General features: G+C 40.3%; 7 protein-coding genes across 22 annotated transcripts in view; 4 read left to right on the plus strand and 3 right to left on the minus strand.

The window, feature by feature from the left end:
• Window positions 1-217, plus strand: part of LOC113122104 (PWWP domain-containing DNA repair factor 3B) — a 9,404-nt gene extending 9,187 nt beyond the window's left edge. For all 3 annotated transcript variants that reach the window (XM_026293081.2, XM_026293079.2, XM_026293080.2), the window contains exon 14: window positions 1-217. This exon is cut by the window's left edge and continues 361 nt beyond it. The gene's annotated coding sequence lies outside the window, so the exon portion shown is untranslated.
• Window positions 218-20,717: 20,500 nt separating this feature from the next.
• On the plus strand, window positions 20,718-42,991 carry ahctf1 (AT hook containing transcription factor 1). Of its 6 annotated transcripts, XM_026293067.1 has the most exons (41): window positions 20,950-21,067; window positions 21,159-21,265; window positions 23,083-23,209; window positions 25,792-25,942; window positions 26,148-26,250; window positions 26,388-26,568; window positions 26,752-26,959; window positions 27,120-27,236; window positions 27,343-27,427; window positions 27,525-27,675; window positions 27,878-28,010; window positions 28,587-28,768; window positions 29,011-29,072; window positions 29,294-29,422; window positions 29,561-29,651; window positions 29,818-29,907; window positions 30,490-30,630; window positions 30,949-31,053; window positions 31,333-31,429; window positions 31,655-31,778; window positions 32,584-32,640; window positions 32,883-33,029; window positions 33,274-33,464; window positions 33,632-33,776; window positions 33,904-34,035; window positions 34,194-34,341; window positions 34,444-34,594; window positions 34,685-34,792; window positions 35,103-35,247; window positions 35,481-35,696; window positions 35,934-36,591; window positions 36,761-36,949; window positions 37,286-37,394; window positions 37,525-37,646; window positions 37,768-38,030; window positions 38,281-40,014; window positions 40,258-40,501; window positions 40,874-41,053; window positions 41,139-41,230; window positions 41,598-41,686; window positions 41,883-42,991. In XM_026293067.1, exons 3-41 carry the CDS (start codon window positions 23,089-23,091, stop codon window positions 42,073-42,075), a joined length of 7,584 nt encoding a protein of 2,527 aa, XP_026148852.1. In that variant the 5' UTR covers window positions 20,950-21,067; window positions 21,159-21,265; window positions 23,083-23,088; the 3' UTR covers window positions 42,076-42,991. The 6 variants fall into 6 exon arrangements, with proteins under 6 accessions (XP_026148853.1, XP_026148850.1, XP_026148854.1 ...); XM_026293068.1 differs by lacking the exons at window positions 20,950-21,067; window positions 21,159-21,265 and adding an exon at window positions 20,718-20,772; XM_026293065.1 differs by lacking the exons at window positions 20,950-21,067; window positions 21,159-21,265 and adding an exon at window positions 20,719-20,934.
• Window positions 42,992-43,622: 631 nt separating this feature from the next.
• On the plus strand, window positions 43,623-53,422 carry kif28 (kinesin family member 28). The gene is made up of 27 exons (XM_026293073.1): window positions 43,623-43,697; window positions 44,443-44,634; window positions 44,878-44,928; window positions 45,061-45,213; window positions 45,365-45,400; window positions 45,554-45,673; window positions 46,439-46,546; window positions 46,682-46,836; window positions 46,912-47,023; window positions 47,098-47,165; window positions 47,318-47,460; window positions 47,549-47,670; window positions 47,875-47,965; window positions 48,394-48,454; window positions 48,753-48,876; window positions 48,971-49,106; window positions 49,188-49,306; window positions 49,435-49,542; window positions 49,679-49,771; window positions 49,989-50,120; window positions 50,195-50,265; window positions 50,469-50,603; window positions 51,272-51,438; window positions 52,073-52,167; window positions 52,313-52,445; window positions 52,641-52,756; window positions 53,089-53,422. The coding sequence occupies exons 1-27, from the start codon at window positions 43,623-43,625 to the stop codon at window positions 53,245-53,247; spliced, it is 3,075 nt and encodes a 1,024-aa protein (XP_026148858.1). The 3' UTR covers window positions 53,248-53,422.
• A 126-nt stretch (window positions 53,423-53,548) lies between these two features.
• On the minus strand, window positions 53,549-87,220 carry LOC113122103 (frizzled-3-like). Of its 3 annotated transcripts, none has more exons than XM_026293076.1 (11): window positions 87,124-87,220; window positions 85,399-86,219; window positions 65,675-65,871; window positions 61,164-61,466; window positions 60,770-60,932; window positions 60,193-60,492; window positions 59,680-59,931; window positions 56,999-57,147; window positions 56,497-56,611; window positions 55,837-56,000; window positions 53,549-55,736 (listed from the first exon to the last, which is right to left on the minus strand). In XM_026293076.1, exons 2-11 carry the CDS (start codon window positions 85,672-85,674, stop codon window positions 55,514-55,516), a joined length of 2,142 nt encoding a protein of 713 aa, XP_026148861.1. In that variant the 5' UTR covers window positions 85,675-86,219; window positions 87,124-87,220; the 3' UTR covers window positions 53,549-55,513. The 3 variants fall into 3 exon arrangements, with proteins under 3 accessions (XP_026148861.1, XP_026148863.1, XP_026148862.1); XM_026293078.1 differs by lacking the exon at window positions 87,124-87,220 and adding an exon at window positions 86,836-86,898; XM_026293077.1 differs by lacking the exon at window positions 87,124-87,220 and adding an exon at window positions 86,403-86,712.
• A 247-nt stretch (window positions 87,221-87,467) lies between these two features.
• krtcap3 (keratinocyte associated protein 3) lies at window positions 87,468-92,913 on the minus strand. Its single transcript, XM_026293089.1, has 6 exons — window positions 92,804-92,913; window positions 90,702-90,886; window positions 90,191-90,250; window positions 89,884-90,081; window positions 89,537-89,671; window positions 87,468-89,052 (listed from the first exon to the last, which is right to left on the minus strand). Exons 1-6 carry the CDS (start codon window positions 92,814-92,816, stop codon window positions 88,981-88,983), a joined length of 663 nt encoding a protein of 220 aa, XP_026148874.1. The 5' UTR covers window positions 92,817-92,913; the 3' UTR covers window positions 87,468-88,980.
• Window positions 92,914-97,099: 4,186 nt separating this feature from the next.
• Window positions 97,100-109,219, minus strand: LOC113122106 (nuclear receptor-binding protein-like). Of its 6 annotated transcripts, none has more exons than XM_026293083.2 (19): window positions 109,067-109,208; window positions 108,508-108,718; window positions 108,233-108,352; window positions 107,876-107,998; window positions 106,221-106,322; window positions 105,961-106,050; window positions 105,634-105,674; window positions 105,418-105,512; window positions 104,741-104,824; window positions 104,500-104,558; window positions 104,314-104,412; window positions 104,066-104,198; window positions 103,445-103,532; window positions 103,124-103,174; window positions 102,595-102,730; window positions 102,334-102,387; window positions 102,134-102,197; window positions 98,405-98,460; window positions 97,100-97,787 (listed from the first exon to the last, which is right to left on the minus strand). In XM_026293083.2, the coding sequence occupies exons 2-19, from the start codon at window positions 108,574-108,576 to the stop codon at window positions 97,728-97,730; spliced, it is 1,524 nt and encodes a 507-aa protein (XP_026148868.1). In that variant the 5' UTR covers window positions 108,577-108,718; window positions 109,067-109,208; the 3' UTR covers window positions 97,100-97,727. The 6 variants fall into 6 exon arrangements, with proteins under 6 accessions (XP_026148868.1, XP_026148867.1, XP_026148871.1 ...); XM_026293082.2 differs by having other exon boundaries at window positions 102,334-102,408; XM_026293086.2 differs by lacking the exon at window positions 108,233-108,352 and having other exon boundaries at window positions 102,334-102,408.
• A 338-nt stretch (window positions 109,220-109,557) lies between these two features.
• kctd3 (potassium channel tetramerization domain containing 3) lies at window positions 109,558-154,995 on the plus strand. 2 transcript variants are annotated; one of them, XM_026293074.1, is made up of 19 exons: window positions 109,558-110,181; window positions 110,563-110,616; window positions 123,344-123,389; window positions 124,888-124,961; window positions 125,240-125,298; window positions 126,062-126,142; window positions 126,305-126,463; window positions 133,277-133,367; window positions 135,408-135,598; window positions 136,072-136,187; window positions 147,093-147,180; window positions 147,538-147,654; window positions 147,887-148,057; window positions 149,352-149,507; window positions 151,198-151,294; window positions 151,509-151,744; window positions 151,842-151,980; window positions 152,131-152,253; window positions 152,605-154,995. In XM_026293074.1, exons 1-19 carry the CDS (start codon window positions 110,111-110,113, stop codon window positions 153,176-153,178), a joined length of 2,643 nt encoding a protein of 880 aa, XP_026148859.1. In that variant the 5' UTR covers window positions 109,558-110,110; the 3' UTR covers window positions 153,179-154,995. The 2 variants fall into 2 exon arrangements, with proteins under 2 accessions (XP_026148859.1, XP_026148860.1); XM_026293075.1 differs by having other exon boundaries at window positions 151,509-151,702.
• The last annotated feature ends 133,363 nt before the right edge of the window (window positions 154,996-288,358 follow it).

Raw genomic sequence — 288,358 nt, forward strand, 5'->3', positions numbered from 1 at the left:
AAAATTTTCATGAATCATTGTGTCAAACAGTAAAAGTATTCACCACCAGTACAGACACATGCTGTCTACAGATGTGGTTAGAAATTGTTCTGTACTGTTTCAGACAACTAAATCAACATATAGATCCACTCAAGAGTATAATGGAAATTACAGCTGTAATTGTCATTGTGTGAAAAGAATGTATTTTTTATAAATAAAAACCTTTTGTAATGAGTCATCAGTTGTTATCAAAGCATTAACAGTAATGAATTTTTATTTTTATTTGCATTTTCCATATGTGTTTTGGAATTTCAGAGCATTTCTTTGTTTGTGCTTTGACTTTTGCCTGTGTTTTGGCCCTAAGGTTTGCCATACAGTAGGGACACTAGTCAAAATCCTGCAGAGCTACACTAGAAGAAATGCATATGCTACATTGCACTGTAACATAGCACATCATGAATACTGGTGTTTGATAAGACGATACAAAGATGCAGTGCAAAGTACTGATGATGTTCTAACATGAAGAGACCAAAACAGTCAAAAAAAGATCCACTTCAGATACCCGTTCTTCATACATGGCTTAATATTTCATATGAATGCATTTTAATTTTTACTTGCCACAACTGCATGTTTTGTCCTCTGTGCTGACATGGTAGTAGATCAGTAATTTATATTTCTCTGCACTCAACAGGGCAAGTACACACAGCTAGAACCTGGGAACAAATGAAATATCCTGCGAATGTGTGTAGCCAACCTTTAACTATAACATTATTTGGAGGCTAATAGGTATCCGATTAATTAAAATTGTTAATAAATTAACTTGTCTAAGTCAAATAGGATGAAGGCAGACAGAAATTGACATAGTCTCTCTCACTTGGCTCTACTGGTGGTTTTATTTTCACCTGTGTTCAGTCCAATGCTTATATCACATTAGGAAAACCTTAAAACAGGGGAGAAGATTTAAGTCTGGTGCTGATTTACATTCAGAAAATTAATGCCTGCAGATTTATATTACCTACAGTGACATAAAAAGACTCCTTAATAGACTGTGCACTCAGGTGGCCAGGGAACTGATGCCTGGCCAGCCAGACCCACTCCTTTTTTAGTTGAAGAATGTGGGTCCAGAGCCCCCGCCTTAGGGAGTCTCTTCATATCACAGTCATTTACCTGCAATAGGAGGGGCTTTACGCTCCAGTAGTCAAACCAGATTTAAACACATTGCACATACAGTACTTGTTCGTAACATTGCTCAATGTCAGTCCCAAGTCCGTAAATCTTTCTTCAACTGGCTTTTGCTGTTTCCTCCATTCAAAAATATAGATAGATAGATAGATAGATAGATAGATACTTTATTCATCCCCCATTGGAAAAATTCAGATTGTCCTGTAGCTCTTAAAATAACAGATTCCACTATAAAATATGAAATAAAATATGAAATATAATTAATATTATATGGAATATATAATATATTATATGTACAAACCGGTGATAACACTGTGTTCTTACACTTCAAGTGACATATTTAATTACAGTGGGCAGGTGATGAGGCATATTTGCATTTTTGATAGTGTTCCAAAATTTTAGGGGTTTAGAGATTAGGCGGTTTTTAACTTTGATCTTTTTAAGAGGAGCATGTTTGTTCAAAGCAGAATTGAACAAGAATTTGAAATACGCTCAAACCTATTCGACATCAGGGATAAGCCCATTTCTGTGGGAGTCTAGATGTGCCAGGTTGTGTATGAAAGCCTGTTCATTGAAGTTTTTCAAAAAGCGTTTGAAAACTATCACAGGAAGATTTCTTGAGGTGATGCCCTTACGAACACAGGTTATGTTATAGTGATTGCTAAGGCTTTGCCAGAACACGCCAGATGTATACCTCTCTTTCCCACAGAAAGACATCTGGGACCTTATCAAATAGTCAAGGTTAGCGCAAACTGTAGTCACTGAGAGCAAAAATTATATTTCCACAATACACAATAGGCCCCATTCAGAAGTGTTTCAGTTATGCTAAAGTAAGGTGAATCAGGACACACAGGAGGGTAAACATTTTAATTTCTCCAACACATCCCTCCTGTTCATGCTCAGCATAACTACTATGTGAAAATGTTTAGCAGATCACTAATGATAATTATTCTGGTAAAACACACACAGTAAGGTCAGAATTATTATTATTATGGGGAAACACATGCAGTAAAATCATAAATCATAACTAGTATGATTAAACAAACAAGATCACAATCACAAATCTAAGCTGATTAGCATACTGAAATACAGTATAACGTAAAAATAAATGTTAAGTCTTTATGGGCAACAGTCATCTTCACAACATCACTTTCTGTAAGAATTTTCAATGTTGGAGACATTGTGCCTTACAGTTCAGACAAATCTATCATAGTTGGTGAAGGTCATGTTTTCTTTCATTGGCTCTGGAGGAGTTTCAGGGTCATCCTGTGAAATGGACTGATACATTTGTTTGTTATTGCTGTGTCAATAAGGCATTGACAAACGCCTTTAATACATGAAATGCAACAGCAACCACAGGTAACCAAAATTGCAGCCATCACAGCCATTGAGATGAATATGGACTGAACCAGACCGCTCCATTTACCAAACATTCCCTCCAGCCAAGAAGTGAAGGGGTTGTCAGTACCAGTATTCTCAGCGAGCTCCTCAGATAAGGCTTACAGTCCTTGTAGCACTTGAGTGACAGATCCATCTGGTTAACTGTTGGTAGGAAAAAAGGTACAACAGGCAGATCCAAACATTTTACAAACACCTCCCTCCTTAGGCAGCAACATGTCAAATGCCATCCGGTTCTGCCAGGTCATAAGTTTTAGTTTTAGTTTTACCTAACTGCTCTGCTAAGCCTCTGACAGCGTCTCTAGTGTAGTTAATGAATCTCTGCTGGTTGTAAGACAAATAATTTATCCAGTCAACATTTTTATAAATGGTTGACACCAAAACAGGGAATGATTCAAACCCTGCTGCAACTTGGTTTCTAGCTTTATTATTGGGAACTCCTCTAGGCACTCCGATGACATTAATGTACACTCTGTTATCAAAACTGTCGGCTGCTTCAGTGTCTCTTTTCACATGGTGTGGGCTGTCTTGGGAAGAACCAGACAGAGGCAACACATAAAATGGCAATTGTATAAGAGCACAGGTTCCCTGCCAATCAGGTGGGAGCACTGGTCTCAATTGGTTTCTCCCACAATGCCACCATAGGTCAGCACGTGCAGTAACATGACCAGTGAACCGGGAAGGATCATAGTCTTCTTCAGGAGTGGTTACATAGGTAGTAGAGTTGCACCAGTGGAGATCACCGACCTTTCTCCCTGAAGTGGAATTTCTCAAAAACAGGTATAATTAGTACTATAAGGTGTAAAGAAAGGTGGAGTAACAGCAGGAATAGGTGGCATCAAATAATGCAAAGACTTTTGTTTACTGGCTGGAGGGCAGGTGGAAGTAAACAGCTGCAGTGTGCAGTTCAAGCCTGTTGGATCATTGTGTGGATTAAGTCTTATCAGTGTAGCCTGTTTCTACATACTTCAGTGACACAGATACTTGTCTGCTCATGTTAGCTGTTCCTGTCACACATTAACACAGTTAACTACTTTACAAAAATGAAACTGGACAGTTTGAGTCTCATTGGCCCAAAAGATAAAAGTGGGCGCATCATTAGCTCTCTTTGGCCTAGGTTTGGTTTTGGTGTTGTTCATGGCATTACCTGGCTGTAGCAATTCCTTCTCAAGGGAGGAAAAGATACCAGGTCTTATCTCAGTGGAGTGAGTAGCATTCTCCAGCTGTTGCAAACCTTTCTCAAAGAGAAACAAAATCAACATAACTGTGGTCAGCGATATGACAGTCAATATGCTTATTGTCAGTTTCACCCCACAAAATAGTCTAAAGACCCCTTTAGGGGTCGATATATGCCAGGGTCGATATATTGGACCCTCCATGGCGAAATGTACTTCTGAGCAGTCTTCTCCCCAGGTCACTACTCCTCACTCACCTAATTCCCCTGGGTGTGGTTGGTTTCTTCACTGGTTTGAGAGGAGTGGTCCCTATTGATCCCACCCCCCTTTGTAGCCAGACTTCACCACAGGTTAGTTGGAGTTTAGAGTGAGTCCCTGCTGGTTTGACAGAATTACTCAGACAGTACTTTTACCTCTTTACAGTGTGTTAAATGAATCCAGGAAGGTCTTTCAACAATTCGCACAACCATGGGTGTGGACAGTAGTACTTGGTAAGGTCCTTCCCAGCACAGAGAATACCAATATTGATGATTTTTACAAGGACCCAGTCTGCTGGTCTCCTGGTTTCAGTGTCTTTTCATTTCTAAGGTACACTGTTCTGCATGTCTTTAAGTATCTGTTCATCAAGATGTTCAGCTGTAACTGCAGCTTGTAAAGGCAGTGGTTTCTGTGCTACTAATTTAGCAACTTCAGTTTTACAATTACCAAAAGAAATGTCTATTCCTCACATTTGTATCGCACTTACAATTAGCAACCTTTTTAGGTAGCTGCACAGCATCTAACAGCTGTAAAATAAAGTCTTGATGTGTGATGGGCTTACCAGATGATGTAATTATTCCTCTGTTCTTCCACTACACATGTACAGTTGAAAATCCATAATTGCTATCAGTGTAGAACTTAGTGTAGAATTAACTACTTTTCCTTCTCCTAGTTCACAAGCTTCTGTTAAGGTAATAAGTCTTTTTTTTTTTTTAACAAGATCCATCTACAAACATTGTCATTTCAGCATCTTTATAAGGTGTGTCAGTTAAGTCAGCCCTGGGCAACACTCTATTCTTAGTTTCAGCAATACAATCATGTGGCTCACCATCCTCAGTTGTTGGCATTAATGTAGCAGGATTGAGTTTTGTACAACGCTCAATAGTGAGATGTGGTTGTGAAAGCAATGTAGTCATGCAGGACAAATGTCTAGCTGCTGACATATATACTATCTTGTTTTGCAACAACAGGACAGAGACTCCATGTGGAACCTTTAGTGTCAGAGGATGGAACAACATGTTTGCTGAAGCTTGGACTGTCATGGAGGCTGCAATAACAGCTTGAATACATACAGGCATTGTTCTTGCTATTGAATCCAATTAGGTAGAATAATAAGCAATAGGCTTGTTTTTGTCTCCATAAGGCTGAGTCAGCACTGAAGTCATGTGACCATTTTTACAATCAACAGTTTGCATAAAAGGTTATCATGGTTAGACTGTCCTAAAATAGAGGTGATGGTCAAGGTCTTTTTAAGATCATTAAAGGCTTTTTCTGCAATTTCAGTCATTTTATTTTATCATAAGTTGCCATAGGTGTGTAATAAATCAATTTCAACAATGGACTAGACCACTCTGAATAGTTGGGTATCCATGATCTGCAGAAGTTTGTCGTACCTAAGAAAGACATCATCTGTCTTTTAAAATAGCTTCCTTTCTGTGTGAGTCTAGATTTACAAACTTTTGTACCAAAGGAATCTTATCTTCAAGCCTTGCACCAGCAATGTTACTTTAGCTTTTCTTCTTAAAGCAAAATTTAAGTTACTCCTTCATGGCTCAAATGTTAGCTTCAGTCAGATGTGAGTCTTGCAGCTTTTTCTGCTATTCAGTGTGTGTATTTTGCATCTGACCTTTTTTTGTTGTCTAATCATGCAGAGTAGCATGCTCCTCCCTCCTGCTGCTCAGGGTGTGTCTTTCTCTGTCTGACTTTCTCTTAGCCCAGTGGCCTGTTTTTCCACAGACGTAGCAGCAGTCATGATCAATATCTGCTGTCTGCCAGGTCTCTGGCGGTGACCTCGTCGCCGCCCCCTGCCCCAGCCATCAAGCCATGGCTTGTCACCCTGGAAATAATACTCAGCAACCATTTCATTATCACAGTCAGTGAAAAACACTTCAGCTGTTTTCCCAACTTCCTTCCTAACCTGCTTTTGCTCTTTGTTGGAGGACAGCAGCCGCATGCACAGCATATTTTTTTTTGTCTCTGTCAGGACACATGCTTGCCAGCCAATTTGATGCTTTCGAAAAAATCATGAAATTTCAGGTTTGAGGTCATTTAAGAAGGCATTTTTTAACTGCTGTGCATAAGGCCTAACCACATTCTGTGCAGCACCTTCAGGTACTGATATTCCATTGTAAGCATTAGGATCAGAAGGCACTGACGGAGGTAATATTGCTCCACCGACAGCACCCTCCTCTCCCTGGGAATATGGAGGAGGCTGAGCTGGTGGTGGATTGTTAGGATGAGGAGGTGGTTTCAGCTGTCCCTCTGATGTACTCATTCCTGATCCTATCCATCCTCGTCAGTCCCAGAGAGAACCTCAACATCTTCAGCTCTGCTACCTCCAGCTCTGCCTCCTGTCTTTTTCTCAGTGCCACTGTCTCTAAACCATACAACATTACTGGTCTCACCACTGTCTTGTCCACCTTTCCTTTCATTCTTGCTGACACTCTTTTATCACACATCACACCTGACACTTTCCTCCACCCGTTCCAACCTGCTTGCACACATCTCTTCACTTCTTTTCCACACTCTCCATTGCTCTGGACTGTTGACCCTAGGTGCTTAAAATCCTCCACCTTCTTCACCTCTACTCCCTGTAACCTCACCGTTCTACTTATTCACACACGTACTCTGTTTTACTGCGGCTAACCTTCATTCCTCTCCTTTCCAGAGCAAACCTCCACCTCTCTAGATTTTCCTCCACCTGCTCTCAATACAGATGACAATGTCATCTGCAAACATCATGGTCCACGAAGATTCCTGTCTAACCTCATCTGTCAGCCTGTCCATCACCACAGCAAACAACAAGGGGCTCAAAGCCGATCCTTGGTGCAGTCCTACCTCCACCTTGAACTCCTCTGTCACCCCTACAGCACACCTCACCACTGTCTTTTTTTTTTAAAATCAATATATTAATATTTTCACATCAATTTACAGATTCAATACAGTTTACAAGTAGACATTCTTTTCTAACCACCCTTCCTCCCCTGTCTCATGCTCATTAGACATAACACATAATTGGACATTGTTGGCAGGCACTAAACTGGTATGCAAAAGAGGAAAGAAAAAAGAAGAGGGAAAAAATAAACAAAACAAAAAATATATATATAATAGAAATAAATACCAGTAGTAGTAATCAATTAAGAAATTAAAATCAAGAAGAGTTACATTATCACATCCGCATTTTCAGTCAATGTAACATCCAAATTATTCATATATGCAATAAATCTGCCCCAGATCTTTTCAAACATTGATGACTTTTTTTTTTCTGAACATTATTTTTTCAACAGGCACATAGGACGAAAGTTCTCTAAGCCATAAAATATGACTTGGTGGTTCTTCTGATTTCCATTGTATAACTATACATTTCTTTGCTGCTATCAGAGCCATCTTAACTAAATGTAAATTCTTCCTTTGATCAAGTTGAAGAATTGATTCATCCCCCAATAACATAAATCTCGGGTCAGATGGAAGCCTAACATTAACAATTTTGTCAATAGTTTGTATTATATTTCTCCAATAAGTTTCAAGTTCAGAACAACTCCAAAACATATGCAATAATGTACCAACCTCTGTTTTACACCTAGGGCAACATTCTGAATATGGAATATTGATCTTGTGCAATCTTTCAGGTGTATAATATGGAACTGCATTAATCTATGCCTACTGTTAAATGAAAAAGATGAAGCACTTTCACATATAAGTTCCCAAGAATCTTGTTCAAATTTACATTCCACATTTTTTTCCCATTTACGTCTTGAAGATGATGTGTCCTCACCATGCAATTCAATGAAATTAACATACAGTGGGTACGGAAAGTATTCAGACCCCTTTAAATTTTTTACTCTTTGTGTCATTGCAGCCATTTGCCAAAATCAAAAAAGTTCATTTTATTTCTCATTAATGTACACTCAGCACCCCATCTTGACAGAAACAAACAGAAATGTAGAAAGTTTTGCAAATTTATTAAAAAAGAAAAACTGAAATATCACATGGTCATAAGTATTCAGACCCTGTGCTCAGTATTGAGTAGAAGCACCCTTTTGAGCTAGTACAGCCATGAGTCTTCTTGGGAATGATGCAACAAGTTTTTCACACCTGGATTTGGGGATCCTCTGCCATTCTTCCTCGCAGATCCTCTCCAGTTCTGTCAGGTTGGATGGTGAACGTTGGTGGACAGCCATTTTCAGGTCTCTCGGGCCACTCTGCCATAAAGCCCCGACTGGTGGAGGGCTGCAGTGATAGTTGACTCTGTGGAACTTTCTCCCATCTCCCTACTGCATCTCTGGAGCTCAGCCACAGTGATCTTTGGGTTCTTCTTTACCTCTCTCACCAAGGCTCTTCTCCCACGATTGCTCAGTTTGGCTGGACGGCCAGGTCTAGGAAGAGTTCTGGTCGTCCCAAACTTTTTCCATTTGAGGATTATGGAGGCCACTGTGCTGTTAGGAACCTTGAGTGCTGCAGAAATGATTTTGTAACCTTGGCCAGAACTGTGCCTTGCCACAATTCTGTTTCTGAGCTCCTTGGGCAGTTCCTTCGACCTCATGATTCTCATTTGCTCTGACATGCACTGTGAGCTGTAAGGTCTTATATAGACAGGTGTGTGCCTTTCCTAATCAAGTCCAATCAGTTTAATTAAACACAGCTGGACTCCAATGAAGGAGCAGAACCATCTCAAGGAGGATCAGAAGAAATGGACAGCATGTGAGTTAAATATGAGTGTCACTGCAAAGGGTCTGAATACTTATGACCATGTGATATTTCAGTTTTTCTTTTTTAATAAATTTGCAAAAATTTCTGCATTTCTGTTTTTTTCTGTCAAGATGGGGTGCTGAGTGTACATTAATGAGAAATAAAATGAACTTTTTTGATTTTGGCAAATGGCTGCAATGACACAAAGAGTGAAAAATTTAAAGGGGTCTGAATACTTTCCATACCCACTTTACATGTAAGACACAAACCCTTTAGATCCTTTTTTCTCTTTAATAGTATTCTCTACTGGGAGTGAAGAGAGGGACCTTAAATGATGTCCTTGTATTGTATTAATATAATTTCTCACCTGAAAATATTTGAAGAAATGTTTAACAGGAAGAGAAAACTTTGTTCTCAATTGTTCAAATGTCATTAATATGTCTTCCTCATATAAATCTCCAAACATTTGTATTCCCTTTTTTTACCAAAATTGTGTTATCCCATCTCTTAATGCCTCAGGAAGAGATGGGTTACAGTGAAATGGAGTGTTGTTATATAATGATAGTAGCCAGTTATATTTTTTTCTGATCTCAAACTCTAATTTGCAAGTGGGTCTAATGAATGGGTTATTAACCACCTTCGTAACACAAGTCAGGGGGATGAATAGGGCCTTATCTAGAGGTTTTTCCCCTTCATGATATCTTTCAATTTGTATCCATGCAGGTGGAAAAGTACTATTCCTCTGCCAAAACCATACCGCTCTCATTTGTGCTGCCCAAAAATAAAGCATAAAATCTGGAAGTTGTAATCCACCTTTTTTAGATGGCATAAATTTAACCCTCAGGGTTTTGTTATTCCAAATATATTTTCTAATTGAGCTATTGAGATTATTTTAAAACTTTTGTGGAATAGAAATGGGAAGAGTTTGAAATAAATATAAAAATTTATGAAGAACGTTCATTTTGATTTCATTTATCCTGCCAATTAGTGATAACGTTAGAGAGATCCATCTTTCCAAATCTGTCATTACCTTTTTGAGTAATGGGGAATAATTCAAAGAATATGTCTCTTCCAACTTCGAAGGAATACTTAATCCTAAGTAAACTATCTTTTCTGAATTCTATAGAAAAGGGATGTTGTTTAAGGGCATTTTCTCTGCGTCAAATCCAGTGGCATCATAACACTTTTATTAATATTAATTTTATAACCAGATATGTCTCTAAAGTTTTCCAACAATTGAGATAAAGTAGGCAGAGATGATTTAGGATTAGTTAAATATAACATTACATCATCCGCATACAATGATATTTTGTGTACATAGCCTCCTATCTCTAGCCCAGAGATTGATTCGTTTGCCCGTATTGCTATGGCTAGGGGCTCCACCGCTAACGCAAAAAGTAGTGGGGACAGAGGACATCCCTGTCTGATTCGCCTTGATAAATTAAAATGTGAAGATAGATCAGAGTTAGTACGAACGGTTGCCGATGGATTTCCATACAACATTCGAATCATGTCAATAAATTTTGGACCGAAATTCATTTTATGCAAAACAGCTATCAAATAAGGCATTCTACTCGGTCGGGAGCTTTTTCTGCATCTAAAGAAAGAGCAGTCACCGGAGAATCCATTTGTTTTGCCGAGTAAATAATATTCATTAACCTCCGTATATTATCGAAGGAGGATCTATTTTTAATAAATCCAGTTTGATCCATATGAATTAAACTAGGTAGAACCCGCTCTAAACGTAACGCAATCATTTTAGTAAGAATTTTATAATCAGAATTAAGTAGTGAGATCGGCCAATATGATGAACATAGATTAGGGTCTTTCATGCACGGACCTCTTTGCCAGGTTTCAGCAGAACTGTAATTAAAGCTTGATTTAAAGTCTCTGGTACTTCTTTTTTATGAATTGCAGTGCAGCAACTGCCAATTGAATCTCTTCTTTTGAAATTTCTTTTTCAATTTCTTCTCGGTCATTATCACATAAGACTGGTATATCCAATTTGCTTAGAAAGTTTTGGATTTCAGCTTCCTCTACTTGAGACTTATATAAAAATTTAAGAATTCTTGGTTAATTAATTTTGGGTGTTCAATATTTTTATTGTCTGAAGAACATAGTGTAGTTATAGATTTACTAATTTCTTCTTTTCTAATTTGCCATGCTAACACTTCTCCAATCTTATCTCCATGTTCGTAATACCTCTGCCGTGATCTGAGAAGTGCATTTTCTGCTTCTTTAGATGACAAAATATTATATTCCAGTTTTTTGGACTGCAATTGTTGAAACAGCTGAGCGTCCTTAGTCTTGGAATGTTGTCTTTCCATTGTTGAAATTTCTTTTTCAAGTAATTGCAATTGTTTTTGATATTGTTTTTTCTTACTAGAAGAATAACTAATGATTTGACCCCATAAGAATGCCTTCATAGCCTCCCAAATTATACCTGAAGAAGCAGAATTTTTGTTTAGTTATAAAGTTACCTATAGTATTATTTATAAAATTCAATGCTAAGGAGTTATTTAATAGATGGTCACTAAATCGCCAAAGTTTACAATATGGCAATTCCGGAGACTGATGCACTGAAATATGTAAAGGAGCATGATCTGACAGTATTCTTGGTAAATAATCACATAATTCAATCAAATAATCCTTCGCCTTTGGAACAAAAAAATAGTCCATGCTGGAGTAATTATTATACCTATGTGAATAGAAAGAATATTCTTTTTTATATAAGATATAACTTGAGAGTTGTATTTTAAGGCTTTGGCAACTTGACTTAGAGGTGACACTAGTGGACGACCTAAGTCTAAGACTACATTAAAGTCTCCAATTATTAACGCTGTAATAGGGCATGCAAATTTGAAGAATATATTGTGAATAAAATCAGCACCCTCCATTTCTGGACGGTATATATTTACTAAGGTCATTCTTTGCATCGCAATCGTTCCTCTTAAAATAATATAATATTTGTCTTTATCAACAGATTCCATTTGAAAGGGTATATTTTTATCAATAAGTATAGCCACCCCTCTGGATTGTGATGTAAAAGAAGAAAAGAAAACCTGTCCAGGCCACTGTTTTTTAAGATTCTGATCCTCATAATCAGTCAAGTGTGTTTCTTGTAACAAAGCAATCCCAATGCTATGTTTCCTGAGATACAGAGTTACTTTTTTCCTTTTAAGTCTTTGATTTTGTCACGGTTTGGGGTTATTTTTTAATATTGGACCAATAATTCGCCCACAACTGGTACTCAGGGTTCAAATAAAGGTTTTATTAGAACAGAAAACAGATGGGGTGTAGGGAATGAATGTGGCGTGACCAGACCATGGAGAACTGCAAACAGTGGACTATGGGAGTTGTGGTTGCAGCCCAGGCCGTGTTCGATATCGCCGAAGCAGTATAGACTGATGAATGAAAGTTGTACAGGGGGGGTTTTGCAGAGAAGAATCTGGCAGACATTGGTTTCCCTGGTCGGGGGATCCGGATTATCTGAATTATACTCAAAAGATGGCAGGGTTCAGGAAACGCTCCTCAGTGCTGGGCTCTGGCTCAGGCTGCGGCTCTGTAGCACTGGACCTTGGCTCCACAGCACTGGATTCTGGCTGCTGTGGCACAGGTGGTGACCGTGGAAACTCTGGTGGTAGCGGCTGTGAACTCTCTAGGAGCTGTGGACTCTCTCGGAAGCCTGGCAGCTGCTCTGGGCTGGACTCTGGAGGCTCGGCCAGCTGCAGCCGTGGCTCTGGAGACTCTGGAGGCTTGGCCGGCTGCGATTCTGGACAGGACAGGAAACACAGCGGGGACGGCTTCGTCGGCACACTGAGGTTCAGGGGTGGACCCTTTCCGACGGCAGCGGCTCCATCGCCAGGGTTGTTGGTCTGATGGTTTCACCTGCTGCAGTGCAGGATGTTCCGATTGCTGCAGCGCAGGTGACTCAGGTTGCTGTGGCGATGCTGGAAATTCTGGTTGCTGTGGTGGTGAGGGAGACTGTGGCTGCTCTGGTTGCTGTGGTGACTCTGGTTGCTGTGGCGAGGGAGATTGTGGCGACAACCGATCCAAAAACCTGGGAAGGACCAGACCCAGTGGACACGATAGTTCTTGGCATTCCGATATTAAAGAGATGATTGACAATATCATGGCAATGATCTGAGGCAGGATGACCTCACAGTTGTTGGGCGGAGATAGCCGCACTGTTCGTCTGAGAAGCTCACAAGCAGAGATAACTTGGGCGTAGCTCTGTTGATCCTCGGTCAAGATTCTAAAAAGTTCTGCTCTCAAGGCATGGCCGGGTTCAATATCGCCGAAGAAGTATGGACTGATGAATGAAAGTTAAACTGGGGGGTTTTGAAGAGCAGAATCTGGTAGACATTGGTTTGCCTGGTCAGGGGATCCGGATTATCTGAATGATACTCAAAAGATGGCAGGGGTCAGGAAATGCTTTTTTCTTTCCAGAACAATGTTGCAAGGGTTAACAAAAACAAACTCCATAGCTCAGGGGTCTCAAACTCAATTTACCTGGGGGCCGCTAGAGGCAGAGTCTGGGTGAGGCTGGGCTGCATCAGGTTTTCCACAAGAAAAGCTTTGTTAAAAAAATTCCAATCTTCTTAAATCTCTTTATTTTTATTTTTTAACACAAAATAAGATAAAAAAATAAACACATTAAGAATTAATAAGAAAATAAAATAAATAAATCAATCAATCAGTAATAAATATGATCTGTTAAGTCTGTTATTGTTTTGTTGTATCTGTTGTCTAGGCAACTACATTGTAAAAGCTAACGTTAGCTTGTAAAGTTTTTTTTTGTATTTTTATTAAACATATGTACTATTCTATTTTAGTTTCGGTTTCAGTTTATGATATCTATTTTTTATATTTAACATTTTTATGGTAATGAAGAATATGCACAATGCATAATGCACAGTGTATATGCAAAATAATGATTTGATGAAAATAAAGAAAATAATCCTGAATTTTAGATAATAAGATTAAAAGGACTACGTGTATTATACATTTAATTATGTGTTTACATTTTTGAAAACCAATGCAAGTAATATTTTGCAGTAGTGGTGTCTTTGTATAATTATTAATATTATTAATATTAACGACGATTTGAGAGAAATATGATGTTATTTAATATAAAACCATGCAGAAGGCACTCTGTGGCGCGGCAGGAATTTGAACAGCGCCCTGAGTCGTAGCTGGGCGCCACGGACAGACGCCGAACGGCACCGCCGGTGTGCGTACACTAATAATTTTAAAGACGTGGGGCGACGCGACGCTGCGTTTCTCGTTCGGTGTGCGACCCCCTTAAAGTGCCATACATATCAAACTTACGGGCCGCACTAACATTAAACTTCCATATTAAGGCGGGGGCCACAAACTATCGTCCTGCGGGCCGCAAATGGCCTGTGGGCCACGAGTTTGAGACCCCTGCCATAGCTGGATCCAAACTTACTGATTTTCAATGGCTCGGGCATCTGTTTCAGATGCCTCCTGGGCGCCTTCCTGGGGAGGTGTTCCGGGCATGTCCCACCGGGAGGAGGCCCCGGGGAAGACCCAGGACACGCTGGAGGGACTATGTCTCCCGGCTGGCCTGAGAATGCCTCGGTGTCCCCTCGGAAGAGCTGGAGGAAGTGTCCAGGGAGAAGGAAGTCTGGGTATCCCTGATTCGGCTACTGCCCCCGCGACCCGGCCCCGGATAAGCAGAAGAAGATGGATGGATGGATGGATGGATGGATGGACATTCCAAGTAATATACTTATATATCAGTGTACTTGACATTAGCTATATATTAATTGTTTCCTTTCCATCTTAGTGCACTTTAAGAACTTATCTCTAAACAGCCCGCTAATTAGATAAATTAAACATGTGTTCTGTCAAACCCCCCTACCACTCCCACCACTTCCCCAAACGAAGTGTGGAACTTTAAACCCCCATGACTGATTATGCACCGCAACACACAGTTGAACTTGACATCCCCTACCTTATCCTAACCTTATAAGGATCCTAACCTTATCCTTTCTGTCAATCCCACCAAATACTAACATTATGTACTTTCAAACAAATGTATTATTTACTTCGAACATTCCTAATAACATACCCAAAATTCACCCCTTTTCGTAAACAATACAACAAAAATAAAATCACATTCTTCTTTTATTTTCTTATCTTATTTTGGGTATAAAGTCCACTCTTGACAGAATTAAGTCATTAATGTTCATCCAAGAAAGAAAGAAGAAAGAAAGACCAAAGAAAAAAAAAACACTCACCCGTCTTACTCACATGGGTGATTGCTTTAGTATATTTTACAAACCCCGGAGTTCGTTGATATGCCATTTCCTAGTGTCTTATCCGGCAATCGTGTGGATGATGATGTCGAAGATAAGTCTCTGCCGATGCTTTGGAGGTCAAGGATCTTTGACTATGAGGGGCTGTTAGAGACATTATTCAGAAATTCGTTCTCACACATGTATGAAACACTCACACAGACACACACCTGAAATGCTCTCTTACACACACACACGTGAAAGGCTCGCACACGTGAATTATTCTGAATTTGAAAAATCATAACTGCTAAACAAGGGAATGCAAATCTTGGCATCCCCATTACATTCCAGCATGTAGGTGCTAAATTTGGCTTAAATAACAGGGGATGCACATCTCGGCAAAGTGTGAAACACTCTCACACGCACATGTGAAACGCTCACACACACACGTGAGACGCTCTCACACACACATGTAAAACTCTCTAACACACACACACACACACGTAAAATGCATTTTATTTAAAAAGGAAGGTATTTCAGTTAAACCGGAAGGCGTTTCATTTAAACCGGACGTTGGCTGAAAAAACAAGCGCGGTTTAAAGTGGAATGACCATCGTTTGTTGGACACACTAATGTCAGCACAGGACACTGCAAGCAGTCTAACTGAAGCAGCTGCTTTACTCAATAATATTCTGGCGTCAGCGGAGATCATCAGAACCCTGTCAAATGCGACAGCAGCTGAACACCGCAACTTCAACTGTGGACACGCTGGACAGCTCTTCCCATCGCGCCAACGTCGCGGTGTGTCACTGCCTTCAGCAACTCCAATGTTACAGGTGTTATATCGAGTTCTGTTTGCCTGCCGAGATCTGCATGCCCCTCGCGGGAGCGTGCATAACTGAAGCGAAAACATAATAATAGATTATTATATTATTATAATATTATATTATATTATAAGGCAAATAACATTACGATCTATGTTGGAGATATTAATGGATCCACTCCAAAGCTAGTATATGAATATCTAGATGCATCAGTGGTTTGTTAGTGTGAAAAGTTGTATTTCTATATTGAGATTCGCTCTAAGACTGTAGCTTTCATTGATTAATTTCTCTAAACACTGTTTGTGAAGGTAAAATGTTTCCCCTATTAATAAAGGTATTGCAGACTTATGACAAAATAAGGTTTTCATTGAGGTTCGTTGCACGTCGTCATGTTATGAATGTGTCCTAATTTCTCAAGTCAATCTAATAAAGTATCTGCCGATAATAAAATGTTTCAGATTTCGGTGTGATTTAAGCCACTGACACTGTTGCATAGCAAGGGTGGTTTCTAACTTGCCGAGATGTGCATCCCCTATTATTTAAGCCAAATCACACTGTTGTACAGCTGATTTTTTCATTAATGTCTTACAATAATCTCAAACATGGACTGGTAACAGTATTTGGTAATAATGTGTCTTACAGTCACTTTGGGAGGGGGATTCATAATATGGCAAGGGTGATTTCTAACTTGCCGAGATGTGCATCCCCTATTATTTAAGCCAAATTTAGCACCTACATGCTGGAATGTAATGGGGATGCCAAGATTTGCATTCCCTTGTTTAGCAGTTATGATTTTTCAAATTCAGAATAATTCACGTGTGCGAGCCTTTCACGTATGTGTGTGTAAGAGAGCATTTCAGGTGTGTGTCTGTGTGAGTGTTTCATACGTGTGTATGAGAGCGAATTTCTGAATAATGTTTCTAACAGCCCCTCATAGTCAAAGATCCTTCAACTCCAAAGCATCGGCAGAGATTTATCTTCGACATCATCACCCACACTTGATTGCCGGATAAGACACTAGGAAATGGCATATCAACGAACTCCAGCCCCTCATATTTGCCCCTCTGGTAGCAGAATCCTCAGCGCCGGGATGAAGCATCGCATAGGACACGTCGTTGTTACGTAGCTGTCTTTTCAGTGTGCTGAATTCTTGCCGCTTTCTGAACAAGGTTGATGACATGTCCTGAAATATCATGCTAGTGGAGTTGCCATAGGTGAGCTAGCCCCTTTCTCTGGATACATTGAGGATCTTAAGTGTGTCTCCATACCGAAGTAGATGAATCAGAATGGCCCGTGGTTTGTCATTCTCCGCTGGTCATCATTGCAAGGTGCGGTGAGCTCTTTCAATCTCGTAGACCTCGTTCTCCTGTCCCAGGATCTTAGGTAGCCATTCCTTTACAAAAACCACAGCATTTCTACCTTCCACTCCCTCTGGAAAACCGACCAGGCATAAATTCTGACGACAAGATTGATTCTCAAGCTCATCAATTTGATCTTTTAGCTGTTTAATTTCATCGTCAACAGCCAATTTGACATCCGTGACATTTTTCTGAAGGCCCGTTACTGCCTCTTCTGCCTCCAACTGCTTGGTTTCTACATCCACCATTCTCGAATTTATTGACTGTAATTTGTTTCCCATTTTCTCCAAGGATTCTGTGAACTTACTCAGGAATCCGCCGATTAACTCCTGAATTCTGAAGAAACCTTTTTCCATTTCTGCATGGAACCATGGCGGCAGGTCAGAAAATTGGAGTCTCGTTTCCTGAGTTTCTTCTTTTTTATTGTCCGTCTTCTTTGGAGTCGGCATATTTATCAGAATGTTCGAGGTTATTATTTTATATAACGTACTTTCGTCATAGTAAATGTCTTTAAGGAGGGTTATTTAAGTGAAATGATTCGGGAGCTCCATGCACCGTGTCTCACTCTAGCGCCGCCATACCCGGAAGTCTCAGCACCTCACCACTGTCTTACAGCTCTCATACATGTCCTGCACCACTCGAACATGCTTCTCTGCCACTCCAGACTTCCTCATACAAAACCACACCTCCTCTCTCGGCACACTGTCATACATTTTTTTCCAAATCTACAAAGACACAGTGCAGCTCCTTCTGGCCTTCTTTGTACTTCTCCATCAGCATTCTCAAAGCAAATATTGCATCTGTGGTACTAGCGGCGACCAACTCTGCTCTGCCCTTAGCCTCTTCATCTTCCTCACCACCAGAGTCATCCTACACACCACCATCCTATGCTGTCTGGCTACACTCTCCCCAACCACTACTTTGCAGTCACTGATCTCTTTCAGGTTGTAACGTCTGCACAAGATGTAATTAATTTGTGTGCTCCTGCCTCCACTCTTATATGTCACTCTATCCTCCTCCCTTTTCTGGAAAAATGTGTTCACTACAATCATTTCCATCCTTTTTGTGAAGTCTACCACCATCTGTCCTTCTGCATTCCTGCCCTGCATACCAAACTTACCCATCACTTCCTCGTCACCTCTGTTTCCCTCACCAATATGTCTGTTGAAGTCTGCCCCAAATACCACTCTCTCACCACTAGAGATACCCTGAATCACCTCATCCATCAACCCTCCAGAATTTCTCCTTCTCTTCTAACTCACATCCTACCTGTGGGGCATAACCACTGACAACATTCAACATCACACCTTCAACTTCCAGCTTCAGACTCACCACCCTATCTGGCACTCTATTCACCTCCAGAACATTCCTAGCAAAATCCTCCAGGATAATTCCTACTCCATTCCTCTTTCCATCGACACCATGATAAAATAGCTTGAACCCTGCTCCTAATCTTTAAGCCTTGCTACCTTTCCACCTGGTCTCCTGAACACACAAGATATACACCTTTCTTCTCTCCATCATAGCAGCCAGCTCTCTAGTTTTCCCTGACAAAGTCCCTACATTCAAATTCCCTACTCTACGTCTGACACTTCTGCCCTTCCTCTTCTGTCCTTGTCTACGAACAAACCTTCTTCCTCTCCTTCTTCGACCAACAGTAGTCCAATTTCCACTGGCACCCTGTAAGTCAACAGCACCAGTGGCGGTCGTTGTTAACCCGGGGCGCGACCTATCCGGTATGGAAGTCATATTTGTGATTCGCATGTTTGATTTGGCTTAAATTTTACGTTGGATGCCCTTCCTGACACAACCCTCTGCATTTACCTGGATTTGGGACTGGGACATGAAGACACTGGGTTGTGCCCCCCTGTGGTTGCATTCCTCTCCATGACTAGTTCTTCTAGTTTAGTATTGTTATTACCCATTTTATTTCTATATATTCAGTTACTATTTGTTTTATACTCACTACTATTTATTTATTTATTATTATTATTATATTAATAATACACTTGTTATTTTAATAGGCTCCTTCTCCCTTTTTTTAAATTAAGTTAATTTTTTAAATTTTTTATGTTTTTATATTTTTTATCCTTGGTATCAATACTCTCTCTTGGCCTTTTGCTCAAAAGCACTTTCAATGCTGTACCGGGGTTCTTTTTGTTTCGGGTCTCCCAAACACAACAGGATTATTTTACTTTGGGTCTCCCATAGACCACTCAGCTTTATTTGGGGCCTAATTCCCTAAGACTTTACTCAGATGATGGTTTTCTTTGAATCAGTTTTACCTAATTAACGGTTTTGTTTTAAATCTCTACTCAGATTACTCATAAAATATCTTTTACCTTACAGGAGTCTGTCTCTGGTCTCTCTTTTCAAAATTCAATCATGTCACTCCTCTCCTTTCCAGCAGATCCCAGCCTCTCAATGCTCCAAACTGTTCCCTTATGGGAACGGGGTGGAGGGCTTTCAGACAGGAGTATTAGACTCCCCTGTGCACGATTTGAGGGTCTAAACCTGGATGGAAGAGGAGATGTCGCGATCCTAGGCGAGCCCCCAAGTTTGTTAGGTAAGTTCTTTTAAAAAATAGACTGAGAGGACGAACTTCGGTAAGATTATATACCATGGCTTTTAAAAAAACATAAAGTGAATTTAGATCAAATTGATGAGCTGAAAGTGAAGGATAAATTTATTCTCAAATCAGTCTATGTGTGAAGGTATATTAAAAGGGTTTATCAGAAGAAGTTATTAATATATACTGATGCATCTAAAGATTCAGAGTCAGGAAGAACAGGCACAGCAGTGGTATAACCACAAAGGAAAGTAATTATTAAGGAAAGAACAACTGATCATTTGTCTCTATCCACAGTTGAGATGGTGGCAATACAACTGGTAATAAAATTGATGGAAAATAATAGAAATATGGGTATAGTCTTGCATAATTTGTCTTCTCTTACAAGTATTTAAACTGGAAAACTCAAGACAAGATATATTAAATCAAATACAAGTTGCTTTATGGAAACTGAAAAAGAAAGAAAGGTTGAATTTCTATGGATCCCGTTACATGTAGGTATTGATGGCTAGCTGATGAATTAAGGAGAAGAGGAATTAATTATTACAAGATGGAGAATTGGTCATACTAGGTTAGAATTCTTTATATACAATGGGAAAACATCCAACACGACTCTGTGAAAAATGTATTATTATTATTATATTAAGATGTGAAGCTTATAAGGAAAAAAGGAAAAAAATGGTTGCGTCTAAAATTGCTTAACATTAATAACTCATTTATAAACATTAATAACTCATTTATAGTATATTAAAAAGTAATTATTATAAATTTAAGAGAAATGTTCAATTTATTAAAGAAATGGGAATGAAGGATAAAATTTAAAAAATAATAAAGTTTCCTTGAACTCAATGATTGTCCAAATTCCAGTTTAGTGAGTGGCGACTGTAGATGGCATGAAAACCGCTATTAAACAACACAAGAAGAAGAAGAGTGGCTTAAGCAGAAACGACCCAGTAATATGGGGGCAGTAGGATATAGGCGGTGTGTTTATTCTTCCAGAACCAAAGACAGCGAAGAAGAAGAAGAACAACAACTTTCCGGCTGTGGAAATGGCGCCTAGTGTCGTAAGAGTCTAAAGTCAGTCGGAGTATTTTGTGTTGTCACAGTGGAAGTGTCGTACGGGGCTTCATGGTTCAGTTGTACAGTAGGTTGTGGAGCGGATTGTGACAGATGAAAGAAAGAAGTGACGGCTTACGAAACATTGGTGGCACTAATATAGCCGTCAACATCCTCAGACAGGTAGTGTAACGGAAACGCTAGCGGTACATTGAGCTAACTAACGTTAGCACGCTTAACACATGCTATTTTCGTTAAATTCCCCAAAAAGTGTAGTTAGATGTAGAATGGGACTTGTCGCACATGCAAAAATACGGTAACTACGACACTACATTCTTAATGTTTCAGCTAAAGCTAAGTGAGACCACTCCATAACCTTTAACGTTACCTAGCTAAATTTCTATTAGAGACGGGACTTGTCGCAGACGGCGAGGACCATGTAGTGTGATGTCCCCCACTGCTAAGATCCAACCTGCTCAACGCCAGATTCAAAGTTGGTCGAGAAGATAATTAGGTAATTACTCATTGCTTAGCTAATATCAACGCCAGTTATGCTAGCTTTACGTTAGCAGCGTATCAGGCTAGTCCAGCCAGACAAACGGACTTTTAAGTAATTCTCAATTGATTAAACAGAGTTTGTGGCCAAATATTTATAAATGCTGTAGAATAACATAAATATGTATGTAAAAAGCAATAGCACAACTAGTTTGAAATAACTATACTTGCTATTTCTCAGTGCTCATGCAATTTATATGGCAAGGCTCGCTAGCTAGCTCAACTTCTACGGCTTACTCGGATTCAAAGTAATTCTGCGTGACCTTGCGAGCTAACAGCTATCTGTGTAGCTGCTAATGGGCCAAAGGAAGTGTGTAAGAGCTATCAGATTTTGTTCTACCCAAAGTAAAACGAGGGTACGTTGACCTGTCTGTATTATGTCACATGCTTAGCAGCACCGTACATTAAATTAAAAGGTGTAACTGTTTGTTTACATTGTGCCAAGCTAGCTCAATGCTAACAACGAAGCTAACGCCGCTAATTTGGCCTCCGCAAATGTGAACGAATTGATTAGCATTAGCCAGTTATTTAAATAACGTTAACTGTACTGTTCTAAGTAATGTCTTATACGTTCAGCGATTACCTTTGGTAGCGGTGCTAGGCTGTACCAAGTTGAGAGTTACTAATGTTACGGGTTGCCACGCAAACTTTGCAAATATTGACCCACGTGAGCTCTAGATCGTGTATTTGGTGAAGCTAGATTTGTTATTTTAATTACTGTTTTTGCCGTTGTGAATGCATCGCTTTTGTCGGCAGTCTGTAACAATGGTGCGACTCTTTTATGTGCACAGATTTGCTTTGTAAGTGTCAAAATAGGTGTACATGCGTTCTCTAATGTCATGGCATGTGGCATCGTAGTGACAGAGCTTGTTGCGCGGGAGTTCATTTGAACGTAACGTTAGCATTTCATTTTGATGCAGAGGGCAGTATTGTGTCCAGTTTTGTGCACTGTGAACCTGTTTGCCAAATTTCCTTTGGGATTGAGCTGGTCATGAAAGACCATACAGTATCATTGAACTAGTTCAAGACAGGGTAAAACTTGCTAATAAAGAATAGGTGTTAATAGATGTCAAAATACTTTTATAAAAAGTGAATTGTATGTCAGGTATCTCTGATGATGTGAGCTTAAGCTCAAATGGCAGGTTGCTCCAAATTCTTGGGGCCCTGATATGTTAAATTTTATACATGGGAATTCATTAGCCTATGTAGAGTTCTGACTCAAAATATATGAACAGTGCAAAACCTGCTCAAACAGAAAACTTGTATATAATATAGTCCAACTGAATAAATGACATTTTGTATCATTGTACGGTTTAGCTTGAGCGGTATTAAAGGAGTATCATTGTTCACAGGCTTATGAATGAGAAATGAATCAACAATGTTGGAAAGAGAATTAAAAAGAAGGGCACTTCAAAAAATCCTCTGGCCAACGTTTTAACAGTTTATCTGGTTTTGCGGTCAAAACCCACATCTCACAATAAATGTGCAGTAGTATGCTATGTACTGGTGATTAGAAAGCAAACCCAATACCACCCTCAGTTGTCATCAAGTTTGCTGACAACACATTTCCTGGGGGACAACTGGGGGTGCAACTGTGGGTTTTAAAGAAAGAGTTCTTTGTACTGTAAAACCTAGTCCGAGGGGGGGCGGGGGGACTCTTTGTAAACATAACTTGAGCAATAATTTCACAGTATTATAGGAGTACTGTTTGTGAAGAGTGAGGGAGATAACTACTGTTACTAACATACTTAATGTCCTCTCTTGTTGTTTGTATAGTGAAAAATGCATGAACTCATTGCCCACGTCACCAGCAGCCTACTGCCTTTTCCAGGAGTGACTATAGATGCTTTGGGTGAGGACGAGATCACTCTAGACTCTGTTCTTCATGGAAAGTTCACTGTTGGTAAGCATGTTTTGACTGATCGGTGATTTCAATAAATTGATATTTTCTTCCCTCCATCCTTGGTTGTGATGGCAAATGAAATATTTAAAACACATTGCTGCCCCTCCTGTCATGAGTGTTGAATGGTTTCAACATGACCTTTTTTTAAAAAAAATTTGTTTGTATAAAGCATTTGAAACATTATTTGATGGAAAAAACTTTGCACTCAATGACTGCCTGAAAATGTTAAACAACCATTAGCAGACTATCTTTGCTGCTGCTGATCTGCAGTCTGGCCCATCTGTATTTGACTCTTACCAGGGGTTTGTGTTTTTGCAGTGAATCAGTCACAAAAGCTTATGAAAACTTCTTTTAATTGTTGACAAGGATATATGAGATGAGTATGTTCTTGACTTGCTTTGTAAATCACAGCATAAATTATATGCGTTTCTAGTCTTTCACAAGACTCGTGCTTCTTGGTCATTTGCGATTTTCTAGTTTTTGATCGTGCCTGCTTTTTTAGAATGTACTAAACTGTGGAATTTGGCAAACCAACTGCCATATTTTCTGGACTATAAGTCTGGCTTGTTCTGTGACTTACACAGCAAAGCCACTTATATATATGCATATATTTACAGTAATTTTGTTGAGTAGTCACTAGCGTTAGATGGCATTCTCAATTGTAAACAATATTGCACTGCCGGAAAAGTAAAAACACTTATGTTCAAGTCCTACTGTAACACAAGTCAAAATGCTGCCTAAAAGAAAGAGCTGAAGTGCAGGTAATAAAGTATTCAGCTGAAACAAAGTGTGGAGTGTGTGTCGGTATTCGGGCAACCCAAGAGATGAGGAGGAGATGATGTTTCATGTCCCCCCATGCTGATGTTGGCACAGTTTTTTAACGATTCTTGACAAGGATGAATGAATTTCATATAATGTACTTCTGCTTGTTGTTATGTCTATGCTACATTTTATATAGAACTAATTTAGACTGAAGTTAGAAATGTGACTTATACACCATATGTTTTTTTTCCCCCTGTGACTTAGTCTAAAAATATGGTACTTTAATATTTCTCTAATTGATTTAGACCATAGTTAAACCATTGTCTAAATGGCAAAATGGCAACTCTCAACTAAGCCTATCCAAATGATTCAAATTGATTATTTTATTTAAAAGTATTGCAGAGAAATCTGCTCGAACACACATCCTAATTAACAAGAAAACTGTCCAAGTTCTTATGGTGTAGAGTAGAGGTTGACCAATCTATCGACAGAGCCAATTAATCGGCCGATTTTTTTTTTTTTTTTTTTTTTTTTTTTTTGCACATTTTAATTAATCGGCATCGGCCAATTGCACTGCAAATTTGGCCGATTTATAGGCAGGCACATCTGCGACCAGCTAAGCATTGTTGTGGAACACGTTAAGATGTGTTCCTACAAGCAGGCTGTCACCACGAGAGTTTAGGGAGCTGAAAAGCGTCCAAAAATGGTAAGAAAGTACTTATCTTTCGTTTTCGTTCCTCAATGAATGTGTCTATGCGCCCGACACACGCAACACGGGCATGATGCTCCCACCAAAAAATACACTTTTAATGAGGAAAGTTAATGTGCACGTTTTAGCCTGAAGTTTTGTCTGAACTGCGCGTGTCTACTTTCACATGCAAATGACTTGTTGCACATATTTGTTTACACATATTCTTAGACTATGGCCCTTTGAATTATGGCAGTGTCTGTCAACAAACATAAGGATCATGACAGGTATTCTGCAATAAATCAATCCTGTTTTTTTCCAAAACATATTAGGATTGTGATGTGCATGGAATAATGTAATTATAGAAAAAGTGAGTTTAAAATGACAAATCTTGTATTTTTTTTTTTTTTTTTTTTTTTAAATTATAGTCTGACGGCTGAAAATAAATTGAACCCAATATGGCAGTATTTCACTCAGCCAACATCAGGGAAGGCCAAGTGCAATATTTGCCAGAAGTTGCTGAGCATGGGAGCAGAAAAAGCAAGGACAAAAAATACTACAAACATAACAATAATACACTTTTTATTCCTGGGCACTTTTATACCTTGTGAGATGAAGGGGGAAATTAAAATCGGTATCATATATCGGCTATTGGCTGCCCTGATTTCTAAATATCGGTATCGGTTAGGGAAAACCCATATCAGTCGACCACTAGTGTTGAGTGTGTATGGCAGCCTATGCATTGTGCATTGAGTAAATAAGAATGGGTGTGTCAACTGCTTTTTAGTCATGGTCTTCTCTGTAGGTTTCCCAAACGTCTACAGAAATTTTGTAAACAAAACACAAAGTGAATTATGGCATTATTTCGCTTATGTAACTGACAGTGAGGGTAAGTCTATGAGCACTGCAAACTGGTCTGAAAAAGATGTTTCAAATCTTCACAAAGCAAGGGAACTAACATGGCAAAGCACCTCAGCGATAGACATGACAACTTGTGTAGATAATTTAAAGAGCCACAGGTCAATGTTGGCTTATGAGGTGTATGGTTAGGAATAATGAAACCCTGCTTGGTGATGACATTAGTCATACTTTACAATGTCTTTACCTTTCATCTTCTTGTTTGTGTACAAAGGCCGCAGCGGCCTGGCCTGGCTGGCCTGTGGGCCCCATCTGGAGGTGGTTCATGCAGTGACAGGAGAACGGCTATCTGCATACTGCTTCAGTGGTGGAGGGGAGAACCCACCCAGTGTCCTTGCTGCCAGGGACTTCAGCTGGCTTAAACGGTCAGAATGTTGTTTCACTTTATCTTTATCTGTTGATCATTTTTAATGTGTATTAAAATTATTGACCACAATGAAATATCACATACTGTTTAAGCATACAATGATTGATACTAATCAGAGAGAATGATATTTTTCTACATTTCCTTAGAAAGAAAGGCTTTAAGAAAATATTAATGTTAATTCCTTTGCTGTTTAATTTTACTAGGTCGGGATTGCTGATTGGCTTGGAAGAAGCAGAGGGCAGCGTGCTGTGTCTTTATGACTTAGGACTATCAAGGGTGGTCAAAGCAGTGGTTATACCAGGCAGGGTTAGTTGGATGGGCATCAGGGTCCTTTTCACTTTTCTCAAGTAGAGTCTGTCTCAGAGTTACATGTTTATCTCACCCAAGCTAGACAATATCTTTAACATTGTCTTTTGCTTCTGTAAACAATTTCTCTCACCTAGATTGCAGCCATCGAACCATTAGTTAGCTATGGCGGAGCAAGCACTTCAACACAGCACCTCCACCAGAGTCTGCGCTGGTTCTTTGGAATTGCTGCTGTAATAACAGATCTAGGTCATGTTCTGCTTGTGGACCTCTGTCTTGATGACTTGTCCTGCAGCCAAAGTGAACTGGAGGCTTCAGGTAAGACACTTGCATGAAGATGGGTTGCCTTGGGACCTATAGGTCCGTTGCAGTCCCGCTGCCACTTTAGTAAATTAGTCAATGAATGACTTTTTTGAAAAAATTATCTTTTTTTCTTGGCACAGACTCTCATTTATATGTCTTAAACCATCTCTTTTTTTTATATTAACTTTGTGTTCCTAGACTTGCAGGTAGTGACTAAATCTCCTGCAGAAATTCCTAGACTTAGAGAAGTTAGTACCAGACAAGGCAGACATCTTTGTCTCCAGCTAAATGGACCCAGTGGAGTTGGAGCCACAGCTCTGCAGTACATCTCCAGGACCAACCAGCTGGCAGTTGGATTTTCTGATGGACAGTTACAGCTGTGGAACATGAAGACTCTAAAAAAAGAGTGAGCTTTTCCTTGTGAAATTCTGCCACTTTCCATTATTACAGTACATCGTGTATAAAGCAGTTTCAAGAGTCTGTGAACATTTACCACTTTTTTAAAAATGTTCTTCTAATCACTGTGGTTACAAACATAAATAAATTGTTTGGGTGTTCGTGTATAGATACCACTCCCAGTTAGAAGGTGGAGCGGTGCCTGTGCATGCCTTCACCTTCCAGGAGCCAGAGAATGACCCCAGGAACTGCTGCTACCTCTGGGCTGTACAGTCTTCTCAGGACCTGTAAGACTTGCATTTGGTACAATTTCATATAAGTACCCCATCCAAGCAATGTAGGTTTTGCTTGTTTTCTGAATTTTTCCTCTACCCCCTCTCGCTCCCAATGAAGTGAGGGAGACATGGTCAGCCTCCGCCTGCTTCAGCTGGCCTTCAGTGAAAGAAAATGTCTATCTTCTGGGAAGATCCTCTATGAGGTCTGTGCTGCATTCAAGATTTTGATACTGCTCTTTTCTGTTCACTGTGATTCATTAATCCTTCCTTTATTCTGTGCATTCTCTTTCTGTCTCTCAGGGTTTGGAGTACTGTGAAGAGCGTTACAGTCAGGAGTTAGGTGGTGCTACTTTTCCACTCAGGGCCCAGACCAGCAGCACCCGTCTGCTCAGTTGCCAGACCATTGAGAAATTCAGACCCCACCCTGACAGGGATGACAGCATGAATGAAGGTTAGCTGAATTTCTGTGTTTTGCATTTTATCAGCTCTGGTTTTATCATAGTAGGGAACAAGGATCCTAAAAATGGCAATAACATGGCATGTTCTAAATAACAAAAACTACAGCAAAATATTGAACTGTTCCCTTTTTATTTCTTTCTGTGTTGTATCTACTTGCCCTCTTATTTCTCACCCACCCCACTTCTTATTTTCAGTTGCTTCTCCAGACACCAGTGTGTCCATCTTCAGCTGGCAAGTCAAGGCCTATGGTCAGGGAACCCCATCTACCTACATTGGGGTTTTTGATATCAACCGTTGGTACCATGCACAAATGCCAGACTCTTTAAGGTACAAGCCAGACTGATTTTGCTGCTGTTGGAGAAGTTTTGGATTCTTAATTTAAGTGTCTTTCTGATCGCAGATAGCCATGATGTAGGTAGAGGTGGAAGTTGAAGTTTGCTAATTGTTGCTGGTAGTGGTTATTGATTATTTTCTGGTGTTTCTCATTTCATTTTCTTTTTTTTTTTTTTTAATGTATAATTTTATACTTAATGCCATTACTTGTGGGATGCCTTGATCTTTTCTGACAATAATTTAATTACTTGTTCAACCAGACTGAGCAATATTAGCTGTTGTCTAACTCACCAGGACACCTGCCCTGTTCTCCACTTAATCTCCTGACACCACAGTTCGATTTCTTGCCTGTGCCTGTTTTGTTTTTTTTTTTTTTTTTTTTTTTTTTTTAATATTGCTTACAGTAGCTTGGAATAATATGACATGGGGTAGTCTGATATTGTGGATCTGGTATTAATAGATGGTGTGACAAAACTGTAGCGATGCAGATAACAAAGAACTTATGTTCTGGTCCTGGAGCTTTATTTACTGTCATACTATGTTTTACTTGCACTTATGTGTTGCTGTCAGAATGGGGGAGTCTCTGCAAAATTGTCACTACCTGGCAGTTTGGTCTCTGGACCCTGTGGTGGAGATGGTGTCTCCACATGTCCTAATGGATGTGGTGATACACGACCGCAGCTTGAGCAGGGGCCTGTCTTTCGCCTGCCCCCCACCAGAACAGTACTTTAACCCCACCACGTACAACTTTGGTAGGTGTCAACACTGTATGTGCCGCTATTTTGACATATAACTATAAAGAGAGAGAGTAAATATGTAATAATGAGTACCAGTAATCTCCCACGGCTGTATAATTTCTTTAAGATTCTTTTGGTGTGTATTTATTTAGCCATTTTCTAATTTTCAGGTCTTTGGTTAGGCAGATTTTCCAGAGGTTGTAGTTGAAATGCAATTTTCTAGAAATGGTTAATTCTCTTCTGCTTTTATGTTACAGATGCTTCGTGTTTGCTCAACTCTGGAATTGTGCACTTAACCTGCTCTGGTTATCAGAAAGAGGCACGTTTCTTTTCTTTCTTTTTTTTTTTTTCTTTTTCTGCCTTATGGTTTTCATGGAATTTAATCCACATTTCATTTTTAGGTTACTGTGGTATAGCTTATTTATTGTGTGTCTTTTTGGTATGATTTATAGTTTCAGGCCACAGTTGTCAAGATGAATTGAATTGTAATTAGTCATCTTTTGCATGCCACCAACACTTGATCATTGTCATTAAAACCAGACCCTAAGCTTTCTGAAGAAAGCGGCTCCTTGTTCTAGTGACGTCATCTCCACTAGCTACTCTCGCTGCTTAATATCTGGCCTACTCTCATCTCACTTGGCTGATACCCAGCCCTCCAGCCTCTCTCAGGTATACAAGCACACTTCCTTTTCTAGTTTAAATTGTAGAAATGTTTCTATGTGACAAAATGGTACACAGAATTAAATACTTGTTCTGAAGTTTTGATAGTTTTTTGTTTTGTACTTCTAACATTATGTTGGCCTTTAGGAGGAGCAATTGGATGCCATCTTGTCCACAGCAGTAGAGACCAGCTCCTTGGGATTGATCACTGGCTGTATCAAGCAATGGACGGCAGAAGGTGAGTAGTCTGGTAAAATAACTGTCAGTATTTTTCTGACTGCACACTCGAAACTGGCTGTGGGAGTACATCTCGTATACATACATGCGCTATGTTATATTACATGCCACAGTCACCAGCTTTGGAAGCAACTCTACTTTCTCTAATTCCTGTCCTTCTTCAACAGAACAACCAGGATCTGCCCTGAGCTTGCGCTACATCCTTGATTGGGCCTGGAATAAAGTAGTCCAGACCAAAGAGGAACTGGATGGCATCTGTATGTTTTAATCTGATTTATTTATTTATTATATTGAAGGGTATAGCAATATTGTTTAGGCAAACGTATATATAAAATATTTGAGTAGAGAGATTGTCCAGTCAAACACTCCCAGTGACCACACCCAGTAATAAAATTGATATAGATACAGTGACAAGCAAAAGTATTTGAACCACTTGAAAGTAACTTTTCTGCATTAAGTGCATGAAATATGATCTGATCTTCATCTAAGTCACAATAGACGAACACAATGTGCTTGACCTGAGAACACACAGATAATATCTTGTCTTTATTAATCACACCTGTTAAACAATCATATTGCTGGAGGAAAAAGTAAGTGAACCCATGTGGCTGGTTGAACAACCTTTATTGGCAGTGATTTCAAGCAATCTCACTTGATCTTGCCACTATATGTTACCTTGTTTGTAAGTAAATGTACTTTTCAGGCTGTATAATTTGTCCTTATCAAGAATAGGAACATCATTTTTTTTTATTGTTGACATGACAGTAATTTCTCCTTTGTAATGCACAGTGCAGGTTTGTTTCATGTATGTATTCTTGTGCTTTGTGTATGTTGCCCAGGTGCACCACTGTTTGACAGCTCATCCAACTTCACAGACTCTCAGACTTTGCAGCTGCTACAGCACAGCCAGAGACTGCTTGGTAACCTCAGCACCATCTTCCATTGCCTGCTCAGTGAAGCTCAGGAGCTCACACAAAAAGGTGTGGTATCCACCCAAATAGAATCACACGTACAAGTGACATATTTACCTGTTATGTCAGTGAAATTGGTTCAGCCAACGCATATCCACTGTTTTAATTTCTTATTTTATACTGAACTTGTATTACAACACACTTACCAGGTATCTTTTTTATGTTTGCAGAGCTTTCATGTCAATAAAATGATGTTGTCTAGCCTTTCACAGCATTATGGATTGATGTACTTTGAGTTGTAATACAGTGTCCTTTGACCTTAACCATATCTTGTGTTGTTGATTTGAGTCATTTGCAGCTCAAGATCTTATATTTTTTGTTGTGTAGGCTTGGTGGGTCTGATGAACAAGAACATGGTGTCCTATCTGATTTCCAAATATGCTCAGGTGGTTCTCTGGTTCTGTCGCACGGGCTTACTGCCTGAGGTATCAGGTAAATTGATACTTGCATAAACACAGATCTCCGTCAGGAGGAAACCTTACCAGCAACATCACAAAATCCTTCTCTGTCAGTGATAAAACATCTTGAAACCAGGTTTTAATAATACATCAGCAAAATTGGGGTGCCTGAAAAATATTTAATTGGGAACATTATTAAAACTAATATGAGAACATTTCTAAAGTAAAGTGTGCCAAAAAGTTTGCAAATCACTATTAAGTTTTCTTTTTTTTTTTCTTCATTTATGGTGGTTTTAACTGTCCTCCCCATCAGATGATGATGCTCTCCAGATCTCCAGGCCATTCTACACCCATTCAGGCATCAGCAACTATTATACAATACGCAGAGAGGAGCTCACCAGGCTGGCTAAGTAATCTGAATTTAAAAAGGAATAGATTTGTTAAATTTTGCATACATCCCAAATCTATGACTGCAGTAAAGATAATCTGGACTTGTTTCAACAAGTGACTGACCAGTATTTTATTATTTTTTTTCTTCTTCTTCTTGCATTGTACTATTGAACATTTGGTCTGTGTAACATTATAAACAGTTGGCAAAGTTATGTAATGCTGACAGTCTCCTTTTATCTTCTCAGTGGAAAGTGGTGTGCAGATTGCCTAATGATTGATGGTTTGGTTGGCCAGTGTGGTGAACGCTTGACCAAACTGTGGAAAAGGGATGATGGTGGGACCGGGCAATACCCACCACCTACGCTGCATGTAAGTGTGTGTGTATATCATGTCATATCTATCTATATAAATTTACTCAGATTAATTACGGTCATAGCTGTAATTAATTGCTTATATTGTAACGTTGCAGTATAAGCAAATAAAAGTGTTGAGTGCCTTTACTTAAGTGAAAATATAAATACCACAGTAATACTCTTGTTACACGTAAAAACTTCAGTATTCAGTGACACATTTCATATTAAAGTATTTAGAATGATTCATTCATATTGATTCATTATTGCTTTATATACTGCTAGGTAGCTTGAGAATACCTACTGACGCTCAATAAAGTTTTGATTATACAGAATTTTCTGTTATATATGATTCCAAAGGTAACTAGTAATTTAGTTATTAATAAATATAGTGGAGTAAAAGTATGTTTTATTCTGAAATGTAGTAAAGTTAAAGTATGTAGTAGCAGAAAATGGAAATACTCAAATAAAAAAAGGTTAAAATTGTCGTGGAGTACAGGGTGTGATTAAAAGGGGCCTAGTTACTTTCCACCAGTGTTGTATTATAATCATGTGCAATGTTGGATGGCCTTGTAGTCTGTGGCAGTGGCACTGGGGGTTGGGGTCAGACTGTGTGTCATGATTGTGTTACAAAAGCTCGTTATAATTTCTAGATTATTCACGTGTTAACAATTACGACCCTACAGTGTATATATATATATATATATATATATATATATATATATATATATATATATAAATATAAAAATTCAATTCATGTTGATATAGGTCAGCTATTACAACACTGTAAAGAACTGGATTTTGATTACATCTTTGATCCACAGGCATTGCTGGACATTTATCTACTGGAAAACATTGACGAAGCTGCCAAACACGCCATTGTATCCTTGAGCTAATAGTAATTAGAATAGTCTTGATCACTTTTTATGAACCTCTTACCTTGCTGTGTCACATAGTAATTTGCATGGTTAGAAAATGCAAGTTCTTTTTTGTAGTGTGTCTACAGTATGAGGAAACGTGAAATGAAAAGAGTCATTTTCAGTTTTACATTAAATCATGAACTCTCTCAGGGATAGACTACACTAAGCCTCCTTCTTTTCTGAGCCTTGACCTTTTGCTCCAGGTGATTTACCTGTTGCTCGATATCATGTATTCATTTCCCAACAAGGAGGGAGCATCAGTGGAGTCTTTCCCTACAGCTTTTGCTATCCCTATTGGACTAGTCAAACTAGTGCAAGGCCTCTGGCTGCTGGACCATCGTGACCACCAGGTAGAGACAAATTTATACATTTGACTAACTTTTTATTTTTACCAAGATTTTAATTTAGATAGATTGTGCAAGGCAGAACAGCTTTATTTGTACCTAAAGGTCAATGTCACTATCCATATTAGTGTCAATATTTACAGGGGAAGCATAAATGATACTTAAACTAGTTTTAACTACTACTTTCAGCTCTTTTTGAAACTCTTTTTTTTTTTTTTTTTTTTTTTTTTTTTTTGCTCGTCCTCATCAGAGTTCGTTTGAGCTGCTTCTCCACCCAGCTGCCTCACAGTGTCAGTTTGAATGGCAGCATGAGCGTGTCCTTCAAGCACTCATGTGCCAGGGCCAACACTCAGTGGCACTGCGGTATTTCCACATTACAAAGCCCCCAATCTCCTCCACCTCCAAAGCCAAACTCTGTCTGTCTGTTCTGCTACACAACAGGTAAGAGCAGAGAGAGAAACTCTCTATACTCAGTAAAGCAATGTTGTCTTTTGGGAACTGTAATTCATGGACATGAATAAAAGCATTTTATTTCAGGAATCAAACACAGTAGCCCTTCTCATGTTGTATCTTGTATCTTTTAACCAGCCTCTCTGCACTTCTTCCAGATGTCTTGTAGAAGCATGGTCCTTACTCCGGCAGCACTCTAATCGCCTCAACACGGGTGAGCTGCTGGGCTTCCTGTATGAGAGCTGCCAGGAACTGGGTCTCATCAAGGAACTGCTCAAACTGCCCCTTGGCCTAAATGAACAGGTAGCAGAGAAATAGTGATAAAATTGCTGCATGCTTCATTACTCTTTTTATATTATCAGTCTTTCTTTATTGCCCATGAATTACAATGTTAATGCCTAAAACTCGCATACTTGGATTTGCATTACAGGAATGTTTGGAGAAATTTCTCCAGGCTACAGGTGGTCTCCAGAACAGAGAACTGCTGATGGTTCATTACATACAGCAGGCTAACTATATACCTGCTCTGCAGCTCAACCACAGCCTCAAAATGAACCTGGTGGTATGTTTGACAACAGTGTTACACTTTTAAACAATTATTACAGAATACTCTTAGTATACCGTATGTCATGTTTTTACTTAAATGTTCAGAACTCAGGCAACCATGTGGTTATATAGAGAGAAGGTACTTCAATCTCATTTCCTCTTCTGTGTTTCTAGAATGAGCGAGACCCCAAGCTTAAAGAACGATCCAACACCAGGAACTCTATATTGGATCAGTATGGGAAAGTTTTACCCAGAGTTCAGAGGAAACTGGCAATGGAGAGAGTCAAGCCCTACCAACACCCTTATACCATTCACAGAGAAGGTAAGGAGGTGTTCAACCTGAAATTATTCCAACTTTTACAAATTACCCAAATTTCATAGCGGGAAAAGAAAACAAAATTGTTTTCAAATCTCTGTGCTCCAGTTTCTCGGCCACAACCACTGTCAACTATCAACAAGCGCTCTACCAGTGAGAAGGTGATGTCCAGAGCTGGATTTATCAATAATGTCCTAACCAAGATTGAGGAGGTTTGGTTAGGCAAAGGAGCTACACCGCAGTCCTCCCCAGCCAAGAGGTAAGCATAAAATATCAAAATCAGATGTCATATTTAATGATTTTTATTATTCTGATTTATTCATTTGTAATGTTCTTTAATCTCTGCTAGTCTCAGAGCAACTGATATTAACAGCCCCAGCCCCAAACCCTCCTCTCTGACCATTCCTGATCCCTTCCTGGGAACTCCTATCGCCATGAGCTCCAAACGAAAGTCACGGTATGTTTATGAAAGAACCAGAGAATTGAGGCATTGCCATATGCATCCATTTGAACATAAAACATTAACAGGCGTTACATAACACAATGTTTTTGTTCTTTTGGTGCAGGACAGTTTGAGTCACACTTCTTTGCCATAGCCACATTTTAGAAAACCAGCAGTCTGTTCTTTCATTACATTAACGTTAAATTAGAATTACTTCAGTAACTGAAAAATTATATTTAGTTGTGAATTATAGTGAGTCAACAAACTTTTAAGACAGCATTTTAAAGGTCTCTTTGCTCTTCTCCTCCTCTTCACTGCTACCCAGGCTGATGGACTTAGTGGTTCACCCTTCCTGTCAAACTCCTCAGCCTCTTTTCAGCTCCCACATGCCTCCCAGCTCCTGGGTTTCTCCAAAGAGCATCAGCAAGGCCCCTGAACTGAGTTTGCTGGAAACACCGCAGGTTGTCAAGGTACATGGACAAATGAAGATTTTTCTATTTTTAAATTTTAAAAAAAGTTGCTAATTGATTTACAATTAAGCAAGACCCTTTCAGAGTATAGAAATAGTAAAAAGAGTAAAGAGATCAGATCCATATATTTATTCATTAATATACTTCATATGTAGTTTTTCCTTAATAAATTCCTTGTTGTATTTGGAACCTTTTAATATTATGTTAACTGTACTTTGTGTTGGTCCTCTCAGCGAGCTCGGGCCTTGGCTGCTTCTGGCCCTGTGTTCTCAGCCTTCACTCCCCAATCCATCCTGCGCAGCAGCCTGAGGCCCACACCTGTCGCCACACCTTCTGCTTCTCCAGGACGCTCCATCACACCTCCACTTCGCAGCAAAGAGAGCCGCATCACCTTCATCAAAGAGGAAGAATCTCCAGAAACAGAGAAGAGCATCCGATGGACCAATGGGGTAAGACCGGACACATAGAAATGAGCAACAATGCAGTATTGCAACAATGCAAGGCTTTTTAATTTTACAAATACAGATCTATATTAGCACATGCAGCCCTTTCTCTAGGGATTTGTTTTGCTAGTAGGTTTGGGTTTGATTTGATTTGATTTTTTTCTCTCTCTCTCTCTCTCTGTCTCTTTCTCTCTCTCTCTCTCTCTCTCTCTCTCGGCATTTAATCTCATTTAACATTTCTAGATGGCAGCAGACAGTGAGATTATCTTGCTGACCAGAGACTCTACAATGTCTACACGTAAGGCTGGGTCCTCACAGCCTGCTGAGGAGCAGGAGTATGGAGTGGAGGAAGGGGAACAGCCTCATGTAAAGTTCTTGGCTCCAGAAGGTGGTATTCCCTCACCACAGCTGAGGTGCTCACAGAGGGAGTCATCCTCCATCCATGAAGCTGCTACAGAAACAAGACCATCAGATGCAACAGGTGCATTTGTTGGTCTGATCTTTGACAGCAGTCTTGCATCTGTCCGCTCAACAGACACCACTCTAGAGTACTATGATGCACCTCTGTCAGAAGACCAGGAACGAGAGGAGGGGCACACAGTTCAAGAGGAAGTTGAGGAGGTAGTAACATTAAACATCAGAGCTGTAACTGAAAAGGAAGACCCAGAGAAAATGTCCTCTCCAACCACTAAGCAAAGCCCTATTCTGACATCAGTGGATGGAGAGAAGGAAGAAGAGGCGGAGGAAGATAAAACATTTGAAGATGGGATGCTCAGTCTTAAAGGGGAGGCTAAATACAAAGAACAAGTACAATCTAAAAATGAACATGAACAGGATGATGAATCAAATAAACCAGAAGATGCTCCAACTCTTAAAGAACAGATACTTGGTCACAGTCAAGGTAATTCATTTGGACAACGTACTTGATTAATTTCTGACTTACAAGGCATGGCCTGCTTCACACCAAGTACTGCATAGCACCAGAGAACTCCTAAAAGTTGTATAGGTGTAGAAAATACTTGTTCTGCCACATTTCTCTAAAACATTGACTAATTTTTGTATTCTACTAGTTTGTAACCAGGTAACTGAGAGCGTGAATTCTGGCACAGAGGTCAAATCTCAGGATCTACCAATGATAGCCACGGAACAAGATGTCCAGTCAAAGGGCATTGAGTCCACAGAGTTCACTGAACATCTAAAACCATCTGCAGCCATTGAATCCACAAATGAAGTGGAAGATGATCTAGAACAGCCAACAGGTCCATTTTTAAATTCTGTTTAAGTTCTGTTGGACAATTTTATCACCCTTTATAAGTCAAGACAGTTATTGTAAACATAGTCAACAGTGTGGTAAATTAAGCTTAAAAGTATAACACACATCTTTGCTGTACACACAATAACCTATCCTACCAAGGTGTAAAATGATTTTCATACTAAGATTTACATTTTTTTTATGATAAAGGAGGGTTTCATTTCTGTGTTATTTGCAGTAATGAATTTGCATACTGCTGTTAGTTGTTTGGTTGACACTGACCTAGAATGAATGTTGGAAAAGGGTAATGATACTAATGGCTTGTTGTCACATTGGTTCCCAGGAGATCTGACGGAGTTTGTCCAGAAACATCTATTTGGCAGTGATCTATCTCCTCCACTCACCCGCTCAGGAATCCACAGTGCATCAGAAACTCAGGCACCATTCAGCAGGCATGTTGCATTTTCTTTCAAGATGATATTTGGCATTTGACATTTTCCTTTCACCACCATTTATGTAGGGATGTAGCTTAGTGTAATTTTGTTTGTCCAAAGTTAAAAATATTTCTCTCATTTCTCTCAGTGACTCTGTAGTTGAGGATGAACAAGAGCAGCAGGCAGCTGCTGAATCTCCCCCAGTGTTCACCAGCCAAAAATCCAGCACCTCAGTGGATTCCTCAGATCCAACGGGCGCAGACTCCCACTGTGAGGAAGACTGTACATCCATTAACACTCTTTTCACTGCTGATTAACTCAGCAGTGTGTAAGGTTGCTTACACACCTGTTTTCAAACACCTGTACTTTTCTGCTTTGGTTTTTCTCATAGCTGTTGTGAGTGTAAACGATAGTGAAGATCTTTCTAGTCCTGTGTCTGAGGAAGAGGAGTCCGATCAAGCTGAGAAAGAAGAGGACGGGGAGGAAGACTCTGGTAGTGAGGTTGAGATCATTGAGGAGGTCTGGGGCAATGGGAGGCTGCCACCCCTCCAGCCCAGTTCAGTATTTTTACAAGGACACACACACTTCCTACCTAGTGTGTCAGAGCAAGAGGCTGCTGAGTTCTCTGTGATCACGCCTAGTGCAGAGATGAAGGTAACCAACATGGAGCTGAAAAAGTTTGTGATAAAATTATTTACCAAGGAGAAATATCACATTTTCTCTGACTTTGTTAGCATTTATTGCCTTTCCTTGTTTTATTTTGTATACTTCAGTTTTTGACAGTAGGTCAAGCAAATAATACATTTGAAGATATCTTCTTGGATTCTGTAAAGTTGTGAATGATATTTACATTATTTTGGTGTTTTCTAGTGTAATTAACCTATTATTTGCGGGGGGGGGGAAGTGTTCTCCTTCACAGATGGCAGAAGAGGACATGGAGGGTGAGGTGGTGATGGTGAGACTTGGGGCAAATGAAGGTGGGATGCCAGAAGAGGATGATGAGCAAGGATCATCATACATGGAGCTCAAACCATCTACCACTCTCCTTGTACCCCTCGAGCTTGTGGGGGAACAACAGGGTCTGGATAGTGCTCAGATGGGTTGTCCAGAGCTTCAGCAATCTGTCATGTCAGATGACCTGAAGACTGAAACTCACAGCAGCTTCTCTCTGATGCTGGATCTAGAGGACGATGGTGATAAACTGGCAGACACACTCCCAGTGGAAAATGCTCTGCTGTGCTCTGATCCTTTCACCCTGTCTCCAGTTGAGAAGGCTAGTAATGAACTTGTTGCTAAACCTGAGGTTATCCTTTTGGCCTCAGATGACCAGGATCCTGCCCAGTCTGGAGAAGCTCCAGGAGAGGACCAGAGAAGCAAGACAGATAACTTTTATGGAGTTGAAATAGATGGACTGGTAGAATCAGAACCTGCAAAATGCCAAACTGAACTACAAACGGAGAACACTGAGGAAAACCTGCAGATAGAAAATGCTAAAGAACAGAGGGATGCACAATTAGCCATGTTGGCTGAAGAACCTTCTGCACAAACTCTGGGAGATCTCCCAACAGCTATAAATGATAAAGTCTATACAGCAAAAAAAGATGCTGCGGATAAGATGGAAGAAGTGAAGGACAAACCTGCCGTGGACCAACAGGGGACGGAAGAGAATGGGCTCATCATAGATGCAGAAACAGCTCTTGCCATGGATGAGCAGCAGCAAGATCACATAGCCTTAGAGACAGATGAGGACAAGACAGAAGAAATTACTAAAGAGAAGGAAATGAAAAAGAGAACTAGGGGAAGACAGAGAAAAGATAAAAATATTGCAGAGACAAATAACCAGCCAAAGGAACAGGAGGTATCAGAGACCCTCACTTCTCAAATAAAGAAGGCTCCTCCCACACCAACACGGATGACCACAAGAGGGAGAAGGACTGTTACCTTTATCTCTCCTCTCCCAGAGGAAGCAGAAAAGCCAGAGGAAGGTAGGGGAGTAGAGGACACAGAGATGAGCACTCTGGTCCCTACCTCACCCAGTCGCACACCTAGAGCAACCAAAGTCCAAGTGAGCACACCTCGAAGAAGTACCCGCAAGGCACAGCCACACCCTTCTAAAGATGAGGTCAAAGTGGCCATGGATAATGACAGCACCATTGGATCAACCTCCAAGGCCTCTTCTTCAGCCAGGCGACAGAGGGCCACTTTGAACAGAACAAGCCAAAGGACACGAAGTGGTAGTGAAGAGGTGTCTATGACCACAGGGCTGGAGGAGGAGGAGGAGGAGGAGGAGAAGCAGAAGGGCCAACAGGATGAGGCCACTGGTTCAATAATTGCTCGACGGAAAAGCGCTAGGTCTCCTATGGCAGCCAAACGCAAAACCAATCAGGGAAACACTCCTAGAAGGTCCAACCGAAGGATACTAAGCAGCAGTGAGGTGGATTTGATTGAACTGGAGATCTTGAATGAGGAGAAACAAGATGTCTTTGCTTCCCCTGTTCATCGCAGCTCAAGGAAGTCAAAGACAGAGGCATCAGAGACACAGCTGGCCATGCTCGACAAGGAAGAGGGCAAAAAACTTCACAGCCCTGGCAGGACCACTCGACAGTCCAGCCAGATTGTCATAAATGTCGATCCACAAGTAAGGATTCTAAATGATTGATTTTAAAAATATTGATATTAAATAATCTGATCTGTTGTGGATAATAAAATTGTTCTTCATTAGGAACACCAGCTTTATTGCAAAGTAGACTCTTAATCATTTTGAGATATAACATTCTAGTGCTTTTAGCTTTTATCTCATTATTTGACATTGTTGGAGACACCCAATCACTCATCAGTGATGACACACTAGGTGAAACTGGTTCCTGTATCATTTCCTCAGATCACAAAGAAAATAAGAGGAAGGACCACTGCTGAAAACATAAACGAAAGTGAAGACCTACCTGAGCCCAAGCTCAACAGCAATGCTAGATCCACCAGTGCCTGTCGACCAACTAGGAACAAACTCTGGGACCACCCAGAGGAAGATCTTCCCTTATTGGACTCACCATTGGAGGTGGATTCTGAAACCCCTGTTGCAGACGCCCTCATCAAGAGACTCCAGGATGAGGAACAGAAGCAGGAAGGTATGTATGCAGACTTGTCTTGACTGAAAATGGAGGGTGTTTATATAAAAAAAAAAAAAGTGATAATTAAATGGAAAAAATAAAGAGCTGAATTGAAGAGGGTGTAACACCATCGTTAGCGATGAGATAATCCAGATGAAAATTGGTATGGGAGAGAATTGGGACAGGCACTGAGAGAGCTAAAGGTGGATGGTCGAGGTCTGCGTGTAGTGGCTTCTCTGAAAGGGTTTTTAGTGTGATATCTGGGTTGAAGTCATCATGAAAGTCCATAGTAGTAGAGTATAAACAGTTCTGCAGTTTATTGATCATGAATCAGTGTGTTAACATTCTGTAACAATTTTTGTGTATTTTGTTTTTATTTCAAAACTTCAGTTACAGGAGGTGTAGTTTCAAAGATGGTGAGAACTAGCAAGAGAGGTATGAAGTTATTAGTGGAGCAGGCTCACCCTCTGTCTGCTCTCAAAGACAATCTAGTCCCTGATCAACAAGATGACGAATCTAGTCGAGGCGAGCATTCATTCATCTACTCCCCCTCTCAAAGAAGAACACGAGGTGAGCTGTGTATCACTTTCCCCACACATCCACCCAGACAGTTTTCCCACAGCTAGTTTATATGTGTGTTGTGTCTTTGTGTCAGCCCATAGAGACCAGACTCTTGGCCCAAATGAAGGGTCTGCAGCTCCTGCCACTCGCAGCAAGAGTAGAATTAACACAGATGTTGCCCCCAAGGTAAGTGCTTGTGCTTATGAAGTTCAGTTTTAAATATCCATTCTTCAAACTTGTAATCTCATAAATTTGTTAGCTTTACACAAAGAAAACTGACATTTTGATTTGTACAAATTCTGTGAAGCTGTGTGTTGTACTTTACATTTGTTGAATACTGTGGGCATTGAATTGCGTTGTATACACTTTATCTGTAGTCATGAAGCTGTATTGTGTTTATTGGTGGGCTTTGAAAAAGCATGTTTGGAAGCACATATGTAGGAGCCTCTTTAATGCTTGCCAAATTGAAAAATTAGGCATGACCCAGTTGATTTTAGAGAAAGAAACACTGAATAAGTGTTTTGGAAACATCTCCTTACTCTTTTTTTTTCAGGATGAAAATGCTTCAGGAGAAGATCATGAGGAAGTGGAGAAAGTAGCAGGTGCTTCTAAAACTAGAAGAACAGGCAAAACTATAGCCAAGTATGACTTGTTTTTGTTGTCTCCAAAAATACATCCTCCAGTTTTTAGGATTTAAATAGACATTTTAAATTAAGCTCCTTCTAGGTTTCAGTATGTGAGAATGAAAATATCTTGAAATATTGTCCTTACAGTTATACACTGGTCTGTTGTTTTGAGTTAGAAGCAGATGTTAATTTTTTTTAACTTTCGTTTTTAGGTCCAAAGGGTTTTTGGAGCCGCCTCCCATTACAAAGGTGAACCTGATCTCGCCTCTCCCCAGTCCAGGTGATCTCCCGCAAACACAGAAACTGAACAAAGGGCAGGTTCCAACCTCGAGCATGAACCTTCGACGCAAACGCATAATGGACACGGTCTTTACAAAACCTGTTACAAGAAGGAAGAAACTGTAAGGTGATGGTTTTAACCAGCTAACCTCAGACAGTAACCTGAAGATTTGAACCAATTCAGTCAGTAGCTGTCAAATAAACTTGTAAACTCAAGATGGGTTGGTTTTGTCAAATGCTTCATCGCTGCACCTGTCTTGGTAAACCAGCCGCTCCATGGGATAATAAAGTCAAACCAATTTAGGCATGAAAATCTATTTTTTGGACAGAATACACTGGTGGAAAGCAGTGTGAGGGAGGACTATATTTTTGGAGTTCCCATGTTCTGCTCATACTAACTTTCACTTGATATTGTGGCCATTTTGTGACGTTCCTTGAAATCCTCTTAATTCTCTGGACAGTGACACAAAGGCAAGCAATCAAAGTGGATTTTAAGAAGCTCCTGTTAAGAAAACTAAAGACTGAACTTGTCTCTGATAGAGGTTTTATTTAGAGTTGCTTTTAGTTTTTTTTTTTTGTTTTTGTTTTTTTTTAAATAGTTTACTTTTAAGATTTTTGAGGCCTCCCTTTCTTCTATTTAAGAAGAAAAGCAACGATCCTAGTGGAAGTGCTACATTTCTACTGATAAATATGTATATAGCCTTTTGCTATGTTCCAAATAAAGTTAATAAATAAATCTTAAAGAATTATGTTCATTTTGAGCTTTTTAAGTGTCATTGCCAGTCTTAAAATTTCAGTTGATTTGGGGAATTTTGTGTGAAAGGATTGGATTGTTTTTATATGTCAGAATGATGTATATTGTGAAGTGGGGGAAAGACTTGCACAGTGGTGTGGATATGATAAACTTGTTTTGGGATATGTTATTTGGCTTGTTTAATTCACGGCAACCACTATCTGAAGCATAGGCTGTTTTCTGATGAATGTATGCAGAATGTCTTATTTTTTGATGACTTTGATAAATATGGCAAAGCTTGAATACTTATACTTGTGTTTTCAATTTTCTTTTCATATTATGTGCATGTGTTAGCTGTTTTGAATGTAGCAAACGGCTTCTAATTATGCTAATGAGCTGAGCGCTTACTCTGTTGGTGCCTCAGATATCAGACATCCATCACTAGTTTTCCTTTTTAAAAGGGAACCTTTTAAATGTCATGCTATAGACAATATTAAAAAATGTAGCTGTTAGTGTTACATTTAATGTCAGAAGTTGATATAAATTGTAGATACAAGTAGGTAACAGCCTTGTGTAAACTTAACTCACATTGCCCAGGGCTCAGTTCCTACTCAATAATTTAAAGTGGCAGAGAGGTGGAAGTAAAACCAGCCTTATTTCCACTGCTCCAATTCACTAAAAACATCAGAAGAGGAAAACTTTTTTTTTTTTTTTCCTAGTTTATACTGAAGTGTTGAGGGTCATATCCACATTTCTACAAGCAAACTTTTCACCTCATCACATATTCAGTAAAACCTTGAGGCATTTGTAACCGCCTATTTTCACCAACAGCCTGTTACAATGCCCTGGTTGTGTCGGCGTGTAATTTGATGCAGTTCTGTGCGAGGGAGTCCATCACTCAATTTGCTAGTTCCCTGTGTTGATATCTGCCTGTTGCACCATGAGGGCTAAAGTCTCAGACATGCACAGCAAGGACTGCGTCAAAGTGGCCGCCAGAGTCCGACCATTCAACAAGGTCAGTGTTCAGTCATTTAGTAGAATATGTGCTAATAATGGTCATTTGTAAATAGTATGTATTTTATAATATTTCTGTTTACCTGGTTTTTGCAAAGTATATATCTTAATCTCTCTTCAAAAAGAAATTTCCCACTCACCTCGAGTGTTCCGATTACGACGGGACCACTGTTACCTTCACTTTCCACATCTTTTCTAGCTCTTCTTTTCGACCTTGGTATATCTCGAATTTCTCATGTTCCTTCTCTCTGATGTTGCCGTCACTTGGCAGGGCTACATCACTACAGCCTTGTTCTCCTGTTTGTCCACCACTATGTCCGGTCAGGGGTTTGTCCTCCCATGATGTCCCCCCATTTCCTGGGGTTTCTGCTTCCTAAGCACACCATCACTTGGGGCCATCTTCCTAATGTACTTATGGATCTTAACTGTTTCATCCTGGATAGTGATTCTGATGCTCACTAGTCTGTGGCCTCCTTCCTTACACTTGTGTACAGTCTCAGGATGGTGGATTTGAGGTGAAGCCCTCCGTGCATACTCCGCAGGACCCTCAAGCTCCCAGGCCTCTGGTAGAGGACCTAAGCTTGAAGGATAATAATAACCACCTCTAGTGTTGTATGTTTTGTCATTGTGGCCTTCTTCCCAGCCTCATATCTTCCTCAAAATCAAATTTAAATGTGGTAATGAAGTGTCCCCTCCGTGGCCTTGTACTCTCCACTCATCCTCTTCCATTTCCTTCCACCGTTCAGAGAGAAAGAGATGCAGGCAGCTGCTGTGTTGTCTCCATGGTGTCGAGCTCTATCACCATTCAAGACCCACGGGACTCTCAGAACTGTCGCTCGTTCTGCTTCGACTATGCCTACTGGTCACACAGTGGCTTCATGCGAGACCACAGCGGCCTGTACGTTCCTGAAGAGCTGGGCTCACGATACGCCGATCAGGTCTGCTTCAAGCTATCACAGCAGAACAGGCTAAGAAATAGTTCAGTCATTATAACCACCAGAACATAGTGGCCACTGTAGAATGAGAGCAAAACATTGTAGAATTACAAAAATACAGACTAGGCTGTTGATTAAAAAAGGAACCTGTAATGAGAGGTGAGTGGTGGTGTTTCACTTTGACAAGACTGGGTGTCAAGGTCCATACATATGTTTTGAAGGTCACAGAATCTTTTCTGTTCCCAGGACAGTGTCTTCAGGGATCTGGGAGAAGGAATATTGGTAAACGCACTGCAGGTAGTGATCAATCAATGCTGAACTAAGTAGTCTTATTTATATTATGACATTTGGCTGTTTGCGCACCCAAACGTGTTTATGTCTGTGTGCCTTTGTTGACATGGATACTCAGTCCTGAAACACTGTCTGCAGGGTTACAATGCCACACTGTTGGCCTACGGGCAAACTGGCTCTGGGAAGAGTTACTCAATGATGGGCTATGGGCCTAATAAAGGCCTTGTGCCTAAACTCTGTGACCAACTCTTCCAGGCGATTAGAGAAAACCAGGAAACAAGACAGTGTCAGGTAAAAAAAAAAAAAAAGTGAATGTATTGGGTCCCCTGTTCTGTAATGGACATCACCATTTGACCTCATAGTGTCCTCATAGTGTCCTGTTCAGGAGTGTGGTGGTTGGAGATGGAAATTCTTTTAAATGTATTTGTTTATGTCTACACAGGCCTTTTTCAGTATGCTGGAAATCTACAATGAGCAGGTAACAAGTAGCTACTTTGCTTCTTGTGAAATTTTCTCATTGTTCACTTTTTGTTTTTTGTTTTAGATCTGTCTACCTTTTCTTTCTCTGGAATGACATCTTTGTGTTCCCTTCTTCTTGTTGTAATATTTTTGTTCTCTCCTCTCTGTCCAGGTGGTTGACCTGCTGTCCCGGGGGTCCCGTACCGCAGGCGGGCTCCGAGTTAGAGAGGAGCAGCAAAGAGGCTTCTATGTGGAGGGTCTCCGCACAATACCATGTGACAGTGCACCTCAGGTTAAGAAAGAGATCAAAAGTATATATGGACAGTGAGGAATCTAGATACTGAAATGACTGAAAAGAAATCAGTTTATATTGCATTGCATTGGATGTTATAGTTAACTGTGTCTTTAGAGCGCAGAATCCCCAGTTGATTCATTTTATTTATGTTTCCAAGTTACGTAATAACAACAATAAATGCAAAGTGTATTGAATGGAATAGAATAGCATAGAATAGAGTTGCTTTTATTGTCATTGTATATAAAACAACAAAATTTCTAGGCACAAGGTGAAGACATCTCTAAGAAATAGAGGAAATAATAGAATTAAAAATAAATAAATAGGCAAGATCAAAACTCCTCAATAGTGCAATGAAGGCATACTGTGAACTTCATTTCTCATTGTACATATTGTGGTTATTGCACTTACTTGCATAGATTTACAGAAACCATACATGCCCATGCTCACACACATACACGACCTCACACATGTACACACGGCATTCACTCACTGTATTTTAAGCCAGCATTCAGTATGATGATGGCTTGAGGGTCAAAACTGTTCAGAAGTCTGCTTGTCCTTGTTTTCTGAGTATTGATCAAGGGTTTCCTGTTAATTTTATAATCATACAATTGTTAGAACCTTTAGGAAGAAAAATAAGTTTAGAAGATTTTTGGGAACATTTCAGATATATCTCTGTATGTCATTTACTGTGTTTCATTTTGAAACCTATAAAGAAAAAAAAAAAAAAAAAGCATTTTCCATGATCTAATGTTCCTCTAGGTGGAGCAATTGATGGAACAGGGGATCAGGACACGAACAACTGCCACCACTCATATGAATGCCAATAGCAGTCGCTCACATATGATCATCATTCTCCAGCTTAAACAGGTAAACAGTACTTTTGTACTGTATTTTGCAAATATTTCTGTCCATTCATATTCACATTTGCCTCCAGTTGTACGGGTGTCTCTGTGCCTTGAAATGTGTCTGCATATCCTCAAGTCTTATACAACCTCTTGTCAGATCTTTTCTAAAGAGAACATCACAAAGCAGTCCAACATCAATCTAGTGGACCTGGCTGGCAGTGAACGTCAGCGATCAACTGGGTCAGAGGCCGACAGGCTCAAAGAGGGCATGGCTATTAACCTGAGCCTCACCACCCTGGGCAATGTCATCAGGTTGGACAGCAATTAAATTAAATGTATTTTATTTGCTTGGTCATATTTTCCACATCCTCTCCTACTCTCTTGCAGTGCCCTTGCTGATGTGGCAGTGGGTAAGAAGGTCATCCATATTCCTTACAGAGACTCAGTTCTCACCAAGTTGCTGCAGTCTGCACTGGGTGGCAACAGTCGCACTGTTATGGTAACAGGGCTGTCCTTAACATTTTATAGAAACCTAACCCTTTGTGAGTGTTTACCTTACCTTTTTTTTTCCAGATTGCCACATTGAGCCCTGCTGATATATGCTATGAGGAGTCTCTATCAACCCTGCGCTATGCTGAGAGGTAGAGCACAGTGTAAACTACTAGTTTCTTAGCCATCTCTCGTTTTTTTTTTTTGGACCTTTTTCTTCTTTGTCTTTTCTTTTGTCTTGTTCAGTCCTTTCCTCTGAACCCATTTGCACCCCTGTTGTCCCACTCCTTCCCTGTATCTTCAGGGCAAAGCGGATCCAGAATCGGGCTGTGGTTAATGAGAGCCCCACTGAGCGCTTGATTAAAGAGCTGAAGGCTGAGAACGCCAGGCTGCTGCAACGACTAAGTCGGCTGGGCCAGGAGGGACGCAAAGCTAGTGACGAGACCAGTAAGAATCATTCTTAGAAAAGACAAGAACTGAGCAGGAGAGGGTATGACATGCATGTCCTCTGAACATGTATGTCATGAATATTCAGAAGAGCTTCGTCAGCTGCTGACTCACAATGAGCTTCAGATTAGAGCCATTCAGACAATGTGGGAACAACACCTCCAGGAGGCGCTGAAGGACTGGGAGCAGCAATATGCTAACATCACACAGGTACACACACAAATACTTAAGAGATGCACATGCACGAGTTTTAGATGAGCCTCAGAAAACACACAAACACCATGTAAATCTACTTGGTAAGGTTTTGGAGTACAATTACTACTTTGCACATGTGGATATTTTTTTTTTAGCTTTTCAATGTCTTTTCTTATTTTCAGCTGCTGTTCATAATCTCTGTTTCTCCCTCCCTGTTAGGAGAGGAGGATGATACAGATGCATCCCTACATCCTGAACATCAACGAGGACACTCAGCTGTCAGGGGTCATCAAGCTTTTCATCCAAGAGGGTGTGTTTATCTGCATCTTTGTTCTGAATAAATGTCTCACTCTAATTCAGTTTTTGAGAGAGGCACTGGGTATGGTGAAAACCAGAAAGTGGTAGGCTTAGTGGTTAGCACTGTTGTCTCACAGCAAGAAGGTTCCTGGTTCAAAACCTGGCAGGGTTTGCATGTTCTCGCTGTGCTTGTGTGGATTTCCTTCCACAGTCCAAAAACATGTATGTCAGGTTGATTGGTGATTCTAAACCTCCCATGAGTTAGTGTGAGTGTGTGAGGTTGTTTGTCTGTATGTAGCCCTGTGATGGACTGTCTTTCACCCAAAGAGAGCTGGGGATAGGCTCCAGCAGATACCTGTGATCCTAAATAGGAATAAGTGAGTATAGATAATGGGTTATTTGTGTTAGTGCATTGATTACCCACCATTATTACTGTTCTAGGTGAATGGGACATTGGCCTGTACGACTCCTCTCCAAGGTCCATCTCTATCAAGGGCTTAGGGTAAGTTCTCATGTGACTGGTTCTCTGTTTCTTCACTCCACCTAGTGTATGCTGGGATAGGCTGCAGGTGCTTGGGGCTTGTGGCTATTTTTAAGAATAAGCAAGAAAAGGAAATTATATGTCTGGTATGAGCTTGCAGGCTTGTCTAGAGGTTTAGTAATGTTGACATACAAGTATTGTTTATTAGATTTGTCTGTGTTTTTCTGTATCTCAGTTTATACACACTCACTTCTGTGTGTGTGTGTGTGTGTGCGCGCGCGCGTGCGTGTGTGCACGTGTGCGCGTGTGTGATGGGTAGGATCCAGGAACGTCATGCCGTGTTCAAGAATGAAAAGCGCCAAGTAACACTTACACCACTGCCAGGGTCAAAGGTCATTGTCAATGGTAATGCTCTGTCCCAGACAACTGAGTTACAGCATCTGGTGGGCCTCAACACAAACGTCATGACATGACTGCATGAGCTGCTGCTGAAATACACACACAAGACGTCTCATAATTTCCTTTGTCTCCCCATAGGACCGTCTCATCTTTGGTTCCAATTGTACCTACCTGTTCATTGGTTTTCCCTCTGAGAGGGATGGGGATGACTGGAGTCGCTATGACTATGACTACTTCCAGTCTGAACTGGCTGCTGCTGAGGGCATCCACCTGGGTGAGAGGGGTGATCAGTAGCTGCAAGTAAAGGAACATTCTTTTTTTTTTGGACAAAACTTTTTCATGTGTTTGCATTTAGGTGAGTCCAGTGCTGGGTCCAGTCAGACAGACCCCAGTCTGCTGGCTGTTTTCTATGACTACATCAAACTGATGCCTATGATAGCCGAAGCCAACCAGATGAGCCAGGAGCTAAACAAGGTAACACACTGCTAATGTAATCCTCTGTTTTTCTGAAAACTTATTGTCTTTGAGGTAAGATGTTCCTATTGCCATTATATTTTATGTATTCAAAAGTTCTAAACATCTATTGTCTCCCATGAATGTAGGGGGTGGAGTTTAAGCTGGAGATCAAGAATTTGGTGCTGTCAGATTCAGGTGGTCATGATCTGGAGAAAGAGATTGTTGTCAAAGTCACCTCTGTAGGAAGCAAACAGGTCGGTTTCTGTCTCCCTTTCTGTGTCTTTGGGTCTCATTCGTACCATTCACTTTTATAATTCCTGTTTCAATTTAGGTTTGAGTTTCTCTAATTCTTTTTTCTACATTTCAACTACTTTGACACTGCCACCTCAGGTGTGGATGTGGTCGAAGCCTAAGTTTGTGAATCGTAAATTTCTGATGGAAGAAGTCTATCAGCAGCATCAGGCTGAACAAAGTGGAGACAATGTAAGTAAATAGAAAAAAAGAAACACTGCTTATGATCACATAATCAGTGTAATCTCAGAGTGCTTTGTTTTTCTTGTAAGTCATTCTCCACATGCGTGTTATTATAACTTGATGGAATGAGAGTCCAACTTCGAACATCTGCAATGAAATTGTAAAATGTCAACACTAACTAACATCCATGGATTTACACATCAAAGTCAGAACTCTGATTTTTCAGGGGGTGCCTACATCTGCGTTACCCAGAGATAAAGACCCATTTTGGGATCCAGTGGAGCCTTTGCTCCTGGGCACTGCTCACCTTTGGCTTCAGCCTTTGGCTTTCCGAATCCCTCTGGAAGAGCAACTAGAGGTACAAACACAGATCCCCTGACAGTACTCAGATGGCAAGTGACTACAGAGTGATGACTGATAATCTGTTTGCAGGTGTTGGGCTCAGAGGGTACAGAGGAGGCTATTGTGCAAGCACAGCTGGTTCCCTGCAGCACCACTGGACTGTAGGACACACACAGACCTTTGTTGGGACATTACATTGACTTGCATTCATTTCCTGGAGACTTATCCCAACCTTAACCATAACCACTAACACCCTAACCCATTTCGTAACCTAGTCATTCACTATGTTTAAACGAAGTTATATCTTAGAAAATTCAGTGATTTTATAATTTTATATTAATAAATTGTCTTGTTCACTTTCCAGCCCACTGGGTGAAGATGCCATCCTGATTGATCCGTCTGAGTTACTGGGTCGACGACTGGACTTCCAGGTGGCTTTGGAACAATGTTGCGGTCTGCGCTGGATAAGAGAGGCCCGCAACAGAGGGATTCAAATTGGGTGAGACATACTGTACGGGGTGACGTGTCGAGCCATAGAAGACACCAAAGAGATTTGAAGGGAAGGACACGGGAATTTCTGTAATAAATTATATCCCAAGAACTGGAGGTCAACATAGACTATTACATGGTATATGGGTTGATACATGTTGGCAGGGTCAAAAATGAATTTTATTAGTGTGAAGAAAAGAGTAAATTTTTTGGTTACAAGCGACCTTGATGGTCAAAGTAAAGATTTTAAATGTAATATTTTTCTTACCTTTTTGTCATTTTCTGTGAAACTGAAACAGGATGTTTTTTTTTCACAGTAGCTTAAAAGTTACCATCACCTGATGATTTAGTGACATCAGAAGTCTAGTGCTGCCATTACTTTCACCACATCACTTAGTATGTTTAATGGATGTGTTGAATAAAGACATGAAACATCATGACTGTTAGTGTTTTATCAGCTTAGAAATATTTGTTGATATTTGACTGGAAAAGATCAAATCACATTTCATGACCAATTTATGCAGAAAATCAGGAAATTGTAAAGAGTGCCTTTAGTTTTTCTTGCCTCTATGTTTTCTGTGATGCAATAGGTTGAGAGTGAAGTGTCATAGTAGAAATCAATACTGCTGTATGTCTGAGCTGAAATACTGTACTTCTCCTTTATTCTCCCTCTGTTAGTTTCCGGTTATTTGACTGCAGCCAGCCTCTTTACACTCCAGCTGTGTGGCACAATGTCAACCCTCTGTTGGATCACAGAGTCCACTTCGCCTCCCTCCACACCTCCCAGCGTCTTTTAGACTACCTGCAGAGCAGTGCTATTGTGCTGGAGCTCTGGGGCCTTCAAGGTGAACAAGTCGAAACAAATGGATATTTCAGCAATGCTGTCGATAGTTTTAGAGGGAAACACAAAGTGAGGCGGTGTAGGGTGAGGATGTGGGTATGTACTTAGTATATATCTTACAAGCTTAAGTAAAAATGTATCACAAAATATGCAAATATGAAAGAAATATCCATTCATGCTCTATACCACTTTAGCATTTAGGTTCATGGGGCTGAAGATTGCAAGTATATGACTGCTGACGCACAGACTCACAGCTACAGGCAATTTACTGTACAGTCACCAATTGCTATAACCCCAAACTGCATGTGTTCGAAATGTGGGAGGAAGTGGGAGTACCCAGCGAAAACCCATGCAGGGGAGAACATGCAAACTCCACACAGAAAGGCCCTGGGTTCAAATCTTGTTCACATCCAGAAGCTTCTTGCTGTGCCAGTTGTAACGACTGTGTCAGAGTTTTAAACAAATATATTTTGCATCTTGCAAAAGCATCATTCTACAGTGTTATCTCATTTCACACAAGCAGCTGAGAATGAACTATGATTTAATTTTTAAAACTGAGGTTCATCTTGCGCTTAGCTTTGTGTCAAGAAATTACTATGTTAAATTCATTATTATAAATTTTGGATTTCTGTCTCAAGAGGGTTGTTCAGACTTGACCTCAGCTCTGGAAGGAGTGAGGATGACTGCAGGGGGGATCTTTATCATCGACGAGGCAGGCCCAACAAACACTGCAGTGAGTTTGGTGTTGACTGCTTCTAAAACACTTATACATACAAAACGCTGATTTCTTGAAAAAAAAACTGAAAAAACTGATTGGTTCATCAAAACCAAATTTTCAATCATGATGCATGATGTGCATGTTTGTGTGTTTGTTGCAGACTGTAGATTCTGCAGAGCTCAGCTGTTCAGTCAGAGCACTTCAGCAGAACTTGCAGGAACTAAAGAGTGTTAATGAGTCACTGAGGAAAGAAAATCATAGCCTGAGAGAACAACTCAGCACAGTCAGGAATGGTAAATACACACACAAAGGGTGGGGTCAGTTTTCTTATCAGTTCACTAAAAACAGATCTACACTTAATCTTGCAAAAGTAACATAGGTTGGACATAAAAATTATGACAAATGACAAAATATTCACATTCATAAAATTGAAAAAAAAGAATTAGAATTAGTTCTTTCTGATACATTCCCTTTTCCTATTGTTCAAGTTCGGCCTGTGCGTCCCAGTTGTGATGCAGAATTTGCTCGTGCACTCAAGGTTTTCTACCACAGTATGACCTCGGCCAGGGGTGAGCTGCAGCGTCTGTGCAGACGCAGGCCCAGTGTACGTATCCATGTCTGTCTGCAGCGTTAGTAAGCATTAATATAATACAGCTTTGTTAATATAAAACCACTGACAATTAACTGTGTATTTACAGGGACTAATACACATGGAGAAATGTGACAATTCCATTTTTAAGTAATGGAATTTACAAATCTGGGCACCTCCTATTTTTGCTAATTAAAAATGATTTTTTTGGGATCATTTGGAAATGCACTGTAATACATTAAGTACAATGAAGAGTCCATTACTATTATTAAGCTCTGGAACATTGTGCATGGTTGAAGTTAATTTTTATGGTGACACTTCCTAATTTCTGCTGTGTGTGTTTCCAGGAGGAGTCTGACCTGTTGGGGCTCAAGCTGTTTGTGGATGAGCGCAGTCGTCTGCTGAGACATTTCTCAGAACAGCTGGAACAGAGCGTCTCCACACTCAAACAAGATGTTGCTGCCATTGTCCGCGTGAAACGGGAACGATCAGGAATCCGGTCTTGACTAAATGCTTGCCCATTTTTACAGGTAGATGAATGTGTATGGTTATTCTTCATTTTATGACACCATAGAGATTTCTAGTGTGAAGTGTGAGTAGGGTGATGATATTGCCATTTGCAGGTAGCTGTTTCAGCTTTCTCTGAGCTTTGTATTATATGTTATTGCTACATTATTATTGGTCACATTTGTCATTTGACACAATTTGATCTCTTTCTTTTGTGAAGGACCACCAATGTTTTGTTTTTTTTCTGTAAAATGGAGTGTACTCAGATGTGGTAATGCAAAAGTGATGACAGAGAAATACTGAGGTCTATAAAAAGTTTATTAGACTACATGTAAAACAAGCATCTATAGTCCAAAACTGAAAATAAATTAAACAGCAAATACAACTCAAGTTTTAGAATTCACAATATTGTCTTTAAGCTTTCATTGATAATGTGTCATATTTTCAAGCTACACAGCAGACATCAGAATCAAAAGGTCTCTTCCTCATGTCTGTGTGTGGGGACCTGATAAGAATGAATAATTTCATCGGTGAAGAGGAGAGATTTTGCTCTCATTGTGTTGAGTTTAATGACATACAGTAATATCAACTACAATCTCTCACTGAAAGGCTAATTCAGTGGGAAAAGCACAATGGTAAGTGGTTGTAAGTAGTCCTAACTTGCAATGGTACAGACAATCGCTGTAGGTCCAAAAAAAGATTAGCGTGGGCACATTTACAGGAGGAGAGGCAAGAAGGCGTGTGTGAGGCAGCTTAGTCATCACACCGGACAGAAAATGTATCTACTTTATCTACAGACAAGCTGCTGGTCATATGAAACTTAAAGCGGGTATAGACAGATGGAGGGAGCAGCAGAGAGTGAGCTAGATACATGGGATTAAGAGGTAGACTGGAAAAACACGAAACCACAGCTGTGAGCAGGCAGACCATGGACTATAAACAACCTACTGATGTATGCATTAGGGACAAAGGCAGAATGCATGTCCAGTTTGGGCTAAATTTTACAGAAGTTCAAATTCTTCAGAAATGAGTACAATTTCTTACCAAATGACTTTATGTGCTGAGTTTAACTTTTTGTGTTTCCATAAGCACCAAATGTATGTGTGCATGTACAGGGAAGGCTGAAGGAACAGGTGAGGTAGGTTAATTGGGTCCCGAAAGACAACATTTATAGTATTCCTGAAATGTGATAAAATAAATGTGGGAACATGGAAATCACAATGATTGAATGTTTCTTTGATTGCCAATCATCTCCACCTCTTTAGGCAAGTTTGCATTAAAAAAAAAAAAAGGACATATAATTACAGGCCATGTACAGTAGCAGTTTAAGTACATATCAAGTAAACCAGTGAAAATGACATACACCAAAAAAAGCACTTTCTCCCAAAAATACACAGATGTGACAGATTTCAGAACAGAAGCACTTTTATCTGTTGCCATTTTTAAAAGGGGAGGAATGAAGTTTAAAACATGACAACTCTCATACTCGCCATTGTGAAGCTTTCAGCAGCAGACGCTATTCACAGTATAAAAATATGTCACTAACCACAGAGAGGTCCATGATTTCACATTAGGCTAATATTTGTCAGCCTCTGAAGCCGCACCAATATAAACAGCATTCATTAAGAGCTGAAGTTAATGACAGGCAAAGACTGGGAATAATCAGATCAAGCTGAAGTAAGTCAAGGTTCATGTCAGACATGGGGGGGGGGGGGTTAAAAGCAATACTCTGCAGTATTCACATATTTAGCAATACTCATGTAGGTCCTCCAAGATGATTATTTGGAACTAATGCCACCATAAGACAAATGATGCTGCTCTCAAGATCATTCTGGTGTCCAACTTTCAAATTCAGATCTGATGAATCATACAGGGTACATGCATAGGAAACAGATTGAATCTAAGCATTCTTCTCAAAAACAGACACTGGCCTCTCTTTCCATGTCAGTTCCTCTTTACTTTCCAGTGCTAATTTGAGCTTTCCCTGAATAATGTCTTGAGAGGTGTCACTGATTTCTCTGGAGTTGTTAAACTGCTGTTAAGTTAAGTTAATATTAGATAAACATACTTGTCCGTCTTACAGTAAAACCTAACTGAATTTAAAAGTTTAGTTCATTGACTGAATTGTGTTAGCCTTTAGCCACACTGCTCACCAACAACTACAGCACTTACTGGTACATTCTCCATCTTAAACAGATGCATATGAGCCAATCTTACCTTTACAAGGCATTAAACAGCATCCTCACAATATGCTCCTGTGAAGTTTCAGGCACTGGTGCCATTGTTCTCTGTGACCTGGCTCTCACTTGCCATGGTTCCATGGGTGATGAATGTAGCTGGGGCCTCAGAAACATTTTGCCGGCTGCTGTGCCTTGACTGGCTGTCGATCTGATGGCAGCTGCTGTGAGAGGAAAGTGGGTGGTTGAGACGTGACATGCTGCCATGGAAACTACGCTCCTCTGCACCTCTGTAAACCAAGGCATCACTCCTGATAGGGGAGGAAAAAGAAATGAGAGGCAGGAAGAGAAAGACCAACTGACGTCATCTGACAGGCGGACGGGCACAGCATTATAGATTTCCTCTTCTACCTTTCATCTTGAGTGTGGCGCAAGCTGCCATGGTAGCTGGCCTTGCTGTGGACACTGCTGGCTTTACTCCTGGTGGAAGCAGGGTGGCCGTGGTGAGTTCTGATTGGTTCATCAGGGTCATCCAGGACAGCCAAGTGTGTGGAGGAGGCGTGAGTGGAGGTACCCTACAGGAGGATGATACTATAATTGCTAACGTTTCCCACTTCAACACAAATTTGTCCACAACATTTTTTACACTTTACTGAAGCCTATGTGGATAATGTTTTGTTCACTTAAAACCCACATACAGCTTTGCCACTTGAGAACCTTCAGGGCCTCATCCATAACTATCAGACTACAAGCTGTCTTGGGGCAATACACAGTATTGAGAATAAAGGTAAACTTTGAAACAGTGCCATCTGGGAAAGTTCAGTATGACCAATCATGTTTTTCAAAAATGCCAATATTTCACAAATTTTGGGGTATGTAAACTTCTAGGCAGGACTGTAAATGCTTATATTACTAGATATTCCCCAATATTCAGTTATACACTGGACAATTGAATAAAAACTGACATTAGGACTCAAAGAGATGTCAAATCACTGAATTTACCCATATCCTGTTACTTGTAGAGCAATAATTGCTGCTGCAACTGATTTACCTCTGCAGTGTTTGTCCTACCTGAGTTGATGTTCCTCTGGATTTCCTAATAATGGGGGTGTTGGGTTCACGCAGCAAAGACTGGGCAAAATCTGGCTGCTCTTGCAGTACCTGGCGAGACTCATTTACGCCACTACTGCAGAGACAAAAATGAGGAAGGCAGATGCAGGAGGTTTAGGGGAGGAGACAAGGGGACGATACAGTGGAAAGACCAGAGTTTAAGGGGCGGGCAGAGTGGCAGGCACAGAATGGGAAAAGCAAAATGAACAACAGAGGAAGGAGACATGGTGAAAGCAGGGAGAGAGTGTAATTAAAAGAGTCCAAAGAAAAGAAGGATGGGGTGGTGGAAGAGACAGAGAAGAGGTGGAGAGAAGAAACAGCGGAGCAGAAGGAAGAGGTGGTAGTTTGTTGTTATTAAGGGAGTGAGAAAAAACTCAATTTAACAACATCAAGACATCGGTGCCCTAGTAAGCATTTGGTGTGAATGGGAATGAAAAGATGCGAAAGGTATCTCTCGTCTTACTCTTTGTGTCTACGTCCATGCAGGAAGCTGGCCCACTCAAAACAAGTCTTCTTGCTGCCCACCCAGAAAACAGAGGGAATCCCCACCACCAGCATCATCAGGTATTTAATTAAGAACAAAACCAAGACTGGTCGACTGGTCTGCTCCACCTGAAAAGAACAGATAGTTCAAATATTAACTCCATAAATTGATTGGATTGAAAAGCAGAGACAGAAAAGAGTAAGACGAAGAGAAGTAAGCTGGAAATCTCCTTTTATAAACCAACAGCTGAACTGCTGATATACAGCGGCTGCAGCTGCTTTCTTCCTGTTGGACACTGATCTTTGGTGCAGGATACAGTGTCCTCCACCAGGGGGCAGGAGGTCACAGCAGTTCTGCAGGTCAAGCGGGATCACAGTCAATCATGACTACAGTTTGAGACATACTCTCATTTTATACAATGGAAATTCCCCCAACATTTCTCAGAACTCTACATATTTTGAAACAAACTAATAACTATGAGTTTCAGAAGTGAAACAGAGAGCAAATCTGGGGCATGTGCAGTTACATATTTAAATGTGAGATGTACAGTATTTATTTCATTATTTAATTTTTTTCTTTCTGAAATTTAAAATGAGCTCTGAAATTTAAAACGAGCTATCAAGAGCACAGAGCAGAAAGCAGCACCCTAACAATTATAAAAATAGCCAAGGCTTTTGTGAACAAACTAATACACCCAATACAATCAGTTTAATATTTTTCTATTGTTATCACGTTACTGATTTCACAGAGGCAATCAAATGTATGTTTTTGTAGTTTAGTATGCAACTCCAATTGGCCTTCAATTTCAGTATTTTTTCAGACTTTCTCATTAAAACTAAGATTAAAGATTAATATATAAAGAAACTATTCACTGGGTATTATAGCACTCACGCCATCTCATGCTGTTAGACAGCTTAGGCGTTTCTTACTTTTGTAAGAACCAAGGGCCAATAGAATAGCTAAGTATTAATTAGCTTTATTCTGTCCCACTCAGACAGAATGCCTCAGATTTAGGTCAGTGAATTACATACAAATGAAGTCATTTGTACTTGAACAATGTGCACAGAATCTTTAATTATAGCCCATACTGTAGCAATATTGAAATTCCACTGATAGAAAAAGATGTTAAGGTGGTCTCAGTTCACAAGCTCTCACACATACAGCTACACACATGAACATTAACAAGTAACATAAGCACTTGTATCTGTCTCCACAATCTCTCTTTAGTCTGTCCCAAATTAGCCGTCTCTAGTCTAACCACTTTCAGAAAACTCTCCTTTGTGATCATGAGCAACAGCAACATAAACACTTCACATCTTATATTTTATATGTGAAAGTAATAAAAAGCTTTCATTGCCATGTATTTACAGTATGTGATGCACTAAGCACATTTAACTGTTACATTCGATTATTAATTTAGCACCAGACTGTCAAAGACAGTCACACTCCCACCTTTCTTCATAACTGCTACAAAGACCTCATAGACTACAGTCAGCAGAGCATGACTGAGCAAGCCCTGAAGCCCTGAGAGAGAAACACCACGACAGAACGAGAGAGGGAGAGCAGGGGGGTGGGAGGGAAAGAAGTGAAAGATTAAGTGTGTGAGAACCAGCTGAGAGAGAGAAAGACAAAACAGAGACAGCAGCTTTGTGTGGAGTTGGTCCTGAGAGCTGCATTAGCTGAACTAATGATGCATACTGCACTTTGCTCCCTCCTCTCCACAAATACCTACCATTCACTCAAATATACACCATCTCTGCTGGGTTATTTCTGTTGTAGTAACGCCCAGTATTTAATTATAACACTGCACCCTGGAGCCCCTGTACACCCGGGACAGGTCACCAGTCCATCACAGGGCCACATAGAGACAGACAACCACACACGCTCACACTCACTCCTATGGGCAATTTAGAATCACCAATTAACCTGATACAATGTCTTTTGGACTGTGGGAGGAAACCGGAGTACCCAGAGAAAACCCATGCATGCATGGAGAGAGCATGCAAACTCTGCACAGAAAAGCCCCTGCAGGGACCAGGGACCTTCTTGCTGTGAGGCAACAGTGCTAAGCACTAATCAATCATGTTGCTCCCTGTAAGACAGACAGCTGTGACAGAAGTACTGCTGGCTGTATTTGTATTCAGTGTCAAACATCTTTACCAATGACATACTTCCCTTCTAATTAGTGATGCATAAGCGTAGCAACATTGCATGGTCTCACACACTTTCTCACTTTCCTCTCAAGCATAGCAACATCCATCCATCCATTTTCTAAACCCGCTTATTCCTTAACCAGGGTCACAGGGATCTGCTGGAGCCTATCCCAGCTCTCTTTTGGATGGAAGGCAGGGGTACACCCTGGATAGGTCACCAGTCCATCACAGGGCCACATATAGACACACAAAGACAAACAACCACACACACTCAGACTCACTCCTATGGGCAATTTAGAGTCACCAATCAACCTACATACATGTTTTTGGACTGTGGGAGGAAACCCACGCAAGCATGGGTAGAACATGCAAACTCCACACAGAAAGGCCGGATTACAAACCCACAACCTTCTTGCTGTGAGGCAACAGTGCTAACCACTCAGTCACAATGGCACCATAGCAACATTACATGGTCTTACACACTTTTTCACTTTCCTCTCTCTGTACCTTGTATGGGCAAGGGATGTGATAGTGTCTGCAGTTTGCCTCCATCCATGTTGCCTCCCAGAGGCTCCGGTATGTGTGTTCGTACAGGTAGCACCCAATCACAGTCAACAAGGGGACAAGATAGAGCACAGAGAACACTCCCATTCGGATCATGAACTTGACTAGTTTGGTCTGGTTCTCCTTCTCTAGAGGGATCTCCATGCGCACCCGGTTCAGAGCCACAATGCCCACTAACAGGAGAGAGACACCCACCTGAAGAGAGAGAGACAAATGAGACTTAGTGACAGATTTAGTTGAACTTAAATTGTTTATAAAAAAAATACATGATTGAGAGATCTAATTAATACTAACAATACACCCTCTCCATCTCTCCAGAATTACAGCCTACAGTGCATTCTTTTATCATTTCATTCACTCTCCTAAGAATCTGTTCAATCATTCTTCCAACCTGCCATCCTACTCATCACTTCTTTCTTTCACCCACATACTCACTTATCTTCTGACTCTACTCACCACCACGTTGAGGCAGAGCGGTGCCAGAACAAACCACCTCAGGGCATCTATGTCATACAGCCCTATGAAACACACTCCACTGATCCCATCTCCTTCAATTTTGTTCAGGGCCAAGAGGGTGACAGTCAGGGCCCCTGGGAGACCCCAGGCAATGGCATGGAAGAGGAGGGCTTTCTTCTCAATGGCCTCGCTGCCCCATTTAGGCACAGCAGCCAGGAACCAAGTTATTGTCAGTATGACCCACCACATGCTGCCGGCCATCGTGAAGAAATACAGGACCATGAAGAACAGTGTGCATGCCTGAGACAGGACAATGGGAGCAATAACTTTTGATCATGTCTTCACCAGAATCTATAAGATTTTTGATGTTTTTAACCATATCCATTTGGTTTACATTTTCATATAAATGTATGAAACAGCAAGCAGTATACATCTACACAGCTAAAAGGGGGAGTGTACAGTATTTGAAGCAAGAGTACACAGAAAGTGATGTTTCACTGAAAATTCAGATGAATTGGTGCTAGAGTTTAATTAATTTGTGTAGTAACGCTGAATAGAAATGAACTGAAGCTCTCACCTTGTTGTGTGAGCCTTGTGTTATGGTTGAAGCTCTGAACTCAGCTGGGCTAACTGTATTGCATGCTACCCTGTCTTCTAACAGGAACCCCAGGAAAAACACAAGTGATACCATGACGTAACATACAGCGTAGAAGATGATTGGTCGCTCGGGGTACCGAAACCTAAAGGAAGAAAAAAAAAAACCAATCACTTATTTAATAGTGAATTCTCTTTCCATTCCATTCTAAATAATTTAATACATTTTTCTATGCTTTTTCAAATTTTTTATGCAATTCATCCACAACTTCCTATATAAACTGTGCAAACAGGAAATGTTTACACACCCCTAATATTAGATTTTTTTAATAATATAAATCATGCTAAGGGTTGGATTTCTTTTCACCCTTTCAGACCTGGTAACATCAATGAGAAATGTTAGGAAGGTGAAGAGTGTTGCAGACAGGCAGACAATGGAGACGACTCCAATGAAGTATCGGATGAAGGTCAGCTCCTGCTGATTGAAGAACATTGAGGGACAAGGAGCAGAACAGTCTTTTCTTCCCATAAAAGTGTAACCCAGCTCTTGGTCGACCTTGAGCTCTCTGGGGCACCAGAAACCATAGTCTCTCTGGACTGTCATGGATGACTGGTCAGTGGGATCAGAGCCTGTTAGCAAGTCCTCTGCACGAGGATAGGGTTCATCACAATCTGGGAACCTGGAAAAAGAATGATCAGATCATGTAGCTCAATCTGAGATCAACTTTGCCAAGTGCTTAATGACATGGGTGAGCAAATTATTAGACATACCTCATAGTGTATTTCAATTCATTTAGTAAGATCAAAAACTACAGCCTCCAATCAACACCTCTCTAAAACACTTCTAACATAAACTGAACAGTATATGCTTTGTGAAGGTAGGATTTTATTGCAAGGCTGGTTAATTTTACCTAAGTGTACCCCATAAAATGAGTGTAGAAACAGGTACAACATGGCCAGAGTTAAACTGAGACGTAGAAAGTGAGAAAAGAAAGAACCCCTCCTTGAACCTTATCGTGGTGGAGGGGTTTGAGTGCCCGAATGATCCTAGGAGCTATGTTGTCCAGGGCTATATGCCCCTGGCAGGGCCTCCCCAAGGCAAACAGGTCCTACGTGACAGACCAGATCAAGAGTGGTTCAAACTCCCCTTATGAAGAGAACAGCAAGGACCGTGACGTTGCTTGGTATGGCGAAGCCGAGACCCCACTCTGGAGCCAGGTCTGGGGTTGGGGCCCGGTGGCGAGCGCCTGGTAGCTGGGCCCCCCCCCCCCAATGGTGCCCAGTTGGGCAAAGCCCGAAAGAGTGACGTGGGGCCGCCCTTCTGTGGGCCCACCACCCGCAGGAGGATCCATAAGAGGCCGGTGCTCTGTGGATCGGGCAGTGGTCGAGGGCGGGGACCTCGACGACCTAATCCCTGGATGCTGAAACTGGCTCTAGGGACATGGAATGTCACATCACTGGGGGGGAAGGAGCCTGAGCTTGTGCGGGAGGTTGAGCGGTACCGACTAGAGATAGTCGGGCTCACCACCATGCACAGCCTGGGCTCTGGAACCCAACTCCTTTGAGAGGGGCTGGACTCTCTTCTACTCTGGAGTTGCTCGCAGTGAGCTGGTGCGGGCTTGCTCACAGCTCCCCAGCTCAGCGTCATGTGTTGGAGTTTTCAGCCCATAGGCCGAAAACTGGGGGGGGGGGGCTCCTACTGGGGACGCCATCATTCTGTTGGGGGACTTCAATGCTCACGTGGGCAGCAACAGTGAAACCTGGAGGACTTCTGGACTTCTGTGCTAGTCACAGTTTGTCCATAATGAACACCATGTTCAAGCATAAGGGTGTCCATCAGCGCACATGGCACCAGGACACCCTAGGCCGCAGGTCGATGATCGACTTTGTAGTTGTGTCATCTGACCTTCGGCCGTATGTCTTGGACACTCGGGTGAGGAGAGGGGCAGAGCTGTCAACTGATCACCACCTAGTGGTGAGTTGGATCCACTGGCAGAGGAGAAAGCGGGACAGACTTGGCAGGCCCAAACGTACGTTGAGGGTCTGTTGGGAACGTTTGGCCGAATCCTCTGTCAGAGAGGTCTTTAACTCCCACCCCCGAAAGAGCTTCAACCAGATCCCAAGGGAGGCTAGGGACAATGAGTCCGAATGGACCATGCTTTCCACCTCCATTGCTGACGCAGTGGCTAGGAGCTGTGGCCGTAAGGTCTTGGGTGCCTGTTGTGGCAGAAATCCCCGAACCCAGTTGTGGACACCGGAGGTAAGGGATGCCGTCAAGCTGAAGAGGGAATCCTACGGAGCCTGGTTGGCTTGTGGGACTCCCGAAGCAGCTGACGGGTACCGTCTGGGCTGCAGCATGCTTGGCCCGGCAGTGACGGAGGCAAAAACTCGAGTATGGGAGGAATTCAGTGAGGCCATGGAAAAGGACTACCGGTTGGCCCCGAAGACATTCTGGCAAACTGTCCGGCACCTCAGGAGGGGGAAGCATTGCACTGTTTACAGTGGAGGTGGGGAGCTGCTGACCTCGACTGGGGATATTGTCGGACGGTGGAAGGAATACTTCAAGGATCTCCTCAACCCTGCTGACACATCTTTCATAAAGGAAGCAGGGGCTGGGGATTCGGAGGCTGATCCATGCATCACCCAAGCCGAGGTCACTGAGGTAGTTCGGCAGCTCCTCTGTGGCGAAGCACCAAAGGTGGATGAGATCTGCCCCGAGTACCTCATGTCTCTGGATGTTTTTGGGCTGTCATGGCTGACATGCCTGTGCAGTATCACGTGCTGATCGGGGACAGTACCCCTGGATTGGCAGACTGGGGTGGTGGTCCCTCTTTTTAAGAAGGGGGACCAGAGGGTGTGTTCCAACTACAGAGGGATCACACTCCTCAGCCTCCCTGGGAAGGTCTATGCCAGGGTGCTGGAGAGGAGGATCTGGCTGGTGGTCGAACCTCGGATCCAGGAGGAACAATGTGGTTTTTGTCCCGGTTGTGGAACACTGGACCAGCTCTATACCCTCTTGAGGGTGCTCGAGCTACTGAATTTAGAGGTAGGCTGTTTTGATAAAGCTGCAGTTGTCATGAGTTCAAAAAGAAGAAGCATAAAGAGGAACTGCCATTTTGAGTTATGCTCAAAATTGCAGGTTGAGTCCTAAATAATCATACAGTACACATTATATACAGTGGGTACGGAAAGTATTCAGACCCCTTTGTGTCATTGCAGCCGTTTGCCAAAATCAAAAAAGTTCATTTTATTTCTCATTAATGTACACTCAGCACCCCATCTTGACAGAAACAAACAGAAATGTAGAAATTTTTGCAAATTTATTAAAAAAGAAAAACTGAAATATCACATGGTCATAAGTATTCAGACCCTGTGCTCAGTATTGAGTTGAAGCACCCTTTTGAGCTAGTACAGCCAAGAGTCTTCTTGGGAATGATGCAACAAGTTTTTCACACCTGGATTTGGGGATCCTCTGCCATTCTTCCTCGCAGATCCTCTCCAGTTCTGTCAGGTTGGATGGTGAACGTTGGTGGGCAGCCATTTTCAGGTCTCTCCAGAGATGCTCAATTGGGTTTAGGTCAGGGCTCTGGCTGGGCCAGTCAAGAACAGTCACAGAGTTGTTCCGAAGCCACTCCTTTGTTATTTTAGCTGTGTGCTTAGGGTCATTGTCCTGTTGAAAGGTGAACCTTCGGCCCAGTCTGAGGTCCTGAGCACTTTGGAAGAGGTTTTCTTCCAGCATATCTCTGTACTTGGCCGCATTCATCTTTCCTTCAATTGCAACCAGTTGTCCTGTCCCTGCAGCTATAAAACACCCCCACAACATGATGCTCCCACCACCATGTTTCACTGTAGGGATTGTATTGGGCAGGAGATGAGCAGTGCCTGGTTTTCTCCACACATACCACTTAGAATTAACGCCAAAAAGTTCAATCTTGGTCTCATCAGACCAGAGAATTTTATTTCTCATAGTCTGGGAGTCCTTCATGTGTTTTTTGGCAAACTCTATGCAGGCTTTCATGTGTCTTGCTCTGAGGAGAGGCTTCCGTCGGGCCACTCTGCCATAAAGCCCCGACTGGTGGAGGGCTGCAGTGATAGTTGACTTTGTGGAACTTTCTCCCATCTCCCTACTGCATCTCTGGAGCTCAGTCACAGTGACCTTTGGGTTCTTCTTTACCTCTCTCACCAAGGCTCTTCTCCCACGATTGCTCAGTTTGGCTGGACGGTCAGGTCTAGGAAGAGTTCTGGTCGTCCCAAACTTTTTCCATTTGAGGATTATGGAGGCCACTGTGCTCTTAGGAACCTTGAGTGCTGTAGAAATTCTTTTGCAACCTTGGCCAGATCTGTGCCTTGCCACAATTCTGTCTCTGAGCTTTTTGGGCAGTTCCTTTGACCTCATGATTCTCATTTGCTCTGACATGCACTGTGAGCTGTAAGGTCTTATATAGACAGGTGTGTGCCTTTCCTAATCAAGTCCAATCAGTTTAATTAAACACAGCTGGACTCCAATGAAGGAGCAGAACCATCTCAAGGAGGATCAGAAGAAATGGACAGCATGTGAGTTAAATATGAGTGTCACTGCAAAGGGTCTGAATACTTATATAATTACTTAGATAATTATATAAATAATACTTATATAATACATTTCTGCTTTTTTTCTGTCAAGATGGGGTGCTGAGTGTACATTAATGAGAAATAAAATGAACTTTTTTGATTTTGGCAAATGGCTGCAATGACGCAAAGAGGGAAAAATTTAAAGGGGTCTGAATACTTTCCGTACCCACTGTATATTATATATAGAAAAACAACCACAGCATCACTGTCTGTATTATCTGAGAGGCTTTAGCAACCTGTGTTGGCGTACTGAATTCATTTAAAAGGTTACACACACCTGCTACACTCCATGTCATCTGGCCAGGCAACCCCAAATATCTCCATGAGTTTTTGGCACTCGTCTTTGGTCCGCTGACAGAGGGAGCGACATGGCATGGACACCCGGCCATACACAGTGCACACAGGAGCGTATAGGGCACACAGGAACATCCTCAAGTCAGTGCTGCACACTAGGTTTACCATGGGATGAAAAGGCTGCAAGAGAGGCCAACATGGAGAGAGAAACAGTTCTTCATTCTTCATTTCTATCTTCATCTTTCGTCTTTCCAATGTTATAGCCTAATTTGTAAAAAAAATACAAAATTGTTATTAAACCAATTATGCATGCAGGAAGGAGTGACAGACACTTATAAATTGAACCTGAAATAGCCATCAGCTAATAAATTCACTGCCATGTGTCAATACACTGAACAACACACATACTGAAGAATATATGTTCCCTTGTTGTAGTTGTCTAAAGGTTAGCAAAGCAAGCTTGTGACTTTCAGGCTGCTGGCTAAAATTGCCTATATGATTAGAAAAGATGTTTGTGGTGGAAAGGCCAAAAAGCAAACTTATTTGAAGAGGAGTGAATCTTTGAGCCTTTGTTTACAAAGAGCAACAGCTCTGTGGAGTTGGCAGCAGATGCTCTCCCGAGCGGCAGCAGAAGCTCTTTACAAACCTGAGCCAGCCCTAATTATAAACAATAACCAAAAGGAAATTTTAAAGTCTAACCGGGGTGCCGGCCTCCTGAACTCAGATTGGTGTACAACATAAAAATAATTCAAACAATTGCAGAAATACAGAACAATTCAAAAGCATTTCTACTGGATGTTCTTAGAGGTAACAGTATTGCTTCCTGTTACGTGGCACTCGCTGGGCGTTAAGCAGAACAACAGCTCCAGAGCCCATTGGCTGATTTGCAATCGTTTTGCATGATTGACACCTCTTTCGAAAGCTTACAGCCTATAAAAATGAAGGATAGCCTCCAATTTCAAATAGACAGCTTTGCAATCACAGGAGGCAAACAACCTCAACAAACGTAATGACGCAAAAGCCCAGGTAGAGTCCTACAAAAAGCCAGAATGTCCATGGATTCTCATTGGAATCATTTCAATGTAACATAAAACACTGGAATAGTCGATAGCAGAAGCTTTGTTTATATGAAAACAACTTATGATCAGAAAACAGCAAAGTAAGGTAAGACAAAATTCACAATCATCGCTTCATAATTTCACACTTATTTCTGCAGTTCTTTGGCTGCTGTTGCAGTGGGTTTTAGTGGTAGAGTTTTTGATAAATGGCCATTTAACTGCTTGTTGTTTGAAATGTGTTTTGTTTTTCTAAGATTGGTTTTAGACAGAACACAGACACAAGGCCCAACAGGTTAAAGTGCTGTCATTGTCACTCCCAGTCTTACGGTGGCCGACAAGGGCAAATGCGCTGCAACAGCCAAACGCTGTAAATACAGAAACACTGCACAGGCCAAACACTGCAAATACCGAAAACATATGCAAGAGAGAAATGCTGCATATTCATGGAACGGAAGTGCACCAGGCCTCTAGGGGGACCACGAACTTAGAGATTCTATGAACAAAGTTTGGGTAATTTTTATAGAGGTGACATAAAAATCATTTTTTTCAATACTGTACTTTTATAATACTGTAAAGGATTATTTTTATCAAATAATATAATCAATATCTGTGTATTCAGTGGGTAACAAAACTAAAATTACTAGCAATGACGAGAAAAATCTTGAAAACATCAAACTTCTGTTCGACGTCATTGTCTATTCTATTACAAATGGGGGAATGACCATTCAAAATACTGAAGGGAAACTATTTTCAGTTACACCACTTCCAATTGCCAGTCCAGATCTCTCCCAAAACACCCAGCCAATGAAAATGTTATCCTGTAACACTAACCCAAAAAGCTGACCAGTGAGGACCTAGCCTTGTAACACCTCCCCACATGAGAGTTTTGTGTCAGAGCTGGAACTAAAGATGCCTACACTTAAAAAAAAAAAAAAAACAAAACACTGAAAAAACAAATATTCAACACTGATTACCCATTAAGACTGGGCTATTTTTTGTTGGGGAACAATGGCTTGCAGTGCATACTTTGTTATATGTGTTTGAAAGAGAAGATGATTAAATAAAATATTGAAATATCAATGAAAGGCTATAAAATGTATTTTAGGTAAATTCATTGATATAGTAATTGAAAAATTAAAACGATAGATTAATAATGGAAAAGTAATCACTAGATTGATTACCTGAAAAAAGTGATAGATTAATCAGTAAAAATATAATTGTTAGATGAAACCCCAGTGTCAGAACTGAAACTGAAGTTGACTGCAAAAAACCAAGCAGCAAAACTGAAAAAAAACCAGTGAAAAAAGAAAATATTGTAATTGTAAAACAAATTAAGAGGAATAAATATAAATACATATAGATAAATTATGAAGATAAATCAATTAACTATAAAGACTATCTGAATTTCCTTTTGGGGATGAAAAAGATTAATCTTGTCTTATATCCCATACTTTTTAATATCGGATAGGATCAGAAAATCCTGTTTTCCTCAACAAAAAAATGATACAGCAATCATTCTGAAGAACGATCCCTCTGTCCGTCTGTCTACCTCTCTCACTCAAGCCGGAGGCCATACTTAGCAGAGTAGTAGTTGCTTTCTGCATGAGTGTGTCACATTGTCCAGCAGAATGGAGCCTTTCTTTGTGTGCCCCCATACTAACTCTATATTCAAATAGGAGTGTGACTCCCATTTTGTATGTCCCCATTCTGCTCATTTGTTCCGTGCGTGTGGATTTCATCCGTGTACATTGTGTATGTCCCAGTTCTCGTATTTTACAGAGCTGCAGTGTGCAAGTCAATGCATGTGTGTATATATATCTGTGTGCAATTATTCTGACAGTCAGGGCAATTGCCCCTCATCTCAAACAACAAAGAGAATATTGATATTAAGTGGCTTAACTGTGCCACCCAACAACAGAGGAGGGGGATGGCAATCAGCTTTCCATGGTCGACAACTAAAGAGAATTGTCTGGCATTTTGTGGTCAGTTGTGATAGAAGAACAGTGAAAGGAAAGCAGAAAAGCCTGCAATTCTGGCCTGAGGGTGAAGGCAGACTACTACTAAAAGTTGGAAAGCTGACAGCTGCTGTTGGAAAATGGAAGGGTTACGTTTATTGCCAGAAATTTTGCTTTTGTTTTTTTTTGCCTTATATTCTCGACTACAAGCTCCTCCCAGGTGACCAAGCTCCTCACCTTATCTCTAAGGGAGCACCCAGCCACCCTGCGGAGGAAACTCGTTTCGGCCGCTTGTATCCGAGATCTTGTCCTTTTGGTCATGACCCAGAGCTCATGACCATAGGTGAGAGATGGAATGTAGATTGACTGGTAAATCGAAAACTTCACCTTTCGACTCAGCTCCTTCAGCATTGCTGCTGCACCGATCCGTCTGTAAATCTCCTGTTCCGTTCTTCCCTTACTCGTGAACGAGAGCCCGAGATACTTAAACTCCTCTACTTAAGGCAGGATTTCTCCTCCGACCCCTGGAGTGCAAGCCACATTTTTCCAGCCGAACCACTGCCTCGGACTTGGTGCTGATTCTCATCCAGGCTGCTTCGCACTAGGCTGCAAACCACCCCAGCACATGCTGAAGGTCCTGGCTCAATGAGGCCAGCAGGACAACATCATCTGCATAAAGCAGAGATGCAATCCTGTGGTTCCCGAACTAGACTCCCTCCGGCCCCTGGCAGCACCTAGAAATTCTGTCCATAAAAGTAGTAAACAGAACCGGTTCAGCTATTGTGTATCATGTCTTTTGTCGGATATTCAATTAGTAAATGGTCTTATACTTGTATAGCGTTGCTGATGTGCAGTTACTGGCCCCACCACCTGCACACTGTTTACTTGTTTGTTGTTGTTGTTGTTCTTTACTCTCTCCTCGATCCACTCACCCCAACAAGTCGAGGCAAATGGCCACCTAAACCAAGCCTGGTTCTGCTGGAGGTTCCTTTATCCTCTGCACTGTCACCAATTGTTGCTCATAAGGGATTTGTTGGCTTTCAATGTAAAGTGCCTTGAGATGATTGCATTGTGATTTGTGCTATACAAAAAAAATTGAGTTGAAATTACATTTTGAATCAAATCAGTGTGCGAGTGTATTTTAGACTTTTGGAATAAGAAGCAGATTGGGCTTTTTGACACAGGAAAATGAAAAAAAGCCCCTGACCACAGGGGCCACCTCTTGTTCAATAGAGGGATTAAGTTTCTTTCTCTTTACTCCCTCTCTCCAAAGAAATGCAGGGGGAAGGAGAGTGAAAGAAAAAAAAGAAAAACTTAAAAAAAAAAAAATCAGTAAGGGAAAACAGAAAGAGAGACAGACTGAAAGAAAGAGGCATTAACAGTCATGTAATACAAGCAATAATTAACAGTCATGTAATACAAGCAATATTACACTTTTGTCAAATGAGATAGCTTTCACTGCTGTCATTAGCAACAAGAGTGAGTAGTGAATTCCACATAAAAGGCGCATGGGTGTTGCTTGTGAGAACAATCCACAGCCTATCGGTTTTCTCGGCCTACTCTTTTTTTTTTTTACTGACATTCCCATTCAGGAAAAGGATTACATTTAATTAACACATAAATGTAAGTGGTACTGTAAGATCAGATGGTTCACAGTGTTTTTATTCCAGGGCTTCAATTAATAGTCAGCAGCTGTAATAGCTCTAAATATTTAACTAATTGCATTTTTTATGGCTTAACTTTTTTTCCCCAAAAATATCAATGTGGTTTTGTGGATGCATAGAATCACTGAGCAGACCATTTACCTGGTGGATATATATATTTTTTTGTATGTGTGTTTGTGCTTTTGTACTTAGAATTAATGTAGAAAAATCCAAATCTGCAGAAACTCATACACATTCTCAAATGTGGGAGGAAGGAGGCAGGGCGGGAGGGAGGGATGGAGGGAAAAAAGGGGGAAAAACTGGAGTGGAATAGAAAAGAATGGTGTTTTCCCGGTGGATTAGGGAGTCAAATAGATTGGAAGGAGTGTTTAGAACCTGAGACAAACACACACACACACACACACACACACACACACACACACACACACACACACACACACACACACACACACACACACACACACACACACACACACACACACACACACTTCCTAAAACTGTCACCAGCTTTGTGTTGTGGTCAAATCAAGGTGACAGGCTGTTGGGTCTAAGGCTCCAAAGAAACAGCTCCCAGAGTGGCAGCAATCTCCAGCTTAAAACATTATCTAGCTAAGAATTCTGATTTTCAACAACAACAAAATCTTACCTATTCTTAGGTTTTCACAAGTAGTGATGCTATCTTGTCCCTCCATAGTGCTTATCAGTGATTTTTACTGATGTTATGTTGTTTATGACTGGTAGGTGCTCTTTATAACCCCTTTAAACTGATGGGAGCACCTGCAATCTCATTGGCGTATGTATTCTTAAATGGCTGTAGAATTGCAACCAAAGACAAAGCAATAGGTCTTTTTGCACATAAAAGCGGAGGAGTTACACTTTCATATCATGCATTCAACATGTCCCAGAATGCTGTTTCCTACTGCAGTTGAGTCTGCACTAATCTCGTAAAAATGCGCACAGAACACAACTTTGCTATAGATATAAGATAAGAAACGCACAGTTAATCTGGTGATAAATTGGTAGCTTGCCAGTGTCTTTTGCAATTATGTCCATTGACTCTTATCCACCAAGTCTTAAACCAGTACTCTTTATCAACTCAATCTACACAAAAAGAACTGAAACATTGATCTTTTAATTCACTGCTGGATGCAAAGGACCATTACTTGTGCCCTTTTTCCTGAGAGATGAGGAGGGATTTAGAAAAATCAGACTTTTTTTCCTACTAAACCCTGCCAAAGTACATCTGGACACATCACCCTCAAGTGTGCTCTTTTCCTCCACTCATGCCATGTCTGTCTCACACTGTAACTCACTCTCAAATCAGTTGGTTGGGCACTGCAGCACAAATGCTGTCAGACGACATCACCCTACAACATCCACTCTCCACAAGCTACTTGAACAAAATCCTCCGCTTCACCCTCTGTCTTTCTGCATAAACTGTGATATGCCATTTGACTTTGCCTCTTTACTCTCATTCAATCCCTCTATTTCTCCTCCATGAACTCACATAATTAAATGCATTTCCTCCACTGAATCTATACATTAAAGGCAATTATCTCCTCTCTCTCTGCAGTGCAAGAAAAGTGCACCATTTAAGTTAATAATCACATAGCAATTACATGGCTTCTCCATCTTCTTCTCCTTGCACAGGATTTCCTTCCATTTTCTGTTACCCTTTAAAAGCACATTGCTGTTCTCCTACTGCTGCCTCTCAAGACTTCACTTTCATTGGCTAGATGTAATCCCAAGATGCATTTTCAACTTTCTCACTCCATAATGCACACAATACATGTGTTCACAGATAAATTCACACCACAAAACAGACTTTCTCTGGCTGTGCGCCTGCCCCCTCTCTCCTCTCACACACTCGTGACAGAGACAGGCGTTGGCCATGAATAGATAGACTGAATAGACTGAGATGGTCTCCGCTCTAATCTCTGAAAAAACAGTTAAGAAAGGGGCACCCTTCTCTCACACCCTCTCCCTCTTTCATTCATTTGTTCGTGTCCACCCTTCGTTCAGTCAGGAGGACTGGACAAAGCCATTAATTGCATTCCCCTTCACGTTCACTTCCCCTCCTCCTACCTCCTTTCTCCTGCATTCATCTGTTATTTTCCTTTCCTCCTATTTACTACAATTATGCTGACATGCACTTGTCTATCTCTTATCCAAATTTTCCCCCAACATCAGCATTCATTGACTTCACCTACTCTTTTATCCTGTAATTTTAGATTTCACAAAAATTTAGCAACACCATCAACATACACTGAAAGAATAATTTAAAAGAATGGCACATATTTGCCTCGAACATGTCCACCGATACATACAAAAATAAACAAAGCATAAAACATGGGTTGACATATTCAGGCTGGTGTATGTCTCCACACTGTATGTTAAATAGTGAAATAGGGACATTTTCTGATGGCAAGGTTCCATTTTGGACCCAGTTCCAAGTTGATGAAATACCTGGATTTATTAAGCTTGGTGGATAATGAATTCCTTATTTAGTCTTTTACTCACATTCTTCTTTAATTCTTCAGTAATACCACAGACATTTACAAAGAAAAACAATCTATACAAATTCTTGATAATTTAGTGATGCCGTTATAAATAATATGGCAGGTTGGCTTAAAGGTCCAGAAAATTTGCATAAGGTTGGCAGGAGGTACTCATTAACCAACATGGAAATGACAAGTTCTTTACTTACATATTTACCTACTATCAAACATGTAAAGTGATAACTTGAGAAGAATGTGTGCTGTGTTACACCAGATTCTGTGACCTGCAAAAATGCAACAGGTGTCACCATCAGGTGAGATTAAGTGCATTGTGCACGCAAAGCATCAGCATGTACACCGATCAGCCACTGACATATAAAGTGAATAACACTGATTATCTTGTTACTGTGGCACCTGCCAGCATGTTGGGTATATTAAGCAGCAGGTAAACATTAAGTCCTTAAAGTTTATGTGTTGAAAGCAGGAAAAACAGGCAAGTGTAAGGATCTGAGTGGCTCTGACAGGGGCCACAGTATGATGGCTAGATGACTGGGTCAGACCATGTCCAAAACTACAGATCTTGTTGGGTGTTCTTGGTCTACAGTGGTTAGTACTGACCCAAAGTTGTCTAAGAAAGGATAAACAGTGAACAGATGACAGAGTCATGGGTGTTCAAGACTCATTGATGACAAGGTTAACCTATTGTGGATTAAACTTTCAAATTTAATTTATACTCTTCAAATAATCCCAATTTCTTTGAATTGTTCTTGCAATGTTTGAAATAATGTACACTGGTCTCTATGAAAAGAAACATTCAGTGGCTGCATCACTAGAGTGTGGAGAATGTTGAATTTGTTTTAAAAAAAAAAAGGATCTCTCACATGTCCTCATGATCTCAGTTTTCACTCCTTTTGATATGTTTTTCACTGAATGGTGGACAAATGTGTGCTCTTCCTGACAGTAGAACTATGAAAGCAGATTCACAGAAGATGCGCAATGAGCTGCAGAGTGAAACAAGTGCCAACCTACTGCTGCACTGACTCCTGTGTACACAGTGTTAGGCAGGTGGTCATAATGTCATAATGGCTGATTGGTGTAGCAGTATCCATTTCAAAATTTTCATGCTAACTACTTCTTAAATCACAGTTACTGTAATTAGAAGAAAGTAGGTTTCTATATTTTTGTTACAAAATCTAACAAGCTGCTTAAACAGATCAAATAAAAGACTCGGAAGGATTTGTATTCTATAAGTTGATTCTGATTTGATAAAATCCTATTAAACATTACCCTTGGAAGGAAGTATTTTTATTGGTGTGGGTGGCAAGCTGTGATTTTCTTCAACTGCACCATGTTTCTCCGTGATTACACAGCCTTCACTGCCAATGTGACAGATTGCAGACTTTTGACAACTAGAAGTATGAATTGCTGATTTCTTTTTCACCCATCATTCCACCTGCTTCTCTCCTGGGTTTAGTCCAGGCTTAGTACTCTCTTCATCCAATTTCCCTCCCGTCTCCTGCCTGTCTGCCCCCTTTGATTCCTCCTGCCTATTTAACTACCATGTCAACACATGATGTAGTGGCTCTTACAGGACTATGTCTTATTGTAGATAATGTGTGTGCAGACACACATGCACTCACACACACATTATGGAAGGACTATTAATGGGTAAAACCATCCAAAACGTATACCAAACAAGCTGCACAAGGGGCACCACAGAGGAAGTGTGAAAGTGACAACAGAAGAAACTGAGAGGCATCAGAGAGAGGGTAACATGATAAAGATGTAGCTGGTAAGTTAAGAATGTGACAATGGAGTTGAATTACACCCACACATCCTAACACCATACACACTGCCTGTGCATATGCATGTTAACCACTTACATGTACACTCTGTTACAGTCAGACCTACTATAAAACCCACTATCAGTAGCTCTTGAGAAATCAAGAATTAGTAAAGATAATTGATACTAATACATTCAGAAAGCACTAACTCTATTTGAAACTATAACCCATGTTTTATATTTTATCTGTACATGCTTTCAATATAATACCTTGCACAAATTCCTTCATATGTGGACATTTAAATATTATTCCTGACTGCAATGAAATATTATTAGTGACCATGTTCAGCCATCACCTCTTTTAATATGTTTTTAATTTATTTCTGTAACTTCAAAACATCACTCAGGAGGAAAAATACTGCTTATTTCTTTAGTTAAAACAAATACAAAAATCTGAATAATAATGATAGTATAAAAGGTGCAGCCAGGTCCTAACAGAAGAGGCTCTCCATGTTTAATGTAGATTTGAGGGGAAATGTGCATTAAACACTAAGAGGTTGTGTGAAAGTTAGGTGTGGGTGTAAGAGCCTAATTGCGAAAAGGCTAAAATATTTCATTTTGAATAAAACTAATAAGAAAGAGCTAAGGTTAAAAATATAAATATTTAAGATTAAAATAATCCTAAGCTAAGCTAAAATCTATTTCAAATATCATTTATTTCATAATATGTTACTGGCTGATTGAAGGTAAATGTTTCGCTCCCTTTAAATAGGCCTGTGTTGTCGTCAGGACGTAGAGCTGAACTTTGACAGGTATGGGAGCACACCTGTTTTTTTTCTACCTGAAGATTAACTGAAGATTGAGTTGCTGTAATGTTTGAAATACATCGTCATTAAAGCGGAGAATTAAAAGGTTTGGTTTTTGTCATTCTTCCGAGTAAGAAATGTTTCCTACCCTTAGTTCATTGTGGCTTTTTAAAATCTAGAATCTAGTCTTGTTGTTTAGACATGGTTTGATTTGATTATACAACTCGTGCTGAATTGCTTTGTGTGAGAAGGGGTGTAACAGAATATGCAGCTGTGTGTGTGTAATTAAGACCATAAGACAATGATTACCTATGGTTATGTCCTGTATCAGAGCTGAACACTGCAGCAGGGTAGGGTAGTCTAGGCTGTTCACACCACATCCTCATATTTTTATGTAAACCTGTAGTAATATACTCTATATAGAGTGGTTTGCAAGGAAGTATTTGAGCCATGCAAAAATCTCTCCAATCTTTGCTCAAATCTCTCTTTACTAGGCATTGTGAGGCTGGATAAGCAGTGGTGGCAGTTATGCTGATGGGAACAGTCTGCCAAAAAACAGCACCAGGCAGTGCCTTTGTTCTGTACATAAATAAATGATTGCTTAATTTTGGCTGGCAGCTTCAATAGACTGTCAGAATAAGCAGGATAATCAAGAGTTCAACTGAAATGAACTGAATGAGGACCTGTCTCTGCCAGTGTGAATAGGGTAATCAGCCTCTTCAGATGCACTAAATGATGCAAACACACAACCAGCACACACAACCGTCACACAGTGACAAAAACACAACTCTGCAAAACCCCATTCTGTCTTTTATATTGGCACACACAAAGAAAAAACACAACAGATCACACTTAAGCACAACAAGCTGTGAACGCTTCAAATTTGACACACACATTTTCTCTATGTAGTGGGGACCTGGTGGCCCCAGCGTGGTCCTTCTTAAATAGAGCAGTCTTATTTTGAAGGACAGACACTCTCTCTCCTGCTAATATTGTGAAATTCGTCCTTGCACATAAATACCAGCAAAAAATATGAGAAAATCTTACATTTCTCAGTAACATGGTAATGATTTCAAGAAACAGGCAAAGAAAATACTCACTTTACTGCCATAATAGGTGAGCTAAAAAACAAGGGTGAACAAGGCTCTTAAGCATTCGTTTTTGCAATAATTGCAGCTGCCTGTTTGACAACAGCTTGTGGTTCACAATAGGCCACAGAGTGCTGTAACATGGCTTAATAAAACACATAATTGGAGAGAAATACATCTTCATAATACAATCCAGAAAGCCCGGCTTTAGAACCTCATGTCGCATTAACAAAAAGAAATATCAAACATCAGCTATTTGTCAAAAAAAAAAAAGAAGCTAAATAGAGAAAGTTCTACCACGTACCATTTGGTAAAAATTTGCCTTCAGTCTTTAATAATTTCAACAGGTCATCATATAATGTCCACAGGGCATCATATTCTTCGAAATCACCACATTAGCATCATGTTACTACCAAATGGCTACTTGTGCATGTAACTAGAACCCTGCAGAATGAAGGGAGAATGCTTACCTTAACATGCACTTAAGTAATGAAGTTAGTGTCTTCAGCGTTCTACAGTAACTTGATACTTACTTCTATGTGAAAAACAAACCAGAGGGCCATATTTTGTATGCGGCTTAATAGATGCAAATACACTTCAATTTCAATACAATTTATTTGTATAGTGCCAAATCAGAATACAATCATCTCAAGGCACTTTACAAAAAAAAAAAAAAAAAAAAAATCAAATGAGTAACGCTGGATGTTTTAATCATGTATCAGGATATCCAGTTATGTCAGATCTTCAAATACACCTGAGGGGTGGATTACAAAAGCTGGATTCAATCATCTGAGGTAATTGCGTGTTCTCTTGATTGTTGACAAGCTTATATAGGCCTATATCAAAAAGTGACTGACGAATGCGAAGCTATTCATTTTAAATTTTCAGTCGCCACAACTGCATATCATATCCTCCGCCCTGACATGACAATAGAGCAATAGTTCATATTTCTCTGCACTCAACAGAGAAAGCACACACATAACTAGAACCTGGGAACAAGTAAATTACAAGTGTATTCTACAAACAGCTGTGTACTTGCTATACAAACATTTTTATAGACTAAGAGGTATCAGATAAATGTATTTAATTAATTAATTAATTCAACTTTTCTTTAGGCTTAAAGGAAATAGGATAAAGGCAGATGGAAATTGACATGTCCTTGCTGGTGCTTTTATTTTCACCTGTGTGCAGTCCAATGCTTCTATCACATCAGAAAAACTTTAAAAAGGGGGAGAAAATTTAAGTCTGGTGGTGATTTGAATATATAAAATTAATGGCTGCACATTTATATTACCAGTAATGGCATAAAAAGCCTCCTTCATAGATTGCACATGCAGGTGTGGCCAGGGAAAATTATGAAAAAACAGAAAAATTGTTTATGTACACTTTTCTTGTTTACATTATAAAACAGTTTTCCCTAAATGTTTTGCATTTGTCTGACTGTATAAATGATAGTGTCAGTTGCTTAGAAGCACTGTGTAATAAACACAGACTAATCAGTGCAGGACTCCTTTTTTCTTGGCATTTAATATGAAGCGCTGATGAGCCCCTGAAGTAGCTGATGTCCTGCTGACTAAATCTTTATATTAGGAATGGGTTGGGTGAGCCAAAGGATCCATAGTTGATTGGACTTCCTGGTTTGACATTAATTACATCACAGAGGTTATCCTGTTTGCAGTGACCAAACCTGAGAATAAACCTGCTCCTGGTTAGGTTTAACATTGTAGACATGTTGCCAGGACAATAATATCAACATGACTTTGGAAGAACCTACAGATCCAGGATCATGTCAAAACAAAATGATTCAGCTAATGTACAAAAAAATGTGCCTCATCTTACATCTTACTCATGGTAAGACATTAAAAGAAACACATTAAATCTAGCTTTGTGTCAGCAGAATCATAGTTTTTGACCATGTAATTATTTATTACAGTAGTGTGACAGAACAAAAACACACTGTAACTACACATATCCACACATCAGTTTTATCTTTCTATTAACTATTTTAAATCCTCTATCTCTCCCCTCCATTGTGATACCCAGAATTCAATTTTAGGTCCAAACTGTTTTCCTTACATATGTCCCCATTTGGTCATGTGCAATGTTATGCCAACATATTCAGTTATATTTTGATGTCAAGCCCCAAAATCCTACTGCATTCATTACCATTCAATCTTGGGTAAAGAATGCCTCCAACTAGTTCAAAATTCAGCTCCTAGGCTTTTAACTTATTCTATAAGGCCCAATCATATTACTCCCATGTAAGCTTCATTACATTATTTCATTCAGACTGGATTTTAAAATTCTATTAATTACTCTTAAGGCATCAAATGGTATGGCTCCAGCTTACATCTCTTATCTTTAACACCCTAACAACCTCTAAATAAAGTTAGATCATCTGACAAGTAGGGGTGTGTGATATGACAATAGTGGATTGTGATTCAAATGTGTTGACGGTCTGCCAAATCAGACTCATAGTATGGTCTATAAGGCAAGGTTGTTTTAACACAAGCAGCCACTGCAGGAGACAAAATGGAGCACACACAAGGGGTGGACTGAAACCTTGATTGAGGCCAGGAATTTGAGTCCATCTCAGGCCACTGTAAATGTGAGCAATATTGGCAGACATGCAGGTGGACTATTGCTATGTACTATGATTTCTATGTGCATGGCTGAAAGACACTATGACAGTTTTTTTAGGCACTGCAACGAAAGTCAAAGTCGTGCTTGATGTGAGGATTCTGAGAGCCCATCAAGACAGGCCACCGGGAAATGTGCCTGTGCTTCTGACTGCCACTGGGTCACACGACGACACTACTCAGAGGACACTCTTAGGAGCAAAGTCCAGCTAATGGCCGATCTGTATTCCTCGGACAATTGCGTTCTTACATGCACTCAACAGGATAACGTTCTAGCAATGTTCAAGTGCAAGTCTGAAAGCATGTTGCTTCATTAGGGTGTTATGACCCTGGGTCATTATTTGTGAGGTTTGTTATGATTTGTTTGTTGTTAGCTCTCTCCTCCCCAGTTCTTGGTGTGTGTATGTGTATGTATGTGTGAGAGAGAAAGGAGTGGGCGTGGAGTATAGGTGGATCCATGGGGTTGGTCCATTCAAACTGAACTGATGTTCCTGGATTGGTCCAGTCCTTCCGGGAGGACTATAAGAAGCTCCAACTAACTGCACCCTGAGAGCTCTTTTCCATCTCTGCCACTCCCAAACCAGCACTCTTAGTGTGAACTCTGTATTCGTAAGCAGCCGATCGAAGTGTGGAAACTGTTTTTTAGTTTGATAATTGTAACTTTTGAGTAAGGACCTGGTGATGATAATTGCACTGTAAATATTGAGCACCAAATATTCTTTTTGTAGTAAGAAGCCCAGTTATTTTACTTTCGTTTTCTCCTGTTTTTGTTAGGAGATTAGGGTAGAATACCTGTCTTTTTGTTGGTTTTGTTTGGTAGGTAACAACAGGGTTACTTTAGAAGTTTTGTTTGTTATTTTGGGCATTTGAATATTGGAAGAGATAACTACTGATTATTTTCGAAAAATAAATGGCTTTCTTTAATTGTATTTAGTGTGCTGCTGGATTTTATTGAGAGTGGGAAAGTTTGGAGAAAACTCACATCGTGTTACGTCCCGGTATCCCCTAGGCGGGGCGTAACAAGGGTTAATGCGCCACTCACTTGAAATCTTCACTTCCGTGTGAAATCATAGTAAACAAGTGCCTTTTTTAATTTAATAAAACATAAAGGTCATCATACATAATTACAAGTGTAGCAAACTCTAAGGTTAAAAATCTGAATTCTCTGTATTCTTTTGTAAAAATCCATTTAGTCAATTACCTGAAAACATAATTGACCGATTAATCGATTATGAAAATAATTATTTGTTGCGGCCCTAAATTCCAGCAACAAGTGCTCCCTCAGAAAGTGTGTTTTTTTTCTAGCTAAAAATCTGTAACTAATCTGTCATAATGTGTCACCTTTTTGGAAGGAGACATAAAAGCTCTACGAAGATAAAAATAAGATGTTCTAAAGCTGCTGGATTTTTAATAATCAGGTTTTAGACATTTCAGTTTGATATTTCTGTTCTAAATCTTGTTGAACTTTAAGAAATAATCAGTTACTTAAGTTTGAATTTTTAATTGACCCTTTTCAATAAGCTATTTAGTGTTTTACCTTGAGAGGTGTACTTAAATCACGTTAAAATCACTGTGTTACTGCATGCAGTAATACTTTACAGAATTGCATTATTTTATAACAAGAGTTATAAGAGAAATGTTTTATTTTGCCCATTTGCAATAAGCCTATATTATTTGACACATCTTTCTCATTGAAATCTTGTTTATTTATTTTACTTTTGATGTTTATTAAAAGCTAATATGCTGAGTGCTACCTCAAAAACAAAGTGACGTGAATAGACTGATTTGCTACCTTTATAGACTATGTAGCAAGTGTGCACTTTATCAGAGTGTTTACCTCTTAAATCTTAATGATAATTTTGAGAGTACTTTAAAGTCTTAAGCATGTTGTTAGGGACATAAGGTAAGCTGAGAAGTTACCTTATTTAAAAAACATATTTCTACAGAATAGCTTTTGCCAATCGTTTATGATGTTTTTATTTTATTGTCTTTATGTGTCCTTATGCGTTACTTATGTCAGTTTGATTTGATACCTATTCTAGCTTTTCATTTTTTTATTTTGACTTTTGTTCAATTTGCTTGTTTATTTAGAAAGCACTTTGTACTCTAAGAAAACTGTTAGATGTAGATTTTAAATCATTTTTAATTACAATGCAACACTAAAATTAAAAAAGCAAATTTAAATACGCTGGTTTCCATAACAGAAAAACACTGCATTTCAGATCCAGGCACATAGTAAGGTAAGGAAAATCGATTTCACTGCATTGTCTGTAGAAATGCTGCATTGGTGAAAGACTGTGTTGGGGACACATTTTAGACCTACCAGAAACTATGATCTGAAAGGCATATCATGAGTATTTATAGACATGTTTTGGGGACATCTGGGTCTAAATTACTTCTTTCTTGCATTTACAGGGAAAATCATCTTATGGATATGAGTTGTGTGATCAACTGTTCTCTCTTAGTGCAGACACACAATCTGAATGATGTCATGCATCTATATCTATAATGTATAATGTCAAGACCCACTGCACATCCTCTGGGAGCCATAACATGTGGTGGAAGATACAGTACAGGCCACGTTGCTAAATGACATGCAGACACAAAACCGCACAAACCAGTACACTTACATGAAACATATTCTAAAATTATTTCACCATTTAAACACTTCAAAATTCCTGTCCTTTGTCTTCCACTTCTTATGGTTTAGTCCCTCTCATTCTATTCATTAAGTTTTAATTGACAATTGTGGCAGATGGAGTGGTGGTTGGTCTATGGGAATGAATGTCTTCATTGTGGAACTGAGAGAGAGATTAGCACCTAGTTAACACTAGTTGAGAGATGACAGCTGGCACTATTAAACCCTGTCTCACACTCTCCCATCCACACATTTATTTTCATCACTTGTGTGCACTTCACATTGCGGGATGTGTCTTACTATAGTGAGGACAATTATGGACATAATGCACTTCCCAGCCCATTAACCCTAATCTTAACCATCACAGATAAATGCCTAAACCCTAATCATAACCTAAAACTGAATATAACCTCAATTCTAAAACCAGGTCTGAACCACTAAAGATGCTTTGAAGATTGTGAGAGCCAGCTAAAATGTCCTCCCATCAATGACATCACAAACACACACACACACACACACGCATACAAAATGGCCTCACAATAAAATAAAGACATGTACAAACAGTCAGCCCTTATTCAGGCTTAGCACTTACAATAAAAAATGTCTACTTTGAGCTTGTCACACAAAGAAAAATAAATGCATATGTTAATCATATACACACTAGGAACATCGGTTTTTAGTAAAAGGAAGAATGAAAACTACAGAAAATAGAGCAGAGCTTAAAAACATTTAAAGACTTTAAATATTTCTCCACCTACTTGACGATAATTCACAACAAAAAGTAACAGCACAGCTCCCTAGACAACATGAAAGCTTTGCCAGTGACACAGAGCAAACATTCATCATGTGACTACAACAGCTGCAGACAATGACTCCAGTTTCATTAAGGCATCTGAAATACTTAATGCTGATTTGACAGCAGTTGTTTATTTTATATTTTGTTGCAAGTAAAATTCCCAAACAATTAGACAAATTCATGTTTCTGTCAAACACATCTGCTCAGAGACCCAAAATCTCAGTTTCATAACAATGACTTCCCTGACAAAGAACAGCCACATGTTAACTTATCTGAGTTGCTGCATGGCTGAAGGTGATAGGTCAACTGATACTATATGGTAACAATAAATAGCAGAATGATTTTATTAGACCAGTGGGGGTATATTAAAAGAAAAAACATTTGCCATGATTGAAAAACAGACAAGTGGCGAGTGGGACTCATTAGAACTAGTTAGAAATTTAGTGGAAATCATTTGAATTGCATATTTCACGTAGATTCATTTTTGTACAACATGCTAATATGCCAGGGGTACCTGATAATAACCTTCCAGCTGTGTGTATCTGCACACACACCCAGTGTCCCAAGAGAGATATTATTAAATTTCCTCCAGAGTTCCCACCAGGGCTACCATCCCTGGTCAAAGCAGACCAGAGCAGGAAAAATAACAGTGCTCATGTTGCTACCCAGCCATCTTCAGAAAGCTGTCTCTTCCATGACTGGAGGGATTTCTGGTGTCAGTTACTTGGCTCTTTCTTAACCTGGGTCAAATAAAGTTGAAGAACAACAGAAACTTCTTACAATCCTTCACATGGTGTGTTTTGACATGACACTGGGGAACTAAGTTGATTTTGGAAATTTGCATGGACCTTATAGTGCTTAGTTAATCTTATGACTAAAGGAGCGTTAGCATCCTTGTCAAACATGCTGCGCAAACAGAGAACATATGACTGACAATCCAAAATCAGGCTGTTCTTCATTCTTCTACTTTATGAAGCGAGAAAAAAAGAGTGTCTGACACCAGTGATTCTGATCAACACCTCAGCTGCATATTATATAACATTAAGATAAAATGTTAGAATGTTAGTTTGGTTCCAGACACCATCTGACACTACCATCTTACTGACTCACCTTGCTCTTTATTTTCACATGTTTGGACATCTTTTCTTTAATTATTGCAATTATTTGTGTTTTTCCACACTCTATTTTGTTAAATTTTAATGTGATTTTTTGCGTGCTGGTGCGGCACCTAATCGATAAAGTGATTGATAAAGTGTTATCTATTGTAATCTATCTAGAAATGCCTTTCTGTGTTTAAATGTAGAGTGAACAGCATCATAAATTCTGGCTTGATCTGTTGGACGACATTTATCTGCTTTTATCTACACATTAGCTAAAAATGAAAATCTCACAAGATTAAACTACAAAGTGCACAGCGAATACTGACTCTGTGTAAACTATGAACAGCTGGAGATAGACTTAATTCAGCTGACTACATTTGTTATCCTTCCATCTTTTAATCTATAAACCAAAGTTGCATGATAGCCAAAACATGAGTAAATGGACAGCGGCACCTACAGCCATTTGGTTGGATTAAATCCACAGAATGGCAAATGGACTTATACTTACATAGGGCTTTTCTACACACTCCACTGGCACTGTCTTGCCGAAGAACACGTCAACGTGTGGACTACAGAAGCTGAGGACTTAACCACCAGCCTTTTGGTGACATGACAAAGTACGGTAAGCATCTGGAGATTACAACTTCTCCACTTGAATTTCCCTTGAAAACACACTGCTGTGCCAACTTACAACAAACACATCCAAACATGTCCATCTCCCAAATCCAGTGTCATACACTGCTTTTGGTATGAACAAATACTTGCCGCAAACAGGTATTTACAGTCTAGTTATTGTGCAACACCTTGCCAGCGCTCTTGAGGAATAACAAAGGAATATGAAAGAGGTAACATCTATCCATATGTGTGTCTATGCTGCATTCAGACAATGTGTAATGCAGGACTTCTCCCTGTGCTGTTTAAAACCAGTGCCCTTACAATTAAAACATTTCTTTGGCATAATCAGTCACATGCATGTAAGCACCTAACTGCAATATATCTTTCTTCTTCTGTTGCTGATTGGGTACATTCATATTCATCTGTGTCTACATGGAACAGCAGCACATAGTGAAAAGATGGTTAGATTGATTATCACCCTTTCACAAATGTTTCACTTCATGACTCCATGTATCCAAATTGTTCTGCTAGAGCCTACAGATTGTCTAAAAGAGACAAATTTATAAAAACTAACCTGTTTCTCTTCTGTGTAAAACACTCAATTTCCACTGTTTCTGTGCAAACTGTGTATTCCACAGACAAAGGATATGGGTGATTTGCATAAATATTACTAGGTGATAGCTTATACGGTTTCATGTTTGCAGACAACGTTAAAGAAATCAGTCTATAATCATTACTATTCAAACGACTACTACTGAAATACAGATTCCTTTATGTTAAACTAACAAGACTGCAATATTATTTGACTGTAGCCAAAATTTTTTTTTTAATATTTGTTTCTAAAGTTAAAATTTCAACCATTTTCTGAGCTACCCTGTCAAGTCCTTTTGCCCTCAGCACATGTGAACCTCCAGTGTGAAACACTTAAAAGTTGTTCACAATTTCTGCACCTTGTCACCAAGACAAGGACATGTGCATTTCTTGTAAATTATGGCCATCTTTGATTCCTGTGAACATCTCTCTATGAAATTTTCACACAGACACACCCACATAAAGCATGCACCTACCTCCATGGCGAGCGCGGCTGTCTGCTGGTCATAATGATTCAGAAGATTGGGCATAAAGGTGGTGTTGTAAGGCAGATCCTGGCACATTCTCAGTCTGATGGGCTCACAACTAAACTCACTGTGACTCTCTATAGACTCCATATGAATGGACAGAGTAGGTGTAACCAGGAAGAAGAAGAGTAGAAAGATAGGGATATGGGGGACTGTTGTAGTTTTTGAAAACCAGTCTCTCATAAATCCTCTTTCAACAGGTGCTTGCATCTTCAAGTTAGACATTTCCTTACTGTGACTCAGGCCGATGACTTTAGCATCTGGCAGAAACTACTGGAAGAAATGCAGTAATATTTTCTGAAGCTTGATAACATTACATGAGTCCATTGTAATGTCAGTGGTGGAATTAAGTCCACATGAGGCAGAGTACAAATCTATCTGTAGTCCATGAATAGAGCTACTCTTTGCGAGTCTTTTGATTCTCCAACCACTGTACTTTTTATGTACAGTGCTTCAGAATATATTTTGCAATACGCTACTTGTTACTCATTTTAAAAAATATGATATGGTTTATCGCCACCTCCAGGTACTCCTCTTGTCAGACAGATTCCCTTTGTTCCACCCCCAAACTTAGAGCATGTCCCTGAGGTAACAGCTCCAACATCAACCGTGTGCTGGACGTCTCCTCCATCTCTTTCTGCCACATTGTTATTTTTTCGTTTTCCTTCATGCTGTTTTTAGTGATGCCCTATCCAATCATATAAGGTCGAACACACAATATGTTGTTTTCCTCTCAGAGACTTGACTGGAGTGGATTCATCAAGCAGGTCCTGCAGGTTTAAAACAGAAAAAGCAAAGACCTTATGGTTAAATTTGCACGTAAGTCTGGCGTACCCTATATTGTCTGACACACCCTTCTACATCTACATCAGACTATTGGACAGTAGACTGTATTTCTTAAAAACCATGATACGACTATTAATACTTCATAAAAAAATCCTTTGAACACAAACCTAAACGGGCCTGCGTCTGTGATCGCGGCTGTCAGCGGGTTCATACATAGTGTATGGCTGCAGACTAATGAAAACGTGTTCAGATGACAAAACGGCGCATGGAGAGTGAAGGTTACACCTGCAGATGACCAGCCACTCCCCGTGTTTGTATGAGGTTGGCCGGGCAACAGTCGCGCTCCCCCGCTGTGTCACATTCACGGCTCGGTGTCTTTATGCGTGACCTCACAGTAAACTTGGGCTAATATACTACTCAAATAAAAGCGCAAATATGGGTGTTTATTTATCGAGTTTTAATTGACACACGCATCAAGCTGCTCTCATCCGAGCGTCACACACGAGCTAACTTGCGGCAACGCTGATAGCTAACGTTAGCTAGCATTGTAACATTTATTAAAGTCATAACGTCAAACTGCAGCAAACACCTTAACGTTACCGTCAGCTCTCCCCGACTCGTTTTTGAAAGCACGGAGCCTTAAAGGGGTAGGCGCCACCGAGGCATATCCGCTGAGCTGAAGTACACACGGCAACACGCCAGGATCGCAGCGGACAGAGCGCTATCAATCATGGAAGCAGTGTGCGCTGGCCACCGCAGTGTCTTCAGCCCACCAGCGCTGTTTGTGCATTACTCCTTTAAGCAAGCACATCGGTCTAGTTTGCCCACAGTAATAAACTGAACGAACAGCGTAGCTTCTGCTTAACGTTACATTTATAAATGCATTACCTTGTGTGGAAGATAAGGAGCGGTTCGAGCGCTCCTCAGATGCACCGGTTCCATTCACTGCAGTGCTTCGTTGCTCCACTGTTTGCAGCTGGTTCCCTGCAGCATGCTACAGACGCTGCGTGACCGCGGATTCAGCGTGACCGCGGATTCAGCATGACGCCCAGAGATACTGACAAATTGGCCCCAGGAGGTTGTTTTTGCAGTACTTACTTTTTTGTCTCACAGCACAATGCGAACTTTAAAAACTATTGCAGAATAACTACAGGTGCCATTAGCAATGTCTTTATTAAAAGTATAGATTAAATATATTTATTGTGGTAGAAAACCATAAAGCACATCAAAAATTTACAGTACATCCACAATTTTTTTTTTCAAATAAATAATATATATCTTTACTAGCCCCTTCATAACACATGTTTTTTAGATTATTATGCAGTAAAATATACCAGATTAGATGCAAAACATTTGCAGAATCCAAAACATCTGGATCTTCATCTTCATGCAAATGATGCACATTTTTAAGACATACAGGACATTTTTCTTGAATTTCCCTTTGGGAATTAATAAAGTTTAGTTTATCTTTTCTTATCTTATTCCATTTCCTACTGACAGTAAGGCAATACGTGTAACACTGATGGATTTACATTGTCATATCAAATATCTGCCACATTTTATTTTGCGCCAGATTCTTTCCCTCAGTGACAAGTCTTTAAGACAGAGTGGAAATCAACCACTATAAAGGCTTGTATTAAAAAGTATATTCCCAATTCAATCAATATCAAGAAAATAACACAAGCTCATTGAAACAGCGATAATCAAAGTAATAATGAGCCTTTAGCACATTTGTGATATGCTAATGCAATTTCAATAATAAAAATATGAACAGTGGTAAATATATAAAAAGACTGCATTCTACATAGGCTTTAGATATGGGTCACCCATGTACATATTACCCATCCACATGTCCTATGGCATTGATCCTGACAATATACTATATCTGAATTTTTACCTCATATTTTGTGATTTCAAAAAGTGTGAGACGACAGTGTCTCACACAGCCACATAGACTTGTGATTGTCAACACTTTCTCAATATTCATCCTTTACAGCCCGAGGATTAGTACTGCATGATATGATTTGCTTCCACATGACTAAGCATGGCACTAGATTAATCATTTCAGGGCTGAGCTGATCCGATCCTCTGTCATAGAGTTATGGGGGGACCCCAAATGAGATTCACCCCCACAGCATACTGTACATACAGAAATGCACTCAATCGACACACAGCTTTTCAGAAGACCAGCTTATTATTTTAAATTCAGAGGGTTCAGAAAATCTTTCCTCTTATTAGCTCCGCTGCACTGCTTTGTTGGGTTTTTTGTTTTTTTAAAGTGCCTTGAGATTATTTGTATTGTGATTTGGCGCTATACAAATAAAACTAAATTGAATTGATAAGACTGAAAGGATCATTAACATCTTACTGTAGCTTTCATGTGTATTTATGCAATCTATATCATAATATATGCACAAAGGATCTGCACTTTGGAATACAGAAGTTTTTTGTAGTGTCACTAATTTGCCATTGATAGATTTCATTTCAAGTAGAAATTAAATGCTTACAACTTTACATATAAGAAACTGTTCGGTTTATAAATAAAAGCAAACTGAGCCCTTTGGTAACACATCATCAGAGTACCACAATGCAAAAAAGTCTCTAAAAAGAGATCCTACACCTGTTCCACGGTGACACTTACCTACAGGACAAAACCTAAGCATCTGTATAGTGGTGCAGTAATGCCTTTTGGGATTTAGTTGTGCTTGTCTACGTGGAGTGGTGTTGTTCCTACTTTTTGTACACTTAGGCATCATAGATTATGGGCTGTCCAATCAGATGTTGGCTGTGGGGAGAGCGCTCAGCCTCTTCCTCCAACTGGAAGAGAGAATGAAATGATGAGTGAAGAAATTCGTATAAATTGTTTCATGCTATGTTGCATATGAATGAAGGTGTTTGTATTTTCTAAGGCACTCCAGATTATAGAGAAACTATTCCACATGAGGTGGCTAACTGGCCGTCCATAGTTCAACAATGTTAGTGGATGTTGCAACCATAGCAACTGTTACATGTTAGCACCCGCAGCGGTTTCTATATTACTAGAGGCCCGAGGCCTAAAAAAATGATGTCTATACATACACATATATAGACATTTTTTTTCTCATTAATCCCTTATGAGCAAGGACTTTGCAGCTATGGAGAGGAAAGACTCCTTTTGAAATAGTTATTACCATAAAACTTTTTTTTTTTTTAACTTAGCTGCTGGGTTGGGTGGGCCTGTAAACCATGTGGGTGGGCCAGTGTCACCCAGGCCCAGTACTGGCTTCACACCTGCCACTCACCCCATCAAAGACGCACGCACCTGCTCTTTGATGTAGCTGTTCTTACAGCATGCCAGCCCTCTGAGAACCAATCCAGTGATGAAGCACCAGACAGACAGTCCAGCCTCAGCTGCTGCCAACACAGCACAAGGGACCCAGAGTGCAAGGGTGGTGTCCTGAGACATAAGAAGGGATCTTAATGAGAAAGTAATAAAGTAACACTAAAAGGTCAACCATTTCTCCTGTGATGCTTTTAGGAAATTTCATGGCTCAGATGTCATGACTTGAACTTTCAGACAAAAGAGCAAATAGGAGGGAAAGGGCAGAGAGGTACAATAATGTTCTCCAGAGTAATAAACTTTTTAAAGATAGGAAAGCTTAGACTCACGTAGATTCGTGTTGTATCAAATGGGCATTGGGCACTGACAGGTGACCGAGCATTGATGGACATCTGTGTTTCATTGCATCCCAGCATCAAACCCTGCCCATTATGAGCAACAGTGACACTAATAGCCAAGAGAAACCCAGTGCTGCATGCTGCTGAGAGCAGAGCATTCAGGAATGACACTATCAGAAGTCCTATTTGCTGGAGAGACAGAGACAGGGTCATATAGAAACAGAGGGGCAGGTAACTACAGCACACATAAAATGAGTGACTGAAACCATCATATCACGAGTTAAAAATAAATTCTTACCAGTTTTAACACATGGAGGTTCCTTGACATCACAATTGCAATAATCCCAGTGGCAATGCTCTGTAAAATTCAAATGACAAGATGACTGATTGGAATATTTCAATGAAATGTGACAGTAACACCAACTCATCATCAACAGCTGGCAGTTTGGTAGTCTGACACCTCGGATTATGTAGCGTACCCTAGAGCAACTAGTGACTGGTTTGAAAAACAAGCTCTCTTTTAATAGACAAGTTCAGTCTTGACTGTTGAGGAAAATAACACAGCATTATTACTGACTCTAAGAGTAAATCACCTGTGATGTCAAAGTATACATTTGTTGCTCTGATGTACACTACAAAGAGAGTCACTGACATTCAGAAGACATCAGAAGTAAATACTAAAAAGTAAATTGTGAGACACGATTGCTAGGCCTTTGAACTGCTGGAATCCATCATTTTAGTGGAGTTTAGTGGAGAACTCCTGAGCTAACTTCCAAAGAAAGTATGAATATCAAAACCTGCTGACTCACCAGCAGGCCAGAAGTGACAGAGATTACGTTGGCTACAGTGTATTCAGTGGTGATGTGCTGGCTAGGATTGGAAATGTGGCGGAGGACATTGCCATGAACAATAGCTCCGAGAATGAAGTTGATATGACCGACCAGGATGAGCGTTAACCCCTTTTTCATCAGCCTCCTCGGCCCCTTATCCTTATCTGGGTGACAAAAAATACAAAATGCACACAATACAGCTCATTGAAAAACATATTGAGTGAAACCAGTTTCTACACATTCTGCATGATTTGTCTAAATACAGTACTGTAGCCCTCTTCCTAATTTAAAGATAACACAAGATAACAAAGATAACCCAAGCAAATACAAAATGCAGATTTTTTTTAATGATGGTTTCATGAATTAAGGGAAAAAACCTGTCCAAACCTGCCTGGCTTTATGTGAAAAAGTAACCCTAAACCTAATAACTGGTTGTGCCAACTTTGGCAAAAACAACTGCAATCAAGCATGTGTGATAACTGGCAATGAGTCTTGCACATCACTGTGGAGGAATTTTGTCCACTCTTTGCAGAATTATTTTAATTCAGCCACACTGGAGGATTTTTTGAGCATGTTTAAGTTCATTCCACAGCATCTCAGTGTGTAGTATCTCGGATTTAAGGCCGGACTTTGACTAGGCCACTCCAAAACCTTAATTTTGGTTGTTCTGAGGTAGACTTGCTAGTGTTTTGGATACTTGTCCTGCTGTATAACCCAAGTGCACTTGAGCTTGAGGTCATGAACTGATGCCTGGACATTCTCCTTCAGGGTTTTCTAGTACAGCGCAGAATTCATGATTCCATCAATTATGGCAAATCACCCATGTCCTGAAGCTACCACACTAGCTATCACACTACCATCTTCATGTTTGACTGTTGGTATGATGTCTTTTTTATGAAATGTGTTAGTTTTACACATACAATATTTGCCCAAATGTCTTGGGGATAATCAAGATGTTTTTTGGCCATTGTGAGAAAAACCTTTGTGTTCTTTTTGGTCAGCAGTTGCTTTCGCCTTGGAACTCTGCCATGGATGCCATTTTTTCCCAGTCCCTTTCTTATTGTTGGATCATGAACACTGATCTTAACTGAGGCAAGTGAGGCCTGCAGTTCGTCTGATGTTACTTTTTCACATAGGGCCAGCCAGGTTTGGACAGCTTTTTTCCCCTTAATAAATGAAATCATCACGGAAAATCTGCAATTTGTATGTTATTATTTTTGTGTAATATTAAAATTTGTTTGATGATCTTAAAAACAAAAAACAACAACAACAACAAAAAAAAAACAGTAAACGACAAATACACCATGCAAAAACAGTTTCTACAGCACAACACTACATATTCATTTTGTGTTAGCCTATGGTTTACAGCCTGACTGATACTGGATTATTGAGAGCCACAACTGATATTATTCAAGAGTTTAATAAGGCTGATTAAAATAACATGTTAAAATAATCTTATTTTTTGTTGTTTAAAAAACATCATAGGTTATGTTAATAAATCAAACAGTCAGTGCTCTCTGGTAGACAAGCTATGCAAAGTGCAAAGTTACCAGTTTCTAAGTTGACCTCAAACCTGCGACACATCTGCTATAACATTCGTGTTTTTAGGCGTTCCGTTTTTCACACATCTCTGTTAATTAACGTTTAGAAAAGCAACGCTTACATCATGAGACCTGAATAGAAGCTCTGTATCGGCTTGGTTGACTGTTGCAATGTGTTGCTCTTATTATCCTGTGTGCCTCATTAGTTTCTAACTTTCTGCCTTTGTTATAAGTGACTTCCTATATAGGTCTACAGCTCATATCTAATACATTTATGTGCGTTACTAATGTATTTGCATACACCTGAGTAAGTGTATGGTCACCGAGATGGGCGTCTGCCTTTTGAAACGTTATAATCTCACCTCGTCACCCTCTTTCCGAGAGTTGGCAGCTTTTTCACTCACGGTGCTAAAAATCACAAAGCATACCTGCAGGCCTGCGCGGGCAGTCACGCTCACGTCAGACCCAGGATCATGATATTACTCAGCGGATGCGATGCGTTTTCAGTTAGGCTGCAATACAATCCCTGAAATCACTCACCAAACGTGCACATCTCTATCTGGTCGGATGATTCCGCTTCAATAGGTGAAAATCTGAGCAATCCTTCACCAACACACGAACACAAACCACACACACGGTCCACTGTCCACTTCCTGTCTGACGTCATGAAACTCACCTATGAATCACCTGTCACTTGATGGACGCTGAGGGGCGCAACAGCCCGTTCAGGTAAACTGTATGTATTAGTCTCAAAACCTGGAAGATCTGTTTCACGGATGGGTTAGGAAACCTGCAGAATCTCACAAAACACACAAACAAACAAAAACACAAAGTGAAGCACCTCATATTTATTTGAAAAAAAAAAAGAAAGAAAAAATTCACACTTTGCCATGTGAAGATATACATGTTTCAGAAAAGAAATCTGTTTTCAGAAAAGAGTAGGCTTGTTGGACAATGGGGTGAGAATTGTTAGACCCACATCTCTGTGGAGGACCAAGACCTCAGAGAAACTAAAAACGGACACCACCAGTACCTACATGAAAAAGGTGACTGTTTAAAACACCTGGAAAGGATAATGGGCTACCTTCCACCAACTGGATTCAGGGGAGACCACCCGCTGTCTGTATGTGTTCCCCAAGTTACACAAGTTGGAGCCCCGCTCAGACCCATCGTCAGCAGCATCAGTAACATCTTGTCACTATCTTAGCACCATTGGTAGGTCACCACCACATCTTGAAATCAGAAAAATGTGTCAGAGATCTAAAACTGGGAAGAGATGAAACAATTGTATCCCTTGATGTTACATCCATCTTCACTAGCATCCCCACCACAGATGCCTTAACACCTTTTGGAAGAAAACTAAAAGAGAACAACACCCTCTCTGCCAGGAGCATCTCAACCCAGACCAAATTTGCTTGCTACTGGGCTTATGTCTGAACACCATAAACTTCTCATACAGAGGTGAATTTTACAGACAGAAACATGGATGTGCCATTGGCTCCCCCGTGTCAACCATTGTTGTTAATCTGTACATGGAAGAAGTGGAAAAGAAAGGTCTGGACTCTTTCACAGGAATGGCACCGACCCATTGATTCAGATATGCGGATGACACCTGGGTGAAAGTCAAGACCCAGGAAGTTCAAGCCTTAAATCACATTAATGCAGCAGAAGCAAACATCAAGTTCACCAGAGGACACCAAAGTAAACAGGCTAGCCCTTCCGGACTTTCAGGTCCCATGGTAACCTGGAAATAGAAGTCTACAGGAAACCCACACATGGACCAATACCTGCTATTTGACTCCCATCACCCACTGCAACAAAAACTAGAAGTCATCAGGACAAAAACATCCCCACCTCTATGGAGGCCAGGAGAAAGGAGGACACAAATTTGAAGACAGCTCTAAAAAACTGTGGCTACCCTAAGTGGAAAAGCAACATCCATATCAGGCAGGAATTGTGACTTAATTAAACGCTACAGATTGGATTGCAATGGGATAATGCTTGTGGTCGTACTTATTACAGATACGTTCACATCTTCCACCCGTTATAGTAATCCCATAACACCAGAAATGAAAGAGATTACAACAAGTATTTGGCAACTTGAAATAGTGCAGTAGTAATGACTTGTCTCTCACAACCTTCCATCAGCAGAGTGATCACACAAACTATTGAAACGCCTTCAAAGCCTCATATAGTGACACAAAAATCTTCTGGTTTTCCAGTCTCTTCTGTCCAGTTTGGTTTTCTTGTTCTTTTACTTCCTTCCATATCCCTTGGATTGGTGGCTACATGCCATCCAAAAGTGCAACTTAAACAGACTGTCCCGCAATCATGCGAATTGGTAAAAGATGAGCCATTATGCTCCCATCAATCTCAAATAGATTACAAGTAATAAAATCAGTATGGTATATAAATGGAAGCATTTAAATACTACTGCATGGAAATTGGTTGCTTCAAAAGTAGACAATTTAAACATTTGGCTGTTTTAATTAACTTTAAGATATTTAGCCAGAAACATTGCATAAAGTAGCCTGTATTCATGATTATACAATTTCTTAATGCAAACATTTTATGATTTCACTGTCCATTCCGTTATTATAAATTCTATTTTCACAAAGAGCGCATTTTAAGACCTTTACAGATAGTTTTTTTCAGAGAGGCTTAAAAATATCTTTGGGAAACACCACATACTGGTTAACTTGAGAACCACTAACACACAGACAGAGACTGGCTCACCCAAAAGAGCGTACACCAAAACAAAAGATGAGCAATGTGGTATATGCCATCCAGTGTAAGGTAGAATGCTCAGAACTCTACATTGGAGAATCCAAACAACCACTTAACAGGAAGATAGCCCAGCACAGGAGGAACAGTTCCTCAGGACCAGAATCAGAAGTGTACCCCTGTTTAAAGGACACTCATTTGATGAACATATTTTGGACAGAGGATAGATGGTTTGAGGGAGAAGTGAACAAAATATATGTCCAAGTAGAAAAACCCTCCCTTAACAGAGATTGGAGGGCTTAGACAAAATTTGTCTTTATTCTACCAAGTTGCCCTTTCATCTATTCCCAGGAAGTTAAGGAACTCCTCACATGTCCTTCAGAAAGGACACACTCGGGATCCAGTTCGTGGATCAGAGGGGTCACAAGAATCGACCATTAGATCCAAACAACCCTCACCTGTGCTCACTTCCATAGTTCACCTAATGAGTCTATTCAGGCATGGAGGGAAACAAACCTGGGCCCGTATTCACAAAGCTTCCAAAGCCTAAAAGTTGCTCCTAGTGACGAAAAGAAAATTCCTAGAATTAAGGACAGTTTCTTAGAATTTCCCCTTAAATTTAGGACTAAGTCTTAGTAACACTAAAAATAATTCACAAAACATCTTGTTCAGTGTAGAGAGGAGGATTTTTAATAGGCGTAAGAGTTTCTTTAGCAGAAGACAAAATGGCAAAAAGAAGAAATATTCTCCGAACACTGAACAATCGTGAGTTAATTTAACGCTACAGATTGGATCGCGATGGGATGTTTGTAGTCGAACTTATTAGAGATGCGCTCACATCTCCCACCCAAGGCAATGCCATAATGCCAGAAATGAAAGTGATTACAACACTGAGGTATTTGGTTGTTTTAGTTAACTTTGTGGCTGTATTCATGATTAATCAATTTCTTAATACAAACCTTGTATGAGTTCACTGTCCATTCTATTATGATATATTCTATTTTCAGAAAGAGCACATTTTAAGAGCTTTACAGATCAACCAATCAGTCCTTGAAATGCTGCATCAGCCAAACATCAGATACCAGTCTAATGACTCTCACCTGATTTGCTTAGCTCACCTAGTGAGCGTATGGGAGGAATGAAACCAACCTGGGAGATAAATTTGGAGGTTCCAGTCCAGCCTTTCTCAGACTGATGAAGCCAGTTGGATGGGTAGCGAAACGTTTCAGCCTTAAAAACTGAAAGTCCAGTTGCCATGACTCAACCTCTAGATAACCTTCCCTGGACGACTGAGAATCTTCACAGACCAATTACTTGGATGGAAAACATTCAGAAACAGAGGGAGAGATAAACAGGAAGACACAAAGGCTTGTCAGCATAAAGTTGCTTTGATGATCACATTCGATGGTTTTACCGCTTCTCTTTACAAGTGAGGAATTTACATTCTTCTGGCTGATTTAATAAGGTGTATAATAAGGTATATGGAATGCACAGTCTTAGCAGTGACCTTGCACAAAGAGAAAACTAAGTCCACTAGGGTGGACAAGTACAGCAAAATGCAGACTGGAGCACAATGGTTGCAGTAATACATTTTTAAAAATACTTCAGAAACACAAGTGGAAATCTATTAATCTAATCTCATACGTACCAGCATCAGAGGACATCTCTATCTAAAGGCATCTACTGAAAGCATCAACTAAAGTGAGAGTGATTCTATGACACTTCAAAATATAATTTATAAAATAAAATATCAAAACAAGGTTTTTTTTTTTTTTTTCAATACAAACGTCATAATCACTTTGTATTCTTACAGCCCATTTAAGATTCTTAGCATGCAAGTTTTCAGACGCAGTAGTACTAGTAGTTCTGGGTAAACATGTCACAATAAGGTCACAGGTAACTCCCTGGTTTCTCAATATGACTTTAGGCAAGATCTGTATAATGTAAAATTTTTGGTTTCAAGTCTAGGAGCCTCTGCACCCACTAGGCCCCAGTTCTAGTTTTTTTAAGTATGTTATCAAATGAAAATAAAAGCTACAAAAACAAGAAAAAAAAGTTGTACTGGCTCAGACCACAGTAAACAAAGATGAAATAAGCAATGAAAAACAAAACTCAATGTACAATATCTGTAATATAAATAAAACATACAAAACGTTGACATATCAGGCTTCTTTCTATGGCATATGTCAGCCGAGTTCAATATGCAAGTTTCAGAAGACATGAAAATATTTTTATGGCAGAGTAGCATGTATGAACCCAAGAAGCAGCAAATGATGAAACTATAAATAATAACATAATAATGGAAAGAGAACTTCAAGGCGTGCACATAGGGTCCACAAGAAAGGAAACAGTAGAGCAGAAAATAAAAAAATCCTAACTCACACATTGAAATTCAGTAACAATTCACAGAGCTCACAAATACCTCAAGGTAAACAAATAATCATCTTCCAGAGATGATGCCTGCCCAAAGTGTGATATGCAGTAATGCAAATACATTTTGGTCTGTATCAAGGGATTTTGACAAATACCCTTTAGAATAAAGTCCTTTTATGCTTTTGATTTTAATCCCAGACACTTAAAAAAAAACTACACTTTTGGCCACATGACAACTATGGCTCAGTATAAGGAAAAAAAAACCAAAAACAATAAATACAGTCACTGCAAGGAGTCATCAAAAATAAAGTGTGTGAAAAAGTTGTGTCTACTTGAAGATACAGTAACACAGTCAAGGTAATCGCCACTAGTGAAGACCTTGAGTAAAAGTTTCTTCCAGTAGAGAGGCGATTTTGTTTTGGTCCACCTGTTAAGGGAATGCAAACATGAATGAATGAATGAATGAATAAAAATATACCACTGTGCTGGTGGAGATGCAGCCCAGCAATATGGTAAACCACACACAGACATTGTGTATCAGTTATGTATCCATGAACTCCATTAAGGAGACAGAGCCACTGAAAACAAAGTGTACTCTTGCCCACAAAGTGATGAAGTGACTATACAACATCAGAGTGGGTCAGCCTGTGTGCATGCCAAAGTGGGCACCACAGTACATATGTAACAGGCTCTTTAAGTCTCATTAGTGGCCTAATGGATAGAGTCGGACTTGTAAGCTGAAAGGGTTCGAGTCTCAGGACTGGCAGGAATTGTCGGTGGGGCGGAGTGAGTAGCCAGCGCTCTCTCCACCTTCAATACCACAACTGAGGTGAGACCCTTGAGCAAGGCACTGAACCCTCAACTGCTCCCCGGGTGGGTGTGATGTCCAGGTGTGTGTTCACGGTAATGCAATTTCTCCATTGTGGGACTAATAAGGGTAATGTTGGAGGGTTGACCTTTTAAATGCTACAAATTGGCATGCTCACCTACACAGTCACCCACACCGTCACTGTGAATCTCTCTTTAAAAACTCAAAACACCCACCTCACTGATCAAGCCCAGCTGCACCAACTCTTCAGCCAGCTCTTGAACATTCTCATCTGAAACACATAGCAGCACATTTAGCAATTCACAGACATGTAACATCACCTTCACATGAACTCTTCCTGTCATGGCTAGTAGATTTTTTGTGTTCTTGTGGACAGCTATGAAAACGGTCACCAAGTGAAATCCAATGCTGTGTGTTAAGGGTCCATAATGGGAATGACATGAAAAATTGAAAAAAGCCAACATACTGCAACTAGCAGTACCAGGGCATGGCATTACACGTTAGCTTCTTTAGCCCTGCTATTAAAGTTTTAAGAATTTAATGGACATTTTTATTTTAGAGTGTACAGAAGCTTTGTTTGGCCCTAATATTTGTATACCTTTACCAGTGTTTTAATAAGCCATGTATTTTACACCTTGCTAATCATTCATCCCCTCTATCTAGGCACTCTCTAGGCTATCTAGGCTCTATCCACCCTGCAAAGCAGCTGCACAACTTTGTGTTAGATAAAATAACTTCTGCTCTGACTGCCCTTCTCCTCTGGCTTTTTAGATAACATACTGCCTTATAGTTTGGTTAAAATATAAAGCACTAATATAAGAAAGTTAGTCCACCAAAAACCGAACTACACAGGGCATCAACAGATGTCTAAATTAAATATATGTGCAAGGCTACTTAAAATCATAACATATAGGAGATGCAGGATTTTACTTCACAAAATCTTGGGGAAACAGCGGCCCTACTGTCCTGCGAGTGCCTGATCCTGTCAGATCTCAGAAAGTAGGCAGGGCCGGACCTTGGTAGTACTTTGATGGGAGACTGCCTTGAAAGACCAGGAGTTGCTAGGCTCAGCCACTGAAGTTGCACAAGCTAGTGCTGTCTAAGTGTTGGTCCCAAGCCAGAGGAAATGAGAGGGTTGCGTGAGGAAGGGCATTTGGCATAAATAATTTGTGCCCAATCAATCATGTGGGTCAAATGATCTGATGTAGCGACCCCTAACGGGAGCAGCTGAGAGAACAAAAAAAAAAAAAAAAAAAAAAAAAAAGCTTTGGGAAAACACATTCAGAACAAAGTAGCTCAGATTTTTTATATAAACTGTTCAGTACCTCCTGATGCCTACATTCTCTTAAAAACCTTAAAATACACACACATCTATGACCCTCCTTTTAGTCACTTATCTGTTTCTGTAATAAACAAATTAAGACATTTCTAATCTGAGCCTTGAGCCTTGTAAGCAGAGCAGTTATCAAGCTAAATTTCTAAATTTTAATAATTTTCAAATGAACCAGGAATGTGGCTGGGACAAGACAAACAAGAGGAGGTGACAGATCATCTGACAACTTTTACATGAATAAAAAAAAAACCCCACAGAAGTTCACTGCTACATTGAATTTGCTGAATCACACAAAAGGCCACAGGGGAAACTGGTGAAATTTAAGTGGCTCAGTTAGCTTGTGACCTTGTACAGTGTAACATTTGACTTTGGCATGTCGATAAGGAATGCTTAGGAAAGAATATCCCTGATATCTGCATGAGGGATTGTTTACATTAAGCAGCATGTGTCCATGAGACTGATTTGTGTGTGTGAGTGTGAGTGTGAGAGAACTAGGGACAGACAGATGAAATCCTGGGAAGAGATGGCCAGATCTTGACACAGGACGTGACAGCTGTCAGCTGCAGCCGTTCACAACTCCAGCATTCCCCATACGCCTGCAACTTTATAGATGCCTACCATACCTGTGTGAACATGTGCACATACTGCCTACAATATTCCAGTGCCACAGTTGTGTTGTGTGCTACTTGTTACTTGCTGGTAGGTTTTCTGTGCATGCTGTATTTTGTGACACCATCTGAGTTTCATGCTCCCTTGAATCTCACTCGCACTTTCCTACATGCCACTGTGCAGACACACAGAGGTACAGTATAAGAAAACCACTTGGCTACAACTTACATATACAGTGGTGTGAAAAAGTGTTGGCCCCCTTCCTGATTTCTTATTTTTGGATTTTGTTTTCCCTTAATAATAAAAACCTTCATTTAAAAACTGCATGATGTGTTTACTTGTGTTATCTTTGACTAATATTTAAATTTGTTTGATGACCTGAAACATTAAAGTGTGACAAACATCCAAAAAAATAAGAAATTAGGAAGGGGGCCAACACTTTTTCACACCACTGTATGCATGTCACTCCCTTATGACGTCCATCCATTCATCCATTATTTATACCTGCTTATCTGCTTTATTTCTATTTAGGGTCACAGGAACCTACTGGAGTCTATCCCAGCTCTCTTCGGGTGAAAGGCAGGGGTACACCTTGGACAGGTCACCAGTCCATCACCAAGGCCTTTACTACAAATACAGTATATTTTCTAATATTTAAAAAAAAAAAAAAAAAAAAAAAAAACACATGTAGAGGTGCACGAGAAAAAAACTGATAATAATCCTCTTATTGTCAATATCAACCTACATAGGACATGCCATCAATGATAACAAATGATCATCTAATTTAGGGGTAGGCGATCCATGTTCTCTGAGGGCCCTGTTTGTTTTCTAACTATTCCTGCCCTACCAACTGCTGATTACCTAGATCAGGTGGGCTCAGCTAATCAGAAGCTGAAAGATGGCAATTCAATTCATCTTTCCCCACTCCACCCACCTCTGGTACCATTCAGCTTCTGATTGACTGAAAACACCTGATCCAGGTAATCAGCTGTGGGTAGGGCATGGATAGTTGGAATAAAAGCAGGGCAGTGGCCCTCAAGGAATGCATGCTGCCCACTAGGGCTGGGCAATATCGCCTAAAAAAAATAAAAATAAATAAATGATAATAAAAAAAAAATCCAATTTATGATTTAAATCGATTTTTTCCCCTTGGCGGGTGTGCTTGTGTTGCATTTTATTCATTTTGTAGGGCGCAGCAGCCTTCCCATTCGGCAGCATGCCTCTGTTTGAGGTGCTGCAGTAAATTGGTCATACTGTTACCTTTGCTAGCAACAGACTTCAAACACACTTTGCAGCGGGGTGTTATTTGTTCTGCGTCTGACGCCGCAAAACCAAACCAACTCTAAATTATGGATGACACTGTGCCTTTCTTGGGAATGAGTTCTTCCCTGCTCGCTGCCATGTTTGTGTATCTCTAATATGGCAAACACACAGAGGGAGGGGCTGAGCCCAGAGATTTTCATTCAAACAAGGCGATATAGCCTCTATACTATAAGCTGAAAATTTCAATTTAATTCAATATATTTGTATAATTCAATTTATTTTATTTCCAATATATTTTAATTATGTATTAGCACCAAATCACAATAAAAATAATTTCAAGGCTCTTTCCATAGAAAACTAACAAATGCCTTATGAGTAAGCACTTGGTTTACTGTAAAGAGGAAAAACTCCCTTTAACAGAAGAAAGCTCCAGCAGAACTCGGCTCAGTTTGGGCAGCGGTTCTTTGTTGTATGAAAATAACCTGCTTTGTTTTGCTTTTGCATGTGGCGAAATCCCCCATTTATCTCCATGCTGATTGCTGCTATACAAAAACTTGACTGAGAACTGTGCTGAATGATGAGGAAGCTAAACAGAATATTTTGAATGTTGGTACGCTTAAAAAAAAAAAAAAAAATCAGGGACTTTATCTTTAAGCTTATTACTCAATAAGCTTAAAGATAAAGTCCCTGAAGCATGTCAGTATGTGATACAGAAGTGATGAAAGAGAATCGATCTTACGAGGTAACATGTCACAGCTTAGATGTCTGTTCAGTTTATCCTCCAGTTTCAGCAGTAATGATAGCTAAAAAAAGGACAAACAGATTATTTTATAAAAAACCTCTGTAGGGCTAGGAACCAATAAGAGGGAAGTTAAATGTTGCATTCAACATGTACTGAACAATAATAACCTATAATGTATAAAGTCATTACAGACTTACATGATACTTTGCTCCCTCTTCAACTGGTTCAACACTGCACTGCATATAAATGACCTGCAGAAATATTATGGAAATCTATATATAAAGGGTTCTCAATTAATGTTGGTACAATTTCAGATCACTTTACAATATTTCAGCAAATGTGCAGTCTGCATCTTCATATAGTGACTGTAAATTAAGAGAAAATAGCAGTAGAATTATTACAGAATGGTGAAATGCTACCATTGTGATGGTATATGCCGTAAAATCTGTCATACACACCCGCCGTGTCTCGAGCTCTGCAGGTTCAGGGGTTGGGGATTTGACCAATGGGATGACAACAGGAGATTGAACGGTCTGTTGCTGAGGTGGCCTAGGACATGGCAGCCCAAATGCTGTCATTGGATAAATACCGTTCCTGACCCAGGAAGGGATGATAAGAAAAAGAAAAGGAGAAGTAGAGAAAACATGGAAGATGGAAAGCACATACAAAGGTTTGAGTTGGAAAAAAGATCAAAGTCAAAATATTTTAAAGAAAAAAAAAACAAGATAAAAAAATGTAATAGTTAAATTCATAATACACATATATACATAATACAACAAATATTTTACAGACATCTGAGTGTGTTTAAATTGAAGTACATCCCCTAATTCATTAGAAGGGCACTGAACCAGGCCTAGAGATTTTATCTGAGGGGAGCTGCACAAAGAAGTCTACTACTGCCCCCTTGTGGGGCTTTACAAAATCAGGTGCACATTGTAACAAAACATCTAAACTAGATCATCTTTAAAGAATAGCTTTGCATCTTACCTCACATCCTCCAGAAACTTATCAAGCTCCAAAGCAGGAAATTGTGAAATCCTACAGGGAAAAAAATGGGTCAGGAAAAAATTAGAATTTCTAGAAATTTGGCAAATTAGGTTAGGATAAATAGAATAAGATAGATTAGATGATATTACACATGTAAGCTTATTGTAATAACATACATTTAAGATGAGTAGTAGTAGTATTGTTATTATTAGTATTATTGCTATTGTTAATGATTAATAATTACCAGTACCAACTACTTTTATTTCTGCTGTGTCTACCCTTACTCCCACTACAACATGGATACTTGTTTCTGTCCCTTACTTGAGTTGAACATCTTTTGTTTCAGCGATGAGCAGGTTGGGGTCCAGATTCTTGGTAATCTCCTCCAGGGCATTCTCAGGTATCATGTCTGAATATTTATAAATAATTTAAGATGAATTAAATAATGTTGAGTTTAAGAATAAATTAAACTTGGATAAGCTTTCATTGCTGGTACATGATGATGTTAATAAGGAGATGTCTCATGATCTGCATCTTGACGCATCTTGTATGTACATGTTTTTGTACATAAGATGTCCCAGTGTGTACTTGTATGAAACTGATTCTGGTCTATTATAATATAAACTGAGAGGCATGTTAATCATGTAACCGACAGTATATTTATTATAACCTGAAGGTAGAGAAGTTCACAACAACCTGAAAAACACTAACATATTGTCAATTTAAATATCCAGCACATAAAGCAACACTCATTTGGAATCTTCTTTTTCTCCACTTGATTATTAAACATTTTAACACTTCTGCTCTGGAATCTAAAGACTTTAAATATTTGCCCTCAAGTCACTCATTCAGTTCAATGTTGGGATGGACACTTTTTTTCAAAAACTGATGCACAACAAAACAGGTTGCTGAAATGTTTGTATGTGTGTGTTAAAGACTCACATTGGTGGCTGACAATGCAATGTGCAGCCAGCAGTTTTAGCTGTGGTACTTCAAACAGAGCCTGGTTAAACAGTAGCTCTCGGGCAGTAGGCCTTGCACTGGCATCACACTCAAGGCATTTTTGTATTAACTCCTACAAAAACAAACTTCTGGGTCACACTTTTCAAAGAGCAAAAAGAAAAATCTTCCAAATGTTAATATGATATTATACTCATAAGCATGTACATACTCCACTCCCTTTATCTTACCCTCTGCAATGGGTCCTCCAGTAGCTGTATGGCACTGTTAATAGCCTCCGGAGAAACGTAAGAGGAATCTCCATTCCCCTGGATCTCCAAGAGTGCCATCTGCAATACACCAACACAGATGTTATTAGATACTGTTTCGGGAAAGGACTCAGACCATTCAATCGTATATTATGGATCCCATCTCACCTCTAGGGCACACATACCAAACGAGTATATGTCTGCAGCGGTGGTGACATTGTCAACAGCTACAATAAGAGAAAGAATTAAAAAACATTTCATATAGTTTAATCCTTACGTAAGACCTAGACCTAGTTAATATATCAAAGTGACACTGGTGGTGGCTCTATCATGTGTATCTGTTATATCTAACTGGATACTACCAATATCAGTATTAACAGAAAAAATGACTCATTCTGGTCATGTTTACCTCCATATTCTGGTGCAAAGAAGTGCAGGCTCTTCTGTTCCTCGTGACATGTTTTCACATGGTTGTTAATGGTGTCTGGAGCAACTGCAGATGAGACAGGAGAAAGTATGAACAATATATACAGTAAAAGTATGATGGAGAACAGTCAGAGAATGCAGTATAAAGCAGGAAGAATGAACATACAGGTCAAGAAAGAAGAGCAAGACAAGAAAAAAGATTTTTGATAAAGGGAGGAGCCAGAATCAGGGAAAGAAGAGGAAATGTCAGTATTCTCTGTGTTGTGTAAGCATTGAAAGCTATTCCTTTAACAGATATGGAGTGGGAGAAAACAAAATGTAGAAAAGCTAGCTAGAATTTTGTAATTTCACCCATGTGCAGTTTTATAAACCACATTACACATCACCTTTTTTACATCTTGTGTAGGGTTTTCTTGGTACAAGAAAAATCAATACTACCACCATTTTTCTTTACTGTTCCTTTAAAGTGCAAATAAGACTGCTACTGGTACTGTATGATCATATAAATGTATCACATAATTATGGGAATTGGTGGAATTATGGGATCTGGTGCTATTCAAATAAGAAATAAAATAAATCAGTATCATTTGACTCTATCAAGGTGCTCTAACACCACTACCTAATAGAGTGAGGGGGGGGGGGACTGGTGTAATTCTATACCTGATCCAATCTTGATGAGCCCATTGTGCTGAATGAAGATGGTGTCACAGGTCAAGTTGCCATGAATGATGGGTGGGTCACATGAATGAAGATAACTGAATGATTAAATAAAACATTCACTAATACATAAGTAAGGCTCTTAATTTTTTCCCATGTGCATATAAATTACTGTAAGACTATATGGTATTTAACAATGTCTGAAAATGGAAAACCGACCTGAGAGCAGACAGGATTTGTGTGCACCACCTTTTCCAAGCCTGTAGAATACAACTTATTAGAGAGCTAACTGTGGTTTTCAATATAAGTGAACTATGGCTATTGTTGAACTATTGTTGAAGTGTCACACAGTGTGTTTGCAAAATCTTTCCTTTCTTTTGTCAACATCCAAATGCCAATTAATTTTTTTACTGAACTATTAAAAGTCTGGAAATTTGATCTAATTCTAAGTCTATTAAGGAAGTATTATATGCCAAAAACTACATCATGGTTCACATCTAAATTTACACATGTGGTACACATACACTTACGTTTGGTCAAATATACCTTTTCATTCATGCTCTTGTGATTTTTCTTTGTCTTCTTCAGAAACTGCTTCAAGCTTCCAGATGACATATATTCAGTGATGAAAATAACCTGAAGAAGTAAAAGAAATCAGAAAGAAGTAAAAGAAATGGGACATCACATAGAGGGATGTTACTCCAACAAAAGATTAGCAATTTTATGTTACATATTTTTAAAATTACTGTACTATTTATGCAGCTGACAGACTAAAGATTCAATGTCTTGCAAGGCCTGAGACTCACCCTGGCACGATTCTCCTTTGTGTCAGCCCAGTACTTGTGAAACTTCACAATATTTGCATGTTCCAAATGGATCAGGTTATCAAATACAGCATTTACTTTCTCCTAAATACAAGACAAACGTATGTATAAGAACACCACTAACCAGAACTAACTATAATACGTTTTAATAGATTTGGCTGGTACACTAATGTTTCTGTACCTGACTGATAAGTAACCAGACTATCAATCAGTATAAAAATATCAATCAATATAAAATAAATACAATTTCCTCTACAGTTAAAAAAAAAACATGATGTCAAAACTGGTGATGTTGAAGCAGAACCTAGTCACTGTGATTGTTAGACAAAGAACTTCTAAAGTCACTGAGTCTGAATTCACTCCTTTGCTCACGCTCGCTCTCTCTCTCTCTCTCACACACACACACACACACACACACACACGCACAGACACGCACACATATAGGATGGACACTCCTTAGCAAGCAGCAACTGCACCATCGTGTATTTGGCTATAATTTTCATATCTATAAAATATATTTGCACTGTTGTCAGAAAGTACTGTAGATGCCATTGAAATAACTGTTTTGTTCCATTGTGGGGTGGTGGAGGATACTACAAAGCAAATAGCTACATTTACTCAAATTTTAGACAGATAAACCAAATATACAGAACACTGATTTCAAATAGCAACAGAAATCTAGTGATATCACTGAGAGCTACAGTGGAACACAACTATTTTCATACCCCCAAAGATGTCACTGGTACATGGACACAAACTCATGTCCCTGTGCTTCTGTGGGCCGTAAAGCCACCGCTGGTCCGGTCCATACTCTCACAATGTCCAGCAAAGTATGGTAAGCAACCAGCTGCATGTCTGACTACTTTGTTTAATTTTTTGGAATCTTCCTGTTTGTTGCATTAGCACCTGCTTTAGCTGACACCCTTTCAGTCTTCACTTTGTCTGCAATACTGCCTCTATTTTTCACAGGAACAATGTATGGTAGTTTTAAAGAATGTTTTGCACTGACCATTTAGCTTTAATTGTGGAGTGTACTGGGTACATGTTCAGGTTGACTGTGATTTGATTGTTAACTCTTTAACTGCAAAACTGTTTGGGGTGTGCCTAAATATAGTTTAGTATATGAGCCTTTTCTTGCATATGTCTTACTGATTTTTAAATGTCTATAAATGAGGCCTCAGGAGATTGCATAATTAGCACTCACTGTCCAAGCCCATGTACCTTAAAATATGTCAAATGAGTCAAACACTTAAATTTGACTGACATGCTTGACACTGGTTTTACCACATTACAGTCCCTGAGTTTTGTCATTTTCCTCACTATAACAACTAGTTTGTGTGAACTACACTAAAAGGAGATGTTTCATCCTATTAACCTTTACATTTTCATCCTTATTATCTATATTGACCACAAATGCACATAATGATAAAAATAAGTCCAGGGTAATCTGTTGCTCTTTTTTTAACATTTTCAGGTGAAATATTCATCATATTAGATAAGTTGACAGAGAAAAATATGATTTCGACACTGCATCAATCCATATCCAATTGTCTGTACAAGACTATTACACAATTCATGCATGTTCCCTAAAGAGATCTTTAATAGATTTTTTCATACTGTGTAACACTAGGCCTCACCTCCAGCAGTTTGAAGTTCTTCCTCTCGGAGATCATGACTTCATTCCATACTACCTCCACCCCTTCCTCTGTGTCCATTGCCAAGTAAGCAGCATCTATCCCCGGGACATTGCGCTGATTCACCTACATTTAAAGAAAACAGAAAAGTATCTTATGAGAATATATGTTTTAATAGTTAGATAAAGGGTGCAAAAACTATATGTAATTACCTATCTCACAATGCTGCTTGATTTACAAAATCACCTCCATTAGATAAGCTACAGTTTTGGGAAATAATAATAATCGATTTAATCCACCCAAGACCCATTTGATCCATAATAAAAGATCTACATCACAAAAGCCACCCCTTGCCCTAACCTCCTCTCTGCGTTTCTGCCAGCGGCCACAGGGACTTTCTTCGAGGATTTCAGACTCGTCTTCACTCTCATCCTCATCTTCACTCTTATCCCCGTCTTCTGTTTTTTTTGTGGTAGGAGGCTGAGATAGAGTATTTTATTAATACCCAAGAGGAAATTCTGGTGTTACATTGGCAGAGAAATGAAATAATACACACTATAAAGGAGCCTATTACAATATACCTATTGAGTAAATACAGAATGTGCAGAAGATGTAGGTAAAGACAGATGCTCCACCTGTTGAGTATTACTAGACATGTGTACTGCTGTAGTTATAATTTCTCTCCCCTCGGCCTCCATCGTCATCACAGCTTGTATGCTGGTTTTCCTTCTGTAGGATCTTCTTCCTCAACAGCAACAGGTTATACGAAGCTCCTTTTTTGATTTTTTCCCCTCCGAGCTGGTCACACTTAACGTTAAATCTTCTTTCCTGTTCAAGGGGGGAGGACTGTGAATAACACATAAAACATAATTAGCGAGCTTGGAACCTGGTGCTATCTGTCCTAACGTGAAGTCCTACTTTCCCACATTAGTTTACTAGCTACTGAGAAACAACCCTGTATTAACGTTACATACTTTAGTGCAGCGATGGGCTCAGAGGCAGAGAAACTTTACTGTTACAGGGCACTAAAACCGGTAACCAGTTAAACTATCTATTGTAATGTTCAGTTTTAACTAAGGACGGTCGGCCTCCCTTTGCTAACTTTTTCGCGGCTAACTAGCTAAGGAAAGGTTTAGCTATTTCCCTTCCATTAGCTTGTATCTAACATAAGGTTGACAACAATGTACAGCTTACCGTGGCATGGAAAAATACCACCGAACAAATGTCGTCAGTCTACATGCTGTTAGACAAACAGTCCAGTTCCTGATACAACATATGGTTTTGTTTCAAGTCCCTTTCTCTTAGCAGGAGTGGGAGGGGCGGCCCAGCACAGAAAACGCAGAGGTGTAGGCAGTCTAGTTATTACTACCTAGATCATCAAAATAATTAGAAGACGTGGGGTTTGAATGACAGAGGTGGTGCTGAATGTTTGAACTAACACACGCGTTCTGTGTATCCTTGTCTGTAGAGCTCACACAACTCCCTAAACATATCATATCATATCTCAACACTGATGGTGGACACTTGTAACTCGTTCAATATATGTTTGAAATAATTTTTGGTAAGTTGATTCAAACAACCCACATTTAGACGAAAGTGCATCGTGTCCTGTTTTGTGTTTTATAAAGCTGCACGAAGAGAATAAAGACAGTGTTTTGTTCTTATTATTGTACTTGCAGCCTCACTATTGATGTGGTAGGTAAATTAAGCGCACCCAAATGTGGCTCTGATTGGGTAATTAAGATAGTTCACTCCCGTAATGCTTGTTCAGAGGGGAAGTTCGCGAAACGGTTTAGAGCTATATAAAAATATTTGTATGAAACTTGAGCAAAGCATTAACCATATCTATGTTATATAAACCTTTTCTTAAACAGGAACATTTTTAAGCGAAAACGGAAGTTGTCAGAGGCGAACCCTCTCGTCTCGCCTGTAGACGGTTTGCACAGCTGTTTTCACGTTGCTGAAATTCTGCGCAAGATGTTATCTACGATTTACGTGCAAGGCAGTGATGCAAACAAGCCCACTGGAAAATAAAGGCATTTGTTGCTGCCTTGTGGATAAAAGGACTCCTGTCTCTCTTCGCTCACTATGCGGATCCCTAACGATGTCGATGCCGCCCTCATAGGTTTGATATAACGGGTATTTGTGAAGCCGGAGAGAAGGGAGGTCGGCCGAGCTAGGAGAGGAATGTTAGCAAGCTAGCTCTGTAACGGTTATAACGGGACAGGTCCATAAGTCATGGCCACGAACGGTAACAGCTCGTCACCCGGGATGGGAGAGATCATCCAGTTAAACGTTGGTGGGACAAGGTAAGGTTTGTCAACAGGGCATCTCGACAGAACAGGGTTGTCATTTGTCAATTTGAGCTGGGGCTACGGACATGTATGTTTGATAGTATCTACAGGGCTAAGCAGCCATGGATGTAGAAGAAGCAGATTCAACACCCATGGTTTTCATTAAGGCTACGCTTTCTGTTTAGTTAATTATTTTCCTACCTCACACAGTGGGGTCTCTCGCTCACACAGTGGGGTTTCTGAGTAATTTCAGTCGTACACCATGCATTTACATTCTAACACATTTCTTCAGCAATGCAATTTAGTCTTTTATTCTAGCTGTGCCACGACCATTGAATTAACCCCGCATCATCTACAACCTAGAAATAAATGCGTTGTTGTGTCTTTGCACTGTAGGTTCAGCACCTCCAGACAAACTCTGATGTGGATTCCGGACTCTTTTTTCTCAAGGTTGGTTGATTTTTGAAAAGCAAGCAATCTATGAAACCCAGCCTACTTTATGTAGGAAAAGCACGTGCACATGCAGTTTACATGATCAGCTAATGAAAATTCACATGAATGCTATCAAGGCTATATTGTGATTATTATTTATGGTAGACCTGCACGATTAATTGTTTGTAAACCGAAATCGCGATTTGAAAGGGTGCGATTTTCAAATCGCAAGAGCTGCGATTATTTCGATGGACTATCAAATATGGTAACAAGCATATATGTAGTTTTTGACAGTTCGCTTCATGTGCATATTATATCTTATATTACAAAAATATAACGTTAACGCCATTTGGAAAAGATGAGCGAGAGATACGGCTCAATTTCCCAACAAAGTGTGTCTGCAAAAGAGCAAAGTCCTGCAGACGACTTGGTACCTAAACGAAAAACCACCGCATATGTTTGGAATTATTTTGGATTTCGAAGTTCTGATGTACTTCAAAGGCAAGTACTTTGTAAAATGTGCCAAAAATCAGTGTCGACCTCGCGAGGCAACACAACCAACCTGTATCAGCACCTGCAGAAGCGTCACAGACAACTCTATGATGAATGCATGGCCAAAAGGCCCACCGATGAAAACACTTCATCACAACCACCGCGACTGACATCCAAACAAACTTCAATTGCTCAAGCGTTAGAAAGTGGCACAAGTCCTATGACAAATCTTCACGAAGGGACGGTGAAATAACAGACGCCATAGCAAAGTTACCTGACTAAAGATATGGTGCCGATTAACACTGTCACAAAAGATGGTTTTAAGAATCTTATCCTAAAGCTCAATAAAAGATATCGCATTCCTTCTCGTACGTTCTTCACTCACGCCATCCAAAACCTGTACCTTAAGTGCAGGAAAAAGGTCAAAGCTGAGCTAAAAGAGGTGATATCTTACGCAACGACAACTGGCATGTGGTTGAGCAGGATGATCGAACCATATCAAAGTCTCACTGTTGATTTCATATGTGAGGATTTTGAATTAAAGAGTCGTTGTTTACAAACGTCATACTTTCCCACTGACCATACCGGAGAAAACATCACTTCTGCTTTGAAAGATGCTCTAGCTGGCTGCGGTCTGAACGAAGAAGGCCAGGTGTGCTTGCAATGCAGCCAACATAATAAGGGCAGTGGAAATAAATGGATGGACCAGGCTGCAATGTTTCAGTCACAGACTCCATCTTGCTATCGGTAAGTGTTCATAATATACATTTCATAATTGGGAATTATTCATATACAATACATAATCATATTGTAAAAATGATAAATAATTTGTTAATAATAGAATTCACTGCATAAACTTATACGTTTAACATTTCTGTTAGTTAATTAATTAATTAATAAGGAGTTATGTGTATATAAATTAAAATGAACTCAAGTACTCTTAAAAATGTTGTTCGTTGTAGGCTCATTCACATCTTAGATATTAACTAATGCCAGCTGAGATAATTGCATTCTAAGCTTTTTATAATGGTATATTTTCAGAAAATGCACTGAAAGACTGAGCAGCAGGCGTTTGCAAGAAGCTGGTCAGTCAATTCTCCTACAGCTGGAAGAAATGAATGGCATTGACTCCAGCCCAAAAAGAGCTAAATCTGCCAGAGCACTCATTATTTACAGAGTGCCCAACAAGATGGGGAACCAAAGGAAAAATGATTGCAAGGGTTCTGGAGCAGTGTAAAGCTCTGAATCGTGCTGTCTGCAGACAAGGAAACACGACATCTAACGCTGACATGGCAAGACATAGAGCTGTTAGAATCCATCCACAAAGCTCTGCATCCACTCCAGGAGTTTACAGATGTGCTTTCGGGAGAGGATTATGTTAGTGTCTCCTATCTTAAGCCAATTCTTCGCCTTTTGAGGACGAAGACACTCGCTGAAGATCAGGACAACACTAATCTAACAAGGGCAATCAAAGACAGAGTCCTTTAATACCTCAAGGAAAAATACGATGACCCAGCCACTCAAGAACTTCTGGATGTAACATCATTCTTAGATCCTCGCTTCAAAACGAATTACATCGGTCAAGACAACATCCCAACCATCAAAGAAAGAATGATGGAAGAAGATGGAAGAAGCTGTAAGAAAGGTAAGAAAATAGCACTTATGAGGAAATGTGTTGAGCATTCATTTATTTACTGAAAATGTTAAAACTTAAGTAACTTGCTTGCCCTGTTTTTGAATGCTACAGGAGAAAAGATCACGTGTGTCAGAGTCACAGGATTTAGCAGCGGCCCCGTCTGTGAAAGCAAAGACGCTTGGCAGCTATTTCAAGATTTCCTCTGTGTCTCCAGAAGAACCTCCTAGTTTTCATCAAGTGGTGGAAGCACAGCTAAGCACCTACTTAACTGCATCAACGACTGATGGAGAAGAGAATCCCCTGACCTGGTGGAAACAGCACCAGGTTAACTTTGCCAGGTTGAGCAGGTTGGCTTGCCGATACCTGTGTGTTCCTGCCACAAGCACACCGTTGGAAAGACTTTTTAGTGCAGCAGGCAATATAGTCACTTGTCAACGGTCATGCCTCAAACCAGAGAGAGTGGATATGCTGCTCTTTTTGTCAAAAATCTTTGCACTTTCAATGGCAAAAACATTTACTTTTGTTGTTTCAGCCTTAATGTAAGTTATCGTCAGTGTTTTACTGATGTAAAATTGTTTACAGTGTGTTTGGATTCTTAAAAGTTTAAGATTTTATATATAATTGTTAATTTTATTCAAGATACTGTAGTTATTTTCTTAATTTTTCATGACAACTGACAACTTTATTTAAAAAAATGGCAACAATGTTTAAGAGGTTTTAAATAAACAGTAGCACAGTGTAGCATACTTTGTGATTATGCTTGGTCTTTCTTTGGTGCTGTTAAAACCACCACATCCAACCTGTAGCTCTTTTATGAAATAGTAGTAAATCGCATTTTAAATCGCAATTTTGATCAGAAAAATCGCAATTAGATTTTTTTTCTCCAAATCGTGCAGCCCTAATTTATGGGTTATCTAGTGAAGGCACCAGATTACAGTGTCCGCGGATCCTTAAAAAGTCTTAAAAAGTCTTAAATTCCATATTATAAAACTAAGGCCTTAATTAGCATTAAAATGTCTTAAATTCGCGTTTCAAAGGTCTTAAAATGAAATCTAACCGACCCCATAAGGAAGATTTTATCTTGAAATCAATTTGAAATCCTTTCGCGTATTTGTTACGCAGAACGAAATAGGTGGAACCTACTAAAATACGCGTTTGAACGGAGTTCATTTAACACATGCTTTCTGGCAGCTGTGTGAAAGTTTCAGCTCTGTCTTTTGCCATGGGTAAATGTAAATTTAATGACAATTGGTTACAAAACCCTAATTTTGGTTAAGTCCAGTTAGTGGCAACGTGTTCGAGGTCCGGTGCAGGCTGTGCAAAAAAAATGTAAAACTCGGAACAATGGGTATGAAAGCTTTGGAGCCCCACATGCGGTGTGAATAAGACAAAGCGGCTGCGGAAACCTGTCGGAAAACACCTGGCATTTTATTTTTGTTTTACTCAATAAATCAAACGGTGTGTAAACAGTTTATATCAATAAACAGTGTGTTATGTTAATTGGTTGTATTGTGGGATGTTTATTTTATTTCTACAAAATTGGTCTTAAATTTTATTCTGCGTGGTATTAAAAAGGTCTTAAAAAGTCTTAAATCTAGCTCTTAGAAACCTGCAGATACCCTGAGATTAGATATGTGTAAAATCATTTGAAGTTTTGCAACTAAATGCAGTGTTGTGTTGAGTATGTATGTCATATACATATATACACATATATATATATACACACACACACACACACACACACACATATACAGTGGGTACGGAAAGTATTCAGACCCCTTCAAATTTTTCACTCTTTGTGTCATTGCAGCCATTTGCCAAAATCAAAAAAGTTCATTTTATTTCTCATTAATGTACACTCAGCACCCCATCTTGACAGAAAAAACCAGAAATGTAGAAATTTTTGCAAATTTATTAAAAAAGAAAAACTGAAATATCACATGGTCATAAGTATTCAGACCCTTTGCAGTGACACTCATATTTAACTCACATGCTGTCCATTTCTTCTGATCCTCCTTGAGATGGTTCTGCTCCTTCATTGGAGTCCAGCTGTGTTTAATTAAACTGATTGGACTTGATTAGGAAAGGCACACACCTGTCTATATAAGACCTTACAGCTCACAGTGCATGTCAGAGCAAATGAGAATCATGAGGTCAAAGGAACTGCCCAAGGAGCTCAGAGACAGAATTGTGGCAAGGCATAGATCTGGCCAAGGTTACAAAAGAATTTCTGCAGCACTCAAGGTTCCTAAGAGCACAGTGGCCTCCATAATCCTCAAATGGAAAAAGTTTGGGACGACCAGAACTCTTCCTAGACCTGGCCGTCCAGCCAAACTGAGCAATCGCGGGAGAAGAGCCTTGGTGAGAGAGGTAAAGAAGAACTCAAAGATCACTGTGGCTGAGCTCCAGAGATGCAGTAGGGAGATGGGAGAAAGTTCCACAAAGTCAACTATCACTGCAGCCCTCCACCAGTCGGGGCTTTATGGCAGAGTTTGCCAAAAAACACATGAAGGACTCCCAGACTATGAGAAATAAGATTCTCTGGTCTGATGAGACCACGATTGAACTTTTTGCCGGTAATTGTAAGCGGTATGTGTGGAGAAAACCAGGCACTGCTCATCACCTGCCCAATACAATCCCTACAGTGAAACATGGTGGTGGGAGCATCATGTTGTGGGGGTGTTTTTCAGCTGCAGGGACAGGACGACTGGTTGCAATTGAAGGAAAGATGAATGCGGCCAAGTACAGAGATATCCTGGAAGAAAACCTCTTCCAGAGTGCTCAGGACCTCAGACTGAGCCGAAGGTTCACCTTTCAACAGGACAATGACCCTAAGCACACAGCTAAAATAACAAAGGAGTGGCTTCAGAACAACTCTGTGACCGTTCTTGACTGGCCCAGCCAGAGCCCTGACCTAAACCAAATTGAGCATCTATGGAGAGACCTGAAAATGGCTGTCCACCAACGTTCACCATCCAACCTGACAGAACTGGAGAGGATCTGCAAGGAAGAATGACAGAGGATCCCCAAATCCAGGTGTGAAAAACTTGTTGCATCATTCCCAAGAAGACTCATGGCTGTACTAGCTCAAAAGGGTGCTTCTACTCAATACTGAGCACAGGGTCTGAATACTTATGACCATGTGATATTTCAGTTTTTCTTTTTTAATAAATTTGCAAAAATTTCTACATTTCTGTTTGTTTCTGTCAAGATGGGGTGCTGAGTGTACATTAATGAGAAATAAAATGAACTTTTTTGATTTTGGCAAATGGCTGCAATGACACAAAGAGTGAAAAATTTAAAGGGGTCTGAATATTTTCCGTACCCACTGTATATGTGTGTGTGTGTGTGTGTGTGTGTGTGTGTGTATATATATATATACACACTGGAACTTTATAAGCACACGTGAACAAATGTGTGTTATAACACACATTTCAGAGTATGGGTTCTTAAACCTTTAATAGAGGGCTGAAAAGGAGTAAATTTAACTGTTAAACTTCTCCGACCAAGTCCAAGTAAGAAGTAAGTAGGAGTCCCACATGAAACAAATGAAAGACAGTAGGCATGCTATGGCGCAGTCACAATACAAAATATGTATAAGCAGGAATGTTTTGATTTGTACTACCATATGAGATCCTTTAGTATTTCACTCACAGCTGGTGAATATGGACCAGTCGATTCACTGTGTCACTGCATTGAACATATCAGTTTGTGGATGCAAAACAACTCTCTCCAAATAAACAGTGACAAAACTGAAATAATCATCTTTGGGCCACAGAAACAAAGAGTCAGCAGTCACCTCAAGCCTCTTTCTCTAAAATTTAAAAATCAAAATCATGGACTCATCCATGAATTTTAACAGCCACATTAAATCGAAAACATCTTCAGCATTTTATCATCTCAAAAACATTGCCAGAATCAAAGGGATCATGTCTAATCCAGACTTGGAGAGACTCATCCATGCATTTATCTCTAGCAGGTTAGATTACTCTTTTCTTTAGAGTGGCATATAACATATGACAACTGACAGTGTTTTATCCAAAGTGATTTATCTGCACTCAGTCGCCTTTAATTTTATTTCAAGTTCATCTTCCACTATTTGCTGTTTCTTATTTTGATTTTTGCCTATGTACTTTTAACTTGTTTTTTATTTCTGTAAAGTACTTTGAATTACTCTGTGTATGAATTGTGCTATATAAATAAACTTGCCTTGCCTGCCTTGCCTTGCCTTTACTTAACCCTCAGGGGTCGACAAACGCGACAGTGTGTTTTGTGGCATCTTCTCCTGAACGCCGAAACAAACTTAAATTACTCCGTCAATTTTGATCGTACAAATAAAAGCAATATATCATTTGACTCTGTAAAGGGTCTAGTTTTAGTTGTATACCCTCATAATAACAACAAAACGCTGTGCTTTTGTTAAATAAAGAAAGCAGACAGGGTGCGCTCTCTGTCTTCTCTTTCTCTGTCATCTCTCTCCACAGACATGTAAATAAAACAACCAGAATCTCAGCGAATACTTGCCTCATAAAAATAAGAAATATATGGCTAGAAAGCTTGAAATGAAAAAGTCGAAAACAAATCATCACTTTTTATTTAATCCATATGAACGTAAGGAGCGGTACGTTTTCTCGTCTCACCTCATTACAGCTAATCTGATCCCACCTCGCACTGAGCGCACTGTTCATATGGAAATAATCTGAGGTGAACCAGGTAATTATGTGCACGCCTCCGAAAAATGACATAAAACGTCAAACTTCATCATAGAATTTACTCACTTTTTCTGTGCGTTTGGATGATGGCACGCTACGCGGGTGAAGAAGCGCTTCGTACAGTGGTGTGAAAAAGTGTTTGCCCCTTCCTGATTTCTTATTTTTTTGCATGTTTGGCCTGGCCAGGTTACACTGTCATTAACCTTACCTTATAATATTCTAACTAGGTCACCAGACGGCTTAACCTGCTTCCAAACCCACCTAAATGTATGACTGAACACCTGGACCTAGAATCAGTATGTTTGAACGTCTTCTGCTTTAAGAACATATTCAGTGTTTATCAGGCTGACTATGGCCTTTTGCGTTTAAGAGGATTAAATCAGTAAGTTCAGAAAATGATAAATGAGATTTGAAAATATTTGTATTTTAGATATATCTACTAAGTTTGCATGAATATGATGAGCTGTCTCACAAACTGTGTACAATTAATATAATGAGATATTCTAACTGCATATGCTCATTATTATTCTGCCATTGATTTAAATAAGCTGAAAATTTAAATGCAGTTTTCATACTGCAAGGACCAGTATTAACAACAAAAAGCGAAAATTAAAACTACATACACATTCTGTAAAAATTCTGTTCATAAGTCATCAATTTTTGTAGTTTCAACCATATACAGTGAACGCAGTGCAGGAACCAAGGTACTACATAAAAAATATAAAACTGCTACAGCAACAGCTAAAGTGCAGACTGTAAATCAGTGCAACACAAATGCACAATTAAGCACAGTGCAGTGCCAACCAGTACAAATTTGTAAGGTGTGAAACTAGGTAGTGCAATATGTCTGACATATGTGATTAAATGTAAACCTGACATGCTGCTTGGCAGCCCTAATACAGATCAGTAACGTGGAGTATTTCTGTGTGATTACCAGCCAAAAGAATGGACAAGATGTTGGGCATCCTGTTGTGTAGGACTGGACTGCTATGGTTAATTAGACTCAATGGACAGCTTCAAGCTATTCTAGAATGTGAAAACGCTGACATGGCTCAGGCATTTGACAAAATCTGTAATTCTGAATCTGTGTGATTTTTGCAAGACATTACAGGTATCTAGCATACAGAATTTTTGTATATTGGTGCTGGAGATTCCTTTGACGGAGGATTCGAGTGGTCATTTCTAGGTGTGGTTCAGCGCATGCGATCCATTTTTCCAATGCACAAGGGAGCTACACTGTATAATAAACCACCGGTTTATTAAATTGAGACACTATGGCAGCAATCACATCCTCTTTGTCTGGCCGATCGTAGATTGCACGGAGGAGTGGTGGGACAGGTATCCACAGGACCGCCTCCACACATGTGGCCAGGTTCATCAAAACTTTATCAAATATGGTTTCCATTAACTTGTCCACATAGTCCACACCATAACATATCACATAATTGAAAGCCTGGTTATGTTTTTGCATTACCAAAGAATGTGTTAGGAAAAGTTGTATATGTTTACAATGACAAATACTATTTTTGTGTGTCAAAATGTTTGTTTTATGTCATTGTTATAATGCAGAAGTTTTATTTAAATTATTTAAATCTTTAAAAGATATTTTTTCAGTATTTATTTTTTATGAAGTGGTTGAAGCCTGGTTTAGTCTTTTATTTGAATATGAGAATGTTGATGTGCAAAACCTGAGAAGTATTCAACCTTATTTATTTTATCAATAATTGCTTGTTATACTTACAGTATATTTGCTTGATTTTCACTGGTTTGGCTTCCTTGCTTTGGAAAATGTGATCTTGAGCAAAGGCTCTCCAGCAGCTGATGTAATTTGGGGTCAGTCTGCATTCGCATTATAATACAGTGCAGCCAGGCATAGTCTGTGTGCAGTAATACAGAGAAGACAAAATTGTAATAACATAATGTATAGATATTCAATATTTTGAGTTAATAGAGTTGCACTTACCTTCACAGCATTCCCAGATATGGGAAGACAACATTCTCAGGTGCAAAATGAATGATGACAATGCTTCTACTATTCATGTGTGATGGTGTGGGCTAATTTTCTCCACATCTTTCAACATGATTTTGTAAGTGAGTATTTTCTTCAACTTGTAGAAGGCGAGAGTAGCTAACAATACAAAAATTTAGTATTGAAAATTAGATGCAGTGATTGAAATACATAAAAGAAAAGGTCATTACAATGTGAAACAAGTATTATTGATTTATATAATATATTGTTGATACATGCCAGCTGCTATCCATTTGCTCTTGTCCTGGTTTTGCTGTACTGGATGAAGACACTTTGGAAAATGTAGGTCCTCATGTGTGTAAATGTCCTGGACAGCATTCAGAATAGAGGTCCAATTCGCCTACTCTCTTTGGCCCTGTAGTAGATGATGCCACAGTCCAATAGATGTGATTCTTCATGGCCCTTGTGTAGTTTGTTACAGTCCTCCATCTTTGAAATTACAAAATCCAAAAACATGTATGTTAGGTTGATTGGTGATTCTAAATTGTCCACAGAGGTGAGTGTGAGCATGTGTGGTTGTTTATCTATATGTGGCCCTGTGATGGAATGGTTGATGTGTCCAGGATGTACCTTTGCCTTTCACCCAAAGAGAGCTGAGATAGGCTCCAGCAGATCCCTGTGACCTTAAGTTGTAATAAGGGGTATAAATAATGGATAGATGGAATTAATAGCAAGTCATATGAGTTATGTCCTATTACACCTATAAAATTATGAAACATTCACACCAAAAAAAAAAAAAACTCAACTCCAAATTCACCACTTTGTTGGTCTTCAGGTCCATTACAGTGTAGCTCCCATATTTTGTAGAGTGCCTGATGAACATAAAGTATGTTACAATGTATTGTAATTTTTAGTAATTACAGCTATACAAGAAGTCAACTGGTCTGTAACATAATATCAGTTTTAGTGTTGGACTTGCAAAATCCAGCACGACAGCTACTGACTCAAAGTTTGTGAGAAATATTGTCATTGACTATGGAATGTGCTACAAAGGAATTGATAAATGATCAAATATTTTGTGGTTTTTTTTGTACCCTACCGGTGTGCACCTTGGAAAACAATAGAGACAATGTGGTTGACTGGTTAATTCACACATTCAAGCAAAATTATTGCTTTAGTATTTACAATCACAGCGACTTTCAGAATGCATCTCAATTAGGAACATCTCCAGGCTTTTTGGTACTGTAAGCTGAAGCCCAATTATACATTTTGTCTTGCAAGTCACATATCCACACCAAAGTTGTCTTTCCACTTTACAATGACAGAGTCAGGTCAATAGCAAGTGCATGTTGTCCTTTTGATTACAATTTACAAGGATAGTCTGTAGTCCTTATTATCTGAAACAGTCAGTCAATGTTTATGTGCATCCGTAGGAACAGACGGTAATAATGTGTGTTAGGGATGTGACTAGGACATGTTATGTAAACAGTAGGGGTATTAGAATGGAAAACAGAGAGTACATATGAATGTTGTTGAGATTAATATCTAATTCTTACAGCCAGGCCCACATGTGTACTCTGTGAATTGTGTGTAGCACATGTAGCGCTGCATCATTGGAATTAATGTAAACATTGACATTATAAGTACTTATAGCCACATAGTCCTCATAATCAAAATTTATAGGATTATACATAGAACATTCATTCCAAACATGTGTTATTACCATTGAGAGTCACCACCGATGATCACTTTAGCTTGTTGACTGAGCTGCTGGCGCATATCATCTTGTTATAACAGCAGGCTTGATGAAATTTCTGGAATGACAACGAAAGGTGTCATACTGGAACATATAAAGGTGCATAGCTTTGAAAATCTAGAGAAAAAAAGTTTCGAATCAACTGTGGTGTTTTCACAACAGTATCTAGAAATGATGTACATGCATTAATGACAACATGCATTTATAATAATGACAGTGAAATAGCTATATGCTTACCTTTTCAAGTTCAAAATAAGATGCTCCACTGAGATATATGGCAGCAAAGAGGTGGATGTTGCATACTGGAGTACTTCCTCACTTCACATGCTCGTTTGCACACAGGACAGGTTTCAAATAGCTCTACTGAGCAAGACTCGTAGACAATGTATTTTGTTGAGAGGAGTAGTTTGTAGATCACCAAAAAAAAGAACATGTCAGAGCCAATACAACATTGTTGCTTAATCTGTGACAACAGCGAACACTATGCAATCAACTAAGACCTCCATAATAATAAAAAGTATGTGGACTTTCTATATGTCCTTAGTTTAAAACCCAATATGTACCGCATAAGAACATAACAGTGCTTCATTTGTTACTTGCATCTTAATAAATACTTGAAATGCCAACTACATGGATAAATTTGAGTAATCATGATGTGTTGTAGCCTAAGACAAAGCTCCAGGCAAAGTCACTTGCATGGTCTCTTTATGGGTGTGGATGATAGAATGGGTTGTGAATATGCACTAGCAGTAGCCACAACAGAGTTTCTGGATGACACAGTAGCCTGTATTCCTGTAAGAAACACAAGAACACAATCTGTATGGCAGCACGATCAAGTGTTTAAAACCTTATACATCTGATTAGTCAACAAATCTTTACTCTGGATGTGGGGCTGGATTGTCCTCAAAGACAGTTGTGTAGCAGCTGTCCTCACTGCTAGAACTGTTTGGCATGCCACCTCCCTTGTTGACCGTGTTTCTGATGTGCTTGTTGGATTGCACATAGACTGTCGGTGTGGATCCCAGTATCAATCTCAGCTGTGAAGTGAATCCAGCGTAGAGCAGGATCCTGTTGTCAAAGCAGTCGGAGGTAAAGTGGTTTCCACAAATAAACAAAGCTCTGCGGGAGGGCTGCGCAATACGGAAAAAAATCTTATCGCAATATTTTTTTTCATACTAGTCGATAAATACATATCACAATATAAATCAAAGCACTATTTCAGTCCAAATTAAAGGTTACTTTTTTGAACCTACAGTAAAAACATTAAAGCTTTTATGTTTTACAGAAGAACAGTGTCACACTTGTTTTAAGGGGCCACCAACTCTTGCTTAGGTCTGGGACTGTAAATGTGCTCTAGAGGATGGCACTACTTTCGGTGGTAAGAAAGGTTAGTGGTATTAGCTGTTTGTAGTGGAACATTCGTATATCCTTGTCAAATATATGTCTCTGTTTTGTAGTGCATGCTACTCTCTTCTCCGACTAAATATCTGAAATACTTCCACACTACTAAAGTCCTCAGACCATTGCTCTCAACAAGTCTTTTGAGCCCTGGGCTGTGTCAGTTTGGGTGTTTTCATCGTTAACGCTGGCACTTGAGTTGTCGTCAACATTTTCTGTTCTGTTCATCTTTAGTCAGGCCCCCACTCCTGACATACTGGCTGACACAGCAACAGCAGCCCAAACATTAGCATGTGAGCTGCTGCTGGCTGCTCCTCCACACTCCGTGTTGAAATATGAGACTGAGCAACGAGGCACAAATTTAGCACGTGCTTATGTTTACCACCCAGTTGCGATATAACTTTGCTCTACCAATTCAAACAGTGCACTGAGCTCAAGGATTTTCAGCAGCTGACCAAGTAGTGCTAAATACCTGTCAGACAGTCTACTAGTGCACCTGTCTGCCTGCTTGTCTGCCTGTCTCTGCCCCAGCTCTCTGCAGTGTGCAGTCAGTGAACATTCAATTTTCAAACAAAACTACTGTTTTGGATGGAACTGTGATGGGTAAAGGATGGTGAGTTGACAGTTAAGCATGTTTAGCATGTTAAGTGATTTGTTACTGTAGAAATAATGTGTGTTTATTGTAGGTACTGCTATTACTTCTAGTAAGTGGAATAGAGAAGTGCTTCTGGTGCCCGTGTTAATTGCAGCACTCTTTCTATGTGTGTGTGTGTGTTTTCCAGTTTGTTGAGTGGAAGGATATCCACTCTTCGGGATGAAACTGGAGCTGTGAGTATAACCTTTGTTGTTTCTCATTTATTCCACAAGGACAGCAGCTACAGGTCACAACTGACTTTACTGTGAGCCTCCAGCAGAGAAGACATCATGATGATTGCTGTGTTGTGATACAACTCAGTGAATAATGTGCATGACCCTACAATTTATGTATGTGTGCAAAGAGCAAATAAGACCATTTAAGACGGTATTACATGCACACGGTATTATACACATTGCAGATAAGGTTCTTATCAGTTACTCATTTAGTCATTTTAAAATTTTAACACTTTGTGTACTCCTTTTGAGAAAGCTTATAGGTAGTTGGGGCTGTATTATACTTATATTTTTATAGCATTGTAGCACCAAATAATTGTCCTATGTAGATAATACATTTAAAATTGAATATAAATTAAATTAAATATATGAACACCACAAGCTAGATGCACACAATTAATAATCAGTGTTAGGCAAGCTGCTTCCAAAATGTAATACATTACATATTACTAGATACTCTCATTTGAAAGTGATTAGTTATACTCCAAAATTAATTGTAATGCATTACACTACTTTTGCATTACTTTTGAGTTACTTTCACCAAACTATCCCCAGAAGTATCAATAGGCATTCAAAAATGTTAAAATGTAGTTTATTAATTTATTATACATCCAGTGGGGGCCGTGCTATTTCTCCATGTAGAGAGTTCCCTCAGGATCACACATAGATTGTACTTAAGTATTACGTTCTTGTCCTTTGCTCTAGCCTGGCCAACCAGACTCACACCTTTCTTAGCAAAAGAATGTGGGTCTGGAACCCCTGCTGTAGGGAGGCTTTTCCTCTGGCCCCAAATGAGTCAGGCCAATCAAAGCTGTTTATCTGCAATGGAGTGGGCTTTACGCTCCAGTAGTCCAACCAGATTTAAAGAAGCATTGCACATACGCACTTGTTCGTAACATTGGTCAACGTCAGTCCCAAGTCTGCAGATCTCTCTGTAAATGGCGTTTGCTGTTTACTCCATTTGAGTATATACACAGAACTGGTGATAACACTGTGTGTTCTCACATTCTTCCAACAAAAACAACAACAGTCGTTCACTAGCATCTCTACTCTACAACACGTGTCATATTGCTCGTTTCTCTGATTGGTTTATCCTGCGTCCCTTGGCCCGCCCCCTGGAACTTGATCTCAGCTGAAGAGATTCCAGACTAATTCTTTGCATAGAATAGAAAAAGAGTTAGTCGTGCTGGCCAGCCTACCTTTTCTCTGATGAGCTTACAAATGTATCTCAACGATGCTATTCCAGCAACAGGATATTGACAGACAAGAAGTTACAAAAAACTAACACCGCTAAATTTGAGGTTAAAATGCATTGTTGTAAGTGCATTACTGAGATTGTAATGGGTATATCACAGAAATTGTATTTGTAATGTGTTATATTAGTGCATTACAGCAAAAAGTTGAAGGTTTTTTATTTTTGCTGTTTGCATTTTAATGTTTGCTACTTCACTTCCAGATATTTATTGACAGAGACCCTACAGCTTTTGCACCAATATTGAATTTCCTCAGAACCAAAGAATTGGACCTACGGTAAGGAGTCATGGCAACATCCATCCAATCATCCATCCATTATTTATACCTGCTTATTCCTATTTAGGGTACGGGGATCTGCTGGAGCCTATCCCAGCTCTCTTCGGGTGAAAGGCAGGGGTACACCCTAGACAGGTCACCAGTCCATCGCAGGGCCACATATAGAAAGTCATGACAACATTCAGAAAATATTTCCTAATGTTTATTTCTCAAAGGCATTATGTTGAGTTCTAACCAGGTTCTTAAAGAATACATATATTGCTTTGTTCTCTCTGTAGGGGTGTGAACATCAGCATACTGCGACATGAAGCAGAGTTTTATGGAATAACTCCTTTAGGTATGTTACTGCACAGAGTTTCAGAAGAAGATGGAAGGAGCAGCCTTGGTCTTAGCACAAATATTGATGCTTGAGGAAACCTCAAAGGATAATAATAAGTAATAAGAAGTTTGTTTTGCCTACCGTACTAATTGTCGGCAGTTACCATGTCATCACCAAGTACTGCATACCTGCTGAGTAAATGGGTTCTTAGGGAACAGTTATAGTACAAGTAGACTACTGTTGTCCTATAATATCAGTCATATGCTTTGACTTCAAATACAGTTTGACCAAGGTCATAACTTTAATACTCTTCGTTTTATGTACTCTACTGTTTCAGTGTTTGTAGCTTCCCCGCGTTCTTTGTGTATTTGAACCAAAAAGTTACTTTTGTGATCACCTCCATAAAAAAACAGTGTTACTTAAACTATCACATAAAGTAATACATATAATTCATAATTATATACTGGATTGGGCTAGTTTGGGAACATAATCCAGTCAGTCATGAGGAATTTCTCAATGACTTTATCACAATGAATAAAGAAAAGATCAAATGAAGAAATAATAATATGAAGTTAAAGTTTCATTGAGCGAAAGGATAATTTTTATATGGATTGATTATAAAATTGAGATTCACTAAATGTAATTATTAATTATATTTTTCTAGGTGTTTTTTTCACGTTATAAACAAGTAGTCGCTTCATTTAAAAATATGTCTGTAGTGTTACTCTGGTCATTATGGACTCATTGCAGTTTTTATCTATGTGTTTGTGTCTGTATGCAGTGCGGCGCCTGCTACTGTGTGAGGAACTGGACCGCTCATCATGTGGTAGTGTTCTCTTCCATGGTTATCTGCCGCCCCCAGGTAAGGACTTGAAACTGAGTGATAGCAAAAGTGAACTGAAGATAAATAAACATTTTATTGATGTTTCACAAAATGGTTCCAGGAGAGAAGCAACTTTCTTATTAGTCACAAAATAGAATATCAATTTCTGTTCATAAATGTCAATAAATCTTTCCTTGACAGCCATTCCGGCTCATAAGCCAAGCCCTGCCTCAACAGCCCCTGGTTCCTCCACAGATGAGCGGCCAGGTCCAAGTGGAGCAGAGGGCTTCACACATGTTGTTCCCCCACTTCGTTCTTCATTCCCTGGCTCCCCTGGAACAGATGACAACCACAAACTCGGTGAGTAACCTGTGGTATCTGAATTTAAATATTAAATAACAGAGATAACTTATTAGATGATACACTCTGTATTAGAATGAGCAGCTAATGCAGTAGGGACTCTTATTTGACAATGCCTTGTCAGTAGGACTATGGACCTACACCCGGCTGCACTGTCTACCTTCTTTCTGACAGTTTGACTATCTCTCTGCTGTATGTACTCTAGCATGCATACTGAATATGTCTGGATTAGTTTATGTATCTACATATTCTGGGTCATTTCATGTGTATCTGTATGTGTTTGAGAAAGTATAATAATAATAATAATAATAATAATAATACATTTTATTTCATGGCGCCTTTCAAAGTCTCAAGGTCACCTTACAGAGAGAAAAGGAAGCATACAGCATGAAATACATAGAGTGCATTAAAACAACAGTAACAAGAATGCATAAACAGAGGGAGAGAATGTAAAGGCAAAAGTGTGGAGTATCTAGGAAGTGGGCGAAGTACAGTAAAAGTAAATTGAAATACAGAAACCCAGATGACAGAACAACAAATATGAAACAGTATGAGACAATATGAAATAGGCAGAGGGTGGTAGAACATCACGGGCTGCTTTGAGAAGTTAAGAGAGTTAGGTGGAAAACGCTATACGGAACAGATATGTTTTGAGTGATGATTTAAAAGTTGATAAGTCCGGAGACGGCCGGATGCGATGAGGGAGAATGTTCCAAAGGCGGGGCGCAGTGTGGCTGAAGGATCTAGCGCCCATGGTGGCCAGGCGCGCTGTAGGGGTGCAGAGGAGAGTGGAACTGGAGGAGCGGAGAGTACGAGGCGGAGAATAGATATGAAGTAGTTCAGTGATGTATGGTGGGGCAATAGAGTGGAGGGATTTGTAGGTGAGAAGGAGGATTTTATAGTTTATACGGAAGGACACAGGGAGCCAGTGAAGTTGTTTAAGGACAGGGGTGATATGATGTGAGGATGGAGTTCTGGTGATGATTCGGGCAGCAGAGTTCTGGACAAGTTGAAGTTGAAGTGATTTGAGAGGTAGACCAGTGAGGAGTGAGTTACAGTAATCCAAACGAGAGGTGACAAAGGCGTTAATGAGTATGGCCGTGCTATCGGTGGTGAGTGAGGAACGGATGCGGTTTATGTTACGGAGATGGGAGTAGGCCGACCGGGTAGTGGTATTGATATGCTGAGTGAAGGAGAGAGTACCATCTAGGATGACACCCAGGCTTTTAACTTGGGGGGAGGGGAGGACAGTATTGTTGTCAATTTGAATAGAGAAGGTGCTGGTTTTAGAAAGGGTGGATCTGGTGCCCACAAGGAGAATTTCAGTTTTGTCAGGGTTGAGTTTCAAAAAGTTATGGGTGAACCAGGATTTGATATTATGTAAGCAGGTAAGGGGGGGGGGGGGGTAGAAGATGGAGCAGCAGAGAGGTAGAGCTGGGTGTCGTCTGCATAACAGTGGAAATTGATGTTATGTTGCCTAAAGATGTTTCCGAGAGGAAGGAGATAAATAATAAAGAGGAGGGGCCCCAGGACAGAGCCCTGAGGCATGCCACAACTGACAGTAGAGGGCTGGGAGTGGAAGTTCTGGAGATGGATGGACTGGGTGCGGTCAGAGAGGTAGGAGGTGAACCATGAGAGGACCGAGCTGGCTATGCCGATGGAAGCAAGGCGATGGAGGAGAATATTTTGTGAGATGGTGTCAAAAGCTGCAGTTAGGTCAAGGAGGATGAGGATGGAGACAAGGCCAGATTTTGGAGAGGAACGGGAGATTGGAGATAGGGTGGAAGTTGTTAAGGTCGGCAGGATCGAGACCAGGTTTTTTTAGAATTGGTGAGATGATGGCCGTCTTGAGTGATGGGGGTACGATGCCAGAACTGAGGGAAGTGTGAATAATATGGGTAAGATGAGGAAGGAGAGAGGGGAGACAGAGCTTGACGAGGTTGGTTGGTAGGGGGTCAAGTTTGCAGGTTGAGGGTTTGGATTTGAGGATCAGGGAAGAGATAACCGTGGTGGGTGGAATGATAAAACTCGAAAGCAGGGAGGATACTTATAGACAGGGAAGGGTACAGTGGAGGCAGTTCGCAGTGTCACAGATGGGGGGAAATTGCTGGTGTATATTTTCGATTTTTGATGAGAAGAAATCCAGGAGGTTATTGCACAAGGTGGTGGAGAGTGAGGGGAAGAGAGGAGTATTGGGAGGGCCCAATAAATTTTTGACAGTGGAGAAGAGGGAACGCGTGGAGCCAGAGGCGGATACAATAAGAGAGGCATAGAAGTCAGATTTTGTTTGAGTAATGGTTTGCTTGTACTTCAGTATGTGGTTTAGGTAGAAGTCCTTGTGGGTGGATGAACCGGTTTTTTTGAAGAGACGTTCAAGGCGACGGGCTTGGGTTTTGAGGAGGCGGAGTTCGGGTGTGTACCATGGAGCAGAGTGCGTAAAGGAGACAGATCTAGTTTTGAGTGGGGCGAAGGTGTTGAGTAGATTACGTAGCTCACGGTTGAAATTGGATAACATGTTGGAGAGGGACGGTGTGTAATTAGTACATGAAAGGTTGTTGAGAGCAGCAGTGAAGGAGGGGAGGTCGATGTTCTTTAAGTTACGGAAGGTGATGGTGCAGGAGAGGTGGGTTTTGAAGAGAGGTAGTTTGGAGTTAAAGCAGACTAGTTTGTGGTCGGAGAAGAAGGTGTCGAGGGTAGAACATGACTGAGCTGTGACGCCAGAGCAGCAGACTAAGTCGAGGGTGTGGCCTAGAGAATGTGTTGGGGAGGTGATGTATTGTTGGAGCCCAAAGCTGTCCAGACAGGAAATGAAGTCTTTTGTTGCGGTGTTGTTGGGATTGTCGAAGTGGATGTTAAAATCATCAAGAAGAATTATGTTGGCTGACAGAGAGATGAGGTCAGCTAAGAGGTCAGACAGTTCGTCCAGGAAGGTCGGGTTAGGTTTAGGTGGGCTGTAGATAGTGGCCAAGAAGGTTGGTGTGTGACCATGAATACGTGCTATGAGAGCTTCAAAGGACTGGAAGGTGATAGTGGGGTGGATAGATATTTTGTATTTAATGGGTGAGATATGTGAAACCAGGAGGAATAGATTGATTAAGTTCAGTGAAGTCGTTGGGCTGCTGCCAGGTTTCAGTTAAGCACAGGATGTCGAGATTGTGTTTAAGAATAATGTCAAAGATGAGGGATGCTTTTTGAGAGAGGGAGCGAACGTTAAGAAGCCCAAAATGAGTGTTATGGAAAGGTGTAGAGTCCATGTATCTGGGGATGTTAGCTAGTACAGAGTGGTTGATCTGGCGTATACCTGATTTTCTAGGCTGAGGTCGGGAGGATGACCAGATGGAGGGGATTGGTAGTATGGAGTCAGATAGTCAGGCATGTGGGACAGAATGGACAGATTGTCCAGTGTTAGCGTGTGGGGTACAGTGAACTGCATGTTGAATGTTGGTGGAAAGTATATGGGAGCCCAGGCGGTTAGGATGCAGACTATCTCCTGCAAAGAAGGCAGGTCGGTTCCAGAAGAGGTTGAAGTTGTCGATGAATTGGAGATTGTAGGACAGGGAGACAGACTTGAGCCAGGTGTTGAGACTGAGGATTCTACTGAAGCGGCCAGAGCCTCTTCCAAACGTGGGGATGGGACCAGACATGAAAATAGTCTTACCACAGTTGCTTAGGAGGTGGAGGAGAGAGAGAAAATCCTTTTTAGTCAGTTCAGACGGGTGGAGTGACGTGTCACATGTTCCAATATGAACAATCACTCTAATGATGGAAGACGGAAGTGTTGGCAGTAATCCAGGAAGCATGGCCAAGATGTCTGAGGCCGTAGCTCCAGGGAGACAGTGAGTAGTGGCGTTGAAAAAGCGTACATTCCTTATAATTGAGTTTCCGATGATTAACGTGGTTGGGGGGAAAAGGGTGCGTGGAGAAGACGCCAGTAGTTAGCCGTTTGAGTCGTGATGTCGTGCTGGCTGGCGGGGAGGCGGGGCGGTGACATCGGATGCTGAGGTGGAAGATGGAGGCGGCAGTTCGGTTGGTCCGTAGCTAGGGAGCACATGAGTGTGCCTGAGCACGGCCTCGCGAAGGATCCTACGGCGCACTTATGTAGTAGCTGAGCGGGATGGAGACTGTTTTCCACCGGGGCAACAGGCTCCGCGAGGAGCACTTGGACTATGGCGGGGGCGGCGGGTGTCGTCAGAGGGGAGCGAGAGCAGGTGACGGCGCTGAACGACATCGGCGGGTGACGGGGGTTGTTGGGATACCGGAGCAGAACGATCCGGTACGTAATTAGCGGATGAGACAGTATGTAGGTCCGTAGTGGCAGAGGACAGAGGTGCAAATCGATTGGAGAGGTCTAGGGAGGGACGCGGAGACCCGTGGTGATATCTTTTCCGCCCACGAACCACAACCTCGGTCCTGGAGGACCGAAGACATGGTGTAGAAGAGGAGGAGGGTCGAGGACAGGTTGACTGGTCCCATGGGGCAGTGTCCTGGAGAGTGAAGTTAAGTGTGGAGATCTTCCTCGACTGCTCGAGGGCAATGTCCCTGAAGCTAGTGAGTATGGAGTCTTTCTGTTGGAGATTGTGAGAGAGGCGGCGTATTTCCTGCTTTAATTTGGTGATTTCATTGTTTGCTAGACGGAGTAGTAGATTGGCATTGTCCGAGTTGGTATTGTCAGGTAGTGTTGGCGTTGTTGTTGTTGTTCTTGGTGTTGGTGGCGTTGTAGGAGCCTGACTGGTTATGTCGATCGCCATCTTGTCGGTCGCCATCTTCATTATATATATATATATATACACACACACAACTGGGACAGAAATATAGAGTTAAAAAAATGTGCCACATCGGGTCCATTTCCATTATTCTTCATCTCTCACATACATATATTCTCTCTCATGCACGCACATATTCTCTCTCACACACATATGTAGGCTCTTATGTGAAAGAGCAAATATACAGTGGGTACGGAAAGTATTCAAACCCCTTTAAATTTTTCACTCTTTGTGTCATTGTAGCCATTTGCCAAAATCATAAAAGTTCATTTTATTTCTCATTAATGTACACTCAGCACCCCATCTTGACAGAAAAAAACAGAAATGTAGAAATTTTTGCAAATTTATTAAAAAAGAAAAACTGAAATATCACATGGTCATAAGTATTCAGACCCTTTGCAGTGACACTCATATTTAACTCACATGCTGTCCATTTCTTCTGATCCTTCTTGAGATGATTCTGCTCCTTCATTGGAGTCCAGCTGTGTTTAATTAAACTGATTGGACTTGATTAGGAAAGGCACACACCTGTCTATACAAGACCTTACAGCTCACAGTGCATGTCAGAGCAAATGAGAATCATGAGGTCGAAGGAACTGCCCAAGGAGTTCAGAGACAGAATTGTGGCAAGGCACAGATCTGGCCAAGGTTACAAAAGAATTTCTGCAGCATTCAAGGTTCCTAAGAGCACAGTGGCCTCCATAATCCTCAAATGGAAAAGGTTTGAGACGACCAGAACTCTTCCTAGACCTGGCTGTCCAGCCAAGCTGAGCAATCGTGGGAGAAGAGCCTTGGTAAGAGAGGTAAAGAAGAACCCAAAGATCACTGTGGCTGAGCTCCAGAGATGCAGTAGGGAGATGGGAGAAAGTTCCACAAAGTCAACTATCACTGCAGCCCTCCACCAGTTGGGGCTTTATGGTAGAGAGGCCCGATGGAAGCCTGTCCTCAGTGCAAGACACATGAAAGCTTGCATAGAGTTTGCCAAAAGACACATGAAGGACTCCCAGACTATGAGAAATAAGATTCTCTGGTCTGATGAGACCAAGATTGAACTTTTTGGCCTTAATTCTAAGCGGCATGTGTGGAGAAAACCACACGTGTGTGGGTTCTCATCACCTGCCCAATACAATCCCTACAGTGAAACATGGTGGTGGGAGCATCATGTTGTGGGGGTGTTTTTCAGCGGCAGGGACAGGACAACTGGTTGCAATTGAAGGAAAGATGAATGCAGCCAAGTACAGAGATATCTTGGAAGAAAACCTCTTCCAGAGTGCTCAGGACCTCAGACTGGGCCGAAGGTTCACCTTTCAACAGGACAATGACCCTAAGCACACAGCTAGAATAACAAAGGAGTGGCTTCGGAACAACTCTGTGACCGTTCTTGACTGGCCCAGCCAGAGCCCTGACCTAAACCAAATTGAGCATCTATGGAGAGACCTGAAAATGGCTGTCCACCAACGTTCACCATCCAACCTGACAGAAGTGGAGAGGATCTGCAAGGAAGAATGGCAGAGGATCCCCAAATCCAGGTGTGAAAAACTTGTTGCATCATTCCCAAGAAGACTCATGGCTGTACTAGCTCAAAAGGGTGCTTCTACTCAATACTGAGCACAGGGTCTGAATACTTATGACCATGTGATATTTCAGTTTTTCTTTTTTAATAAATTTGCAAAAATTTCTACATTTCTGTTTGTTTCTGTCAAGATGGGGTGCTGAGTGTACATTAATGAGAAATAAAATGAACTTTTTTGATTTTGGCAAATGGCTGCAATGACACAAAGAGTGAAAAATTTGAAGGGGTCTGAATACTTTCCGTACCCACTGTATGTATGTGAGAGTGAGAATATATGTGTGTGAGAGAGAATACGTGTGTGTGAGAGGGCCAGAATTAATTGTCTTGTACGGCCTCTCATAATATTTCTTGTTCTAGGCATTTTATTCAGCTTTTTTATACATCTCAAGCAATAAATAATAACAAAAAACAATAAATAGTTAGATGACAACCTAAGTTACTAAAAAGTATGTTCATTTGTATTGTGTGTTTGTGAAGGTCCTGTAGTTGATCCAAGGAAGGTGCTAATTATAGCAGGACACCACAACTGGATTGTAGCAGCTTATGCACACTTCGTCATCTGCTACAGGTGATTCATCCACAGCATGGTTTGTTAAACACATTTTTAATCCAATCTATATAAGTGGGGTGGGGGGCATTGAAGTATTTATGATGGGAACAAGTACTCATTACCTATTGTAGCTCAATTTCTCACTGAATACTGTTGTATCTGTATCAGTGTATGTGATGATTCTGCACATGTTCAGTCAAATTTGGTCAGCTTTGTATATTTATTAAAACAGGCAAGTTGTGAAGATGGAATATTGGTTGGCAAAACCAATATCGGGTAAACTATGAAGGCAGATTTGCTTGTGAAGGCTTGTACGATGGACACAGACTTTTAGGGGTAGAATGAAAGCTTGAGGTCCTTCCATTGAGCTTCTCATATACAGTGTGGCAAAAAAGTATTTAGTCAGCCACCAATTGTGCAGGTTTTCCCACTTAAAAAGATGAAAGAGGCCTGTAATTTTCATCATAGGTATACCTCAACTATGAGAGACAAAATGAGAAAAAAAATCCAGAAAATCACATTGTCTGATTTTTAACGAATTAATTTGCAAATTATGGTGGAAAATAAGTATTTGGTCAATAACAAAAGTTCATCTCAATACTTTGTTATATACCCTTTGTTGGCAATGACAGAGATCAAACGTTTTTTGTAAGTCTTCACAAGGTTTTCACACACTGTTGCTGGTATTTTGGCCCATTCCTCCATGCAGATCTCCTCTAGAGCAGTGATGTTTTGGGGCTGTCGCTGGGCAACACGGACTTTCAACACCCTCCAAAGATTTTCTATGGGGTTGAGATCTGGAGACTGGCTAGGCCACTCCAGGACCTTGAAATGCTTCTTATGAAGCCACTCCTTCGTTACTCGGGCGGTGTGTTTGGGATCATTGTCATGCTAAAAGACCCAGCCACGTTTCATCTTCAATGCCCTTGCTGATGGAAGGAGGTTTTCACTCAAAATCTGACGATACCTCGCCCCAGTCATTCTTTCCTTTACATGGATCAGTCGTCCTGGTCCCTTTGCAGAAAAACAGCCCCAAAGCATGATGTTTCCACCCCCATGCTTCACAGTAGGTATGGTCTTCTTTGGATGCAACTCAGCATTCTTTCTCCTCCAAACACGACGAGTAGAGTTTTTACCAAAAAGTTCTATTTTGGTTTCATCTGACCATATGACATTCTCCCAGTCCTCTTCTGGATCATCCAAATGCTCTCTAGCAAACTTCAGATGGGCCTGGACATGTACTGGCTTAAGCAGGGGGACACGTCTGGCACTGCAGGATTTGAGTCCCTGGCAGCCTAGTGTGTTACTGATGGTAGCCTTTGTTACTTTGGTCCCAGCTCTCTGCAGGTCATTCACTAGGTCCCCCTGTGTCTGGGATTTTTGCTCACCGTTCTTGTGATCATTTTGACCCCACGGGGTGAGATCTTGCGTGGAGCCCCAGATCGAGGGAGATTATCAGTGGTCTTGTATGTCTTCCATTTTCTAATAATTGCTCCCACAGTTGATTTCTTCACACCAAGCTGCTTACCTATTGCAGATTCAGTCTTCCCAGCCTGGTGCAGGTCTATAAGTTTGTTTCTGGTGTCCTTTGACACCTCTCTGGTTTTGACCATAGTGGAGTTTGGAGTGTGACTGTTTGAGATTGTGGACAGGTGTCTTTTATACTGATAACGAGTTCAAACAGGTGCCATTAATACAGGTAACGAGTGGAGGACAGAGGAGCCTCTTACAGAAGAAGTTACAGGTCTGTGAGAGCCAGAAATCTTGCTTGTTTGTAGGTGACCAAATACTTATTTTCCACCATAATTTGCAAATAAATTCTTTAAAAATCAGACAATGTGATTTTCTGGATTTTTTTTCTCATTTTGTCTCTCATAGTTGAGGTATACCTATGATGAAAATTACAGGCCTCTCTCATCTTTTTAATTGGGAGAACTTGCACAATTGGTGGCTGACTAAATACTTTTTTGCCCCACTGTAAGTTAGGAAACATCGCAGTATGGCTAATTCTTTTAGTAGGAATAAAAGCAGAGATAAATGTTGGTGATCTCACTACAGGATAAAGGAATCTTCTGGATGGCAGCAGGTGTTTTCTTCCCCCTACCTTGATTGGACCATTGAACGCATCGCACTTAACGCCAAGGTGGTGGGTGGACTGCACGGAGACAAGGACAAGATGGTGGCTGCTGCCTCTGAAAGCAGTATAATCCTTTGGAGCATCCAAGATGGAGGCAGCGGTAGTGAGATAGGTAGGTTTAAATTATAGAAAGATTTGTGGCCCACACAGGCAAACTGCAGCCAAGGAATATTAGCACTTTATAGAGTCATTAACCTTTTAAAAGGATTGTATGTGTTTTAGCTGATTGTGAAAACTAGATTGTTTAACCCTGTTAAACAAGAGTAACAAAAATGTAAGTAAATAAACTGTTTGTAGCGATTGAATGGTTTTGGAAATGACTGAATACCTTAAGGATAAATATAGGGATTGTTATAGGTTTGTTAATGATATGCTTGATTCAAGTGACAGTAAAATGGCAAGGATTAGCCTTCTGTATACTCAAATTTTGGATTTTTTAGCAAATGCCCACCACCACAATGATATAATATCTGTATGACATCCTGCGATCTCTGTGACTCAACCTTCAGTTCGTACCCACCTTTCCTTGGCTCCTTAACGTTCTAAAGTGCTAATTCCTGTCACTCTGTCTCCCCACTACCCCAGGCGTGTTCAATCTGGGCGTACCTGTTGATGATCTCTTTTTCATTGGGAACCAGCTGGTGGCTACAAGCCACACAGGGAAGGTGGGAGTGTGGAATGCCGTCACACAGCACTGGCAGGTAGGTGGGCATCTGTGCATGTGTGTGTCTGTGTGTGTTCAGTGGAGCCAAAGAGAGGCAGGAGGGTGCATGTTTGTGATTATTCTAGTTTGTGTTTGTGTTAACCATTGCATAAAGATACAAAAAGAGGAGCTTAGATGAGATGTGATAAACTTTATTCATCCTCAAAGGGAAACTCAGGTAGTCTTGTAGATAATTAGTTAGTCAGTAGTGAGAGTAGTCAGTTGTCATCTGCCATTTGCCAAGGTGTTGTCGAGCCTGATGATAGTTGGGATGAAGGATCTCCTTCAGTCCTGCAGCTCAGTTAGGCGAGTTGTCCACTGCAGCTGCTTCTCTGGTCCATCCGAATGTTGAGACCAGGATGGTCTCTACCGTTTTCTGTGTGCATCTCTCCACCACAGCCTCCAGTGATTCCAGCCTTATTCCAGGCACTGAACCAGCTTTTTGCACCAGTTTGTCCAGATGTCTGGCATCTTTGTCCTTTATGCTGCCTCCTCAGCAGACTGCAGTATAAAACAGCGTACTTGTTACCATAGTTTGGTAAAGCGTGTAGCATCTTCCTGCAGATCTATTGCGTGTGTTTGATTCTTTTGGTTAAGAATAAACATATTAATTGGCTTTTTGCGTGCATCTCCCTTTGTTGTGTCATGGCTGTGTGGCTCAGTTTGTGACAGATGGGGGCTCGTCCAGCCGATAGTTGTTTGTTATTCATGGCTGTTGATATTTGGTTGAGAGATGTATTGGACAGTTAATTTAATTTGAGTCAGGTAGGATGATTTCTTACAGTGTTTGTATGGTCTTCTTGTGCAGTAAATTCTGCTTTTGTGGAAGTCTCCCTTGGACACGTTGGTTTGTTATTTTAGTTTGTTTTTTTGGTGTGGTTGTCTCAGGGACACATCCAGAGCTGTCAGGTGAGTAACCATCTTGCTTGCGGCTTAACCGAGCTTTTTGGATTATGTGTTTAAATACCCCACCGCTAATCTGCATGAAGACTAGGGTTGAGTGAAGTTACCTTAATCTTGGATGGGCAGTTTAGTTAGGGGGGAGGCTTTCGCAGGAGTTAAGGGAACGCTGTTAATGTTTTCAACTGCACGGATTGACTTAGTGAGCACTGGCTGTACCTTGTTTGTTCCTCTGTATTTGTAGTCCTCGTTTTTAATGGCAGATATAGAAGAATTTGTTGCTGCTCCGTCTGAGGAGTTTTTGGATCACTGCACTAAGGATCAGCTTCTCAAGATTGCGGAGGAGTTAAAGGTTGATCTCAGTAGTTTGGGTGATAAGCGTCTTAAAGATAATATAAAAGCGATTATTAAGCTGCAGCTGAGTGAAAAAGGACTTCTGAGGGCGAAATGGGAGACACAGTTGCCTTCAGTTGGTCCCAGTAATTTGACGTTCGAACAACAAAAAAGAATTGCTTTTGTTGCAGTTATCTTTTGAAATAGTGAAGCAGAAGTTTGGTATGGAAAAACAGAGATTAGAAGTGGATAAACAAGTGGCAATTGAACGGCTATGAACTGAGACAGAACAGGCTCAGATAACGTTATAAGTAACTAGATTGGAATTGGTTAAGGATGGTAAGCTTTCTGGGGACAGTTGTCCAGAGGGGATGCGTTTGGTTTTTCCATCAGGTTCTCCTGGTGTTGTGACTAATTTATGGCTTTTTCCTAAGTTCAATGAATGAGAGCATATGAGCTGGTTCCAGAAGCATATCGTCAGCATTTTAGAATGTGGGAGAAGAAGGCTAACCATATGGAATTTGCGAGGGAGTTAACTAATCACTTTAATCGCTGGTAAATGGCTTCTGATGTTAAGGATTTTGAGAGCTTGACAAATTTGGTGATTCTGGAGCAATTCAAAAATACTTTGTCTAGTCGAGTTTCCACTTTTCTTACAGAACGTAAGGTTACAACTGTTGATGAGGCGGCTGCATTGGCTGATTAGTATTTTGTGATTCATTAGAATTGGCCTGGGGAAACATTTAGGAACCCTGTTAAATTTGACACAATTAGTTACCAATTCCTTGGGCTGTGTTCTCAGGTAGAGGAGCATACCCCAAAAGGAGATATGTGGTGATACTGCAAGGAAGTTGGTCACTTGAAATTAACTGTCCATTGTTGAAAGCTAAGAAACATGAGGGGGGTGGGTGTGTGTAGCCTGTTGCCTTGGCTACAAATGTTAGTGACACTGCAAATGTGGATGGGTCATTTATTCCTTTTTGAATCTAGTCGGGACTGACACTAGTGTCCCAGTTAAGATATTCAGCGATACTGCTGCTGTTGAGTCCTATGTTCTAGAGTCTGTGTTGCCGTTTTCAGAGAAATCTGACACGGGATAAAATTCTCATGAGGGGAATCTGATTAAATATTTTACCTGTTCCTGTTCATAGAGTGAACTTAACTTGTGAGTTGATGCAGGGGGAAGTATCTGTGGGTGTGAGACCAGCATTACCACTACAAGGTGTTGATATGATTTTGGGCAACAATCTGGCTGGTATTTGGGTGTGGGCGGATTTATCTGCAACTCTGTTAGTTACTTCCTCTGTTTCTAGTTCTGAGCATCCCGATGTAAGTGCTCTGCAGTTTACTGAAGTTTTTCTGATGTGTGTGGTGACGCGAGTGACAAGTCAGACTGTTAAGGAGACTTGTGGAAAGGTTGGGAGTGTTTTGTCATGCTTGCCTGAAATTCCTCTTCTATTCTATCTCTCACACTGAGTTACAGAATGAGCAGAAGGTAGACCCTTCTTTGGAGAAATTGGCTGCATCTGTATTATCAGTGGATGTTATAAAGAATGTTGTTAGTGGCTATTTTTTCCAGGATGGTATTTAATGAGGAAGTGGGTGCCGCATGGTGAAGATTTTGTGGGGGTGCCCATTTTCCAAGTTGTGATTCCATCCAGATTCTGTGACTGTGTTAAAACTGGCTCTGGACATTTAGGAGTCAGGAAAATGTATGAAAGAATCTTGCGACATTTTTTTTGGCTGCGGCTTAAGAAGGATGTTTCTGCACATATTAGAAAATGTGCTACGTGTCAGCTAACTGGTAAGCCTAATCAAACTATTAAACCGGCTCCCTTACAGCCAATTCCAGCTATAAGTCAGCCATTGGAATATTTGATTATTGACTATGTTGGGCCGTTGCCTCATTCAAGATCAGGTTTTCCAGTACATACTAACGATTATGTGTCAAAGCACAAGATATCCAGCAGCTTATCCATTACGTACCATCACGGCTAGATCAGTTGCAAAAGTTCTAACCCAGTTTATTTCTGTGTTTGGGATTCCAAGGTTTATTCAAACTGATCAAGGTTCTAACTTCACATCTCACCTGTTAGCCCAGGTGTTAAAGTTATTGGAGATCTGTCATAACTACTCTTCTGCTTATCATGCACAGAGCCAAGGGGCTTTAGAGTGTTTCCATCAAACTCGGAAGTCTCTTTTACGTGCTTATTGTACATAGCTTGATGTTGACTGGGAGGAGGGGTTACCGTGGTTGCTCTTGGCGGCACAGGAGGTGGTGCAGGAAAGCACTACGTTTAGCCCAAATGATCTAATGTTTGGCCACACAGTCCGAGGCCCATTGTCTGTGTTTAAGGATGGGTGGAAGGAGTCGGACCCACCTGTCAATCTTATTGACTATATGAATGGCTTTAAGCATCGGTTGTATGCAGCAGGGGAATTAGCTCGGCAAGGCTTAGCTACATCACAGACAAAAATGAAAAATCAATATGACTGCAAAGCTGAACCACGTGAATTTAGCATGGGCGACCAAGTTTTGGCTCTTTGCCCGATGGTGAGTTCTCCTTTTCAGGCAAAGTTTTCTGGTCCATATACAGTTGTAAAACGTGTTTTGGATCATTTTGATTCCTGGTTTTAGGAAGTCTGTAAAAATATTCCACGTGAATTTATTGAAACCGTTTTATGCTCAGTCTTGTGGGGTGCGGAGTGCTGCCCAGTCTGAATCAGCACTATCACGACTTGCCTTGGTAATGGACACAGTGGGTGTGGCTTCAGTTGAGAGTGCAGATAATGTTATTCTTGAACCTGAGGAAGAACTGTTGTCTGGCTGATTGAAAAACTCTGAGGCCCTTAAAAGGCTTGTTATGACCCTAAGTCAGTATATGTGTGTTGTGTGTTGTTGGCCCTCCCCTCCTCGTGTGTGTGTGTGTGACGGATGCTGGAGTGGGTGTGGACTCGAGGACCGTGGATTGGACTTCCGGGATTGGTCCAACACTTCCCAGAAGGAAGATAAGAAGCCCACGGACTGCTGCTCAGGAGAGCTATTCTCCCACCTTTGCAACTTCCAAAGCTATTTGATAAAGACTTCGTTTTCGTAATGAATTAGTTAGAGATTAGGTTTTTGTTTCGATTTTGTAGGTTTTGTATTGATAGTATTTTTGTTGTTTAGATTAGAGATACTTAGATATTTAGGCCACGTTTGTGTTTTGTTTTCTCCTGTTTGTTTTAGGAGTTTCCAGGCTAGCGACCTGTGATTTTGTGTTGTTTCTTTTGATTGATATCGTAAGGCTATATTTAGCATTTTTGTTATTTGATCTTTTGTTTGTGTAAAATCTTAGGGCTCACGGAACGTTTTTGTTTGAGTAGGTCTATCTTTAGCGTTTGTGTTCGTTTTCCATTGTTCGTGTAACATTGTAGGGCTCACGGAGCGTTTTGTTTATTTTGAACATTCTGTATTGCATTCTGTGTTTCGACAGAATAAAAATTCTTGTTAATTGTAGTTCGTATCGTTCGTGTTTGTTGAGAGTGGAAGAGGTTTGGAGGAAAACTCAACTTCGTGTTACGCTCCGGTTAACCCCTAGGCTGGGGCATAACATAGAATTGGGAGCTCGTCCGCTTTTTTTTTCTCGTGTTTGTCCTCCGTCCTTTGCCGGATTCGTCAGCGAAATACGTGAGTGTTAACTCTTTGGTCTGTTTCGCAGTTTTTTCTTTTGTGGTGGTGGCCATGGAATTCAAATTGGAGGATTTCACTATGGATCCAACGTTAGATAAGTTGGATAGGTGCTGCAAGGCCGATTTGGTGTTAATCGCTAACTTTTTTGACGTACATGTACCGTTAAATTCAAAGAAAGAGGAGATTAAACAACTCCTCATAGCAAAGCTGACGGAAAGAGGGTCAGTCGGAGGGGCCAACTCCCACAGATGGAGTCGGGCCGGGTGATTTGGCGGGTATTCCGACCCCAACTAAGGACCTCCCAGTCCAAACTGGACGAACAACTGAGGAGTTGGAACTCACTCTGAGGATACGGGAGGTGGAATTACGAAACAAGCAGTTGGAGGTGGAAGCCATGCACCTAAAGGTAAGGGTTCTGGAGTTGGAGCAGGGAGCTGCTATTGCTACCAGTCCCTCCTTTCAGTCACCTGTTTTAATATGTTTAAAAAACACTGAAAAAAGCACAAATGTCAGGACATGTCAAAATTTGTCCAGGCCCCAAAACCCCCTCAGACCCCAGAGGGTTAAACATATTAATGTCTAAAGTCTGATAACACTGTAATCAGCACAAAATTGGCTACAATAATATGTGAGCAGCAAGTTTATACATGGTGTTTTTGAGAAAAAAGTGTTTATGCATGGTTAGTGAAAAACTACAATTTTTTACTCACTGAAATAAGACCATAAAACACAAACAGAACATTGGTTCACAAGACTTTGGAGACCTGCATGTTGTAGGCTGAAGTGTTTACTTCAGAGTGCTGTGAATGTCATCTTGTTCACACATTCACAGTAAACAATACACTGATTTAAATTTTCTAAGACACTTTTTGTCCAGAAAGGCCATATGCAAGAGGGTGTGTCTGAGGATGAATAGTCATGTGATTTACCTGAGAACACAAAAGACGCAGTGAACGTCCAGACAAAGCCGCGCATAATGAGCCTTTCAGTCAGTGTAGATGGGACGGATTAGTGCAGCACAATACAACACAATGAGGAGCAAACGATCCTCCTTTGAGTTAAAATCAGTGTTTTTACTCTGAGGACAAGCTAAACTATTTGTCTCTGTGTGGAATGTAAGGAGCGCCGCTTCACGTGCGTAACGCGCCATCATCCAAACGCGCCAAAAAAGTGAGTAAATTCTATGATGAAGTTTGATATTTTGTGTCATTTCTCGGGGGCGTGCACATATTTACCTGGTTCACCTGAGATTATTTACATGTGAACAGTGGACAGTGTACAAGGCGGGACCGCATTACCTGTAATGAGGTGAGACAGGAAAAAACGGACTTCTCCTTACGTTCATACGGATTAAAAAAAAAAGTTTTTGACTTGAATTGTTTCACTCAAAAGAAAACATTTCAAGCTTTCTAGCCATAGAAAGCTGAGATTCTGGTTGTTTTATTTACGCGTCTGTGAAGAGAAATGGCAGAGACAGAAAAGTCCGAGAGCGCACCCTGTCGGCTTTCTTTATTTAAAAAAAGCACAAGGTTTTGTTGTTATTATGATGGTATACCACTAAAACTAGACCCTTTACAGATTTGAATGATATACTTCTTTTATCTGTACGATCAGAATTGACGGAGTAATTTAAGTTTGTTTCGGCCTTATCAGAAAAAGATGCGTCAAAACGCGCCGGCGCGTGCGTCGACCCCAGAGGGTTAAGCAGTCTTCTGGGCCAGCTGCCTTCCCACGGCACAGTCTTTGTAGCTGTAGCCTCATCCCTACTACTGTGACAGATGGTGGAGCAGGTGAGAGAGGGCATAGCTGCAGTGGTGGAGATGCACACGGGTTAATAACAAGGAGCAGAAGAAGATGGAGGAGGAGACATTGAGGAAGAATGAGTCGGTATGGCTGGACAGGCTCCTACATTTGCAGTGTCAACCTGTTGAAAAACGAGTATGGCCATGCTATCGGTGGTGAGTGAAGAACAGATGCGGTTTATGTTACGAAGATGGGAGTAGGCCGACCGGGTAGTGGTATTGATATGCTGAGTGAAGGAGAGAGTACCGTCTAGGATGACACCCAGGCTTTTAACTTGGGGGGAGGGGAGGACAGTATTGTTGTCAATTTGAATGGAGAAGGTGCTGGTTTTAGAAAGGGTGGATCTGGTGCCCACAAGGAGAATTTCAGTTTTATTGGGGTTGAGTTTCAAAAAGTTATGGGTGAACCAGGATTTGATATTATGTAAGCAGGTAAGGGGGGGGGGGGGGGGGGGGGTAGAAGATGGAGCAGCAGAGAGGTAGAGCTGGGTGTCGTCTGCATAAAAATGAAAATTGATGTTATGTTGCCTAAAGATATTACCGAGAGGAAGGAGATAATTAATATAGAGGAGGGGCCCCAGGACAGAGCCCTGAGGCACGCCGCAACTGACAGTAGAGGGAAGTTCTGGAGAAGGACGGACTGGGTGCGGTCAGAGAGGTAGGAGGTGAACCATGCGAGGACCGAGCCGGCTATGTCAATGGAAGCAAGGCGATGGAGGAGAATATTGCGTGAGATGGTGTCAAAAGCTGCAGTTAGGTCAAGGAGGATGAGGATGGAGACAAGGCCAGAGTCTGTGGCTACTAGGAGGTTGGTGATTTTGACCAGGGCAGTTTCAGTGCTGTGAAGTTGGTGGAAACCAGAGTGAAAGTGTTCGTATAGGCTATTGGCGGAAAGGTGGGTATGAACCTGGTGGTGAACAACTTTTTCGAGAATTTTGGAGAGGAACGGGAGATTGGAGATAGGGCGGAAGTTGTTAAGGTCGGCAGGATCGAGACCAGGTTTTTTTAGAATTGGTGTGATGATGGCTGTCTTGAGTGATGGGGGTACGATTCCAGAATTGAGGGAAGTGTGAATAATATGGGTAAGATGAGGAAGGAGAGAGGGGAGACGGAGCTTGACGAGGTTGGTTGGTAGGGGTTCAAGTTTGCAGGTTGAGGGTTTGGATTTGAGGATCAGGGAAGAGATAACTGAGGTGGGTGGAATGATAAAACTCGAAAGCAGGGAGGATACTGATAGACAGGGTAGGGTACAGTGGAGACAGTTCGCAGTATCACAGATGGGGGGAAATTGCTGGTGTATATTTTCGATTTTTGATGAGAAAAAAATTCAGGAAGTTATTGCACAAGGTGGTGGAGAGTGAGGGGAAGAGAGGAGTATTGGGAGGGCCCAATAAATTTTTGACAGTGGAGAAGAGGAAACACGTGGAGCCAGAGGCAGATACAATGAGTGAGTCATAGAAGTCACATTTTGTTTGAGTAATGGTTTGCTTGTACTTCAGTATGTGGTTTAGGTATAAGTCCTTGTGGGTGGATGAACTGGTTCTTTTGAAGAGACGTTTAAGGCGACGGGCTTGGGTTTTGAGGAGGCGGAGTTCGGGTGTGTACCATGGAGCAGAGTGCGTAAAGGAGACAGATCTAGTTTTGAGTGGGGCGTAGGTGTCGAGTAGATTACGTAGCTCACGGTTGAAATTGGATAACATGTTGGAGAGGGACGGTGTATAATTAGTACATGAAAGGTTATTGAGAGCAGCAGTGAAGGAGGGGAGGTCGACGATCTTTAAGTTACGGAAGGTGATGGTGCAGGAGAGGTGGGTTTTGAAGAGAGGTAGTTTGGAGTTACAGCAGACTAGTTTGTGGTCAGAGAAGAAGGTGTCGAGGGTAGAACATGACTGAGCTGTGACGCCAGAGCAGCAGACTAAGTCGAGGGTGTGGCCTAGAGAATGTGTTGGGGAGGTGATGTATTGTTGGAGCCCAAAGCTGTCCAGACAGGAAATGAAGTCTTTTGTTGTGGTGTTGTTGGGATTGTCGAAGTGAATGTTAAAATCACCAAGAAGAATTATGTTGGTTGACAGAGAGATGAGGATAGCTAAGAGGTCAGACAGTTTGTCCAGGAAGGTCGGGTTAGGTTTAGGTGGGCGGTAGATAGTGGCCAAGAAGGTTGGTGTGTGACCGTGAATACGTGCTATGAGAGCTTTGAAAGGACTGGAAGGTGACAGTGGAGTGGATGGATATTTTGTATTTAAGGTTGAACAGTATGGCGAGGCCGCCACCGCGTCCCGAGAGGTGTGGATGGGTGAGATATGTGAAACCAGGAGGAATAGATTGATTAAGTTCAGTGAAGTCGTTGGGCTGCTGCCAGGTTTCGGTTAAGCACAGGATGTCGAGATTATGTTTAAGAATAATGTCAATGATGAGGGATGCTTTTTGAGAGAGGGAGCGAACGTTAAGTAGCCCAAAATGAGTGTTATGGAAAGGTGTAGAGTCCATGTATCTGGGGATGTTAGCTAGCACAGAGTGGCTGATTTCCTCGACTGAGGTCGGGAGGATGACCAGATGGAGGGGATTGGTTGTATGGAGTCAGGTAGTCAGGCATGTGGGACAGAATGGACAGGTTGTCCAGTGTTAGCGTGCGGGGTACAGTGAACTGCATGTTGAATGTTGGTGGAAAGTATATGGGAGCCCTGGCGGTTAGGATGCAGACCATCTCCTGCAAAGAAGGCAGGTCAGTTCCAGAAGAGGTTGAAGTTGTCGATGAATTGGAGATTGTAGGACAGGGAGACAGACTTGAGCCAGGTGTTGAGACTGAGGATTCTACTGAAGCGGCCAGAGCCTCTTCCAAGCGTGGGGATGGGACCAGACATGAATAGTCTTACCACAGTTGCTTAGGAGGTGGAGGAGAGAGAGAAAATCCTTTTTAGTCAGTTCAGACGGGTGGAGTGACGTATCACATGTTCCAATATGAACAATCACTCTAATGATGGAAGACGGAAGTGTTGGCAGTAATCCAGGAAGCATGGCCAAGATGTCTGAGGCCATAGCTCCAGGGAGACAGTGAGTAGTGGCGTTGAAAAAACGTACATTCCTTATAATTGAGTCTCCGATGATTAACGTGGTTGGGGGGAAAAGGGTGCGTGGAGAAGACGCCAGTAGTTGGCCGTTTGAGTCGTGATGTCATGCTGGCTGGCGGGGCGGTGACATCGGGTGCTGAGGTGGAAGATGGAGGCGGCAGTTCGGTTGGTCCGTAGCTAGGGAGCCCATGAGTGTGCCTGAGCACGAAGGATCCTACGGCACACTGATGTAGTAGCTGAGCGGGATGGAGATTGTTTTCTGCCGGGGCAACAGGCTCCGCGAGGAGCACTTGGACTATGGCGGGGGCGGCGGGTGTCGTCAGAGGGGAGCAAGAGCAGGTGACGGCGCTGAACGTCATCGGCGGGTGACGGGGGTTGTTGGGATACCGGAGCACGTGATTAGCGGATGAGACAGTATGTAGGTCCGAAGTGGCAGAGGACAAAGGTGCAAATCGATTGGAGAGGTCTAGGGAGGGATGCGGAGACCCGTGGTGATGTCTTTTCTGCCCACGGACCGCAACCTCGGTCCAGGAGGACCGAAGACATGGTGTAGAAGAGGAGGAGGGTCGTGGACAGGTTGACGGGTCCCATGGGGCAGTGTCCTGGAGAGTGAAGGTAAGTGTGGAGATCTTCCTCGATTGCTTGAGGGCAATGTCCCTGAAGCTAGTGAGTATGGAGTCTTTCTGTTAGATATCGTGAGAGAGGCGGCGTATTTCTTGCTTTAATTTGGTGATTTCATTGTTTGCTAGACGGAGTAGTAGATTGGCATTGTCCGAGTTGGTATTGTCAGGTAGTGTTGGCATTGTTGTTGTTGTTCTTGGTGTTGGTGGCGTTGTAAGTGCCTCGCTGGTTGTGTCGGTCGCCATCTTGTCGGTCGCCATCTTGTCGGTCGTATTGCTATCTTATATAGGGTGATATACTCCAGATTGTGTAGATTCTTCTCCCCACAGTAATATCGATAAGTGATTAAAGGAAACAGAACAGTCGATATCAAATATATGTCAAAAAATAGTGAGAATTTCAGAAGCTATAAGGCTTTGAATAGTGAATAGTTATCCAACAAGACCTTTTAATGAAAATTTTCTTGTGTATTCAACTTTCATATGCATCCACATTTTTGTGGATAGGTTCAAGATGTGGTTCCCATCACCAGCTGTGACACTGCAGGTTCCTTTCTACTACTTGGCTGCAACAATGGCTCCATCTACTACATAGGTATGCACATGTGGACACATATATACGCAGCTATCATCTGCCTGTCCCTTAGTTTATTGGACATTTTTAAAATAAAATACAATTGAAATCTCTATTTCAAAAAAGGATACAGGTATAGCAATGCCTGCCTTTTCTTATGTTTAAATGTATTATGTAAAAAATTTGCATCATTAAGGGTTATTACAAAAGCACTGATTTTTTTTTTTCGCCAAAAGTTATTTTTATCTGACGGATTCTGATTTCATTTCATTTCATTTCATTTCATTTCAAGTAGACTGGATACTAAGTCTGTGTTTCTTAAAATGTGATAAACCTTCAACCTAAACACATTAATATTGGACTCTTATTTGTTTTCAGACATGCAAAAATTTCCACTGAGGATGAAGGATAATGATCTTCTGGTAACGGAGCTTTATCATGACCCTTCAAATGATGCTATCACTGCACTATCTGTCTACCTCACACCTAAAACCAGTAAGTACATTATTGTTTCATCCAATTGTTGTTTCCCTTTGAAGATTAATTTTAGCTACTGTATTCTTCCATATATCTGCCATATCTTCTTTTGCTCCTTCTGCGCTCCTCTTGTTTGCCTCCCTCTCCTTGGTTATTCACAGAAAAGACTGTTCTGGATGTAAAATAGTTTGTATGGTTTGTCTGTATCTATTGGTTTTTTGACCATCTTTTCCTCCCTCTCTACTCTCAGGTGTGAGTGGGAACTGGATAGAGATAGCATATGGGACTAGCAGCGGTGCAGTCAGGGTGATTGTGCAACACCCAGAGACAGTGGGATCAGGCCCTCAGCTCTTTCAGACATTCACTGTCCACAGGAGCCCAGTAACAAAGATTATGTTGTCTGAAAAACATCTGGTATCAGGTGAGGAAGGTGTAACAGATAGCATGTTTAGACAGCCTCCCTGCTGACTGAGGGATTGTGGACATGATTCAGTTCAATTCAATTCAATTTTACTTATATAGCACCAAAACGCAATAGCATAATCTAAAGGCAATTTACATAGAAACCCAACAAATCCGTTATGAGCAGCACTTGGTGATAATGCAGAGGAAAAACTCCCTTTAACAGAAGTGACCTCCAGCAGAACTTGGCTCAGTTTGGGTGGCCATCTGCCTCAACCGGTTGGGGTGAGTGGAAAGAGGAGAGAGAAAAGAAAAACAACAAATAAATAACAAATAAATAATGTGCAGGTTGGTGGGGCCAGTAACTGCACATCAGCAATATACAGCTCCAGGACCAGAGATACCTGCAGAAGGTACATGAGGGCCAGGCAGGTTTGGACAGTTTTTTTCCGTTAGTAAATAAAATCATAATTTAAAACTGAATTTTGTATTTACTCGGGTTACCTTTGTTTAATATTAAAAATAGTTTGATGACTCATCTAAGTGTGTGCAAAAAATATAAAATCAAGACGAGGGCAAATACTTTTTGACAGCACTGTACATGAAAGTTAAAGTCTCCCACTATAATGACTTTATCTGAACTAAGCACTAGATCACATACGAAGTCTGGAAATTCAGTGGTAAGCCACAGGTGGACGGTACACAAGTACAACTGGTTTTTGTATTTTCCAGTTTGGGTGTGAGAGGCTAAGAGTGAGGCTCTCAAATTAGTTATAATTGTTCATAGGGTGAGAGGTTAATAATAAGTTTGAATGGAGGATTGCAGCTGATCCTCCATCTCGGCCTGTGCTTTGAGGCATATGACAATTTTTATGAGGGGTGAGGGGGGTTGACATGGGGATGCTGCCCCTCTCTACTTTCCTCAGAAAGTTGCCCAATTGATGAGAAGCAGAGAATTGTACAGCACAAGCACAGATTCATAATGCTAGATTCAGTTCAATTCTATTTACTTGTATAGCGTCAAATCACAATGCAATCATTTCAAGGCACTTTACAAAGACCCAACAAATCCCTTATGAGCAGCACTTAGCAACTTTAAAGAGGAAAAACTCCCCTTAACAGAGGAAACCTCCACCAGAACCACCACAACCAGTTGGGGTGAGTGGCTAGAGGAGAGAGAAAAGAACAACAATAAACAACAAATAAATTGCTGCACATCAGCAGTATGCAGCTCTAAACTGCTCAGCTTTTACTCAGGTTGTGTTCTCTGTTACCCATCTGATTGTACATATTTGTATTTTTCTTTCTGTTAGTGTGTGCGGACAACAACCACGTTCGGACATGGACGGTGACACGGTTCAGAGGGATGATCTCCACCCAGCCAGGGTCCACTCCTTTGGCTTCCTTCAAAATATTGTCACTGGAGGAGACCGAGAGCCATGGGAGCTACTGCTCTGGGAATGATATAGGTGTGATAAACAAGAAAGGAATTTTAACAAGAATAGAACAAGGCATGATGGATTAACGTGAGGGAATAATCAATGCATTTATAAAGAGAAGGAGAGGGCTTGCATGATACTGTCCTTGGAACAGAGCTACAGGTTTAGGATGGACATTTACAGTGGGTACGGAAAGTATTCAGACCCCTTTAAATTTTTCACTCTTTATGTCATTGCAGCCTTTTGCCAAAATCAAAAAAGTTCATTTTATTTCTCATTAATGTACACTCAGCACCCCATCTTGACAGAAAAAAACAGAAATGTAGAAATTTTTGCAAATTTATTAAAAAAGAAAAACTGAAATATCACATGGTCATAAGTATTCAGACCCTGTGCTCAGTATTGCGTAGAAGCACCCTTTTGAGCTAGTACAGCCATGAGTCTTCTTGGGAATGATGCAACAAGTTTTTCACACCTGGATTTGGGGATCCTCTGCCATTCTTCCTTGCAGATCCTCTCCAGTTCTGTCAGGTTGGATGGTGAACGTTGGTGGACAGCCATTTTCAGGTCTCTCCAGAGATGCTCAATTGGGTTTAGGTCAGGGCTCTAGCTTGGCCAGTCAAGAACGGTCACAGAGTTGTTCCAAAGCCACTCCTTTGTTATTTTAGCTGTGTGCTTAGGGTCATTGTCCTGTTGAAAGGTGAACCTTCAGCCCAGTCTGAGGTATCACATACCACTTAGAATTAACGCCAAAAAGTTCAATCTTGGTCTCATCAGACCAGAGAATCTTATTTCTCATGGTCTGGGAGTCCTTCATGTATTTTTTGGCAAACTCTATGCGGGCTTTCATGTGTCTTGCACTGTAGAGATGTTTCCATCGGGCCACTCTGCCATAAAGCCCCGACTGGTGGAGGGCTGCAGTGATAGTTGACTTTGTGGAACTTTCTCCCATCTCCCTACTGCATCTCTGGAGCTCAGCCACAGTGATCTTTGGGTTCTTCTTTACCTCTCTCACCAAAGCTCTTCTCCCATGATTGCTCAGTTTGGCTAGACGGCCAGGTCTAGGAAGAGTTCTGGTCGTCCCAAACTTTTTCCATTTGAGGATTATGGAGGCCACTGTGCTGTTAGGAACCTTGAGTGCTGCAGAAATGATTTTGTAACCTTGGCCAGATCTGTGCCTTGCCACAATTCTGTTTCTGAGCTCCTTGGGCAGTTCCTTCGACCTCATGATTCTCATTTGCTCTGACATGCACTGTGAGCTGTAAGGTCTTATATAGACAGGTGTGTGCCTTTCCTAATCGAGTCCAATCAGTTTAATTAAACACAGCTGGACTCCAACGAAGGAGCAGAACCATCTCAAGGAGGATCAGAAGAAATGGACAGCATGTGAGTTAAATATGAGTGTCACTGCAAAGGGTCTGAATACTTATGACCATGTGATATTTCAGTTTTTCTTTTTTAATAAATTTGCAAAAATTTCTACATTTCTGTTTTTTTCTGTCAAGATGGGGTGCTGAGTGTACATTAATGAGAAATAAAATGAACTTTTTGGATTTTGGCAAATGGCTGCAATGACACAAAGAGTGAAAAATTTAAAGGGGTCTGAATACTTTCCGTACCCACTGTATAGTAAGGGAGCTGTTATCCTTGTTGTTACATTAGAGAGTAGATAGCAGTTATCAAAAATGCCAAGTTAAGTTGGAATGTTTTTTACTCCCAGGTCCATTTGGAGAGAGAGATGACCAGCAGGTTTTTATCCAGAAGGTCATCCCTATTACCAACAAACTGTTTGTGAGACTCTCATCAACTGGAAAAAGGTGTGACATCCTCCATCTTTCTCTTTCACCTCTCCTCCTTTAACTTTTATCTGACTTTGTCAGTTACAGTCACAGACTGGTAGAAGGGAGGGTAGGCATGATGCTTACTCTCAGTAAATCTCTTAAGTTCCCTTGATTCAGACCTGAGTCTTGAGTGAGGTTTTTGTATTTGCATACTATCTGTTATGGTGTGTGTGGTGTGCGTGTATGTCAGGATCTGTGAAGTGCAGTCAGTTGATGGGACCACCATTTCGTGCTTCATGGTACGGGAGTGTGAGGGTTCCAGTCGGATGGGGTCACGACCTCGGCGCTATCTGTTCACTGGTCATGGTAACGGCAGTATCCAAATGTGGGACCTGACTACTGCAATGGACACTGCTAACAAAGGAGAGGAGAAGAAAAAAGAGGGTGAGGAAGTAGAGCCAGGAGGAACACAGACAGAGACAAAAAGTGTGGGCAACATTTGTTTTTTGCATTGAGGGGCAACATGAAGAACATTTATCGTTTTATTCACTCACTTCAATCACTCATTGTATATGTTTGACAGATGTAGGTGGGCCAACAGAGGAAGAGCTGCTGCAGCTGTTAGACCAGTGTGACCTCAGTACCTCCCGCTGTGCTACACCTAATATTAGCCCTGCCCCCTCTGTACTGCACCATGTACGACTGCGAGAGTCCTCCTTAAGGTTAGAAGCAACAAGCTACCTTACCATTATGTGCTTAATCCTTTCTCTACAAATACATATATACACATGATAAGGACCTGTGTATCTTTTGGTTCTACTTCATGACTTAGAATTGTGATGAATTGTTTCCCTTTCCTTGATTTCTTTCAGTCTGCAGTTGCAAACCCAGGAGCCCATCCCTGAATGCCAGGCAACTTATGGAGCTGTACGACCATACAGGGAGAGCCCCCTGCTGGCCCGCGCTCGAAGAACAGAGTCCTTCCACAGCTACCGGTGACAGAATATTTGTCTCACTGTGCAGATTCATTAAAACCCCTGTTTACCCAAATTACTGAAATAATTTCTCACTGAATCTTGGTACCATGCCATATTTGTTTTGTTGGTTTTAGTAGAACATAAAGTGCAAAATAAGCTATATAAAATACAGAAAAGATAAGGTTACTAATGACACTGCGTAAGTTCATAGATAATAAAGAGTGGTTTACTGTATATTGAAGGTTTGAGATGTCTGTTTTCAAGTGTTTCATTGTAACTACCCCTTGCATTTACATGTTGTTTTTGTCTTTATTAGGTCTGGTTCTACATCAACTCATAACTACCCAATATTCATCTCTGTTTCCATAGAGACTTTCAGAATTTCAGCCTAAGTCGAGGTTTCCTGGACAGCCCAGGACAGACATCCACCCAGGGCCCTGGCCAGAATGCTGATGTTCGCCGTTCGCTCTGTGACTTTGGGCTTGAGGACAGCGAAAGGAGGGTCTCAGCTATGGAGCTCTGGGCTTGCCGATCTCTTGGCGCAAGCTCCAACACAAATGCTGGAGCTGCTGCTGGTGTTTTTGGGGCAAAGGCTGAAGGCAGTCAAGAAACTCCACAGCAACCACCAGACAGCCCAATTCTGGGGGGTGACGTGAGGCGAAAGGTACACCCACCAGAAGATGGGGAGAGTATTGGATCTGGGGGAGAAGGGGGGAAGGCAGAGGGAGGTGTGAGGAAGAGGGGAGTACTTGAAGGAGGCTTTCTAGGAAGGAAGAGGGCTCCCCCAGTTCCTCACCTCTCCTCCGTTCCCTCAGGATCTGAAGTTGGTGGCAGCGACTCATCCGCAAATGCTTCGCCCTCTCCAACAAAATTGTCCTCCGCCACATCACCACGGCACAGGAAACTGGGCATGGAGCCATCCAATCAGGATAGCAGCCTGTGAAAGCACAATATGCCGACAACCATTTGCAACCTAGTCAGTGGAATCATCTTGTACAGGTGTCCTTGTTTGTGGATGTAGAAGTTATTATTTTGGAGACAAGGGCTGAATAGAACCGCAAAACTACAGGCACTCCACTGTTTTTATAGAAATATGGTTCAGGACATTAATGGCAAATAGCCTTGTGTCTTCTTTTACCCCATACATACATAGTGTATGTCTCAGCTTTGCTCCCAAGGCTGAAAAACCTTCATTCAAAATGTGAACCTCTAAGTCAGTAGAACTGAAACATTATTTTTTTGACTACAAAATATGATATAAGTACTTAGAACATTTCAGTACTAGCAGGATCACATCTCCACTGGAGCAGAAATGCATTGCGATATTGATCATGTAAGGATTTCAACTTTTATCACACTTATAAAATCTGCTGGATGTAAATGTATAAAGCCAGTCGCATTTGAACTATGGCACTGAAAAATAACACTTAACACTGAAAACATCATCTTAAATGAAGAAATAAACATTGGCAAAAACATTTGTGCTGAAAAGGAAAGCATTAGCATTGAAAAAAGTGTTAATACTGAAAAATCACCCCATAAGTTTTTTAGATTACAGATTTTTTTTTCAATGACAATCTTCTGATTTTCAGTTGATGTCTGTTTTTTTTGTGTAATGCCAAAGTGTTTTATTTTTTTTGTTTCAGATTTCTGTCACTGTTTTTGTTTGGAGGGAAGGGCTGAGGGACGGGGCTACAAAGTGTGATTATTACATATTCAGCAGCATCTGCACAGCAAGGACAGGCATCTGGCTAAATACTTTGCAGTCAGAAAGTATTCAGAGCCCCTTCACTTTTTATATTTATAATTATATGCAGATCATGTAGTAACCAAGTCCGTTAGCCGTGCCTCTTAGAGCCCTGCCCTCCACACTGAAACAGTGACAGTGAAGTGAAACTGAAAAATAAAACTTTGGCATTGAAAAATTAACCTGGCCAGCCATACTAACTCTTTTTCTATTCTATACAAAGAAATAGTCTGAGATCTCATGGGTTTAAATCAAATTCCAGGGGGCAGAATAAACCAAACGGAGATATGATGCATGTTGTAGAGACGCTAGTGAATGACTGTTGTAGTTTTTGTTGTAAAAACATGAGAATACACGATGTTATCACCAGTTCTGTGCATATTTTTGAACAGAGCAAACAGCAAAAGCCAGTTGTAGAAGGATTTGCGGACTTGGGACTGCCATTGAGCAACGTCACAAACAAGTCAGTGCATATGCGCAAGGCTTGTTTAAATCTGGTTGGACGACTGGAGCATAAAGCCCGCCCCATTGCAGATAAACAGCTGTGATTAGCCCAGCTCATTTGAGGCCGGAGGAAAAGCTTCTCTATGGCAGGGTTTTTCAGACCCACATTCGTTCGCTAAGAAAGGGAGTGGACATGGCTGGTCAGGCTATTGAAAAACTGACTATGAAAATCAGTAGATTGTCATTGGAAAAAAAAAGAATAAAAATGAAAAAGGGTCAGATCAGGAACAAAACAGTCTGACAATATTTTCAGTATATTGTGTCACTGGGTTTTTTACTCAATCTAGACTTAAATATGTTATTCTGGTTAGAATCTTGGTAACTACTTGAATCCCAAAATGTTTGTACTTTGCTGCAGCCAGAGACACAACAGTTATTATTGTTAAAGCAATGACACTAAAAGCTAATAATCAGCAAGCAGTAAAGTCATTTTACAACTACAGCACGCTAGGTACAGTGGGTACGGAAAGTATTCAGACCCCTTTAAATTTTTCACTCTTTGTGTCATTGCAGCCGTTTGCCAAAATCAAAAAAGTTCATTTTATTTCTCATTAATGTACACTCAGCACCCCATCTTGACAGAAAAAAACAGAAATGTAGAAATTTTTGCAAATTTATTAAAAAAGGAAAAACTGAAATATCACATGGTCATAAGTATTCAGACCCTGTGCTCAGTATTGAGTAGAAGCACCCTTTTGAGCTAGTACAGCCATGAGTCTTCTTGGGAATGATGCAACAAGTTTTTCACACCTGGATTTGGGGATCCTCTGCCATTCTTCCTTGCAGATCCTCTCCAGTTCTGTCAGGTTGGATGGTGAACGTTGGTGGACAGCCATTTTCAGGTCTCTCCAGAGATGCTCAATTGGGTTTAGGTCAGGGATCTGGCTGGGCCAGTCAAGAACGGTCACAGAGTTGTTCCGAAGCCACTCCTTTGTCATTTTAGCTGTGTGCTTAGGGTCATTGTCCTGTTGAAAGGTGAACCTTCGGCCCAGTCTGAGGTCCTGAGCACTCTGGAAGAGGTTTTCTTCCAAGATATCTCTGTACTTGGCCGCATTCATCTTTCCTTCAATTGCAACCAGTCGTCCTGTCCCTGCAGCTGAAAAACACCCCCACAACATGATGCTCCCACCACCATGTTTCACTGTAGGGATTGTATTGGGCAGGTGATGAGCAGTGCCTGGTTTTCTCCACACATACCGCTTACAATTACCGGCAAAAAGTTCAATCTTGGTCTCATCAGACCAGAGAATCTTATTTCCAATAGTCTGGGAGTCCTTCATGTGTCTTTTGGCAAACTCTATGCAGGCTTTCATGTGTCTTGCACTGAGGAGAGGCTTCCGTCGGGCCACTCTGCCAATAAAGCCCCGACTGGTGGAGGGCTGCAGTGATAGTTGACTTTGTGGAACTTTCTCCCATCTCCCTACTGCATCTCTGGAGCTCAGCCACAGTGATCTTTGGGTTCTTCTTTACCTCTCTCACCAAGGCTCTTCTCCCATGATTGCTCAGTTTGGCTAGACGGCCAGGTCTAGGAAGAGTTCTGGTCGTCCCAAACTTTTTCCATTTGAGGATTATGGAGGCCACTGTGCTGTTAGGAACCTTGAGTGCTGCAGAAATGATTTTGTAACCTTGGCCAGATCTGTGCCTTGCCACAATTCTGTCTCTGAGCTCCTTGGGCAGTTCCTTCGACCTCATGATTCTCATTTGCTCTGACATGCACTGTGAGCTGTAAGGTCTTATGTAGACAGGTGTGTGCCTTTCCTAATCGAGTCCAATCAGTTTAATTAAACACAGCTGGACTCCAATGAAGGAGCAGAACCATCTCAAGGAGGATCAGAAGAAATGGACAGCATGTGAGTTAAATATGAGTGTCACTGCAAAGGGTCTGAATACTTATGACCATGTGATATTTCAGTTTTTCTTTTTTAATAAATTTGCAAAAATTTCTACATTTCTGTTTTTTTCTGTCAAGATGGGGTGCTGAGTGTACATTAATGAGAAATAAAATGAACTTTTTGGATTTTGGCAAATGGCTGCAATGACACAAAGAGTGAAAAATTTAAAGGGGTCTGAATACTTTCCGTACCCACTGTATATCATATAGCTCAGTGGCAACTGTGCATAGTGAGATGTGTTACGAATGGATTGAGTGCCTGCTTTTCAATGCAGCTGCTTATTAAAAGTTCTACTTCTTTAGTTACACATCAATTTTATTATTACTTTATGGCAATGGGAGCATAACATTCTCCAATGGCAAAAAAATTTAACTGCTCTATGGGACATGTGACCTGCAATGTGTAGACCTTTTTCACAGCAGCCATGTAGCTCACCCCTGGTAGACAGTAGGGCTCTTTTTGGAGATTTATCCATTAATAATTAATGATATGATCCTCATGATCAGTGATACATGATCAACTTTATTTACATTTTTACAGCAACAAAATTTGTTTCAGTGCTTTGTGAGATACATAAGACCTTTTCCTTTAATCACACAAATCATTCTCTACACATTTTATTGCTGTTTTGATAGAAAAAGCTCACATATGTGCTTATAGTAAGAATTCTTCTTTCAAAGTCTATTTTCTCATAGCAGTAGCTATGCAAGATCTAATTACCATTATTATTATTATTATTATTATTATTGTTATTAATAAAATCATTATTATTTATAACAGGATTCAGTTTTTTACCCAGTCACAATATAACACTTAATACAAGGACCTACACTACATCACTTTACTCTCTGAAACAAGTTTTAATGTATCTTGACTTGATTTGGTTGACTTTCAGTGCCTTATTTAATGCTGAGTGTTGACGGCCTGTTTGTTTTAACTGGATTCTGACCAAAGGCTTGTGAAGACAGAGCTCAGTGTGGAGCCACATACTGACTTGTCCATTGTAGCTTTGGCTAGATTATGACAGATTCACATTTTATTACTGTTTACGACAGGTCATTGATGAGCAATCGAGAAATGTTAGGCGTTAGATGTTAAATAGTATGCATTACTAATGTAAATTGTAATTCTGAAGTGGATTAAGTGGAAAGTGCATCTCTTTGTACCAACACCTGCAGAAGTCTCACAATGCACCTTGGTTATATAGTAAGTACTTGGCCTAAAAGGATTGGACAGCTGACAGTAAAATGATATTAATATTTTTATGAGTACATACTGCTTGTTTACAGTTTGAACATATTGGAAGCCCTGTATAGGTTTCACTTGCAGTTTGTTTGGGATACATTGGGGGAAAAAGGCAATTTATTGCTCTATGGTACATTGTTATTAGTTATAGGGACAACATACTGTAAAAAATGGTGTGGCAGTAAAAAAAACTGCACTGAAATGTTCATTATTTCCCATATCAATCGATACATAACCTTTTAGTAGTGTTTAGCACATTGCTTATCATTTCAAAATAAAACTAACCACAGTCACTGTCCAAAGATGTAAATTTTGATACACTAATCAACTATATAAAAGTAGACATACAGTACATATTCACAAAATCCTCGTATGGATATGTTATGTGTGTGATTGTATAGTGATACTTACATTGTTGTTCATTATTGTTAATCATATACATATGTTAACAATATCATGCTCTTGGACCTAACTGCATTTGCACTATGAAGACTAATATTAAAGTAAATTGTTAGTGTTTATTTTTTATAAAATATAAAGTTTAAAGTGTATTTCAGCACCTACCTGTATCTCTTTTGTGTCCTTATCTGCCATTCTCCAAATCCTCCCTATTTTTAAATTATATTACAGCCAGATGTTTGTGAGCTCAAAGAAACATATATCAGTTGGTTTAAAATGCATCGTTGTACATCATCATTTGACAGTGTATATGTTGCAAAATGCTCATTGTAGAGATCATATATAATGAATAATGTTCAATTCAACTACGAAGTATTTACCTTTTTGAACGCATTGTATAGAACAGTATGACATTGTTCACTCCAGTTTTCAGGCAACTATTAAAAGTAATGGCAAGTAAATTTTGAGGCTCTAAGACAGATTGAACTTAATGACAAGATAATGATGAATTCAAGAATTTGTTAGTGTGTAATAATTTTAGTAGTTAAAGCAGTTTCAATGTTATTTGCAGTTTCATATGCAGAACTCAACTGACTGAGAAAAATAAAAAGCTGAAAGAGGTGATGCCTGTCATTGTAGAGTCAATAACTTGACAAAGTGCACAATTTTTGTTTTGTTTGAGTGCCACCAGGGTATGTATGTGTGTTTCCCCAGCACTTTAATTTCACTAACCTACCCGTTCAGACAGCCTGCTCTCTGAGACGCTGTCTGTCGTCATTGTGATTTATGAGTTTAATAAAATCCTCTGTGTGTGTGTGTGTGTGTGTGTGTATTTGTGTGTAGCTCAGGGCCATACTGTCCCTTACAATCACTCCACAAGCTCTCTTTTCACAAGCTCTCCCTCTCTCCCTAACTGACAATAGCTGTGAATGTGGCTGTGAATGTTTCAGAAGTGCCCTTGTCAGAGATTGGTGTCCTTGAGCAAGGACATGGTTGTTACTGCCAGTTTGGTAATTTCAAACTTGCCTTGATGTCCCCTTAAGGGACAGAGGAGCAGAACTAAATTACTGCTGCATAGTTCTGATGGAGTTACCGGCCACATACACCAACCTTTTTGGTGTATATGACTGTGTGGTTATGAAGTCTCATCATCTGATAACAAGTCTGTGTTTTAATAACTCAGCAGAATGTAGATCCATTTAATGGCATTTAATCTTAAATTTGACCACCATAAACAGTCTAAATACTCTTTGCAAAGAATATCTAGTAGTGTTCAACCATGTATTAATAGTGTTTCAGGACCTAAGGCACCATTTTCTTCTAATTTGTAAAATCAAAAAGTAGTCTGTTAAATATGTCAGTTGTGTTCTCGACACCTCTACACACACACACACTCACAAAGTGAGGACCAGGAAAATGTCTTTACTTTTGGTACTCGCCATACAAGTACACACACACACACACACACACACACACACAATCATTCAATTTTATGCAAACACTTTGCTTCCATGATTGTATTTCTACAGGTTTACAGTATGTTTTTAAAAACTTAAGTTTAAAATATTACCGTCATCATGGAACAAATACTAGTGGAGTTTGGTGTCTGTAATAGGGCTGGGCAGATTGATCCTAATATCGATAATATTGATACCAACATTGGTATTGATATCGGATCAATACTAGCCTGCCAAGATCGATACTTTAGTTTTAGTTTTTGTAATCTACGCTAAAGTATTGCTCATTTCATGAAAAAGTGGACGTCGCCTCTCCTTTCACATCTTAAGCACACTTTGCTCCTCCCCTGCTCTGCTGTGTTTAGTTGTCCTGTCATCACGTGACTCAGTGGCGCCAAGCACGCAAGCACTTTTGACTGCTGTGAATGAGAAGCGTCATGTGGATCAGTAAATGAAAACATTGCAAACTGCACTGTTTATAGAAAGTCTATCCGCTACTGTGGCAACACCACCAACTTACACAAAAAACACATAAAACAACACGAAAAAGAGAATGCAGAGCTCCAAAAGTAATGGAGAGAGGAGGAGGCAAATCCTTCAGACAGACCCCCAGCAGTGCCAGCATTGAGACAGAGGTCACTAGCTGAGTCTTTTCAGAGAGACAATGAATATCCAGGTAGCTTCAGTGGTGAAATTTTTAATTTTTTAATTTTAGTTACATAGGAGATTCAGCATTAGCTAATGTTAATTTGTAAAAAAGAGTAATTGGTCATTATAGTTGTTACTTTAATGAGCAGACATTAAATATACACTATATTTAGCACACTCAATTCATTCATTCAAACGTGGAAAAATCTCGATGGTGCAAACAGTGCTGTACTTACAACAGGCATGTGGACATCAAGAGCCACAGAGGCTTATTTAACTGTCTCATGCCATATTATTGATGAGAACTGGCCAATGGAAGCCTAAGTCCTAGAAACCTGTAGTTTTTCAGGACAACACAGCACTGAGAACATTTGTGCACAATTAAAAAGAGTCACCAATGAACGGGGCATCACAGACAAAGTTCAGGCTCTAATAACAGACAATGGTGCCGTTATGGTTGCACACATATCCATGTTTTGCGCACACACTAAATTTGGTAGTAAAAGACTCCATTAAAGCTCTCCCTGATCTTCTTGACATCCAGAAAAGATGCAGTGCTATTGTAGCTTTCTTTCACCACAGCACAAGAGCAGCAGAGAGGCTTAAAGAAGTTCAAAAACAACTGAAGTCTCCAGAACACAAACTGATACAATCAGTTGAAACAAGGTGGATCTCTGTGTTTATGTGTTCGAAAGACTATTTGAGCAGAAGGAAGCTGTTACCACAGTCCTTTGTCTTATTGGAAAGACCTCACTGTGTTTAAGTGAGGAAGACTGGTCAATGATCAGTCTGTCCATTGAGGCCTGAGACCATATGAGAAAGTAACACGAGAGATATCAACTGAAAAACATGTTTCAGTTTCAAAAGTGATTCCCCTGGTGTCACTTCTTCTGAGGTCAACTGCAACAAATCAGTGCCAATGTAGAAAGCTAGCTGCTGAGCTGTCAGCACAATTCCAATGTTGTTTCAGAGGTATTGAAACCATTTATAGTCTTGCCGTCAGTACCTGCCTGGACATAAGATTTTAAAAACTTGGGTTCCACGTCATGGCAAATGTTGAACCTCTGAAAAGGTGACTCTCACTGAAATCACTGAAATTCAGTCAATGAACCAGACCTCAGTCCTCAGTTCAGAGTCTGCTCCTGAACCAAGCTCAAGCTCTGCCACAAGCTCTGCCTCAGCAATGGTTATTGGAACTACCTCAAGCTCCCCTGCAGGGGCAGCTGCAAAAGGTGGGACATGTACAGACTTTGACTCTCAGGTTCTTGCATCCCAGCAGCATCGGCCAACTGGCACCGAAGCCTTAGTTGAAATGCGATAGTACTTTGAAGAGAAGCCAATTCCACAGGATCAAGACCCACTACTTTGGTGGAAAAAGAATGAACCAATGTTCCTGTCTCTTAGCAAGATAGCCAAGAAACACCTGGGAGTCATTGCATCATCTTTAGCTGCAGAAAGGATGTTCTTGAAGGCAGGACAGTTAGTAAGCCAGAGCAGAAATGCAAGAAAAGGGAAACATGTAAACACGTTATTGTTTCTGAACAGGGTGTCAAAGTTTAAAATGGGGCTGCAGGGAATATGGGGCTTTGGGGGTGTAAAACCAAAGACTGAGAATCAGAGGAAGTAGTAGTTTGTGTTTTTGTTTTGTTATTTGCACTTTATTTACTTCATTTTTTACGAGCAATTGTTTGCACGTTGTTAATAAAATTTTATTAAAAACATTTTATTTAATTTTGAACAAAACACAGATTGAAAACTGGAAGAAAGTTTTAAAATATTTGTTCCCCAATATCAATTGTGTGTGCTTTGTTTATTTAAAATATATTTGAAATGTATATTTGTTTCAAATGTATTTGTTTACAGACATAGAAGTTCTAAAAGAGAAATTGTTTTGTTTTTATATTATTGTTTCCAAACAAAAACCCCAGACTGAAGGAAAATGTAAGTTTTAAAAATTCATTGTTCTTTAGTAAAAATTTTGCTCAAATTTTCTATTTGCAAATTCAATTCATTACAGTAATAAAAATTTATTTTTTATTTGCCTTAACATTGATTAACATCCTGGGTTTTAACATACACATTTAATTACAGGTGGTTTGAGAACAAAAATTACAAAATGTTTTAGTGTTAATGAAATCTGATTCTGATTTAGCATATTAATAATGCATTCACCTCATAAATCATGACGCACTGCTCTCCCCTACAGATATGCACATTATTTAAATAAATATACACCTTTTATATGAAATCGGAAAATAATGTAACACACCTTTGCAATTCAGATCACAGAATTTTTTTTCCTTATGTCTTAAAAAATGTGCTCAAATATATTTAATTATGCTTGTTTTTACAGTAAAAATTTATTGCGGAACCCTGTTTATTTAAAATTCCAGCAGTTTCTATTTCAAAATGTTTTTGAAGTATTGAAGTAAGTATTTGAAGTATTTGAATATTTGAAGTAAGAGTATTTTGACTATTTGAAGTAAGTTTTTTGAGTGTTGGCTTTTATTTCACAATGCAGTGTATTTTTTATTTAATAATGCCATTTTTCATCAGAATGACATTATCAATCAAGAACAGAAGGACAGGACCAGGACAATTCATATAGTAGCTTGTGCATCTGAACAGACAGATTTCTGTTTCATCTAACGTCAGTCCCCACTGGCTCCAAGACATGGGCCTCAGACCCATGTTATCCTTAACCTCCACATTTTTAGGCTCTTTTTTAAGCCACTGTGTCTGTGAAGCTGACAATGAAAATGCCACAAACACACACACAGACAGTGATTTGTCACATGTAATAGACCATATCTGCAGCATTCTTTAACATGTTTGATGTCATTTACAGTATTTAAGACAATAAGCTGCATGCTGTAGTTTTAAATCTCCACCGCATTACTACAACAACTTAACTGATTAAGAAGAAAAGAAAACAGACGTTATGTTTTCTGTATACTAACACTACTAACACTTGATTCTACAAATTGATGTTTATTTGGCACTGAAATGAAAAGAAATCAACAGATGCTACGAAAAACTTTATCATTCATTTGGTTGAGAGCAGAGTACACATGATCTGATCTCTGGTGCAGGGGTCAAAGCATGCAATAATATTGGTATTGCATCTACTTTTAAGTACAGTTAAAAGAATCTGAATTTGAATTCTTGATTGTTGAATTAAAAAAATACATTATTGTTATGATATGAAATACATGATAATATGAAGGAAAAAAGATTAACCCAGATACCTTTGATCAGAAAAATACCTATTTGAAATGTAAATAAAGGTAATAACAATAACATTAACAAATATTACCTCTGAATTGCTCCTTGAAGGGGCAGCACGGTGGCTGGTTGTAAGAAGGCTCCTGGTTCGAAACCTGGCAGGAGCCTTTCTGTGTTTCATATTCTCCCCATGCTTGTGTGGGTTTTCTCCGGGTACTCCGGCTTCATACCACAGTCCAAAAACATGTATGTCAGGTTGATTGGTGATTCTAAATTGCCCATAGGAGTGAGTGTGAGCATGTGTGGTTGTTCGTCTCTGTGTGGACCTGTGATGGACTGGTCTTCTGTCCAGGGTATACCCCTGCCTTTCACCCAAAGAGAACTGGGATAGGCTCTCTTTGGGTTCCCGTGACCCTAAATAGGAATAAGTGGGTATAGATAATGAATGAATGAATGCTCCTTGAATTTAAATTTTTATTAGAGGTCATTGGCATAATATCAAAAGCCAAGAGGGGGCACTATTTAGCAAGGATTCATCTTTTAGATCATCCTGGAGGGGGTGGAGGAGTACCCTGGAGGAGTACAATATCTAAAAACAGGTTCTGTTCTTTTAATATTTGTTAAAGAATCAACAAAACACCACTGACACATGGGCCAAGGTTTTCTGGAGCAGACAGAACAAGATTAAGTACCACACAATTTTCAGTGAGAGATGTATAAACTCAGGTTGCTGATATAAAACGTGGTTATATTGGATGACATAGCAAAATCTGTATATGGGGATAAATTGACATCTTATAACTGCAAACTAAGACAGACTAACCACTATAGTTGAATGAATGTAATTTTGATGTGTAAAGACCAATTCATACATATCTTGTACTCATTGTGAATTCAAATCATTACCTTTGTTCATTCAAGCAGGTTTTATTCATTGTGACATATGCACAGACAAAGCATGCACACACAAACAAAACAGACATGCATAAGAAGACCCCCACACAAATTCACAATCTTGCATCTGTGTACACAGTGTAGCTTTTAAGTATAATGTTGCTAATCTCAACACAGTTTGCCATAGTGTCAAAATGCAGCAGCACAGTAAAAAAAAAACATTTAAAGGCGGAGGAGCACAGAACCAGAGTGATGGGGAGGAGGAGAATGATGGAGGAGGAGAATGATGAAGAACGTAAATTTTTATTTATGCACATGAGAAACTCAGTCAAATATGAACAGGATGATAATTAGTTTTTCACTCCTTTATGTAAAAAGACAGAAACTGAGATTGGCAGCTGTGCTGACGAAGATAGGGTTCTTATAACATGAACAATCTACAGAAAATAAAAACTTTCAAGAACAAATCAAACAATATATTTGGAACAGTCTATTTCACCTTGTCTCCTTTATTGCCTGACTTTTATTTTGCTTTTGCCTGTTTTAAACCTGACTACGTCTCTCTGTCTCCTCCCCTCTTTACATCCTATGTTCATTTTCACTGACCGCCTAGTTTCTCTGCTCCTCCTACCATGTAGGGATCTCTTCCACCCTTCTTGATCTTCTGAAGCATGACCAGTGGAGGGCGCTCTCTGGCTGATGGTTTCTTCCTCAGGGCTTTGGAATGGAGAAAACAACTCATTATCATGTTGTTCTTGTTCTCTGAATTATGCTCAGTTTTATGTTTCATTAGTGCGTTAAATTTTTAACCAGTGCTGCGTCTTACATTAGAATACCTGTGCAGCACTAGGCCTAGCTGTATGGCTAGCAGGAATAGACCCAACAGTGCAGTAGGATGAACCACAGCTTTGAATCTTTTGTAAGGCTGCTTATAGAAAAGAAATAATATTGGATCGAATGAGAAACTTACAGCCAATAAGTACATAAGTTAAATAAGTTCCTATGCATAAAAGGACAAAATGTGCAAAAAAAAAAACTTGTCCATAGTTGTTATATGTCTCTCAAAGCTGAGTTAAAAATCAAATTAGACTTACAGACCTTTGAGTATATATTCATTCATTTACTCATTTGTGCAGTCCCATATTTAACAACAGTGTAAGAATCCACATCTACAGTATCACCTACTTGATTAAATTTGTAAGTGGATATGTTTGTGGGCTCTCACTTTTTAGTGAGGTGAGTGGTATATGGAGATAGCTGTAGAAGCCAGTATAAACCCTCAGTTGGCTCTCGGTGACACTATACTCCTTCAGGTACACATTGAATGAGAAAGACATTACCCAGTCCAGCCAAACAACTGTCAGATTACTGCCCAGTGAGAAAGGAGACACGTACTGGAGGAGAGAGACAGGAGACGAGGAACAATGAATGTATTTGTTATTTTTTTATGACTGGTTAACTGTGAGGATATGTTTGTTACCTTTGCAGAGTGTGGTAATAGTAGTCCAGTTGGAGGCAGTGCTGCCCAAGCTGTTGAAGCAAACAGCTCTCAGCTGATAGAGGAGGAACCATGGAGTGTGGTTGAAGATGTGCACAGATTTTTTGTTTATTCACACAAAACATGTACCACAAACGTGCAACTCATCAAGTACTCTTATGAAAGCATGCATTCTATTTCTTTTTGAGTCTGTTATTCATTTCTGTAAAGCCTGGGAAACTTCTGGGGCATGCATTTTAATCTTTATAGATCCACTTTTAGGACTTCCTATATACTCTATTATTACAGGATCACCTACTGTAGGAATTCTGAACTTTTCTTTTTTTTTTTTTTACACTTACACATTTTTTTACACAATTAATTTACTGTGGCCATTATTCCTCTGTTGTGTATGTCTATTTAACTTTACTGTAGGTTTGTTTTTGTACTAATGCAAATATGTTTTGACAGGACATGACATTCACCTGTCACATTCAACATTAGTTTTGCCTTTTCCAAAGAAACACATTTCAGTTTGTTGGTCCTTCAATGCAACAGAGGGGCATGAGCATAACATTTCAGTGTACATTTGTCCTGTTAAACAGTCCCTTTGCATACCTCTGATGTTTTCCAAAGTGGTGGCCAAGTTTTCTTTACCAATAATGTGTTAGTGGAAACTAATCAAAAATCCTCTAACCCATTTAACTTTAAATTTGTTTTTATTTGTACTGGTTCACTGTTCTGATTCAGAACACTGGTCTGGCTAAGGTCTGGCACATTATTTCCAAGACCATGAGCTAAATGAGCCAACAGAACTGTATATACTACCATGCAATATATTATATGGTACCTTGTACAACAGCATTATTACCTGATACTATTACTCCTATCCAATATTAGATATAAGATCATAGGGTGTCTGCTGATGGGATGCACCCTCTGAGAGCTACAGGAAAGGGACTGTGGTAAGTTTACATTTTAGGTAAAGAAAGAAATTGGGTGGGTCAGAGAGAATGGATTGGCTACTACAGTTGTCACTAATCAATCCCACTATTGTGTGATTTACCAGATGTGGTTGTTGTGGTACAGTGAGAACAGTCTGTAAAGGTTGACAATTCCATTGGGTCAAGCTGAAGGGTGTATGTTCACTCCTGCTGAGGTTGCTGAAACAAGCAGGAAAACAGGTGGGCTTACACCCTCAGGTGGTGCAGATCCTGTTTTCCCATTTGTCTGTGAACTGCCACAACAACCAGCCAAATTCACTGCCCACACATATCAATCAAAACCTCATATTACTCAATGATAAGAAATTTTGATTTTTTTTTTTATTAACTCTTAATTATTATTAACTGTAATTACTGAGTTTTCTCAACAGACCAACAAAAGGACGCAAGTCAATTCATTGAACCATCCGTCAAAACCACCATCAGCAAACCTTTTCACCATGCAACCCAACAGCAACATATCTGCATGACAATTACTTTTCACCTTCGTCAAGGAGTTATTCGCATACACACACACACACACACACACGCACACACACACAGTAATCTTATTTGTGTTTTGTGTGCTTGTGTTGTGTATAATTAGAGGGTATACAAAGCACAGGGTCAGGCAGGGTTGAGATTTGCATGTGTAAAGTCATCTGTAGTCTGTCAGAAGTAGTACACAAGGCAGATGGATGAGTCGTAGCTTTAGTGTTGAAAGTGTGTGTCTGTGTGGTTTGTTTGTGGCAGTGATCACAAGTTTTGTGCATGTATGCGTGTGCATGCAAGTGTGCTAAGAGTTGAATTAACCTCAATAATAGTCAATTAGGCTGTGATCAATCAGACTGATTGATCTAAGTGACAGCACAGATGGACTGAGGAGGGAGAGGGAAGAGAAGAAAGGAAGATTGAGAGACTGGAGAAGGGAACGAGGACAGAAAGAAGGCTGGACAAGATGCAAGGAGAGGAGGCAAGAGACCACAAAAACACAGAATCCAGGAGAATTTTTGACCTTGGTGAACCTGCTTGCATAAAGATGGCTTCAGTTCTGATTAGAAGATTATATTGAAACTCGGCTCCAATTTGTACATCTTATTACTAACTTCCTGGCTTTAGTACTTGGTGTCTGCGGTGCACACATCTATAATATTACAAAAGTCCACATCAAACACAATTATGTTATGTTATAATAGGTCACATTCATAGTTGAATGAATAGTCTGCAACACAGAACCAGTATGCAATGCAGTACAGTAAGTATAGAATCAAAGCTTACACAGCAGTAGCTTACACAGATACTTTATTCATCCCCCAATGGGGGAAATTTAGGCATAGCAGATATTTTAATTTAGCTATCCAAAAACAGGCTAAAAAGCCCTAAAATAACTCAAAAGGAAACCTCACAGGCAGTCCTCTAACATTTTGAAAAGATAATTATAAAGTAAACATACATGTGTTTGTCATTAAAACTATGTTAATTATTTATTGAGGTTGTAGTATATAGCTGTGCTATAATTTAAATTTTACAACAAACCTGAGGAAAACGTGCAATCAGCTAAATCCGGCACAATAACATCATAATTCTGTCATTTAACAAGAGCTGTCACTGATCAATAAATGAAGGAACTCTTTTAGCAAGATAAGAATAACACATTCAAGATGTGATTCTGGCCAACAATTTCTTTAGGTAGCTTTTACTGTAACACTGTAAAAGTGCATTAGCATCAGGTGAAAGAGAAAGTTTTCTACTACATACAGTATAGTCGATAGGTACTTTGACTTGACTTATTGCTTACAAGAGTTTCAATTACATTTGCCTCTGTCATCATACAAAATTGTAACGTGCAGCAATAAAATATTTCTACCCAGCAACAACCATGTTCTTCTCCCAGTAGCAACACAGTTCAAGCTTCAACATGACGCAAGGCTTTGAGCATGATTAAGAAGTTTGTGCCAAATGACAGAACAGAGAGAAAAAGTTCAAAACTAAAAGTCAGTCCAGATCACCTTGCCCTTGATCTAGTGCTAAAAGGCAGAACTCATCTCTTCGTCCTTATATCATCTACAGACATTTTACTGCTTTCTCTCCACTCTTCTCCTATTGGGCAGTGATTTAGCTTATTAGACGCAAAATAAAAGCATATCCTGTTAGCTGCCATGGCAGCAAATGAGCCACCATGGCAACAAACGGCTTCGGTAAACTTCTAGGCAGTATTCAAGGCTTTTTATTGGACAATTGCACTGCGGACTTGATTGGAGCATTCTGATAGGCTTACAGAACTACTTGGCTGGTGCATCTACTTGAGGTGAAGGGGCTAAGTTGTGTGAAAGTGGGCAGTAATTAAAACCAAGCATAAAGCTGTCAATAGGAGCTTATGACCCACTGTAATTAGACTAATATGATTTCTCTCTCTGCACTGTGGCACGCTAAACTGAGCTGACTTATCGTCCTTGTATACGCCTGATACACAGAGAAAGAAAGGATGAGAGCAAGGCAGGAACACAGAAACAGTAACAGGTAAATAAATATAAAGCAAAGCACGTACATGGAAAGATAAACAAGGAGATGGATGGGTAAATACTGATAGATTGTTACATGACTACATTGACTACGTTGAGAAAATAAAACTTTGATTTTAAATTTTAAAAATTGCATAGAAAATAAGGAAACTTCAAATGAAACAAATGTACAGGTTCTCTAATTCTCTATCTCTTGACACACATGTATAAGTGTTTGTGGACAATACCCACATACCTTATCCACATACCCCTATCCCTCACAGTGAAATCCTCAGGGGACATGTAGCGGTCACCATTAAAAGGTCTTTGCAATACAAGCTCTGTTACCAAGGGGGCTAACAGTTAATTCAATTGGTTGGCTGGTAATCAGGAAGTAGGTGCTTTGAGGGTCTAGTGATTAATGGCTCTGTTGCCCGCCCGTCATCTCACAAAGCTCCTCCCTCCCTCCCTCCTCCTGTCATAAATTAGGACCCTCGTAAATAAAGACGGCACCACAATCAAGCAAACTCAATCAATTACAGGTTCTCTGGCCTCAGCTCATATGCCTGACAGGCAGGAATGCTAATGTTATTGTTACTTCCAAAGGACTAGCCTGTCAATTAGCGTACCAATGCACAGCACAACAGCATGAATATGGACCTCCATTTAGCACCTGTCTGATTACTTTCTGTATTTGTGTGTGTATTTCACAAGTTTGGTGGTGTGTACAGATATTGTTTGATGTATGTGTGTGATCGGTTGTTCTCTGTGTGTGTATTTCTGTGTGACTGGACTTTTAGAAAATATTTAATTGTGAAAAGAGGTTACATCTTTTGATGTGTCAGTCACATCAGATTCCATCTCCAACACAGTGGGGTTTACAGATTACAAAACATTTAACTCTGTTCCCCTGTGCAATACAGAGGACAAAACAGATGTACAGGTTACCATCATATATATATATATATACTGTATATCAGATTTTTATAAAAGAAGTCATTGAAGTCTCTGCATTTATTTCTGTCATCCTGCTTCTATAATTTTAGATTTGTAATTCTTATACACACATATACACTGATCAGCGATAACATTATGACCACCTGCCTAACACCGTGTACACAGGAGTCAATGCAGCAGCAGTAGGTTGACACTTATGTCACTCTGCAGCTCACTGTGCATCTTCTGTGAATTTGCTTTTCATAGTTCTTGTGTGTGATTTATTCAGAAATGCATTGCTTGACAGAAAACAGTTTTTGATACTTCAAGAAAGTCCACTGTTTTTCAATGAAACCACAACAAACTAAAGTACAGCCCAGACAATCATTTGATCAAAGAGCATATCTATAACAATGTGTGTAAAATTATGTTTGTCTTTGTCAAGTGTCTGTTGATTTTTAGCAGTAAAATGAGAGATCCAACATTAAGTAACTGTTGTGTTTTTGAAGAAAGAAATACAGGAGGTGACAAAGAGGGTAGAGGGGGAATGGATAAAGAAGGAGAAAAAAGGTGAGTTGAATGGACATAAGGTTATCAGAGAGAGAGGGAGAGTGATCTTTATATGATAAGGCTGATGAGCTCTTATTATCAGACCACATACACACACCATACACAGCCACACATTGAAACACACTGACATATACACACAAAAACAGACTCACACAGCTGTGTATCATCTGCTTGTCCTTTATGTAGAGTTTTTAACTGAATTTTCAGACTTCCTAATTTAGTGCATAGTTCAGATAAAGTCATTATAGTGGGAGACTTTAGCATTCATGTAGATGTTGAAAATAAAAGTCTGAGCACTGCATTTTATTCATTATTAGATTCGGTTTCTCTCAAAATGTAAATAAACCCACCCATCCTTGATCTTGTTCTGACATATGGTATTTAATAGTATTTCCCCAAATTCCTCTTTTGTCTTTTGTCATTCTTTAACAACTTTTGAATTTAAAATAAAGGATCATGCAGAATTTGGGAATAAATTCTGCTACAGAAGATGTTTGTCCAACAAAGTTGTTAATAAATTTAAGGAAAATATTCCATTGTTATTTACATCTATGCCATGTACCAACACAGTGGAGTGCAGCTGCCTCAATCCCACTCCCTACCAAACTGATCATATTGTTGACAGTGCTGTAGCCTCACTGCATGAAACGCTTGATTCTGTGGCCCCTCTGAAAAAGAACTTAGTGAATCAAAGGAGATTAGCCCCATGGTATAATTGACATATTCATACCTTAAAGCAGGCATCACGAAGGCTGGAAAGGAAGTGGCGTTCCACAAACAGAAGAATTTTATCTAGCCTGGAAAAACAGTCTATTAATATATAAAAAAGCTCTCCGCAGTGATGACTTTATGAGTTTCTTTACAAACTAAACTTTAAAATTCAGCAGATGCTTCCTATACCTGCAATAAATGAATCCTCTACTACAGTAGCTCTTGAATCATCTATAAGACCTCAGTTATGTTTAGACTGCTTCTCTCTAATAGATCTTTCTGAATTTACATCAGTAGTTGTTTCATCTAAATCATCATCCCCATCCTGACTAGATTGCTTAAAGACACCCTGCCATTAATTAATTCATCTTTATTAGACTTAGTAAATTTATCTTTAGTATCAGGCTACGTACCACAGGTCTTCAAGACTACAGTAATCAGACCCTTACTCAAAAAGCCTAGTCTTGATCCAGGAATCTAATTATAGACCAATATCCAACCTACCATTTATTTCTAAAATCCTTGAAAAAGCTGTTGCTAAGCAGCTATCAGACCACTTACACAGGAATGAACTATTTGAAGATCTTCTCTTAGCCTCAGATAATGGACTTGTTTCTAAACTTGTCCTAGACCATAGTGCTGCATTCGACAGTATTGACCACAACATCTTATTACATAGATTGGAGCATGTGACTGGTATCAGAGGAACAGCATTAAAATGGTTCCAATCCTATTTATTGGACAGATTCCAGTTTGTTCATGTCAATGATGAACCTTCCACATGCACTACTGTGAAAAACCTTGGAGTTATTTTTGACCAGGACATGTCCTTTAACTCAGACATAAAACAAATCTCTAGAACTGCCTTCTATCACCTGCGCATTGCCAAAATTAGGAGCTTCCTGTCTCAAAATGATGCAGAAAAACTAGTCCATGCATTTGTTACCTCAAGGCTAGATTACTGTAACTCATTACTATCTGGATGTCCCAATATCTCCATAAAAAGCCTCCAATTAATCCAGAATGCTGCAGTCAGAGTCCTGACAGGAACTAGCAAGAGAGATCATATTTCTCCTATATTGGCTTCTCTTCTTCTCTTCGCTCTCAGAGTGCAGGTCTACTTGTGGTTCCCAGAGTTTCGAAAAGCAGACTAGGAGGCAGAGCCTTTAGTTATCAAGCTCCTCTCCTGTGGAACCAGCTCCCAGCCTGGGTTCAGGAGGCAGACACTCTCTGTACTTTTAAGGCTAGACTTAAAACCTTTCTCTTTGACAAAGCATATAGTTAGGGCTGGCTTCAGGCAACCCTGAACCATCCCTTAGTTATGCTGCTATAGGCCTAGACTGCCCGAGGACCATCGGTGCACTGAGCTCCCCTACCCTAACCCCCCCCTTTTCCCTTCCCCTCCCCTCTCTTCCTCTCCTCCCACCTCATGTATATTCCTCCATTGAATGTCACTAACCTTGTGGTCTCTCTCTTCCCTAGTTTGTGCTCTCTCCCTCTCTCTCTGTTCTCTCTGTACCTTCTGCAGGTGTCCCTGGTCCTGGAGCTGTATATCGCTGATGTGCAGTTACTGGTCCCACCAACCTGCAGTGTCTATTTGTTGTTTATTGTTGCTGTTCTTTTCTCTCTGCTCTATCCACTCACCCCAACCGGTCGAGGCAGATGGCCGCCCAAACTGAGCCCGGTTCTGCTGGAGGTTTTTTCTTCCGTTAAAGGGAGTTTTTCCTCTCCACTGTCGCCAAGTGCTTGCTCATAAGGGAATTGTTGGGTTTTTAGTTTTAGTTTTTGTAAAGTGCCTTGAGATGATTTGTATTGTGATTTGGCGCTATACAAATAAAATTGAATGCGCCTCAAACGGTTGAGGTGAGTGGATAGAGCAGAGAGAAACACAGGACATGACACAAAATAAAAGTCCCAAATAGGAAGTCCATGATCCTGACAGGCACCTATTAGCAGTTCCTATTTTTCAATGATTTCAACGATCATTTTTCAGTTTCAATTCTATGTTTCAAAACTATGTCCTCTACCAAGTCCAGCATGACCTACTCAGTGTTGTGTACAGTATAGGTTAGTAAGTGTTATTTTGTTGTGCATTTTGCCAGGACTGTGATGACTCCATTTGGAATGTGTGGCTGATCCCAGCTAAGCAGCAAAGCCCTGCCCTGCCTGCTTCACTGTGAAGTTAGTCAGGCTGGCTGGAGATGCCTCCTTGTCCCTGGTATTTTAAATGAGGTAAAGATTTAATCAAACCTTCCCACACCATTCACAGGTTCTACTCACAGACTATACTGACTATACTATACTGTTGCTTCTAGGACTGAAGCCTGAGAGAAAAAGAATAAGAAATGACCTACAGAGAGATGGCATGAATGCAAGTGCAGCAAAGTAAGAAGATGAAAAGATGAAAAATTGCATGTGAAAGTCGGAGAGGACAAAGGAATGAGTGTAAAAGAGTTAAAAAGTGAAAGAAGAGAGTGGGGATAAAAGGGGAAACAGGGAAGTGGGCAGACTGCTATAATGAAACAAGAAAGTATCACAGGAAGTTCATCACACAAATAAACCCATCCATCCATCCATCTTCTTCCGCTTATCCGGGGGCAGTAGCCTAAACAGGGATACCCAGACTTCTTTTTCCCTGGACACTTCCTCCAGCTTTTCCGGGGGGACACCAAGGCGTTCCCAGGCCAGCCGGGAGACATAGTCCCTCCAGCGTGTCGTAGGTCTTCCCTGGGGCCTCCTCCTGGTGGGACATGGAACACCACCCCAGGGAGGCGCTCACGAACAGATGCCCCATCCGGAACAGATGCCCGAGCCACCTCAGCTGACTCCTCTTGATGTGGAGGAGCAGTGGCTCTACTCTGAGTTCCTCCCGGGTGACCGAGCACCTCACCCTATCTCTAAAGGAGCACCCGGTCACTGCGAAGGAAGCTCATTTCAGCCGCTTGTATCCGAGATCTTGTCCTTTCGGTCATGACCCAAAGCTCATGACCATAGGTGAGAGTAGGAAGGTAGATTGACCAGTAAATCAAGAGCTTTCTTCAGAAATAACAGCTCCTTCTTCACCACAACGGACCTGTACACCGGCTGTATTACTGCTGCTGATGCCCATCTGTCAATCTTGTGTTCCGTCCTTCCCTCACTCGTGAACAAAACCCCAAGATACTTAAACTCCTCCACCTGAGGCAGGATCTCTCCCCTAGCCTAGAGATGGCAAGCCACCTTTTTCCGGTTGAGTACCATGGCCTCAGACTTGGAGGTGCTGATTTTCATTCCAGTCGCTTCACACTTGGTTGCAAACCACCCCAACGCACGCTGGAGGTTCTGGCTCGATGGAGGCAACAGGACAACATCATCTGCAAAAAGCAGAGATGAGATCCTGTTGTCCCCAAACTGGACTCCCTCTGGCCCCTGGCTGTGCCTAGAAATTCTGTCCATAAAAATAATGAACAGAACCAGTGACAAAGGGCAGCCCTGCTGGAGTCCAGCGTGCACTGAGAACAGGTCTGACTTACTGCCGGCAATGCGAACCATGCTCCTGCTCCGTTTGTACAGAGAGCCCTTAGCAAAGGGCCCCGGACCCCATACTCCTGGAGCACCTCCCACAGGATATTGAGAGCGACCCGGTCAAATGCCTTCTCCAAGTCCACAAAGCACATGTGAACTGGTTGGGCAAACTCCCATGAGCCCTCGAGCACCCTCAAGAGGTTATAAAGATGACCCAGTGTTCCACGACCGGGACAGAAACCGCATTGTTTCTCCTGGATCCGAGGTTCGGACTCAATGTCCCCACCTCCCTCGGGATCTGGTTGAAGCTCTCTCGGAGGTGGGTGTTCAAGACCCCTCTAACAGAGGATTTGGCCTTACGTTCCCAACAGACTCTCACCGTAGTCTGTCCCGTTTCCTCCTCTGCCAGCGGATCCACCTCACCACCAGGTGGTGATCAGACAGCTCTGGCCCTCTTTTCACCCAAGGGTCCAAGACATACGGCCAAAGGTCAGATGACACTGCCACAAAGTCGATCATCGATCATCGACCTCCGGCCTAGGGTGTCCTGGTGCCATGTGCACTGATGGACACCCTTATGCTTGAACATGGTGTTTGTTATGGACAAACTGTGACTAGCCCAGAAGTCCAACAACAGAACACCATTTGGGTTCAGATCAGGGAGGCCATTCATCCCAATCACCCTCCAGGTTTCACTGTCGCTGCCCATGTGAGCATTGAAGTCCCCCAACAGAATAATGGAGTCCCCAGTAGGAGCACCTTTCAGCACCCCTCCAAGAGACTCCAAAAAGGCCAGGTACTCAACACTGTTGTTCGGCCCATAGGCCGAGACAACAGTGAGAGACCTGTCCCAGACCAGAAGGTGCAGGGAAATAACCCTTTCAATCGGGGGGGAAAAATAAACCCTGCATGATTAAAACGAGCACATTACATATTAAAATTGGGAATGAAAAGGAAATGGGTAGCTAAGATGATATGACATGGGATTTATGATATCAACATTTCAACATACAGGCTGTGCCATGGAAAAGTAAGCAGACACCAGAGAAGTAGGAGAGACAGAGAGACTTGCAGGCAGGCGGCCGTCCCTTATGGGTGAATTCAAATCTTCCGTATTGAGTGTTTATGTCACACATGCATCCTTTCATATCACATACATACACACAAACATAGAGAAATAGACACATTGTGTCTGCCAGTATCTTTAGGCAGTGGGCCCAAACCCAACATCCTGGCAGACACAGGGGCAGTGTGTATGTATGTTGTGTGTGTGATACAGTGGGAACACATTTACTAATTGATAAGAGACACATTGTTATTTCAAGAGGCCCTGGCGTGCAATGACATGACAGTCAAGGAGCACTAGGCTCCAGGATGTGGCATTGCCTATTTGTGTTTTTGACTGTGAGCTTCCCAGCAGCTGTGGAGTGATGTTTTCGTGTGTGTGAATGTACAGCATAGGAGGCTGTTTGTTTATGTGTTGAGTCTGCAAGTTTTTTTTCTTTTGCAATGGTCTGATCATGCATGAATCCTTCTGTATCCTTTCAAACAAGCAAGCATATGTAAAGAGATTAACCCACTTCAAATACAGTGGCAAAAGGATCAAAAGGGCTCCAATTCAAACTGAATCAATTAAAAGCCCTGACAAATCACTGTACCATGGCACCAAGGATGAACTTTCTGAACAACAACCAGAATGCTTATAGTCACTGTTTCCAAGTCTGGCAGCCAACATGTTTTTCGTTCACAGTAAAACAGGATTAATAATCCCCTAGACACCTAGACGCAAACTAAATCCTCAAGCAAATCAGAGAAAGAGTGGGAAAGAGCCAAAGTGAGCAACATGGGTGGAGAAAGACAGAAAAAAAGAGGAGGATGGGCTGACAAATAAAGAGGATGAAATGAAGTATATGTAACTAATGTGTTGGCGAACAGAGATGAAGTAGAAAGAAGTAAGAGTAGAGTACAAATATAAGCGTGAGAGTTTAAGTAAAAGGGGAGAAAGCTAAAAAAAAAGAAGATGTGACAAAAGTGAGAGACAGATTAAGTGAGTGAGAATGAGAGATCTCTGTACCTTAAAAGCCAGTGAAATATGTGAGACATGTGGCCTATAAAGCGGTTAACATATGCATATTGTCAATAGCAGCATCTGGCACTGGCAGCTTTTATAGGAGCATGGAGACTCTACTACATGCCTCTAGATGGCAATACATTCAAACACTTTATCACTGAAATACACCACATTAACAGCCTCCTCACTGTAGCTGTATCTCTCTCACACAGACACACATACAGACACACACACGCAGACACACACACACACTTCCATTTTTCTTATAACACACATATTAAGAACATATGTAGAGAAACACATACGCACAAAGCTAACACAGAAATAACATGAATAAGAGAGTTATCTACTAATCTGAGAGTACAAAGACTATGCACCTGGAACTGGATTAACCACCCCTGTATTTGTAAGGTTTCTTTTGTGAATATTATAATAATATTTTGTGTATACTATACTGCCTTTGACCCTAAATTTATAGGGTTAAACTATTAGAATGATTTTCCAAACATGTTACAGGACCGTTCTTGTTATATTTATTTTTTATTGCTAATAAGGCAATATCCATTTATGGTTCTAGCTTAGCATCAGCATCACAACTGTAATGATTTTCGCTGTTTTTCTGTTAAAAGTACAAAGGGAAAAGTTCTCATCAACCGAAATTCAGTGTGCATGAACATGTGCATGTGTGTGTGGATGATCAAAGTCAGTTCTTAATCATGCCAAATGCAAAAGAACAGAGCAAAAAGTCAAAAAAGAGATATGGTGGTGTGGGGCAAATGAGATTTGCATAAGGAGAGCAAGTTAAGAGTGTAAACAAGACATGGGGAGAGAAAGAGAGACAATGATAAGGAAAGAAAAGGAGATGGTCTTGAATTTATACATTAAAGAGCTCTCAGATCTTACATGGTTCAACACAATTTAGCACTGAGGGTGAGGAAGCAATCAATTCAATCTTTTATTTCCTCTTTCTGACTACTCTGGTGTGAGCTATCAGGAGTTCTCTGGGCAGTATGTATTTCTGCATATATAGTCACAACAAAAGTGTCATCATGAATATATGTTACTTAAACACTGTGCATATGTATCAATACTAGCGTTTATTTGAGTGCATTTACATGTATCCTAACAAGGCTACATCTGCATGCATCTTGTTTTGTGACCATATGTCCCTGTAAGTCAGCGTGTGCAACTGCAGCTATATGTGTGTGATATTCAGGTGTAGAGGCATGGTGCGGCTGGGGGGACAGTGTGTGATACTAATTAAGAATAACCATGTGTATTTGTCAAAAGAATTATGCTGATTATCTCACAAAGGCCCCAGCACTGGGCCCTGCAGAGAGACAGATAGAGAGATGGACCAAAATTAGCATATGGCTGCACAATCTTACATGCACGTCCGCACACACACACACACACACACACACACACAAAATCTTTCTCCCTCACTCACACTCACATGCACGTAGAAGTAAAGTGAGTGCCATACAGTACATGAAAGAACCATGTCAATGCTCCTGTCACACTAAGTCTTGGAGAGATAATAAAATGCCACACTGTTTCATGTTTTTCTTGTTTTAGTTCTTTCAATGTGTGGTAATAATCAGATATGATTCAATTCAATAAGCTTAATTCAGGTAAATTCAGCTAAAATCAACTCAATTCACTTCAATTCTTCAGCCCAGTCTGTCAGCACATGCTGTGCCCTGACCAGGACTGTGAGACCTGTAATTGTTTTTGGGGGTTACTGAAGTGAGCCAGTGTACTCACAGAATGCTCTCTTATGCCCAATGCCAAACTCTCAAGCCAGGGTTGTATTTGCGTATGTGTACATATTCATGTGTGCATGCCTAATTCAATGCTGCTGGCACAATTGCCCTGTGTCTGTTTGCAAATGCACTGTTTGGGTGTCCCTTCTAGTCAGTGTGCTTTAGACAAGCCCTGACACATAGACTACAGCCATTAGAGTGTCACACACTACACACACAGAAACACACCCACAGACTCACAGAACACTATTAGGCATGTGTTTTGTCTATGAGCATCATAGGCCTAGAGTGGGACTGCAGGGGTCTGGAACAGGCATGCCTACTTCACACCGACAACCATGACTGGCTTTGGCAGCTCAAGACCCCAGGAACAGCATATTAGTGTCTGTGTGCATGTGCATGTGCATGCATATGTGTGTGTTATGTTATGTGGCCAAAGACCAGTGGAGAAATTCTGGCAAGTGACAATGCTCCCACAGATCCACAAATATCTCCTGAAATTTAAATGAGTGAGCATGTGTTTGTCTACGCATGCAATTTTATTGGTGCTTAGGTCCATTCAGAAGTGAAATAAGATACAAAAAATCTATTATTTACCAAAATTGCCGGCTTTAATTAATGGCTCATTCATAAACAAATTCAATTAAAGAAACAAAAAATATGGTTATTAGATTACATAAGATAATATTTTATTGATTCCTTGGCAGGAAAATTCAGGTTCTACAGCAGTAATCAAAAAATAATGTACAAGAGAGAATAAAACAAATAAAACATGAAAATTATTATTTGTTGTAGTAATTTACAATCAAAAATCCTCTTCTTTTATGAAGTGAAACTGAAGCTGAATTGGAGTCAATTTTGGGTAATTTAATATAAAATCTTGTCAGCACATTAACAAAATAAATCAGAAGTAACAATGTTGTAACTGGGAGTGTATTTTTTGATTTGAGTAATTAATTAAAATATAGATTGCAAGCAGCAGCTTACAAATAGTAAAGCCTTTTTTGGCATACCATCTTTAAGCCCCTTAGCACCAACATTATGCCAACTGCCAAATATAAACACATATGGGGCTTTTCCACTAGCACTACTTGACTGAAAAGGGGCAAAACATTCTGTATTCATGTCCAGGCTGTGAGACAACATCAGGCAGAGAGGCTGGTAGGAACAGGAACACCTCCTCCTGAGTATGACCAATCCTGCCCAGTTCCAAAACAAATACTTGACTAGGATTTAGTTACAAATTTTCACACACGCACCCTATGCATACACTTTTTTCTAGACTTGACTGGCTTTAGTCATCAGAATCATACTAAATCCTTTTTTTTGCTTTTTCTTATACACACTCACATGCACTAGTCATTCCTCCAAAGTGACGACCATCATATCATGGTTGCAGCACTCAACACCCATTAAGACAAGTGGAGAGTACTACACTGAATGGTGTAGCCTCTTCACAGAGAGACACACAATAACACACAACCTGTCATTACTAAGAGAAAGAGAGTAGGAGCGAGAGAGCACAAAAAGCGAGGGAGAAAAAGGAAGTAGGAAAATCTAAACTCACTTGAAAAAAAAATAACTTGACACAGTGAGAGGGAGACAGAAGATGAGACAACGGTGGATGAGAATAACATAAAAACTATAATTTGTGAGAAAACAGACAGTGATGGTAGGACGACTGAACAGAATGACGCTACAGAGGGAGGACTTGTAACAAAGATGAGGAGACAGAGAAAAAGACTGCAGTGAAGAGAGTGTTGCAGCCTGATTATTTGGGTGTTTATGCAGAATGCTGAGAGCCCTCCAATCAGAGTTGGAGACCTCTAACTAAGGGGTTCGATAGGCCGAGAGCCTAATGAACTCTGCATCCGAGTCTCTTTATCCTCTCTTCTAATCCTTCTTTCCTCTCTTCACCTGTCTGCTCCTCCCCTCTCAACCTCCTCATTCCTAACCCTCTGTTCACTCAGCAACGCATTTCTTTCTTCCATCCACTCCTTTGTCACCCTCATTTGTTAAAGGGTGTCACTGAGTGCAAGGGCAAAACCTCATCATTCCTATTTCTATGACACTCTGTCCTCCATTCCCTCTCTTTTGTGGTTAATAATGCAAAGAGGATAACTGAACAGAATGTAAGAGGGTTAAAGCAACAAGTGAAAGAGTAAAGCTGCTGCCAGGTGCAGTTCATTTGTCACAATGAATTATATTTTAACTTTGATATGGTTCTGGCTAAAGGTCAGTCAAATTGAAATCCATAATGTCACTATGCATGAATACCTGAATATTTTTTCTTATATTTTACATGATCAAAAATCTAAATGTTGTAAGAATAAACACATTTACAGGACTGCAGTAAGTGTTGATATTTTGGTTTTGATGATACCTTTAACCAGGTCAGGCTGACAGCTCAGTCAGGGCAGCGGTGGTGTTTGTCAAGAGTGAAAATGAAATAATTTTTTCTTGATGTTCCAGCATGCACGCTTGGTATACATTTGTCCATCTACAATGTATTTCCAAGCTGAAAATCTGAAATTGGCAACACTGGCACTTGGATCACGAGCTGTCTGCCCGGACTTAGCTGTCAGTGAGCCTGGCATGTGTTACAGTGTTCGCTATCTGGTTATCTGCACACATTACCTGAAAACCTAAACACAGGTTCTGCTCTGTAAATTAACAGCACTTCTAATGTTATATCTGCACATAACTTTATATCTGAATCTCGACAAGCTGTTGGTGTGTCTGTACTATCCTGTAGACAGCGCAGCTGTATCTGAAACAATCTTAATTATTTAACTACCTGGATTCTAAATTACTTCATGAGCCAGTATGCCAGCAGCTGACACAGCCCTATGTGTCTGGAGATGGAGGAGTAATGTTACAGCTTCTTTACTGTTCATGAAGAGCTTCTGCAGCTGCCCGATAGAGCAGGATAACTCGTGGCATGTTAACTGGTGATATTTGTGTGCATGTGGCTTTGGTTGGGAAGGCCAGGGCGTTACTAGGTGACTGTAACTATGCTTGCTTAAAAAAGCATTCACCTCAACAAAAAGTTCTCGCTGTTAGTCTAAACATCTGTTTACAGTTTAATGTTGGCATACACCTGTTTAGATTGTTGTCATGTTATTCAATAGCCTGTTTGGGCCTCCCATCAGACTGCTATGATCAGACCATAATTATTGGTCAGTAGGTCCCTACTTACCTACTGGAACTTATCGGAATCTACTGGAAACTACTGGTAGGTTCAGTAGGTCAATACGTCATTTTTATCGTACAGATCCTACAGATCTTTGTTGTCATCATTACGTACATTACTTAAGTTACGACAACTACTCAGTTATATTTAGCTATTAAAACATATTGGTTAGGTTTAGGATTTAAAATGTCCTGGTTGGGGTTAGGAAATAAAACATCTTGGTTAGGATTAGGAAATAAAATATCTTGGTTAGGTTTGAGAAAGAAAACGTCTTGGTTAGGGTTAACAAATAAAACGTCTTGGTTAGGGTTAGGAAATAAAACAAAAATGTACAGCATTAGCATATTAATGTCTGTTGCTAATGCTAATCGCAGCAATCACTGCACCGATGCACGCTGATAATGCAAATTCAATAGTAAGACAACAGTCAAATTGGTAGGCATTTAGCTCAGATGCAACGCTGTGTCAAAGTGTCACCAGAATAAATTGTGATAATGTGTCACTGATCATTTTTCATATTAAAGATAGAGTATATGTGCATCTATGTAGTGTTTGTATTACTGAGCAAACCCACGCATTAAATTAGACATTTGTTGTATTCTGTGAGTGTGGAGTGGAGGATACACACAGGTGGAGAAAACCACAATTTCTTTGGCTGTGAAGCGGTTTATAAGGTCAGCAAATGTCATTACTTAAAGGTTTGTCTTTAAACCAGAACTGGGGTTTTGCTTATTCTGGTGTGTCAAGCTGTTTGAGCTGAGAGGGTCTGAATTATGTAAATGAGGTAAAAAAACCCCACAAATTTCTTGAGAAATTTCTCTTTATTGTCCAGCCCAGAGTTACGCCTTTGCCATTTAAACAGCTCATTATTCATAAAATGAATTCAAATGAGCAGTAGAAATGATCATGTCATGTGACCCAGTCAGAGGTGAACAGGCTTTCTTCCTCTTACTATGAGCACCCCTGTGCACATGGTTGTTTCTGGTGAGCTAAACGAACTTGTTTAATGGCTATATAGAAGTTTTAACCATTTAAAAAGCAATCATATTGTACCTAATGTTATGTTTATTTTGTTCCAAAGGGTCCTAACAGTCCAGATCATCAAATAGTGGTGGTATTTTAATTTTAAATGGAACTGGTTGTAAATATTTAAGAATATTTACTAAAAACACAGTTTACTTACAGGGACAATGCTGGTTGCCACTAGTTTTATATAGAATTTATCTTGTTTTTATATATTTTGTATAAATACTCTGCTGTTGGTGTAGGCCATATATAGAAATAGCTGTGGGTGGTGACGTTGGTGATTATTGACTGTGGTGGCACTTGTATTGGGTGTTTTCTGTGGTGGAGATTTTTTTTTTGCGTTAATCTTGTTTCTTTTTCATTAGTAGTTTGCCTCCTTCACCCCACTGCTATGCAAAAGCCTCATCGCTGCAGATAGTTTTAGTCCTTAGGATAACATTGTAAATAAAATCTGCGTTATGACTGTTGGACCCACACGGACTGATTGATGTTGTTATTGAAGCTTTCCTGCAGTTTTTTTTGTACACCTTACCAGTGCTACATATATAAACAATTTGACAACAGGTTCAACATGGACTCCACCTGTCTTCCCTTGTCCTCTCCCTATAGTTGTGCTTGTAATTTTCTGTAAACAATATGAACTATCCCTGTAAATTTAAGTATTTGCACATATAACCTACATAAGAAAGGAGAATTGTTTAAACATAGATGTTAGCTGGTTGCTTATTTCCCATTTTATTCCCAATTTAGCAACTTTTTCAATAAAGCAACTAGTGACAAATCTATTGACTTTTTATAGTTATTGGAGATTTTGTAGACGTGAAACAACGTATCATTCTTAAGGCCTATACATACTCCGCCAGAACAGAGAAATCTGTTCTCCTAGGGTTTTGAGAAAAGAATGACATCATTTTTTTTTCTTGCAGCCCTGGTTTGGGAGTTCTCGCAGCTTGATTTGGACACATCATCTGGCTAGAACTTTTTTCTTGTGTGGTGTCTGACAGCTATTGTGTTGGACACGAGAAGTGCGTGGTTAATGTGGAAAGCAGAAATGTTGTCATTCCTGCTTTTTCCTCTGGCAGTTGTCATAGCAATGAATAGTTTAGAGGAACAGCTGGCAGAGGCGGTGAGGAAGTATGACAATCTTTATAACACCTCTTGTAAGGCATATAAAGGCACACAGATGGCTAATAATTTGTGGAAAGAGGTAGCCTGAATGTTGTGTAGAGAGGAGAGCGTCTGTCATAAAAGATGGCGATATCCGATATCTTATCTGTTGTATTGTAGTTTCTGTCAGATTCCCACATTGCTTAATATGTGTGATGTGCTGCAGTGGGAGGGTATTCCCAGGAGTTCTGCACTTGAGTTTCTTGTGGAGTATAAATGTCCTGGCGCGAACTTTGTTCTTGTTCCCACCACCTCGAGAAAATGCACAAATTTCTCTGTTCTTGCGGAGTATGTATCAGGCTTTACTCTTCTCAATGAACAGCAGGTGCTGCAGTGGACCTCCGCTGTCCCAAAGCACTCACAAGCGGCTCAGTCCTCGTGCAGGAGACAGTCCCTCCCAGACCCAGATCAAAAAACGTCACTTCCGCACAAAATGCCGCTTTTCACGCCACCCAAACAGTCAGGACACTGCTTTTTACGTCGATTATGAAATGTGATGCTTTCTTCCATAAAGAGGGGCGTAAAAATCACCACTCTCATATAGGATAATGATCTCTGTCCTGGTTTTCAAATACATTTAAAGTGGACCAGTGTTGGATCAGGACATACCAAAGTGAGTGAACACTGATGTGTGCAAACTTTAGAGGATGGTCTCAAGTTACTTCATACTATACTTCATGATATATTTATTGGGAATAGTGCCTACTAATATCAAATTATTTATTATTATTTTTACATGAAATGTCATTTGTATTTTGTTACAGTGCAAATGTATTCAAAGCAATATTGTTGTGGAATTCAGATAAATGCTTTGTGTTAATTCCAGTCAAACAATCAGGTTCTGAAGGGGAATGTCTTTTACATGATTATTTAGACTAGTGCTTTTTTCACTAATTTTTTCACGGCATGATTGTTGCCTTGATTGGTCAAGCTTATAGTTATAGTTAACCAATCACAAATGACAGGATAGCAGATTTAGGCAAGGACCTGCCTTGATTAGTGAGTGACAGTTTGCATTTCGGATTGAATTTTTAACACCAAAGGAGTGTGGTGACAATAAAATGAAGATGCAGTCCACTGGGGGCACTGTTTCATTGACACATTTGAATAAAGAAAAAGATCAATAGGTCGAAAACCCATGGCAATATGACATGCAATTTAAAAATTTAAATACAGTAGACAGAAAAATCTTGGAACGACTGAGGCCGCGAACTTTGGACCTCCTTAGAACCTAGCTAATAATGTTTGCGGAAACCTGCCCAATTTCCTATGGCTTTTTTCATGGCAATATATAATTTTTATGTGTTTTAACACTATATTATTAAGATATACAATATAATACACTAACTTAGATCACTAATTTATTTACTAATATTATATTAAGCTGAGTTTGAAATGAAATTAAAGTGTTTTGGGTACATATTTAGGGTTTAAAAATAGGGTTTAAAAATAGACATTTATAGGCATATTTTTGATCACATCCAAAATTCATGTTTTTTCACAATTCGCAGGCACTCTAGGAATGTAAACCCTGTCAATTCCGGGGGGGTTACTGTAATTCAAAGTGCATTGCATATTGAATTGCCACTTTACACATTTAACTGTCAGTTGCAAAATGTATTTTCAAATTGCATATTGAAATTGCACATTGAATTGCCAATTGGAAAATGAATTGCAAATGAAGAGACCAATAAACTTACATAAATGGTTCTTGTACATATCTGTACATGTCTAGTCTTTCACTATTAACTGGTCCATGACTTGTTTGTGTCTGCCTGAGACCTGCAGTGGAGATAAATCTTAAAGGAAGGGTTTGGCATTTAAGGATGCCTTTTTGCTTTTTGCTGAGAGTCTTTTGCCAGCAAGTGATTACCAGGAAACTACCAGAGATTCAAGAACTTTGAAAATTGTCAATGGCTTTTACACTTAGGTTAAACAAATGATTTATTTTATTATTTTAAATTTATTCACTTCATTTATTCAATTTATAAACTTGCCAGACTAGCTGTTTTCCCATGCTTCTAGTCTTCATGGTAAACTAAGCTCAAACAGCTGTTTGTTGTATTCTACAGATATCTTCTCTATTAAGCTCTTTGCAATAAAGCATGTTTCCCAAAATGTTGAACTATTTAGAAGATTTTCCACATTTTCTACAGGAGGGTTGCATATTGGCAGATAAAATTACTATTTGCATATGCATGCTCATATATTCCTTAAGTGTGCATCTGTATTCATATTATCTGTTCACACCATGTGTTTAAAACTATTATTCATTCATCTAATCATTCAACACACCAGCAGACCATTCATGTCTAAGTACACACCACATATAGTCTGATAACATGTCCATACTCAACTGCACATGCCTGAACACACAAATATACACTCACGCACATGCGCGCATGTATATTTACACACCCACAGACACACACACACATACATCCAAAGCCCACCACTGAATTTGAGACACAGTTCACCGGCTGGCCCTCTCTGTCCCACACTCTCTGACGGGCACTTAATGGTAAACTAACAGATTGTAAACATGCTGCTAGCTCTCTCTCTTTCTCTACCCTCTATATTAATCTCTCTTTCTCTTCCTCCATCTCCTTCCTTCTATTTCTCCCCTTTCCTCACCTTCCCCTTCCTTCACCTCCTTCTTTCCCTTAGCCTGTTTATTTTACTCTTCATCTTCTTTCTCCACTTCTTCTTCCCTCTCTCTCTCTCTCTCTCCCTCTCTCTCTGTCTTCTGCTTTTCCTGGGGTATTTTTTAAACAATGTGTCCTTCATGTACGGTTGGTTACGGGGCGTACAGAAGGACATCATTAGCGCTGGTGGTTAAGCTGTAATTTACACCATTACCGAGGTAGGGGCCATTTTTATTGCCTAGTAAATTTCAGCTCTGAAATATTTAGACCATATGGCTCAATTTGTGTAATAACCTTAATTTCCAAGCACCCTTCAGCTCCCTTCAGCGCCGGCTGTTGTTGGCGGATGGCAGAGTGGTGTGTGTACACATTCATATGTGTGTGTATGGTTTGGGTTTGGAACACATTCACACTCACTCATATACGTACACAGAAACATAGACATGACAAAAACGTTAACACATACTCAAGACATAACCTCTTACATACACATTACAGAGGTTTTTTCACAAACTCTCACTGATTCTTTCATTCACACACAGAAACACACACGTATGTATGCACGGCAGTAGCAGATTAATAGAGTGTCAGCTTGTGTTTGGGTGAGGGAGCGTCAGGCATCGGCCAGATGGTTCTCAGAGATGATGACTGTCAGGGGTCCTGCTCTGATCAATGGGATGTATTAATACAGCACACAAACACCAAAACACACACACGCACACAAACATGCACACAAACACAAAAACACACACTGTTGTACACACACGCACACATGCACACACACAAAAATGTTATGCATGCACACAGGCACACATGCAACCATTTTCAGACATATGTATCTGCATCGAGCAACACACACACACCCTCAAACACACATATGTATGCACATGGTCTCCCTTCATCAGTGATCCCAAGGGCCACAGTGTAACATCTGGAAGAGCCAAGGGAGGGAGGAAAGGACAGAAGAGTAAAGGAGGAGAAAGGGAAGGGGTAGGCAGGGAAATGCAAAGAGTAGAAATATGAAAAACATGGATGGAGGGACAAGCGATCAGTGAAAGCAGCAATGGAGTGAATGGAATGAAAGAAGGGAGGTGCAAAGACAGTAAGGATAGTATGCCACAGTATGTGAGATGGAAAAGGGTTAAAATGTGGAAGAGGTATAAACTGGTGAAAGAAGAGGTCAGATGGAAAAGAAAAGCTCAGGGCATAAAGAGTAAAGGTAGAGTGGAAGAGGACGTAGAGAGAGGACTGCACATCCCAGGTTTAGAAGAAAACATGGAATAGTGCAGCACTAAGTCAGGAGGAGAAGGAACAGGCAAAAAAGGTGCAATGTAGTGAAAGATGCAAATAGAAAAAAATAGATGAAACACGATAGAAAAAAAGACTGAGGAGACATGAAATGAGCGGAAAACACATAGAACAAAGGTGGAATTTTAGTTGTCCACTGAAACCCTTGGTTCACTGGTATAGAGACATGTACAGTAGCAACCCAATGACAGAGAAAGGGAATGAAGTAGAGAGCAGAGTGAAGAAAAGGATTACCTAGGAATGAAAGAGAGCTGCATGGAGCGATCTCCTTAAATGGGAACAAGTAAAACGTGAGTATAGAGTAAACACAAAGAGCAAGATTAAGATAGAAATGGGGAAGGAAAGAAAAGAAGCACAAAAGAAGTAAAGGAACCACAATACAAGAAAGGCAGAATGACAAGGTGTGTGAATGACTAACATGTCTGTCAGGAAAGAGTAAGACATGGTGGGTGAGGTGGTGTGTGTGTGTGTGTGTGTGTGTGTGTGTGTGCCAGGCTGTGCGCAGGGGCATGGTGCTGCCGGCCGCCTGCGTGCTGTACCCTCATTCCGTCCGATTGCCATGACGACCCCATTAATCAGCCAAGCTGGCACAGAGCAGGGTTCCCAGCCCAGCCTGAGATCAATACACACACAGATATACACATACCATATGGACACACACACACAACAATGCATCCACAAACTGTGAATTTTAAGAACATTTCTTCAGTCTGTGATCGCTGTCCAGACAAGTAAGATTAACCACATGACATATTACAATTCAAGGACGCTGGAATAGATTTTAAGGAATTAGCATGTTTACAAATGATTTGGATTTTTGACAAACATATATGCAGTGTATCAAAAATAATTGTTTGCTTTGCATTACTAACAAACAAAAGTCAAGACACAAATGTTACGCAATCCTAATACAGCCTGCTCTTTTCAAGCTTGCTGGGAACTTTGTTTCTCACTTTCATTTTCTCTCCCTAAACAAAGAAGCACATGTGGTGAAGGCAACTGTGTGACAAATGACTGCCACCAAAATAAGTCTATGCCATGTCAATGAGGCTCTCACACACCCACAAACTCACACATGCACACACAAACACAGAGTGTTCCATATCAATGAGAAGGTGAAAGGTCTCCATTTACATCTTGTATTAATTATGAGTGACAAGCCAAAGGTCAGCGAGGGAGAAGAGGCCATTCGTATGGACAGAATATAGATCCATACTTATACCTCTTCCCCCCCTTGATCTCTCCTCCCTCTTTTCTCAGTCTATCGTTCAGCCTGGCCCCCCTCTTTTTCTCCGCCTGTCTTTTTCTTTCTCCTCCACATTCCTCTTTTGGTCTCAGTGTAGCTGTCTTTTTTTTTTTTCTTGCGTTATTTGTTGACATCATTGGTCTTGGTTCTGTCTCTGTCTTCTGCTTTTCCCCATTTCTTATAAGTATATCAACATTTATCATCATTCCTTTTCTCTCCATTATCATATTTTTATTTCTGCTTCTTTTCTGTTTTCTGTCACACAAACATACATTTTTGTTTTATTAAAATATTTATCATTAAAATATATTATTCATTATAATATTTAAATTAATAATTACCACATGCAAGTGGAATCATACATCTGAGTTTCAGATATTAATGGTATGTGTGTGGTGTGTGATGGTATGCTAGAGGGTACTGTATGTCATTGCAGCTTTGGGTGAACTTGCTTATTGAAGTGGCAACTCCTACAGTATGTAGACTACACAGCAGCCGTTAACAGTGCTATACGTGTGTATGTACAGTACTTGTGTAAATCTGTGTGCATGTGTTTGTTTGGATTGAAGGGGGCTTGCTTAAAGGTATTCCCCATGTTAGAGTATCAGGGATGGCACTGAACTACGGGAAAGGCCCTGGAGAATAACAGGCCTTGGGCAGTGTGTATGTGTGTGTAAACTGGCAAACACATACCACCATCACCACAGGAGTCAAACTTTCTTTACAAACATGGCAGATGAGTATAGATACACACTCTCTTTCTGTCACACATAAACCATTTCATTTATATTAACCCTAGAGATTTCTTTCTCTATTCTCTAGATTTATTTAGGTTTTAATTATTAGGAGTTTTATTCATCTAGATTTAAGCAGTTATGAGCACAATATGTTGCCATTATTGACTGTGTATATGTGTGCATTTACTTTCACACTAAGAGCAGTATTAGTAGTTGAGGTGAGCATTAGGTCCTGTTATTGCATCTTGTAAGCCAGTCTACAATGGGAAATTAGACTAAGTTCACTCCATTTCAGATGGACCAAATAGGCAACAGTGCAAAGCATGTGGAAGTCTTGGAGTGATTCAGTGCAAGAACATTTTTGTGTGACTTCATTAACTCATTAGTTCGTGTGACATTGGGATGGTTCTGTGGTTCTGCTTGCAAGGTCTAAACTAAAGCCTATTGGCTCTGAACTGAGCCGTGGAGTTATGGGCTTGAACCCTGTACAGGAATTAGCTGAAGGGGTGCAGGTTGAGGCTTGCATCAAAAAATTCAAATGGGCCCCTGAACCAGATAAAAACCAGCAGCTCCTCCTCAGTTTCTAAATATAATAACTAAAATAAAGTGAATATTTGGATTAGCAGTATATCAAGTTTATTTGTTATACCCCAAAAACATGTATAAAAGTGTGTGTTCTAAAATTATGTTCAATATTTGGTATACTTTTATTTATTTAAAAAAATGTTTGGAGGTTATGTTAAATTGAAACCATTTAAATGGATCTAAGAATATGAAAAGTGTCACTTGACATATGCTTGAATAAACTATATATTATGGTAAATATTTTAGTACATTTTAGTGCTTTAGAGTACTGAAAATAAACATTTGGTTTGTGTGTAATTCAAATAAAAAGTGTAACATCACGTCTTAAACATAAATAACTGGCTGATGCAAGCAGCCTGATGTCTTGGTCAGCCCCTCTGGTTGTGATTACATATGGTTTCAAGTGTATGTGAAACAAAAAGACAGAGATTTTCCTATTTTATCCAAGTTCCTGTCTGCCCGAGTCTGATCATGCTAGGTGTGTCAGTGTGTGTGTATGTGTGCTATGCTAATGTGTGTTTCCTGAGGACTTAAAGGGCTTAGTCTGGTCTGACCCTGCATACAGATCACACACTCTTTGGTCAACAAGCAGACCATGACCTTCAGCATGCATTAATACACACACACACACACACACACACACACACACACACACACACACACACACACATAGATCATCAAGCCGACATTTGCCTGAAGACACATTAGTAAAACTTCTAGGTTTCTATATACAAAGTAAATGTGTATATTATATGTATGCACAGACGTGTATGTTGTATTCTATGTGTCTTGCTTCTGGTTCATTAGTGTTAGACAAGATAATGAGGAGATAATTTGAGCACACAATGCATTGGTTTGCACAGGTACATAAAATTGTGAAAGCTGCAATGGGTATTGTAAGTATTGTCTATGTCTGCTATCTAGTTTATTTTCCTCTTTCAAGATCAAAAACACCTTACTTCTCTAAACAAGTCAGATGTAAATACAAAACATTTTATGTTTATTTTAACGGAAATTAATGAATAACTGTGATTTTGATTGTTTGTAAAATGCATTTCATATTTGACAGTTTATATAAATGGACAAACATGCAAAGCTAAGAGCTGAGTTACAAATATCCAAATAGTACAGCTCTAAGTACACAATTCCAGCACAGCACCATGGTGTGGCCTGATTTAATGACTTTTATGGACTTTTAATCACATCATATCAATTGTGATTCAGATGAATACCCAGAAAGGCATACAATGCATAATGCAGTGGGAAAATATATCAACATTTAAGACTGGCACCTAAAAAGAGAAACTATGAAACTATTGTCTTGATGTGTTGTTATTATTGTTAGGACAGTGTTATTACATCACTGCAAACACCCTGAGGTAGGAGGTCAAGGTGGGTGGTCGGTCTCCTACAACAGTCAGTGCTGGTTCCTTTTAACCATGAAGGCAATCCTCAACTTACCTTAACCTTATACCTACAGTGCAAAAACTGTACCTTAAAAATGGAGTTGGTAAACCAGAAAATACTGAAGTGGTTGATAAAACAGTAAAAAGGGTCATTGCAGAAGACATTGGGAGGGAGTCTTGCAGAGATTGGCTGTTCCCTATTTGGATCTGAACCAGCTGTATTCTCTTTAGGTAAAACTAGTAAAATGATGCTTGTGTGATGACTTATGAAGTGTTTCCATCACTTTCCCGGAGTATGTATATTGCCTGTGTACTATATGTTGTCATAGTCCATTAGGATTTTGGGGTGATGACCAGTAGAGCCTTTTGGGGTGGCATCTGAACAGAAACACCTTTTTGTACTCCACACCCTTTTATAGAGAGCAAACAGATGTTACAAAATATATACATTTTTAGAAATGTATTTATTGCATTTGTTTCCACGTTAATCACTCCAATGACATTTACATCTTCTCTACCATAGTGACCCTTTGAGTTTTACTACAGGTTGGTATGGTTATAAACACCTCAGCTACACAGTTTCTCTAGGCTGAACATACTTGTTTCCTTAATTAAAGTGTGCAAAGCTGTTATCTATTGTTAAAACATAACTGATCATTCAAAAATATTTACCAATCTCACAGGCCTACACTCTGACATAGTAGGTGGTGAATAGCTCCAGATCAGCCACAATCAGGCGCAGTTCTTGCCCAGCATGATACATGTCCACTCTCTCAGCACTTCCTGAATTTAAAGACTGCTGTTCAGATTAGCTGTACAGAGAAACACACCTTATATAATTTTTTTTAATTAACAAATTAAAAATAATATGCTGTACATGGACTACAAGGTAAAAATATCAATATTATCTATATTGAAATTTGTTAGAAAACATGAATATGAAGTTTATATAAGTAGAGTAAAGTATATGGTTTCCTGCAACCAAATCTACATATCTGGTTCTAGTTATGTATGAAAACTAACTGATATCAGTTTCTGGCACTGTGGCCCAACCAGACAAAACACACAAATGTATATGTACATAGAAAATCACCCTCATAGTTACACACACACATACCTGGACTTTGTTAATATTCTCACCGGAGGTTTTTCCATAATTTAAGCCTACTGTATTGTGATGGGTTATTCAACATTCATGAAGTCTGCATATCTTGAGAATGAACTGATTACCAGTCAAATGAAAGACTTCAATTATTCACCCCCCAAACTCACATAGGTACACATGCAGCTACACATGCATGCACATACGCAAGTGCGTGCACACACACACACACCACTGTTTCTAGAGATTTTGAAGAAAAAAATACAAATTTTAAGTTTTTTCTCATAAGGTAAGAGCTGATAGCTACCAAAGAGCAGATTTCCATAGTCTGCTATGCAGCTGTTTGTAGTTAATACAGGTTGGGACATGCTAGCATAAACCATTCATAGAACATTCTTTGCAATCTTTAGTTCTCTAACAAGTTATTTGTTCAGAGACACTTGAACAGTCCAAAAATCCTAAAGTCTGCGAGTTCAACATTTACGATGGACTGAGCCTGCATTGGACCTGCAAAGTGTGTGAAGAAATAATAGGTGTTAGTGAGTCAATTTAATTCTTGCTCCAACCTGCAGTGGCAGTGCAGAGTATAACCATTAACATCTTCAGGTTACCTCAGGGCTACAATTAAAAGAACTTTTAATATGAGCACACTGGGCTAATACACTTTCACATAGTCCATACACACAGTCACCATTTGGTCAGTATGTTGCCATGCCATACAGAGATATGCATACAATACCTTTTTCTACACATGCACATAGAAACAAAGACTATGATGGAGACCGTGATCCTTGAGTCTTTTTAATAGCCATACGTCGGTGTTTTGGCAGTCAGTGTATGCATATGAAGACACAAACACACATACATGTACACACACACAAGCAGACACTGTCAGTGAGTCAGACACACACACGAGCACACAAGTTGAAAACACTCCAGACTCTGGGCTCATGGAGTTAACCAAGCGTGAGATCCCAGCCGATATTTCCTCACCTTTAAAATCAACCCATAATGACAATAGAATAGACCTGCCTATGGAAATATCTCCACAATGATATGCACATGCACATGCACACACACACACACACACACACACACACACACACACACACACACACATTTCCTCAAATACACCTGTATAAAAATGCACACACAGACACAAATGTACAGAAATAAAAGTGCGCACACACACACACACACACACACATACACACACGCACACACAGAGTTAAGTGTCTAGCTGGTCCTATAAGCAGTTTCTGAGATAGGAAATCAGCCTAATGAGGGAGTAATAGTCAATGATAGATGGGTTAGGGCAGACAATCACTGCTCCATAAGCATGAGACTCAGCCCACAGTGTGTGTGTGTCCAGGTCCTGAGAGGCCAGAAGGTGAATGAAAATCTACTCAGGGACTTTGTTTCAGTCTGACTCCTCTTTGTCTCTTTATATCTCAGGAAAAAGTGATTCACATAGAGAAAAAACTTGTCTACACTCTGTTTAATATGGTGAGTATAAATTTTGTAATGATAAACTCAGTGACTGTGACAGTCCCTTTTTTAGTGTCATGCCAAACATATATTACTGAAATATCACTGTATGTATCACATTAACTCAGCTTCAGTTTGATGCAACCTCCAGTAATATAAGAACAAGACCTTCACATTCTGTTGGTTTATTGTGAATAGCCCACTGGTACCAAAGTCTTTGAGGACATGTAGGTTACAAAGTCTAGTAGAGAAAGAAGTCAAGATAAGTTAAGGTCAAATGCAGTCTTCACTTTCTGAAAAAAAGTTTAAACTCTTACTGAATTTCTACTTTCTTACGCACTGCCCTGCTGAACGTGCACATCACGCCACAGTAATATCTTCATATTAATTGTGAGCCATTTGGTTATTTGGTTTATTGATTATTTACAGATCCAAACACCAAAGGAGTTGTGTAGTGTTGGCAAGAGAAAGCTGAGATACACATTATACAGGATACACCAGAATACACAAATATTAGTAAGAAACATAAACAAGCTATTAAAGGTGTAGTCTGTAATGTCATTCAGATTCAAACTAAATGCACACTGAAAATGATTTCAGATCCATCCTTCCATCTATCTATTAGATTGCTACTCCCCAGGATGGGCCCAGGCAAGAGAGATGGAGTTGGGGCCTCACACTGTCACATTGTGAGGAGGTGGAATCCCAGTGGGGCACGAGGCTGGAGTTTGTATAACATATTTGTCACTCACACCAGTTCCACCCCCTGTACTGGCCTCCAGCACATACACATACTTGAATGGATAGCAGGGTAAAGAGGGGTGTGGAGAAAGAGTAAAACCAGAAAACCCTAAAAACGCTGTATATATCTGTGTATATGTATATATATATTTCCTTCTCCCTGTATATTCCATGCCATCCAATCCCAAGTACTATACAGGTTAAATTACATACATTTTTGCTTTATGACAACTGTACAAAACTGATGTAAGTCAAAGAATATAGCTTCACTGATTTCTGACAAAATGTTACACGACATATCTCCAAAAACTAAACTTAATGGATTATAAGCTTCAGAGTTGTGATTAACAGTGTGTCTAAAACAACCTCCAAAAAGACAGATTGTCATTCAGCACAATCTGAATTTCGGCTTTTGAAACACATGTCCATATGTGTGCGAGTACACTTTTCTCTCTCTCTCATCTGTCACATCTCATTCTTTCCTGTACCTTTCTCTTGACATATCATAAGATAGATTTCCCTTTTAAGGGTGTGTGGCTGGCTGGTGTTAAAGCCTATATTAACTGTGGAATTGGGCCACCATTTAATGTTAAGAGCCTTAATTTTGATATAAACTCAAGCATACATGCATTAATAGATAGTGATGTTGGGTTGCTGCTCCTGTGTAGTGTTTTAAACTGGAGGCCAGTAGCACCTCTGCAGCGAGTTAGAACACAGTTGGAAAAGGTATTAAAACTACTCATATATTATTTTCATAGACACACACGGACAAGAAAGACAGGAAAAAAAATGTAAATGCACCCCACTGAGTCACATCAAGGAAGTCAAGGGGAGGGAGAGAGAGAGAGAAAAGAGCGCAGAAGAGAATGAGTGTAATGGAGAGGGCGAATAATATCATGGTATCATGGCATAAGGTTTCAGTGGGAGAATGAATTTAAACACTTCATCACTGGAAGATATTTACTTAAATGTAAACACTGCCTTGGGATATCAGAAGTAAAATGGTGTGTGTGTGTGTGTGTGTGTGTGTGTAGCTGTGTGTGCATGTGTGTGGTAGGTAATCGGTGAGGTGGACATTTGCATCTGTTTGATTGTGGCTGTGGCTGTGGTTGTGTGTGTGTGTGTGTGTGTGTGTGTATGTCCTGCGGGGCCAGCCAGAGGGAATAGGTTAATTCTCTCGTCATCTTAGACACTTCCTGGGCTGCCGAAGCAAAGTGACAGCTAATCAACATTGTCATAAATAATCAATGACCACTTTGAGCAGTCTCACGCACAGACACATGCACATGCAGAAAGGCATGCATGGGTACACACACACGACAAACACACACAAGTCTGCCTGGATAATGGGGCTGGTGCTCCCTATGTAATTCTTGATGCAGGGCTAAATTGGGAAAAGAAGGGAAGCAGGAAAGGAATAAGGTAAAGGGGAAGGAAGGGAGAGGAGGGAGGGTGAGAGGAAAGTGAAGTGAATAGGAGGTAAGAGAAGTGATGTGAAGGGTTGGGAGAGGAATGCCTTCTGATAGACTATCTGCAATTAGGGGAATACACATCACACACATATCCTTCTTCCTACCTCTTCTTTTTTTTCTTTCTTTTTTGAACACACAGATAGGAGTTTGGAGTACTGTGAGGTTTATCCCTTGAATTGTACTTGGGGTAAAAAAATGGTCTCAGTGAGAAGACTGTGAATAGAGAGATAGAAAAAGAGAGAGAGAAAGAGAGAAGGAAACAGAAGAGAGATGGAAGGAGAGAGGGTATCATTTTACATTCCCACAAATTAAAACAGAAAATCCATCTTGGAAAAAAGACACAGATTAGTAAAGGTTAAATGAAAATAAACACATGAAATCTACGCTCCACTGCTGTCAAAGCAAAAGCCAGATTTGATTTGTGATTTTAATGTGTGTGCATGTGTTTGTGTGTGTGTGTGTGTGTGGTAATGTTTGTGGCTGTCATTGGTATGTCAAATATTTGCTCATTAAATAACATAAACAGACATGTACAGAGTGCGGTCCTGACAGAGAGACATTGCTGTGATGATAGGAAAGCTTTTAAAACAGGGTGACCCCTATATAAACACACACAAACACCCACACATACAATGAAATGTGAATATTTAGGAATTAAAGAGATGATTAATTATGACGCTACAGGTGAAGTGTGTTTATGCATGTGTGACTTCTACATCTGTGTACACACTTGTGCACTTTTGCTTTCATGCGTATGTGTACCTGTGGTTTGGCAGGGGTCCAGTGTCGGTATAATTCTGGTCAAAAATTGTACAGTGTAGTCTGTATCGGGATATGTGTCCATTAGGCTGGGATGGCTGATCCCAGTATAGCTCCACTGCAGATGTGTTTATAATCAGGGGTCTAGGCCTTGACCACACACCCTATTGAAGAAGAACAAAGAAGCACCCCTATTGAATATATAATATAATAATAATAATCATATTATCAGTAGGTTGTTGGTAAAATATACTTTTAATGCAACTCTTATTCTTATTGACATTTAATTATTTTATCACAAATATACAAGGCCCATTTACCCGTGTGAAGGATGACTAATTATTATTATTATTATTCAAATTGAATTATTTGCTAATATAAATAGTAACATGTAGCAGATATGCAAATTTCCATCATGTAGAAAGAGACATAAGTGTTAAGGGTGGAGAAGAAGGAGCGGAAAAAGTAGCAGGCCAATAAATAAAAAATAAGCGATCAGACATATAAAAAACAAAGGTAAAGCAGTACAATCCAAAAAAGCAAATGAGGGGAAAAAAGGGTTGACCTGTCCAGGGTGTACCCCTGCCTTTCACCTGAAGAGAGCTGGGATAGGCTCCAGCAGAGAAGAAAAAAGAAAACATGAGATGAGGGAGAGCTGGAGGAGAGCAAGAAAAGTGCAAGACAATTAACAAAAATCATTTTACGGTCAAATAAAAATCTGTGAAGCCATTTTAGTCGGGCAACAGAAAAGGTGTCGTTCTACTCTAGTCAGAGAAAGACCAAAAGACAGAAGGACAAGAGTGGGGGAGGATTCAAAAAATAAGAGCGGTGGGCGGAGAAAAGATGTGAGAAGAGCGGAAAGGAAAAAGAAAAACAATATCCAACAGAATAAAACAGTAAAGAAGACACAAACATGTTACATGTACATATTATTGAATTTCAGTATTTATTAAAATGTCAATATCTTAAATATGTTGTTTTGGGTCCAAATACATTAATTTCAGCAGCAATCAATCATATAGCTAGAACAATGTCTGTATTTTATGAGAAATCTATGTCTATAAAAAACAAAAGCAAAAAACAAACAAAAAAAAGTACCTAGACCTTTCTAAAGTTATGTTTTTATTAGTTCATATCTGACAGCATTTGTGTGCAGAACATATATTACAGTTTCCTGTTATATTTTTGTGGATGTGATATCAGAGACACAGGACATCTGTAAGACCCATCAAATTGGACTGACCATTTGTAAATAAATGTCAAACTGAATTCTTAAAATGTATATCTTCAATGAAGAGATGAAAAATCTGCAGGATTTTCAAGCTATTTCTAGTCTTTTGTCTATGTGTGTATACCAGAAGGGGTGGTTTGTTGGGTGGGTCCTGTGGAAGGTAAACTGGCTCCACATCCGACAGTTGTACAGACCAGAAGTATAAAGCTGTAGTCTGTATAAGGCTGTAAACCTGTGGCACACAGGTTTGTATGAATATATGTTAAAAAGAGTAGTGCTTAAGGATGAGTCTTATACTTACAGTACAGACAGGAAAATTACATACATATTTAAAATATCCAGAATCTGTTTCATTCTCATCACAAAAAAAGCAGAGGAGAGTTTTATATGGACAGAGGGGTATACAGGAAAAAAAAAACAAGGGGGTAAGTAGAAGAAAGAGAAAGAAGAAACTTGTCTGGCATTATTCAGTAGCTCTGTTCTTGACTGACTTCTCTCTCTTTCGTTTTGCTCGCCCTCCTCTCCCTCTGTTCTTTCCACACTCTCTCAACGGATGGATCCATATCTGTCGGTGTTAAATTATGCATGCCATAACTCAATAATGAAACAACGTAAAGATGGGCAGCTGCGGAACTGACATGGGAGAGGACCGGTCCAACGCTGTAATGTCATCAGCTTTTGATCTATGATAATTATGATACCTTGGTATGCATTTAGGCTACAGCATCCAGACATGATTTATTTACAGGCACCTGGTATGCAGCCTAAAAGAAATCATATAGTGACTCACCGGTCCTTTAACTGCAACCACAGGAAAACAACTATCAGTGTGATATTGCCTCTTTCACAATAAAATTTAAATACTGGAAGTTGCTAAAAATCTTATATGTACCTGAGTTACAACCACTTTCTGGTTACTAAAAAGCCTTTTTTCCTCAGATGGATTTTCTGCCTGGTTCTTAATGCAAGATGGATAGATGAGGAAAAATGGATGGATGCAAATCCATAATGCTGTCACAGGGATTGACTGGTTGGTTTATGGTCATTCACTTAGCTGACAGCATACAACAGCTTACAAATCAAATTCAAAGCAAATTAAAGGAACTAAAATGACTTTATACCAAAAGGATGATAGCAAAAACTGGCTCTGGCATTTCATAATACTGTGTGTTATATTATTTCTGCATTAAATCTGCATTTTAGCAGAAACAGTAAATATTTTACACTATTATTGATTTTTTAAAGATAAAATAAATGTTGTGAATTAATGAATTCTGCCCATAATTTTTTTTACACTGCTACTTATTATTATTATTATTATTAACACATGAAAATTTAATTTGAGATAGAGATTAATGACACAAATATTTAATCTAAATGATATCAAAGCATCACATGTAATTTTGTAAAAAAAAAGATTTAACCATTTGTAAAATAAATATTTTTTCAGTATAATATAGCAATAATCAAAATTATCGATTGCTGAATCTGTGTATAAGGAGCTGAGTGACAGAAAAGGACACCCTACTGTTTGTCTCAGCTGCTATATAGGTGCGCACAAACACACATACACACACATAGGCAGTCTAATGCACAGCGGAGTGTTTGCGACAAGTTCCTCATAGCTCTTTTGAGTGCTTAACATGCCTTGCAGACTGCTGCATTTAACCCAACCTCTGATCAGTGTGTGTGTGTGCAAATGTTCTCATAGTGTTGCTCTGTGTTTGGGTTAAATAAAGGAAATCTGCCAGCCATACGAAAGTACTAGGGTTGAAGCACAAGGTTTTCTTACAATGTTTAAATGAGCAACTAAGTGCCTGTATATACGTGTGCACTCTAGCATAGTAAATATCTACACTGCGTGTGATGTCATTGCATTGCAACGCCGAATGAAGCTGTATAACCCTTCACTGCACTTTCTTCATCTTGACAGTCATAGAGGAATCACAAAGGGGTCAAAAACTAGAAAAGTGGGAATAATGACACGTGCCAATGGCTTCTGAGCTGATGAAAATGAAAACTAAAATGTAATCTGTGTCTATGCTAAATAACCAAATTCTCAAATACTAACTGTGCCTATTAATTGAAACAGGCCGGCAGACTGAGTGAACAGACTGTAATGGCTGATTTATCATTTTTCCCTTCTATATAATGAACACACTCAGAAACAAAAGGAATGACAAGAACAAAAAACTCAAATTGAATGGCTAAGACTCAGTTTTTTTCCCCAGCCACTCTGTCTGCCATCTTAAACATAAACCAAAATAAAAAAATTGTACTTCTCATCCAACACATATGCAGATACGTAAAAAAACGCGCGCACGCACACACACACACACACACACACATATGCACACAATCAGCACTGTTTCTTGCTATTTCAAATTATTTTTTACACTCTGCCTGAAGAGGGCAGTGTTGGTCTACTGAAAAATAACACCATGTTGACCATAGTGTGTGTGTGTGTGTGTGTGTGTGTGTGTGTGTATACACGTGCTTGTGCTTGATTATAGAAAGACAGAAGAAGCTTCAATCATTTCTGAATCAGAATCAGTGTCAGAAATACTACTAATTAATATTTTATTAATCAGGAAATTGTTTTAACAGTGATCAACGGGAAGTGAGAAACGGATGGAGGGTGTTCGGATGTGGGCGGCCAGTGGCTCACTAACAGTCAGACAAGGTGGTAACTGTCACTGCTAGACTTGGACACAGTGGAGATTGGTGTGTATTTGTGGAAGACAATGAGAGAAACAAAGAGTAAAGGACTTTCAGCAAAAAGACAGAGGTAAAAGGTCGCAATAAAAACTTAATGTGAGAAAATAAAAGAAAGAAAACAGTGTGAGACTGGTCTTGTGGATTTCTTTTAAGAACATGTGCATGTGTTGCTAAGGTGAAGTGATAATAACTGACTTAAAATGACAGGTTGCCATTCTCTGTTTGCATTAGAGAATATGAGAGGATGATGGCATTAGGCCACAATACCATGCCAGTTACCTAATACGTCACACAGACAGAGATATTGTGAAGTGAAAGACAAGATGAAGAGAAAGTGGAAAAACCAGGTATAAGAGAGAAATGTGAGGACAGCTAAGAGGCTAAAGTAGAAAAAGAAAGAAAAGAGAAGAAAGGCATAGTACAATAAAATGTAAGACAGGATGGAGTGAGTAGAAATACTGAGAAAAAAGTATGGAAACCTAGATGGACTATGAGAAACATTATGCATCAAGAATCAGTGAACAAATGAAAGAAAAAAGGGGGATGGAGTGAGAGAGAGAAGAGAGCTTTGATAACACCTCTCCTAAATAATTAAGAGTTTGACTTCCTGTCTGTGGCTCCCTAATGCAGAGACTGTCTGGGATGGAACACTGAGATCAGGTTTACACACACACACACACACACACACACACACACACACACACACACACACACTAAGTAAGCAAACCTATACATGCAGGTAGGTTTGTTTTCAGTCCCTGTGGGGGGCTTTTCAGTTACATTCATTTCTGAGTCTTACCCTATAAGCTTTTCTACAATCACTTTGCTACTTACCTAAACCTAACCTTATAAACTTAAGTCTTCACCCTAAAATTCAATTCAACCTGCAAGAAATGCTGAGAGAGTGTGCAAGTTTATTAAGAATCACAAACTGTCAAATTTGAAGAGAAGGAGAATTATCTGTCACAGGTCTCTCCGCAGATGTTCTGGTGTGCAGTTGCTGATCTCCTCCCTGACTAAGGTACTTGTTGAGACAAAAAATCCTGGTGATTGCAGAGTTCTCCCATTCCACAATTAATGAGGTCACTGTGCTCCGTTCAAAGATTTAGAAATTGTTTAGTTGCAATTTCTTAAGTTACAACGTATTATTGTTCAAAGAGTTTTTTGAAAATCATGTCTTGATTTTTGTCTTGATACCTGTGTACTAATCAAGTATTTCAACTGGAAGCAAAACCTGTAATTCATGAATATATCATTCCCATTGCTTGTATGTAAATAATTTAATCAACAGTAGGGCTTCATTTACATGACTGTATCTTAAATGTAAACTTTCTGCTTGACCCTGAGATATAAAATATTCACCTTCTTTGGAGTCTTCTTCAGTCTTTTGACATCTCTCACTTTCATCTCTGTTTCTGTCCCCTTTGCCAGACAACAGAGAGAGGACAGAGTTGGGATCTAAACAGAAGAGTAGGCTGTGGTAGGGCAACAGTGGAGTGGAAAAACTCCCTTTAATGGAAGAAACCTCCAGCAAAACTGGACTCAGTTTTGGCGCCCACCTGCTCCGACCGGTTGGGGTGAGTGGATAGAGGAGAGTGAAAAGAACAATAATAAACAACAAACTAGCATGGTGAAAAACTCTTTCTGTATACTGTAATGTAGACACTCCGGATAGAAGAAAGATTCAGGATGAACACATGATAATGAAGGCTGTTGTGCATCTCCTCTCCTCCGTTTTCCCATGTCTGCATGTACGTACCTATCGCATGGACCAATCAGCATGGACTATGGAAACGCCTTAATAAATAAGTGAACATACTCTATTCCCTGCTGTTCTGAATTAATAATGAGCCTACAATAGACCAATTAAACACATGATTAATGCCATAATCTATATAATTGCAGGCAATAATTCATTGTGAGCTAATGATAGCAATACTTAATATCGATTCACATGGGGTGTCTATGTATAGTTAATTCTTTCTATTAAGTGTACTGCTAAAAATGTTATTAATAAGATTCTGTTTCGTGGATTTCCTCAGGCAAATTTCAACAATCGGGAAATGACAGAAGCTGCAAATTTATTTTTATATTTTTAGATTGTGGCATGCCACAGGCCAACACACTAAGCACCAACACTTTTAAAACATTAACATAGATTTGGACTAAAAAGAAATGCTTACTGAAGTTCCACTCTTGCATTGGTAACCATTAGGTCAGAATAAAAAAATTAAGAGGTGGTTACTATTCTAGTGTATTTTGTAGCATCATTTTAGACAAGTCTCAAATGTTTAAAATGTCAAAATTAAATGCGTCCTTATTTTTAATACTTAAGAGAATAGGTATATGCAGACGTATACACAAATGTACATGTATTGTAAAGCAACAAAAACACTTAAAATTACTATTTACTACCATTGTTTCTTAATTTTAAATAACTAAAAATATTATATTAAGATTTTGACAAACGATGTTCCATCAAAAGCAAGACCTGACAGTTCATTTATCAGTTCAAATAAGTTACAGCACAGTGATTCAACTTAAACTTTACATCTTCTATCTAAAAAAAGCATATTCCTCCAGTTTCTGTGGTTTGGATGAGTGAGTGTGTGAACTCTCTGAAAGTCTGTCTATGACACTGGTGAGAACCATCGAAGAGATGCAGAGAATGTGAATAATGGTGTATTAAACTTTAAGGATGAGGGAGTAGCACAGCAATTATTTCTGTTCATATTTCACTGAAAACAGTTAGATATATCCATCCATCTTTTCCTCTGCCCATCCTATCTCCTTTTCTCCTTCACTATTAAAAAATGTCATTCATGGACCTTTCACTCACTGAGCTTGTAGAATTCTTCTGGTCTGTTTTTTCTCTTTAATTTTGCCATTGAAATTACAGTACTTCTCACCTTGCTCCTGCCTATCACTATCTCTGTTTGACTTTCTGATCTAATGTATTTCACTATCCACATTGTGTGTGTGTGCATGGGAATGAGTCTAAAAGCAGCCGATTTGACTGGTGGTAGAAGAGTAAGGAAGACCCAGAACATAATAAATAAATAATAATACAAATGACTGCCTAGAAACACAATACTAATATTGCAAAGTATCATAAATCCATTTACGTTTGGCTGTTAAAGTATGATAATTTGATCCAAATACAGTTCGGGGAAGAGAGTGAAAAGAAAGTGAAAATGAACCCAAAAGCTACTTTTCAGCAAATAAACATATTTAGTAGTATTGCTCTTAGCCAACTTACTGTACACACCTGGTCACTTCTTTTTTTAACTTATCTGTACTTGCTATAAAAAGTCAGTTCTCTCTTATAATGTTTATCATGTGTGAAAGAATCACATATGTGGTACATTAAAACACTGTATATTATGTTCCTAATGCATGCATGTGTTGTTACAAAGAGTGACGCAGCATGAAACAGGAGAGAAAGAGACTGCCCCGATAGTGGTTTTGGCTGAATATGCAGGGTTTCCCAGTGTCTCACTGGGGGACAGGGGAATTTCACACACGCATGCTGATTGCTTACACTGACACATGGGGCTAGTACAGTATTACAGCACATTACCATCTCTATTTGGCATTGTTTGCTTTGCTTCATGCCTGCACATACAAACACACACATGCTTGTGCACACAACTCCTGACCGTACAAGCCAACCACAGGCATCATGGGAATAGTCTATTGGCTACTGGCAGAGCCAATGTCTGGTCTGAGTCCAAGACAGAGCAGAGCTGTGAAGGGAAAATGCCACTGAGTTTCAGCTTCAAAAGATGTAACTATACTTCTTATACCAATCAGCTTTAACACCAAACATTTTTTAAATTGTTCATGTCCAGTCCCCCCCCCCCTTCCAAAAAAAAACAAAACTGCCCCAGTAGTTTGGCTGAATATGTAGAGTTTCCCACTGCCAGTGATATATCTGCAGTGATCATATTCTACTGGTATTTGTTTTGTTTTTAGATTAGATTACATTAGACAATGTGTTATTTATCAATGATAGGGAAATTCACGTGTTATAGCAGCAAGTAAAATGTTTTATTTTATTCTATACTTATTTTAGATTAGCACTGTCACCCCATAGCAGAAAGGTCAAGGGTTCGAATCCTTTTTGAACTAGGGGACTGTATGGAGTTTGTATTTTCTCCAGGTAGTCCAGCTTCCTCCAACAGTCCAAAGACATGCATTTTGGGATTTTAGTTGACTGGTGACTCTAAACTGCCTGTAGGTGTGAATGTGAGTGTTTGTCTTTCTCTGTGTGTCAGCTCAGGATGAAATATACAGTCAAGCCCGAAATTATTCATACCCCTGGCAAATTCTGACTTAAAGTTACTTTTATTCAACCAGCTGCTGCAAGTTTTTTATTGATTAGAAATGACACAGGCGTCTCCCAGAAGAAAATAAGATGATGTGCAAGAGGCATCACTGTGGAAAAAATTATTTTTTATTTACATTTGAACAAAAAGTGACATGTGAATAAAAGTAACTTTAAGTCAGAATTTGCCAGGGGTATGAATAATCTCGGGCTTGACTGTATATATGTTGGAAAGGTTATGATAAGGCTCCAAGAAGTGAATGTAAGTTAAGGTAATGTCCCCTCAAGGTATAAAATCAAGGCTTTTGTATGTGTGTGTCACTGATGGCACAGGGCCAGCAACACTGCCCTTCCTTAGGGTAGATAAAACAAGACACAAATCACCCAATTGTGGCACCACTGTTTTTGTGTGCATTTCAACTATATTACTTTACTTTTATACCCGCTTATTCCTATTTAGGGTTACGGGGATCTGCTGAGCCAGTTTCAGCATCCAGGGATTGGGTCAGCCCTTTTTCGACTACTGCCCAATCCACAAATTACCAGCCCCTTATGAATCCTCCTGCAGGTGGTGGGCCCACAGAAGGGCGGCCCCACGTCACCATTTTGGGCTTTGTCCGGCTGGGCCCAACGGGGGGAGACCCTGGCTCCAGGCTGGGGCCCCTGCTTCACGGTACTAGGTGACGTCACGGTCCTTGTTTTCCTCTTCTTCATAAGGGGACCATTGAACGGCTCTTGGTCTGGTCCATCACCTAGGGCTTGGGAGACGCTACTAGGGGCATATAGCCCCTGATAACATAGCTCCTAAAATCATTCGCACAGTTAGGTTTCCTGTATTAGGGTACACTTGCATTACATACAAATCAGGATATTGTTGGACAGTGGAAGGAATACTTTGAGGATCTCCTCAACCCCACCAACGCGCCTTCCATAGAGGAAGCAGAGGCTGAGGAGTCGGAGGCAGATCTGCCCATCACCCAAGCTGAAGTCACAGAGGTAGTTCGGCAGCTCCTTGGTGGCAAGGCACCGGCGGGTGGATGAGATCCTCCCTGAGTATCTCAAGTCTCTGGATGTTGTTGGGCTGTCATGGTTGACATGCCTCTGCAACATCGTGTGGCAATTGGGGATGGTGGTCCCTCTTTTTAAGAAGGAGGATCGGAGGGTATGTGCCAACTATAGAGGGATCACACTCCTCAGCCTCTCCAGGGTGCTGGAGAGGAGAATCTGGCCTATAGTAGAACCTCAAATCCAGGAGGAACAATGCAGTTTTCATCCTGGTCGTGGAACATTGGACCAGCTCTATACTCTTTTTGGGGTGCTCGAGGGTTCAAGGGAGTTTGCCCAACCAGTTCACATGTGTTTTGTTGACTTGGAGAAGGCATTTGACCGCATCGTGACATCCTGTGGGAGCTGCTCCGGGAGTATGGTGTCCAGGGCCCTTTGTTAAGGGCTATCCGGTCTCTGTACAACTGGAGCAGGAACTTGGTTCGCATTGCCGGCAGTAAGTCAGACCTGTTCCCAGTACATGTCAGACTCCAGCAGGGATGTCCTGTGTCACCGATTGTGTTCATTATTTTTCTGTTCATTATTTTTATGGAGAGAATGTCCTGTTGGCTCCATTTCGCCAGGATGCAGCATGCACTGGGGAGATTTGCAACCGAGTGTGAAGTGGCTGGGATTAGAATCAGCACCTTCAAGTCTGAGGCCATGTTTCTCAACTGGAAAAAGGTGGCTTGCCATCTTCACGCAGGGGAGAAATCCTGCCTCAGGTGGAAGAGTTTAAGTATCTTGGGATCTTGTTTACGAGTGAGGGAAGGACGTGAGATTGACAGACAGATCGGTGCATCAGCAGCAGCAATGTGGTCGATGTACCGGTCCGTTGTGGTGAAGAACGAGCTGAGCTGAAAGGCAAAGCTCTCGATTTACCGGTCAGTCTACGTTCCTACACTTCCCTATGGTCACGAGTTTTGGGTCATGACCGAAAGGACAAGATCTTGGATACAAGTGGCTGAAATGAGCTTCCTTTGCAGGATGGCTGGGCACTCCCTTAGAGATAGGGTGAGGAGCTACTGCTCCTCCACATCGAGAGGAGTCAGCTGAGGTGGCTCGGGCATCTGTACCAGATGCCTACTGGGCACCTCCCCTGGGGAGAAGGCAAGGCAAGGCAAGTTTATTTATATAGCACAGTTCATACACAGAGTAATTCAAAGTGCTTTACAGAAATAAAAGACAAATTAAAAATACATAAGCAGGAATTAAAAGTGAAATTAATATTAAAGGAAACTGAGTGCAGATAAATCACTTTGGATAAAACACTGTCAGTTGTCATATGTTATAGGCCACACTAAAAATAAAGGTTTTTAGCTTGGACTTAAACATTGCCAGAGATGAGGCTTGTCTAACATCATCAGGAAGACTATTCCAGGTTTTAGCTGCATAGAACTGAAACGCTGAACCTGGGGAAGACCCAAGACACACTGGAGGGAATGCACCAGTGTCCCCATGGGAGATCTAGAGGAAGTGTCCAGGGAAAAGGAAGTCTGGGAATCTCTGCTTAAGCTACTGCCCCCACGACCTGGCCCTGGATAAGCAGGAAGAAAATAGATGGATGGATGGATGCATGGATGGATGGATGGATGGATGTTTGGGATCTGCTGAACCTGTCCCAGCTCTCTTTGGATGAAAGGCAGGGGTAGACCCTGGACAGGTAACCAGTCCATCACAGGGCCAGTGATGCAACATTTATCTTAATAGTCACACTATAATTCCTGGGTCCATCAGTGTGCTTAGCTATGATTCCGACATATGTCTGTTTGAGGTAGAAGCTCGTTATGATGCCATTGGAAGGAGAAGGTTCAGACCAGCTCACACTGAGGGAGGAGAGATTACAAGCTGTTACCCTGGAGGCTGCATGCCCAGTGGGGCTCCCTACACTGTAACTATCACTACCTAAATACACACATACATGGACAGGAACACACACACCCACACACAAAACTAACATGCACACAAAAAGTTCAGATAACAGATGGATTTCTGCTCTGATCATTTATGAAAGTAACAAGATCACAACATAATAAAAAACTGCATCCAAATTCAAGGCTTCTCTTTCTATGGTAATAAAGTTCTTGTTGACAACAGAGAAAGACATTTGCTGGTGATTTAATTTATTTCCAAGAAAGTAAAACTGAAAGGCTAAATGTGAACAGCAACATATTTTATTTTACTAGTTGCTACTAGAAATGGCCAGAAAATGAATTCAGAAAAAAAAACATATCTTGTAGTGAGCTGTTGCAGTTGTCCAATATGGTGAAAGTACTACTCTCAACATTTTAAGTATGACTGTAGGTCTGCAGACTAGATTACATAAAACTATATCTTAAGGGAGTAAAACAGGCTATCTGATCACCACTTCACCCATTCTGATGGAAAAATGAATATTCTGTCTTATTTGACCAAAACCATGACTTTGGGCTTTCAGTTTTCACTAAAAACTGTTTCAGCAATGCAACCTCTTAAACCAAATCATTAGTATTACCAACTGTCATGAGAAAATAACAAGTTAGGCTCAGGTCATGCAAAAACGAACCCTTTTTACTGTATGTACAGTGTTGTGAGTGATTATCTCATTGTGAATTCCCAGAGTAACATCAGTGGGTCCTGCTGAATGCTGGGTGAATGTGGAGACCACAGAATCACTGGGCAATCTACTGCTAATGGCAACAGGGATATCCTACCTTAACAGACTGTCACTACCACTTCCTCCACCTGTCCAACCGAGTGCTATGCAATTAGAACACTGCTACTACAACACACCCATGTGCACACACATAAACACTCACAGGAACATGCGGGTATACACATGCAGAGATAAAAATATAAAAGAAAGAAAACAGCAGAAGAGGCAGAGGATGAATATATGGAAGATGCAAGGAAAGTTCACTATCAATCAGTGTGTCTTGTCAATATTGTGCTCACAAGTAAAGAAAATGTATGTAATGTATGTAATGCGGCAACACAGTGGCTTAATGTTTAGCACTGTTGCCTCACAGCAAGAAGGTCCAGGGTTTGCAACCTGGCAGGGACCTTTCTCTGTGGATTTGCATGTTCTCCCCGTGCTTGCATGGGTTTACTCCGGGTACTCTGGTTTTCTTCCACAGTCCAAAAACATGTATGTCAGGTTTATTGGTGACTCTAAATTGCCATGGGTGTGAGTGTTCGGGGTTGTTTGTTCCTATGCGGCCCTGCAATGGACTGCTGACCTGTCCAGGGTGTACCCCTGCCTTTCACCCAAAGAGAGCTGGAATATAGGCTCCAGCAGATCCCCGGTTAGGAATAAGCAGGTATAGATAATGGATGTATGTATGTAATGCATTGCAATTGTATGTAATGCAAGTTACCATAATACAGGAAACCTAACTGAAAGTGCACTAGGTCATTTCTGTAGGACTTCTGTAGGTTCTCCAGTGACGCAAAATCTTCATAGTTAGGCTGACACAGACACAGGAATATTATAGTCTTATATATAGACTTTGGGTTGGTGAGTAGCTGAACATCCGGGTAAGCGAATCACTTTTGTCTTGCAGGCGTGTCGTGTTGTGTGTGTTGTGTGGTTCGTCTGCAGACTGGCGGCAGACTAGCTGTGGTTTGGCACACCTGGGAACCGGCTAGACTTTGAACGGTTCACTGGCTGCTGCATTCCGGTGCTGGTCGGGTACCTTTCTGTTTTGACCGGTGTTTGTTGCTATTTCCTGACTTAGCGCTCGTTGGCCTACCGGTTAGCTTAGCTAGCTAGTTAGCTTGCTAACATGGCCTCTCCCTCTCTCTCTCTTTCTTGCTCGGTGTGCCACATGTTTAGTTATTCCTCTGCCTTCTTTAGCGATAATGATACCTGTATTAAGTGTAAGGTTCTGTTAGCTTTGGAGGCGAGGATCACTGATTTGGAAGCGCGGCTCCGCACCTTCGAACAAAAGCCAGCTAGCCTAGCCCCGTTAGCTGGTGTGGAGCCACCGAGCTCAGGGTCTGTTAGCGGTCCAAGGGCAGCTCCGGAGCAGCCCGGAGAATTAGCCTGGGTGACGGTCCGAAGGAAACATACTCCTAAGCAGAAGCCCACGGCTCATCACCTGCCTGTTCATGTTTCTAATAGATTTTCCCCGCTCAGCGACACACCCGCTGAGAAACCGACTCTGATAATTGGCGATTCCATAGTCAGGAACGTGAAGCTAGAGACACCAGCGACCATAGTCAAATGTATTCCTGGGGCCAGAGCGGGCGACATCGAGTCAAATTTGAAGCTGCTGGCTAAGGCTAATCGTAAATATGGGAAAATTGTTATTCACGTCGGCAGCAATGACACCCGATTACGCCAATCGGAGGTCACTAAAATTAATGTCAAGTCGGTGTGTAACTTTGCTAAATTAATGTCGGACTCCGTAGTTTTCTCTGGACCCCTCCCCAATCTGACCAGCGATGACATGTTTAGCCGCATGTCATCGTTCCGTCGCTGGCTGTCTAGGTGGTGTCCAGCAAACGATGTGGGCTTCATAGACAATTGGGCCACTTTCTGGGGAAAACCCGGTCTGATAGCGAGAGATGGCATCCATCCCACTTTGAATGGTGCAGCTCTCATCTCTAGGAATTTGGCCGAGTTTCTTAGCCGACCTAAAGCCTGACAATCCAGGGTGGGGACCGGGATGCAGAGACTCAGTCTAAAACGCTTCTCTGCAGTTTCCTTAGAGCCGCCGCCCCCTTCAAACCACATAGAGACTGTGTCTGCCCCACGAACATATAAATCAAACAAATCAGAAGTTAACAGAAGAGGAGTTATTCATAAAAACTTAATAGAAATTAAGACCACTCCTCTTATTGAACAGAAAAACAGAACTGTCAAATGTGGATTATTAAATATTAGGTCCCTTTCTTCTAAATCTCTGTTAGTAAATGATTTGATAACTGATCACCAAATTGACCTACTTTATTTTACTGAAACCTGGTTACAGCAGGATGAATATGTCAGTCTGAATGAATCAACCCCCCTCAGTCATAAAAATTATCATGTTCCTCGAAGCACAGGTCGAGGTGGAGGAGTAGCTGCAATCTTCCAGTCAAACTTATTATTAAACTTTCATCCTCAGAACAATTATAACTCATTTGAGAGCCTCACTCTTAGTCTCTCACATCCAAACTGGAAAACACAAAAACCAGTTCTACTTGTCATTTTGTACCGTCCACCTGTTCCTTACTCAGAGTTTTTAACTGAATTCCCTGACTTCCTGTCTGATTTAGTGCTTAGATCAGATAAAGCCATTATAGTGGGAGATTTTAACATTCATGTAGATGTTGAAAATAACAGCCTCAGCATTGCATTTAATTCTATATTAGATTCAATTGGTTTCATTCAAAACGTTAATAAACCCACCCACTGTTTTAATCACACCCTTGATCTTGTTCTGACCTATGGCATCGAAATTGAACATCTAATAATTTTTCCCCCAAATCCTGTTTTGTCAGATCATTCTTTAATAACTTTCGAATTTAAAATGATGGATCATGCAGCGTCTGGAAGAAAATTCCACTACAGCAGATGTTTATCCGACAACGCTGTTAATAAATTTAAGAAAATGATTCCATCTTTATTTGCATCTATGCCAAGTATAAACATAGTGGAGGGCAGCTGCCTTAATCCTACTCCCTACCAAATTGATCATGTTGTTGACAGCGCTGTAACCTCACTGCGTGAAACGCTTGATTCTGTAGCCCCTCTGAAAAAGAAGTTAGTGATTCAGAGAAGACTAGCCCCATGGTATAATTTACATGTTCGTACCTTAAAGCAGGCATCACGAAGGCTGGAAAGGAAGTGGCGTTCCACAAACTTAGAGGAAATTTTTCTAGCCTGGAAAAACAGTCTACTAACATATAAAAAAGCTCTCCGTAAAGCCAGAACTGCATACTATTCATCACTAATAGAGGAAAATAAGAACAATCCCAGGTTTCTTTTCAGCACTGTAGCCAGGCTGACAAAAAGTCACAGCTCCGTTGAGCCCAGTGTTCCCTTAGCTCTCAGCAGTGATGAATTTATGAGTTTCTTTACAAATAAAATCACAACTATTAGAGATAAAATTCAGCAGATGCTTCCTATACCTGCAATAAATGAATCTTTTACTACAGTAGCTCTTGAATCATCTGTAGGACCTCAGTTATGTTTAGACTGCTTCTCTCCTATAGATCTCTCTGAATTTACATCAGTAGTTGCTTCATCGAAATCATCAACGTGTCTTTTGGACCCCATCCCGACTAGACTGCTTAAAGGCACCCTGCCATTAATGAACTCATCTTTATTGGACTTGGTAAATTTATCTCTAGTATCAGGCTACGTACCACAGGCCTTTAAGACTGCAGTAATCAAACCTTTACTCAAAAAGCCTAGTCTTGATCCAGGAGTCTTGGCTAATTATAGACCAATATCCAACCTGCCATTTATTTCTAAAATCCTAGAAAAAGCTGTTGCTAAGCAGCTATCAGACCACTTACACAGGAATGAACTATTTGAAGATTTCCAATCAGGATTTAGAGCACATCATAGTACAGAAACAGCACTGTTGAAAGTTACCAACGATCTTCTCTTAGCCTCAGATAATGGACTTGTTTCGATACTTGTCCTCCTAGACCTTAGTGCAGCATTCTACACCATTGACCACAACATCTTATTACAGAGACTGGAGCATGTGATTGGTATCAGAGGAACAGCGTTAAAGTGGTTCCAATCCTATTTATCGGACAGATTCCAGTTTGTTCATGTCCATGATGAACCTTCCACACGAACAAAAGTTAGTTATGGAGTTCCACAAGGTTCTGTGCTAGGACCGATTCTGTTCACCCTGTACATGCTTCCTCTAGGCTATGTCATTAGGAAGCACTCTATTAATTACCACTGCTATGCGGATGACACTCAGTTATATCTATCTATTAAACCTGTTAACACAAACCAGTTAACCAGACTTCAAGCCTGTCTAACTGACATAAAGGCCTGGATGACCAATAACTTTTTACTTTTAAACTCGGAGAAAACAGAAGTCATTATATTTGGGCCTAAAAATCTCAGAAATAACTTTTCTAAAATTATAGCTACTCTAGATGGCATAGCCCTGGCCTCCAGCACTACTGTGAAAAACCTTGGAGTTATTTTTGACCAGGACATGTCCTTTAACTCACACATAAAACAAATTTCTAGAACTGCATTCTTTCACCTGCGCAACATTTCCAAAATTAGGAACATCCTGTCTCAAAATGATGCAGAAAAACTAGTCCATGCATTTGTTTCCTCAAGGCTAGATTACTGTAACTCATTACTATCTGGATGTCCTAATATCTTAATAAAAAGCCTCCAATTAATCCAGAATGCCGCAGCCAGAGTCCTGACAGGAACTAGCAAGAGAGATCATATTTCTCCTATATTGGCTTCTCCTCATTGGCTCCCTGTAAAATATAGAATAGAATTTAAAATCCTTCTTCTCACATACAAATCCCTTCATAATCAAGCTCCTTCATACCTTAAAGACCTCATAGTACCATATTATCCCAATAGACCACTTCGCTCTCAGAGTGCAGGCCTACTTGTGGTTCCCAGAGTTCTCAAAAGCAGAATGGGAGGCAGAGCCTTTAGCTATCAAGCTCCTCTCCTGTGGAACCAGCTCTCAGCCTGGGTTCAGGAGGCAGACACTCTCTGTACTTTTAAGGCTAGACTTAAAACCTTCCTCTTTGACAAAGCATATAGTTAGGGCTGGCTTCAGGCAACCCTGAACCATCCCTTAGTTAGTTATGTTGCTATAGGCCTAGACTGCCCGAGGACCATCGGTGCACTGAGCTCCACTAACCTAACCCCCCCCCCCCCCCCCCCCCTTCTCTCCCACCTCATGTATATTCCACCATTGAATGTTACTAACCTTGTGCTCTCTCTCTCCCCTAGTTTGTGCTCTCTCCCTCCCTCTCTCTCTCTCTCTCTCTCTCTGTACCTTCTGCAGGTGTCCCTGGTCCTGGAGCTGTTTATCGCTGATGTGCAGTTACTGGCCCCACCAACTTGCAGTGTCTATTTGTTGTTGTTTATTATTGCTGTTCTTTTCTCTCTCCTCTATCCACTCACCCCAACCGGTCGAGGCAGATGGCCGCCCAAACTGAGCCCGGTTCTGCTGGAGGTTTTTTTCTTCCGTTAAAGGGAGTTTTTTCCTCTCCACTGTCGCCAAGTGCTTGCTCATAAGGGAATTGTTGGGTTTTTAGTTTTAGTTTTTGTAAAGTGCCTTGAGATGATTTGTATTGTGATTTGGCGCTATACAAATAAAATTGAATTGAATTGAATTGAATTATAGTCAAATGTGGGTGCTTATGAGACGGATGCACTTGTGTTTTCTGATTTCCATATAAAACACTAACTAACTCTCTACCTACCTCTGGTAAAACCTGTTTTACTTAAAATGATTCATCCAAGCATCTTAAAGTTCATTGACACTGACATATTCTGTATATGTATAAGGTCAGAAACCTTACAGACTCCGAAAAATGTGATAGAGATACTGTTAGTATACACACATGTAATTTAAGGTTGTATACAGTAAAACACTCCTCACAGGACACTTTTCATCCAATGGTTCTTTCTATATACAAAGGAATGAAAACCTGGAAAATAGGGATTTTGAGAAATAAACATAAAAAAGAAAAGTGTGGATGCTGAACCCAGCTGGACAGTGGGAAGAAGTTAAGATGAGAGAGTTTAACAAAAGAAAGAAACAACAGCTAAAAGAAACAGGAGGGTGCTGTGGGAAATGACAGAAGACAAATAGCAGAGAAAACACAACAAAAGGGTTTGAAGACAAAGTAGGACCAATCGCTGCTCCTCCCTCTCTAAGTGACCAACTGTATTAGATCAGCACCTTCTGTTGTCACAGCATGTGTGCATTTGTGTGTGCTTGTGTTCATCTGTGCCTGTGTGTTTATGTGAGGGGGCTGATGCCAGGTGATTGCAGTGGTGTATTGGATTAGCCCAAGTTATCCCATAATTGGGACTGTTTGGCCAATTTTCACTGGTGTACAAACTAATCCAACTCACTCCCTGTCCACCTTTTGCTGGGAGTGTGTGTGAACATATGTATGTGTATGTGACAGAACGCTAAAGAGAGAGAACACATGAGACAGAAAGGGAAGTTGGAAAACAAAAGCAGGGCAGTGGCCCTCGAGGAACATGCGTTGGACACCCTTGCTTTAGGAGGAGGATATGTGCATGTACAGTTTTCCGCCAGGTCATGTGTTCAGTTAAAGTGTTTTTGATATGCAGAAAGCGATGCCATGAAACTTATTTTTCATGTTAAATAATGTTCTAATGCATTCTAAGGCCCTGATGTCATTCTCTGGTCTTGGCCTAATATACATTTTAGCAGCCTATTCCTTTTCTGATTATGAATTTCTGTGTAAGAGTGCAGGATGGTGGAAATGCAGTAATATTCACAAATCAGCATTTACTATTACTTATAATACAGAGACAATAAATATAAATAAAGCATTTACATTAACAGAATTGCATTATGCACTTAAAAAATCGGAATGTAGATTCTTTCTCTTCAGCTCTCTGAACATTTACCACTCCTTCCTTTATCCATCTCCTAAAATCATCTATTCCCATTTCATCCATGTCATCATTCTCCTCATTATTCCTTTACTGTACACATTAATCCATTAATCATCTGTTTATCTATAAACCCCTCACAAGCAACTGTATGTCTACTTTACCCTCTCACGTCCTTTCACCCATCCAGTAAGAGGCTTCCTCTTCATTTAAGAATGTGCTCATTAAAATAATGAGATGTTACATGAGCTTTAGAAAAGCCAGAAAGACAGTTTTCAGAGTAAGCTTTCATCACCTCTAAGAGAAATTAATTGTTATAGTGATATCAGCTCAGCTACAGCAGAGAGATAGCCGTGGAAAATTCTGTGTTAAGCTATTAAGGATGCTATCACAAACATCAGATAGGCTCAGCAAATCCAGCGCCTCGCATACCGGGGGAGAGAGGAAACAAAGCTAAATAACATCTTGTTCTGACACGGGAACAGTACAGAGTTCACACGGTGCAGAAACATTGCACACTGCAATTTCTCACCAACAAAGGTCAGACAAGGGTAGAATTTGTAAAATATCACTTGCAGAAGAACTGAATAATAATGTAAACATTGCTTAGAAATCATCAGTGAGGTGGCTTTCACAAGAGAGTAAAAGGGCATTCAGCTGAAAGGCCACTGGATCAGATGAGCAGCCAACTGCTACCCAGTGTGAAGCAGGAGCTTCCATGTCAGGCAATTTCTCCTTGATCGAGAACAGGAACTGTATTGTGCCTTCTCATTTGACCTACAAGATTTCAAACAGCAATTAAAAGAATGAGCAATATTCTGGTTTTCTTATTGTCTCTCGTACATACAGAGATGAACATACAATATATGTTTTACATACCTTTCATTCTCAAAATATTGCACTTGCACACAGATTCTGTCTGCTCACACTCAAAACTTTGAGCTCGCACATGGATTCTTTCGCTCACGCTCAAAACTGTGCTCGCGCATGGACTCTTTCTGTTAGTGCTCAAAACGTTGTGCTCACACATGGATTCTTTCTGCTTGTGCTCAAAACTTTGTGCTAACACATGGATTCTTTCTGCTTGTGCTCAAAACTTTGTGCTCACACATGGACTCTTTCTGCTTGTGCTCAAAACTTTGTGCTTACGCATGGATTCTTTCTGCTCATGCTCAAAACTGTGCTCGCACATGGACTCTTTCTGCTTGTGCTCAAAACATTGTGCTCACACATGGATTGTTTCTGCTCATGCTCAAAACTTTGTGCTTGAACACTGATTATTTCTGCTCATGCTGAAAACTTCACACACAAATTCTTTTTGCTTGTGAGTGCTCACATGAATTTGCTTCACTTGCTCAAAGCTCTGCTCCCACATGGAACTTGCAGCGGTACAAAAGACTTGTCAAAAGCCCTCCACCAATAGGAACAGACTTCTGTTTGGTCCTGATCCTGAAGGACCCCCAAAAGGGAGCAGTCCCATCCAACTACTGATAACCTGTCTCTGCACAACATGGAAGCTCCTGTCAGGCATCATAGCGACTAAGATGAGTAAGCATGTAGCTCAAAACATGAGCTTCAGGTGGTTCTGAATATGGCCGCTGTGTTGCGAGCTCTGACCAAAACTGGCAGCTTTTTGTTTGTTTTGTTTGCATTTTGGATGTTTCTTGTTCTGTTGACTGCCTAATTGAAAATTTAAATTTAACCCTCTGGGGTCTGAGGGGGTTTTTGGGGCCTGGACAACTTTTGACATGTCCTGACATTTGAGAAAAAAGTGTTTATGCATGGCTAGTGAAAAACTAAAATTTTTTACTCACTGAAATAAGACCATAAAACACAAACAGAACATTGGTTCACAAGACCTTGGATACCTGCATGTTGTAGGCTAAAGTGTTTACTTCAGAGTGCTGTGAATGTCATCTTGTTCACACCTTCACAGTAAACAATACACTGATTTAAATTTTCTAAGACACTTTTTGTCCAGAAAGGCCATATGCAAGAGGGTGTGTCTGAGGATGAATAGTCGTGATTTACCTGAGAACACAAAAGACGCACTGAACGACCAGACAAAGACGCGCATAATGAGCCTTTCAGTCAATGTAGATGGGACGGATTAGTGCAGCACAATACAACACAATGAGGAGCCAAACGATCCTCATTTGAGTTAAAATCAGTGTTTTTACTCTGAGGACAAGCTAAACTATTTGTCTCTGTGAGGAATGTAAGGAGCGCTGCTTCACGTGCATAATGCGCCATCATCCAAACACGCCGAAAAAGTGAGTAAATTCTATGATGAAGTTTGATATTTTGTGTCATTTCTCGGGGGCGTGCACATATTTACCTGGTTCATCTGAGATTATTTACATGTGAACAGTGGACAGTGTACAAGGCGGGACCGCATTACCTGTAATGAGGTGAGACAGGAAAAAACGGACTTCTCCTTACATTCATATGGATTAAATAAAAAGTGATGATTTGTTTTTGACTTGAATTGTTTCACTCAAAAGAAAACATTTCAAGCTTTCTAGCCATATAATTCTTATTTTTAGGAGGCAAGTATTCGCTGAGATTCTGGTTGTTTTATTTACGCGTCTGTGAAGAGAAATGGCAGAGACAGAAAAGTCCGAGAGCGCACCCTGTCGGCTTTCTTTATTTAAAAAAAGCACAACGTTTTGTTGTTATTATGATAGTATACCACTAAAACTAGACCCTTTACAGATTTGAATGATATACTTCTTTTATCTGTATGATCAGAATTGACGGAGTAATTTAAGTTTGTTCCGGCCTTATCAGAAAAAGATGCGTCAAAAAGCGCCGGCGCGTGCGTCGACCCCAGAGGGTTAAAAGACAAACACTTCTGGAAGTGGGTTCTACAGTAACTCACCGCAAACCGGACTTTGAATTCCTCAATACCAGCCTGTTGTTCACAAACAACACTGAGGAGCCCCTTGTCTGGACCACCCACTGCGATGTCAAAAACAGAGAAGAGTAAGGAGAGTCAGATTAAGACGCCGAGCAGATCGACCACTGTTACCAAGTGTCCTACTGGCTAATGTCCAGTCCCTGGACAATAAACTCTATGAACTGAGAGTGCGGATTTTGTTCCAGCATGAGATCAGGGACTGCTCCATTATTTGCCTCACAGAAACCTGGATGTCTTGAGAGGTACCAGACTTTGCAATTGAACTCACAGGATTCTCTGTGCATCGTGCAGACAGAATACCGGATCTCTCAGGGAAGAGCAAAGGAAGAGGTGTATGCTTCATGATCAACAACTCATGGTGCGTTCAGAAGAATGTAGAATACTGTTACTCCGCCTTCTGGAATGCCTACAAGTCCCTCCCCCGCCCACCTCTAGGCAAATCAGATCACTCTTCTTGCTCCTGCCTACTTACAGGCAGAAGCTGAAACAGGAAACACCCGCCCTCAGGACGATTCAGCTTTGGTCCAACCAGTCAGATTCTATGTTACAGGACTGTTTTGATCACGTTGACTGGGATATGTTCCGGGCTGCATCCGATGACGACATTGATGTTACCGTCACGTGCTTCATAAGGAGGTGCATAGAAGACGTTGTAATGACCAAAACAATTAGAACCTACCCAAATCAGAAACTGCAGATTAATGCCAATGTTCAAGCGGCTCTCAAAGCTCGAAACTCTGCCTTTAATTCCGGCAATGCGGGTGACTACAAGCAAGCCAGCTATGCCCTCCGCAAAACCATCAAGACTGCAAAACACCAATACAAAGACAAGATTGAAGCACAGTTCACCACTTCCAACTACAGAGACATGTGGCAAGGACTCCACAACATCAGTGACCAGGATCGCAAACACCCTGCTGCAAACACCACTACCTCACTGCATGACGAGCTCAATGCCTTCTATGCTTGCTTCAAAGTCAGAGAGCTCCCACGGCCGAGACTGCTGAGGTCAGCCCACTCTCCGTGTCTGCAGCAGATGTTACATGATTTGCTCCAGCGTGTGAACATCCGCAAAGCTGCAGGTCCAGACGGCATTCCTGGTCGGGTCCTCAAAACATGTGCTCAGCAACTAGCTGGGGTCTTCACGTACATTTTTAACCTCTCCCTTTCTCTATCTCTTGTCCCACAATGTTTCAAAACATCCACCATTGTGCCAATACAGAAGACACCCAAAGCTTCGTGCTTGAAGGACTGGTGCCCTGTTGCTCTGACTCCCGTCATCAGTAAGTGCTTTGAAAAGCTTATTAGAGATCACATCTGCTCTGTATTACCACCATCACTCGACCAGTTCGCCTACCACAATAACCGCTCCACTGACGATGCAATTGCCTTCACCCTGCACACTGCTCTTTCGCATCTTGACAAGAGGAACACATATGTAAGCTGTTTGTTGACTATAACTCAGCATTTAATACCATAGTGCCCTCTAAGCCTGAAATGAAACTGGGCTCTAGGTCTGAACAATTCATAGTGCAGCTGGATCCTGGACTTCCTGACAGGCAGACGGCAGGTGGTCAGAGTTGGCAGCAACATCTCCTCCCCGCTGACCCTTAACACTGGAGCCCCAGAGGGCTGTGTTCTCAGTCCTCTCCTGTACTCTCTGTACACGCCACACACAGCTCCAATGTCATCATCAAATTTGCGGATGACACAATGGTTGTAGGTCTGATCACCGATGATGATGAATCAGCCTACAGGGAAGAGGGGTGCACCCTGACTAACTGGTGCCACAACAACAACCTCTCTGTGAACATCAACAAGACCAAGGAGCTGGTGGTGGATCTCAGGAGGTGGACCAGTGAGCACCCCCCCATTACCATTGACGGGACTCCAGTGGAGCGGGTCACCAAGTTCCTCTGTGTTCACATCACCGAGGACCTCACCTGGACTACTCACCCACAGGCAATAGTAAGGAAGGCCCACCAGCATCTCTTCTTCCCCAGGTGACTGAAGAAATTTTTTCTGAACTCAAAAATCCTCAATCCGCAATTCTACAGTTGCACTGTGGAGAGCATCCTGACTGGCTGTGTCACCGCCTGGTACGGGAATTGCACTGCTCTCAATTGGAAAGCCCTGCAGAGAATAGTTAAAATGGTCCAGCACATCATCAGAGGTGAGCTTTCCTCCCTCCAGGACATCTAGATTCAGCAATGTGTGAGGAAAGCACAGAAGACCATCAGAAACTCCTGCCACCCGAGTTATGAATTATTCACGCTGCTACCATCAGGCAGATGGTACCGCAGCATCAGGACGCGTACCAGCAGAATGCGAGACAGCTTCTTCTCGCAGGCCATCAGACTGCTGAACTCCGGACAGTAGACTATATTCATCCACCCCCACACTGGATCCCATCTACATACCAGCCACACTGACTCTGACAGCACTGTAGCATGCCTTGCACTGCATAGCTCAGAATATTTACAGCTCTGCACTAACTGCACTGAACTACACTAAAACACTAACAGTATGCATCACCACAAGTCAATTACAAATCTATACATTCATTTTTAAGTCAGAGGAGCTAAGCACCAGCTACTGGTAGATACCTTTCTGGCATAATAAGCTGGCCAAAAGAAGAGATAGAGGTCACTGATGTCAAGCTCCTCACAATGCAAAGAGGGTTTCACCCCAAATCCAGCTAGGAGGAAGGAAGGAGGCCGAGGACTGGTGAACATCAGAGCCACCATCCAAGGTGAAACAGCAAAGATCCATGAGTACATCAGGAAGATGGCCCCAAGTGATGGAGTGCTTAGTGAATTTCTCAGGCAACAGAAGCCCAAGAAGGAAAGAGGAGCAAGAACCTTCATGGCAGGACAAACCCCTGCACAATATGTACAACCGAGACATAGAAGAAGTGGCCGATATTGAAAAGTCCTACCAGTGGCTGGAAAAGGCTGAACTGAAACACAGCAGCACAGAAGCACTAATCATAGCAACACAGGAACAGGCCTTGAGCACAACATCAATAGAGGCTTGGGTCTACCACATGAGGCCATGTTTGCAGGCTGTGCAAAGATGCCCCTGAGACAATCCAGCACATAACAGCAGGTTGTAAGATGCTAGCAGGCAGCGCATACATGGAATGCCATAACCAAGTGGCTGGCATAGTGTACAGGAATATCTGTGCTGAGTGTGGGCTGGGAGTTCCGAGGTCAAAATGGGATACACCTCCAAAGGTGGTGGAGAATGGCCAAGCTAAAATCCTGTGCGCCTTCCAGATACAGACTGGTGATGGCTAACCAACTGGACATAGTAGTGGTGGACAAACAGCAGAAGAAGGCCATAGTCGTAGATGTAGCAATCCCAAGTGATAGCAACATCAGAAAGATGGAACATGAGAAACTTGAGACATATCAAGGTCTGAAAGAAGAGCTAGAAAAGATGTGGAAGGTGAAGGCAATAGTGGTCCCCGTGGTAATCGGCATCCATGGGGCTGTGACCCCCAAACTGGGAGAGTGGCTCCAATAGATCCTAGGAACAACATCAGAGCTCTCACTTCAGAAGAGCACAGTGTTAGGAACTGCTAAGATACTGCGAAGAACCCGCAAACTCCCAGGCCTCTGGTAGAGGACCTGAGATTGAGGAAGACACACACACCCATAGGGGTGAGGAGGGATTTTTTTTAATATAACAAATATAAATATATAGTTGTGTGTGGATTTTACAGTATACTTTTATAGGATTTGTAGCATTCATTGTCAGTGTTGAACTCTAGGTATATCTACCGTTTTTTCCCAGAGAAGTGTAGCATGTATGTGTATGTGTGTGTGTGTGTGTGTGTCTGTTCATGAGAAACATCTGGTGTATAGTGGGTGGCGACAGCTTTATATGCCTCTGCCCAGATGGTGTCACAGCATCGCCTAGAATCTCTTATCCTAACCACCCCATGCCACACACACACACCTTCACGCACACACATGCACACAAGTTGGACTTATTACAGTTGTGAGGACACTAATTGATATAATGCATTCCCTTGCCCCTTACCCTAACCTTAACCATCACAACTAAACACATAACCCTTGACGTAACTCTAACTTAACCTGATACTAAACTGAACCCTAAAACCAACTCCTAACCCTCAAACAGACCTTTGAAGTTGTGAGAACTAGCAAACATGTCCGCACATTGCCAAAATATGCTCATCGTTACAACACTGAACCAAAATTTGTCTACACGACCAGAAACACACAGAGATACACACACACATGCACGCACACACACACAATACTTATGAACCACATTTACTACAAGGACACACTAAATGGACATTAACACACACAAAACGTGTGTAATTGTGAATGGACAACCACCCGTACAAACAAACAATTAGTCTTAATTAAGCAGACGTAACTACCCAGATAAAAAATGTGTAGACAGACTGAAAATCCTGGCACACATGTCCACACACACACACACACATACATACACAAACTCTCTTTGGGCTGATAAATAGTAGAGGGTGTTGAAATGGCATTTAAACGCCCATCTCTAAGTTTTAATGACACACAAGTGTACAGCACCGAGAGAGATACCACGTTACAGCTATTAACACACACTGCAACAGCTGTCTTCGTGTGGGTGAGTGTGTGGAAGGGCATCTGTCTTTAAAGCCCGTTAATAGCAGCAACTAACACGTTTAGAATTTTAGAATTGGTTTCTACAGGCTCCAAATTTCTATGAGTGGTGTATTTCACAGATGGCTATATTTTATATTAGTTATTCTTCATAGTGTCTCAGAGGACTGAAGTGAGAGTCTTAATTTCCAGCCAAGCCATAGGCCAGAAACAGTGCAGAAACAGTGACACAAATACTTTCTGGTCATTATGGATATGGAAGCAGACACACACCAGAGAAAAGACTATGAGGTTAAGATCTACTTCAAGTAAATGAGCCATGGAGTAATGCACGCGTGTGTGTGTGTGGCAGGTTTTCTTGAGGAAACTCTGTGTTTCTGTATCTTGTCACTCCTGTTAAGTCAGTGTTGTCAGACAGGCCATGTCATTTTCATATTGAAATGCTGATCAGAACACATTTATTTTCATTTAAGTTTGTGTTTGGAGAAGCACATGAAAATCATGATTAAACAGTAGCCAATAATTTACTGATATGACTGAAAAATAATAATAATAAAAGAAAATTAAAAATAGAATAACAGAGTAACATTATTAGAGCTAATGAGAGTTCCTGCCCTTTGTCCCTTTTTGTGTGTGTGTGTGTGCATTTTTCTCATGCTGACTTGGGAACACACACAAACACAACATGATCCCAATTGATAAATGGAAGATGGCCCAGTCCCCAACTCCTGAACTCCTGATGTGACCTCCTGTGTGTGAGAAGAGTATATATATATAACTGTATAAAGTTGTGCTCACAGGTTTACATACCCTGGCAGAATTTATGATTTCTTGGCTATTTTTCAGAGAATATGAATGATAACACAAAAACCTTTCTTTCACTCATGGTTAGTGGTTGGCTGAAGCCATTTATTGTCAAAAATACTCTTTTAAAATCATAATGACAAAAGAAACTTGTCCCATATCATGAACTAGGCATATGAATGAGGTGATAATGTCATAAGCTTTGTGGTGACTCCTTCAGTGTCTTGTATGCACAATGTGTGTACAATAAGGGTACGTTGCTTGGAACAAATGTGTCATACAAACCTACCTGGCTGGAGTGAGTCATCCAAAGTTAGTGGTTGTGTGATAAGATCTGACCATATGATGAGATGGGAAGATCAGTATGAGTGAGAACCCCAGTGCTAAAATAATGACAGATAAATGAAGTAAATGTGTGGTTATAGAATGTTGTTGAGAAAGAGAAGAGCAAGTGTAAAAAGGAAAGCAAAGAAGGAGGAAATAAAGCGGTACATTTTGCAAGAGTGAGAAAGGGAGGCAGAAGTAAAAAAATCTGCTACAGAATTAATGGTACAGTTGGAAAAGTGATGTTGAGGAGAAATAAGAAGGACAAAACAGAAATGTAGGGTAAGAAAGTAGAAGTTATGTGTTGCAGGTTTGTCAAACTCAGATGGGGAAACATCAGACCCATAACACGGCACCAGTGGGGTCACAACAATTCACCGCCACGATGGACACCTTGTATGAAGCTGTGCAGGCCGCAATTCCTTTGAGAGTCTGCTGGTTTGAAATTCATAATACCGGACAAAGGGGGGGTGAGTCAGCAGCTGATTATCGCACCCGCATGGAAACTTTATTCGCTGCACACTCCGGATAATGCGGCATACACTCATCTCTTTAAAACTGCATTAATAAATGGTCTCAACCTGGCCCAAGGAGCTGCGTCAAGATGTCATGTGTCGGCTGGGAAACAAAGACTTTGCCAAGTGTATGGACACGTCTTACACCGAGTGGAGTCAGACATGGACCAGGTAAAAAATTCTCCAAACTGCTCAGTTGAGGTACTACCAGCAGGGAACCACACAACCTCGCAGAAGGAGCCTGCAATCTCGACAGAACAATACAAGGGGACGTGAGAGAAATCAAGGATTTCTACAGAATCAGTTTCAAAGAGGACAGTTTAACATTGTAAAGGACATGGACACATATCCTGTAACTGAATCAACAAAGATTTCTGAAATACAATTGAATAATTGGACCCCAGGAAACCCATATGATGACAGTGATATAGATATGGAAATACCATGACTAATAATGTAACATTTTGTTTCCTCTGATTGCTAATGTCTTATAATGAATGTGTTGACACTTTTTGTAAAGAGGGGGGAATGTGGGGGTTTTACACCAGGTCAAAGGGTCTCATGGACATATTTACTTAACAGTTTGGCAGTCTCTGTTCCACTGGTGTATGAATGTGTATGAGCGAGTGGGTGAATGGACAAATAGTGTAAAAGCGCTTTGAGTACATTTGAGTGTAGAAAACCACTATACAAGTATAAGGCCATTTACTTAACCCATGCATGGTATGTGATTTCTTAGTGTTTTGTAGTTGTAGAGGGTTGTAAATAACTGCCAACAATTTGTTTAGTGCTGGTAGAGGCCTGAAGATAGAGGACACCTGAACAAACATGTAGCGTTTTCTCCAATATGAGTCCACCCATTGTGACAAAGATATATAAACCTGATGTTGTAACACAAAGTCAGAGGATTTCTGCAAGGACTTTCTCTCCGGGTGCCCATAATTAAACCTCAGATGATTCATTCCACACTTGTGGTTGTTTCTGAGAATTAGCAACTCTCAAACTTAAAGAAATTTCCATGACAGGGGTCACAGCCTCGAGGGTGCTGATTACCGGTTGGTTAGCTATGTCCGGTTGGTTAGCCACCACCAGTTTGTCAGTCTATATCTGGAAGTCCCACATGGATCCTGGAATGCCTGGAGCTGTACAAAATCAATAGAACCCTAAGAACCTTCATAAGGAACTCAATGGGACTGTGGAAAACAACCCTAGTAGCCAATCTCAAGCCGATAGCACAAGTCTACATCAAGTGCGGCATCTACCAAGGAGATGCTCTGTCCCCGCTGCTGTTCTGCATAGGCCTGAACGCCCTCAGCCAGATGATCACTAAGACGGGCTTCGGATACCGACTGCGAAATGGGGCAACCATCAGCCACCTCCTGTACATGGATGACATCAAGCTGTATGCCAGGACTGAGCGAGACATCGACTCACTTGATAACTAAAGGCTCTGACTCCCAGTCTGCTTTTGGAAACTCTGGGAACCACAAGTAGACCTGCACTCTGAGAGCGAAGTGGTCTATTGGGATAATATGGTACTATGAGGTCTTTAAGGTATGAAGGAGTTAATCTAATCTGAGTAATCTAGCCTTGAGGTAACAAATGCATGTTCTAGAGATTTGTTTTATGTGTGAGTTAAAGGACATGTCCTGGTCAAAAATAACTCCAAGGTTTTTTACAGTAGTGCTGGAGGCCAGGGTTATGCCATCTAGAGTAGCTATAATTTTAGAAATTTTTTTTGGCCCAAATATAATAACTTCTGTTTTCTCTGAGTTTAAAAATAAAAAGTTACTGGTCATCCAGGCCTTTATGTCAGTTAGACAGGCTTGAAGTCTGGTTAACTGGTTTGTGTTAACAGGTTTAATAGATAGATATAACTGAGTGTCATCTGCATAGCAGTGGTAATTAATAGAGTGCTTCCTAATGACATATCCTAAAGGAAGCATGTACAGGGTGAACAGAATCGGTCCTAGCACGAAGCCTTGTGGAACTCCATAACTAACTTTTGTTCGTGTGGAAGGTTCATCATGGACATGAACAAACTGGAATTTAAGCAGTCTAGTCGGGGTGGGGTCTAAGAGACACGTTGATGATTTCGATGAACTACTGATGTAAATTCAGAGAGATCTATGGGAGAGAAGCAGTCTAAACATAACTGAGGTCCTGCAGATGATTCAAGAGCTACTGTAGTAGAAGATTCATTTATGGCAGGTATAGGAAGCATCTGCTGAATTTTATCTCTAATAGTTGTGATTTTATTTGTAAAGAAACTCATAAATTCATCACTGCTGAGAGCTAAGGGAACACTGGGCTCAACAGAGCTCTGACTTTTTGTCAGCCTGGCTACAGTGCTGAAAAGTAACCTGGGATTGTTCTTATTTTCCTCTGTTAGTGATGAATAGTATGCAGTTCTGGCTTTACGGAGAGCTTTTTTATATATTAGTAGACTGTTATTCCAGGCTAGAAAAATTTCCTCTAAGTTTGTGGAATGCCACTTCCTTTCCAGCCTTCGTGATGCCCGCTTTAAGGTACGAATATGTAAATTATACCATGGGGCTAGTCTTCTCTGATTCAGTAACTTCTTTTTCAGAGGGGCTACAGAATCAAGCGTTTCACGCAGTGAGGTTACAGCGCTGTCAACAACATGATCAATTTGGTAGGGAGTGGGATTGAAGCAGCTGCCCTCCACTATGTTTATACTTGGCATAGATGTAAATAAAGATGGAATCATTTTCTTAAATTTATTAACAGCGTTGTTGGATAAACATCTGCTGTAGTGGAATTTTCTTCCAAACGCTGCATGATCCATCATTTTAAATTCAAAAGTTATTAAAGAATGATCTGACAAAACAGGATTTGGGGGGAAAACTATTAGATGTTCAATTTCGATGCCATAGGTCAGAACAAGATCAAGGGTGTGATTGAAACAGTGGGTGGGTTTATTAACATTTTGAATGAAACCAATTGAATCTAATATAGAATTAAATGCAATGCTGAGGCTGTTATTTTCAACATCTACATGAATGTTAAAATCTCCCACTATAACGACTTTATCTGATCTAAGCACTAAATCAGATAGGAAGTCAGGGAATTCAGTTAAAAACTCTGAGTAAGGGACAGGTGGACGGTACACAATGACAAGTAGAACTGGTTTTTGTGTTTTCCAGTTTGGATGCGAGAGACTAAGAGTGAGGCTCTCAAATGAATTATAACTGTTCTGAGGATGAAAGTTTAATAATAAGTTTGAGTGGAAGATTGTAGCTACTCCTCCACCTCGAACTGTGCTTCGAGGAAAATGATAATTTTTATGACTGAGGGGGGCTGATTCATTCAGACTGACATATTCATCCTGCTGTAACCAGGTTTCAGTAAGATAAAGTAGGTCAATTTGGTGATCAGTTATCAAATCATTTACTAACAGAGATTTAGATGAAAGAGACCTGATATTTATTAATCCACATTTGACAGTTCTGTTTTTCTGTTCAATAAGAGGAGTGGTCTTAATTTTTATTAAGTTTTTATGAATAACTCCTCTTCTGTTAACTTCTGATTTATTTGATTTATTTGATGTTCGAGGGGCAGACACAGTCTCTATGTGGTTTGAGGGGGGCGGCGGCTCTAAGGAAACTGCAGAGAGGCGTTTTAGACTGAGTCTCTGCATCCCGGTCCCCACCCTGGATTGTCAGGCTTTAGGTCGGCTAATAAACTCGGCCAAATTTCTAGAGATGAGAGCTGCACCATTCAAAGTGGGATGGATGCCGTCTCTCGCTACCAGACCGGGTTTTCCCCAGAAAGTGGCCCAATTGTCTATGAAAACTACGGAGTCCGACATTAATTTAGCAAAGTTACACACAGACTCAACATTAATTTTAGTGACCTCCGATTGGCGTAATCGGGTGTCATTGCTTCCGACGTGAATAACAATTTTCCCATATTTACGATTAGCCTTAGCCAGCAGCTTCAAATTTGACTCGATGTCGCCCGCTCTGGCCCCAGGAATACATTTGACTATGGTCGCTAGTGTCTCTATTTTCACGTTCCTGACTATGGAATCGCCAATTATCAGAGTCGGTTTCTCAGCGGGTGTGTCGCTGAGCGGGGAAAATCTATTAGAAACGTGAACAGGCAGGTGATGAGCCGTGGGCTTCTGCTTAGGAGTATGTTTCCGTCGGACCGTCACCCAGGCTAATTCTCCGGGCTGCTCCGGAGCTGCCCTTGGACCGCTAACAGACCCTGAGCTCGGTGGCTTCACACCAGCTAACGGGGCTGGGCTAGCTGGCTTTTGTTCCAAGGTGCGGAGCTTCCAAATCAGTGATCCTCGCCTCCAAGGCTAACAGAACCTTACACTTATTACAGGTATCATTATCGCTAAAGGAGGCAGAGGAATAACTAAACATGTGGCACACCGAGCAAGAAAGAGAGAGAGAGGGAGAGGCCATGTTAGCTAGCTAACTAGCTAGCTAAGCTAACCGGTAGGCTAACGGGCGCTAAGTCAAGAAATAGCAATAAATACCGGTCAAAATAGAAAGGTACTTGACGAGTACCGGAATGTAGCAGTTAATGAATTGTTTAGAGTTTAGTTAGTTTTTAGGTGTGTTAAACTATAGCTAGTCTGTTGCTAGTCTGTAGACGAACTATACAAGACACACAACATGACACGCTTGCAAGACAAAAGTGATTCGCTTACCTGGAGAGCAACCTACAGCCAAGATCCATGAGTACATCAGGAAGATGGCCCCAAGCGATGGAATACTTAGTGAATATCTCAGGCAACAGAAGTCCGATGCAGAGGAAGAAGAGCAAGAACCTTCATGGCAGGACAAACCCCTGCACGGCATGTACCACCGACAGATACAAGAAGTGACTGATATCGAAAAGTCATACCGGTGGCTGGAAAAAACTGGACTGAAAGACAGCACAGAGGCACTAATCGTAGCAGCACAAGAACAGGCCTGAGCACAAGATCGATAGAGGCTCGGGGTCTACCAGACCAGGCAGGACCCCAGGTGCAGGCTGTGCAAAGATGCCCCTGAGACAATCCAGCACATAACAGCAGGTTGTAAGATGATAGCAGGCAGAGCGTACATGGAACGCCATAACCAAGTTGCCGGCATAGTGTACAGGAACATCTGTGCTGAGTATGGGCTGGAGGTCCCAAGGTCAAAATGGGATACACCTCCAAAGGTGAGGGAGAATGACCGAGCTAAGATCCTGTGGGACTTCCAGATACAGACCGACAAACTGGTGATGGCTAACCAACCGGACATAGTAGTGGTGGACAAACAGCAGAAGAAAGCCGTAGTGGTAGATGTAGCGATCCCAAGTGACAGCAACATCAGAAAGAAGGAACATGAGAAGTTGGAGAAATACCAAGGGCTTAAAGAAGAGCTAGAAAAGATGTGGAAGGTGAAGGCAACAGTGGTCCCCGCGGTAATCGGCACCCTCGGGGCTGTGACCCCCAAACTGGGAGAGTGGCTCCAACAGATCCCAGGAACAACATCAGAGATCTCAGTCCAGAAGAGCGCAGTGCTAGGAACAGCTAAGATACTGCGAAGAACCCTCAAACTCCTAGGCCTCTGGTAGAGGACCCGAGATTGAGGAAGACACACACACACACCACCCATAGGGGTGAGAAGGGAAATTTTTTATTTTTATTTTATATATATATATATATATATATATATATATATATATATATATATATATATATATGTATATGTATGTAGCTTTTCTTCATGTCACTTACTAGGAAACAGCCCAACATGTCAGCTGGGGTTGGCTAAATTGCACGGAAGATGTAATGCAGCTATGACACAACACTACACAGTCACATGTAAGGGCAAAAAATTGTGCAAGAGTGCTACAGAAAGAGACGTACATGTACATCAAAACACTCCTGTATTGAGAGGCCAGGTGTGGGCCGGTCAATAAACACGTGTAACATGAACACCATCCACTGCTTACTTACAGACTAACACTGCCAAGTAGTTGTTTTATGTCTCCATTGAATCAGGTTTGACAACTTGAAATTACATTTTGCTGCATGTTTAAGTTCTACCTATATACAGGGAGTTTACTGGTTCATCAAACTGCATTCATAATTGCAATTTGAATTGATTTTGTGGGAAAGATCGCAAATTGCTATGACATCATGGCTTTAATGACATTCCTCCTGGCATCATGTATCATTTACATGTTGTGGTTATATTTTTACATTCAGCAGTGATGTCTGAAATCAATGTATATGCGTGTCTATTACAAAGAACATTGCAAAGAACATCCCTTTTTATTATTTCTTTATCCTCCTCCGCTAATCCATCCTTATGCAGGGCATCCTTGAATAATGTCCATCCTATTATTCTAGTTCTTCCCTCCCCTTACATCATTTTTCTGTCTTTTCCTCCTTCTTATATCATCTCCTTCTTCTTCAGTCCTTTCCTGTCACTTTCTCTTTTTTACACTCTTCATAAGGAAAACATATTCTTGCAATGTTTGGCAGTGTTTGTTCTTCCCTAAATTTCCCAAAATTCCTTTCTCTCTTTCTCTATAATCCCAGCTTCCCAACCTGCACATAAACAGTATTTAGACTGCTTTAAAAATGAGTGTGCATCTTCTTTTATCAACCCTTATATATAGCCATTCCTCTCTCCACCTATACATGCCTCTATTCTTCTCCTGTATTCATGTCTCTGAACAGCAATAATATTCAGACTTTGCCGTCAGAAGAGTACAGAGTGAGAGGAAGTGTTTTTATGAGCTGCCATCTCTGACAGTGATAGTTGATGTCTGTCTGCCACCACTTCACCTTCAACAACAAGGTGACATTTAAAATACATACCATCACTTCATTTCCCTGTAAATGTTTTGCAGATGAATATCAAAATTCAATCATGTTTTTTCAAATTCTGCAGCACGTCATGTTTCAAATTTATCATAATCCTCATAACTACACAACTTGAACCAAACTGGTGACTGTGATGTTGGTACAGCTTAGTTTAAGGCAAGTGCTGTCATGCTTTGGCCTTGCAATGGATTAGCGCTATAATATTGTCCTGCTATAATACTGAGTCAGCAAATGCCTGCTGTGAGGATGCATGGGTAATACAAATTAGTGTGGCATGGCACAGCATGGCTGAAATATTACAACCATAACAGTGGACAATGATAAAGAAGGACAAAATGTATTTTGCAACAGAAAAAGTTTCTGATTTTGAATCAGACTGAGAAACTGTGATTATTTAGTTTACACTTAAAATAATCTTTCATGAGGTATTTATCAGATTAATCAGCCGATGACATGCTGATCTGTGGCAATATCTACTCCCAGCTGTGGTGCCCATTTTATTTGACAGCAGGCATTAAACACTAAGTCATTGCTTTGTATCATGGCCTCAGACTTTAATGGGGCTGCAGCTAGTTGCGGAGTGATAAATAACTTATTGTTTAACACTAATCAGCGTTCACTCTTTGAACAAATAAAACGTTGTTAATTTAAGCAATCATTTCACTTAAAGAGCAAAAGTGGAGAATGGCACATATTTTCTACTGTGCTGTTGCAGTGCATTATATCCCAGTCGCATCCATCACAGCCACCATGTGACTGGAAAATGCATGTGTATGTATGTGTGTGTGATTGTGTGACATAAAGGCAGTCTGACGGCTAGTAACTTACTTAGCAGCGGCAGCTGTTACAGAGTGGGGGCTTGGTGGCCAATTCCCCCAGCGCCTTACTTCAGCTTCAATGACATGCAAATAAACAGCTCAACACTTTTCCAAAATAGATTCTCTCCACTCATCTCTCGTCCTCTTGCCATCCTCACCTCTACTTCTCAAATCCATCCAGCACTCTACACTACACTACACTACACTTCTACAAATCATGATCTTTACTCATGTGCCTCCTGTGTCTACTCTCTAGTGGTCCAACAGTCTTTCTCTGCTTCATCTATCATGGCTTCAAACACAACATATCTCAAGTCTCTTACTTTTTCCTGACACTAGGAAATGCCAACCGTATCACTTGTAACTGGAGGTACTTCTGCCTGCTTTCTACCCTCTGCTTTTTGTTATTCATTTGTTCTTGCATCTCTATCTTCTATATTAACCTACTATCACTACATTCTACCTTATCATATTTGCTCGTTTCTCTACTTTACTTTTTTGTAATTATTCTCTACATCCAACTACTTCTCAGTTCCTTCATTTTTCTTTTGTTCATGTATCTACTTGTTCCTCTTTGCTGCCAGTATTATTCTCTCTCTCTCTCTGCATCCACTCAGTTCATAGGTTTACATCGTTTGCTTACTGTTCCGCAGCTAAACTTCACTATTGCATTATCACGCATTCAGCAGAAATCCAATCCCTGTCTTTGTAAGCGTTATCTGTGTATGAATGTGTGCTTGTACATTTTGTCAACAATTTGAAGCACGCACCTCCAATTTTTTCTTCATCTATACAAACTGTGTGTGTGTTTGTGCGTGCATATGCATGTGCATGTATGAGTTGACAACATTTTATCACATACCTCTTGTTTTCTCTCCTGCATCACAGAATGCTTCAGCCCTAATCTTCAGATTTATGCCGGATTTGCATACATTCATTAATAGCATTGGGAGCACCGCGTCAACACAAGGTGCTTAGACAACGTGAATTATTATTAGGGTTTCAGTCATTCCACTTAATTATAAGTCAATATTTAGACCTGGCAATGAACTACTGATAAAAATGTGTGTTGTGGATTAGGGTTATCCGAGCTCTCTAGGAGACCAAAACCCCTCTACAACTTTAAACAAACCAAATACTTTTAAATACCTGAATATATTACAAGGGTTTGGCACAAAGTGCAGAGCAAGTCCACATATAAACATCTGTGTTCATGCACATCAGCACATACACACATGTACTGAAGACACTTTCATTCACAGACTGGTAGCACAAATCTCTGCACACACACACACACACACACACACAGAAAAAAGCAAACATATAAAAGCTGAGTTTCTTATTAATATCTAACAATTTTAGTTTATCACTGGTGTATATATATTGGTATCAGCTTAAAAGGAACTGCATTGTTGACATTAATAATAATTTGTTGTAGATTATTCTTGTAGATTGCAACTCATAACCAAACACAAAGATATCTGCAAATGAAAGATTTATTCATATATAAAAATGACTTGGATGTAGTTGGTAAAAGACTATTTTAACAATGATAGATATTTGTTATATTCATGATACAGGCCTGTGCACACTATAGGATTTGTTGTTTCTGATATTAATTTCACTTCTAGTGAAGTCCTGGTCAGTATCGAGGTCACAACCTGTAAATAGCTTAATTTTAAGGGATCCTAATCAAATATGTTTACATGTGACTGTTAAAAAACATCATCTCTCGTCAACCTCTCAACAGATGGTATCAACCTCAAAAATCCAGTATTGTTTGTGCTTTAGTACACTCATACAGGAATGTGTGTGTACATACAGTATGCACTATGTACTCCAGTGGGCCCAGACTGTATGCCATGTAAAGAGATGAAATCACAGTGGATTGACTTTCTCACACAGAGTTCCCCTGTGGACACACAGATGTGGGTGTTGGGGCAGCAAGCACATAATCAAAGACACACACACACATACTCTTTTCCCATCTGACTGGTTGTCCTCTTGTCTTTCTGATGTCTCTTTTTTTCTTTATCTCAGCCAGATTACCAGGTGGGCATATGGTGACATTTTGTGCATTTGAGTGTACATGCATCTGTGCATGTTTGTGTCTTAAATGTTTAAGACTGTATGCTGAGGTTAGGTAAATGCTTGGGTGGGACTTTTATTTTCCCCATTCTAAGGGGGATTAAAGAGTGAGACATAGCAAGCAGATGTTCATCTATGTTTAAAAGGTCTGTGAGATAGCAGGAATTAAAAGAGTTAAGATGATGAATTGGAAAAAAACAAAAGAAGTAAGATGAGATTAAGAAGACCTGCTAAAATAGTGTACAGAACATATTGTATTATGTAGTCTAGACATGACACATAATGAGATAATGCAAGATGGAAAGAGCCATGTGATCGCTCCATCTTTCAGAAGCCAAATCTTATTAAAACTTTTTTGATTAAAATCATGTAAATTTTTGCTATTATCACCAAACTTGTCATTGGACATGAAAGTAAACTGCAATATGGATTTCAAAATTAGCATATACTGAAAATGTCAAATGGCCGTGTTTACTGTAACTCACTATTTCTCTGAATGAGCAAATCATTCCCGGATTGCATACAAATGGTCCAAAATGTGGCTGTGAGACTTCTCACCAGGTCCTCCAAAATGTCTCATGTGACACCAATTCTGTCCTCCATACACTGACTTCCAGTTTCAGGTTCAGTTCAAGATTCTGGTCATCACTTACAAAGCTCTTCATGGTCAGATAGCCTCCCTATATTATATATTACCTTTATACCCATACGTAACTTGCAGGTCTCTCAGGTTCTCAGACCAAGGCTTACTGGTGGTACCACGGTCCAGGTTAAGAGAGAGTAATTGTGTTTATGAGGTTGTGACTCCCAAGTTGTGGAACTAACTCCCACTGGACTTAAGAACGGTTGAGTCTGTTGATTTCATCAAGAAGATATCATCTTAAAACCCACCTGTATATGCTTGCTTTTACTTACTCTTTTATGTTATATTAATTATTGTACCTATCAGTTATTTATTTATTTTATTCTATTCTATCAAGCACTTTGTAACTTTTGTTCTTGAAAAGCAATATATAAATACATTTTACTTACTTACTTACATGTTTATCCATCCATCCATTATCTATACCTGCGATATCCATTATCTATACCTAATAAAATTGAGAACGCTCCTTGACATAACAGGCACTTACCCTAATCTTAATTATAAGAGCTAAATGCCTAATCTCAAGGCTTACCCTAAGCCTCCTTTAAACCCGACTCTAACCTGAACCCTAAAACCAAGTCACAACTCTTAAACAGCTTTTAGACGTTGTGGGGACCACAAGTTGTGGGATTGGTGTTATTGTGGTTGTCCCAGCAAACACAGAGACTACACAGTACTGTGCAAATGTTTTAGGCAAAAATACATAGGGAATGCTTTTAAAATAAATTACATAAATAGTTTTTTTATGTATCAATTAACTTCATACAAAGTGCAGTAAAGGGAACCAAACTTTAATCTAATCAGTATTTGCAGCACTCCCCTTTGCCCTTAAAACAACAGCATGTCTTTTTGCCCACAGTTTCTCCTGGTACTTTGCAGCAGCCTAGAGAAGCTGCTGCAGTTCTTCTGTAGATTCAGGCTGTCCCAGTCTGTCTCTTCATTTGATCTCAGACTGACACCACACTGCTAAGATCAGGGCTCTGTGGGGGTCAGACCATCTGATGCAGGACTCCTGGTTCTTCTGGCCTCTGTAAGTAATTCTTCATGAACACTAGTGGGTTCTTTATGAGCTTGTTGTCCTGCACGATGAATCTGGGAACATTTAGACACCTGATGGTATTATGTGATAAGAATCTAAAACATCTAATGTGTTTAAAACATCTGCACAGCACAGCACTGTATATACGCACGATTGTGCACGTGCACAATCGCACACACACGTGCACACGTACACACACACACACACACAGAAAACTGCCCTTGTTTTATTCTTGCCAGTCATTAACGTAAACCTAATAGAAAAGCCATCATCATAAATACATTAACAAATGTCTTCCTGTGTTCACAGAGTACTCGATCTTCTAAAGCAGCCAGAAAATGCTGTTTGGAAGACACTACTGTTAGTCATTTGCTACCCATCATTGATGAGAGGCTTTTGGCAAAGATAAACAGAAACATACACTCAGAAACTGATTACAACTGATAACACAAACAGTGAAAGGATTTGGAAAGGATGTGTGTGCCTATGGATAGAGAAATATTAGAAAAATATTTTACGATATATACAAAGGAACAGATACATAACTGAAGCTTCCAATCCCCAGGTTGAAGTAATACACCATGCACACTTGCACACACTTAAACACACAAATACATCCACTCTCACAACTCCTCAATGCTCAGAGTGAGCTGGCTTAACTACTGGGATAATTTCCCTCCAGCAAATGGTCACTGTGCCCTTGAAAAACATATTTGATTATTACTTTTTCTCCCCCTTCTCTTTTTTTCTTTTAGCATCATCACAGCCATTTTCATCACGCGCTCTGATGATGGCACGGCAAGGCGCGTTAAGATAACACTCTGGCACCGCCAGGCTTTTAACACTTAAACAGTGAAAAGGGATATTCAGATTTGTCCTTGAATGTTTGGATGGGGCCTGCTGGGCTGGGACAGAGGGAGGGAGTGAGAGAAGGAGTTAAAGAAATGCACACATTTTAAGATTCACTCACTTTACAAAACATGTGGTGGGGAAGGCATTTTTTGGTAGTGAGAGATGGGGTAGACAGGGCTGAAGGGCAGATTGAAGAGTTAAAGAACTGCACACTATAAAGAAAAAAGTGTGAAGGGGAAATGAGTATTGGAGCTAGCACAGTGAGGCGGGGGACTTAGGGAGAGTCAGGGAGCAATGGGAGGCCAAAAACACCACACACATTCTTTTAAACAGCTAATCTCACCTAAGTCTTAGCTAAAGATGTTACATACAAGCTCAGAGAGAGCAAAGAAGAGTAAAATTAGAGTCTTAAATGTTGGTCTTGAACCTGCAACACGGGAAAAAATCCTACAAGAAAACCAAGGCACTTTTTTCCAAAAATAAACAGTATTTAATCTACTTGACAGTGAAATGAAAACTGTTTAAACAAGCTGGCCAATTTGAAGGTAGTGATTTAGCAGAGAGATTTGTGCTGTTGTAAAACTACTGGGGCTGCAGCAGACGGACCATCTCAATAACACCTCAAAGACTAAAACTGGCCAGAATGGAAGTTAGGATGATCATTGCAGATAGTGCAACAAGTATTATTTGACCAGGTAAGTTATATAAAGTTACATGTATGAATAAAGTTCATCTCATTTCATCTTATCGGCGGGAACCTCTTTAACCTTTTTTTAAATTTTCCCCTTGTGGGACCAATAAAGGTTTCTTATCTTATCTTATCTTATCTTTAGACTTACAAGTCTACACTGACCACACAGCCAAAACAGCATGTCAGCAGCTGCAATCCCCCATCAGTGACGATAGCGATACTGTGCAATAGGTGGCACAGTAATGTAGTTAGGCTCGTAAGATGGAAGGAAATAGCCTTGAAGCCTACAAAGAGGCTTTGTGGCTCAGTTAAATAGCTAAAGCACAATTGAGGTGCAAACATTGAGCGTTGGAGAAGAGGCATGCATGTCTTCTGCCACACTGATACCACTGGTTGAAAATAACAAATTGAAAACACAGTGGCCTTAAATCCAAACTCATATAAACTAAAAAAAAAAAAAATAAAAAATAATAGCTTAGTTATTGATAGTACACTCATACATACAGAGTAATACGTCCAACCTGAACAACAAAGTAAGAGAGAAATATTCATGATAAAGTGCCAAAGTGCAGGTGTGTGGGTATAGAGACTGATGTAGAGAGTTAAGTGAACCCAAAGAACCGTTTTAGAAGACCACTCTTTACTGAATTAGCTTTGTATTGTTTCTTGTTTTTTGTGGAACATGATGTTTCTGACTCTGATTCTGTTCTGATTTACACTGGATGGTTTTCTGTTGCAAAAACAGTGAGTGCTCATGCAGCTGTGTGCTTGTCGGATTATTTTTTGGAACGTATTATCTGCATGCAATTTTGTTTGTTTCAACATGCATTCTTTTCATATGTTAGTGTATGATTGTTGTGTATGTGTGTGGTTGCATGAGTGTATATCTGCGTGTGCACATGTGCATGCAAGCCGGTACATGTATCTGTTGCCAGACGGCTGTCTCCTGGCATTGCTGTTCCCCTGCAGTGTGTGTGTATGGTTGTTGACAGTGTGGACGGTAATGTTTGATAGATCGCACTTCAGGGACCCCATAATCACATCAGCCTAACCTAGTCTATCAGCTGGGCACAATGGGATACCCTTCACTCCTCCTTTAATCTGCTCCATCTAGCTCCTCACCACTCCTCTGTTCTTTCCTGGCTTCTCTCTTACTTTCTCTCTCTCTTTCTCTTCATCTCTAGGCCTCTGAGGCATATTTTACAATTTTTACATTTTTGTCTTTCTTTTTTCACTTTCTTTTCATCTTTCTTTAATATTTTTGATTCATTTGCATAGTTTTTTACTTTTTATTCTGTATTAATTTCTTTCAAAGTAACAAATTATCAGTGTACACTATGATTTAAATGGAATCAGGTGTATCAGTAATCCTCTCTATTTTTTGTACTTTTAAAAATCTTTCTCCCCTATATTATTAAAAATACAAAACTCTGTACATGGTGAGGGAGCCATGAGAGTGACTGGTGCCAAGGTTAAGTATTCTATCCTATAATAGGTGTTGCTGTGTGCATGTTGTGTGAGTTCCTTGAAACAGACGTGTGGGGTTGAGGTTGCATAGCTGGCCCCAGGGCTCCCCGACAGTGCAGTGCACACAGCAAATGGCCCTTAGACTTGCTAGCACCGCTAGCCCTACAATCCATCATACCATATGTTCTCAATAGGGAAGCTAACGCTAATGACTGATGAGTGGATAGAAAGAGGGCACAACAGTGAAAGGAGGGGAAAGATTAGGATAAAGCACAAACTAGTAGTAGAAGCAGGAAAGAAGAAAAAGCACGAAATGTGGGGAAACAAACTGAGGAAAAAGAAAATGACAACGAAGTAGAGATGGAAAATAGTAAAAGGAGATGGAGAGGAAGACGAGGTGGGGAACAAATGCACATATGCACTCTTTGGGAAGTCTTCTCAAAAGAGGGATGATCATAGAGCTTGCTTAGTAGGAAAAAAACAACATCTAGTGATGGAGATGGAGAGTACAATAATGTCTCAGTATTTGACAATATCACAAAAAAGATGTCTTTGTGTCTTGCTTCCTTGGAAACAAGGTGGCAAGAAAGACTTTTGTTATATGTTATAGCAATAAATGACAACAGCCATGAACTTAAAAACATTACAAATACAAATATATATTTTTGTTTGGGCAGGAATTGTGTGTGTGTGTCTGTTTGTGGGTAGGCTAATGGAGTACTATAGGTCGGCCCATATGGGGGCATTGCTTATGTGTGATGAATAGAGTCCACGTGTCTGCCTCTGGCACTCAACACTAAGCGATCCCTGCTGAGGATGCCCTGTTGACTCTGTGTGTGTTTGTGTGTATTGTATGTGTGGATGCTCTTGTCTATAAGTGTGAGAGAGTTTGTATATGTGCTTGTGTGAAGGAGAGAGGATGAGTGTGTGTACTGTATATGTCCTGCTGTGTGCTTGGCAGTGCCCTCAACGGTGCCATCCCGAGTGTGTTTCATCATCATCTGCCATGACAAAAATGTCTATTGACACACACATACACCCACACACACGCATAGTCCCATCTGTGCTGTGGTATCTGGGTGCCTTGGGACACTGCAGGAGAGGAAGAAAGGGAAACAACCCCACGTTCCTGCACCATGTGTCTACCTCTCAACCCTGTTTGCTTTACTCTCCTCTCCTGTCATTTTCTATCTCTTTCCTCATTCGCCTTCACCCCTATAAACATTAAGATGTCAAAATCCTATTTGGGCAGCAACTGTGATTAGTTTTCTCAATAAAATTGTTGATTGGATTGGCTCAGGAGCTCATCAAACTTAATCCAGTTTACTTTTATCGTTAAACAAAAAAACTTAACTCAGCACAGAATCTATTCATTTCTCCCTTTTATTAAAATAAAAAAATATTCTAAAAACCGTGGATCCTTCATTCACCTGGGGTATTTGTATACACTTCTTTTTCAGCATCACAGCAGAACACTAGTGTATTTTGTACAATTAGGCCTTCATTGCACTGGACCCCATAGCCATCCTGGAAGCAGCCACTACACCAGAACTGGCCAAATTTCATAGAGTAAGGACCTCCCACAACACATCTGTCACCGGGCCCCACTGAGAAACGACCCTATAAGTGTTCAGGACAGCGGTACTCATCTACGAAGATAAAGACAGATAAAGTAACATTCAAACATGGAAAAAGATACAATCAAATCAAGTAGAAAACTGCAAATACTGTGTAAGTGTAAAGATATAAAACAATGTGAAACTCCACAGCACTGATGGTCAAGGAGAACTGGCAACAGATTGCCATTGCAGCATACGAGGTTGGAGGCATTACTCAGGTAACTATCCTTGCAACAGTGATAATGTCGACATCACCATTAACTCATTTCTTAGTGCACAATACTTTGTTTCAGCATGGCTGGTTAACAAAGAGTTATGCAAACATAGTGCGCAGACAGATGCACACAAAGTACAAATAGAAGAAATCCACACAAAGATGTAACCAGTGAGATGAAAAGGGTGGGGGTATTTGGTTCCTGTGCTGGGACACACTCTCAAAAATTAAGTTTCTTTTGTGCCATCCATCATGTAAAATTTGTAAATTTACAATTTCCACTGTGACACAAAAAGATCTGTAGCTGTGAAAATCAGGTACAGTGATTTATTATTGGGTATATACACTCATAAACCATGCTTTGATAAGAATAATAATTTGTTAATATCTCTCCTGACTGTAGACAGGACATCTTATTACATAGGAATCAATATACAGTACTGCTTAACTACAAATGCAAGGTAATAATAAAATAGTTGCTTTGTGACTTTATGAATCTGATTAGCATCACAGCTCACACATCGAACTGTAAGCATATCATATCATGCTGTTTCATTCAGGACATGACAAACCAGGTAAGAAAACAGCCTGTATACCTAACATATCTCCTTTGTGTTGTAAACTTGTAATGGATGTTTTTTTTTTGACCAGAAAATAATCACCTGTACATCAGGATGGAAGCAGAATGTCCCACATATACCACCAGAGACCAAGAGAGGTGGGGTGCATCCTCCTTCACACTCTTTTCACACTACTACACACACAGGCAAACACAAACTATGTTACACGCAAACACACACGTGCATTCAGGCATAGTTAATGACTGAGTTACAGTGTCAGGGTGTGTGCATCTTTACACACTTCACACTATTGATTTTCCTCTTTTTTATCTCTGACATTTTTGGCAGGGAAAGAGCTGTGTAGTAATACACAGAGTTACAACTTCCACATCCTGTCTACTAGACAGAATATAAGCCACAAATCACCAGTAGCTTTGCAACTGCAAGATACGCAGCATTGTAATTTAGGTCAAATGTGGGACTGAGAACATATTACATGTCATTAAATTTGACACACTGTAAATAAAATGCACTTTACTACCATACTTTACAAAGTGGAAGCTGTTAAAAACCCACTGCAAGATAATCAGTTTACATTATGTAGTCACAATGCTTTATATAACATGTATTTAATCAGGTAATATCAATTACAGAATTATAGAATAGTTTAATGAATTAGTGTATGCTAAAAATTTTTACATCGTGCATTAGTAATTATTACTGTATATTGAAGGTAGGTTTCATTTAATGTCGATAGACTACTGAAGCTGAGAACATTCAGCAATCACTATTTTTGAGACCTGTGTGCTCTACGGTGAAAGAATAAATCGTCTGATTTAAAGTGCAATGGATAATAAAACAAACTGAACAATGTAGTACTTTATTTATGATTATTGATGCTAAGTGAGGGTACATTGTTATGCAGTTCTATCTTAAATCGCTCACTACTTGTGTTGCTCAAGACGAAAAAAAAGGTCCATAATTTGCTCTGTTAGTGCCAACTGTATTGATTCTGTTGTGTCAAAACCTGCAAACCAACCACTTGTGCTGCCGATAAAAATTAATGATTACTACACTCAAACCAAAGGCAGTAAAATTTCATGAGCCTGGAACAATGGCAACACTTTAAGAAAGATTAAGATGAAATATTGTCGTTATGAAAAAATAAAAATAACTGAGAGATCAGCACATATCTGCTTTACCTGGGACTGACCACCTGTGCTTGCAGCGGGGCCAGATCAGTAGGCGGGTCCTCCACAGTAGTTATCTGGTCAACATTCTGACACATGCATACACAGTACACACTTCTACCTGGAACACACAAACACAGGTAATAAAAATGTAGATGTCTGTGTTTCTGTGACTGTGTACTTGCATGTGCATGTGGACCTGTATGTTGTAGACAGTGACAGGCAGTATCCCCCCATTAGGTAGGACCCTGAGCTGTTGTCTACACTGCCATTGAAGTGGTTATTAACAAAGATGTGGTAACTAGTAACTGCTCTATTGGGTTGTAGAGGAGGAAACCAGAGCATGTGTACTGTACTGCTGTTTACTGGAACCACTTCTGGGACAGACATCCCTTGTGGCTCTGTGGTTGGCATGTGAGTGTCTGCACACACATGGATTAGAGCATGAAGATTCAAGAAGTGGTGCTCTTTAAACATATATGTTTGCATTTTGTTGTGTTCTATTTTTATGTTGTGACTATGTGATCCCCAGTCTGCACTAGTACTACCAAAGGGCTGGATGGAAGGGAATTCTCTTCACCTAAATCCTAGAAAGCTGAATTTCTCCTCTTTGGCCGCCCTGAATACTCTGCCAACATAACTACATATCTAGGGCCATTAGCTTTCAATTTGAACTCTAAAGCTAAGAACATAGGGTCTACTTTTGACAATTGCTAAAAGTTTGACAAATACATTGCTTCTGTAGTTAAAGGCTGTTTCTTACAGCTAATAAATATTGCAGAAGTGAAGCATTTCTTAAAATGATTATTGTAACAAATGCATTGATGTCATCTCGACTTGACTATTGTAATTCTCTGTATTTAGGCATTCATAAATCTCTTTTGGCCAGCATACAATTAGTGCAAATGCCCATCTTTTTATTGGATCTAGGAGAAGACAGCACATTACCACCATCCTAGCATCTTTATGCTGGTTATCTATTAATAACAGAATTATTTTTGAGGTACTATTTAAAAGGCCATTTGGGGTCTGATACCTGATTATTTCCCTAAGATCTTCAGAACAATACCTTTTATGGGTGACCAAGCTTTTGCGGTAGCGGCCCAAGACTTCACCTCCCTTCTACTGATGTTTTTCTATTGATGTTTTTAAGAAAAAACATAATTTTTTTTTAGGTTTTTAAGGTCTTTTATTGATTTTATTGACTTTGATTGGTATTTCATATGTTTTCATTTGTCTGACTACACATTTTTATTGTTGATTTTGTATATCTTTTATTGTATTTATGTTCAACTTTTTGTTTGAATATGTGAATTCTGGTTGTTTTGAAAGGTGCTATATAAATGAAGTTGATTTGATTTAATGTCATGTAGAATAATATACTGATTCTGTCTGATTAGGCTTCTTCCTCTCTTTTCTCTACCTCATAGGTAATAGTGGATTTCTCTTTGTGACTGTCTCTACCTTTCTTTAATCCCTTCAATTCCCTTAGTTCACTTAGTGAGAACAGACGTGAATATAAGAGACAGCAAGAGGAGTAATTATACGGAGTCAATCTCTTATTCTAAGTGAAAATGCACTCAGCTAAGAGAAGCCCAATTCATTTGCTGCCAACGCACTTACCTAAACCCAACCTACTGCTCTACATTTCATTTACTGCAGGATGGCATTATTAACATAATACAGCACACTGAACGTCTTTCACTTATATGCACACAAGCACATACGCATGTGCACACACACACACACGCACATTTTTCTTGCCAATTAGTCCTGATGTTAGCATTGCGCTATAAATTGCAGGCCATGTTAGGACGGTTGGTAGGGTTGAGCTGCATTAGTTAAAATATATTTGGGCTTTGTGTGTGTGTGTGTGTGTGTGTGTGTGTGTATGTGTGTGTGAGCCCTCTTATGGCTGTAAAATAATGAAATTACCTCCAGAGCCCTCTCAGTTAAACGAGCCGTGCTTTGCCTTTAGCACCTAATGATTTTGTAATGTTTTTAATGCACTTTTTATTATACTGCTCAGATTAGAGACAATGAGAGAGGCCTCTGACATATAATTATACTGAGACTGAGAAGGAACTGTGATGGGAAAAAGACAGAGCAAAATTGAGAGGGAAATGGAGACAGCAAGAAGACAACAGACAGAATAATTGACCTATGACATGCGACTACACAGAGGGATTTGAAAGATAACCCCAAAAATGCTGAGAGACTGGGCTGAGAGCTGAAGAGGCAATAGAAAGAAAAGTCCAAATGACAATTGGATAGTGCTGAGCAATTCATAGATAAAAATAGTAAAAGCTGACCCTGAGTGAAAAGGGAAATACCAGAAGATCCAAAAACTGATATCCTCTACCCATATTTAACTTAACCATTTAAGCAGATTTCTTCTAAAATCAATTGTTGGCTGAATATCCCACAAATATACACATACCTGCATCCTCTGTGGTGGTGTTAAGTAATTCCTTAAGTTGTATTATGTGCTCTGCTGAATGCATGTATTGACACCAGGCATGTGACACTGGGCCAAAGGTCACTTATAACTGTGGAGATAATATCAGGGGTAAAGTCAATGTCTGTCTTGAATGGGAAGACTCTACAGTAAGAAAGCTGAAAAACACGATGAGAGAGAGAGAACAGTGACGAAGGCGGCAAATAAAAAAAAAAGTTGTGTTTATTTTTCCGTTTTGCTATTCTTCATATAACATCATACCATGAAAGTGTGTGTGTGTGTTCTTTTATCCTTGAGTGAAAAATAATTTATGTTTCAAACCTTGTTGAGTAAAGACCTTTGCTGGGGAGACTGGATGTGTTTGAGGGGATGTTTTTATGAAAGTGAAAAGTCTTACACAGTTTTGTCCAGTTCCATCATTATAGACTACTAACTGAACTTGTAATGAGTGAATCTGTTGCAAGTTAGTATTTACATTTTTGATAAGGGGTCTACAACATTACATTCCCTGTGTGTTAAATGCTACAACTAATGTTGCTAGAACATAATCTTGGATTCTGTATAGAAGGCTGTAAAAGAATTTTTCCTTGTCAATAATTCAAAAAAAGCCTTGGCAAGATAAAAAAATAACAAATTAAGAAATGAAACTAAATCTATCTTCAATTGATGTAATTAAGAGAAATATAAGATATGATGGTCTGCAAGAGGGATAAGGAATATTGTAATGTCAGTGTCTGTCGTTGTTTAGGGGTAGCTTTACTGTGATACACTTTCTCAGGGTTTAAAAAGACTAGCTCAAGGGCGATACACCTAGAGACATAACCAAGTCTTGAAGAGTTTAGCAGTAGCTATTGAAAGTAAAGTAAAGTCCACTGATTCTTAGCATTATAATCCTCCAAACACACACACACGCACTAGATGATTCGACCCAATCAAGAGACCATACACTTTTTGTTTGTAGTAACTCATGTAAAAACTCATGTGATCAAATATGACTTTGTGACCCATGCCTTTTCACAGTCTTCCCCATTAAGATCAATTTAATAAGGGCTTCAACTAATGAATAAAATCAAGAAGTGGAGAATAGTGAAAATCATGTTTTCCATAATTACACAATTTTTACATTGTTATGTAGATAGCGGTGGTGCCTTCTTGCTCTAGCTTTTCTCTTATGTGATCAGATAATCAGTCATTCACACAGTAACTTGCCCACACTGAAACCCATGTCACCCTTCTGTGTTTTTAGGCTTCATGTCTGTATTTTCCCTGGTGCATTTAGTGAATTTCCAAAGACAGCTAGAGCCTATATAGGACAGACATTTTTTTTTAGCTGCTGTCTCGCCTTGCTGATAGTGGAAAAATGACACACACACCGCTGTTGTGATGACTGACGCAGGCCGCAGTCAGTGTGGATTAAATGTTTCTGTTTTCACATGTAAACTCCAGACAATGTAATGACAATGACGGCAATAGACAGTCTGGAGTTGTCATTTTAATGCATGTCAATAATATTTTTCAAACCAATAACTTGTCTGTAGACCATTTCGCATTAGTGACGGAAGTTCGCTGTGCGAAAAAGTAGCATTTGTTTTTTTCACCCCCAGGTTGATTTTACCAACTTTTTGCTGGCGACAGGGAACATCTGACCTATCACGATGCAGCTTGTTGTAATGTCACTTAACATTCAACCTGGCGGACTGTCTTATTAATTTTATTTAACTTAAAAGCATTCAACCTGGTGTCTTATTAACTTGTTTGAACTTAATGTATGGAAAAATATGGCTGTAGGGCTTCGTTATGACAGCAGTCTGCTATCGTACTGAGTAGTTTGTGGACAACCTTTAGTAGTTTGTGTGAAACCCTTTGCCAAGTTTTTGTTTTCATCCTATAGTCATCTACCAACAACACTTATAAACATACTCATAAACAGTATACAATAATGAGCAACGTAAAACATAATGTTACAGTTACTAACTTACATAATGTACGGCTAATAATATAGTACGTACTATATTACGTACGTATATTACGTACGTACATGTATGTAATGGCTAGTGTTGTTGGTTGATTCAGGTCTAAGTCTTGACATTTTAGTGAAAGTATTTACATTTTTCATACTGTGCTACAAATATGAATAAAAACTGCCTACTACTGGCTGAAACTTGGCTACTCCAATTTTTGCTACTTGAATACAGTAGCTTTTGTAACCAACCACCAACACCACTCCCCCACCCTAACCAACTGCCATAATTGCATCTTTTTCATATGGAGACATTCACAAGTTAGAATTTGGAATTATACAGATTCAGTAAAGTGATAAAGTAATTAGGCTGTTAGCATAGATTATTTTAGTGTAAATTTATATTTGATAAGTTTGTTCACAGTGTTAACAGAGTTTAAATTTTTCCAGCCGGACATTGACACAATCCTAGGTTTCAGGTTGGGTTGGGTCAATTCAATTCAATTCAGTCATCTCCAATTCAATTCAATTTATGTATACTGCACCAAATCACATCTCAAGGCACTTTACATAGAGACTCGTACTCTTTAAACCAACAAATTCCACAATTTTCTTTAATCTGCAAATGTTTACTTGTGTTATTCCAAACTTTTGAACAGTAGTGAATATGATAGGAGGGCAGGAGAGTGGTCTTTTTGTGGGGCCCTGAAGATTTATGACAACATGGCCTGATAACACTTTCTTTAAAACCACGTCAGGACATTCTAGATAGGGAGCTTCCTTAAGAAAAGTTCACAAATTTCTTGGCACATTCCATTGTGTATTTTCATAACCATTACATGCACTCTGTTAGTTCTGCTAATATAATGACTAACTTTCTCATAAAAAGAGAAATGTTCAAAGGTTTGTCAGTTAACTGTTTGCAAATAAGCACAGCAGACCCAATCCCAAAAAAGTATACCCAGAGCCATAGCAAGCATAGAGGGGGAAAAAAAATCAGCTTTCACCAAGTGCCAAACTGAGATTAGGGGATGCTGTGTGAAAAACAATTTAATTCTTTGGGATATTTGCTTAATGTATCTTTGAGCAGTATTAAAAGATCGGCATCAGCGGCAGCTCGCTGATCGGCTCTACACACACGGTTTGCTGCGGCACTGGAGTTTGCTCTAGAGCTCATTTCAGTAATCTCACCTGCTTAGGCCTTTATCTTGGTAGAACAATTTGGTGCCGGAGTAAACATGGAGCCAGTGATGGAGATCTTCAGAGGGGGGAGGGGATGAAGCTCCCTCTTTGGGGATCATGGTGATGGCCAGGGGCTGGTAGGTTTTGTGTTGGAGCAACGTGTATCTGAAGGGGAAATTTTAATAAAAATTATACATACACAGATGTTGGATGTTTAGGTACGCATTAACGCAAAATATGTCCACAGATACACCACATCAACTCACCCTGTACCCCAATGAAAAGGCATGCAAGCACATATGCCTGCATATTGACACACAGCCATCTGAATCCCCTCTCTATCATACATTTCCTCCTCTTCTGCTGTATTTTATCATCTCTTCATTTGCTTTCACTATATCTCACCCCTCCTTCTCTACGCCTCTCCCGCTGTTGTTTTTTTTTCTGCAGGGTTTGTGTTTTCCTCTCCCTACAGTGATGCTAATTTCTGCTGTAATCAGAAGAGAAGGGCTTAATGCTGCCTTTTAACCAACCCACTTAGACAAACACAGAGCTGAGCAGAGCAGAACAGAGAGACGGACTCATGCATTTTAATAACCTGCCAGGAATATGGACCTTTATTTTAGGCCTAATTGCAGACAGAGTAGAACAGGACAGAATAAAACAAACCAGAAAACACTGATTAAAAAAATACACAGCCCTTAGGACATTACCAGGACACTCATACCAGCAGCTTGTTAACATTTTTCCATCTGCTTGTTGAACATCTTCAGAATGTATGTGTGATTTCAGTCTAACTGTTTTTAGGTCTGGGCTATAGCTAATGAATGAAAACATAGGGTCAATTCATAATATTAAGTTATACACAGATATTAATGTCATTATACCTAAGATTTTACACAAATGCTAAAATTGCTGCTGTGGTCAGGCAAATCTTATCTGAACGCGATACAGATGCTGTGGTGAGATTCATATGTTTACACAGTTTACACATCCTGGAAAAGGCATCTTTTGCCTGAGCATTCTACAGTATCTCACAGAAGTGAGTACACCGCTCACATTTTTGTAAATTTTTTATTATATCTTTTCATGTGACAACACTGAAGAAATGACACTTTGCTACAATGTAATGTAGTGTGTATACAGCTTGTATAACAGTGTAAATTTGCTGTCCCCTCAAAATAACTCAACACACAGCCATTAATGTCTAAACCGTTGGCAACAAAAGTGAGTACACCCGTAAGTGAAAATGTCCAAATTGGGCCCAATTAGCCATTTTTCCTCCCCGGTGTCATGTGACTCGTTAGTGTTACAAGGTCTCAGGTGTGAATGGGGAGCATGTGTGTTAAATTTGGTGTTATCGTTCTCAGTCTCTCATACTGGTCACTGGAAGTTCAACATGGCACCTCATGTCAAAGAACCCTCGCCGCACACTGCATCAAATTGGTCTGCATGGCTGTCGTCCCAGAAGGAAGCCTCTTCTAAAGATGATGCACAAGAAAGCCCACAAACAGTTTGCTGAAGACAAGCAGACTAAGGACATGGATTATTGAAACCGTGTCCGGTGGTCTGATGAGACCAAGATAAACTTTTTTGGTTCAGATGATGTCAAGCATGTCTGGCGGCAACCAGGTGAGGAGTACAAAGTCAAGCATGGTGGTGGGAGTGTCATGGTCTGGGCTGCATGAGTGCTGCCAGCACTGGGGAGCTACAGTTCATTGAGGGAACCATGAATGCCAACATCTACTGTGACATACTGAAGCAGAGCATGATCCCCTCCCTTCGGAGACTGGGCCGCAGGGCAGTATTCCAGCATGATAACAACCCCAAACACACCTCCAAGATGACCACTGCCTTGCTAAAGAAGCTGAGGGTAAAGGTGATGGACTGGCCAAGCATGTCTCCAGACCTAAACCCTATTGAGCATCTGTGGGGCATCCTCAAATGGAAGGTGGAGGAGTGCAAGGTCTCTAACATCCACCAGCTCTGTGATGTCATCATGGAGAAGTGGCAACCTGTGAAGCTCTGATGAGCTCTGGTGGAAAATAATGGTGCTCGCGCAAAATATTGACAATTTGGGCCCAATTTGGACATTTTCAACTAGGGGTGTACACACACACTTGTTGCCAGCGGTTTATACATTAATTGCTGTGTGTTGAGTTATTTTGAGGGGACATCAAATTTACACTGTTATACAAGCTGTATACTCACTACTTTACATTGTAGCAAAGTGTCATTTCTTCAGTGTTGTCACATGAAAAGATATGATAAATTATTTACCAAAATGTGAGGGGTGTACTCACTTCTGTGAGATACTGTAACTGTTCTTGGCATGAAGCAGAAAGCTTTTAGATGGATGAACTACAGGACGTCATGACATACTACGTGTGTAGTTTGTGCCCATGCAAAAACAAATCTGCATTATAGTGAGAATGTCTTTGTGCTTAGGTTTGAGTGCTACCAGTGTTACAATGCAAGTAATTTGCATTTAATTTGTGATAACATTGTCACCTGGATCTATGAAAATACAGTTGGGACATTTAGTTGGGTTGGTCACCAGTGTGTGTGTGTGTTTGTGTGTATCTGTGGGCATGCACTGGTGAAAGATAAGCTGACTTTGACTTGAGCAGAAGATAGGTACACACAAACGTGCACATGCACAAACACCATGCTAAAATAATGAAAGTGACTGGTAATGGCATTGCTGCATACAAAAATAAAAGCTTGCTGTCTTTGAGCACTGAATTTGATTTGGAAACAGTTCAGACTGTCCTCATTTCAGAATGACGATGTAAGTAACACATACAGATAGTAACACATACACACACAAACACAATTACAAAAAATATGCACCTCTGCACATTTAAATTACAGATATTAATTAGTACAATAAGTCTTGTGTTCTTTTTGTGTTGTTTATACACATAGAAGCACATACATACACCTAAATTTTAAAAAAATTGCACACACACCTATGTTCATGTATTGTATGCTCTTAAGACACTTATCGATACAAAGTGTCAAGAGCAATAACTGATCAGTTAGGAGTGTCATGGTTCCCCTTTTAGGACTTCCGGCCGGGGACCTTGTATTTTGAAAAGACTTCCTCTTATATATACTGATACTATATGCATACTAAAGCTTTAGCCCACGATGGACCAAGCAGAACCGGCCTAGGAAAGCCGATTCTCGATTCTCTAGATCGGGACCCCACTCAACTCGGTCCGAGCTCCGCCTCTACCTCGGGCCGGGACGCCACTCGCCCCGTTCCGAGCTCCACTCCTTATTCGGACAAGGGCGCTACTCGCCTCAGTCCAATCTCTTCACTCCCTCATTCTGAGCCTCCCCATGTCCCTCAGTTTGAGCTTCTCCATCTCCCTCAGTCTGAGCTTCTTCTTCTCCCTCAGTCTGAGCCTTTTCTTCTCCCTCAGTCTGACCTTCTTTTTCTCCCTTCGTTTGAGTCTTCCCATTTCTGCTTTCAGCCCGGGTTTCCTCATCTCCTCTCTCAGCCTGAGTTGTCCCTTCATTTTTCTCCTCAACCTGGACTGTCTCATCTCCCTCTACATCCTGAGCTGTTTCATCTCCCTCCTCAGCCTGAGTCCCTTCTCCTTCCCCAGCCTGGATCCCCTCTCACTCTCTCTCATCCCCAGCCTGGGTCCCTTCTCACTCTCTCTCATTCCCAGCCTGGGTCCCCTCTTGCTGTCTCTCTTTCCCACCCTGGGTCCCCTCTCACTCCATCTCATCCCCAGCTTGGGTTCCCTCTCACTCTCTCCCCTCCCCAGCCTGGGTCCCCTTTCACTCTTTCTCATCCCCATCTTGCCGCCGGAGCCCCGGACTGCCATCTCGCCGCCGGGGCCCCCGAGGTCCCCTTCCCGTTTCCCTTGAGTCTCTGGCTAGTGCCTCGCCTCAGCCTCCAGTCAGCCCTTCATCTGAGTTTCCGGCAGGCTTCTCCCCTGAGTCCCCGACTTGCCCTTCGCCTCAGTACCTGGCCGGCTACTCACCTCAGTCTCTGGCAGGCCTTGCACTAGCTGCACTTTTCCAGCTGGTCTGTCGCCCAAGTCTCCAGTGCCCCAATCTGCAGTGCCCCAGTCCCCCTGCTTCCAGACCCTCAGCATGCCGACGACAGCGTCCCCACTGAGGTCCTCTCCCAGTCTCCAGCAGGCCTGGCACTTGATTTTCCAGCTGGTCCCTCACCTGAGTCTTCGGGCAGTCTTTCACCTGAGTCTTCCGGCAAGCTTCTCCCCTGAGTTCCCAACTAACCCTTCGCCTCAGTTTCCGGCCAGCTCGTCACCTCAGTCTCCGGCAAGCCACTCACCTGAGTTTCCGGCAGGTGTCTCCCCTGAGTTCCCGACTAGCCCTTCACCTCAGTTTCCGGCCAGCTCGTCACCTCAGTCTCCGGCAGGCCTCTCCCCTGAGTTTCCAACCAGCTCTTCACCTCAGTCTGAGACCAGCTCTTCACCTCAGTTTACGGCCAGCCTTTCTCCAGAGTTCCTGACTAGTCCTTCGCCTCAGCCTCCGGCCAGTTCTTCACCTCAGCCTTCAGCAGGCCTCCTACCTGAGTTTCCAACTGGCCACTCACCTGAGCCTCCAGCCGGATGTTTGCCTTAGTCTACGGCCAGCCTGTCTCCAGAGTCCTTCCTCGCTGCCCAGCCAGAGTCCTTCCTCAGGGGCCGTCCTTCCGAACAGCCCTGGATCTTCGCCTGCCCGAGAGGCCGTCCTCCCGACTGGCCTCGGACGTTCTCTCGCCTTAGGGGCCGAAACTGGAACTCGCCGATGATCACGCCTGCCCTTCACTTTCTGGACTTTTTGGGCCATCTGGAATCCGGCCTTGGGCAGGGGGGTATCCTGTCATGGTTCCCCTTTTGGGACTTCTGGCCGGGAACGTTGTATTTTGAAAAGACTTCCTCTTTTCCTTCCACTGGTCCCCGGCAGCTTCACACTAGTTTACTTCATTAATTTCACCTGTTAAGGCGCCTGTCAATTATGTTTTGTGTTCTCCTTATATATACTTCCTTGTTTCCTTTGCATTAACTAGCTGATGAACTAACTAACTGACTAACTAACTAACTGACTAACTGATAGACAGCGTATGTTTGCTACCGTTTCATTCGATTCCTCTAGTTTTCCCATCTCATTCGATGACTTTCAGTTTCCCGTTTTTTTCGGCTTTGTGTTTTTTGTGTTTTCCCTGCCCTGGTGATCCCGGCAGGAAATAAAACTCCTTTTGTGTTCTGCATCTGGGTCCTACCGCCTCTCTTTCGCTCCAGCACCCTCCACCAACACATAACAAGGAGCTTGTTGAGCCCTGCAAGTCCAGGTGATTGAGTGGTCAATGTTGACAAGAGCATTATGAATGAACGTCAAGAGTAATTATTTCTTATGCATCCTTGATATTCATTTAACAAGTGACACTGTAAGGTGACACACACGCGGGCACACGCACACACACAGACGTTTCTAGTAACACAAAGGGGCAGGGTGATGTTGAGTTAGGTAGCTCATTTCTCAAAGTGTGTTGTGGAAGTCATTTACAGATTGAATTGCCTGATGTAATCTGGAGATGGTGAAGACAGCAGAGCCCCTAGGCTGATACAGAGCACTAGAACTAAGGCCAGTACAATATCTGTGTGTGTTTGTGTATTGTTTATGTGTGTATGAGTGAGTGAGGAACAGCTGGAGGTGAGAGAGAATAGGTATGTGTGTATGGACATGGTGTGTGCCAGTGTGCATCTATGTTATTATATATATAAAAAAAAATCAAAGGCACTGACTGCACCTGACCAAACAGTTCATTTCGAATCACTGCTACTGCTAACATATCTCTGTAAATTTATACTGTTACCCTGAAAACCAACTGTCAGGATTTGGCATATCTGGACAAGTTCAAATCACAATAAGTGTTGAATTCACTCAAGTTTATCAATATGCATCTTGTATAACTGGCATCAAACCATAAATATTTCATTTAATTAATCTCAGCCATTCCCAGACTTTCTTTGAAGGTCTATTGTACACAACCCTTGAGCACTACCAATTTGTAGTAATACAGTTTTGTATACCCAAAACTGTTTTGTATATGTGATCTCCTTTTGACATTAGCGTCTGATACAAATCCTGCATTAATAAATCTGTGCGTTGATCTTCATGTCTCTCTGGCTGATGAAGCAAATAGTCTGATCTGTGCACAACAGAGATGCCACCTTAACATCAGAAAAGCATACATGCTCTAAGCTTTGGCTGTGCAATGATATCCTAACACTTAGTACAGTATCATCACTCACTCACAAGCAGTCGCAAAATAAAGCAAATTGATAAGAAAATGTAAACAGAATAATGGTTAAGCTGAACTGAATATTTTCATGAGGAATAAATGAAATGCAACAAAGAAGAAAAAAGAATGCATTTAGAAAATGAAGGAAGATGCTCAAAACCCTCTCTGTGTTGTCAAGGTCAATTGGTAACCAGGAAGCGGCCTGTCTGTCTGTCCAATTAGCAACAACCAGGAAGGAACACTTTCCTTCTTGACCTGTGACCCCTAAAGCTGCGCTGCTGCAGAGATGACAGGGGTGCCTCTGAAATTATGACAGGCATTAGCATTTTTCTGCAGTTAGCACTAGTGCATGTGTGTGTATGTGTGCCTCTCTGTGAGTGCATGCATACAATATTGTTTCAGCTGTTTCATTGATAGACCTTGATGTGGGATTAGCCAGTGGTGGAATTTAACACTGGCCCCACCTTCAAAATGGCCACCAGGAAGGAAGCTGACAGGGTCACAGTCTCACCTACTTTCCAGAAGGGGACCTTGAGTTGAATGTTTTTCTGTCTCATTAAATCCCAAAAGGGAAAGACAGAAGAATCAGTGTGACATTGCTTTATCTTTTCCTTGCTACTCTTCTGTCAAACCCAGAGTGACTGAAGAGATTTTCTATGAAGTTGCATTGTATTTTTTTGTACTTTTAAAAATTCAGACCGAGACCTTCTATCATCTCAGTGTAATAAGCTGTATTGCAATTCACTCTCCATAAGCAGCACGGTACGACTTGGATAATATGTTTTGCAGTCCACCTACATTTCAGAGCTCTTGCACTCTCATGACAGAACCAATGTGAAAAAAATCAACTTAAAAAAAAAAAAAATTCCTTACCTGAACTGAATCTGACTCGGACCTTCACCGTTGGTGGAGTGAGACCAGCTGGGCGAGAAGGTCTGGTAGTGTCGTAGTCTTGCAAATACATAACAAAACATGATTAAATATTATTATTGCAGAGTGGAACCTAATCTTTAAGTTTGTCACAAAGTGATGAATGGCAGTTTGATTTCAGTTAAGTCCATTATCAAAGCATTACCTGGTGTGTTGCCAGCTTGGTTATGAAGTAAAAGTCAATACTGGTACCAGAGTCCGATTCAATTTCAATTTGGAGGCCCACAATTTGATTCAGAAACGATGTATTAATGCACTCCTGTCTGATGTACCCCAGGACAAGAGAACAGAGGTGGCAGTGTAAAGGTGATGTGCTGAAAAACCTTCAGAGGGAGTTGGAAGGGTGTGAAAGGGCTGGAGCATCTTTGATACTGAACAACCTACAGTAGTGCATGATTCTTTAAAGCAAAGTAACAAATTTTGTAACATCATGTGTTTCTGATGCATGGCATCTAAGAAAAACATTTAGTTACTGTTTTTACTGGACTATAATCAGAAAGGAAAACATTTGTTTGTTATCTTATTTTGTATAAGATATATAGTACCTGGAGACTGTAGGTCTGGTATGGCAGTAGGTTGAAGAAAATGAAATTAGTGGTGTTCCCCGGAAGAGGTCTTGGTTTATAAAATGAATAGAAAATAGAAAATATAATAGAAAAAGGCTTGGGTTTGGGTTTACACTGGAGGCACTGGGTTCAGTGGGATGAAAGGAGGTGGAACTAGGACCTTGGCTTATATTTCTTACATCAAACTCAATATATATGTTGTCTGCAATACCAGGCCTAGAGCTAGAGAAAAGCTTAGAGAGAAGGTTGGGTCTAGTGCTTTGGATTGTGCTTGAGCTGTCATTAGTGTCTGTTCTGAAAGTTGAAATGGAAATATGACATGAGCCTGCGGCAGTCAGACTGGAGGTTGGCTGTAGATTATGACCGCAGGTGAGATATGTATCCTTGGTGCTGTGCAATGAGCTTGGCTTAGGACCTAAATTGGAGTTGGAAACTGAGCTGTGTTTGAAATTGAAAAAAATGATAAAGCTTGGGCAAAGACAGAGGGTATAATTGATAATATTGCCATTTCGTTGGGAAGGAGGACTCCAGGTATCTGTTGCACTTCGAGGATAAATCCCTGTTACAGTTGGACTGTCCACTAGTCCTGGACCTGCAGAAAAGACAGATGATGAAGAGATGAAAAGACAAGGAATGGGAAAGAAAAGAAAAAGCAAGAGATAAATATGTGTGTGTGCTTAGACTGAGAAACCACAGAGGAGAGGAATTTGTTCTAAAGAATTAAGTGACAAGTAACATTAAGAATGACATCAGAAGGACAAAGAGTGATTTTACCATCCCTATCCAGGGGATTAACATAGAAACTCTCTTTCTTTCTCAATGTCTCCCCAAACAACCTGAGATTGCATTTATGCAGTACTTGGGACTGTGTGAATATAAGTCTTGGAATTTGGGAAGTGAAGTGTAGGCCAGATTTCTGGGAAATACTGAAGCCCTTTGCACTGAACTCTGGTCAATGTGCATACATTAATAACATACATATTCACAAACACTCTTATAACCCCAAATTACAGTAATTACAAATAATTTAAAGATATATATTAAAACAACATGTTTAAATGAGATATATTTTATGGGTTTACATGAAAACCTAAAATCTGAAAGGAACTTTAAGCTTTGATTTAACAGGTATGTCAGGAGACCACACTGGTGCAAAACTATTATGTGGCTCTTTTTGCCTTAAATTCTTATGTCCACAAAGCAAAATGATTCTGACTAGCATGAGAAGTATGCAGGCAGACAGAAAAGGCCATAGGTATACACATGGTCATATGATGTGCAAATGTCCATACACAGAAAACTGACACAAGACAGGAATACATCACTCTATGGTAGCTCATTTGTAGGTAATGCCCTTCCACCCTCCTCTCCCAGCATTAACATCCCCACCGTACTGCTCTTTAATGGACACATACAAATGCATGTCAATATACATAGACACAATATGCTTTCTAACTAACACACTCATATGCCCACCCCGACAGTGTTTCAGTGTAGCAGTTATGGTGCTGTGTGAAGGGCAAGCAGATCAAGGTGACTGAGCGGACTGAGGGAGCGTGCTGCGTCGCTAAGTGCTACCGCTAACTGCTAACGGCTTTCCCAGATGGCGTTTTGTGTGTGTGTGTGTGTGTGTATGTATGTGTGTCTGTGTGTGTGTGCAAGGGAGACACAAAGAGAGAGAGGGTGAAAGAAGATTGAGAGTATGTGAGCATGACTGAATGACAGATAAGAGTGCAGGCCTGTTTTTGTCAGCATGCATGCACAAGCCACGGCAATTGTGCTTACAGTGTAAGTACAATATATGCATATTTTGTACATGATCTAAGTACATGCAGTGCCTGGGTCAGGGTGTCTCTGTTCAGCTAAAAGGCTTAAATATCTCCCATTGTACCATGATTCAACTTTTCTACTTTCCTTCTATAAAGAGCTTATACTGTTTGAACATTTTGTAAGCACCAAGTGCTGTTTTTGTTTGGTATTTTTTAAAACAAATTTGCACTGATTGCAACAAATCAATTGTATATTATGGTATAAAAAATAGCGGGAAGCAGGCAAACTCTTTTAAACTTTTCTGACAATCTAGGTGTTGTTGAATTTGCTGATTTAGTGACCCCAATTATGTATAAAAGCATCTACAGTATGTGTTCTTTGAGCTATTTATTCACACAGGAAATAGCTTGGTGTATGACCATGTTTGCACAATATAATACATAAAATGTACAGTCAGACACTAAGGGGTACATGCAAAAGGCAAAGGAGAGAACTGGCTTACAAACACCCCCCCCCCCCACACACACACTTGCATTTCTGTAGTTGCAAGGACATAGATATCATAGATAGTAGACACTCAAAGAGGTAGTCTGGAAAAAGTGGGGACCAGGAAAATGTCCTCAATTCGTCTAAATGTCCTCACTTTGATAGAAATATGCTCAAAATGGTACTCACAAAGATAGCTATACAAGTACACACATACACACACACACACACACACACACACACAGGTTTTCTGTTTCCTTCCCAAATATGAAATAGTATAAAATTGCCATTAAAGCTTGGCTTTGTTCACAGCTCACAAAGGTTCCACCAACAACTCATCTTTTCTTGTCTTCTTTTTTCTGAGCCCTATCCTTCCCTCTCCCCCACTGCCTCTCTCATTTCTTCTTTCTCACTCCCTTACTAATGCTTTGTGTCACTCTCTCTTTCACTCTCTCTCTCTGGTCTGCTAAATAAACAATGCAGAGAGTTGACCTTTTAGGTTAACAGGTTTTTATGCTAGCTCTACTCAGCACTCACACTGATTCAATTACCACCAAAGGTCCACTGAACCCCAAGAATAACCAAGGAGGCTGTCTTGCCGTCTGCTGCTATGCATGTGTGCTGGCCCGTCTCTATGCCTCACTGCATGATTGTTCATCTTTGTGGCGGGTTGGTCTATCTTTCTACCAGTTTGTCTAATTAGACATTCCGCATCCTCCTGTATATTTGACTATACTCTTGCCTCCTTTCTTTTGGGGTTCCCAATAAAAGACAAGCAAGGACACAGCTAAAAGATGCACAGAGAAGTAGATGAACAGAAAGCCCTGAACTGCAAATAATTTTTACCACAAAATACAATCCTGTCACCTTGATCCAGCCCCCATCAGCCCACCCAAAATAACCCCTGCTGTTACCCCTCATTCCACCCTTATTCCCCCTCTCTTCCTCACCCCCACTCTTCTTCTCCCTCTAAGTGTTGAGTGTTATTTAGGCTTTACTGGCGCGTGTAAAATTCTGCAATTTGAAGGGCTGTTAAGTTTTTCAATTGAAATTTTCATTTAAGATGCAGGTGATGTTTTTTCTTTTTTTACTGATGCTTTACTGCTCTCTGGATAGGAGGGAACGAGTGTTGAGGGGATGCACGGCAACCTCTCTAACTGTGATTTCCTAATTCTTCATCCCTCTTCCTCTCCTCCTCTCTCTCCTGCTCACCTCCTCCATTTTTCCACTCTTCATCCTCCCTTTCCTAACTGCTCATCCTTTCCCTTATCTCCCACTCCTATCTTTCCTTTTTTTCCCTCCATCCCTTTACACTTGCCACCTTTACTCTCTCACTAGTAAAACACAGTAGCAGGAGGCTAAAACAGGAGTGCACAGCCTTAAATCAGATTTATAAGGATTTGGTTAGCATAGTAATAACGCAATCAACTGACAAGGGCTGGGAGGAAGGTGTGTATGTGTGTGTGTATGTGCATATGTGAGCGCACACATTTTATTTAGACTGTTGTGTATATATGTTTTTCTGTCAGAGAGTCTGTTCACTAGATAATCAGTCCGTAACTCAAAACAATCAGCTGAAGAAATGCAAAAGACCATGGTTAAAAAAAACAAAGCGATTGCCTTGAACACAAATAATCCATACACTTAGAAAATGCACAACAAACACAACCTTAACACCTGAGAATATTTCAGCAACTGGATGCTCACACTGACCGCCATTAAATGTCTGAGTCGCATGCTTGCAGTGCGTCCCCATAGTGCTGGAAGATTGGTTATGTGACTGTTGCTGGTTGCGTGTGGAACTACAGCATCCTCTGTCCATGTATATTTAAGTTTGGACATCAGTGTGTATCCATGTAAAGAGAAGATGAAGGATATTATATTTAGCTTCCTGTGTGCATGTGTGTGTTGGTCAACATCTATTTGGGTGACTGGACTTTCGAAGGTGAGTTGGGGCTCTTAGAAATCATAATGAGGATAGATGTTGAGCTTTATTGTTATCAAGATGCTTTCAACACTGTCAAAACATGACAATCAGTGTAGTGAGGTTGTACATGGAATTTCATATGTTTAGATTTTCTACAGATTATTTAATGTCATTGATGCTTTAGAAGACACTGAAGAAGCAGTGAGAAAGAGGCTGATGCATGACCAAGGTCATGATCTTGATTTGTATCCATAATATCATGAGTATGTAAAATGTGCATTAGCCTTTAAGTAACTATGAGCATCACAATACCTTTGAAATGTCAGTCATTCAACAATTTAGATATCCTTTTCACATAGTGGCTATTTGGGGTGATTCATTTAATTCCCTCTAATATATCTCACATTACAAAAAGTAAAATTTGTAAAGTATGCATGGCTTTTAAAATATAATTTGAAAAAATCCAATTCTGTCTCAAAATATGTCAAAGTTATTTATGAATTACAATGTAATCTGTTTAGGTTTAGAAGAGAACATTAAAGAAATTCTGAAAATATAAAGGCAACATAACCTAAATACAAATTCAGGTCATGAGCATATAAAATACTAGTATTTTCTTGACATACAACAATCTGATTATGCTCAAATTACTTTAACATTTCCTTGGGAGAACTAACTATGAATACTGGGAAAAAAGGTAGAGAATTATTTTATTAATAGAGTCACTCATTCATTAAATAACATGAATTCTCTGTGTTCTGTCATTACCTCTAACGTTAATTCTGTGCCATTTTTCCTCCGTTTGTAACCTCTCACTGCTTTATGTTCAATTTGGTAAAACACACACACACACACACACACACACGCACACACACTCACACTCACACGCACTTTTTAAGACTGCTTGGCTAAGATCAATTTGTCAAAACTCTGCTTTATTCAAACTCTCTATAACACTCCATAACACACATGCACTCACACACTTAGATCACTTAGCTAATGTGAACATAGGAGTAGACAGAGGAAAGGGAGCTGTCTAACACAGCTAGAGTTTATGTTCACAGGAGCCGTCTGTCTGTTCTGCAGCGGCAGAAATTCATAGGGACCAAATTACATTAAAAAGATGGATATAAAACTTTAATGGAATGATAAAAAGGAAAGGAGGGTCTCTTTTTCTCTGTTCTGTCATTAGCCTTCTCTTTTCTCTTCTTTCTTTTTTTCTTCTTCCTCAATTCTTAATTTTACCTTTTTTGCTGTCTTCATTTTTCTTTCCATACTTTTTCATCCTTCTGTTCTTTCTTCTCTACTCTCCTCCCTCTCTTGTAAATACTTAAAGGGCTAGTCTGTCAAATAGAAGAGATGAAACAGTCAGAAAGAAAGGAAGGAGAAAGGAAGCAGTATGATGAAAGGGAGAAGAAAAATAAAACTATATGGGAATTGAGAGTTCATGTCAACATACAATATAGTATCTGCAAGTAACAAAACATACAATATAGTATCTGCAAGTAACAAAGTAGAAACCTTGCAAGGGTAAAGCTCACAATTACACAGATCAGGTTAGAGGGATCTGTTCCAAAAGGGTAAAACCAAATGGATCACAACACTATACACTATAAAAATTTAACATACATATTAGGATCTACTGTTAATGGTACTTCATGAATGTGTGTATGACTGTGTGCTTATGTTTGTGAGAGTGAACACTTTACATCATAACTAATAGCAGTGCTTAATGAGGTTGTCATTTTTTGTAGAGTGGGGGTGTGGGGGGGATTAAAAGGAGAATGAAGCCTTTCCTGTCACTGCTGAAATGATAAGAGGATGGATTTATGGCAACAAATTACACATCAGTGTTTTGGAAATCCAGTCTGGCTGCACATTGCTTTCTCTCATCATGGGTTTAAATCCCTTCTCGTTATAAGCTTCCATACCAATAAACATTATGATAAAAAAATTTTCAATACATACTTTAAAATGATTGGACGTTTCATATTCAAAAAAACTGTGTACATCCATGAACAAATGTTATGATTCAACTGTAAAATAGGACATTTGATTATTAGTAATTACTTGAAATCATTATTTTACAATAGGATGTGAATATGAAAGAATGTGTTCAAAAAAAAGGGCATAATATAGGGAAAAGAGATGAAAGAAACAGATTCCTCCCCTGCATATGCACTCCAAGTTAAAATGAAAAAATGAAACACCATGAAAAACTAACTTGAGCCCCTGCAGTCCAGTTCAAATGTTTACAAAGCATAACAAGAAAATGGGTTTGCACAGCTGCTTTCCATACAACTATACTTAAGCTGCCACAGTATCACTTCATCTGCATGAAATGTTTTGACTGTGTTATTTCTGGTGAGCATATGGAAGTGCGTGATTGACAAGGGGGAAAAGGAGGTGTGTGTATATGACACATGTTCTCAAGTGTGTGTGTGTCTTGGAGGAGGCCTGAGAGAGGCAGAGAGAGGAGAAAGAGAGACAGGTTTGAACCACCTGGGGCACAGTGTGACCAAACAGACATCTCTATTACAGCCCTTACACATACACCATAAAAACAAGGAGAGAGGCAGATTTGCACATTTTCTACTCTCAAATAAACACGAGTGCACACATAAACAATCATACAAATCATACAAATCATACAAATTCCACCTTATCTAGAATTTTTTGAGGACATGGAACATGTAACAAAAGCTCACTGTTTGAGAGAGTGTGAAAGTGTGTGTGTCTTTTCTAGAGGAAATCCAGTTTTGCATAATTCTCTTCTCACAGGAATGAAAAAGCATGGGGCCACAATTTAATGAATCCTAAATGTCTGCCGTTATGTGTGTCTGGATGTGTGTGCTTGTATCAGTATGTGTAAATGCACTTTGGTTTATATAACTGTATGTATATGTACACACATTCCTGTGTGTGTACATGTGCCTGTATCTAGTGTGCAAATCTAAACTGCTTAATGATAATGTATGTGATAATAGTGTGGTACTAATTAATTTATAACTTTGCACTGAGGAGGCTGTTCCAGTGGCTAATATGATTCTATTACAGCAATTAGCACACAATGACACTGGCTAGGTCACTCACACACAGACACACACCTTACAGTATGCAAATCTCACTCTGCCACTGTGTTTCACCCAGTCTTGCTCATGCCCATCTTTTACTACTGTTTTCACTTTTCATATGTTCTGTCTCTGTCTTTATTATCTTGACCATATTGATCACCTGGAGACTTTCAGAAAAAAAAATTGGCCAGAGGCTTAGGTTTTCACACCATAGACCATATGTTTAATGTTTGAGGCTAAAATCAGGAGATCTATCAGACTGCTTGAGTTTAACTTTGACTCAGCAGCACTGACGGCCAACTGATGGCAGAGGCCAACTAACAACCAGATGCTGCCAGCCACCTGCCAGCCAGTCTCTTGCAAAACTCAGCTGTACTGCTGACAGGAGCACCCAGAAAAGTATGAAACAATACCAAGAACCACTGCCAACAGGCAATCTATAGAACAGCATTACTGTTTTTCTGATCCAAAAATAATTTTATTTCTGACCATCAATGAAATAATTTACAGTATGTCTTTTTTCGTAGTTATTTATCAGTGGCTCTTCTGTTCTATATCATTGGATTGCAGCCCTCTGTGCTATCGCTAATGGGTCACATGCCTTCTTTGCACCTGTGCCCAACGTGACTGTCTCAATTACGTCCACAACTCTCAGACATAAGCAATGTTTCGGGCAAGCTCTTTCTTTTCTTCACCAAAAGCACTAAAGAGCACTATTCCAGTTAAAGAGCACCTATTATAGAAGACATGATTATAGCAGACTGAGGTGTCACCAGAATTTCGTATACATCTCTGGGGATGACCTACAACCCCACTGTGTGGGCTGCATGGGCTGCAGGACCCTCAACCTAAGGGCAGGCAGCTGTCCCTCGAGAAGCTCCACCAGAGGTTGGAGTTCTTCATTCTTGCTGCTTAAAAGTGCTAGCATACTGAGGGGATGCCTCCTCCCTTTACTATGTTCTCCTTTCCCCCCCGCCAAGGAAATCTCCAGAGCAGGTGATGAGCTCCAGCTTGCCTTGGACCTGGAGTCCGACCAATCTGCCTTCTTGACCAACCATTTGCTGAGGGGTTCCCCACCCCTCCCTCTCCCCACCCGGGAGCTGGTGCAGTTTCCTGCCACTAACATGCTAGTTGACTGGCCTCCTTTATGATGCTGCCCACGATGGGCCAGCTCCTATCAGAGCTTCCTGACATCATCACGACAGTGGCCCAGCCACCCCAGGATGCCCAGTTTGGTTGGTACAACCCATGTGCCCATGTAACAGCTTGGCCCCGATCTCCCACCATCGCCGCTTATCTCTCCATGGCAGCGTTGAAGCCCGCCAAACTGAAGGCATCAATATCGACCTTCTCCCCCATCATGCAGGTGGCCGACCCAATGGTAGGGGGTTTTCCTCCAGTCCCAGCATTAGAACAGAGTATATTTTCTGCAATATGTATAATTTACATGGTATGCAGAGACAATCACAGTTAAAATGGAATTTGCTTGCCAGATATTTGAACTACATGTTCTTTTTACACACAATCTCAATAAAGAATAGATCCTAAGTTTTTGCTGGTAACGTTGACTAATCATTCTCACACACTATGTCCCTGAACACAGTGACCATTTAAAGATGTGTAGAGTGGGAATTCTAGTCAGAGATAAATGAAGAAATAAAGTTGATAAAAGTATGTACAAACACAAAGTATTTATTTCCTGTTAAGTCCTCGTGTTTAGTCTATATTACAGTTTATTTATGTAGATATAATGTATATTTACATGTTTCCTAAAGATACTACATGCCATATAGAGCAGTATATTTATCTCATTTCAAGAAAACATGTATCTGTATTCTTTCTAATTGTATTAAGTGCAACTATCTATATTTTCATAGCTTATTTATTATATTCCTATGGCATACCTGATCCCATATCATAAAATCATACAACAGAATCTAGGACAAGTAAAAGAATATTGTCATAAATGAAAGACCGTTGACCATTTAGCATCAGATGGATAGACGGGATGAATGAATGAATAAATCAGGGAACAATGAGATTTCCATAGCAGAAGAGGAGGAGGGCATAGCTGTCTGATATATAATACATGTAGCTAGTCATTTATTTATTACCACAGAATGAGAGCCTCCTCTTCTTGGATTAAATTGCAATTTGTTGTCAGGAAGCATGTAATGAATACATATCAGATGCATACTTTCTCTCTCTTTTTATTCTATCACATTTTCTCTACCCCTCTCTCTCTCTCTGCCTCTGGCCTGTCTGATTTTTTGTCTTTTTGACTCTACCTCTTGTCCCCGTTTCTCCCTTTCTGTATTTCTGATGGTCTGTCATACTGATGTGACATATTCAGCCCCTTTATATGTACATGTGTATGAATATGTGTGTGTTCACATTTTTAGATACTCATGTATGTGATGGTGTGTGCATGTTGTGCATGTCAGTCATTTTCTTATTGCTGTTCATTATTGCGTCTCTGTCTCTGAAACTTGGTTTTGTTTATTAAGTATGTGTGCATTTGATGCTCTGTCTCTCACCTTATCTCAGGACTGTGTGGAAGTTCTCATTTGCAGGCTGTGGTGAAATGGGCCTAACACATCGGAGTGAGCTGGAACAGACCAGGACACATTAGGACAAGCACTAGTTGCATAGGCCAGTGTCAGTGGTGACACCCCATCTGGGGCTACAAGGAAAGAGAGAGAAGATGGTGACAGGAAGAACAGTGGAAGGCACTGGTGATAATAGAATGATGAAGATAGTGAAAATGACAAAGAAAAACATCATTATAAAAGATATGTACATTTTACACTGACTCAGACATAAATGTCTGCTCAACGACATTCCTAAAAGAGTGATACCTGCCCTGCATCTAGTTCTGCTTTAAGTGGAATGCAAAAAAGCGGTAACTGTAAGAAGAAGAGACAGGGGTAAGAAAAAGGAGAGAAAGAGTACAAAATAGGGAAAATATTTATGTATGCCTGCAAATTTAGTGATATAAACTCTGTTTCTTGCACACCCACACAAATATGCACATACACACATCGTAATGACCCTGCCCCTTCAGTAATGCTCTTCTTTTCCAGCTAAACATGATAGTGTATTTTTAGTGTCGGAAAATCAGTGAAAACATCTTGATTCGATACAACAGCTGTGCTCTTAACAGAAACAGAAAAGATGTAAGGAAAGATAGAATAAGAAAGAGATAAGGACAACAAATACAAGGAGAAAATAAGTGATGATAATGTTGACTATGTGAAATAAGAGTAGGCCCTTCAATGTAAAAAGTGACCCTTCAATCAAAGATTCTGGTCTGTTATCACTACAACAAGACTGATTGCTGTAGACATATTCTAAAGATTACTTTTAAGCACACACACACACACACACACACACACACACACACACACACACACACACACAAAACGCCTCAAACTGCTCTTTGAAAACTGGTTCAGAATAATGTGAGTGATGAAAGTGTAAATCATCACCCTTATTCACATTATCATATCATGCACAGAAACACAGTCGTTTTAAAACTACACACACACACACACAATTAAAAAATATTTGTGTGAATGTGTGTATGTCTGTATTTTTGCATTTTTGTTAAAAGCCCACTTGTGTTCTGTCACAATATGTTTTATGTTCAGGGTTCCTGAATATGTTTTTTAGGAAAAACAATACGTTTTTTGCTCTCTTGCTCTGTGTATGTGTGTATATGTCCGTGCGTGTGTATGTGTCTGTCTGAGAATGCATAGAAAAAAAAAAACAAAAACAAAAATCACAAGAACAGAAAAAACATCAAGGCAAGAAACAGTTGTAAATTTCACCCACATTCTGTATTTAAGGATATTGAGTGCAGTTCTTTTTAGATATTAATTAATTCAATTCAATTTTATTTGTATAGCACCAAATCACAATACAATCATCTCAAGGCACTTTACAAAAAACAAAAAAAAAAGCAACAAATCCCTTATGAGCAAGTACTTGGCAACAGTGGAGAGGTTTCATATATACTGCTATTCAATAAAGGCCCTATTGTAGCAGCAGGTCATTCACTGAGTTTGTGTGTTTAAAAGTATTCATGTATGTGTGACTCTTTAAATACAATGATTTGACATACACAGACACGCACTCACAAAACACATCACAAAGACACACACTGTTAGTGAGCCTGTGTCTCTCTCATGCTGTGTTAGCAGGTACAATATCAGAGGTGTCACTAATCGTTTTAAACTATGCACTTTTATGTTCACTTCTCTCTCTCTGCTCTCCTCCTCCTCTGCTCTTCTGTCTCTTGCTCTGCTATCTTCTCTCTGTTCTTTCATAGAACAAGGACGAATCAAGACAGTTTGCCTTAAAGAAGTCTAAAGAGATGCCAGAGGCACAGAGGTAGAAAGAGGGATAGAAAGAGAGGAAACGTCTGGTATTTAAAATTTATACTTTCTTATGCCTTTGTTTTGAACTTGAACAGTAGAACTTTCCGAAGTCTGTCTTCCGTTGTTCTTTGACTGAGATATGGGTCTGGTGTGGTGTGGTTTAGTGTGTGTGCATGTGCATTCAACACTTTTGTTAACATTGGCTAAAGTGAGAAAATGTGTGTTTATAGGTGTGTATTACTGCCTGGCTACCATTATCTCCTGACTGCTCTGATCAGCTTTGGCATTTATCAGTATGCATAATATGCCTCTATTTCACACAGTTACACACTCACACAACCAGAAAGGCTGTATAAATCAGAAATATGCATTTAGACCATTAGGTTAAGACAGTGATGTGTGTGTTTGTGTTTGAATACTTTTTTTTAACTTTTGCAAAGCAAGCAATTAAATTAACCTTTACAATTCACAAGAATAGGACATAAAATCTCAGTAATCAGATAAAGATATTAATATGGTTCATGTGTGTAGATTTAGAAACAAATACACAATTATAGCCATTTAATTTAGAACATACACAATAAAGACTGGGATAAAAGTGCCTTGTTTTAGTGTAGGCTAAATAAATCTCTCTCAGTTCTCTTTCTCATAAATACTATTATTTATTACTTCTATCTTCATATTACTGATTTCCTCGAGACTCAACTTCTAAATTTCTTCTTTAGGTCACTGGCAATATAAAAAAGTCCTGCCTATACCACTGTGGTCTCATTACTTTCCCATTTCCCATTAACTTTCCCAGTAGCAGTAACGTCACTGGCGTCACCTACACAATCCAATACAACAGCTCTGCCGTGAGTTCTATTTTTACAAAGCTTTTAAGTGTTGCAATGGACTGCATTACATCAAAAGATATTTTAATTTTTAAACCCACATTAGAAATATCAGCAAAATGTATTTTGTCATTTTTGAAAAACCATAAGACTACAGCCATTTCTCTCAAACACAGGTACTAAAAGACAAATGCAAGCTTTTATTACCACCGGGCTTTGATCTTATTTCTACACAGGAAAGATCGGATACAAGAGGAGAACAGAAGCACAGATGGAAGAGCAGTGTCCAAATCTTGTCATTTTCTACCTGTTAAGCTTGGTTTGTTGTTAGCTTGGTTTTTGAGGTTTGAGTAAAATATAAGATGGAAACAATCCTATTTAAATAACTTGAAAAAAAAACTATTTGTATAATCTACAGCTGAATTTGCAGTGAAGCCACACAGAAAATAAATAAGGTTTATTGGCCAACTGAGGCTATCTTTTAGGCATTATATGCATTTTTGGAGGCCTCTTGAATGAATGTGTTATAAATGCAGTCAACCTGAAACAAGACGGTGCTCTAAATATCTTTTCCCTGGCAAATATTTGAAACTGTGCATTAACTGTTAGCTTTCTTTGTGTGCTTCCTTTTATATATATATGTGTGTGTGTGTGTGTGTGTGTGTGTGTGCGTGCGTGCGTGCGTGTGTGTGTGTGTGTGTGTGTGTGTGTGTGTGTGTGTGTGTGTAAGAGAGAGAGAGAAGAGCTGTAGGTGTTACCTTTGCTTTTGTAGTACAGTGAGGTTCCTGGTTCCTGTTTGGTCTGGAAGGGGCTGTCCATTAGGCTTAGAGTAATCAAGAAATCTGATTGGTCAATTGCAGCAGTATAGGGCCTTCTGGTGTCATCTCTAGCGTATGCACCTATATTGAAAAAACAAAACAGAAGGAACAGCATATGACCCAAATCATACCACTCCATCTGGTGCTGGTTCTGTTATGGCTTGGGTATGTGTGACTGCCATTGGAATGGCAATTTATTGATGATTTCAAGAAAGCAGCAGTATGAATGCAGAGTGATACAGGAGTATTCATTGTGCTTAGATTCAAAACTGAAACTAATCAGCAGAACAATCCTAACCTTACAGCCATACTCATGATGTTAAAAAATAATACCAGTTTTAGTGTGAAATTAAACAACACTACACATTTGGCCAGCATTACATTTCCCTCTGGATCTTCTATCCTCTGCCTTTACTTCTGGCTCCCTCTCACAATTTTCCTCAGTGCATTTAGTCTTCTACTCTTTCACTGCACTATCCTGTTCTGTTCTTTCCTGTCTCACTCTCCCATTACCTTCTCTTCTATGACCCATCCCATGCTCAATTTCTACCTCATCTCACTCTTTGCCCTGAGAAAATGTACTCTGTCCTTATCATTTCATGTTTATCCATACACACTGCTCTTTCCATCCATTCAATCATCTCTTCCTCTACTCCTGTTCTGCTGTGTCAGCATGTGTGGTGTTTGATTAAATATGATGTCTGTATTGGAAAAATGCCCCAAATATAGCTGGTCGTCAGAGATGTTGAGTCTAGAGTGGCATTTTCTACCAAATATCACTGTTGCCACGCCACCCTTTGTTATTGAGCTGAGAGAATCAATCACCTTTATGACATACGCACGCACACACCACACACTCACGCACACAGACACACACACGCACACAGACACACACACACACACACACACACACACACACACACACACACACACACACACACACACACACACACACACACACACACGCAAAGAAGAGTTTCTACAGAAGTTTCAAGCACAAAAATATGTTTGTATTACCAGACTGAGGAGAACTGGAGTTTAAAATGAGAATTAAGCCAGAGTACATTGCAGGTTATTATGCCTGTTGCAAAGAAAGCATCATTACGACATGTGTGAGCTATAGAGCAAACATAAAAAAGAGCAAACGTTTTTCATCTGAGTGAGGTTTTTTAATGAGTGGAGCTTATTTGTGTCACTGTAAACAAGTTTCAGCGTTCACTGTTCCGAAGAAGTTTACTGTACAATATATGACTAAAAACACAGTCCAGGCTTGATTTGTTTAAAAATGTGTATAAACACACTTTATTGTGTCTTGATCATATTTTTCATCTGATGTAGATATGTTTAGATTTGGATCATCATCCTCCAAGGGTACCATCCTCTCCATTGTTCCTCTCTCTCTCCCACCCTTTGCCCATTTTATTCTTTTTTCTTTGTCTTATGTATCATATGTCTCCTACATGTGTGAATGGTGTACTTGGGTTTTGCGTCTTGTGTGTTTGCGTAGTCCATGCTCTTCCCATGTCTTTGCCTGTGGAGGAGGTTGTGTGGCTCAGGTCTCTTGGAAGCACCTGAAAATTCCATAGTCTCCTGGATCATGTTCCTCATGTAGATTGACAATATTAAATTATCCACTGTGAGAGGGTCACGCTATAAATGTACTATGTTGCCCTATTCTGTACATACAAATATGTCTGTTGGTAAGGCATACATTGTAAGACTGTGTCCAGGCTATGAGGAATCCTGATTATAATGTGAAAGTTGCTATGTTTGGGATCACTGGATTGCAATTCAAATGCAAACTGACTGACAGGTTTAAGTCATGCCAGTCAGTGTATTCCAGTGTGGTCTGTAACCATTGGTGTTATGAGGATAAAGACTCTCAGATGGCCAGTGGCACCACAGCAAATACAGATAGACACACAAATGTGTGCAAATAAAATAGGTGTTCACAAAGTTGCCCCAATCATAGACACACATACTGAGATGGGAACTCACATATGTCCATACACACATATGGGCACAATAATTACATTACATCCACCTAATAAAAAAAGGAAACAGCGCAGTGCCAAATGTGAGCTTCCTTAATAAAAATGCATACAGGGGGCTCAAAAGATCAGCGCTAAGGACTAAGAGTCTATTCTGTTTTAATCATGTGTGGGTTTTATTATTGCTCAATGAAGATATACACACCTGTCAAGGAAATGAAGACACAAAAACCCCACGGATGCCAGCTAGATCTGGGAAGCTCCTAATGTGGCCAATCACATGGGTGTGAGAGTGTGTGTGCATGTATATGTGTGTGGATGTCTGTGTGAGCTTGTGTACGTGAATAAGCCCATATCAGTATAGGTTGTAATAAAGACAGGTTGGGAAATGAAGCAGCGAATGCATAACAGGCTTATTTCCCCTCTTTGTCTGCATGTTGCCCCGACCTAATCCCCGAGAGGATTATCCCCACAAATCCCTGTGGAATTGGGGAGAACAGAGGAGAGAGAGAGAGAATGAGAGACAGAGAGAGAAAATAACTCAGAATCTTACTATTCTGAAACCCATCATCACTGTCACTGTTGTCCATTTATAACAGAAAGAGTAAATGGAAAAAAGGAACTAAGCCTCTCTCCTTTTTAAGCAAAAATTAAAGCTTTTTAAACATTAGATAATCGGGCAATCATGAATAAGTGTCTCCCTTGTTATAAATTTCTGTCATCAGGGGAGAAAAGCTTTACGTAATTTATCCAGACTAATATCCATACACATCACAGGGTTTATGGTGCGAAATGCACTTATGTGGCATTAAGCATTAAACACACGATTCACATTACACAAACACATTATATGGAAATAAATGTAAGCCAACTTTAAGAAGAACGGCAACAACATTTGACAATATGTGGAAGTGCACTGTATGTTTGAGACTGAAATGTAGTGGGATACCCTCAGACAGCTTTCATCACTCGGTCAATTTGGTTTCCTTAGATGCAGCTTATTTTAATAATAGTCATTGTTAATTCATGTTAATATTTTATTTAAAGAAATGCACAATTTTCAATATAACCTGTGGTAGGTGATGGACCTGCTATAGTTTAGTTACTTTTGAATGTATTCAATGCTGTAGAAGGAACAATCACATTTTCCAAAGGCGCCATCTGATTGGTTAATGCATGTTCTATGTAATGATATTTTACACAGTAAACTTTCACAATAATGTGTTTAGTGGCAGTTAGTGGTCGACATCTTAACCCCTAAGATATGAGGGTGTCCCATATCCCCTTATGATGGAAGTTAAAAATAACTACTTTGTGCTTAGATGTGCTATATATTTTGACTGGGACTGATTACTGACTGGGATTCTTTTCAGATCTCTGGTCTGTACATTTTTGCAATAATATCTTGATAAGTACTGCATTCACACAAAAATTGCATATTTTAGATCATTGAATCTGGATTTTTGTATTAATTCAATTATATATTTTTGTATTTTCACCACTTTAGATTACTATTATTATTACTATTATTTCAAAGTGTACTGATTGATGATACACATCTGTCAGTGGCTTCTCACTAAACCATCTTTAATATATTTTGTAGTTACACTGAGAAACTTTTTATACACTGGAATTCCACAACTGTGAAAGAAACTCTTCTGTCTGCAACTTTGAATATTTTTACTCTAAAACATCTGCCCAGAGAAAATAGCTTTAACTATTTAACAGTAACAGTTTTTAAACTCTAAACAGATCTGACTCACATGGGTGAGTTTCAAAGTGGTTTCCAAATTCAAATTCAACATACACGTAATACACCTTTGTCCAACTGACTGCAAATAAATGTACTGAAAGTAAGAAAAATAGAGAAAACAGAGAAAACAGTCACTGAATTCATATACTGTACTTCCAGCCTGCAGTTCTCCACTCAGTCAAAAGGGAGCACTTTTCATCCACTTAAAACGGCTCAGTGAAGCCCAGCCCCCTCTCTCATGGTCTGCGTTAGTCTCAGACTCAAATTGTATGTTCTCTTACATTGTTCTTGTCCTTTTAGTTTTTCTGTCTAACCATTTTGTCTGTTTTATCTCCACACTTACCTTGCTCACTCATCTGCTTCCCCTCACACATGTACATTAACCCTTTTAAGGTTATTTCTGAGGTCTTTGATAGACCAAGCTACGGTAAATACTAACACTTAGTATTCATTCCCAGAGTTCAACTAATGTCTCAGGCTTTTATCCTGACCAGGAGTTTTAACTGTTCTCTTCCTCTATATGTTTTATCTTTCAGTAATTTTGAATTATTTTTCTGCATTGAAAAACAATGCAAATAAAAAGTAATATTCATAGCAAATTTAACAGTGTTCTAAATGCCAGTGTTGGTAGTATAGTTGAAGGATATATATTTGTGGGTATGTGCCAGAGTAAATGTATATCCTCTCACCATGTGAAGTGTCAGGAGGTGTCCAGCTGTCACTGAGTGCATGTGGGGACAAAGTTGGGACCAGCGGAGCAGGAACATTCTCGCGGGTGCTCTTCTTAGGCTGAGCCTGGCTGGGAGGGCTTAGCACACACCCACCTCCTGTGCAGGCGTGTGCACACACACATACACATACGCACGCAAATACATGAATGTATGGGCGAAGGTAGTAACATAAATTTAACAAAAGACATTACGGGACTCACAAACACTGCTGTGAAAAGATGGTAAAGTAAATTAAAAAAAAAAAAGTAAGGGACTCACAAACACTGTGCTGTGTATCCACAAGAATTATCACACATCTCCATCAGGTGTGCGCTGTGCAGGACAACAAACCAGAGAAAGAAAGAATCCACTTGGGTTCATGAAGAACTATTTTCAGGGGCAAGAATAACCAGGAGTCCTACAGCAGATGGTCTGACCCCCACACACCCTGGATCTGGGATCAAATGCAGAGTCAGAAGAAATCAGGACAGCCTGAATCTACAGAAGAACTGCAGCAGCTTCTCCAAGGTGCTGCAAAGTACCAGGAGAAACCAGGTCAAACCAGAGAGAACTGCTGCTGGTTTAAGGGCAAATAAAAGTCCTGAAAATACTGATTAGATTTAGGTTTGGTTCCCTTTACTGCACTTTTTATGAAGTTAACTGATATATGAAAAATTATTTATGTAATTTATATCATCCCCTGTTTACTGCCTATAGCATTCTTCCATAAAACCTGGAAAAAAAAAAAATTGAAATTTAGTGATGACGAAGACTTTGGTAATTTGTTTTTCAAAAACAAATAAAAGTGTGTTTTAAAAGTGTGTATATATTAACAGGTTTTTATTGTACAACAGCATTATTACATCTGAAAGATAAAAAGTAAATCTGAGAAAACCGGAACAAAATGCAAGTCATTTTGTCTAATCACTCACCAGCTTGTTGTGCTAGTGCATCTGCATGCACGTGCACACATCTGCACCTTTTATCACACACACAAGTATTCTTTCCACACAGGTTCCTTTGTTAGACAGAGGTGTCTCCTTTTCTATATGTAGAACTGGAAGGTCATTCCCAGTGAGTGAACAAGAGGGTGGGGAAAAGAGAGTAGCTGTGAATAGAAATTGTAAAAGAGAGGGCAATGTGGACATAATGTTACTGTAGGTATACGTGATAAATTGTAGAACAATAGAAAACACAGAATTCAGATCTTTATATTAGATTTGTCTACTTCATTGGTACAATGGTAAACTATATTTTACCATTGTGTTTTGCATTATAAATAGGGATTATAACAGCTGGTGTGTGCGTCTTGATGACCAGAATGTACTATATGCTGTCCTTGTGATTTGTGTCACTGACATTGTTGGAGAGCCATTCAAGTAACAAAATATTTAAATGTAAAAAAAAAAATTTAAAACTCATGAGAAAATAAGAGGTGAATTCAAATCATCCTAAGAGGGCAGGATTCATTTCATCATTTAAAATACAGTAAACAAAATGCGGTAGCATAGTAATGCTGTTTGAAAAATCCCCCAAAATTTCTGATACTTTTTCCAAGAATTTGTGAATAACACAGCACATAACTAATTGATAAGAAAGCGCACCAAAACATTTTATAAATAGTCCTACAAATCCCAAAGAGTAACTCAACCCTCCTGGCATGGTAGCACAGGGAGGCCATTTTAAAAAGTGATGGATTCCTTTCATGGTTCCTCCCATTAAAAGCCAGGTTTTTAATGATTGATGAGTGTGTGTTAGCACACAATTAGCCACTGTGGCTAATCTATCCCATTTATTATAAGATTTATATGCTTTTGATTGGCAGTGTGATGTATGTCCACTTGTGAAAAGCTAAATCAAAGGGGAGTTGTAATAATCTGTATCATAATTCACTGAGGTAATGGTTTTAGAAAACCATTGGCTTTAAAAGAGTTATGAAATTTGTCTGAAACACACAGGTGCTTTCTCAGTATGTTGCATTTGAAACTATTCACTATTCAGTGGGTTCAAATTCACCATTGCAGCATATTAAGTGTCATACTGTCTCCAGCATCTTTCCTGCTGTTCACTACATTGCACACACAACAAAACAGCATTGGTACAATTATATAATTACTAAGAAGACAGTAGTGTATTGAAAATCCATAAAAAGAAAACAAATGTCAGTAAGATTGTTTAAAATTTAGCCAGACGTGGTGCACATCTGACAGGGTGGGTATTTTTGCTGCTGGATCTGCTTATCTGTGAATGAATGTGTTTGTGTCAGGCAGGGTTAGGTAAGGGCAGGAAATAAATCTGCTGATATTGTTTTGTTTGCATCCTGCACGCTCCCTCAACCTTTCTCACAGTCTCTCACCCTCACTCTCTCTCAAATACAATCTATATCACTCTCTTTTTGAACAATTTCTCCTTGTTTTTTTTAAAAATCACAATATATCATTCTTTTCAGCATTGCTCTCTCCCCCTCTCTGTCTTTCTCAGCTTTTCTCACAGACATAATACAGAGATATTGACCAAGTATGATCTCCCAACTTCTGCCTATTATGAATGTGCTAACAAGGCAATATGAAGCCCTCCCGCACCTGGTGAATATACAGCTGGAAAGGAATTTTAAGGCTTAGGGTATGATACATTTCCCTGCTCTAGAGACAGCAGTTTTGTATATGTAATTTACCTTTGTAGTTCATGCTTCCAACTTTCTATAGCCACTGAGAAAAACCTGATTACTCTTCATGACATTTTTTGTCAGTATGGTCTTATTTCCAAAAAGTCCTAACCAGGTTTTGTGGCTCTATATAAACACAACTAACACTAGCTGAATATAAAATGTAAATTACACAAATACAGTTGCAGCATCAATCCTGCCTGTGCATGAGTCAACCCTGGGGTATGAAGAAATTTCCCTTCTTTTTCTCACTTTCTTTTACAACTTCAAGTGCTGTTTGAGGGTTAAGACTTGTTTTTAGGGTTAAGGTGAGAATTACGTTTAGTTTAGGTTCGATTTAGTGCCGGAGTTAGATAATTAGTTTTGATGGGTAAGGATCTAGGGATCACATTATGTCATTATGAGTGTCCTTGTGTGTGTGTGTGTGTGTGTGTGTGTCTCTCTCTCTATATATTACAGGAACTGTGCCCTCCTGCGGTGAGTCACACTGCAATGGGGCTTTGCCACTAGCACTACTCGGCTTGACTCGACTTGGTTTTTTGGGTTTTCTATTAAGAGATAGTACCTGGCAGCAGGTACTTTTTTAGTACCTCCTCGACCAAGGTTCCAAGTGAGCTGAGCCAATACTAAAGCCAATACTAAAGTGTTATGTCAACAGACTACGGGCTACTGATTGGCCAGGGAGTGATGTCACTAGAGGAGTCAAGAGGCGTCAGACACAAGAATCAAACCCGTCATTTTTAAAAACTGGCAACCACCGCTGTGCTGCTCAACTGTAATGCAAAAAGACCAAAACCAAGTTAAGTCGAGTAAGGTAGAGCTGAGTAGTGCTAATACCGTTTAATGGAAAAGGGCGGTAAGTGACAGTCAGGACACTAATGGCTTTCACTCAGTGACTCCTACATGCACACACAGACAACACACACAAAAACTGGGGAACATTTACACATGGAGCTGATGGAAAAAGTGCAGAGATCTATCTTTCTTTGTCCCCTCCCACTGCAGGTGAAAGGTCAAGTGCAGAAGAATGTTCTGCATGGTAAACACATCTGCAGGAGTTCACAACATATGCAATACAAATGAACAGCTGCAAGGTGAATTACTTTTATTCTTACACCAGCTTTTGAGGTGACATGTTTCCTCAGTTGTGAGTAAATGCCTTGGATATATACACTACATAATATATTCTACAGGATATATACACAAATGAGAACAGTACACATACAAATTGTATTTCAGTTTCAGATTCATACATGCAATGAAATAAATTAATAAAGTTGTAACTACATTCTGTATGGCACTGACATAGATGAGAGTTGATGATGAGAATTCTGTGTATGTGCTCGCTACCTACCTACTACCTCAAAACTATTCTTCATCTGCTCCATTATTATTACACACTCTGAAACACAATCTCTTCCTGCACATGCTGTACAATTACAAAGTCCATAATCCGTCCAATCACAGTGATTATCAGACACTTGGAATTATTAAACCAGCATAAATGATATGTTCTCTACTGCATTCATTAACACACACACACACACACACACACACATGCATACAGCTGGACAATGTGACGTTGTTGCTAAAAATGTGTGAATTATATCTATTTTGCTAATATAAAATGCCATACAGGATGACTTTCCTGTGTATATGAGTCTCTGCATACTGTATGTCTGTATATGTTCTAAACATGAAGTAAGTCAATACATTGTACCTTACATATGCACATTCCTTACCTTACCAATCAGGCATTATGACCAGTGTACATTATTTCAAACAGTGCAATAAAGATTGTGACAAAATGGGATTTTTTTTAAAAGTATAAATGAAATTTGAAAGTTTAATCCACAGTCGATTAACCTCATCATCAGTGAGCCTTAGACACCCATGACCTTCCATAAACAGCTTTTGGTCGGTACTAACCACTGCAGACCTAGAACACCCAGTAAGATCTGTAGTTTTGGAGAAGGTCTGACCCAGTCATCTAGCCATCATACTGTGGCCCCTGTCAGAGCCACTCAGATCCTTACACTTGCCTGTTTTTCCTGCTTTCAACACATAAACTTTAAGGACTTAATGTTCACCTGCTGCTTAATATACCCAACATGCTGGCAGGTGCCACAGTAACAAGATAATCAGTGTTATTCACTTTATCTGTCAGTGGTCATAATGTTATGACTGATCGGTGTACATGTGCACAAAATGTATGTGTATTTCAGTGTGTGTGTATCTATTTGCATCCTGGTGCAGCACTTTTGTCTCAGCAGTGGGACATGTGTTTCATACCTTCTTTAACTCTCTTTAGTGAAAGCTTTCAAAGCAAATTGTATGTATGCATGTGTGCTCATCTCCAGTGTTCTTTGTTTCTCTGCTGTGTATTTGTGTGTGTGCGCGTGTGTGTGTTTAGTGCTCTTTTTCAAACAGCTATTCCCTTGGTAAGGACTGAGATGCTCTTTCCTCTTTCAAATGCTAATCCCCCACTCCATTTTGCTTCTCTTCAGTCTTTCGCTCTCTTTACACCAAGGCCCAATCCCTCGATTGTCACAGTTATGCTGCAGCATGCGCACACACACATGATCTCTCCTCTTTACCAGTGATGTTGTGTTGTCTGTCTTTCCCCCTGTAGACCATTTGGTTGTTGTGATAGAGGAGGTATTCTGTAATTCCTCCATTGGGTCTATCATTGGAACAAAAGAGAAATGAGAATAATATTATGATGTTATATTTAACAGATACCATTTTGATGCTGTACTCAATCAAAAAATGTTTATTCATACTGAAGCAGATAAAATGTGCTTATTGTACAACATTATGTTTGTTTTCTGTGATTATGATTTCATTTACTACAATGCATATCTTCACTGCAGACTGTCATATTCTTTTTAAGTATGTAGTTAGGTCAGAAAAAATGTGGTGCACACAGACTTTACAATCTGACTATTTGAAGATCAGCTATTTTATTTACTTTGCTGGAGATTTCCAGCTTACATAGAAAGCTAATGGACACAAGACAGCAGCTGGAGAAGAAACAACATCTGGAGCTTGGATTTAATAAAATAAAAAAATGTACGTCTACAACTACAATGTTGGAGTAAGACAGTGTTTGGTATACTATAAGCATAGTAAACAAGTGACATTATTTTCAACACATAGTATGTTTTTATACTAAACAATGAAATAAACTATGGCAAGTCTAAATTTTCATTCTATAAATTCAAATGTCACATATTCAAAAACTTCTGCATATTATAAAAATCCTAATTTTTTTTTGTGTAAAATCACTATTGAGGCCATGCAGATTAGGTTAGATTTTATACTCTTATGTCCTTTGATTCCTTGAAAAATGCCTGTAGTCAAGGAAAAGTGAGTAAATATACATCTGTATTTGGAAAATAGACAGTGTGGAAAGAGAATACTTTTGCCAGTGTTCTTACCATGGATCAGTGTCTTAACTCTGTGCTCAGTTACAATCAATAATCAATATAGTTATCTGTTTTTTCTCTTTTATTTAAGATTGATATTTGCCATCTCTGAACTGACCCCTGCCATGACATTATCCCAACAAGGCCAGACAGTCCAACACAGATTAATGTAACTAAAATATGAAGAAAAATCTGTCTTTTCTTATGCCGCTTATTTCCTTAAATCCTCCCTCCATGACCTCCCTGATAAGAAAAATGCTACTCCATACTATCTCCTTTTCACTTATTCACAGTTTGTGCCATTAACATTTTGCATCTTGTTCTATCAAGCCATCTTGCACCTTCTTCTTCTTCTCTCTTCCCTGCTCCTGTTTATTCCATTCTCACTTGTCCCTCTGTCTTATCTTGGTGCTCATCTTCTCTTCTCTTCTCTTCTCTTCTCTTCTCTTCTCTTCTCTTCTCTTCTCTTCTCTTCTCTTCTCTTAAGAGCTAGAATTCTCACTGAGGAGGCAGGATGAGAGGGTCTGAGTGTGTTGAGAAATGTACCTGCTTGTATCCAGATTCAGACGCTGTCATAAATTAATGCCACTAAAGACAGAGAAAAACAGAAGTTCTATTCATGGGTCTATATGGGTGTATATACTGTATGTGCATTTCAACATCACAGCCTTACCTTTCTTTGGGGCTGTAAGGCTCCATCTCACACCAGTATCATCACCATTGTCATTAGGAAGACTTTCAGTGCATCCAGCAGGACTAGAATAGAATATATTATATAGAATATAACCACTTGTTTTTGCTAAGACACCTGAAGCCTCATGTACTTCAGATATATTTTTGGAATGTGCATATGGACATGTGAGTACTGTTATAAATAAAACAAATATTTAATATTCCTTTGTGCTAACCATGTCTTACTGGCTTAATGCCATTTTCTGTCTACTTTTAGTGAGTGTTAGAACCTGTTGTTATGGAAGTATGTATAAAACTGCTAAAAAAATGCCATTGAAATGCTTTACTTGTTCTCTGTGCCACTGCTGCTGAGCAAATTTACTGTGTTTGGCAAACACAGACCATCCATTCTAATAGTAAAACTTCTGTCGTTTTTCTCGGATGCTTCTTGTCCTAGCTGTCTCAGCCCTCACCGCTCCTTTCTGAATTCCCTAGGTCATTTGTTTTGCATCCCCTCTTGTTTTCCATCCCCTACAATTCTCCTCATCCTTGATATCTTGTCACTCTTGTACTTTCTTTTTCTATTTGTTTTTTGCTCTGTCTCTCTCTTTATCTGTCTATTTCTTCAATTAGGGGCCAGGGCCCCACTCTGCTGCCATTACACCCTCATTTGCTTTCTGTGTTTTTTAGCCATTGGTGTAATTCTGCAGTCAGGTGTCGAGGCCATCATAAATTAACAAGAAACCTTATCACGGTGGACTTAATGCCTGGCAAAGAGAGAGGAATAGAATGGGGAGCAGCAAGAGAGATGCTAAAGAAGATACAGATGGAGAGCTCATCATCATATTTGCCTGGAGACATGGCAGAGTGGATGAGAGGAGGGACGAATAGCAGCATCGGCTGCAGACATCATCATCACCATAAAAGATGAAGTGAGGAAAGATCGAAAAGTGAGCCATGGACAAAACGAGCAATGCCAGGGGATGACATCATTGGGGTAGTCCTGAGTGTCTTGTTCCAAATGGAGACAGTCTCCTAAAGCTGGGGACTTGCCAAGAAGATATTAACAGGGTTGCCTAGGACAGTATGTTTGTATGGATCAAAGACAAAAGGAAAGTAAGTGAAAAGGCAGCGTGAATTTGTTTTCACTATAAACCAAAAATTGCTTCTCACAAGAAGGTGGCAGGAAACCAGCTATAATAAGTTAAACAGACAAATCAATACAAATCCTTAAAAAATTAGTTTTTGTATTGGATTGTAGCTGATGCTACTTATGGTTTGTCAGTGATGTTTTCCTGACTCTTTACTGAGTTAAAGGGTTACTTCTCATTGTATTTGTTTGTTGTTCCTATCCTCAACATCACAGGGCAATTGATAAGGCTGCACAGCTTAACATTTAAACTCAATGCATATACTAAATATATGGAGTGTGTGTACAAAATTTTTGGGATTGTCAAACATTTGTGTGCGTGTTAAACTGGGCACACGATTTTAAAATCTTAAAGGATTTTAAGACCACAGGCATAAGGACAGTTTCAGACCATTTTTAATATTTCAATCTTTGGACTGCACACACTACAGGATTCAGCCAGACTGGGAGAACACACACTTGCCGATTGCAGTGTGGCGATTCCACAGACACGAGATTTCACAAATGCTCGTGGGATCAAACGTGATCAAAAACGTGACCGCCTTTTCATTATCGGTGTCACACTCCGCAACATCGAGTTTCCGGTTTCCTACCTTTGTTTTGAAAGGCCCATGTGCGGCAGATCATCTCCCAGGTTCCAGTCTAATTAATGTGACAACATTGTTCATCTGTTTACTCTCTTATGACCCACAGCTCTTATACTCACCTTCAGCCATAGACAGATCGCTGGAGTGTCTGCTCTACGCTGCTGAGAGAAGAGAAGAAAACGTGTTTTTCTCCGAACCAGGAAAACTCCGCGAGTCAAGTAAACCATGTCTTTTCCCTATTACACTGAAGAGGATTAAGTTTGATTCAGTGGATAAATTATCACACACGAAGCCTCGTCTTCTTTGGAGAGGTTTTTGTTGGACAATTTATATTACTGGAAGTTTCGTTTCAAGTTTAGTGTTTCCTTGGTCTGTAAATGAGCCAAGCGAGTAGCAGCTTCTCTGTCCAACCACGTCTTGAGTTTTTTATTTGGAGGAGATTATCTGTTATAGTAACCACGGACTGTTTTGAGTTTTTTCTGTCAGACCATCGGGTTCCCTGACCAGGACCATCAGAACCATCAGATGTTGCTCTGTGGGCCCAGTTCCGGTTTCAGGCTTCGAATCGTCTAGACTCCCCGAAGGTTACCGGGAGTGGGCCTAGACAGTAATCATCGCTTCCGTAACTCTTCCTGGCAATGCATTCACAACCTACTGGTCAACTATCACTCCACGATCCTCAATCATCTTATCATGCCTTGTTTCTTGTTAAATATAGAAACCAGAAAAGACTAAGAGTGGTGTTGGCTTTAATTAGTCCTCTAAATCATTGAAAACCTGACAGTCGGCCCTATTGTAGTAATGTTATGTCATGCACAATACATTAAAAAGACACTGTTGGCATAATTCACCAAGCATGTCTGCAATGAGCCTTTTGGCGCTGGTGTTGTTTTGATTTGCTATGATGTTTATGAAACAAAAGGTACACAACATCCGGTTGGTGACGTTTTTATCAAACATGTTTGATATTTACGATTCCTGAGGCTCCGGCCTGATCAGGAGCAGTAAAATAATCGTGTTGAGACCACACACTTGAGCATTCTTTAGACAAATATTCGGTCGCAACAAATCTGGAATCAGGCCATGGCCCACACTGGAGGGGGCAAATTGGGTATGAAATTAGGCTTAAAATCATCTAGTATGTGCCCAGCTTTACCTGTGAAATTTCCTTTGAACAGGTATGGCCTTAACTGCCTCAACTCATATCTGTCAGTTGGCCCTGTGATGGCACCAGTGGGTGGTACCAAGATCACCTTGGTACTGAGTCCATTCAGGATCTTGATGGTGGTAGGATGCAGTACAGACCTAGGTACTAGAAAGAGACTAAATGAGGCAAGATGAGCAGAGATTGTATCAAAACAGGGAAAAAGATAAATCAAGAAAATAAATTAAGTAGCTACATACAATAATTAAATAATGAATAATGCATGTACATAAAAATACATAAATACATAATACATAAAAAATGATCAGAATAAAAACAGAAAACAAAAAAGCAAAAACAATAGTTCAGGAGCACATTAGGTTAAAAAAAAAAAAAAAGAATCCCCCATCTTTCTTTGTTTTAATAGGCCCAGTAAATCATACCTCACCATTAGCATATAAAGTATTTATGAGAGTAGTAACTTTTTTGGCACTGATTTAATGCAGCAAGGCATCTATTCTAGGCTATATTTCACAGCAATCAGCCTCTTTCCTTCTCTATAGCACTTCCCTTCTTTCTCTCTGACATCCTCACTAGTTCTAGATGGCCCATCCGCTTCCCTTCATGTCTGTCTAAATCTGTCATCTCCCTCATTTACCTTAGACTTACTACTTCTAAAAGTACTCCAGCTGTCTTTATTAAAAATGGGGAATCACCCACAGCTTAGCAGAAGAGATAGTTTTATGTTGCAAAAATCATTTATAAACAACATGCAGTTTTAATGTTCCGTTTACCTTTCAACTTCTTATTGTTACTCATTCAAAACTACTGTAATTTTTGGTTTTGCATGGGAATGTACAGTAAAGTGTCACAGTTCACGGAGAGTGAACCCGTGTGCAGAATAAACAGAGAACAGAGATAGGTACTTAACAAAGAAGAGCGAGAGAAGTACAACAAGGGAAACGCCAGCTAGGCTAGGGCTGACCAAAGACCGAGGTGAGTGGGTGGCCGGAGACTGAGGCAAAGAGCCAGCCGGAAACTCAGGTGAGAGGCCTGGCTGGAGACTCAGGTGAGTGGCTATTCGGAGACTGAGGCGAAGGGCTGAGTGGACCAAAGCAACGAGGACTAGCATCTGGTCTGCCCTCTGCTTGGTCACGTAACCGGGAGGGTGCGAGAACTGCTGTGTCAACCCAGTGCAAAATGTACAGATGAAAATAATCAGAGCTAATAAATAATAAAATAAGGCTGCCGGTGGACCAGTACAGGGAAAACAGGAATATTTGTATAGTGCCAAATCACAATACAAATCATCACAAGGCACTTTACAAAAACAAAAAACCCAACCTTATGAGCAAGCACTTGGCGACAATGGAGAGGAAAAACTCCCTTTAATGGAAGAAAAAACCTCCAGCAGAACCGGGCTCAGTTTGGGTGGCCATCTGCCTCGACCGGTTGGGGTGAGTGGATAGAGGAGAGAGAAAAAAACAGCAACAATAAACAACAAATAGACACTGCAGGTTGGTGGGGCCAGTAACTGCACATCAGCGATATACAGCTCCAGGACCAGGGACACCTGCAGAAGGTACAGAGAGAGAAGAGAGAGAGAGGGAGAGAGCACAAGGTTAGTGACATTCAACACTGTTAGGTAAATTCTTTTTAACAAATAGACTCAGAGGACGAACTTCGGTAAGATTATATAGAAGTTTTACTTGCAAGAAGCAACAGTCACACAGCACCTTAGTACAGCATGAGAGTCACTTTCTGCTTGCAGCCCAACACATCAGTTTTCATGGTAACACAAAAGGGAGGTGATTTCCCACAGAAAGACATTTGGGCCCTTATCAAATAGTCAAGGTTAGAGCAAACTTCTCACTGAGAGCAAAAATTATGTTTCCACAATACACAATGGGCCCTATTCAGAACCGTTTCAGTTATACTAAAGTAAGGTGGATTAGATCACTTGAGGGTAAACATTTTAATTTCTCTACCACATCCCTCCTGTTTATGCTTAGCATACCTACTATATGAAAATGTTTAGCAGATCATTAATGATAATTATTCTAGTAAAACACAGACAGTAAGATCGGAATTACTACTATTAAGGGAAAAACACAGTAAAATCATAAATCATAACTACTATGATTAAACAAACAAACAAGATCACAATCACAAATCTAAGCTGATTAGCATACTGAAATATAACTTGTAGAAGTGAGAAATAAATGTCATAACTTTCTGTCTTTATGGGCAAACAGTCATCATCATAACATCACTTTCTGTACGAATTTTCAATGTTGAGTCATTCGTGCCTTACAGTTCAGAAATTAAGACAGTTATAGTCGGTGAAGGTCACAATCATGTCTTCCTTTATTGGCTCTGGAGGAGTTTCAGGGTCCTGGTCATCCTGTGAAATGGACTGATACATTTGTTTGTTATTGCTGTGTCAATAAGGCGTTGACAAATGCCTTTAATACATGAAATGCAACAGCAACCACAGGTAACCAAAATAGCAGTGATCACAGCCATTGAGATGAGTATGGACTGAACCAGACCGCTCCATTTACCAAACATTCCCTCCAGCCAAGAAGTGAAGTTGTTGTCAATACCAGCATTCTCAGCGAGCTCCTCAGATAAGGCTTGGAGTCCTTGTAAAGCTCGAGTGACTGATCCATCTGGTTAGGTGTTGTTAGGAATAAAGGTACAACAGGCAGATCCAAACATTTTACAAACACCTCCCACCTTAGCCGGCAACATGTCAAATGCCATCCGGTTCTACCAGATCATAAGACTAGTTTTACCCAACTGCTCTGCTAAACCTCTGACAGCATCTCTAGTGTAGTTAATGAATCTCTTCTGGTTGTAATACAAATAATTTATCCAATTAGCATTTTTATTAATGGTTGACCACCTAAAAACTTGGCAACTTGGTTTCTAGCTTTATTCTCATTGGGGACTCCTCTGGGCACTCTGATGGCATCAATATATACTCTGTTATCAAAACTGCCGGCTGCTACAGTGTCTCTTTTCAGATGGTGTGGGCTGTCTAGGAAAGAACCAGACAGAGGCATCACCAATTGTATAAGAGCACAGGTTTCCTGCCATTCAGGTGGGAGCACTGGTCTCAATTGGTTTCTTCCACAATGCCACCACAGGTCAGGACGTGCAGTAACATGGTCAGTGAACCAGGAAGGGTCATAGCCTGCCCCAGGAGTGGTCACATTGGTGGTAGAGTTGCACCAGTGAAGATCACCGATCTTTCTCCCTGAAGTGGAATTTCTCAAAAAACAGGTATAATTACTACTATAAGGTGTAAAGAAAGATAGAGTAACAGCAGGAGTAGGTGGCGTTAAATAATGCAAAGACATTGTTTACTGGCTGGAGGGCAGGTCGAAGTAAACAGCTGCAGTGTACAATTCAGGCCTGTTGGATCATTGTGTGGATTAAGTCTTATCAGTGTAGCCCGTTTCTACATACTTCAGTGACACAGATACTTGTCTGCTCATGTTAGCTGTTCCTGTCACACATTACCACAGTTAACTACTTTACAAAAATCAAACTGGACAGTTTAAGTCTCATTGGCCCAAAAGATAAAAGTGGGCACATCATTAGCTCTCTTTGTTCTAGGTTTTGTTTTGGTGTTGTTCATGGCATTACCTGGCTGTAGCAATTAAAAAAAATACCAGGTCTTATCTCAGTGCAGTTAGTAGCATTCTCCGGCTGTTGCAAACCTTTCTCAAAGAGAAACAAAATCAACATAACTGTGGTCAGCGATATGACAGTCAATATGCTCATTGTCAGTTTCACCCCACAAAATAGTCTAAAGGGGTGCCAGAGTCGATATATTGGAC

This window comes from Mastacembelus armatus, chromosome 3, assembly GCF_900324485.2.
Source record: "Mastacembelus armatus chromosome 3, fMasArm1.2, whole genome shotgun sequence".
In the NCBI taxonomy this organism is placed as follows: Eukaryota; Metazoa; Chordata; class Actinopteri; order Synbranchiformes; family Mastacembelidae; genus Mastacembelus; species Mastacembelus armatus.

Excerpts from the sequence above, each read along its gene's own strand:
- ahctf1 (XM_026293068.1), top strand. The coding sequence starts at position 23,089 with ATGCATGAACTCATTGCCCACGTCACCAGCAGCCTACTGCCTTTTCCA. Across the intron at positions 31,430-31,654 it reads GAGCTCACCAGGCTGGCTAA|TGGAAAGTGGTGTGCAGATT; the intron begins GTAATCTGAATT and ends TTATCTTCTCAG. Across the intron at positions 41,687-41,882 it reads ACAGGCAAAACTATAGCCAA|GTCCAAAGGGTTTTTGGAGC; the intron begins GTATGACTTGTT and ends TTTCGTTTTTAG.
- kif28 (XM_026293073.1), top strand. The coding sequence starts at position 43,623 with ATGAGGGCTAAAGTCTCAGACATGCACAGCAAGGACTGCGTCAAAGTG. Across the intron at positions 47,461-47,548 it reads CAAAGCTAGTGACGAGACCA|AAGAGCTTCGTCAGCTGCTG; the intron begins GTAAGAATCATT and ends ATGAATATTCAG. Across the intron at positions 49,307-49,434 it reads TGAGCCAGGAGCTAAACAAG|GGGGTGGAGTTTAAGCTGGA; the intron begins GTAACACACTGC and ends CCATGAATGTAG.
- LOC113122103 (XM_026293076.1), bottom strand. The coding sequence starts at position 85,674 with ATGTCTAACTTGAAGATGCAAGCACCTGTTGAAAGAGGATTTATGAGA. Across the intron at positions 59,932-60,192 it reads CGCTCTGCCTCAACGTGGTG|GTGGGTGTCTCTCTCCTGTT; the intron begins GTGAGTAGAGTC and ends CTCTCTCTTCAG. Across the intron at positions 56,612-56,998 it reads CATGGACGTAGACACAAAGA|TAGTGGCGTAAATGAGTCTC; the intron begins GTAAGACGAGAG and ends TTGTCTCTGCAG.
- krtcap3 (XM_026293089.1), bottom strand. Across the intron at positions 90,251-90,701 it reads CTGTCACTTCTGGCCTGCTG|AGCATTGCCACTGGGATTAT; the intron begins GTGAGTCAGCAG and ends TGAATTTTACAG. Across the intron at positions 89,053-89,536 it reads ACAGCTACATCAAAGAGCAG|TTGGAGGAAGAGGCTGAGCG; the intron begins GTGCGTGCGTCT and ends TCTCTCTTCCAG.
- LOC113122106 (XM_026293082.2), bottom strand. The coding sequence starts at position 108,576 with ATGACGATGGAGGCCGAGGGGAGAGAAATTATAACTACAGCAGTACAC. Across the intron at positions 107,999-108,232 it reads GGCAGAAACGCAGAGAGGAG|GTGAATCAGCGCAATGTCCC; the intron begins GTTAGGGCAAGG and ends CTTTAAATGTAG. Across the intron at positions 105,513-105,633 it reads CAAATCCTGTCTGCTCTCAG|TTATCTTCATTCATGTGACC; the intron begins GTCGGTTTTCCA and ends TTAATCATTCAG.
- kctd3 (XM_026293074.1), top strand. The coding sequence starts at position 110,111 with ATGGCCACGAACGGTAACAGCTCGTCACCCGGGATGGGAGAGATCATC. Across the intron at positions 126,143-126,304 it reads TGGTTATCTGCCGCCCCCAG|CCATTCCGGCTCATAAGCCA; the intron begins GTAAGGACTTGA and ends TTTCCTTGACAG. Across the intron at positions 133,368-135,407 it reads CACTTCGTCATCTGCTACAG|GATAAAGGAATCTTCTGGAT; the intron begins GTGATTCATCCA and ends ATCTCACTACAG.